At 40.2% G+C, this 232,410-nt stretch overlaps 4 protein-coding genes across 11 annotated transcripts; 2 read left to right on the top strand and 2 right to left on the bottom strand.

Moving 5' to 3' along the window:
* The first annotated feature begins 5,007 nt into the window (after positions 1-5,007).
* COASY (Coenzyme A synthase) lies at positions 5,008-19,863 on the top strand. Of its 3 annotated transcripts, none has more exons than XM_081343145.1 (10): positions 5,008-5,044; positions 6,779-7,446; positions 8,468-8,682; positions 11,216-11,347; positions 12,321-12,510; positions 13,517-13,581; positions 14,047-14,131; positions 14,770-14,867; positions 18,767-18,913; positions 19,037-19,863. In XM_081343145.1, exons 2-10 carry the CDS (start codon positions 6,780-6,782, stop codon positions 19,091-19,093), a joined length of 1,656 nt encoding a protein of 551 aa, XP_081199271.1. In that variant the 5' UTR covers positions 5,008-5,044; position 6,779; the 3' UTR covers positions 19,094-19,863. The 3 variants fall into 3 exon arrangements, with proteins under 3 accessions (XP_081199271.1, XP_081199269.1, XP_081199270.1); XM_081343143.1 differs by lacking the exon at positions 5,008-5,044 and adding an exon at positions 5,102-5,249; XM_081343144.1 differs by lacking the exon at positions 5,008-5,044 and adding an exon at positions 5,271-5,389.
* Positions 19,864-32,095: 12,232 nt separating this feature from the next.
* LOC308676913 (coenzyme Q-binding protein COQ10 homolog B, mitochondrial-like) lies at positions 32,096-38,790 on the top strand. Of its 2 annotated transcripts, none has more exons than XM_081342977.1 (5): positions 32,096-32,941; positions 34,713-34,808; positions 35,517-35,709; positions 37,581-37,682; positions 38,040-38,790. In XM_081342977.1, exons 1-5 carry the CDS (start codon positions 32,850-32,852, stop codon positions 38,196-38,198), a joined length of 642 nt encoding a protein of 213 aa, XP_081199103.1. In that variant the 5' UTR covers positions 32,096-32,849; the 3' UTR covers positions 38,199-38,790. The 2 variants fall into 2 exon arrangements, with proteins under 2 accessions (XP_081199103.1, XP_081199102.1); XM_081342976.1 differs by having other exon boundaries at positions 34,608-34,808.
* Positions 38,791-40,397: 1,607 nt separating this feature from the next.
* On the bottom strand, positions 40,398-44,370 carry CISD3 (CDGSH iron sulfur domain 3). 2 transcript variants are annotated; one of them, XM_081342978.1, is made up of 3 exons: positions 44,265-44,370; positions 41,355-41,483; positions 40,398-41,002 (listed from the first exon to the last, which is right to left on the bottom strand). In XM_081342978.1, the coding sequence occupies exons 1-3, from the start codon at positions 44,337-44,339 to the stop codon at positions 40,817-40,819; spliced, it is 390 nt and encodes a 129-aa protein (XP_081199104.1). In that variant the 5' UTR covers positions 44,340-44,370; the 3' UTR covers positions 40,398-40,816. The 2 variants fall into 2 exon arrangements, with proteins under 2 accessions (XP_081199104.1, XP_081199105.1); XM_081342979.1 differs by lacking the exon at positions 44,265-44,370 and adding an exon at positions 41,694-41,846.
* A 6,320-nt stretch (positions 44,371-50,690) lies between these two features.
* On the bottom strand, positions 50,691-183,100 carry MLLT6 (MLLT6, PHD finger containing). Of its 4 annotated transcripts, XR_014028707.1 has the most exons (21): positions 182,875-183,100; positions 155,949-156,028; positions 141,923-141,977; positions 140,283-140,392; positions 139,052-139,155; positions 137,554-137,647; positions 133,299-133,403; positions 123,992-124,090; positions 87,349-87,526; positions 85,340-85,939; positions 73,363-73,547; positions 72,012-72,129; positions 70,475-70,541; positions 66,853-66,992; positions 64,722-64,910; positions 64,194-64,282; positions 62,824-63,185; positions 59,996-60,104; positions 57,987-58,331; positions 56,519-57,482; positions 50,691-55,528 (listed from the first exon to the last, which is right to left on the bottom strand). XR_014028707.1 is itself a non-coding variant. In XM_081346439.1 (20 exons), the coding sequence occupies exons 1-19, from the start codon at positions 182,981-182,983 to the stop codon at positions 57,972-57,974; spliced, it is 3,153 nt and encodes a 1,050-aa protein (XP_081202565.1). In that variant the 5' UTR covers positions 182,984-183,100; the 3' UTR covers positions 50,691-57,482; positions 57,956-57,971. The 4 variants fall into 4 exon arrangements, 3 of the variants coding, with proteins under 3 accessions (XP_081202565.1, XP_081202564.1, XP_081202566.1); XM_081346439.1 differs by having other exon boundaries at positions 50,691-57,482; positions 57,956-58,331; XM_081346438.1 differs by having other exon boundaries at positions 50,691-57,482.
* Positions 183,101-232,410: the final 49,310 nt, after the last annotated feature.

Genomic DNA, 232,410 nt, shown 5'->3' with positions numbered 1-232,410 from the left:
TACATCATAAAGTCTAATCTAATGATTTCTGGGTTTCATTATTGTACAGATGTGCCCTCTTGTGGTCAAAGTGGGGCAAAATGAAAACTGTATTTCAAAGGATATGTACCATAGTAAGGCTGTCGAACCCTTCTATTTGAAGTTTAAAAGATGCAGTACATCTTTTTCTGTAATCACTTAGTTGTCCTTTTCTTCCGTAAGTACAATCTCAGAAAAAGAAATGTTTGGTTTAAGAAGCTGCAGACACATAACAATAAACCTTAAAGCGTTTTTCTGGCTTCAAAAAATTAGAAATATATCTAGTTTAAATAAGCATAATCAGCATCTTAATCCAAGACTTTTGGAGAAGGGCTAAAGCTTAGTCATAAAACATATACTTTTCAAGCTAAATTTCTCATATCAATCTCTGGTACTTCAAATATGAATTTGTCACAAATCCAAGGAACACCAGTAATTAGAATATACATTGTTTAATACTCTAATAGGTGGTTTCCTATATAAGTACTGTTTTGTAATTTACAATATTCCCCAGCTTTTAAAAATTGATTTTTGAATAAGTACTGTTTTCTGTCTTCACAACCTACATAAATTGCCAGATTAGCTTCAATAATGGAGAACTCTGGGACAGGTTATCACTAGCACCTGTGTAGTTGCTAAGAAAGTTTCCAAAGACATGCAAGCTTTCTTAAGAGAGGCTCTTTAGTTGTTTCAATAATGAGGCAAAGCTGGAAATAAATTGTTTTCATATAGGTAGTATAATAAAGTACCCATAGCATCTGCCACAACTAAAAAATAAGGTGCAAAAAGCCATAGCATCAGTACCTTCTAGCAAATGTATGAAGTATGGAGCACAATATTCTGAATGTAGAAGTGGTGATAAGTATTGTTTTTAAGGCTAACTAGGGAGTGAGTAAGGCTAGGGAGTTAACGGAGAATTCCAAACAACAATTACTGATTATGTTTTGCATTTGATTGTATTCTTTCTATTGCTAGTTATTTTAAATGTCAGATTGGTAACAAGGAATATCTGTAATAAATAAAACATTTGGTTTTGAATATAAGGAATTGAGTTCTTTGGATTAAGTAGTTTCTTTTGGGGATTGCAGATACCAAGAAAAGAGGAATGTAAATAAAAGGAACTTTTTTCTCTCCCTCCCTCCCCCCCTCTCCCTCTCTCTCCCCTTCCCTTCCCTCTTCCTCTGCTATCTAGCTCTGGATCAGCAGAGGCCAGTTCTGAGCATAAACCTCTTGTGGAGTTCTAACTCACCAGTTAGAAGAACAGGGAGGATAAAGGATCTGTGTAGCTTTGACAAGAAACAATTCAGTAGAATTCAGGAAGATAGGCTAACATTAAACATTAGGAAGCACTCAAAGAGCAATTACACACATCCTTAGCAGATTTTAGAATCTCACTTTGTACACATAACAATATATTCTTGGTTACTTAAATGCTTTTTTGGCACTCTTAAAAAGCACATGGCCTTCAATGGAAGCAACAGATTGAAAATGATATGTGTTCAAGAGTGACGACTACATATACCAACAGGGACAGGGACAGATACAGAGAGGCCAGGGCAAATCTCAGAAGAGGCATTAGGATGGCAAAACAACAATACAAACAAAAGGTGGAGAACCATTTAGGGAACAACGATTCGAGACAAGTATGGCAGGGACTGCAGCACTTATTTATTTATTTTATTTATTTTAATTCCATTTATATCCCGCCCTTCTCCGAAGACTAGGGCGGCTTACAAGCTTAGCAGTAGCCTTCATTCTATGTATATGCCTGCTTATTAGGGCTTTCACACACACCCCAAGCGGCATTATTACAAAGTCAGCTTAATTGCCCCCAACAATCTGGGTCCTCATTTTACCTACCTCGGAAGGATGGAAGGCTGAGTCAACCTTGAGCCTGGTGGGATGCGAACCTGCACTAATTGCAGGCAGCTGGTGTTACTTAAACCAACTATAAGGGCAGCACGAGGAGCATGGCAAACACCAATGCCTCGTTGGCTGAGGAGCTGAATATCTTCTTCGCCCGCTACGAGGTTAAAAGACCAGACCCCGTAGCCTTTGCTGGCCGGCCTTCTGACTCTCAGTCACTCACCCTGTGTGAACACCAAGGGAGAGCTGTATTGAAGGCTGTGAATCCCAGCAAAGCCACAGGCCCAGATGGGGTGCTGGGGATAGTGGTCAGGAATTGTGCCGATCAATTAGCAGGGGTCCTGACAAGGATTTTTAACATCTCCTTGCAAACGGCATGTGTACCATCGTGCTTGAAAGCAGCTACCATTGTCCCAGTCCCCAGGAAAACTGCAGTTGAGTGCCTGAATGACTACAGACCTATTGCATTAACGTCTGTAGTCATGAAATGCTTCGAAAGATTGGTTCTCCAACATCTTAGGACATGCCTCCCACTGGACTTTGATAAACATCAAAGGTCGACAGATGATGCCATAGCTACTGCTTTACACTCTGTAGCAAGTCATCTCGAGAAGCCTGGAAGTTACGTCAGGATGCTTTTTGTTGACTATAGCTCGGCTTTCAACACCATTTTGCAGAGCATTCTCATCGAGAAGCTGACTGACTTGAAATTCTCCCCCGCCATCTGCGATTGGATTCAAGACTTTCTTAGGGATCGGTTACAAACAGGGAGGGTCGGGTCTGCTTTGTCCACCCCCCTGAAGCTTTGCACCGGCATGCCACAGGGCTGTGTGCTTAGCCCCTACCTGTACTCTTTATACACTTATGATTGTGTATCATCTGACCCATCCACTGCGATAATCAAGTTCGCAGATGATACAACTGTGGTGGGTCTTATTACAGGTGGGGATGAGACAGCATATAGGGCGGAGGTACAAAAACTATCCATATGGTGTAGTAACAACAACTTGCACCTAAACATCGGCAAGACGAAAGAGATGGAACCTGCCCCACTTTACATCGGAGAGAACTGTGTAGAGAGAGTTTCCTCCTTTAAATTTCTGGGAGTCTACCTCTGTGAAGATCTGACCTGGAAAGTTAACACAACTCAGGTGGCTAGAAAGGCCCAACAGAGGCTTCACTTTCTTAGGGTCTTGCGGAAGAACAGGGTAGAACAACAGCTAATGACCCTCTTTTACCGGTCTACTATAGAGAGCATCCTCTCGTATAGTATTGTGGTTTGGTATGCTGGTCTGACAGCCGCGGATAGGAAAGTATTACAGAGGGTAGTGAGCACAGCACAAGACATTGTGGGCTGTTCCCTGACACCACTGGATGACATCGCCAGGGCTCGTTGCCTTGGAAGAGTGAGGAAGATTCTCAGGGATGACTCACACCCTGGACGGTATCTCTTTACTCTCCTACCATCCGGTAGGAGATATAGGAATATAGCCAGCCGTACCAACAGGCTGAAAAATAGCTTTTATCCGTGGGCTGTTAGGCTTTTAAATGGGACATAATCCTATGCAGAACTGACTTGGGAGGCCAGTGTGTGGTGTAGTTGGTTCACATAGTGTGGTGGGATGGAGGGTTTGTTTATTTTTTTTTATTTATTTGATTTGATTTGTATACCGCCCTTCTCCCGAAGGACTCAGGGCGGTGAACAGGAACATAAATATCAAAATGCCCAAATACAGAAATTGAAAACAAATTAAATCCTAGTGCCTAAATGCAGAGATAAATTACATTAAAATAATAATTAAAACAAAACCCATCAGACCAGGCCAGATTGTTCAAACAGATAGGTTTTTAGGTCGCGTCGGAAGGAGCAAAGGTCGGGAGCCATCTGGAGCTCAACCGGTAAACAGTTCCACAGGTCAGGCACACCCACAGAGAACGCCCTCCCCCTGGGGGTCACCAGACAGCATTCTCTGAATGGCGGCACCCTAAGGAGGCCCTCTCTGTGGGAGCGCATTGGGCGGAGGGAAGTTGATGCTGGTCGCAGGTGCTCCCTAAGGTACTCCGGACCCATGCCATGTAGGGCTTTGTAGGTCATAACCAGTACCTTGAATCTCACCCGGAAGGCAACCGGAAGCCAATGCAGCTCACGGAGCAGAGGTGTAATATGGGAGTATCGGGAGACCCCCAACACAACTCGCGCGGCTGCATTCTTTGTTGTCACTGTGTGTTGGGGGGAGAGAGCACGGGGGGGGGGAGGCTCAGCTAATCTCAATGTACTTTGACAATAAAGGTTTATTATATTATTATTTATTATAATTTCTTTATTAAAGATTTACAGTATAAGGCTGCCCAGCACAAATGTATGACTGGAAAGCATACAGCACAAACACACAATTAAAAAACAAAACCATACAACGATGTATATAAAATAGCAACCAAGCACGCAACAAAAGATCCTCAAGGGGGACTCCTGCTCAACTGACGCCTAATGCGTGGGAGAAGACCTAGAGTCCTAGACCTTAGCAGGTGTATCAGGGCAAACACCATAATTACCTGCTGTCCTGCTGTCTTATGAACCAACTGAAGCTTCTGAATCTCTTAATTTCGGCAACTCTAAGACGCATGGACTTCAACTCCCACAATCCTCCCCCTTAGCTTGCTCGCCGAGGAATTCTGGGAGAAGAAATCCACACATCTTCAAGCGGCTAAGGTTGAGAAAGACCTGAATGGTTTTCACGGGTGGCCTCATATAGAGCGCCCGGCAATATTGTTGTCACGGGAGGTGACCAAGGCGTGAGCGACCATGAGCATGGAATTCTGATCCAGGAATAAGACAGGAAGAGGGTTTCCTTCAAATACTACGATTCCTTGCCAAAACAGTTTGTACGTTAACAATCACGTGAGTGAGAACTGGAACTGGGCTCGAAATTTTGGCATTCTCTAGTCTGGGCGAACCCACAGGATCTAAGTACTAGCAACACACACTTCCTCCTTCTATCATCATCAATATCAGACAAAAGGATCCGCGTCCTTTAAATTCCACACACACACCCCAGATTAATTCGGGGGCTATATTTTCCTTCTAGCGACGAGGATCGCTTCCAGTTTATGCAGAGACACTTCCGGGTCGGGTGTTGACTTCGCTGAGGTTGCCTATCAGGTGAGTAAGCGGGAGGTGTTCTTTCCTTTCCTTCTGGGGGGGGAGGGGTTACTTGGAAGGTGGAGGAAGACACGCCACCAGTCCCGTGGGGTTGCGGTGCAGCGGCAGAGAGGCATAGTCGCTCTTTTCCAGCGACGGAACCTGGGTTAATTGGCACTTTTAATTGGCAGGTTTTCTCTTACTGCAGGTCTGCGAATGAGCAAAGGTAGCTTAATCTCCCAACTCTGGAGCTGTTTGTTGCACTTAAAAAAAAGCAGGAAAGGTAGTTGGTCAAAAATGCAAATATCAAAAGTAAGAAGAGCTATGGTGGTGTAACAGGAGAAGATGGGAGGCTAAAGAAAATGGGTAATGTATGGCTAGGCAACCTCCGTGCTCTAATAACCAAATCGGCCTTGGAATTTATGTATGTTTGGTTTACAGCTGCAGAAAGCCGAGCTAATTTCGGATAAAGGCTGGAATGAGAGTCTTTCCCTCCCCCCCCCCTTCCTTCCCCGTTTTTTCAGAACCAGTTTGGTCTAATGCAGGGGTAGGCAACCTTGGCTCTTTTATGACTCGTGGACTTCAACTCCCAGAATTCCTGAGCCAGCCATGAAGTCCACGAGTCATAAAAGAGCCAAGGTTGCCTACCCCTGGTCTAGTGAGTTCTAATTTCATGAACAACATGAAAGTCAGCTGGGTGACCTCTGCCCAATCACACACACTCACCCAATTCTCCTCACAGGGTTGTTGTTATGGGGAACAGAGGAGGAAGATGTGTTTGATATGTTTAAGCGCTGAGTTATTTGTTAAAACAAATGTAGGATATAAACAGATAAAAATGGTGGTTCAAATCTCCAGTCTCCTGTACTATATAAACTTTTGAGTAATTTAGGGTCAACTGCTGTTTCTGAACATTAGGTGCTATGCATCCTTCATGTTGGCAAGAAGGAAAAGTTATTTGACTTCTTAAAGAGCAGGTTAAAATAGTAACAAAAATAGAAATAAATTAAAAATATAATTCCTATGCAGTGTTAACTTTATCGTTAGACGTGTATGCTGTTTTCTTCTGGAAATCCAAAGTAGATTTAGCTACTTTGTGTTGAAGCCTACTTTTTCCCAAGAGATACAAATGTACATATAACTATATGCAAAATTAAATTGCAGGCATTCATGGCAGTTATCTATTTAGAAGTCACTGTCATAGAAATTAGCTATACTAATGTGGAGTATCCCACTGTATTATATCTACATAGTTTATTTTCAGTAGCCAATTCTATTGATATTTATACTATAACAATTTAATATTTTAACTTTTGTACACAATTATATGAAAGGAAGTCTCAAGAAGGGGAGGGGAGCTATTGAGCTAAAAATATGCTTATTAAATATTGCATATTAACTAATGTCAAATAGAAGTTAAAAATAAGAAGAAAAGAAAAAAAGGAAATAGGCAGCATTGTTACACTTCCTCCAGCAAGTTCAAACATACTGCAGTTTCATACCAATGTTATGAAGGTTAGGCTGCAAGATAATATCCAATGTTAGTGTATAATAAAGTCAATTAAGGATTTTAAATCTAAATTTTCTACTTTCCAATAAAGGGATTTTTTTCTGGAGTTTACAGTGGGTTTTGTCATTTTAAACTAGGTGCTAATGACATAAAATCTTTGGTCATTATTTTTCTATACATTAAAGACATTTTGACTTTTCTTTTCTTTTTTTGTATATATCTTTCTGAATGGTCCTCCCGGACAGCATGTCGATTTTCCGTTCTGGTCTACTTGTTCTGACATCCCCATTGTCGGCACTTTCTCTGCGCTTGATGCCCATCCTTGCTTCAGCTGCCCGGGTGGTACAAGAAACCCTATATATTCAACTGCAGCCAGGACTCAGCTTGTCGGGTGCTACACAGCCCCATTTCGCCTACGTTCCTGCCACAACTGAAGTACACAACCTTATCAGCAAGCTGTACGCTGATGCTGATATCCATCGTCACCTTGATGTCCGGATATTACTCACCAACCTTCTCAACCAAGGAGCTAGCCCTCCAGCACTAGGATCTGTACAGAACCTTTCCAAGCCACCTGAGGTGGTGCTCACAGACTACGAAGGTGTGGATGGGATGCAATCAAATCCAATCAAACAACGCCTAGAACATTATGCCACCAGTTGTTACAGCTGTTGCCCTAAACTGAGGTCTGTTTTACTGTATCCTGACTATGAGTTACAAGATGATAATGGAGAACTGTCCCCACAAGAGGAGACTGAGAAAACAAATGAGCCATTGCCAAGTTTCTCTGATGTAGTTGTGGGAGGCACTTTTGATAGACTTCACAATGGTCACAAGATCCTTCTGAGTGTGAGCTGTCTGCTGGCAGAAAATCGGCTCCTCATTGGTGTTTCTGACAAAGATCTTTTGGAAAGTGGGTCTCTTTGAACCATATATGCCTTTCTCCTGCAAAACCATTTAGAGAAATTAGAAGTATTTGGGAACTTTTAAAATAGTCCAGATTTTTTGTACAAAACTATTTAATGCTGTTACTGGAATCGGGACTGACAATCTAGAAGATAAGTTGTTGCTTAGACATGTGATGCTGATATTTAGAATTTCATATAATTTTCTGTATTTTACTGGAAGTATTAGATAAGTATATTTGCAGAACTTAAAAATGTATTGTTCCGCATTATGGCAGTTTGCCTTGTTAAATATGATATCATCTTAGATCTAACATCTAAGTTTGGTAGTGGCAGCTAATTTAAATGGATCTGTCTTTGTACTTTGAAGACCTAATGAGTAAGGTTGAGATGAGTTAAGCCTTCTATAACTTTTTATCAACGATAAAAAACTGCTGTTTTTCCCCATCCTTGGGCGTGTGTATTCGTGCACACAGACAGACACACGCACTTCGTTTTGCCTTTTTTTGGACTAAGCAATATTATGCAAAGTTTAGAAAAGGTATAAGAAATAGCAAGCCAAATAAAGGTATAATACTGTATAAGAACAGGCAGTACAGCTAAACATTGTTTACATCAGCATTATTTATTACACTGCTTCTATTGATAGTCTTTTATCTTTGCACCCTTCCTTAATTCCACCGTAACTTTATACCACTTCATATACTGCCTTTTGTTTTTAAGGAAAATGTACAGGAATTTATTATTAACCCTGAGCAATTGTGATGAGAGAACTCTAAACTCAGTAAGTAAACATGTTAGCTTTGACCTGCACTTTAAGCAACTATGCTTATCACAAACCCATGTGAGAATTATATATCCAGATGTGTTGCGTTTCCTCAGTATGACACTCTCTTAATTGCAACCTAAGGAAATCACAACTTCGTAGCACTATGAACTTTTCTCCTTATACTGGGGCATTATCTCAAGACACTAAGGAAGGATGGGCTGTGCTTTACTACATTTTCCTCTTATTTTCTTCATCAACAGATAAGTTATTAAAGGAGCTTATCCTACCATTTGAACAACGTGTGGCTCAACTTACTGAATTCCTAGTAGATGTCAAGCCCTTCCTGCAATTTGATATTGCTCCTCTATGTGATCCCTTTGGTCCATCAATTACTGATGCTAACCTGAAGTGCATTGTAGTCAGTGAGGAGACGTTCAAGGGTGGCCTTTCTGTCAACAGAAGGAGGACAGAAAATGTAAGTATGTGGGAACCTCTTTGCTACTATTGGGTACAAAGTAACTGAAAGACCATCTAGCTCAGACATGTCAAACACAAGGCCCGGGGGCTGGATCCGGCCCGCGAAGTGGTTTCATGTGGCCCGCGAAGCCATCCTGGAAACAGTGAGGGAACGGGCCCCACTGCCTTGGCCCTGGCCCAGAGACCCTCCTTCTGCCAGAGACCCTCAGATCTGTCCCACTCCTGCCCAGGCCCCCATAGGCACCCTTGATGCGAACGATGTAGAGCTGGCCACGCCCACCCAGTAGGCCATACGCATTCTAGCCACGCCCACCCAGTAGGCCATGCCCACCCTGGCCACACCCACCCGGCCCCTTGAGGGCAACCGCAATGCTTATGTGGCCCTCAATGAAATTGAGTTTGACACCCCTGATCTAGATTCTGCCAGAACTTAAGGTCTTCAGAACACAGTTCTTCCTCAAACCGCATCACTAGCAGAAGTACTTGGGCACTGCTCCCAGATTCTGGAATTTTCTGCCAACAGAGAACAGCCTGTGTTGTTCTGCCTGCAGGGAAAAATATATTGTTTAGAGGAAACTTTAATAACTAAATAGAGCTTGGCTCCACGTTTGGAAATCCCAGCTTTCTATTGTAAAAGCTTCAGTTATATAGTAAAGTGAAACCTCACTTTAGCTTATTACAGTAACAATTTTTTATCATTTGGATTCCACTCCTATAGAATGGACTAGTATATGCTAATTAGAGGGTTTGGAGGCATTCAAATATTTGTTAAAAGTTTTACTGCAGATTATGCTGTTTATGTAATTATATAAATAGCAAATTAATTCAAATGAGGTCTATTCAGATTTAATGGTGATTACCTTAATGGTGTTTATTTTAATGTTATTCTGAGGTCATTCATTGGCAGAAAAGCCAGGAAATGTAAGGGCTCATATTGCTTCCTCCACCAACTTGAAGGGGTTGCTTTATTTGGACCTCTGTAGAAGCAAATACCCTGCAAAAATTTGCATGACCCATTATTTACTTATACTGTTGTGTTTAGAATTTTATTCCCAGCATAAAACAGGTAGAGAAATATTTCTTTGGTATAGAGCATGGCTCACTTCCATCCACTTACTTGCTTTTTAAACCTGCCCCCCTCCCACCAGACAAGACTTCTTCTGCAAGCTTTTCTGAGTATAGGGGACACTCAATCCTTACATTTAACAAAGGGCTTAATGGTAATCTCTGTCCCTACTGTAATGATAATGATAACTTTATTGTCACTTTGAATGTACACCAATCGGCATACATAAAACAAAATTTCGTTGCACACAGCTCTCGAAGGGTCACCACCTCCGATATATACTCCTTGTTCGTGGATCATGCATAAACCACTTTTTAAAATTTGTTTAAAATCCATCAGTTCAAGCAATCTCTGTGGCAGCTAGTTCTAGGGCTTATGGTCTTTCCCCTGGAATTGCATACCAAAGATTAATTAAAAAGATTGCACATGCCTGAGATTTTTTTATTAAGCACGTTCATTAGATAAGACAGAAGCATGTTTATTATATTTATGATACATTTTTATTAAATATGCTTTTGCTCTATATTCCCTTAAACATGGAACATAAGCCAGTTGGTTGATCTATTTCACTTCCATACCAGGGTAGAGAAGCTAGTGCTGGTCACTCAAGAGAACTAGAGTGGTATACAAAGGCTGCCCTAGGACTGGTGAGGCTAGTTATTCAGGGACCTTGAATCTCTATTTAGTCTTACCTCCTGCACTTACAAGGTGGTTGAAGTAATAAAACTGATAAAAATGTATATACTGCCTTAGCTCATTGGAGAAAATACGGAGTGTAAATGTAGTAACAGCATATTAAAACGGATGCTTTTTACATCTGTTTGGAGCCTGTTACTAAATAGCAACAGAAGCCCTATTTCCACCTTTTCGGCTCTGCTAGTACCAGCGGGTTAAATAACAATCTGCAACAAATTGATTAAATGACATTAATTTCAGATATAAAGGGGAAAGGGTTTTATAAGTAGTCCTCTAGTTACAACCATAATTGAGTTGAGAATTACAGTCTTGGTGATTGTTAAGTGGCAATTTACTTTTATGAGATTTCACAACCTTTTTTTGCAGGTGTTGTAAAGTGAACATGGTGGTCATTAAAGAAATCAGTTTTTATCTAACGGGCATTTTTTGCCAGAAACTAAAAGTAAATGCTAGAAAGTGGCAAAAAATGCCAGAAATTGCTGTTGCATGATTGTGGGGTGCTGCAACTGATCATAAATGCGAACTAGTTGTCAAGCACCTAAAATGCAATCATGTGACTATGGGGGGGGGGAGCAGTGTGGCTGTAGGAATTCCTGAACCAGGTCATAAGCACATTTTGGAGGGGAGGATCTGTCATAATTTCAGTCACTAAGCGACCAGTCATTAAGTGAGGACTAGCTGTAGTGGTAGAATAATAGATATTTGTTGCCAGACTATGTGGTATGATATGGAAAGGCAACTCGTCTGTTTCCTAACAAATGTCTTACAGAACCTTTCTGAACTAGCTCTCCACAAAATCAGTCTGGCTGTTGACCCTCGACATGCCAGAAATGAGGAAGAAAAAATCAGCTCTTCTAGCCTGAGGTACAGACTACTTGGAACATTGTTGTATGTGCCTCAGGTAAGTAATATTTGTTTTAGCTCTTGAGTTGTATGGGTGGATGAATTGCAATTCTGTGTTTATTCGGTAGTAAGGCCCTTTGAGTGGAAAGGGACCTATTCCTAAATAGGTATGGATTGCCATCTTTGTTGCTAGATTTTCTAAGAGAGAAAAGATGAGTCATAGGTTAAGGAACAGTCTGAACATGCCTTCCAGTCTTCACCGTGAGCAAGTTCTTACTTGGATCATCTCTGGCCTCTTCCTTTCTTCTAAGTAAAGGCTTTCCAGTAGGAGAAACATAGAATAACAAGATTGGAAGGGACCTTGGAGGTCTTCTAGTCCAACCCTCTGCTCAATCAAGAGACCCTATGCCATTCTGGAGCACTCACAATTTCTGGACACAGGCTGTTCCATGAAGAGCTAGCTCTGTTCCACGCCTGGAAAATGAGCTGAGTCCCAGCTAGGCAACATAGAGGGATAGGGACATCTGCTAATACAGGCCTGATAAGGATAATTCCAGCAGGCACTTCCTCCTCAGGCTACTCTTTGCCTTCCTCTGGTATCTGCCACGTCTTTTCGCCTTTTCTCTCCACTCCCCACTTTCTTCAAAGCAGTCTTTGCTATTAGCAAGCACTGAATCTTCAGGTATAGTCGGGAGCTGTGGCTTATTCAGAGGAGACTAATGTTTTCCCTTCACCACAAACGAGTGGGGGGGAGAAGGATGCTTACAGAGGATGCAAAACCACTATAAACAGCCAAGCTTTCTGAATGGAAAGCACGCTCTACAGGGAATAGTGTGCAGGACTATGAATGTAGCTCTACTACACAAATGTAACAGGGCTGTATGTAATGGATATTTGTTCACCAGAACAGTGCTGCTATGAAAAGAAGCGATGGAAGAATGACAGCCGTGATACTTCTGTAATGTCGAACAGCAGTAAACATGAAAGTGAATATACATTGTTCCCTTAAAATCAATTACTTTTCTTTACAGAAAAATCCATCACTTCCTTCCAGACCCTACATAATAGGGCTGACAGGTGGATCTGGTAGTGGCAAAAGTTCTGTTGCCCAGTATTTGCTTCGCCTTGGTGCCTTCCATTTGGATATGGACAGTCTGGGACACAACATTTACACACCAGGTGGTCCTGTATACGAGCGAGTGATAGAAGCATTTGGACCAGGTACGATTGACTTTGGGGAAGCCATATTTTAATTCAGTTCATCCAAAAAACTGATAGGGGAGGGATAGCAAGGGTTCTGCCTCAATTTTTTTCTTCTTTCTTATCCTCAGGCAATCAGCTTTTATTACTTAAAGCCATGTATTCTCCACATTCCCAAATTTACTCTCCCTGTTTTCTTGCCAAAATTACATTTGTCCTCAGCAGGCAAAGTTTATAAATGTGCATGGATATCATAGTAGTTTGGCCCATCACTTGAAAAATAAATATGGAAGGAGAAAAACTGAGGTAACAAGCAGGCCAAAGGTGAAACTGTATTGTATAACATACCATGTATATTGAGTTGCCATTTAATCTAGGTGAAAATATTATTTGGCAAAGTCAGTCACTCTTGGAAGGCATTAGTTCAAGTCACCTTGGAGGCTAGACTCCAGGAAAAATAACATTCATTACTTACTTCTGTAGTTGGTTCTTATATTGTAAGCATTGCTACACAACTCAGCAGAGGTTATTTTTACCTGCATTCATAATGCAGCAATCCAATAAGGTGACTTTCCAAATCTATTGCTGTCTAGAGAAGTTTGAAATTCTAGGATTTATTTATTCGTTTACGTATTCATCACATTTCTACTTTGTTCATCTCATCTAAGTGATTCTTATAGCATCAGCTTTTGTATTGCAAGATTGGGAAAAGCTGCAGGAAACTACCATAAGGTTTTGAAGTACTCTTTAATTTTTTTTTCAGGGAAAAATGTTACATTAGTATCCTTTTTATACATTTGTCCAATGTTTTGAATCGTAAATGAAATGATCAGTTTGTCAAATCTTGTGTTTCAAAAATGGCAGTGAAAACCAGTTAATTACCCTAAGAATTAGGAATGGAGATGGGAGAGTTACCTGTGAATTCGGAAAGGGATTTGACTTTTGAGGGTCTCTTAGCACAAATAAGGGGAGGCTGCACAAGATTTCCTTCTGCTGTGTGTTTGGCGAATCCAACTCATCTTTACAGATATTTTGAAAGAAGATGGAACCATCAACAGAAAATGGTTGGGAGCCAAAGTATTTGGAGACCAGGTAAAAGCTGCCTCAGTTTGGGGTAAAAACCTGAATTTCAGTATTGATATTACTTCCTTTCCAACTGAGCATATTTGGTTTACCTTTGATTCATTGACATCAGAATGCCTCTCTGTTCCACCCCATTAACTCTGCCCTTTCACCTCCTTTCATAGCAAGGGGTTGTTTTTTTTCCGGATTTGTGGGTGAAAGGTATTACTTGAGCACAGTGCCTGCAGGGAGAACCTCTCCCTGTGTACTAAATACAGTGTGGTCCTGAGACTGGGAAATTAAACTCTTAGAACTGGTGATGCTGGGATACCTGTCTGTATACTAGTGCATGTCTTGACCCAGTTCTGATTTGCATACCATACCTCTTGGATTGGTACTGCACCTTGGAAATCCCCAGGGTTTGGTTTGGTTTTCATTTGTAGCAGCAGGTCACCTTAAATTTCTCATGTTGGCTTTCTTTGTTCCCCCTTGCAGGAACAGATGAAGCAGCTGAACAATATCATGTGGCCAGTGATGGCTCAAATGGCAAAAGAGAAGATAAAAGAGGCAGCCAACCAGGGTGAGGAGGTCTTCTTGGGATCTTGGCAAAACTTGTGAATAAGTTACATAGGTGCAGGATCTCCTTTTTTCAGAAAGCTGAGCAGGTAATCTGTAAGAGCTATGCCAAAGGAGCTTGCCTACAGAGTCATTGTGACTTCTCCTATGATGAACTATCATATGGCCCCAGCATGAGGATTGTTCAGCTGTACTGCCTATGAAAACTGAGATAAATATCGTTTTATTTAATTTACAGGCCATCTAATTCCATCCCTAATGTTGACATTAATATGTGTTTTATCTGAATTTACTTACATTAGAGTTAGGGTTAGCCCATGATGTAGCAGTTATTATTTATATAGTCATTTGTGCCCCTGCACTCTCAATTTCAAAGATTTCCAGAGTAACTTGCAGAATAATATGTTGTTGCTGCTTTGCCATCATGGCTTGCTTGAAAGTAACAAACAGAATTTTACATTTGGATAATTTTATAAATTATCAACACCTTTGTTTATTCTCCAGTACGAGAGAAGGGTTGACTGTGCCATCACAGTATTTGTTCATAATAAGCTATGATACCTGGAGATGAAATTAAAGCATGGTGCAACCCCCTCTTGATGCTTCTGTTCACCACTCAAATTTCTGTAAACTGGTCTGCAGGAAAGGCAGTGTGTGTGCTGGATGCAGCTATGTTGCTGGAGGCAGGCTGGTCAGAAATGGTGCATGAGGTCTGGACAGTCACCATTCCTGAAAATGAGGTAAGTATTGCTGGGTTGTACAATTCTTGCAAATAAAATCTCTCTTCCTGTTCAGTAGGTGGCATTTGTCATATTTGCCCAAAAGAGTAGCTAGTCCAAAATAACTAGATTTAAATTGGAGCATGCTGGTATTTTGGATTTTATTTCAGCCATCATAAAGCAATACAGTAGTTGTTTAAAAAGAATCCAATGCTGTGCTGTTACAACTATCATTCATTTCATTTCATTTCATTTTATTAAATTTGTATACCGCCCTTCTCCCGAAGGACTCAGGGCGGTGAACAGGGCATATATAAATAGCAAATACAAAAATTAAAAGAGGATTAAACAAGTGCCCAGATAAAAAACAATAACAATATAAAAAACCCATTAAAAACCCTAATGTCCCCCATCAGGCCAGACCAGCTTGTTCAAATAAATGGGTCTTCAGACCGCGCCAGAAGGAGCGAAGGTCCGGTGCCATCCGGAGCTCAACCGGCAGTTGGTTCCATAGAGCCGGAGCGCCCACAGAGAAGGCCCTCCCCCTGGGGGCCACCAGTCGACATTCTCTGACCGGAGGCACCCTGAGGAGGCCCTCTCTGTGGGAACGCACAGGGCGGAGGGAAGTTGACGCCGGCAGCAGGTGGTATATGATATATGATATGATATGATAGTCATTCTAAATAATGATCATATATGACATTTGTATTCTGTGTATGGATATTTGACACATACATACTGGAAAAAACGAAGTTTTTAAGAAGAGATTGGACAACACTTATCTGAAATGGTATAGGGTTTCCTGCCTGAGCAGGGGGTTGGACTAGAAGACCTCCAAGGTCCCTTCCAACTCTGTAATTCTGTTCATTTTGAAAACTCTAATGTAGCTTTCAGTGATAGCTTGTGCAATGAAAGGTAAGGTAACTAAATAGATAAGAATAATTTATATCCAGATTTTTAAAAATGCAAAACGGCTTGTATCACAAAACTAATAAACCACAATAAAGAGAAAAATACCAGAATTAAAAAACAATAAAGTAAGAGTAATATAAATAGCTCACATAACAGTATCGCATAAAGAAATTAATATCACTATAGTTAATTCTCATCATCTGAAAGGTAATGGTTTCTTAGCAAAAAAAACCTTTTAAAAAAACAAAAAAAACCCATATATATATATATACCTAAGACAGACATGTCAAACACAAGGCCCGGGGGCCGGATCCGGCCCACGAAGTGGTTTCATGTGGCCCGCGAGGCCATCCTGGAAACAGTGAGGGAACGGCCCCCAATTTTACCATCCTAGCACCAGGAGGGAAAGCCAGCCAGCTGTTCATGACTTTCCAGAAGATTAAGATGATAGGGCCTCCTGGATCTCAAGGGAAAAGATGTTCCATAGGGCAGGAGCTGCCACAGAAAAGGGTTGCTTCCTAAAGCCACACTAGAAGGCATTGTTTAAGAAAGGGACCTGCCTGCTCTACCTCTTCTTTTTTATATACAAGTTTAATTGATTTTTTTAATATTTACATATACATGTATTTGTGAAAACCAATATGGTGGTTGGGTAGTTAAAATAAGAAATGACCAGTTGTAAATAGTTCAGTTTACATCAACAGAGATGCCCTCTCTAATTCCCTTAGTTATTACATAGTCAAAATAAGCAAGTTAGTACACTTCTAGTTATAACCCAGTCAATTAATAAAATTCAAAATATATTTTCACTAATACATATCAATATCCTGTTTTTAAATTTTATCTAACTGCAATAGGATATTCTAGAATAGCCTATAGTATATAGGAAAAAGCTTAATTTTGGGGTAACCCACAATTCCCTATTTCAATAAAGAATAATTCTTTTGTCTACAAAACTTACATTGTTCATTACAAAACATTATGTTTTACCATTAAAGTCTAGTTTTCATCTTAACAAATCACCAGTTATTAGAAATATATTTTTGTCTTAACCATTCAACAATTATTAAAATACTATATTTTATATATAAAATTCTAGATTCTATACCAGGGGTCTTCAAACTTGGCCCTTTTAAGACTTGTAGACTTCAACTCCCAGAATTCCTCAGGCAGGCACGCTGGGTAAGGAATTCTGGGAGTTGAAGTCCACAAGTCATAAAAGGGCCAAGTTTGAAGACTCCTGTTCTATACTATAGTTCAACAATAACCACTGAATATTCTACATCAATCATTAAAATGCTATCTTTTGATATGTCATTCCAAGTTCTATAATATAGTTCGGAGTTATATTTTAAAAGCTTACTTTTGTTTTCATTTACAGATCTAAAAACTAAATGTAAAATCAGTTATATTTTTAGAGATTCCCCTTAATCCATAGAAAGATATTTTTATAGTCTATCTTTAGGAATCCCAAAAGAGAAACAAGTTCAGTTTTTTAAATCTAACTCTTGCCTTCATTTGTGCCAATCATGCTTCTCTCTTGGCATCTTTAAATTCTCAAATGTATCTTCCTTTCTTCCTATACCCCTTATTTGAATCCAGGGAGTGTATCCAAATGTCAGTTTTGCAAGGAAGATGTCCCCTTTGTAACCATTGCATTTTTGCTTTGATAATGATGGTTGATATAATATAGTTGTCATTAAATCAGTCAAATCTTTTTGTTCTTCCAATTCTATCTGGGTTAGGTAGAAAGTAGTAGCTGATATTATGGTTGTCATCTGATTAATTGAATTCTCAATATAGCGTGAAGGCCTTTAGTGTCTTCACTCTTGGTGTTGCTTTCTTCAGTGCTGTTGCTTTCTTCAGTGCTGTTGCTTTTTGGCTTGTAAGTTTTGTAGTTGCCATTAAAGTTTGGACTTTAAGGTTTTCTGTAGGTTGCTTTTGTTGTTCTTTGAAATCTCCTATTTTAGTGTTAGTTTCCACTTCTATTTGGTTTTGAATTATCTTTTCATTTAAACTCAAATTTTGATTTGGTGGCTTTACGTTGTCAGATTTTTCTTGCTTTAATTTTCTCTGTCATTGCCAAAATCGTGTCCAGTATCAGTTTATAATCAAGTGGTGGGATGTATTCATCCATTTCGTTGTTGTTTGCAGTTAAATCTTCCATGGAGGCTGTTTTAATAATAGTCAAAGATTTTCCATCTCCTGAAGAGTTGTATTCAGTGCCAGGTGTTCCCACACTTATCTTTAAGCATAGTGTCAAGGACAGCTCTGTTAGTCAGCTCTCACAACAGAAAAAGGAAATTTACTTGCTGTATCAAGTTTTGCCACAAGATGTCATCAATAACATATAACATGCAATGTAAGAATTTTCTTTTCTTTTTCCCCCCAAATTAATATAGTACTTTTGTAGGATTCGTCCAATTTTTTTCCTTAATTCACAGCTTAGAGAGAAGATAGGATAGTGGCTCCCCAGCAACAAATAGAAGCTTTTTAGTAAATACAGATGAAATTGTTTAATTTCTTTGCTGAATTAATTGTGTTTCTTTTGTAGCTTTGAGGCTTTAAGATTTGTTCCCAAAGTAGATATTCGCCGTTTTCTCAAAAAATGGGGGAGGAGATTTTCAGGAAAGTCCCACAGGAAAATGGTTAAGGGAATAGGAAAGGTAAAAGCTCACCCAGGTCCTCCAGATTGCTTCTTAGTGCTAGGTAGTGCTTTTGGCTTTCGGCAGGGAGCGGCTTAGTGATTGGCCATCTTTATGGCCGGTCTCTTTTTCGGGCCAAAGGAGATGATCCTGGATTCCAGTGGAGGGCTGCCGCCCTTCCGTGATTGCAGGGAAGTCCTCCTCTCGGTAATCGCCCCTCCAGGGCAACTTTTGACCCTTTTCAGGGTCCTCCAAAAAAGAAAGAAACGTACGGCAGGAAGCAGACTGTTCTGCACGTCTGGAAGTGCCATGCGTGCAAACCGGAACTCCTCCTGCTCTGCTTCTATGTCTGTTTCTTTCAAGGCCATAAGACGCATCATAGAGAGAGATGGCCTAAGTTCAGAAGCTGCCAAACTGCGGATACAAAGCCAAATGCCTAACAGCCAGCGTGTGAAGCAGTCACATGTGGTCCTTTGCACAATGTGGGAGCCAGAAATTACACAACAAATGGTAAGAAAAACCTAATAGCTGCAAATGAGTAAAGGCAGAATCTTATGGATCTGTTAAATGGATTTTCTTTGTAGAGTCATCCCCAGTATGCTTATTGAATAATCTCTCTGTCCATTTTTACAGGTGGAAAAAGCTTGGGCTCTGCTTATGAAACGCATTAAACCTGAAATAGATCCATGAACTGAGATGCGATCACCTCTTCATTCTGCCCCCTCAGTGCTGCCAGTATGGAAAAGTGTGCACCCATCAGGAGTACCCATTCTAATGAGGGCAGAAGTTGAGGGTAGAGATAAAGGAAACAGAGTTCCAAACACTTGGTGGTGTGGTGTGGTATGTGTATGTGTGTGTGGGGGGGTGATATTCCCTTTGATCTTTTTTCCTCTTGAAAAAGGTTCAGGGAGAAGCATGAAGTAACTTTTGTATATCATAGGATTTGATATTTTTTTTATTCAGTTGGGGTACCTGCTGAGCAGGAAAAAAATGACTCTGTTATGTGAAGCCACTGATGTTACATGTTTTTGTTGGAAGCAATTTTATTAATGCTATTACCACAACAAAAGGAAGAAAATTCAGGGTTGCATAGGCATGGCATAAGTGCTCTATTCGGTCTCCACTGTTTTGTATTTGATATCCTTTAGGCAAAAGTTACATATAAAGAAAGCAAATATATTGGCTTTGTGTGATTGTGTGTTATTAATGGGAACTTTTCTGATTCAGTAGTGAGTGGGTTTCTTAGTCTTCTCTGGGACATCAAGATTCACAAATACAGTTTAAAACAATTTTTCCTACTTGAATTTGCTTTCAATTCTATTGCCTAATTCAGATTTTTGTCTCTAAAAGAGATAAATAGAAAAAGTTGGCAAGTTTTTGCCAAGCAGTATAATTTATCTCAAAACTGCAGCAAAATAAGGTATCTTTGTTTTTCAAAATCTCTTCAGAAATAAAATTTGAAATAATTTTTAAAAAATTCATGTTGGTGTTTTTAGAATCACTTGAATTTAAATATTTCAATTACATTTCTCATCCTTTTAGTTGAATGTATGGCATGCATTTATATTTACATTTGATCCTTATTTACATTAATTTGAAGCTAATTTAATTTCACTTGCTTTTGTTATTGGAAATGCATGGTTTCATGGACTATGAGTCAAGGTTTATGAGCTTCCTTCATCTAACAAATGGGTGGCAGGAAGATTCCATAAAGAATTAAATTGTATATATAAATATGCCCCCCCCAAAGCATTGAAAGGAAGGAGGATGAGCCAGGCCTATCTGTACCATAGCGGTGCAACCTGCTGATGCAGATGGAGAATAATTTTCATAGTAGATTATTTCCCAAATAAGCATTTGATATGAATCTTACAGTTTTATGTTCCAGGGATCTGAGGGCTGAATATTTTATATTGGGGGCAGTGGGACTTCAGTCTGATTCTGGAAGAAGACTCACATGATACAGAGAATAAGGGCACTTTCCCATTGCAATTACAAATGCAATATTTTGCTCATGCACTCTTTGCATTGAATGCATCTGGCTTGAAGTTGATTCAGACAATTTTGACATTTTGTTACATCAAATTGCCACTTCTCTTCCTGCTTAACACTGATGCAAACCCCGTATTTGTGATATAACTCTATGAAACAAGGGACCCGCCGTGCTAAGAATAATTAAGATTATGTTCTTGCAGGCAGTTTCCCCACTACCACAATGCTACCCAGATTTCCTGCTTTTTTAATTTAAGAGAAATGAAGAAAATAATATACTCCAAAATACTAGCTTCTCATGCTTATTTGCAAGAACATCAGAGACATTCCTACATCCAGTGCCTTGCATGGAAGTGTCAACTTGTGCTTGGGGTGAATGGGTGGGCTGGACAAACTAACACTTGAGTATTAACTGTGAGGAAGGAACATCTTGGAGAAACAGATTTTGGGCAGGAGTAATCCTCACCAGTTTAGCCTTCTGGCAAATGATTATTTCATAGTTGTTTGCACCTAGTCTTAACAGTTTTCTTGTTGATATACAAAACCCTCTCCTGGCAACTATTTGATGGGTGTACCACAGCATGCTCCCCAAATTCCAGTTATGCCTACTTGTCAAAAAGGCTACCAGGAGTATAATTATCCCATAGCTTCTTTTCTCAGAGAAGTTGGTGCAAAAAATCTAAAAGTATCTCCAACAGATGACTATCCAGCCACTGCTTGAAAACATTCAGTGACAGGGAACCCATAACCTCCACTGATAACTTGTTCCACTATCAAACTGGTTCTAGTCCAGGGGTAGGCAACCTTGGCTTTTTTATGACTCATAGACTTCAATTCCATGGCTGGCTCAGGAATTCTGGGAGTTGAAGTGCACAAGTCATAAAACAGCCAAGGTTGCCTACCCCTGTCCTAGTCTTTCCCCTTTCCCCTTAATAATAATAATAATAATAATAATAATAATAATAATAATAATAATAATAATAATAATAATAATAATAATAATAAAAAGAAGAAGAAGAAGAAGAAGAAGAAGAAGAAGAAGAAGAAGAAGAAGAAGAAGAAGAAGAAGTAGTAGTAGTTGGAGGGAACCTTGGAGGTCATCTAGTCCAACCCCCTGCTCAGGCAGGAAACCCTATACCAGTTCAGACAAGTGGCTGGCCAGTCTCTTCTTAAAAACTTCCAGTGTTGGAGCATTCACCACTTCTGGAGGCAGGTTGTTCCACTGTTTAATTGTTCTAACTGTCAGGAAGTTTCTCCTTAGTTCTAGGTTGCTTCTCTCCTTGACTAGTTTCCATCCGTTGCTTCTTGTCCTGCTTTCAGGTGCTTTGGAGAATAGCTTGACTCCCTCTTCTTTGTGGCAGCCCCTGAGATATTGGAACACTGCTATCATGTCACCCCTCACCCTTCTCTTCATTAAACTACACATACCCAATTCCAGCAACCGTTCCCTATATGTTTTAGCCTCCAGTCCCCCAATCATCTTTGTTGCTCTTCTCTGTACTCTTTCTAGAGTCTTGACATCTTTTTTACATTGTGGTGACCAAAACTGGATGCAGTATTCCAGGTGTGGCCTTACCAAGGCATTGTAAAGTGGTATTAGTACTTCACGTGATCTTGATTCTATCCCTCTGTTAATGCAGCCTATCACTGTGTTGGCTTTTTTGGCAGCTGCAGCACACTGCTGGCTCATATTTAAGTGATTGTCCCCTAGGACTCCGAGTTCTCTCTCACAGTTACTACTATTGAGCAAGGTACCACCTATACTATACCTGTGCATTTGATTTTTCCTGCCTAAATGTAGAACCTTACTTTTTTCACATTTGAATTTCATTTTGTTAGATAGTGCCCAGTGTTCAAGTCTGTCCAGATCCTTCTGTATCTTAAGCCTGTCTTCTGGAGTATTGGCTATTCCTGCCAGCTTGGTGTCGTCTGCAAATCTGATGAGTTCCCCATCTATCCCCTTGTCCAAATCGTAGATGAAGATGTTGAAGAGCACGGGGCCCAGAACAGAGCCCTGGGGCACCCCACTATACACTTCCTTCCATGTTGCAGTTCCATTGAGGACCACACGCTGAGTACGGCCTGTCAGCCAGCTACGAATCCATCTGGTGGTGATGCTATCTAACCCACACTTTTCTATCTTATCAAGTAGAAGGTTGTGATCTAGTTTATCAAATGCCTTACTGAAGTCCAAGTAAATTATATCTACAGCATTCCTCTGATTCACTAATTTTGTCACTTGGTCAAAGAATGCAATAAGATTTGTCTGGCATGATCTGTTTTTGACAAACCCATATTGGCTTTTAGTGATAACTTTGTTTGCATCAAGGTGTTCGCTGATTTGTTGCTTGATTATCTTTTCCAGAATCTTCCCAGGTATTGAGGTCAGGCTGATAGATCTGTAGTTTCCTGGATCTATTTTTTCCCTTTTTTGAATATGGGAACTACATCAGCTCTCTTCCAGTCCTCTGGTAGTTCCCCAGTGCTTCATGATCCTTGAAAAATATAGTTCAGTGGTTCTGAGATCACATCTGCCAGTTCCTTGAGAACCTTGGGGTATAATCCATCTGGTCCTGGTGATTTGAACTCGTCTAGGCTGGACAGGTGCTCAATTACCATTTTCTTGCCTATCTTAACTTGCGTTTCTATTCTGTTTCTGTGTGGCACTATTTTTGATAGGTTGGACTGTTTTTTCCCCTTTGTGTAAAGAAAGATGCAAAAAATGAGTTAAATAGTTCTGCTTTCTCCCTGTTGCTTGTCACCTTCTTGCCACTTTCCCCCACTAATGAACCAATCATTTCCTTAACTTTTTTCTTGTTTCTTATATGTTGAAAGAAGCTTTTTTTGTTATTTTTGACTTTGGTCGCAAGCCTTAGTTCATTTTGAGCCTTAGCTTCTCTCACTTCATCTTTGCAGGCACGGGCTGTTTGCTGATATTCTGCCTTAGTTATGTGCCCCTCTTTCCACTTCTTATACTTGTCCTTTTTATCTATCAGTTTATCAGAGAGTTCTTTATGCAGCCATGCTGGTTTCTTTTGAGAGCTGTTATTTTTCTTCTTTGTTGGTATTGTGTTGTATTCTGACAGAATCTCCATTCTTTTAACATTGTTGTTCTCTGACCTGAAAAGGCCTACCGTGCCCATAACCAGAGTAATCTTTATTGAAGTCTAAACATATCCAGTCTCTCCTCATAAGACACAGTATCTACAATAATCCTTGTGTGTCTTCTTCACCCACTCCAACTCATTTGAATCTTTTTTAAGATGTGCCACACAGAACTCAACACAGCATTCAGTACAGGTTGGACAGTGAAGAATATGAGGGAACAAAAACCTTCCCTATTTGGAAATTATGTTTTATTGTTGCAGCCTAAAAATTACATCTATCTCAGCAGGTACAGCATCTGATTAATGGCAGAAGCTAAACAGGGATCCTACTAGAAAAAAGCCTGGTCATGTGCTGAATTTGAAAACATCCCATAAGATGGCAATGGCAAATCCTTCCTGTTCTGCTACCAAAAAAGCTCCAAGTGGATATGAAGTTATTAATCCATAAGCATTAAAATTTCATCTGCCTTCTGCAGCCATATTAGACTGTTGATTCATACTTGGCTTATGATCAACTACTTTATAATTTTGACATTATTTTCTAATTATTTATCTGTTCTAGAATCTTCATAGGTGTTGAAAGTTTGACTGACTGACAGACTATGGTTCCTTATGCCTTTTCTCTAATTTAGTCATTTTGTGCTTCATTTTTAGTTCAGAATTTCTCAGAGTTCAGACTAGTTCCAATAGCCCCTCAACAACTTTCCTAAGTTTAACACAATCATTCCCCAGCATCTAGTAGACAAATTGGGCCTTTTACGTTTAAACACCCCTTTGTGCAACTGGATTCTTGATTTTCTTACCAACAGGCCCCAATATGTGCAAGCTGGAACAAATACCTCTAATACCATTTTCTTGAGCACAGGTTCTCCTCAGAGCTGTGTCCTAAGTCCACTGCTGTTCACCCTGTTGACTCATGACTGTTGGGCTAGGTTTGCCACCAACCATATTGTGAAGTTCGCAGATGATACAACAGTAGTGGGCCTTATTCATGATGACAATGTGGAAGCTTACAACAAGAAGGTTGAGGGGTTGGTGAACTGGTGTAAGGAAAACAGCCTAGTTTTAAACACTGGAAAAACCAAAGAGATGATTGTCGATTTCAGGAAAGGCAGGCACAGCCACACTCCTCTGTGCATTAATGATTCACCTGTGGAGATGGTTACCAGCATCAAATTCCTGGGTGTGCAGCTAACAAGTAGGCTGGCTTGGCCGCTCAACAGTGAGAAACTGGTGAAGCGGGCACAGTAGCGCCTGCACTTTCTGCGTCGCATGAGAAAAGCTCATCTTCCTTCCCCTGTTCTGACCACTTTCTACAGGGGGACGATTGAGAGCATCCCATCATACAGCATCACAATCTGGTTTGGAAGCATCACTGCTTCAGACAGGAAGGCGATGCAGAGAGTGGTGAGGGTGGCTGAAAAGATCATTGGCAGTTCCCTCCCTCCCATCCAGGACATAGCACAGAAGTGTTGCTTGAACAGGGTCCGTAAGATTATCTGGGACACTACTCATCCTCTTTACAACCTGTTTTCCTTGTTACCTTCTGGAAGGAGGCTTCGTGGTATCGGTAGCAGAACATCCAGATTCAACCATAGTTTCATTCCATATACTGTACAGCATTAACCTTGTGAACTGTCAAGCTTCCTCCTTCTGTTATATATGAAGGCTACTGCTAAGTTTGTAAAGCCGCCCTGAGTCTTCGGAGAAGGGCGGGATATAAATGGAATTTTAAAAAATAAAATAAAATATATTCAAGATGAACAGTATTTAATATTTTATTGTTATGTATATGTAGGGGTGTAGGTCTATACATATGTTGTTTATAGTATGTTTTAGGTGTGTGTCATACATGTGTTTCACTTTGAGAGCGGGCAACTAAATTTCATTTTTGATGTGTGCCATTGTGCCCACAGTAAAAAAAAATGACAATAAAGATTATCTTATTATAATACATCAAGTCGACTACCTGAATTCATTCAAAGTTATAAGGTATATCCTGATTAGGAATCACAAGGTGGAATCCGATTCTTCAGCTAGATCTTTACAGTTACATAGTGAAACATCTATCCTCTCAAGCCTGAGCAAAATATGAATAGAATTTTCTGATTTTTTTGTTACCTATTTCCTATCTTCATAAAACAACTGAATCTCTTATTTTTAACATATTTGAAGATACAATCTTCAATACAATCCAGAATAGTCTTCCCTAGTGGTTTGTATCACAATTCCACTTGCTATAAGTGCCCTTTTTGATTTTCAGCTTTTTCACTCAGCATTTTTAAATAATTAGAATAGTTTGTGATTGGATTTCTATTTTTTCCTTTTTTAAAGTAATTCCTAATCCATCTTAAATTCATTTTCCTTTTAGATTCCCCTACTATGGAATTCAGTTTTATGATTTTTATTAAAATCTGCTTTTCTACAATCCAGTCAAGTCCATTTGACCACACTCGGTTTATTTTCTCATAAAATCAAGAATTGCAGCATTACTAGTTATTTTGTCTCAAACTCTATTATTCCCATGTTGATTACTATGACTTTCCTTCTGGGTCCTCCCTTGATTCATTTTGAACAAGCTTTATCCTTCCAGTATGTATTCCAGTCTTGAGAATACAGAATTTATATAATGCCTATTTTAAATATTTGTTTCCTAGATGTTAAAGATTGTCTTCTTTCTCATACTTTGAGCACTGGTGTGTAGAAAATGTAGACAATGAACTTTGATTTTTTTCTGATTATTTTCACGAAATTAACAATAGGACTCAGTACATTTTCCCTCTACATTCTGCAGTGCAAAAGTTTTTATATGTAATTCCTACAAATAAATTCTAAGTTCCATCTCCAACTCTAATAAGATTCAGAGATTCAGATTAAAGTCCTTCTGATCTAGTAGAGCAAGCTTTGGCCAAACACATTCTTTCTGATCCTTACGAAATCATCTCAATCTAGCTTTCTGACATATAATAAAATAGACTTGTAGTCCCAGACATCAAATCTCTCTCAGCACTGATGATGTTATCTAGTTTAGTAATGTCTGCAAGAAAATCACCAAGGACCCCACATCAAATGACTCTTGTGAACACCAGTTCTATAGCTAAACATTGATCTGCAGTAATTTATTTATCTTCTCCATTCCTTTTCCATCAAGTCGAACAATAGATAAAACACTACCAGCGTTAGAAGATGTGTTGCAAAACAGACAACAAAACTTAATTTTTCTACTTTTACAACTGCTTTATCATAATTATGAAACAATAGGATTTCCAAGTCAATGAAAGAACATCACATTTATGTGATTAGATGTCCCAAAGGTAACAGACCCTTTGATATTAGAGTATCAAATTGGAGTGAAGAGGAGATGCTAAATAAAGAGGTAGTATCAGTGGTGAGATTCAGATATGTGAACAACCAGTTATAGAACTATTAGCCTGCCCTCAATACCTGGGAAGATTCTGGAAAAGATAAACAATGAATCAGCGAACACCTGGAGGCAAACAAAGTCATTACTTAAAGCCGACATGGGTTTGTCAAAAGCAGATCATGCCAGACAAATCTTATTCTTTGACCAAGTGACAAAATTAGTGGACCAGAGAAATGCTCTGGATATAATTTACTTGGACTTCTGGATATAATTTACTTGGACTTCAGTAAGGCATTTGATAAAGTAGATCACAACCTGCTACTTGATAAGATAGAAAAATGTGGGTTAGACAGCATCACCACCAGATGGATTCGTAGCTGGCTGAACTCATCAAATTTGCAGACGACACCCAGCTGGCAGGAATAGCCAACCTTCCAGAAGACAGGCGTAAGATACAGGAGGATCTGAACAGACTTGAACACTGGGCGCTATCTACCAAATGAAATTAAATGGTAAAAAAAGTAAGGTTCTACATTTAGGCAGGAAAAATCAAATGTGCAGGTATAGGTGGTACTTGCTCAATAGTAGTAACTGTGAGAGGGATCTTGGAGTCCTAGGGGACAATCACTTAAATATGAGCCAGCAGTATGCTGCAGCTGCCCAAAAAGCCAACACGGTGCTAGGCTGCATTTACAGAGGGATATAATCAAGATCACGTGAAGTGTTAATACTACTTTATAATGCCTTGGTAAGGCCACACTTGGAATACTGCATCCAGTTTTGCTCACCACGATGTAAAAAAGATGTTGAGACTCTAGAAACAGTACAGAGAAGAGCAACAAAGATGGTCAGGGGACTGGAGGCTAAAATATATAAGGAACGGTTGCTGGAATTGGGTATGTGCAGTTTAATGAAGAAAAGGGTGAGGGGTGACATGATAGCAGTGTTCCAATATCTCAGGGGCTGCCACAAAGAAGAGGGAGTCAAGCTATTCTCCAAAGCACTTGAAGGCAGGACAAGAAGCAATGGATAGAAACTAATGAAGGAGAGATGCAACCTGGAACTAAGGAGAAACTTCCTGACAGTTAAACAATTAACCAGTGGAACAACCTGCCACCAGAAGCAGTGAATGCTCCAACACTGGAAGTTTTCAAGAAGAGACTGGACAGCCAATTGTTTAAAATGGTGTAGGATTTCCTCCTTGAGCAGGGGGTTAGACTAGATGACCTCCAAGGTCCCTTCTATTATTATTATTATTATTATTAATAATAATAATAATAATAATAATAATAATAATAATAATAATAATAATAATAATAATAATAATAATAATAATAATAAACAACTTCTATTCATTAAACATGAACCTCAGTCAACTGAACATTCAAATTGACTGGCACTAATGGTTGACATGGGTTGCTGCCAGCATCCTAGGTGTCAACCAGGTATCTCTTTAAAAATGTAAGATCTTCCGAGTAACACAGTTTTTTGTAGCATTGCTGGAGTTATTGCAGGAAGCTGCAATTTCTTGATGTGTTTTGGAAAGTTTTTGGACATAGTTCCCAGTGCCCCAATGACAATGGGTATCACTGTTACATGTTTTATCCATACTCGTGTAGTTTCGATGGCCAGGTTGCAATATTTTGTAATTTTTTCCACTTCTTTTTCTTCGACTCTGGCATCTCCTGGTACATCAATATCAATCAGCTGTATGCTTCGGTTCTCTATAAATGCGATATCTGGCATGTTGTGTTCCAAATGGTGATCTGTCTGTATTCGGAAGTCCCACAAGATTTTCACGCTCTCATTCTCGACAACTTTTTCCAACCTATGTTCCCACAACTTTTCGAACACAGACAAGTCGTATTTTTTACACAATGCCCAGTGGATTAGTTTAGCAACTCAGTCATGTCTAGCTTTGTAATCAGTTTGCGCGATTTTGCTGCAGTCACATATTAAATGTGAAACAGTTTCAACTTTGTCATTGCAAGGTCGGCAATTTGGATTGTCAGTAGATTTTTGTATCTTCGCTTTCATGGCATTAGTTTGTAGTGCTTGTTCTTGAGCAGCCAGTATTAAGCCTTCCGTTTCTTTCTTGATGGTTCCCATCTTAAGCCATGCCCATGTCAAGTTGTTATCACATTTTCCTTCAATGTTTTTCAAATGCTGTCCATGCAAAGCTTTGGTTTTCCATCTATTTAATCTGTCATCCAGCAGTTTTTCCTTATATTCTGCCTTTATTTCTGTTAACTTTATAATGCTTTCTGTTTTCACAGCCTGCAGCAATTTTTCTGTACTTTGATTCATATAGTCATTCAAACTTCATTTTTCTTCTTCTACACCTTGGTGGATTTACAATAGCCCTCTGTCCCCTATTTTTCTTGGCAGGTACAAACTGTCGATGTCACTTTGTGGATGTAGAGCGTGGTGCATATTCAAAAGTTTACACGTTTTCCAGTCTAGGTTTTTCCAGTTAGCCAAAGTCCAGTTGATAATTCCAGCTGGGTAGCATATCACTGGGACTGCCCATGTATTAATGGCTTTAATTATGTTTCCAGCATTCACCTTTGATTTTAATATTTTGCAGGCTCTCCTGATGTATTCCTTTTGCGTTGACTCTTTGACTTTTCTATTCAAGATGTTATCTGCTTCCAATATGCCAAGGTATTTGTAACTGTCATTCTTAGTGCTTTCACAATACTTCCATTTCGCAGTTCTATTCCTTCTATTTTTCCCATTTTTCCTTGTTGCATGGATAATATAGCACATTTTCCAAGTCCAAAGTTCAATCTGATGTCACTACTAAACAATTGAACTGCGTTGAGTATTGATTCAAGTTCAGTGTGGCTTTTCGCATACAGTTTTAAGTCATCCATGTATAATTGATGGTTTATCTTGCCATGCTGGCTTGAGATGTGGTATCCCAGTTTTGTGTTTCCTAAGATTATAGTCAATGGAATTAATGCGATTTTGAACACTAGTGGTGAAAGTGAGTCCCCTTGGAAGAACCCTCGTCTGATGTTGATTTCACCAATGTTCTCCCCATTTGCTGTTAGGACTGTTTTCCAGTTTTGCATATTTGTTTTCAAAAATGTACAGATTTTTATTCTACCAGGTACAGATTTTTATTCTACCAGGTACAGATTGTTTTCCATCAGATGACTGAATACTGAATTTGCCAGTATTCTTGTAAAAAGTTTGAACGTTGTTGGCAGACAAATAATTGGGCAATAGTTGCTTGGTTCTGTGCTCTTTTCTGGATCCTTCATTATCAAGTATGTTCAACCAGCTGTTAACCATTCTTCACTTGTGGCATTTTGAAGCATTTCATCAAACTGAGTGGCCATGCAGTAATGGAGACTGGTGAGGTGTTTCAACCAGTATCCACGTAGCTCATCCAGGCCAGTTGCTCTCCAGTTCTTGACCTTCTTTACTTGTTTTGCAACCATATCGATGGCTATTACAATATTCTCCATTTTGTTTCATGTTGCTTGTTTTTGGATATCTTTGATCCAGGAGACAGTTTTATTATGTTCCACTGGGTTTTCCCACAGTTCTATCGAAAAGTTTAAAGTTTTTTCTTTACATGGGAAAACAGTAGTTTGGACTTGATTTTCGTCAAGTGACCGATGGATGAGGTGCTGGTTTCTTCTGAACTGGACAGTTTCATGATATTGTTTTATTCATCCTTCGTATCTTTCAATTTTCTTTGCTGTTGTTATCACATGCTGTTTTAGTTTTTCCATGATTTCCATTATTGTTTTTTCCTCCAAATTATATCTTTTGTATAAACTATTTTTCAGCTTTTTGTTCTTTAGTTTTCCTTCTTTCACGTATTTCAATTTGCTGACATCTCCTTGTAACTTTTTTGTTTTATTTTCAAGTCGATTTTTCCACTTTGGTATTCCAGTGGGTTTCTTTTTTGGCATTTTATAACCCAATTCTGCAGTTATAATGGCGGCTCTACTGTACATTAGTTGGTTTGTTTCATACAGTGTGCTGGATGGGATGGAAGTTAAAATGTTGTTCACAGCATTTAGTAGATCTTTCACTCGTTTGCTATGCACTTCACAGATGGCAGGCATTCTTTTTCTTTCTGTTTTCTTTGATGTGGTTTTCAATTTTTTCTTTCAGCATTTTCGCTAGATCACTTAGCTCTACACTTTCAAGTTGTTGCACAGGGGAATCTTCATCCTGTGTGGCGGCTTCTTCCGCTGGTTGGTAAGTTTGTTGGTCAGTTTGTTCAGGTGTTGGAATAATTTCTTCAGCCTGTTCATCATCATTACTTGTTTTCTTTTTAGCCAATGTTTCTAGATGTTGAATTTCCACATCTGTAAAAAGTTTATTACGGATGATGTAACGTCTTTGATCCATTAATTGTTGTTCAGTTACATCACTTTCCGGACGTTTTTCCTTCCACAGTTGCATCATTCTTTTTTGAAATCCCCTGGTTGTTGGTTCTGCCTGGTAGTAGCATTGGATGATTTCTCGATTTTCTTCGGTTGTCCAGGTTTTGCGCTTTTGTTCCAGTCGCTTTACAGTTATACGCTCTGGTTCCCCAGCAGTAACAACTGAGCCCTGTGGCCCATTTTTTGACAGATGTCCAGGAGCCATAGCATCTGACGCAGTCCTTGTTGACCCTGGGTTGTTTTATTATTATTATTATTATTATTATTATTATTATTATTATTATTATTATTATTATTATTATTATTATTATTATTATTACTACTACTGCTACTATTATTATACCAAGCCAAGTCCAAAAATGCCCAAGAATTTCTAGAAGCCTGGCACACTGACAAATCCATAGACATGTAGACATAGACATTAACAACATCTATAGATTATCACCCAGCCCAAAAAGGAACAAAAAGACCCAAGCACCTCTCCAATCAGCACCCAGATCAGTATAGATTAACTCCAAGGTTAATCTAATCAGACCAGCAATCAAGTAAACAAGACCCCAATCAAGAAACTGCCAATGAAGCCAACAGCAAACAGCCCAGCCAAAGAGTCTCTTAAGACCACCCCCACCAACACTGAAAGGCAAGCCACCAGAATATAAACTGACGGCAAACTGCACTCCTTACTAGCACTGATGATATTACTTAATTTGGGTAATGAAACGTCTGCAAAAAACAAGCAAGTTCAGAAAGCACCAACCCCCCACCCCCCAACTAGCCATATCACAACGCAGCCTTTGCACAATACGCTGTTAGGAGGTGGAATTTCAGCTTCGATTAATTATTTATTTATTTATTTATTTATTTATTTATTTATTTATTTATTTATTTATTTATTTATTTATTTATTTATTTATTTATTTATTTATTTATTTATTTATTTATTTATTTATTTATTTATTTATTTATTTATTTTTCTATACCGCCCTATTCCCGAAGGACTCAGGGCAATTAAGATAAAAATAGAATTAAAAAGAATTAAATTAATAATAGCCCAACAATAAAACAATGTTAAAACTTAAAACTAAAAACCCCCTCAGTCCGGGCCAGATAGATCGAAAAGCCAGGTTTTCAGGTCCCGGCGAAACGAGCGCAGGTCGGGGGCAGTCCGGAGTTATGGTTTAGTGCTTGTCTGAATCTAGCCAACTTGCTACTTCAGTAAAATCAAGTTAAAACACTCAAACGAAAACTGCTCGGTGCGGATAAAGTTACCCTTGGCCACACACTTGCCAACCAGATTTCATCCGAGAACGCATATACGATCCTAGCTCACCCATGGATGTTAAAAGGTCTTTTAAAATCCGAAATGGGGAAACTGGACTTCTTCTTATCTTTGTAAAGAATAATGGAGCTTATTCTCAAAAAAAAAAAAAAGCCAGCGTGGTCGCGGTGGGCGGATCGGGCGCGCCTGGAAGGGTGTGAAGGGGAGGAGCAGAGTCAGCTGGAGGGCGGAGTTACTTCTGGTTTTTCGCAGGTTCATTCCGAATCACTAGCTCTCAGGCGGCATTATTTGAGCGATGGCTGGAGCCAGGCACCTCAGCAAGAGTTTGGATGCCTTTCGGGGACTTTTCGGTAGCAGTTTGAGTCCGCGCTTTCCAACTGGAGCTCGGTAAGAAGGGAGCGCTAGAGGAAGAAATGGTGGTTTTTTTTGGGGGGGGGAGGCTCGGATGATCGGGAGATCCTGTCTTGTCTTCTCTTGATGCCGCTTTCCTTTTTCCCCAAACTGAATCTGGGCGAAGCGCGCTGCCAGGAGCAGGAAAGCAGGCGGGTCCCATGGCGGGAGGCTGGCTGGATTCGCATGATATATTAAACTGGGCTAGATATTTTGTTGGTGGGAATGCCATAGAAAAGGGATTCATTTAGCCAGAGCGTGTTTATGTGAAAGCTGCACCTCTCTTTTATTAAAGCATTAACGCTTGCTAAAGTATTAGGAAGACATGGAAATCCATTTTATTCTGATGGCCACCGTAACATTTCTGTTTGCAATGATGTTTAAGACTTAAAAACTTAAAGCAGATAAGCATCTGGGCATAGTACCACGGAATCCCGTGGGTTTATTTCTTCAGAGTAACAATTCTAAAAGATTCTTAGGTATCACTTCAGTGAACATTGAACAATAATCATAGCATATACTTAAACTAATATGTTCGTACACACACAGGATTCTTGAACTCGGGGATTGCTAAATATGTTAGGCTAAAATCCCGTAATCACTGAACACAGTATATAATTCCAATAATGTAAATCAATGAATCCATTGTGAGTTTCACTTAATTAACTTCTGAGGCTTAGGAATACATCTGCTTAGTATGATAATCAGTAGAATCATTCATTCAGTATAATGGATTTAATAGCCAGTTTGTTAAATATTTAATATAATTTAATAAATTATATTTAATACTTGGAATTGATGTAATTTAATAAAAATAAGCATTTTGAACCCCTCATTCTTCACAGTGAGACAATGATCAATTAAACCTACTCTCTATTAAGCTGCACTAAGTTCAGTGGGAATTATTTACCGATTCTCGAATTTAGATAACTTGATTTGTTTAATTAAATCTTTGAGTAATTCCCATAATAAAGCTAATTTTACTTGTAGCAGAATATAAATAAAACCTTAAAAGAAATAAAAACAAGTACAGAGTGAAAGCAAAATAAAACCAAATATGCTAAACAAGTCTTAAATATACAAATGCACTATTGGAAATGGAGAAAAGAATGCATCAAGGATTAAAATTGATTTTTCTGAATTCTCCAATTATTTAGAGAAGTACCGATGCCCTTTAAATGTTTCAAATAAAAAAGAAATAGTTACAGTCAAGTCTGAGAACTAAACAATACAAATATGCCTGTATAATTCTCCTAGAGGTGTTATAGGAGTGGATTTTCATGCTTTCTTCAAAGATTTTTCTCCCAGATTCTATATTTCCCTTCCTCCTTTCCTTTCCTCTTCCCTTCTTTCCCTTTCTCCTTCCCTTTCCTCTTTCCTTCCCTTCCCTTCCATTTCTTCCCCTCCCTTCCCCTCCCTTTCCTTTCCCAGGAATTATTTAAGATTGGCTAGTAGTTGTTACTTGTAATTGTAGCTGTTCATTATCTGGGAATTTTGGAATCTCATGACTTGGAGAAGGTTGAGGATTGCCTGCCAACTATGTTAGTCCTAAGGGAAGCTCTTATCAACAGCATTATCTGCCTTCAGATGAGAAATAAGGAAGCTCACCATTCCCTGTTCTCAGCTTTGCCATCTTTGATGTCTCCTTTTCTCTTTTCTACAGGATCATCCCCACTACTATGCCCAGTATGCTTCACTGGAGATGTTTAAGCTCTAGGAGGTTCCTTAGTTCTCTAATTATGAATTCATGTTCTTTCCTGGACTCCAGATCAGTTATGAGAAAGCAGGCCCGGTCCTTCCTCAATCTTGCAGCTCCTCTACTTGGTGCCAAACGCGTGGAATATACTGAAATCCGTCAACTCCCGTGAGTAGCTCAGTTCTAACTATGATTCTAAGCTAGTCCCTGGTTGAGGTCTCACTTGGTGGGATAGCGGTATTGAGATCTCACTTAATGAAACATAATTATCCAGTTGTCTGCTAGTAGTATCTATTGATCGCTTTTCCATGTAGGGAGTTTAGAATTTGGCTCTACTTTGGAACATTTGGTAATATGTAACCATATATTTAGGTCATTCCAGATATAGGTCTGTATCCACAGTGAAAATACTCTACGTCTTCAGAGGCATCCTTTTATTGATTACTTGGCATATATTAAAAATCTAAGAACTATGAAGAATCAAGTAAAAGAACTGATGGCTAGATTTTCATAACTTGTTAAGCAGATGTAGCCATATGCACATTTCTCATGTCCGGAGATTGTCCTGCCAAAATTTGGTGTGAAAGACCTTATTTTCATCCATTTATTTTCCCTGCCAAATAAAAGGACCTTTCCCTCAACCTGAAATGCTTGTTTTCACAGAAACTCTTGATCTTTTCCTAACTATTTGAGAAGCAATGATCAAAACTGGGTAATATTTCAGATACAGTTCACAGTTATCCATGGTTTAGTGCTAATAAAGGTTTGGAGGGTGATTTCACTTGATCCAAGAGTTTAAGCTTTCCTGTCTTTGTCTTTAATGCCGATTAATGCCCTGGTTTTTGCTCACCATTTCCATTACTTCTGCTCATGCAGGTACTCTGTTGACCAAATGTATGACATTGTAGCTGATGTTGGCAGCTACCAGCTCTTTGTTCCCTGGTGTAACTGCTCCCGCATAATTTCCCTTCACAACGAAGTCTCCAGGGCCGAACTGGAAGTGGGATTTCCTCCTGTGGTTGAGCGCTATGTCTCGGAGATCTCCTCAGTGCCTCACTGTCAAATCCGGGTAATGCATGATATTCGGATGGTTTAAAGTTCTGGTTACAAATTGAGTGCCTTGTTTTTTTCAGAAAGTGGCTGCATTCACAAGATGCTCTAACCCCCAAATTATTTATCCATGGTTCATTCAGTTAACCCAATCTTCTGGGCTGTAATGACACTTTGAATCAGAAACTAACAGAGTTATTTGGATTCAGATTATCTTATCAGACTGAAATGTGGTCAGCCATTTTGTGGATCAACCAGTTGTGTGTTTCAATTGTGTCGCTGTCATCTTGACTTTTTTGACCACTCTCCTGATTGTCCCTGAGGGATAATATTGTTAACCCAACCTGAATCTGGTTTCAACTATTGTAGCTGCTGCTTATGATTCATTTCCCCTTTCTTGGGCATTGCTCTCTTCACACACAAAGCAACAGCAGCCTGGGAGAAACTATATTATGTCATTGTCCTTTCAGAAAGAACATTGGTGTGCAACAGCTTATCAGTTGATGTGTGACAAACTTCAGCTAAGTCATCAAAGCCAAAATTGGATTCCCTTTTTTAACACATTAATACTGAGGTTTTTAATATTTCCTCACTTGAAGATTTGCTATAGTTGACCACAACCTGTTGCCTTCAGGATATACTGATGCTGAAGGCCATAATCTAATAATGTATGTGGAGCATACCAAGTTAGAGAATGCTGGTCTCCACATTCATCCTTTTTTTAAAAATGTATTTTTGTTACCCAAACCCTTTAATCTGAAAATACAAATTCCAGTATTGTTTTTCCCCTAGAGGTGGCATGATACTAATCCCTATCAAGAAATGTGTATCACCTGACATTAAGTTAGCCCCCATTCTGTGGGCCTTTCAGAATGCCTTTAGGTCATGGCTATTCTTTCAGGCAATGGGTTTTGATTAGTTGAGGCCAGATGGGTTGGTTACTACTTTCCTTGGTTGCCATGGTATGTCCCTTCTTGCTTTTCTTATTGCTTGGTCTGTAATTTTTAAATGTTGTTTGCTACCCAGAGTTTTGTTTGAGAGGTGAGAAACCATATAAATCTATTAAATAAAAATAATAAAATAAAATAAAATGTATATGTGAAATTCTATTAAGTCACAGTACCATACATGTTCAAAAATTCATCTATTTTGTTTTGTGCAATTGATAAGTGCCATAGTTGGGTCCTATGTCAAGAGTATTCAGTTGTCAAGTGATTCCAGTTTCCCTCTACCCTTCCCATATATATTGCAGGAAACGTTTTTGTTATGCAGTTATCTTGTGTGCCTTCCCCAGCCATGGCATCCTCAACTGAGTGGAATTGAACTCCCAAAATCCCAACAATGACCATAGTTGCTTGGAATTCTGGGTGTTGAAGGCTGCTTATCTGAAAAATGCTCTAAATTATCCATCATGTTTCTGGACACAGATCAGGTGGAGAGTTTCTCTGACTTTTTTCATGGGAAGAGGAATTTCTCCAAGTTTCTCAAATACAGGAGTCCTTTAAGATATTTCCCATTAGGGGCATTTCTTCCTGAAATCTTCCTTTGGAATTAGCCAAGATAGCTGCAGGTTGCAGGAAAACAATTCAGGACATTCATGCTCATCTTTTGGTTCCCTAATCATTAAATGATTGCACCTGTGAGAACTTTCTTGAATTTCTGTTGCTTTAAATAATTTCTAAAGCAAATCCTCTTTTGTTACTATGATTGAAAATAATGGGGGGAAAATAGTTCTTTAGATGCTAGCTTTACTAGCCATTCTGCCTGAGTTCAACGACCACCAGATTAATCCTACAGCAAAAGAGCTGTCAAGTGCAAGCTGGTTTTTTCCCTTTTTAAATGAGTTTAAACAAGCAGGCATTGATTTTGCTGATTTGTCTTATCTTTCAGGCTGTGAGTAAAGATGGGCAGTTATTTCGGCATCTGGAGACACTGTGGCAATTTAAGCCAGGACACACAGGACACCTGGATTCTTGCATGCTCAAGTTTTATGTAAGTGCCTTTCATATACTAGTTCCTGATAAAGGGGAGTGACTCCAAAACCAACAGAATATGGGGCAAGAATTTGTAAGTTGGCAAAGTCCAGTTTTATCACAAGTACAAAGGTTCATGTATACTAATTATTTCAGCACTGTAAATTTGTCACCAAATGATCAGTTCGCTTCATGTTTAGTTTTTGTGGTACTGATGTCCTGGTACTATTGTACATTTACTTAAGCAGGCGTAGATAGGTAAAACATGAAAAATCTTTTATATATACATATATGTGTCTGTGTGTGTGTGTCTAGGTGTCTACTTATGTGTGTGTGTCTACTTATGCAAACTGATTTTATTTCACCTCATTTCCAGGTCTCCTTTGAATTCAAATCCACCTTCCATTCGCAATTGGCTAATCTTTTCTTTAATGAGGTAGTCAAACGAATGGTCTCAGCCTTTGAACAGAGAGCAGAGAAGCTGTACAGCACTCGAACTGCAGCCCAGCCACACCAAGCAATTCACTGCACGTGATGATGGTTTTGGGAATACTAAAGAGTCCACCTTCCTGATCTCATAAAGCAAACTCTTATTTTTTGCTCACATCTGTATCCCTTCTTGGATGTTTTATTCATGGACCTGACATTATTTATGCCTTTTTACCTTGCAAAAATAGGGACGCGGTGGCTCAGTGGGTTAGGACGCTGAGCTTGTCGATCAGAAGGTCGGCAGTTTGGTGGGTCGAATCCCGAGTGCCGTGTAACAGAGTGAGCGCCTGTTACTCATCCCAGCTTCTGCCAACCTAGCAGTTCGAAAGCACGTAAAAATGCAAGTAGAAAAATGGGGACCACCACAGTGGGAAGGTAACAGCGTTCCGTGTGCCTTTGGCGTCTAGTCATGCCGGCCACATGACCATGGAGGCGTCCTCGGACAAGTGCTGGCTCTTTGGCTTTGAAACGGAGATGAGCACCAGCCCCTAGAGTCGGAAACGACTAGCACGCATGTGCAGGGGAACCTTTACCTTTACCTTGCAAAAAAAAAAACCCCTCTCAAAGGTGCACATTATTTAAATGATTCTGCTATTTTATTGTATGTTTTGATCTTATATAAATTATTGGATATTTAATTATGCTGTTGTAAGGATGACACTTTGTTACAATGAAGATCCCCGACCATCGTTGAAAACCACAAATATTATAATGGAATTTTAAATTATGTTTGAAACAGAAGAAGATGGGATTTTTTTATGCTTCAGGTTTTCCCAAAGTGGCATATTTATTCACTAAATAATTTCTTGAAATATATGGAAAATAGAGCTATCTAGCTAAACACAACTTTCTTTTCCTTCAGTGGCATTCACAGAATAAGTTCCTACACTTTTCCCCCCTTTTTTTGGTTAAGTCTCTCTTCTATATGGCATGGGATCAATCTTTTGTTTCTTTCCTTGGAGTAACTACTTTCCTTTCAGATTAATTCAAACTACTCTAAAATCTATTGAAAAATGGAATAAAAAAACGAGGTGGGCAATGAATTTTTCTTTAGTAGCTCACAAGAAGTTACTAAAATGAGCAAATTGATCAAAAAGTGCTTCTTGTGAGTCAGCCTTTCTTTTACTCAAAATTTTCTGGGTAGAGGCTTTTGTGAATAGCAGCAGCATTTAGCCTAATGCTGTTAAGTAACTGAAAAACTGCAACTATTAGTCTAGGCTGGCCATATAGGAGTCCTAGCAGCTACATAGACAGTGATGCAATCTAACCTCTGATCTCTTGAAAGGAGGTTTTATACCTGAATTGCCTGGATAGAAGCAGGTGATTGCCCAAGACAGGAATTGCTGACAAGGTTGGGTTTAGTTGCAGCAGAGGTGACGCCACCAAGCTGACTCTGACTCCCACTCAGATGGCGTAATTGCTTAAGCACAGGAGAAAAACTATCACTTGTGCCAAAAATGGCAACTTCCTATTCTGAGGCAGTCCAAGTGACGATATCCTGGAAGATAAGGGAATCTTTGCTCAGGGTTCCCTAGAAATATGTAGAATGCAGAACTAGGGAGAAAAATTAAGAGAAAATTTGTATCTCCTCGATGAAACATAATTGTGCGTGTTTGCATTATATGTCAAAACCAAAGTTAAAACTGAACTGTTTATTACAAACTACCCAAAGCCATATGCATTAAGCTTCCATTATTCTGCCTGTTAGTACATATTTATCAATATAATATGGGCAACATTTTAATAGCACTTGACAATTATGTCTGCCAGTGTGTTCACAGAAAAAAGTGACAATAAAGGTTATCTTATCTCAGGACAGATCTTCCATAAAATATAGTTCAGCTGTAACTTGCTGACTTACCTGCTTTTTAACTGGCATTCCATATACTAACTACCAATTGTTTTCTGTTTGCCGTCTCAGAGTGGCAATGGGCAAGTAACTACTATCAGTTTCACTAGACAGGGTCAGTGGGAGCTGGGGGTGCAAAGAGAAGACTGCTTGGGGCTGCAGGTTGCCCCTTAGGTACTAAAGTAAAACATTTCAGGTCTAATGAACCAATTTTTGAGCACTGATCTTATTAGCAGCAAATTGTCAAATAGAAGACTTGCAGTACGGCTAATTTTAAAGCAAGTGAAACAGAACTCCTGCTCTCTGGGAAGATTCACCAAGGCAAGAGGGATATAATGCTCAGAGCCTTGGTGGAGCAGTGGGCTAATGCCTCCTTAAGTAACACCAGCTGCCTGCAATTAGTGCAGGTTCGCATCCCACCAGGCTCAAGGTTGACTCAGCCTTCCATCCTTCCGGGGTAGGTAAAATGAGGACCCAGATTGTTGGGGGCAATTAAGCTGACTTTGTAATAATGCCGCTTGGGGTGTGTGAAAGCCCTAATAAGCAGGCATATGCATAGAATGAAGGCTACTGCTAAGTTTGTAAAGCCGCCCTGAGTCTTCGGAGAAGGGCGGGATATAAATGGAATTAAAATAAAAAATAAAAAATAAATTTCCTTTTCCAGGCTTTACCAACATGAATAAAAACATGTAAGGGTCCTCCAGCTCCCCTTCACTTTAATAAAGTTTCCACAGTAGGATGTCTCGAAGCATTAACCCCAAGTCTGATTTCCTGATGAGTTCTGTCTCTTCTTCCATTTCCACAATGGACTCCCATTAGGTCTGTGGCTGAGTATGAAGGTCAGTCTTTTGCACAAAATCTTCTTTATGGGTGCCATCACAGTAGGGAGGATTCTTAGTATATTTGCACCCACATAACCAGGCCTTTTTCGATTTTTCAGCTGTGAATCTCAGGGGAGAGATTTCTGGGGAACTTTTGTTATGGGTTCCATCACAGAAGGGCTGTTAGATACATACAAAACCAAGACTGTAAACAAACCTAACAAAAGAAAGCATTGCCTGTCTATGAATTTTATATTTTATAGTTGCATTTTTCCCCCTCAGATTAAAATAACAACACCACCCTAACCTGGGAAGTCTGAAGAGGCAAGTTTGTTTTGGAATCTTTTTTTTTAAGCTTTTATGTGTTTTTAAAACTTTGTATTAGCAAAAGGAGAAGTGGCTTCTTCAAACTCAGCCAATATAACTATTGCAATAGTGGATTGACCCTCTGCCCAGATTTGTTAAGACAGTGGATTCCAAGTTCGAACCAAAATGAAGATAAAAGAAACCTGGAGTAATGCTGCAAGTCTACCTGCTTTTGGCTATGTCCACAAGCACACCAGGCATAGCGTTTCTCTGCTATTAAGTCCACTGGAAAAGGTTCCTTGGCTGCAACCACTGGTTTGACTGATGAAGCTGAAAGAGCTGAGCAGCTTCTTACCTGCAATCAGGCAAGCAAGAAAGCATTGGCCGTATAAAAAAAATGAGATGTCCAATTAACTAATGCCATCCTTTATTAAGTTAAAAAGCTCAAGGCATGCAGTTGAAAATAGGGAGAAGTACACATTTTTTTCCTCTTCCACTCCTTTCTGCTGTGAGGAGATGCAGAAATTGAATATAGCAGAACTAAGGTACAAATATATTCACCTACCCATTTTCTACCTTGAATGTTCACTTCCAAAGTCATCTTCTGGTGCACTCAACATCTGATTGCTGCATTTGTCTTAACTAAATATAGGAAGTTCTTGACTTATGATCATAACCGATTTCCTTTGTTAAACAAGACAGTTAAGTGCATTCTGCCCCTTTTTATGACTGCAGCTAGGTTACTTACAGGGTTGTTAACTGAGCCTGGTTTCCCCACTAACTTTGTCAGGAGGTCACAAAAGGTGATCGCATGACCCCAGGACACTGCAACTATCAAAAATACGTGTCAGTTGCCAAGCGGTTGAATTTTGATCATGTGACCACGGGGATGCAGCAATAGCCATGTAAAAAATGGTCATACGTTACTTTTTTCAGCGCCATTGTAATTTCAAATGGTCACTAATGAATGGTTATAAGTTGAAGACTACCATAATAGATATATTTTGAGTTTTGATATGTGGCCCACGATTTGATATCCTCATGATTTTATTCCCTGATTTATACTCTGCTTTATTTTGTGTAACTCAAGACAGTTTACATTATTTCCTCTGATTTTTCCTATAAGAACCCTGTGAGTGGGTTGGGCTGAGAAAAATCGATTGGCTCAAGTCACTTGGGTGACCTCCATGCCTAAGAAAGGACTAGGCCAGCATCTTACCTGCTACATCTAATTATCTCATAAAGTCGTAACGCTGCTGGAATATGGACCGAGGCTTCCCTGTTCTGACTTGCTAAGCAGCTTGATTTCTACTTGGAAAGAGCAAAATGAAGGCTGAAGTGCTGCTTGTTATTCAGTTGTTAAAGTCATGTCTGATTCTTTGCCACCCCATGGACCATAGAGCAAGACAGACCCCACTACCCTCCATTGCCTGATTCTGCCGTAACTCATTCCCACTGTGTCAGTAAAATTATCTTATCTCATCGTCTGCCATTCCTTTCTTGTTGTGTATGGGGTTTGGGTGACAACATAGCAACAGCGCTACTTATACCACCAGGTGGCGCTGTACCGGGACTGATGCGGATTGGGCGGTCTTGGCGGGAATACCAGGTTCAAATGGATTGGCTAGGTGGATACCTGGCCAGGTATATATAAGGACTCAGGTAACCCCAAAGGTTGAGTACAGTTTCACCCACAATTAAAGAGCTGCTTGCTGTACTCCTCTGCCTGGCGTCTTCCATGCGGTCTAGAACCCACTACACAATACTTCTCCTCTTGCCTTAAATTTTTCCCAACATCAGTCTTTTCTTCTCAGTTGGTGGTCAAAATAATTGAGCTTCTGTTTTAGTATCTGTTCTTCCAAAAGATAGTCAGGATTGATTTCCTTTAGGATTGAGAAGTGGTTGCAGGCATATATAATAATAATAAAACTTCTGTTAAAGGAGAGATGGAATTTTTGTGACCTTCTAGATACTGCTGAAGTACAACTAACTTTCAACATTCTCCCTTCCCTTTGTTTATGGCTTATGGCAAACTCGCCGCATCACATGACCTGTCGTGACATCGCAACTGTTTTTGCATTGTTGGAGCTGGGTGGGCACGGCCTCCATATGATGTAACCAGACCGCGGGGCGGCAGTTTGACACCTTGGCTTATAGTGTCAAAAGTTGATCAAAGTTCAAGTTCAGCAACTACCAGAGACCCATGTTTTCCATTCCTGGCAAAGTGTTTTGATAGAACCAAAAACTCCAAGTGTTTTTATATAAAAGTGTTTTTTTACATAACACAACTTATTCCTCTAGGAATCGCTACCTCCCGTTGTGTCAGGACTTTATTATTTCTCATCTTATGTGAGAAAATCCACACTGAAGCCAGTGAGAATCATGTTTGAAAAGGCATGTATGGGAAACGCACATTCAACTGTGCCCTTGTTTATTTTTTTAACTATCTTTTGTGGTGTATCATTTCTCATTTTAGCCTTTGGCCCCATCATACCTGTCTGTTCCTAACCACAATGAGGCCAACATGACATTATGCAACTGACCTGTCATACTTGCGTCATGTTACACTGAAGTACATAAGAGGTTGTGTTTGCACTAAGACAATGTAAAATATATTTCATCACTTGCCTACTCTGAATACGGCATTAAGAACTGTTTGGTAAACTAGGAAAGTTTGCTCTGGTGCACTCCTAGGAAATCAGTGTTTGGATGTCACTTGTTTGGGTGTCATTTTAGGATGGACCTATATAAAAGCTATTCTTTTAGAGCCTGAGAGATAGACTCCATGCTCAAACACAGGAGATAGTCTAGAGTAAAATAATTCTGCACATTATACCATGCCAGGGACACTGAAGTAAACACTGTACTACAGTATTTTTATTTTTTTTGAAATGTTAACGAGTCAAAAATAAATCCCATTTGGCGTTCACTGTTTTTCTATATGAAGGTCTGCAGCAGACTCACTTGCCCTACATATATCCTTCTCTACAGACATCTCAAGAAAATGTTCAAAAATTGCATTTCGGCCTCTGTATGGAAAAGCAACACAAAATGAAAAGTCATTGAATTTCGGGGCGTAGGAAAGGAGACGGGGGGGAGAGGGGCCTCCGGCAAATTTCCAGTTTTCTGTGCTTACCTGCGAGAAAAAAAGCCGACAGAAGGAGCCTGCTGCTGACGCCACGAGACCCCCGGTTTTGTGCAACCCGGGCATGGTTGGCAAACAAGCTCCTCCCTCCACCCGGGTCACCTTCTCGGCAGCGCGCCGCAACCGCGCGCCAGGAAGCGGTGTGTGTGTGGGGGGGGTGTGACATGCCAAGCCCCGCCCACAATTGGTGGAGAAAGGTTCCGAGGCAGTGAGAAAGCTTTTGCAACCTGGTGGCAGCTGTGTATGTGTGTGAGAGAGATTGAAATCTGAGACATCCGGGAAGCGTCGGTGATTAGAGTTGGGCGGTTTGGTTGCATTCGTGTGTCAAAAGGCTTGATTGCAGCCTTTTGCTTCTTTTGCCACTCAAGACTTCATTAACGTTAGGAACAAAATGACAGTAGAATGAATAGCTTTTAAGGGGTATAAATATTTGTGCACTTCACCTACTAATAATAAACGAATAAACGAATAAACCTACCTTAACGTCGGATTCCTAAATGTCTCCTATCCCATAAATAGCAGAAGTAGAATATTAAATACCCCCTTTGATATGGCACTGAAAGCATTGTATCTAAGTATAGGACGTGAGAAAAACTACGTAAGAATGAAAAATGTCAAAGAGGAACTGGTGAAAACGAGGTGTAAATGAGCGTCTCTTGAATGTATTTCCACTTATTTATATCGTATGTAAAATAAGTAAGATCTTGGAAGATACTGTTCCTTAAAATGTTCTAAGAGAGGAGAACAGAAAAAACCTCATTTGGTCTGATTCTTGCTGTCTTCAAAGTACTTTAAGAAATAGTTAAGTATTTGTTTAAAAAGGAACATACACTGGGTTTTGATGGAGTATCATTAGCTACTTAATTTCCACCCCCACCCCCCATTGCTCTAAGTTCAATATTGACATAATTTCAGATAGAAAACATAGCCAAGATTCCCATTTCAACCTAATATTTGTGTTTTGCCAGAAGTGTATTTTGTCCTCTTGAAACTTAACATTAAGAAAACCAAGATCATGGCATCCAGCCCTCTCAATTCCTGGCAAATAGATGGGGAAGAAGTGGAAGTAGTGACAGATTTTATTTTCCTGTGCTCCAAGATCACTGCAGATGGGGACTGTAGAGAAGAAATTAAAAGACACTTGCTCCTTGGGAGGAAAGCCATGGCAAATCTAGACAGCACACTAAAAAGCAGAGACATCATCCTGCCAACAAAAGTGCGTATAGTCAAGGTTATGGTCTTCCCAGTTGCAATGTATGGCTGTGAAAGTTGGACCATAAGAAAGGCTGAGCGCCAAAGAATTGAAGCCTTTGAACTATGGTGCTGGAGAAGACTCCTGCGAGTCCCTTGGACTGCAAGGCGATCAAACCGGTCAGTCCTAGAGGAGATCAACCCTGACTGCTCTTTAGAAGGTCAGATCCTGAAGCTAAAACTCAAATACTTTGGCCACCTAATGAGAAGGAAGGACTCACTGGAGAAGAGCCTAATGCTGGGAAAGATTGAGGGCAAGAGAAGAAGGGGACGAGAGAGAATGAGGTGGCTGGATGGAGTCACTGAAGCAGTAGGCGTGAGCTTAAATGGACTCCAGAAGATGGTAGAGGACAGGAAGGCCTGGAGGAACGTTGTCCATGGGGTCGCGACAAAACAACATTTTGTCCTCATATAATTAAAAACTTCTTTCTCTCCAAACATTTGGAATTTTTCTGATGCTCAGTTTTGTAACTTATAGTACTACCTGGTTGGGGATGCATGATGCGTTACATAGACTTCAGCCTCTGGGAAAAAATAATTTGGATTTTGATTTCCAACATTTATGTTTTCTGCTTTTAATAATTTTACTGCTTTTACAGGCTTAATGCTTTTTATTGTTATGTTTTTATTATTTATAGTGCCTTGTTTTTAAACTTTGTTGCCCAGGGTCACATATGTGTGATGGTGGCCAAATACATTTACCAAATGAATAAATAAAAAATATATTAATTTCTACTGTAATTGGATGTTTCCAAAGCAAAGAAATAGCAGTCAACATTATTTGATGAAAGATGGAAATTAGTTTTTTTAAAAAAATATTTCCTTTATAATTTATGCCACAAAGGTAAATAATTATTTTATCAGCATCCTCAAAAGGGATATGAAGTCACCCAGACTGCGGGATATACAGGCAGTCCTTGTTTAGTAATTGCCTCATTTATTGACTATCTGCTGTTAAAACAGTGATGAGAAAATAACTTTTTACGACCTTTGCAGACCTGTAAAGGAAAAGAAAGTTGAAGTAAGATCACAAGCCCAGTTTCACTTAGTGACCACTTCACTTAGTGACAAAGTTGTTGGTCCCAATTGAGTATGATTTGTAAATTCCTGTTGGTTGCCTCCAGCATTGCTTTATTGTTCCATCAGCTGACCTCATTATAACCTTCATGTTTTTTCTGTTTTTTTCTTTCTATTAAAAATCAGGCCAGAGGAAAAGACTTAGAATAATTGCACAACATGATTTGGTTTAATCTGAATGCATCCCCTGTTGCACAAAGTTTCATGGGATTTTGTGACTGTGAAGATACAACTTTTTTTCAGGCATGGGCTTTAGCAAATATGGTCAGAAGAATGCCATAACCTAAATAAGGTTTAGTTCTTTTAAAAGACAAAAGGCAGCTTTCTGAGGGGAGATAAGCAATTCCAGAGTAGAAAGAAGGTGGAAAACTAAGATTATTCTTGTTCAACTCCAGATTAAAGCTTGGCGTTTCCAGAAAACTAAAATAAAATTTTAATATGATGCTCCAATAGAAACCAGTAGATTATTTACTCAGAGATCAGGCTCTGCTCAAAAGGTGATTGAGAACAGAATTCCTAATCTGCTTTAGAGATGGAAATTATGACTGTTTTATTTAGGGAACACTAGGGGAAAACTCCTGAGTTTTTGCAGGACATACTCTCAAAGACAGTAACTCTTTGCTGATGCCCCCAAACCAAACAGGGTTGGAGCATTCTGGGCTGGGGAATTCTAGGAACTGAAGTCCATCTTAAACTTGCCAAGGTTGAAAAAAACTGATGTGTAACATTGCCTGTGTTTCCCAATGCACATACAGATATACAAGAAGAGTGGGGACCAGAGAAGACACTTAGATGTAACATGTCACTTCACTACCCACAAGGAAATACAGATGCCTCCTATAGCCAGTAAAGAGATTGCAAAGAATTGTAGAAACCATGTTTTGCATTCTTTCCCTATCTTTTCTTAATTGAATGATACTTCCTCTCTTAATTTGCATCTGTGAAGCAGATGCCTCTCTGCTTCCATCCAAATCAAATCATGCTCATCTGAGGACCCAGCCTGTTTAACACACCCATTTCCATGTGGGAGTCTCTTCCTCTTGGCACAATTCCATATGGCTGTGGAGTGTATGAATACTGTAGCATATGTCTGATCACAAGACTTTCTTGATCACAAAGAAGTCACTCACATAAGATTCTGTGTTTGTGGGTGTACAGTATATATTTTAGGATGAAAGAAATTAAGAAAAGGATCTTTAGTTGCTCTTGCACATTGGGATAGTATTCTCTGAGGGAAAAATGTAAAATTCTTTATGGGATTTTACAATAATGGCATCCTTTGAAGTCTGCTGCCAACAGAACCTGAGGCAACTTCCTCTAGGGAATGAGGTTAAACGCTTAAACATATTTTTGCTGCTATGTCATGGCTATTGAGAATTTTGCAACTCAGATTTTCTAGCACTTGTAATATCTTTTTCAATGAGATGTTTCTTTGATATTATTCAATAGATATCAAATTGAACATCTTGGATGCTTCCAAATGGATTCTCTGTGGCTATTCCCAACTTGAGTTCTAAAGAATCTAAAACCTGGCTGATAATAGCCAACAGGGCAGAAGAAAGATATTTTTGCCTGCACTCTACACTTTTGAATCCTTTGTAGTACACAATATAGAAGAGAACCTATTCTCAGAGTTTCCAGAAAATTGACTATCTAGCCTTCCAATATTACAGCTCTCTTTTGAAGGGGGAATTCTAAAAACTCTTATAGTAAAGGTAAAGGTTCCCCTGCACGTGCATGCTAATTGTTTCCGACTCTAGGGGCCAGTGCTCATCTCCATTTCAAAGCCGAACAGCCAGCGCTTGTCCGAGGACATCTCCGTGGTCATGTGGCCGGCATGACTAGATGCCAAAGGCGCACGGAAGGCTGTTACCTTCCCACCGTAGTGGTCCCTATTTTTCTACTTGCATTTTTACGTGCTTTCGAACTGCTAGGTTGGCAGAAGCTGGGATGAGTAATAGGCGCTCACTCTGTTATGCGGCACTCGGGATTCGACCCGCCAAACTGCCGACCTTCTGATCGACAAGCTCAGCGTCCTAACCCACTGAGCCACTGCATCCCCTTAAAAAAAAACCTCTTATAATTGGGGCTAAATCGGAAACCAGTATATTGAAAATATCTAGGATCAAAATGGAAATGGATTTGCGATAAATTCAAAAAATAAAAAAAATGCTGATATTGTTTATGTATAAGAAATGCATATAAAATTAGGTCATACCTAATTGTCAGAGCAGAAAAAAAAGGACAAGACGGGGCTCAAGGTTGATTCAGTCTTCCGTCCTTCTGAGGTCAGTAAAATGAAGACCCGATTGTTGGGAGCAATATGCTGACTCTGTAAACAGCCCAGAGAGTGCAACATACTATATATACTATATACCAGGGGCCCCCAACCTGTGGGCCGGGGCCCGTTATTGGTCCGTGGCCTGTTGCCACTGGGCTGCAGGAATAGCTGGTGAGCACACGCACATGTGCACACACCCTCCCCACTCGCTCTAGTGTCATTGTGTTGGTGCTAGTGGCCCCATTTGTGCATGCGTGGAGGTATTAGTGCCGCCGCCAGTGTCACACGGGCACTAGCGGCCCATTTGGGCATGTGCACGGGTGCTACTTGTTTGCGCTGTGGGTGCATGTCCGTGCACATTTCCCTCCTCCTCCCTTTCCCAAAAAGGTTGGGAGCTCTGCTATATACTATAAATATACTACATACATACCTAGACTTATATACCACCTAGAGAGTGCACTATAGGGCCATATATAAATTTAAGTGCTATTGCTATTTTGCTGTGGCTAAAAACAGCAATAAACCTAGCAATCTCACCTCTAGCTTCACCTTAAAATTTATTCTGGATATAATTATGCGTAAAGTGTACTTGTGGATGTGGATACAGATATCATGTATTCAGACTCCTGAAACAAGCTAGATACAGCAAGAATTATTTGGTAGAGGCCAAAATTTAATATAGTTGATGTACGTATGGATTGTTGGAAGAATAAAAAGTGACCTCGAGAAAGAAGGAGGGTTTTTAAGACAAATGACAAAATTTGAAATGTTTATATAGAAATAAAATTGCCTGTTAGGATGTACATATAAATTTCTATTAAAATAATACAGAAACAGAACAAGATTATATGATAAAATGGATGCAGAATTTTAAAGAAACAATTACAATGGGAGGATTTACAGAACAGTTCAATAAAATTCACTTCAAGCTATAATGTAAGAGAAAATTGGAAGAAGATAATTGCATTAGTGTTTCAGACACAATTGTTTGTTTTTTTCTTATATTTGCCATAAGAGAAGTAAAAAGGCCATTCAACAGTCATCACTCATGTTTATAATTAAAAGAAAACCCAGGATGGTTTTATTACTTTTCTGATTTTGATATTAATATTTATTACAATAAGAACAGTCAAGCAGCATGGAAAAAATATATCTTAGCTACATTAACTTGATTGCCAAAAATATACACATCTTTTCCTTTATTTAATTAAAAATTACAACAACGGAGAAGGGGGAAGTGTTAGACACAGGCAAAGTACGAAAATTGAAACATCAGCATCAAAAGATGGGTAAAGAAATATACCCCAGTGCAACCAAATGTGGAACTTAAGTCATCTTTTAAAAATTATTTCTGTACTCTTCTTGCCAAAAAGAGATTCTGATACTCTTCTCTAGTGCTCTTTCAAAGCACATCCCAAGTCATTTTAAACGTAACTTTTTACCATGAATCTTAAATCCCATGATAGCTTTCTGTCACTAAAAATTTAAAATAATTTTCAACTTTCAGGCTGGGTTAAAGTCATACATTATGACTGACTTGAATTCACACAACACACTAAAATCATAAAACATAACTGATAAACCACATGGGTGGGGTTCACACAATGCACTAAGCAGCAAATAAGTAAGTCATAGTTTGGCTTAGTATGGTGGGTAAACCCCAGCTCCATTTCTGGGATACTAATTCAGGCAACCAAGTTTGAAAGACAGGTGGTTCCTCTGGAAAATTTGCAGAGTTAGCAATCAAATGAACCATAATATGCAGAGGATCTCTGTGAAGAAGAGCTAAAGAGGTTGTTTTTTTAAAAAAATAAAATAAATAGAAGAAACCTCAAGGGTCAAGTGGTCAAACCCCATGCCCTTGCATTATAACAACTATTCTTTGAGAAATAGTCATCCAGTAGGGCTTGCACATTGAAAATAATTTAGAAGTGCTTTTGATCTTGGATAAGCACAGCATTTCTCTGCTGCTCATTAAAACAGATTAGACTGGAACTCTATCACTGGGGATGGGAAATGAGGCGTAACCCTCTATTTTTATTTTTTAACCTATGGTTATAATTCTATACAAATTGAAATTAACTCCCATTAAGTTCAGTAGAATTTGTTACTGTTGAAATTTACACACGATTGCCCTCCATATTATTTCCCAATTACTACCTGTTCTTTTAGGAAAAATCTATATGTATCACATATGCTATTTTTATAACAAGACAAAGATCAGAAACAGTAGAAATAAAAAAGAGTAAATTATAATACTTCAATTGTACAGTTTAAGTTCTGTTTTAGAGAAGATCTCTAGTTTAATATGCACTGTCTTTTACTGGTTGGGATAAATAGAAGTTTGTAAATCGAGAAGTTGAGTAAGATAATTTTTCTCATGGAATTAGAATTCAATATACTAGCTGCATTCACTCATATAATAAACTATGTTTATTATACCTGTTCACAGAAACCAAGTATGGATAGCTTAATTTGACAGATGCTCAGAATATGGTATATTGCAAACAAATCAACAGCAGAGACTGGTTTAAATCTGAATTTCCAATTCATGCTAACCTAACCATGCTTGGTCTGCCTTCCAGCTGGCAATCACAAACTGGTTGCATGCAGTTCATTCCGATCACGGTTTCTTTTGTATGTTTACTTTGCACACTTTTTTTTATAACTCCAATAACAAGACTCTGAGAAGCTCACATAAATTAGAATTTCCAAGCTTGCATGGTCACTAATTATTAGTCACAAGATTAAAAATCAACAAAAAAAGTTCTTACCACAACACATTAATCAGCCTATGTGATTAAATAAAGCCAGACAACAACCACTAGCAAAAAACTAGCATTTTCTGTAACTTTGTTGCCATCTAGTGGTCATCTATTTGCAGAGTGGAAGAATAGCCCTGTTGAGTTAGAAATTCTATTGAACACCAGGGGATAGAAGGTTTCAAACACAAGGGGGAAGGGCGAGGGAGAGAGGAAGGGAGGGAGAGAAGGATAAGGGGGGGGGAAGAAAGGTTAAGCAGGGTCTTCAATAAAATTTGGGTGGAGATTCCAATCTGCCCATAGATGTCTCTATCATCATACTAACTGCATGTCACATCTGATGCAGTAAAATAAAGCATCAGCCATTATCACGTTGAATGATTCTAGAACTTAAATGCACTTTGTATTTTTTCAAAAGAATATCCAATGCTGTTTTAAAAAGCATTCTGCAAGTAGACAACAGCTGAAAAAAAAAACACCCTGTAGAGTGTTCCCATAAATCTGATTGCTTTATAACTGATTTTGTACTCTGTAGCATTTTGTCAGTGGCATACCTTCCCTTCACCCATTCTCCAGAGACATCCATAATGTTTTCAAAACCAAATTTGCAGATCCCCAGGGCTGCTATCCTGAATATCAATTGCTAAGAGATGAACAAGAGTAAACAGATCACACAAGGGCTGTAAAAATCAAGATGACCATTAGCTGGCAGCAAAGAGATAAATGTTTGAAGCCACTTACTGGCCATCCAATATGGCAGGTCTAAAGGGGAAACGTCTGATTCCTATTTCCAGCAATGGCTTGTTAGGCATCTTGGCTGGAATTAACATTCCAGAAAGAAGCAGAAACAATTGCTGGTAAGATAGGAAAAATGGATTGGGATGGTTTTGATACTTTAAAATGTTTCAAGTTTTGATACTTTAGAATGCTTTTGAAACACCAAAGTACAATGAATGTGCTTTCTTTTCTTCATTTCTTTGCTTGTTAAATTTATAGCCTGCTTTATCTACAGGAGCAGAGAGTGCCAACATGGAATTCTTTCCTCCATTTTTTTTTGCAATACTTTTCAGGCGTAGATTAAATTGAGAGATAAGTGATTGGCCCCAACTAACTCAATGGGATTTCTTCAAAAATTTAGCCAATACTGTATAACATGTTAGCTGTTTAACCTCCATACCTTCCTAGGCTGGTTTCTTTAAGAGAAGTGATTAGCAAAGCTAGAATTCTAGGATCAAACACACTTTCAGGTTAATATATGAAGTGACAAGTATGATACAAAAACTCTTAGAGGGAGGAAGGAAAGAAAACTAGAAGGTCCCTCCAATTCATATAGTTAAGAAGACAATGGGCTGTAAAAAGAATCCAGTATGTTTTGCTCTCTGAATAAACTTTATCCAATCAAAAATATACTCCTTTGAGCACAATTCCTTAATGGCAGAAGTAATTTGCCATTGTCATCTTCTGACCATATTTCTATGACTTATTCTAAATTTTCTGAGCCCACTGATTTCTCTAACTGAAAACTGAGTGACTGGTGTTGTATTTGATTCTGTTTCAGGCAAGCGCTGTTTCACATCCAACAATCCTTTTTAAAGACTTTCAGGTTTATCTGAACTAATGCTTGCTTGGGACTTTTTCAGAATTGCACTTGATTTTTATGTGTTACATACAGTGTTCCTGGAGAGACAAGGATGTGGTATACCAGACAGTTCCACAAGCCAGCCTAGCCTCCAGATGGCTTTTTCCTTGATGCACAGTATAACTTTTTCTCAAATGTAAATATAATGTCTATACAACCAAAATGCCTAATGCAGCTCTATAAGGTTTCTATTGCTGAAGAAAATTGCCGTATCGAGTTCTCTATTTGATATCCATGGGAAGAGAAATGGAGCCATGTAAAAGCACTTATTCCTTACATTATCCAAGAGAGGTCTTTTCAGCCTTTCAGATAACCTTTAAGCACCAGCTGCTTATTTTTTTTCTTCCATATAATATGATAGAAACCTGTCTGGTCATGAAATAGTAGGGCTGTCAGATTCAGGCTTCAAAAATCCAGAAACCACTAAAAATGTACACTTTCCTCCCATCTAATAGTGATCTGGAATTTTGCATCTTACATTTGGAAACCCCCCTCCCAATGGGATATTCTTAGGATGCTTTCAGAAAGCATCCTAGTTGATCTTTTGGGTGCAGACATGTCTTAAATATTGTGCTTCTCAGCTGAATGTGTAGCCTTGAGTGCAAGAAGCAATAGTATTATTGAGTCATGAATGTAATTCTACCTTATGGATTCTGCCACTTACACTTCACTGGGGACTCACTATTGCTACTGCGTGGATATCAACCCTACAAGGTAAACCAGAATAAGAATCCAATGCCATATAGGACTGAATTACTTTTATGGTGACAGCTATAACTACAGAAACCCGCAAGTCTGTATATGCTTCTCCCCTCCCTTTATCTTCGTGCTAGGGAAGGACTGAGACATTAACTCAAACTAACGTGTTGGAAAGGATTCAAAATATGCCAGCCTGATTATTGCCTTGGCTGTCATTCTTTTTCCTGCCCTTCTCTATGTCCTCTACATTAGTCTTCAGAAATCAGGTGGGACAAACTAAACTACATGAGTAAATATCTCTATCCAGATGAATTGCCTACCAGGAACATTTGATACATAAGATCACAAATTGAATTCTGTCTTAGTATCACCTGCTCCCCAAATGCAGAATTATCTATTCCTTGTTGATTTTCAGTTCAGTTCATACAACTATTGTAGATTAATGGTTCAGGTGTTGGACTGGACTAGGAAGACTCAGACCAATAGCAATAGCAGACCATGATCACTATTGCTCATTCCAATCTATCTCACACTTTTGTTATGTGAAGAAAGAAAGAGGTGATCTTCATGTATTTTACCTTGACCTTCCAGAGGAAATATGGTATATAAATGTAAAGATGACTATATGTCTGATATTAAACTTTTTTCAACTTTTGTATGGTAGCTTAACTGGGGCTTGATATCTCCCACTTTCTGAGCACTTAAAGTCACAAAACATGGCCAATGCAGTGTTGTGATTTTGTGCAATGAGAGTTTTGTAGAACTGTCTCATTCCTCAAAATAAGGTGGGCAGCCTAATGTTCTTCAGGTGATCCTGAACCACAGATCCCAGCATTGTCCATAATTGATTATATTGAGTAGGGTTCCCGAGACTTAAAATTCACCAATATTTGGAGGAATACATTTTATCCATCTTGTGGCTCAAAGGACAAGACAAACAGAAAAAGGCTTAAAGGAGAAAAATATTCCTGCAAAAGCTTTATGGACTAGCAAGAAATCAGTAATATCAGATTTTAGAATGCATTTCTTAAATGAGCAAATGTGCAATGTCACATGAACAGCCCCTTCCCATCTTTTAATTTTCTTCTCCAAATGCCTTTTCCCAATCCACTAATATTACAACGAAAATATGGGATAGAGCCTTTTCTTTTGCAATGTCTAGTTTTGCTCTCATTGCAGAGAAAAGTATTTTTCCTAAATGTTTTAAATAGAATGGTCATTCTTCTCAGCCGATGTTTTACATCTTTTATATATTTAAATAACTCTTTTCCATAATATTTTAATAATCAATTTGCTCTACTACTCCTTGTTATGTAGTTGTGCATATCAAGCATTTATTGATGGCATTTTTTTAAAAAAAATCACGTTTGCAATTCTAGCAGAGAAGCTGTAGTTGGAAAAACCTTTTCCCCCAGCGCCAAGATAAGAAGACAAAAGTCATAGGCCTAGACAGATTATGAATTTTGCTGGTGCTGTAGAACCACAATTCTCTACAATGCAGTTGCAGGTTGCAATAAGAATTCTGGAGATATAACCCATTATTTGCCTGAAAAAGGGAACAAAGATTGGATTTAGCTCCACTTCAAATTACTTCCATCACACCTCGTAGCCATTCTGTTTTAGGGCAGCTAAATAAGGACAAAATAAATACTGTAAACATGCTAATGAGGGACAAAATCAAATCAGAATGCGCTGGCCTGGATGCATTTTAAAGATGAGTTGGCTATCTAAAGAGTAAGTGCATTGAGTCGGCTTAGTTTTTGGATTAAAAACTATGTTTACGCTCAGCTGAAATGAGAGTAAAATGTTCAATCAGCTCCTTAACCTGTGTCAAAATTGCCATGACTGGAAAAAAAAAAACTTCCCAGTTGTCATTTGGAATATTCACTGTTTTTGACAGTTTCTAGGAGCTATTAAACAACTTCATAAAAATAAGCAAACAAACCTTAAACTGTGTGTAAGTATGCATGGAACTAAAGTTAACGTATCTGTCTGAATAAAACAAAACAAATCAAACAAAAATTCATGAAAAGTTGCTTCAGTATCTTATTTTTTAAGAGTCCAATTTATCTATGTGGTAGATACTGTTGCCTTGTTCAAACAATAGGGAAAAAAACCCCAAACATTATTTTATACAACAGTGGTTATTATGGGACTGTAAGTACTTGCTCACCACCAGTGGTTGAAAATAGTGCAAATTGGAGCAGGTGCAAAGAATGAGCCTAAAATGACTGTATATTCATGGAAGCAGGAAAACTTTGAAAGGCCCTAGGTGGTTTCATCACCCAGAATCTTGCTCTTTAAGAGATTTGGATTTATCTAATAAAGACAAAATAGAGCTGGTTTCCTCAGAATATCTGATCTTGATCTCCATTTCATTTTTTTTTCTCCCTGGAAAGAGAAGGAAATTCATACCGTTGCTAAACCATCTGATTACAAAATGGAGATGGAAATGGATCTTCCAGTAATGGAAAGATCTGTGTTCTCCTTAAATGGGATATGACTGAGATCTATTTCACAGGAAAGATGTTCTTACCAGCTGGAGACGGTTGGAATAGCTCCTGCCCTTAGACAAAACCTTTGTTCTGCCTCTTTGGTGTTGGCTTTTGAGTGGTTGATCTGACAGAGAACAAAAGACTCTTCGTGAGTGGCTGGAAATAACTCTGCATCGACTCTAGATTATTTGTAACCATACACTGCCTGCAAAGACTTCTGAAGGACAGAAAGATGAATCCCTTGGTCAAAGATGAAAAAGTGAGGCCATTCCCTTCAAGTAGTTTTTTTTTAAGACATGTGGCTGGCAGAGATTTTGGGAAACCAAGTTAACTGTTCTCAATTATGCTGGACTAGCTTTTCATTCCAGCTAAACTATATCTCAGTAGGAGTCAGTTAAGATGTAGAAATCTGAAATGCCTACAGGAGTGAAATCCTTTGTGTAGGATTCACGTACATAGACCTCCAAATACCACTTTTCCAAACCTTCCTTCCTTCTTATTGGAAATCTCAAAAACATCTGATCCTGATTTGCTGTAGCTGGATCTTCTTACAGGTGATTTGGAAATATCATGCTTTGCAAAAATAACATTAATCAGCAGGTGACTGTGGTTGTGTCCAGCTCATGTGTCCCATCTTTGAGGGGATATTCTTGGATGTCAAACACTGTTTCATCCTTTCCATCTGGAGTGCAACATTTTATGACTTAAGTGCAGCAGAATAGACCAAGCCAGCAAGGCAAAGGGGTGTTCACCCACCAGTCTCTTTTAGAAGGGCACTAAATGACAGGCTCAGAACCAAGGAACGTAGACTTCTGGCATGCCTCCGCTTGGTGTCACTGTGACTGTGGCAAGGAAGACTTTCTCGGAAGCCTTTCATATTGGTTGCTCTACGTTTTGGGATCCAAGGCTCAGGGAGACTGTTTTCTTATGGCAGAGAAAGCAGCCCAGTATCATCAAAACTTAGCCTTTGTCTTGCACTGAGGCACTTCCCTTTTCATTTATGCTCTGGAGGGAAAAAAATGGCAAAAACAGCACTGTCTAAATTGGTGATATGCCAAACAATATATCTTTTTTTTTTTTTAAAAAAAAGGGAGGAAGAAAAACAGATATGAAACACTCCTCTGCAATTCTAATCTCAGGTGCCTTCTAAATATAATTTTTCTTCTTTCATTTCCAGACTCCTCCATTTAGCCTTGTCCAGCCTCTTTCCCATTGCAGCTATCTGCTTATACTGTATTTTCAAAACTTTTTTTCTGTTTCCCATATTTACTTCGGTATCTAGAATTCTGCCCAAATCATACATCCAAATCTGTTCCATAGCCACGTTAGATTCCCCACCAGACCTCCCTGAAAATAACCTCTACCCGGTAGTAGAGCTAGATGAGGTCCTAATTCCAGAAAATGTCTTTTTTTCAGAAGTTAAAATATTTATGAATACCCTATTTCACCAAAGTAGTTCAGCTGTTGGCAGGCAATACCTTGCTTCTGGCCTTCTTATAAGATGCTCACCATTCCTTTCTGGCTGCTGCTGTCACCCTGCAGATTGAGGAAAGGGTTTGTTTGGGCTGTAAGGACAGGTGGAATAACAGCTGCTGCTGCTGACATCAGGCTGTTCCCAGGGGTGCTGAGCGGTGGGGAAGCCATCAATGAGCTGGCAGGATTAAGCTGTTGAGGGGAGATAGAGGCCAGGAGAGTACTGTTGGCAGCTGATGGTGCATTATTGCTGGAGTGGAGAAGGGATGTGGTGGTCACTGGGCCAAGGCCAGTCATTGAGGAACCGGTCATCTGGAGCCGCTGCAATTCTCGTTTCTGCTGAATTTGCTGAATCATCTGGAATATCAATGTCTGCTGCTCCTAAGGACCAAATGAACATGGTCAGCTGCAGAAAGATTGTAGCAACTCTCCCTCATATCCTATACCAGAAGAGTTAGAAAAAAAAACCCATGCCAAATACTGCTGTTCTTCTGATATGTGCCTTATAGTATTTATTTAAGGAGAATTGGAAAAAAAATCTAAAGAAAAATTGACCCAATGTTTTTGAAAAGTGTTTCTATAAAAACAACTGCTTTTGTCTGTTTTGCCTGCTTGTGCACTGTATATATTTTTCTCTTTTTAATCATACCAATACTGAAGGAGCTTTTGACACTAAACAGAAGAGGTGAGTCTGAAATGAGACATTATTTGTAAGCAATAGCAATAGTACTTAGACTTATATACCGCATCACAGTGCTTTACAGCCCTCTCTAAGTGGTTTTCAGTCAACATATTGTTCCCCCCTCCCAACAATCTGGATCCTCATTTTAACCAATCTCAGAAGGATGGAAGGCTGAGTCAACCTTGTACCGGTAAGAATCGAACTCCTGGACTGAGCAGTGGGTTAACTTGCAATACTACATTCTAACCACTGTGCCACCACAGCTCTGATAAACTAATTAAATAGTTTATCAATAAAAACATATTCAAGTCTTAAAAAAAGAAAAAAGTCTTGATAATGAGGTAGGGAATTGCTTGATTAAATTAAAAGGCTGACAGAGTTGTGCTGCAAACCTCTGAATTAGCACTACAGCAATCCTTAGCTCACTGCTGCCCTCTACTGTTTGTCTAGGTTTCAGGTGCTCAAATCCACTCCTGTAGCCTTAATGTTTATCAGGAAATCATGGTTTCTTTTTATATATACCCACAGTCAGTGGTGGGATTCAAATATGTGAACAACCGGTTCTCTGTGTGGATGCCACCCGGATCTGAGGCTGGAGAATGCTTCTGCGGCCCTCTGGAGGCCGATTTCCAGGCGGCAGTGGCCTGGAAAAGGCCTCCGAAGCCCAGATTGGGCATCCAGAGGGCTGCGGAAGCATCCGGGCGGTAGCAGCCTGGAAAAGGCCTCCGGTGCCTGGATCAGGCATCGGGAGGGCCATGGAACAGAGGCCTAAAGTACCATTAGATCACGCGAGATCAGTAGAGTGAGATCTCGCGTGATCTTGCATTACTTTACGTCTCCATTCTTTGCGAATGCACCAAAGGCCTGGAGCAGCCAAGAAAGCGAAGGATCTCAATCTTCACAGGGTGATTATTGAAGGCCTAGCACCTATGCAGACCAGGTGTGGAGAGGAAGGGAACAACCAGTGCTCATAAGGGTGAACAACTGCTGTGGTGCCGCAATATTCGTAACTTGCTCATAAGCGCTAGGGGGTGCTTATCACATAAATTCCAACACTTGCTAAGGGAACGCTTGCAACTCAGGTATTACTTTTATCTGCTCCCCATCATTATCTGGCAACTACAAGGAGATGGGAAGTGTTTGCTGTGGCTTTCAAAGGAAATTCTTTTTCACTGAACAAGGAAATTGGGTTTTGTCTGAAGTCCAGAGACCAAGGGAAGTAAGAACAACAGTCTGATTCTAATTTGTTCTGTGATGTTGACAAAACATTGTCTTCTTTTCAAAACCCTATACCTCAAGTTGATACCTTGCTATTTTAGCTAGTAGTTGTTCCTCAGCAGTTGACTGATGAAATGTTACTTACTGAGTTGAGTGGCTGCGATGTTAAGAGCTGCTGCAGTTGCTGCAGTTGAAGCTCAGGCTGGCTGAGCAGCTGGCGCTGCTGCTCTGAAAAGTGAGTCACACTAGGCATACTGGAAGGAAGACGACAAAAAAAAATAGGTCAGTCTGTGCAGCACTGCTGCAGAAGACAAATTGAGTTCCACAACTTCAGAATTAAGATGTTGCAGGGGGGGGGGAGGAAGGGGTTGGAAAGCTTGCTTATTTCTCTTGTGCTACCCAATCTGGTTTATTTAAGCATACCTCCTCCTTCTCCTATTGTCATTATCATTATTATCACCATTATCACTATTATCATTATCATTATTATTGATCATTGCACAGTCAGCCAGATGTTCAGACTGGATTTGCCATTTTTGTCTATCTGTCGAGTCCTTACCAAGGACCTGGGATAGGCAGATGTGGATGTTTGATGGTATTATAGATATTGTGGCAGGATGGGAGCAGTTCCTAGTAAGGCTGCCTTTTGCAATTAACTATGGCAAATTTGTCAATGCCAATGGTGTTCAAGTGGTGCTCCAGTTGTTTTGGGATTGCACCCAAGGCGCCTTTTACTATTGATACTACCCTTGCTTGCCTTTGCCACAGTCTTTCGATTTCTATTTGTAGGTCTTTGTACTTTATCTTTTCCAGTTCTTTCTTGTCTATTCTGCTGTCTCCAGGCACTGCCACGTCCACTATCCATTATTATTATTATTATTATTATTATTATTATTATTATTATTATTATTATTATTATTATTATTATTATTATTATTATTATTATTATTATTAAAATGACCTCTGCCATACTGGAAGCCAGAATAATAGGGTTCAGGCTATATTTTAAAAATAATTTAAAATACTTTTGCTTATACATGTACACCCTTCCCCAAACACTTATAAAGGTGTAGCAGATTGGCTAATGCTGGTCCCCCTTGTCCTGTTAGATCGACCAGCTGCTTTTGAGCTCATTGACCATGCTACCCTAATAGAATATGATTTTGCAATAGTTCTACTAGGTAGGTGGGTAATTCTGGCCAACGAATGGGCAGGGGAATCAATATTCAAGCTTGTATCCTCTTTTATATAGTATGTCATAGGACTTGACCCTTATCCCTTCACTAATTAACACATTCATGAAGCTGCAGGGAGAAGTCACCTATGAGCTAGGGTGAGGTATTATCCATATGCTACTGTCACCAGTTCTACTTCCCATTCAGAACCAAGTACAAGCTGCTGTGGAACTGTTTACTCAGTGTCTGGATGGGCTTTAAGAGCCTGGGTGGAACAAAACAAGTGGTGGATAAATCGCAACAAGCAGTTGTTTGTCCAGTAGCTGAGTGGTGACTGAATGCTCCCTCTAGCATTAGAGAGGGTCACATTATTCCTAAAGAAGCAGGCCTGCAATTTGGAAATGCTGATTCTTAGCTGTACCCAGATGAACAGATGGAATTGGAATCAGCCCAATTGGCTGATTCCCCCCTTGTGTTTTGAACAAGAAACTCTGGTGTCATGCTCCTGCTCTCATTATCTCCATATTGGTTTCCTGGGTCTCTCTTAAGGCCTGTCTGGTCTTGAAGCTGATAAAAATGTAGCAGGCCACATGCTGAGGGGTGTGAGCTAATTGCAGTGTCAAGCCTATTTTACGGGTGCTGTCCAGGCATTAATGCCTAAGACTGATAAAGCCGAAAAGGGTAAAGCTTCAAGATATCTAGGTGACCATACCTTCCAATTTGAATCTGGCCAGCCTGACTATTCAGTTTGGGAGGCAAAGGGGTCCCAGAGGTCTGGAAGCAATGCCTCTTTCTTCTGCTCTTTTCACCTCCTAAAATATACTCATGATATGAATGCAGCCGCGCGAGTGGTGTTGGGGGTCTCCCGATACTCCCATGTAACACCTCTACTCCACGAGCTGCATTGGCTTCTGGTTGCCCTCCGGGTGAGATTCAAGGTGCTGGTGATGACCTATAAAGCCCTAAATGGCATGGGTCTGGTTTACTTACGGGAGCACCTGCTGCCGGCATCAACTTCCCTTCGTCCAGTGCGCTCCCACAGAGAGGGCCTCCTCAGGGTGCTGTCGGTCAGAGAGTGTCAACTGGCGACCCCCAGGGGGAGGGCATTCTCTGTGGGCGTGCCAGACCTTTGGAACCGTTTACCGGTTGAGCTCCGGATGGCTCCTGACCTTCTCTCCTTCCGCCGTGACCTAAAAACTTATTTATTTGAATTAGCTGGCCTGGTCTGATGGGTTTGGGAATTTTAATATTAATTTTAATTAATTTTACTGTAATTGGGCTTAATATTTAATTCTATCTTAACTTTTGTACACTGTATTTTTATTGTATCTATTGCCCTGTACACCGCCCTGAGTCCTTTGGGAGAAGGGCGGTATAGAAATTTAATAATAATAATAATAATAATAATAATAATAATAATAATAATAATAATAATAATAATAATAATAATAATATTGGCTCCTTTCTTTAAATTGCTGTCTGGAAAGGACTAAAACACAGTTTTTCCAACAGGTGTTTGAATATGAAACTCACACTTTTCTTATTCTGCCAGCATGGGTTATTTTAAACTTACTGCCTTTCTGATTGTCATTACAGCATGTGTGGTTCTTATTGTACCTGTTTCTTTGTTTATAAACCAGCTAGAAATATGTCATTATACAGTGAAAAAATACCAGGAGTAAATGAAAATAAAGTGGAATAGGTCCTCGAATTTAAGGGAAAAAATATTCCTTAAAATTTGCCTCCTAGAAGCTTGGCTTCATTCTTATGGTCTTCCCTCTTTCTTACAGAGCCCTACCTGCTTTGGCTCATGGACAGTTGCAGACTGGGTGGACCACTGGTTTGTGCCAGTACTGGATTCTGGGTCTGGGTGGCCAAAGTGCCATTTAAACTTCCTAGGATGCCATTGATGGGGATCTGTTGTCCTACTGCCAGACTGCCAAGGAGACCATCCACAAGGCTGTGAGTAGCTGTGGCACTTCCCCCATGAACAGTCCCCATGGCTCTGCTCAGGCCATTCACTGGTGGTGGCGGCTGCTGTTGGACCACAGTAGTTAGAGGAAGTGAGGCAGGGCTTTGCTGCAGCAAGGGGAGAGGTGGAGGTGTGCTGTGGAAGGACAGAGAAGAGCTGCTTCTGCTTGGGCATCCTGAATGAAGATCCTGGAGAAAGAAGAAAGAAAGAAAGAGAGAGAGAGAGAGAGAGAGAGAGAGAGAGAGAGGGAGGGAGAGAGAGAGAGAGAGAGAAAGAAAGATCAATATGAAGTAACAGGAATCATTTCCAGCAATTCTATATATACCGTATATATATATATATATATATATATATATATATATATATATATATATATATATATATATATATATATATATATATATATATATATATGTGTGTGTGTGTGTGTGTGTGTGTGTGTGTGTGTGTGTGTGTGTGTGTGTGTGTGTATGTGTGTATATATATATGTATATATATGTGTATATATATATATATATATATATATATATATATATATATATATATATATATATATATATATATATATATATATATACAGGTATTCTAAGCTGTCTACTAAAAAGCTGAGATTCTGTATTTTTACAGGATGGAATGTCTAGGAATGGGAAATGCATAGTTTCACAGACTTTATTTTGAATTTTTTTACTATCACAATTAGTTTTACTTTTAGCCAAGTTTGTCCCAGTTCCAATTTGAGCAAATTTCATCAATAAATTACTAAAATCAAATTATACTGCAGCACAGGAATTAAGAGTTTTGTTTAAAAAAACAAAGAAGATAAAAACCCTAGGCGTTTGAACAGTGTACCCAGTACTTCAGGACTCAGCAATTTAGGCTCAGAACACAGATGCAAAACTAAAGAGAAATAAGACAGGTGGGACCAAGCTTCTGTCATCAGAATTGGCCCAATATATTTTAGTGTTTGAGCTGGGCAAAGCCAATGGAACATTACCTGGGAGAATAATGCACTGATATTTCAAAGGGACAATTTATGTGTAAATACAGTACCAATGTATCTCAGTAATAGGTTGCATACTCTTCTCAGTCACTGTGCTTTGTTCTCCCAGAACAGTCTCACTGAGTGGCATTCAGAATGCGTGAACCGTGATAGTCTGCTAAGTGATAACGAAGACTTGAAAAGGGATGCTTCTTACCTCAGAGGAAGTGGACAGTGTATTCTCGATACCAAAACTATTCTTGCATGGAGAGCTCTTGCTGATACTCAGTGAGTCACTGTTGCATGCTAGAGGGGAAGAGAAAGAATCAAAAGGACATTTTGTTGTTTCCCTGAGCATCTTTTCAGTAATGAGTTAGCACTGTAGTAATACAAAAGGTTTTTCTCTTGGTCACACTATATTATTTCCCGGGGAGTTCCCGGGGTTCTGTCTGGACCATGTTTTAGTTTTCAGTTTTAAAATGTATTTGTTAATGATCTATTGAAGTTTCCTATATTGCAAAGTAGTTCAGAACAGAGGATAAAATTCACAAAACATTGTAGTCATAACAACAACTCTAAAAACAAACCGTTAGAAACAGTACATAGCAAAAGTACATTTAAAAAAGGAACCAGCATCAACCATCCCTAGTGCTAATGGCTCAGAAGGTTTTGTCTGATGTTGGTCAGATGTTGACAGTGACGCCTCTTTCAAGAATCAAAAGCCACTGCAGTTAGGATTGCTTACTGTTAGGAGCTAGGATGTATTGGGTCTGGCTCGAGGGGCCATTGCTGGTGGTCACCACTTGGAAGGGAACAGAGAGCTGAACATTTAGAAGCTGCAGGCGCTCCTTTTTAGCTGCCAAAGTCATTATCTGCTCCTGAAGGCGCTGATTTTCTTTCTGTAGTGAATGAAGTGCCTTGAGCATCTCTACAACTACAGGAAGCAAAAGGGGGAAAAGGAAAGGAGAGAAAGTTGAGAATGGAAAATGGAAGAGCAACAATGTTAATATAATTAAAACATATGAAATGGGGGAGAAAGGATTTACAAGAATATTTAGTCATTAGGGAGTCATCGTAACGGCCATTAGCTTCAAAATGACCAGCATAACCTGCCAATCAAATTCCCAGTCCTTTTTAATGCATTGTATGCATGTAAAAAGGAACATGGCTTTAATTACCCTAATGTGCTAAACATGTTTTTTGGCTTCTTTTTAATAAGCAAAATTTATATATAATATTATGCTAATTATACCTGCTGTATAATTATCTCAAAGTTTTTCCATTGCTAAAATTTAGGAAAAAAATCCAGTAAAGTATAAAAGGTTCTAGTAATGTTAAATCTAAGCAAATGTAACAAATGTAATGTTAAGTCTAAATGAAATTATATTGTAATAGGAGGCTTACATATTTTACAGTCTAATTAATCTGACTGCATGTACGTGTCTGTACAGTGTTTATACACAGGAGTAAAATAAAATGAAAAGTCTAAAAAACTACAATCATACTAATTGAAGAGGGTCCAAAGAGCTGCACCTTAAGTGTATCTCAGTTTCCACAGGTTATTCCAGCTTTCAATAGCCTACAATGATTAAGAATTTAGGGAGTAGCTTAATGCAGTTAGAAACTTCTAAGCTGATAAAGACTCCATCTAATATTCCAACTATGAGTTTGGTCAACATGTTACCGACTCAGTAGAGCCATACATATTGAACAGATAGCAGTCTCTACCCCTTTGATGGAAAGAAAGAAAAGAAAATCAGAGAGACAGGACGACTAGAGAGAGAGAGAACACATGGGTGAAGCCTGGAGTTATACTTCTAGACCTCTTCCATATATTGATTGAACACGACCAGAAGGTGTATCTACCATGATCTAGAAAAAAGTATGATAATCAACTGTTGGATTTTTTTTATTCTGATATCAAAAATGGTCCATTAGAAAAAAAATATACCACAGGATTCCCCCAACCTTTAGAATTACTGTTTCAAAAAAGAATTCAGAGAAAAGCAGCTACAGTTTATTCCAAGGGAGTGGGAAGATTTGAACTCATCTTCCCAGTCTCTCACTCTGATCTACTAGCTGCCAAACACAAATCTCCCATTGGAGTTAAATTATAAATCCCAGATCTCCACCTAGTATCCATAATGGTCAAACATGATGGGAACTGTAGCAAAACTAAGCACCTTCTTCCTTCCCATGACTGCTAGAAAACATCTCAAATGTCAGAAAGGACTTAACCCATTAATATTCACATTAATATTTGGAAGAATGATCTTAAACTGTTTTCTTTAAGGACGATCTCCTGGACTGCATCAAGTTACCATTTTCCTCTGTCTTGTGATGGAACAGTCATGGGGAAGGTTGCCCCACTGCCAAGATTAATGGAGGGTACTATAGAGGCTTACTTGACAAAGGCTTTGCCTCTCTTTGGTTGCCTCAGTCTTCACCACAAGGGCACAGTTGTGCTGTGCAAGCTAAAAGCAGCCTTCCACTACCCATTCTGAAAAACCCAGAGCATCCCTGCAATAAGTAGGATCAAAAAAATTAGTTTATTGTTTTCATGGGTTGGTGGGACTGTGGCCTTAAGCTCTGCAGCATTATAGGCATTGCCTAATTCACTCCCTAGCCCCTGTCAGACTCCCCAACATTAGGCCTATTTTTCTGTCTTGGTGGAGTTTGGGGAAAAAGTCCCTGCAAAACCTCTGAAAGTTTCTTCTAAAGGGCAGAAAAATCATGTCTCTGCTCCATCCAATAACAATCTTAGGTTGATCCACCACATCTTTTCCAGTCCTCAAAGACAATTTTAAAAAATGTGGCCAAAGACCAACAAAATCGTACATCCTTGCCTTAACCCATTGACCCCTTTCATAACTCACTATTGACACCAGCTTCTCCATTGCCCTGTTTCTCCAGGAGCTGCTCAATGTTTGGTGTGGCCTGGGGGACATTTTCCAGCTGTCCACTGCTAGTTGATACAGTCTGGTCAAAGAGAGTGGGGAGGCTGCTGATGGGAGACCTGTTACGGTGCAGGACAAAGCATCATTAATAATCAATATTCTTCCTCGTTTCATAGTAGCTGCTTTATGTTTGGAAGGCCACAAAAGTTGGGGGGGGGGTCAAGGCAGAGACACAGAAAAGCTAAATTCTGAGAATAAAGTATACAATGCTGATTCTGCATGGGGTTTGCAGGTATTTTATTACTATCAGCCATAGAAAAAAGCTACCTGTCTCTTCCTTTCAAGAATGTCCTTAATTATTATCTGAGGCTGCTTTATTTCAATTATCTCAGCCTACAAGCCTATAAGTTTGGCCTCTTCTTTTAACTGATATCTATGATTCTCCAGATGCTGCAGTCTTCTCCAATAGCAAATTTCCTGGTTACAGAAGTAAAAAAAAATATAGATAATTCCAGCTACCAAGATAAATTTACACTCACTTCTTCCACAAGAAAGTATGTGTGTGTTTGCATGTGTGATACAGGAAAGACAGAAACAATCACACCCAAGAATTCAAGAATTCAAGGACAATAAAACTACAACATCTTTTAGGAAAAGTACATATAGCCATTCTAGATTTAACTAAAGCTTTCAGAGTCACAACATGTAACTTAGTACTAAAGACAAACTTTTATATGCAAAGAATTTAAACCCATAACTGAACTGAAGATCCCAATGGAAACTCACCTCTGAACATTCTTCAAATGTTCTTTAATTTAAGGTAAGAGTGGGGCACTTATCAAACACTTGCTATTTCAAATGATTTAGAATCAGAAATATTTACTGTTCTACTGCAGATAATACAAAGTTCCCCTAAATATTCAGATGTATCTTCTCCCCATCCTTGCAGTTGAGGTGTTATTGGGTACACAGAAAGCAATGTGAACATAGCTTGGTAAACAAGCCACAAAAGTGTTGAGCATACTAGTATCTCACATCCTTACTTATCCAGCGTTTAATGATATGGTTATGATCTGACTGTACCAATTTTCTCCTTTGCCTCTGATAATGGTGTTCTGATTTTACTTACGCAATTAAGTTAAAACCTGGGGTTTGGTAATTTCCCCACTATTGTATGTGAATGTTATGAGTTGGTGGAAAGTCATAAGCCAATCAGTATTGCTGAGATAAGAGATTTTAATTAACTGACTACTCTATTAAAGAAAAGACTTCGTTGAACTTTATTTCCACTTGGAAACTACTGTTGGAATTCCTGCTAGAAACTGAAAGAAATGAAAATTTAATTTTGGGATTCGATGATTAGAACTGTTTATGACTAGAAATGTTATGTATTATTATTGATTTTAGAGTAAGAGGTTAATGTATTATATATATATATATCTACTAAAGAAAGTTGGAAATTATTCTCCTCCACCCCTTTTCTTTCCTGTTTTGCTTTCCCTCTTTGAAGTTCTGATTTTGACAGAACTTGTTAAAGACTGTATGATAAAGTGGGCTCAGAATTTTCAAGAAGTCATTACAATGGATACTTGGGAAAAGATTTGGGTGAGAAATGTAAAATTTATGCAGGCTCAAAACCTAAGAGAGAACTTTTATAAAATGTTTTATAGGTGGCACTTAGATCCTAAAAAATTAGCAAGTATGTATCCGAACTGCCAGCCCAAATGTTGGAGGTGTGGCGGTGAAGATGCAACGTATTTTCATATATGGTGGACCTGTAAAAAGGTTAAAGCTTTTTGGATTAAAATTTGGTGGAACATGCAAAAGATATGCAAGAAAAGGATAAAGTTTTGTCCGCAACTGTTTTTACTGGGCATTATTACTGATACTACTGTTGTGGACACTAAGCTGATGTTGAACTTAATTACGGCAGCGAGACTTTTAGTAGCGCAATATTGGAAGAAGGAAGAACTGCCGACTATAGAAGAATGGACTTTAAAAGTTTCCAATCTGGCGGAAATGGCAAAGATCTCAGCGTACTTGAAAGACCAGTTGCAACAGAGATATATTGTGGAGTGGAGAAGATGGATTGATTATATCCAGAATAAATATGGGACTAAAAAGTTTCATCTAGCATTTGAATAAGTATTGATGTGATATTTAAATTGCTTGTAGTTATTTTATAAGAGTTAAAGTGTGATAGATTTAATATCTTATTGTTGTTTGCATAAGGTAGACTATGATTGCTTGTATTTTTATACCCTGTATTGAGCTCTGGGAAGTCGGGGAGGGGGGAGGGGGAAAGGAGGGAGGTGTTGGGGAGGGTTGGGGAGAGGGTTGGGAGGGGTTTTGTCTTTTTAAAAAAATGTATTGTAAAACTTTTCAATAAAAAAAAAGTTCTGATTTTGCTTTTTCCTTAATCTCTTTTTTCCTAATCGCTCTTTTTTTGTCTTTTTGTCTTTTATTTTTTGCTGAAATCTAATAAAAAGGAGTTTTTTTTAAAAAAACTTCCTGCAAAGCTGATAGGTGAGATGAGGTGAGGTGGAGTATTGTGTGGTAAAGCCGGAGAGTTAAGTCACCCTGCTTAACTCTGGTCTAAGCAGGCTTGTTTTCAGAGCAGTTTCTTTCTGGAGCAATAAACCAGCAGTCAAAACAAGTGAACTATTTGGTGATATGGGAGGACTGTCTGGTAAAATTCCTTGCTTTACTATACTGCTCCCCCCAGCTGTCAATTAATAGTTGGGCTGCAAAAAGCTCCCAATGTGGAAGAGGGAAAAATAGTATAGTCTAAGAATTATAGGAAAAAGGACATTTCTTTATTGTCATAATTTCTGATTAAGTCATTGTCAAAATAGTTGGTGAAACACATCAACTTTTTTTTTTACTCACCTTGCCATTGTTATAGGTTGCTGCTGGTTTAAGAAGAAAAGCACTACCTTATAATAGCTAAAAACATTTTTAGCCTCTTTCGGGCTGAGGGCAAGAGAAAGGCAATGTCATGGGGAAGTGGAAGAATAAAGAGATTGTTATTTGTAATATGCTTAGATACAAGGGGGAAAACCAGAATCTAACTAATGGATGTTCTTCCTACTGGCTGGTGAACATGATTGCATGGGGTGGTGACAAAAGTCAGAGGAGAAAAATGAATCATCTTGCTTTACTTACCAAGCAAGTAGTACATGCATAAATTGAGACAACACCATTCAGGAATGGACTTGGAACAAATACAGTGCAGGCAGGATAGGAATTGATAAAAATGGCAACAGCAAATGGTTTGCTTTATGCTTCCTCATTGCTTTTTACTGACTCTGGGTTGGGTGGAGAGCATTTAACTTAGAAAGGTTCTAAGCTAACAAGAGTCAGGGAAATTTCTATGGCAAGAAACAAGAACATTCAAGTGGCTGGTAGTCCAACACATATGGACAATGGCTAAATTAGGGTTTGAAGAAATGTGGAAAACCAGTTTCTTTTTTAAAAGTAAACTGATATTGCTTTCTCTACTATCTAGTCTATTAGGTGAAACAGCCCTCTTTCTGATCTCGTCCTATCCTTGACATTCCATGATTGCCTTCCACATATGCTTTTGGAAAAATAAACTTACATGGAAGAAAGACTTTCTTGGGGTGATGACCCTCGGCAGGCAAAATTGCAGTCTTCCAAATCTGGTTCTGGAAGTGGAAAGAGAAGAAGTGATTTTTTTTGTTTGTTTCAACTTAGACAATTGTACCCCCTTCCCCTTTTCCAGTTCTTACAAAAGATTTATACTTTTGTAAGTATACTTTTGTAAGTACCCTCTAGATGTATTGGACTTCAACTTCCATAATTTCCAGCCAGCATGGTCAAGTATGCCCGATCATTTATCTGCCTTTTTTCTGATCCCTTCAGTACATCTTGCCAGAGGAAAAACACAAGACTGATGACATCTTATGTCATATGTGCTTAGAAAGGATAGCTGAACAAGCAGTGAGATAGAAGAATAATATAGCCATTTAGCTCTGGCTACTGTTGGTAAATGTCAAGGAACAGTCCTTAGGAGCTACCTGATTGTGTTTACCTCTGCATCCCACAAAATTGTATAACCTGAATATGTCAAATTATGGCTCCAGAAAGTGTCTCTCCACAAATTGTATTTCTCCAAATCTCCCTCTTTCCAAGCTTTATTTACATAGGAATATATAATATATAATATATAAGGGACGCGGTGGCTCAGTGGGTTAGGACGCTGAGTTTGTCGATCAGAAGGTCGGCAGTTTGGTAGGTCGAATCCCGAGTGCCGCGTAACAGAGTAAGCGCCTGTTACTCGTCCCAGCTTCTGCCAACCTAGCAGTTCGAAAGCACATAAAAATGAAAGTAGAAAAATAGGGACCACTACGGTGGGAAGGTAACAGCGTTCCGTGCGCCTTTGGCGTCTAGTCATGCCGGCCACATGACCACGGAGACGTCCTCGGACAAGCGCTGGCTCTTTGGCTTTGAAAAAGAGATGAGCACCGGCCCCTAGAGTTGGAAAGGACTAGCACGCATGTGCGGGGGAACCTTTACCTTTATATAATATTTATGTAATTAGTATTTTACACTATTACTATGTTTATACTGCTTTAAAATGGAAAACCTCTTCTTCCTATAAAGCTCAGTTTTATTGTGTACCTCTAGGCTTGCCTCTACCTGTTTCAAGGGATGCTGTTGGTTTCATATGCCAGCAGAGGGCAAGCATGTGCAACCTCGGTCAACCTGCAACATGTCTCATTTTCCTGGCACTTGAGCATGGCCTGCTGGATTGACTTTCTTAGGAGCCTCAGGTCATGTTTCTGACGCTTGGCTACCATAGTAGTTTTGAGCTGTATATTAATATATATATATATGGGGGACATCAGGTTGTTTGCCGTGTGCTGCACTGAGTTGCCAGAGAACTTGTCCTTTGTAAAGTATGTTTTTCAATAGAGAATAAATTTGTCTTGCCCCCCTCCCCCCACAATTGCCTTTGCTTTGACACATGGAAAGCTAACCAGCTCTAAAGATCTCAGGATCTTCTCAGAAGCAGGAAAGAGAAGTAAATATGTAAATAGAGCTGATTTTTGGAAGGCCATTTTCTAAAGAAATCCATGCTTGCATATAACTTTTTTTAAAAAAAAATTCTGTACCTGTTCTGTTGTTTTCAGATTGGCTGAGCAGAGGGTTTAATGACAGTCCAGAGGTGAGGGGACTTCCAAAAATGTGTGAGGAAGGGAGGCTAAACGTGGATCCTGCCAATGAGAAGACCTGTGAAAATGGAAAAAGACGAAGAGGAGAAGAAAAATGCAATCATTGTGTTTTAAGAACAGTGTCTTCTCTCCTGCTTTTCCAAAAGTCCTCCATAATGCTGAAAGGATTATCTCTTAGTAGAGAAGTAGCCAGATGATACATTGTCTGGAAAGGATCCAAAACATTAGTCTCATTTTACTTAAGGGAGACAAGCTCACTTTGTTTTAAAATGAATGTTTATTTAAATGATTTTGGGGGGTTTTCAGCCAAAAATATGGGACGAAACTTGGCTCTGCCCATCTTCCTTTGTCTGGAGTAAATGTGTACAAATAAATGCATGCTAGTAAATGCAAAGCCAAAAGCAATAGCTCTAGCACACCCTGGATCGTCTGGACTATATCACTGAAGGAGGAGGATGATAGTCATTTCAAAGAATAATCACATGCATATATTGCTTTATGTTTCATTAGAAGGTGATACAATATTAGGAACCTATGCTTTCAGTTAAAGGTGGGAGCCTAATAGAGGAGTGCATTTGCAGGAATTGAAACCTGCCACTGGCCAAAGAGTTGATTCAATAGAATAACAAACAACTGAAACGATCTACCTGAATAGCCTCTTTTTTGAAACTTGTTAATATCTTTATTTAGTGGTATAATTTAAAAACTGTCACTGAATTTTGTGGGTTAGGTGCTATTAGACACTGGAAGACATGCTCGGTACATAATTAATTATTTAATTACTAGATTTATATCCTATATTTGTTTTTTTACAAGTGTACATAAGGGTTCCACCTCAATCCTATGAGCTGGGTTAGCCCTGAAGTTTCCAGGTTGTGTGCCTCTGGGACGATTAGGTCTTCTAGTTTCTAACCCTAGCACCACAACTATTACCCCTAACTAACTAAGCATATGTGTACGGATACTCTTCAATAATAATATTCCATCACCCCCACCGGACCCACGTAAGTGAAAGAGATGCAGCCCTCAAACATGAAAAGCTTGATCATTCCTACTTTAAGAGAAGCATTCATGATCTATTTTTATTAATAAAACACAGTTCATCAGTTATGCATGGTTATTTTCTGTTTCATATTTTTTAAATAAACATACACAAATACATAATCACTGAAAGAGTAGGGTGGTCTTATGAGTAATTCTCAAATGATGAGTAATTTGAGAAGAGATGAAGCCTCTCTTCAGTCCTAAGAGATGTCATAAATGGTTAGTGACTGATGTTTAAAGACCTTACCTGGGTAGTAGAGACGGAGGAAGAGGAGGAGGATGGGATGGTGCCAGCAAAAGGTGAGCGGGTGAGCTGGGGGAGTGATGAGGTGCCTTGGTGAGCCAGAAGATTAGAGGAGAGGGGAGTGCTGCACACGGTCCTCAGCATCCCGCCCCCATGAGAAATGGGATCCTTGTTACTGGTATAGATCCCTGTATAAAAAATATTAATGTCGGGCTTGAGACAAAACCATCAAGAAACACCAAGAAACAACAACAAAAAAACCAAAAAAACACACCCCACCCCCAACCCCCCTGTATCTGTTAAGAATTGGCCTGGAGATATTGTTTCATTTTCCTTCCTCTTTCTGTCTGGAGGACTACATCTTTGCTTTACTCCGTCACCTTTGTAAAACAATTCCATCAGGACCTGCCAATGTTATTCCCAGGTTCTAGAATATGATCAGCTGAGATTAGACTCTTTCAAGGCGTAATTATTTCCATATTTCCTTATTTATTTGTTCATTTGTTTGTAAAATATATTGCCACCCATCTTACCATGGGTTAATTCTGGGTGGATTATAATATTAAAAAAACTGTACAAAACCTAGATCTTGGAATCCTAGTGGACAATCACTTCAATATGAGCTAGCAGTGTGCTGCAGCTGCCCAAAAAGCCAACACAGTGCTAGGCTGCATTAACAGAGGGATAGAATCAAGATCACCTGAAGTGTTAATACCACTTTACAATGCCTTGGTAAGGCTGCACTTGAAATACTGCATCCAGTTTTGGTCACCACGATGTAAAAAAGATGTTGAGACTCTAGAAAGAGTACAGAGAAGAGCAACAAAGATGATTAGGGGACTGGAGGCTAAAACATATAAGGAACAGTTGCTGGAATTGGGTATGTCTAGTCTAATGAAGAGAAGGACTAGGGGTGACATGATAGCAGTGTTCCAATATCTCAGGGGTTGCCACAAAGAAGAGGGAGTCAAGTTATTTGTCTGAAATGGTATAGGGTTTCCTGCCTGAGCAGAGAGTTGGACAAGGTGACCTCCAAGGTACCCAACTGGTTGGGGACTCCAAATAATAATAATTAATAATAATAATAATAATAATAATAATAATAATAATAATAATAATAATAATAATAATAACTTTTATTCATTAAACATGAAACTGAGTCAACTGAACACTTAAATTGACTGGCACTAATGGTTGACACGGGTTGCTGCCAGCATCCTAGGTATCAACCAGGTATCTCCTTAAAATGTAAGATGTTTCGAGTAGTGCAGTTTTTTGTAGCTTTGCTGGAGGTATTGCAGGAAGCTGCAATTTCTTGATGTATTTTGCAAAGTTTTTAAACATTGTTTCCAGTGCCCTGATGACAATGGGTATCATTGTTACACATTTCATCCATAATCGCGCAGTTTCGATGGCCAGGTCGCGGTATTTCGTAATTTTTTCCAGTTCTTTTCTTTGACTCTGGCATCTCCTGGTACAGCGATATCAATCAACTGTACGCTTCGGTTCTCTACGACTGTGGTATCTGGTGTGTTGTGTTTCAAATGGCGATCTGTCTGTATTCAGAAGTCCCGCAAGATCTTCACACTCTCATTCTTGACAACCTTTTCCATCCTATGTTCCCACGACTTTTCGGACACAGGCAAGTCCTATTTTTTACATAATGCCCAGTGGATTAGTTTAGCAACTCGGTCATATCTAGCTTTGTAATCAGTTTGTGCAATTTTGCTGTACTCACATATTAAATGTGAAACAGTTTCAACTTTGTGGTTGCAAAGAAAGCAATTTGGATTGTCGGTGGATTTTTGTATCTTCGCTTTCATGGCATTAGTTTGTAGTGCTTGTTCTTGAGCAGCCAGTATTAAGCCTTCCGTTTCTTTCTTGATGGTTCCCATCTTAAGCCATGCCCATGTCAAGTTGTTATCACATCTTCCTTTAATGTTGTTGTTGTTGTTATATTACTATTATTACTATTATTACTATTACTATTATTATTATTATTATTATTATTATTATTATTATTATTATAAAATACTATAAAGATCCAATTACTATGCTCTAACTAAAAAGATGGGGAGAGAGGAGAGAATAGGGTGAGAAGGAGGGGAAGTGGGATCTGTTATTAATCTATCAGCCATCCCCAATGTTCCATAATTAGTTTATTGTGTGTTTTGGACCTGAGAACAAAATTGTATTGCCCTATATAGCATTACTCTATATAAATTTCTCTAAAATATGCTACTGTCTTTCTTAGCTGTCAAGAACTTTGTGATTTGGGTTTTGTTGTACAAACCCTTTTCTTCACTGTCTCTTCCCATTTTTTTAGGTATTATGTCTTTTAGCAAATAAGCTTGAGGGTCGTGATTGACTCTCTACAATGATAAAGTGTTTTGGGAGCTATTTGGATAAAAAGTAGATATATATTACCAGGATTTAGGATCATACTGTTTTTCAGATATTGCTGAACAATACTAGCAACTTTAAAAGTGATTATGCTCATGGTATTGATCAGGAGCAATGGGATGGGAAAGTCATATGATCTCCACTTATTCTTTAAGTTAACAAACTGACATTTAGGATAGTACTCATGACATCATTACCACAAATTATAACTCTCAACCATATCAAAGACCAAATAAGTTTTATAGTCTTGAGGGTGATTAGAAGCACTCTTGCTTTTACCATTCTTCATGAGCTAAGCTGTCTCTTTGATTAAGATCAAAACAAAATTATTCTGCAAGTATGAATCTATATGGGCTGTCTTTTTTCTTTTTTTTAGCAAGTATATATGGAGCTCACTTTCACATTATTCATAAGCTTTTTTTAAAAAAATAACTAGAGGTAATATAATTCTTACATTATTTGAGTTGTAAACTTCACAAATGTTCTGGAAATTTCATGTTCATGTTTGAAATTGCATTTTCTGTATCTGATTGCATTTTAATTAAAAATGACTTATCATTTCAATAATACTGGTTACTTAGCAGCATGAATAGAAGGGCTATCCAGATAGATATGTCTAACTTTGAGATATGATACCTTAGGTCTGTTGTTTCCTTTTGAATTCTGAGAAACAAGAACATTTCTTTTCAGCTATGGTTAAAATCCAAGAAGACTGTCTAAAACAATTTGATATCAGTGATGGACTAATGAGAAAAAAAAAGAAACGTTGGTAGTGTTCTGAGAAAGAGGTTCTCCTGGTCAGACAAATAACAAATCAAGGAAATGCTAGACTTTCCATGCTTTTCTTCCCCCATGGAATGCAGTTTATAGAGTTTTTCTTCTATCTCCTTAAGATTCTGTGCGGTTTCTGCAGATCTTGAGAAGCTGAACTATTAGTTCTCGGCAGAAGCACTTATGGGGGCAGAAGAAATAATGGAATGGTGTGTTGCGATGGTGTGATTCAAATCACATGCTTTATATACAAAAGGTTGAGTTTTGTATCTTAAGATATGCACAATCGGGTTTTTTTTTGTTTATCCTAGGTACATATGGATATTGGCTTAATTCATGCTCTTGGAAATCTGATCAACACCATTTTGCAGCCTGTTCTATGGATTTGAGGGAGAGCAATTGCTCATTGGCATGGATTCCTTCTTTATGGTTCCTGAAATTTCTCCCCTCCATCTGTAGCTAAAATGCTCTGAGGGCCTGGCAATATTTGCCCCCGCCCCTGCTCCTTAGTTGCTCCAAATCCTCCTCATAAAAATAAATGAGGTAAAAAAATTATCAGGAGATTACTGTACTGGCCATTTTTTTCTGTAGATGGCTTTAGATGGCTCAGTAAGAGGAAGAAACCCAGGAAAGAGAATATTAGCAAAATATTCTCTCTCTCTCCTTTTTAAAAAAAACAATAATCAGATATAAAGTTTAAAAAATGTTATCCCTTTGCTAAAGTGTATATATGAAAAATATCTACAACTACTACTTTATTGGCTAAAAACCCTTGAATATAGCTTATCTTAAAAATGGGCATAATAGTACCTTATAGAAAGAATAAGGACTAGCTCTTTTTAGTTTATAAAAGTTGAGGATCCAATATTGTTGTTCATTCATGAGTACCAATTGTCCCTTTACTCCATCTTACAGAATTTCTATCTACAGAGCTAAAGGCTGGGGTATGCATTGAACTAGATTCAAATCATATACGGGAAACTCCAAGTTTGATTTCATACCTTCCAAAATAAGATTTCCTTTTCTCAGTCTAGCAGAAGACTGAGGATGCAGTAATAACATTTTATAGATTTAATTGTACTGTGTTTTCCACTTTACTCTTTGGGAGTGATCTCCACTGAAGACAGTAACATCTGAATAAAGAATTGGATATGTGCAGATTTTGTTTTTGCAGACAACAAACTGGAATACATGTTCTTTGGAAGTTAGCTAAAGCTAAAACCTACTTTGACTATTAATTGGGACAGCAAACATTTATTCCACACACCTATCAATTATTCATACAGTTGGTCTAAAATAGAGCCTAAGCAGATGAGCTGTGAATAGAAAGTGCTCAACCATTTCTCCACTAGTGACTTGTAGCATCTTCTACAGTCATGTAAACATCATGGTGCCAAAGTAATAGTAGTGATATCATTCTTTAAATAATTTTAGTGATGACTGGGTAATGCTATCAAAACAATGCAAATCGTTAGTGGAGGTACAGCTGACATCTTACCTTCTCAAGTTCAGCCTCCCAGCTGCAATACAAAGGAAGTGATCCTGATTTAATTCACAAAGTTATAATACTATAATTGAAAAATAATGCTTGTTAAATTTGGATGATAGAATGATAGAATATTAAATGATAGAATATTAAAAATATATTATTCATAATATGCTGATTATTATTTGGTATTAAATTCCTCCAGTTTAAATGCAGTATCAAGTATAGGGATTGTACAAAAGGTTATTTTTGTTATTAATATAATGACTGCCATTTTGCTTCTGTACACTATACTTGCATTAGGAACGCCATTTTGTGAAGGCAGGAAGATCGTGTACACAGACCCAGAGACGGGGGAAAGAGCAGGAAAATAACGAAAGATTATTGGTTAACATTCTGTGTGCCAACAAGTGTCACCTTATGATTGGTTTTTATCTGTATATAAATAGAAGTGCCTAACTGACCACTGTGTGGCACTTCTGAAAGCAGCTGCCAGTGTTCTACCCAGCAACTTCAATTGGTCAAATAAAGTTCTGTATGACTTGGAAGCCTCTGCTTAAGTCTCCTGATTTGCCTGTTTGGAATCTCAAGTTCTTTGGGTAGCTACTGACCCTTACACAAGAGGCAGCAATTAATGGAATAAAGTAAGAATCACCAAGTTTGGAAACATTCTCAAAAAAAGAAGATTTGTCAATTGGTGACAATTTTTCCTATTTTTAAAATATCTTGTCCAGATCCATTGGAATGAGACTTGGCAGTGGTTATCTGTGATGACAAAAGGGGGAATTTGAAACTGTAAGGTATCTATGTGCAAAACACTTAAAAACTCCAAGGCCTAACTAAATTATGTGTCTGATAGATAGCAAATTACCTGAAGAAAAATGTAGATTTGGCCACCACTTCCTTAATTTTTAATTTGCAACCTACTCAAGCTACATTTCCCAAGACTGCTAATCAGTAGTTTTCAGAGAAAACCTGTTAATATACTGTAGCAAAACCAAAACCAAACTTATAGTCTGATGATATTTATAAAACATATTACAACACATTCTGTAATAAAGACATCTGAGAGTTCTTTCTTAGGTCTACCTTTCTGACCTGCAAAACTCCATGTGACCAGTATACGGAAGCAAAGAGTTTTCTGCATTTCTTTACTAGTATCTGGCCATTGTCCAGATTCTTTGAAAGTCAAATGCACTGAAAATTCTAATTCTTTATTACCAACAGTTGCAATCCTCTTAATTTTCACAACCCAATTATGGTAGCTGTACTTTACACTCAGAATTGTTGACGAAATGCACATGGAGACAACAGCAAGAGGAAGCAGCCACCACTCTTTTCTTTATATTTTGTTTCTAGAAACCCTACGTACAAAAACTCTTGAACACAGATGCTGAACCTCTGTGCAAGGGTGGCAGAGACAAATAATTGTTCTCTTGGGCCCAGGAGCCAGGATAAAATGAGAATTTTCACCCATGAGGGTATAGAGTACCCACAAGAGTTTTCCGATCTGCAGTAATTAAAAGGAAAATGTCAACTTGCCAATGGTTTTGAATAAAACTACATCAATCAGAAATCCCAAAATAGATAAGACTTGGAGATCTGATTGTGATGCAAAACACTGCTGTGAAAATCCTTTTGTCATTTTGTGTACAATCTTTGTTGTTTCTGACTAAAAGAAGTATGCCTCTAAAAAGGCTGAATTAGTGTAACTAGAATGTGCTTGATTGGTCCAAGGACACCCAACTGAATTTGTGTCTAAGGTAGGACTAGAAATTATAATCTCAGAATTTCTAACTTGATGCCCTAACCAACACATCAAGCCAGCTCTCTTTACCTGTTATACAGAAGCATGACTTTACATATTGGGCCACCCACCAATTTTATGAAGGAAAAAACCCAATGTTCTAGCTGAAAGGGAACCCAATTTCCTACATTCTTACTACATTACTTACACAACAGAAAAGAAATTACTACATTATCTTGCACATTATGCCTATAGATTCAATCAACCGTCCCAGGTATTATAACACACTTGTTCAGATATGTTAACTGAGATTGAGACACATTTCTTCTTAAGCACCTTCCACATCTCCTTCTCTCCACAGATCTGAAATAACTCTCCACTAATATTCTGTCCCTGCAGATGGCTGCTGCCTACACAACAAACTATAAAAAGGTAAAGGTAAAGGTTCCCCTGCACATGCGTGCTAGTCGTTTCCGACTCTAGGGGCCGGTGCTCATCTCCGTTTCAAAGCCGAAGAGCCAGTGCTTGTCCGAGGACGTCTCTGTGGTCATGTGGCCGGCATGACTAGACGCCAGAGGCGCACGGAACGCTGTTACCTTCCCACCGTAGTGGTCCCTATTTTTCTACTTGCATTTTTACATGCTTTCAAACTGCTAGGTTGGCAGAAGCTGGGATGAGTAACAGGCGCTCACTCTGCTACGCGGCACTCGGGATTCGGCCCGCCAAACTGCTGATCTTCTGATCGACAAGCTCAGCGTCCTAACTATACAGAGCATTAAAAAAAAAGTAGAAAGAGGACGACATGAATTTGGCAAGCAGAAAAGCCCCTATCTTCACTTCCATTTAAATGGATCCTGGCATTCTCATAGGATTTGTCTGATCAGAGTGCAAGTTTGGATGCTACTTCAGAGGCAATGTCTGCATGCAAAAAATAGGTTTAAAAACAAGCCTTGGCCTACAGATTCCTTCATCTGAGAGCTAGTCTTCCTTGAAGGTTCTGCACTCATAGACTCCAGCGTAATGTATGTCAAAAATCAGGACTGTGGTTGTCAGGCGGACCCACCAGACATAAAAAGCCTCTCTTTCTTTGAACACAATAGAGGGAGGGAAAAGAAGGGTGGGTGGGTGGAAATCTATTGCCAGAGGCTGAGATTATAGAAGGTTTGTGGTTTGTAACAGCTCCACCCTGGAAAATAATTACATCCTGAATTCTCTCCCCTTCTCTTCCTTGGCTCCTCCCCTGCCCTGAAGTAGTTAAAGTAAAAGGCTGCAGTCACTAGGAAACCAGAGAGATGCTAACGTCCAACTCTTCCCGCCTCCCTTTTTTCTTCTTCTTTCTACTTACTGTGTGACCTGAATAGAAGTGTTTGAGAGCAAGCCAGATAGTGACAAAGCAGCTGCCAAATAAGCGAGCCATAACGTGCTCAGCCTTGGGGTTCTTTACTGTTAACCCTTTCTTGCAAAGTTTACAAGTAATCATCCCAAGAACAGGTGAGTTCATTACCTTAATGATTTTTTTATGTTGCTTTCTTTAGCTTCTCAAGGGTCAAGGAAAGATGCAATTTCAACTTACATAGGGATGTTGGAGAAGCTGCAGGCATTGCTTGAAAAAGATTATCAGCAGTCATATCACCTGGGCTGCAATCTTTATATAGGTCTAATTGGCAGCCAGACCACTGAGACAAAAGAAGACATTGAATGCATTGGATTCTACTGTCTGCCGTCTGCATTCGTTCTAATGAGCTGTGCATGCTCAGATTCTAAAAAAGCAACAGAAAATGGGCAATAGAGCACAAATGAGGCTCTAGTGAATCTCAGCTATTTTTTAAAAAATAAATAAAATTAATATCAACTAATCAATAAAAAGCTTTAAAAGAATAACATCACATACAAATAGATGTTATCCTACAGTGATGCTTAAAGGTTTGTGAACCCTTTTGAAGTAGGATTATCATTTGAATGGGAAATTAGTCAGGTGTTTCAATTAATGGGGTAATAATCAAATGTGAATGTGGGAGGTCTTGTCTTATTTAAAAACAAAATTCTGGGTAATGTATTCAGTACTGAAATTTGACCCTCACAACACAGGTGTGTGGAAGTGTGTTTTCCAAGAGTTTGAACCCCACTAGTCCACTGACAGGCAGATTGTGTACAATGGAGGCCATTCAGTACCACTGTTACCTTCAACCAACGAAGTTCACATCAAGAGGAAGGTGTATAAGGTCTCCAACCTTCGCTTTTTGGCGAAGGTTGTTGAGAGTGTGGTGGCGCATCAGCTTCCTCTGTTCCTGGAGGAAACTGATTATCTGGACCCGTACCAATCGGGTTTCAGGCCCGGGTACAGCACGGAGACGGCATTGGTCGCACTGGTGAATGATCTCTGGCGGGCTCGGGACAGGGGATGTTCCTCTGTCCTAGTCCTTTTAGATCTCTCAGTGGCTTTCGATACCATTGACCATGGTATCCTACTGCGGCGTCTCAGTGGGTTGGGAGTGGGAGGCACCGTTTTACAGTGGTTCTCCTCCTACCTCCTGGGCCGCTTGCAGTTGGTGTTGATGGGAGGGCAGAGGTCCGCCCCGAGGTCTCTCGTTTGTGGAGTCCCTCAGGGGTCGGTCCTCTCTCCCCTCCTGTTCAACATCTATATGAAACCGCTGGGCGAGCTCATTCGTGGTTTCGGGGTGGGGTATCATCAGTACGCTGATGATACCCAACTTTTTCTTTCCACCACGAACCAACCCAGTGATGCACTCAACATGATGTCCCGTTGCCTGGAAGCGGTCCGGGTTTGGATGGGGAGAAACAGGCTTCGACTCAATCCTGCCAAGACTGAGTGGCTGTGCATATCGGCATCTCGGATAAACCAGGTTGTTCCACCACTAATGATGGGGGGTGAGGTGTTACCCCCCCATCGATAGGGCTCGCAACTTGGGCGTCCTCTTGGATTCACGGCTCAATTTTGAAGATCATATAGGAGCCGTGACCAGGGGGGCTTTTGCCCAGCTTCATCTGGTGCACCAGTTGCGGCCCTATCTGGACCAAGATGCCCTACGCACAGTCACCCATGCGCTTGTGACCTCCCGGATAGACTACTGCAATGCTCTCTACATGGGGCTGCCCTTGAGGACCACTCGGAGGCTTCAGCTGGTGCAGAATGCAGCTGCGCGAGTTGTTATGGGAGTTTCCCGATACTCCCGTGTAACACCTCTTCTCCGTGAGCTGCATTGGCTTCCGGTTGCCCTCCAGGTGAGATTCAAGGTGCTGGTAATGACCTATAAAGCTCTAAATGGCTTGGGTCTGGATTATCTAAGGGAACACCTGCTCCCGGCATCAACTTCCCATCGTCCTGTGCGCTCCCACAGGGAGGGCCTTCTTAGGGTACCGCCGGTTAAGGAATGCCGGCGGGTTATCCCCAGGGGAAGGGCGTTCTCTGTGGGCGCGCCGGCCCTTTGGAACCAGCTTCCCACGGAGCTCAGGACCGCCCCCGACCTTCGCTCATTTCGTAGGGACTTGAAAACTTGGTTTTTTGAGTTGTCTGGCCCAGACTGACGGGTTTTAATTTTTAATTAATGGGGTTTTAGTTAAGTTCTGGGATTAATTTAATCTTAGTTTTAATCGTTTTTAATTGTATATGATGTATTTTAACTTTTAATTTCCCCTGTAAACTGCCCTGAGTCCTACGGGAATAGGGCGGTATATAAATTTAAATATACCGGTAAATAAATAAATAAATAATATTTGGGAAGCTTCAAACAGATTAACATAAAGTCCTCTTTTCCATTGGCAAAATGTTAAGTGTTCATGAGATCAGTATAACAAAGGTGTGCATGGCAGGGTTGCAAGAAGAAAACCACTATTCTTTAAAAAGAACCTTGCTACCCATCTACAATTAGTGAAACCACGTGAGTAAATCAGAGGACTATTGGAAGAAAGTTCTGTGCCCCACTGACATCAAAGAACTTTTAGGTTTGAATCAAAAGTGTTGTGTTTGGAAAAAGAACATTATCCAACCAGTGAAACATGGTGGCGGACCAGTAGTTTGATATTAGCTTCCTTTCATAAAAAAACAGGCTAAGATAATGCTTTGTTTGCTTTTTGTGTGGATGGCTCTAAATATGATGCGGTATCGGGAAGACAAGCAGAACATTGCAGATATGGCAATGTACAGCATACTGTACACTTGGTTAACTTCTGTTACCATCTCCTCCTGAACTTCTCTGTCAAGTAAGAAAATGAATGAATGAATGAACCTTTATTGTCAAAGTGCAACCATGTATACATTGAGATTGGCTGAGCCTCCCTTCGTGCCCCCACCCCCAACTCACAGTGACAACAAACCCTCCATCTTATTACACCATGTGAACTAATTGCACAACACACCGGCCTCACAGGTCAATCATGCATAAAGTTTATAAAATTATTTCCCGTTCAAAAGTCTAACAGCCCACGGATAAAAGCTGTTCTTCAGCCTGTCGGTATGGCTGGCTATACTCCTATATCTCCTACCGGATGGTAGGAGAGTAAAGAGATACCGTCCAGGGTGTGAGTCATCCCTGAGAATTTTCCTCACTCTTCCAAGGCAGCGAGCCCTGGCGATGTCATCCAGTGGTGTCAGGGGACAGCCCACAATGTCTAGTGCTGTGCTCACCACCCTGTATGAAGCCGAGGAATCTACAAACTATGTGAAAATCTAAGGCATCTATAAACTTCATTCAGAGAAGATTCCTCCCCTTCAACCTACTTTATAAAGGTAATTGTATTTGGGGGATATTAACATCCAGGCTATAACTCACATTCATCTTAGAATTGATTGCCTAGCAAACAACTCATTTCACATTAAGAAATGCAGATAGCCATGATTAATAAGCCTAGAAACAAACAGTCCAGGATAAATGAGTTAATAGATATGAACAATAACCAGAATAATAACCAATACAACCAAGGAACTTTGAAGATAGGGATGAAGGAAAAGCATCACTTCACAATTTATAAGACACAGATAATTCTTGTTCTGTGCATGTGTGTATAAACTTGCTTTTTTCTATTATTTTCAGCCTTCAATGGCAATAGAGATATATGATTGCAACATCACTAGAATGGGCAGTGATAACTTTCTCCCAGTTTTAGAGCTGTGATGGAGTTACAAGAACAGAAAGTGATACTGAAAGCACAGCAGTGTTGGCTTAGGAAATTACAAACCAATTAAAAAACTAAGATGATTTTTTGCTGGCAGAAACAGAGCACCCCTGAGATTAAATCACTATTTGCTAGATTCATAAAGTAATCTAAGCTACAAATCGAGGTTTAAAAAGCTGGGTTCACATGGCACACTTGAGTCAAGGCCAAACCACCACGTTATGTATTAACATAATATATTTTCTCAGTCATCTTGCTATGGTATGTGCTTTTAATAAGAGATTCTCAATCAGGGTCAATCTGGAAAGAAAAAAATTCCTAGTAAATATATCATTGTATCATCTCTTACCTCATTTGCCCAGAATCACAAATCCTATACTTGAATCAACTAAAACATGTAGCATCCCAGCCAGAGGCCACAGGAGGGGCATGTTACCTACCCGATCCCAGAAGTGGTGATTCCAAGCTGAGGCTTGGAAGGGTGGATCCATGACTGAATGAACGTGAAGAGCCACTGATGCTGGAGCTGGCCAGGGATCCCCCAGAGAAAGGCAAAGAAGAGGCAGCTGGAGTCCCAACCAGTTGGGTACCTGGCACTTCTTTGTTCTTGCTACCCTTGGGCCTTCCTGGTCCATGCTTGCTTTTCTTATTGGCCTTGTGCTTTTTTTCTTTCAGGACTTCTACTTCTTCCCCACTAAGAGACGGCATGCGCTTGTGGCTGCTGCCACTGCTGACTCCACCACTCCCACTTGGGGTGCCAACAACTGGGTTGGAGGTCTTGTAGTCCACAGGGGAAGCATCCCGTCCCCTCTGCTGACTGACAGCCGAGGTAGAGAAACGCATGATGGAGCCAAAACCTGAAAAGATCACCTTCTGCTCAAAGACATCACTTTTCTGCCCTTCCGACAGTGGAGAGCAGTGGGAGGAAGACGAGGATGAAGAGAGGGGTTTGTGGTATTTCTCTTCCTCAGGCTGCTGCTGCTCAAGCTTCGGAAAGGTTACAAAGTCCTGGGAGAAGGGCAAGGAGCTGCATGACGTACCTGAAAGAGGATCAAGCAGAATCCTGAAATCTATAGCAAGCCGACTGGAGATGTTCTAGCTGAGGCTCTCACATATATCTCATTTTGTACTTTATAAAGTAAAAGGTGGCAAACTGCTCCCTGCCTGCTGATCACAATTAAATCAATTCAAAACTACAATTAAAAGATTGGAACTACCAAAAATCCTCATCCCTTTATAAAGTAAAAATTAGCTTTTGTGAAGTAATTGCATGCATTTGCATTCATGGGCCTTATCTCCATTATGCATAATAAATAAACTCTATCTTGAAGTGATCTAAACATATATTTGGGCCATATTTTACTATTTTGTGGCACCTACTTGTAGTCCTCATTTAGCAGCCATTTGATGTTACAAAAATAATGAAAAAGTAATATCTGGATCTTTGTATTTACATGACCTTTGTGGATCTATAAAGAAAGGAAAGCTGAATTAAGATCATAAGCACAGTCACAGTTTCACTTAGTGATTGCTTCATTTAACAACTGAGTTGCCAATCCCTAAACAAGGACTACTTGTAGTAGATGTAGGAAATGTTTGGAATTAGTGAGAAATGTTAAATGTAGGCCTTACTGAACCATTTTTAAGGTATCAAACTGAGTGTATGTACTATGTCAGTTAAATATTACCTTATTCTTGCTTTATCATGAGGAGGAGCAATTGGACTTTAAGTGCCCATTACATTTTTTGTTGCATGATATGATGTATTGTGATATGTACTGTGTAATGTCTTAGCTATAGGTACTTAATAGGTACTAATAAGTACTATAGATACTATTACTGCTACTACTTATATAACACTAACATTGCTAACATTGGATGTTCTTGCTTGACAACTTATTTTGTAGATATGGAGAGAGCAATAATCACTTGCCTAAAACCACTAATTAGAATAATGGATCTTGATCCACACTTATCAATGGTCAAAGAAAGGAGAGTGACAATCAGGGACTAACTGTGTAAAGAAATGCAAAAAAATCAAATATAGCTGAATTACATAATTGATATATGTTGTGTTTCAGTTTCTTGTATCATCCATCCAGATTCTGTTAGCCATTAGGGATAGAAAAGAATTATGCAAGATATGGAAATCTGTTGATCAGCTCTACTTCATCCATTTGAACATATGAAAATTTACTGGGACTGCCAACAATCCCTGAAGCCTAACTTTGTATCTAAGAGTTAGAACATATGGGGAAAAAATGTTTGGACTTACTTCTGGTCAATGCACAGCAGGAGGAAAATTAATAACTCCCTAAGAAGAGCCAAGGATCATGTAAAACAGTGAAGACTTATCTACCATTCAAAAGACTTGTCCACCTACCATTCAGTAAAGCCTGGCTAATTCAGCACCCCCTCCCCTTCCCATCTTTTATGTTTCTTTCTTCACCTGCTGCTGGAAATGTTACACCGCATGAGGATGAGCCAAAACCTATTGAGCTTTTTCCACTTCCAGACTTCTTGGTTTTGTGGCTTGTGCTGTGGCTTGAAGATCTTTTGCCTTTCACCTCTGATCTGATGACCTCTGAGGATTCTTTACTGCTCTCATGGTGGCTGGTGGAACTCTGCTGAAATTAACAAATAGGGAAATTAAGAGGTTGTATGTTGAAGATTTCTTTCACATTCTGTACTGCATAGCATATTTGATATTTTAGAAATATTTGCTCAGAATGTCCAAAAAGCAGCAATGATCTGCATCACCAAAATGACAGCCTCAGAAATTGTTTCTCATTCTGGATCCTGGCTGAATAATTTGTGTTTTCTTCCATGGATGAATATTTTTAAAACTCAAATGAGGACTTGCCAGAAAAAGGCATGTTAGCCTTTGCTTAAAATAGTCCATCACTGTCTGAAGCCTTTCACCCAACTGTCATGTAGCTCTTACTTTTAGCAAAATATTCCTAGTGCCTATTCCAGATCCATTTTGAATGTTGCCAAGAAATACCTTGATGAGATGTGTGTGTTATATAAATGGTTTTTAAAAATAAATCTTATCATTTGAACCCATGAATTTCATTCCCATAAAAATAAAATTTGTTCCATGGAAACATTTAGGAATTTTCAGAGTTATAATATCGAAAAATCTGGAGGATGCCATTGTGAAGTTCAGAGATGATGAATTTAAACAGGATTAATAATACATAGCCTTATAATAACCGTTTATAAGAGAACAAAGCACTCATACAACAATCTCTTTTTTTTCTCTCAAATTTATATAGCTGCTGATCTCACAATAACTGACTCTGGGCGAATATAACCATAACAACTGCAGATAAAATAACATTAATATTAACCCTAAGATTACCCAGAAGCAGCATAGGTCAAGCATACTTTCAGGATTTGCCATCAAAGACATAAATACACCCAACACGTTGGAAAACTGAAAAGAGGAAGAATAAGTTTTCCAATCTGCTTTCAATATGTTAAACATTAATGATGTCTCATGCTTTTTTTCTGTTTTCCTCCCTCCCTGAAACTGGTCTCTGAAAGATAATGGGGTTCTCTCCTGTACCTCATACAGTATCTTCAAGCAAAACTTCTAAATTATTTTATTCCTATAAAGTTAATGCAATTAATGTTTTATTTTTAATATTTTGTGTCCATATTCCCATGTCCTTGTGAGACATTTTATTTCTTTTAAGCAAAAATTCAAACAGTCAAGCTTTCCTCTCCCTATTTTATTTTTGATCTGCTGCTCACTCATCCATGTAGTGTAAAATGTAAAATTAATGTAAAATTATATGATAAAAAATTGCCAGGGAAAATCATGAGCTGGATTTTACTGTTCCAGAGGTTATAACCAATACAAACCATGTAAATATTGTTTTTACTATTCTTTCAGGATTATTTCAGTAGTTCCTATTCAAGTTTCCTAACTGAATAAGGGTTATACTTAACAACCTTTTTCCAGATCATTTTAGCCCCACACATTTTGTGATGTACAACTGGGAGAAACTTAGTTATCAGGTGATTTAAAGATGTCTTGTAGCCCTCCAAGCAAACAAAAATGTTTGGAAAAACCCAAAGAAGCTTTAAAAGAAGTAGAAACTGAAGCAATGAATGATAGTAAGATAGAAGATGGAAGACCAGTGGTGAAGCCAAAAATACACCTTAGGTGCTCTGCAATAGATATTGCAATTATACATTAGAATGAGAGATAATCCTTTACTTGGGTGATATCATTTTGAGGAGACAATCTCCTTCTGCTCTCTACACAGTACACAAATTGTGTACAACCATATTATTAGTTGAATAAAAACCTACTGCATTTACTCTGTTATGTCAATCAACCAGTTCTGTGCAACATGCATTCCAGATGAGTATATGAAAATCAGGATATGAAAATCCTGAGGTTCTATAATTTCTCCAGGAATATAACTCTGGATGAATACAGATAGTCCTTGACTTACAACCATTTGTTTAATGACTGTTCACGGTTACAGTGACCCTGAAAAAAGTAACCTATGACTAGTTCTTATGTCACTTATGACAATTGTTGCATCTCCCAAAGTCACCTGATTAAATTTCAGGTGCTTGGTGACTTGGCATGTATTTACAGCAGCATCCTGGGGTCTTGGGATTGTCATGTGCAACCTTCCTAGGGAGCTTCTGTCAATCAAAGTCAATGGGGAAACCCAGATTGCTTAACAACCACAATTCATTTAGTACTGATTTGTTTAACAACCATGGCAAAAATGATTGTAAAATGACTCACTTAACAAGTGTTTTGCTTAGTAAATCGAGAACCACCTGTAATCAACTGAGTTGATTTATAAATTCAGTTGGATTTGTAACAATCTTTTTTCCAGTTTTCTCATCTCCTAAACAATGCAGAGGCCAATAGGATGGAAAGAAATGCAAGGATGGGACAAGGATGATAATTTCTTAAAGAAGTGCAAATTGGAAAAAAAAACCCACCATCCATACATCAAAATGATTCAAAATACTGACCTCATTAACTACTCCCTTTCAGACAGAAACACTAAGGAGGATTTCCTCCTTATCAGTACCTCTGTGTTAATGTACATTAGAAACTATTCACAATACATGCAAAGTTATAGGAATGCAGAGAGGCACATGTAGGGGGTGGAAATAACTCAGAAACCACATCAAAGACCTTTTAAAGTCCATAATGCCAAAAAATGATTGAAATAACAGTAATGTATTAATGCTGGGCCAAAATGTGATTCCAAAATCAACCTTTAATGGAAAATTCATTAAATTTTCAAACAGCCAACAGTTAAAGAGAAAGACCCAGATGTTTTCAGAGATTACTGGTGAGAAGCTCAGACTTTTCAATTAAGGTTCAAATATAGCAATCAATTTAGGAAGCAAACTGTTTACCATTCTTCTCAGGGGTGTCACTTTTACATGGCTTGACTGACAATTGCAATTGCCTGTAAATTTCATCATTTAAATTAAATGAGAAGCCTTAGTTTTCCAACCTGCTTTGCTGTTACAAGGTCTTTTCCTGCCATGAATCTCACTGCCGAACTCACAATCTCATTGGCTCAAAGTGGGTGCTCTAAATGGGGTGTTTGTGTGTGTGGAGAGTCTGTGGCCCTTCAGATGCTATTAAATTACCATTCCCAGCAGTGCAGCAAGCACAATCAATAGTGAGGATGGTAATAAATTCTGGAGGACTAGACATTTCCCCTTCTCTTCTATTTAAATCTTTTTCAGTTCAATTAATTATTTTGTGCTTATGGCAAACACTTTTCATTTAGGCATGATTAAGCTTCTTTCTTCATCCTTTCTGATGGCTTCTTCCTTTTGCTGTCAGATCCCCTCCTACCCCAATAACTGTAGCATTTGCCAACAATATTATACTACTGTCACTGCCTCTAGCTTAAACTATTGTGACATAGATTTAATTCCACCAGCCTGTTCCACCTGCCAGTTCCAGACAGTTTCCCAACCATTTGGGTTTGGGCCAATCTAGATATATGATAGCAACTGGAATAACTTCAGTGGGGCAAAAGACAGAGAGTACTAGTACAGCTGTGGTGACGCAATGGTTAGAATGCATTATTGCAGGCTAATTCTGCTGACTGCCAGCTGCCAGCAGTTTGGCAGTTTGAATCTCACCAGGCTCAAAGTTGACTTAACCTTCCATCCTTCCAAGATCAATAAAATGAGGACCCAGATTGTTGGGGAAAATATGCTGACTCTGAAAACTGCTTAGAGAGGGCTGCAAAGCACTATGAAGCAGTATATAATAGGTCTAAGTGCTATTTCTATTGCTTTGTTTTTTTGCTTCAACCCTTTGGAAACGTAACTGCTCTCCCTCTGGCCTTTTGGAACTCTTCATCATCATCTCTCTGAGTTGCAAGATCTGCAAAATTCACAGAATAAATAAATATACCCTTAAGAGTATGAATACAGATGTAAAAACATCAAACACACAGTCAATAAATATTAACCAGCATAAGCTATCACTTGAGGGAAAATTATACCCTGAATCAGTCTCTTCTCAATACTCCTGCATATCCTGTCCTGCGAGCCAAGAGGATCTACTTTTATGAAATGAGTTGCTATAAGGAGTGACTCAAACTGGAGAAAGTAAGAGTAGGGAGGGGAGAGTGCACAAAAGCCACTGAAGGCAGAACTGTGCACCATGGGTAAAGATTAGGTCTGCTGAGAGAAGGAGGAGGAAGAGGGAACAATGAACAATCTAAATCAGATAAGACATCTCATTCAAACAGAGATGCAATGGAACAACTTATGTAGGCAAGAATTAGCAAAAAAAGAATGAAAAGCCTAGAGAGACAGAGCTTCAGAAGATTTGTCCATATTTCTGGAATAAAACTTCTTCATCCTCTACCCCGTCCCCCAGGCAATGTGGGATTCTATATAGGGAGAATGTAACAAAGACACATTTGAACGGGAAATTCTACACCAAAACCCAGATGATAACAAAGTACAGGATCTAGTTAAAAAAAAATCTGTTGTGTGTCTAGGTTCTCCTGTTTCAAGACATGTATGTACTGTACAGTAAGCATACCGGAGATGACCGAATATATCTCTGAGTAAGCCTAGCCACAATGACTCCTGTGCATCCATAATTTCAAAACATGATGTAGGTACGATACTGGAAACTGTAGCCAGTGCAAAGTTTTGCAGTTCACTTCCTAAAATAATTTATTGCACCTATTCACTACCAAGCTAAATACAATTTTATCTTAGGGATGATCAGATCTCTGGTAGCTGCCAGAACTGAAAGTAATTTTTTTTGTCCCGAAGTTCTGTTTAACCACTTTTATTTAAGGTGAAAATGGTCACAGTACAAAAATTCTAGCAAGTAAACTATTTCCAGTTTAAAACTTACATATAACTATGTGTACATCAGGGCAGACACTTTCTGAGTCTTTCTTTACAATGCATTGGAGAAGAGACATATATAGTATCTGTTCTCTGATAAAACTTTAATATTTATTGAATTGTTTACACAGTAAATAAGCCTTAAAGGCTTAAGAATTGATTCCTATATCAAGTCCTACAAACTTTGTATCCAAGTGGTTTTTTCTCCCCTTGCAGTATTAACCAGCCTGTCTATTAAAAAACAAACTTCTTGAGAGTGCCACATTTGCTGGAGATTCATTATAAGCCCATTTTTGATACAGTGCCCAGTTATGAAATTATCTCATTTTTAGTTATATTTGGTGTCACATCTTACAAGTTTTTATCGCCATGAGTATTTTCCCAGGCTTTCAGTTAAAATTGTAGTGCTATGTTTAGTATCATGCTATTGGAACTTTGGTTACTCTGTATTACATTATGAGTTTTTAACTTACTTTAAGATATTCATTTCAAATATTTATATATCTCTCTCTACCAAGTCCTCGGTGGCTTAGAACATAAATAAATCATGGAAAAAATAATAAAGCAGAAGCAAAACACAGTAACAATAAAAATGTTTAAATATAACATTTTAAGCTTTAACTTGATAAAAAGAGGAACAAGACTAAACACTGAATATCCTCTTAAAAACTAAAGTCTTTACCAGTTTCAATAACAAAAGAGTTGTCTGTGTGCTTGACAAAATGGCTTATTATACTGTACACTGGTTTTTTTTCCCTATCCCAGGTTTGAGGTTGTGTTATAAATGATAGTGAGTTATATATTTTATAAATAAAATGAATGAGGTAATTTTTAAGATAGGACCGACTTTTGCTAAGAGAAACAAATATGAAATGGAATCTCCATGTTTAAGGCATGCTAGAAGATGAGGCAGAAGTATATTTCATTTGCATTTTAATGTGAACTTAATTAAGTTATATTTTTCAGGGCAAATTTGATGACATATTTAAAGCAAAGTGTTAAAATGTGCATGTTTGGAGGAAAAGTGTGCAAATGTGTAAACTGATGAAAATAAAATGGAAAAAAACCCTAAATAATATATCTTGCAAAATATATATGTGAGGTAAAGCTCCATTTAAACTAGGTCAAATGCATACAAATAATTCGAACAAGTAACTGTTTTTTTAAAAAAATGACAGATTGATGTGGAAATGGATTGTGGCACATTTAAAATGGAAAACTGAATCAACCAAAATTTCATTTTATAACTATACAAATTAAAGAGTCAAGTGATAGAGCTGGCAGTTGATTTAGAAGAAGGCATGAATCCAAAAGGGTGACAGAGCAATTGGGAGAAGATTTCTAATAATCCGAGATGTAGGAAATTGCTTTAACTAGGTATGTTGTAATTCTACCCCTCCCCCTCCACAAAGCTTTTATTATTTTGGAGTTCCACTGTGCGGACAAAGATGGTAATGGTGCCAAATAGATAACATTTTAAAAAAATCTTTTGGCACTTGCTTGGTTAAAGTTTATTTATTAAATTTTTATGCCACCCACCTTTCCTACAAGGGGACTCTGCTTTAAACCAGTATTGATTTCAGAGATCAATAGTTCTGTCCACAAATCAGTGGCTTCTATGATTCAGACTGACGTCTCAGCAAAGTAGGGACCAATCAGAAAATCAAGAATCTCGACCAATCAGAAAGAATATATTTCAATCAGAAAAAATCAGAAATTCAACCAGAAATAATATGTCTCAACCAAACAGCTTGCAAAGGATAATTAAGAGCCTTTGGGGCATTGCAGAGGTTAGAGTGAAAATTTCAGGAGTGGTAGGAGCAGGGCTTTTTATCTCATAGAACGCTCAGAATGGCGTTCCGGCACCTTTTTTTTGCAAAAAAAGCTCCCTCTCTTGGCTTTCGAAAGCCTATTGCAGGGATAGGCAATCTTGGCTCTTTTTTATGACTCGTGGACTTCAACTCCCAGAAATCCTGTGCCAGCCACGCTGAGGGGAAAGAGATGTTTCCAAGCTGAGCCATGCTGGCTCAGGAATTCTGGGAGTTGAAGTCCTTGAGTCATAAAAGAGCCAAGGTTGCCTACCCTGCACTAGAGGAGGACATTAAAATTATTTACAAGGAACTAAACTTTTAGAATCTAAAACAGCTAATTTAAAAAAGCCAACAGGAAAGAACCTCACATTTTTCATCTGCTTCTGTCTTTTGGAAGGTAAAATTAGATAACAAAATAATCTATTTCCTATGTTAACATCTCTGCAATGAAATCAATAAAGGTAACAGGAAAGAAATGAGAAACATTTTTCTCAATGTAATATGTCTAATTTAGCTGATGCTAGAAAAAAAAATAGTATCTTTTGTAAATACTCTTGAAAACTATTTTGAATCTATAACCATCTATTACAACTAATCCACTTTAAATTAAACTTCTTAAGAATGAAATATTCTTAATTTGGACTTTACTTTTACTGTTTGGACTGTTGTGTGTTTTGAAAAATAGATTATTTAGAATTAGTTATGTTGCACTTCAGTCTTTAAATAATCAACCTAGTATATACATAACAATATATTATGTTTTCCATGGTGAGCTTAACATCAATAACAACATTTATTAAAAAGGCTAAAATAATTTCTGGTGGTATTATCTGTACATTAAAATTTTGTTTAGTCACAATCTTCCACTTTTCACATTCTAGCCAAGCAGTGGTCATGTATCCTAGCAAAAGATGCTACATATGTGCATAAGCGTAGTCAGTAGCATATGCCTTTTTAAAAATATCAAACATGCAAAGAAACAAAAATAAGTCCAAAATATCTGTATTACATCCAGAAATGCCAACTTTGCAACCAATATTTCTCATCCATAACTATGGCACCCTAAGGATACCTGCATACATGCAAATGCTTCTCTGGGATCAGTAACGCAGCAGGGATTGCTTTTTCCTTCCAGTAACAGATTGCTGGGAAATACCAAACATGGCCTTGAGAATTCCAATGTTTGTTACAAATTTTTCTGGATGTGGTTGGAAAGAGGCCTAGAAATGCAGCACAAATACATCATACTTGCTGAACGTGCACACGCAACTAATTACAATCTTCAATTATAGTTGATATATCTAAAATGAGATGGGCTGTCTCAACTGCAACTTGCAAACCGTTCCGTTTTGCGGCAAAACAATCCAGGACAAGCTAATCAGAAGAGCTTAGAGAACACTCATTAACATAATTATTGGGAAGGAAAGAAACAGAAGGACAGTTTAACATCTTCCAGTTGATGTTATGTAACATCTTCTGGGAGTTGAAGTCCACAAGTCATAAAAGAGCCAATGTTGGCTACGCCTGGCCTATTGGCTTTCGAAAGCCAATAGGAATTGCTGCTGAGCATGCCAAAAGACCTGGCCGGCAAATGTTGCACAGGCAAGTTGTCTGCAGCAAAGGCAGGAACTTTGCACCCCTCCCTGCTGCCCAACTACACCATCTCAACTAGGTAAGTAAGATATTATTTGCAAATAGGATGGCAATAAACAATTTAGGCTGCATTTACATCAGGGCTTTTCAACCTTTTCATAAATTGTACCACTTTTAGAACATGACAATATTCAAGCACCACCAGTGCTTAACAAGGTGTCAAAAACTTGATGACTAAAAAAAAACATGGGGGGGTATTTTGGGTTTCATTGGTTAGATTTATTTATTGTGATAGAAATGGCTAGTTTATAATATTATAGAAAAGCAAAAAGTTGAGGTTCAATGTTAATGCTTCCTTCTACTCCTGTAACAGAGGAAGTCAGAAGTCAGTGCCTTTTTTCCCTTCTCCCTCTCACTTTTCCTTTTCTCTCACCCTTCGCTTGCAAAAGCCCCACCCACTCACACTTTGCTCACAAAAGCCTCCAGTCTCTCTCACTCACTCCTCCATCTCTTTCAAAGGCACCTCATTCAGTCTCTCCCCCACTCACTCTGTCTCTTTCAAAGGCCTCTCGCTCGCTCGCTCACTTACTGCCCTGTCGCTTCCAAACACCATTTGCTCATTCACTCACTCACTTACTGCCCCAACCACTTCCAAATGCTTCCAAACGCCACTTGCTTGCTCACTCACTTACTGCATTTGGAAGCGACAGGGCAGTAAGTGAACAAGTGCCAGTGCCGGAGGCCATCAGCTGTTTGGCGCCAGAGACTACTGCCACGAGGAACACAGCTCTGGGTCGGGGTTCAGAGCAGCTCCAGTGGAGGCTCAGCACGGGCCGCAGTGTGGCAACTGCGGGGAGGGGAATCCTCATGGTGGCTGTGGGGAGGGGAATCCCCGTGGCATGTGGCTCCGAGCCGCAGGGGCAGGGGTGCAAAGGACGGGCGGTGATGCCATAGCAAGACACCGGCATTGCTCCCAGTGACAGCACCTCTGAGTTCCGGCACCTTTTTTTTTTTTTTTTAGAAAAAAAGCATTGGGTAGGAGGAAGAGAAGTTGAAGGAAAACAATAACAAAAACACAGCATTAGATGCCAATGACTAATGTTTGCAGTTTTTTAGTGATACAGATATTAAGATCCTAGGAATGGTGATTGGGAAAGTATCAACATAAGGCTTTGTGAGAAGATTTTTCCTCTCCTTTCTTATGCAGCTGATCAACCTGTTCCACCTCTCTCAGTGGTGAATCATAGCTTCTGTTAGACTAGGGCAGGTCTTTTCAACCAGTGGTATGGGTACCACCTGTGGTACAGTGGCACTTGGCAGGTGGTACGCGACCATCCTAGAAAAGTGGTAGCAGGGGAGGGGAATGAGCTGAACCGGTGGCAGCACCACACAAGCCTGAGTGAGAGATGGCTGGAGCTGCAGGGCTGTCAGGGCTCAGCAGAAGCACCAGGATCAGCGCCAGGCTCCAGCTGGAGCTCGGCACTGATCCTGGCGCTTTTGCTGAGCCCAGAAGAAGCACCAATCAGCTGGAATGTTACAGCATCTCCAGGGTCTTGTGATTTACATTCAGATGCTTGGCAACTGATTCATATTTATGATGGTCACAGTGTCCCAGGGTCATGTGAACTGACTAAAACCTGCTGCAACCATCTAGCAGATGGGGAAAATAAAAAGCAAAACCCCCCACCCCACCGCCAATCCTCAACAGAAATGCTCACAACAATGAAAACCTCGGACAGGAGGAAGAGCACCGCCAGGCGGGCAGGCAGGTGTCCTGCTCGGCTGTGGCTTGGGGAGCACTTTTTCAGTGCCATTGTAACTTCAAACAGTCATTAAGTGAACTGTTGTAAGTTGAGGACTACCTGTACTTCATCACTTTTTTCCTTTTTTTTTTGATCATCAAGTTTTTGACACCTTGCTAGGCGACTGATGGTACTCTGATGTTTCCATATCCTAAAAGTGGTACAATGGGTGAAAAGGTTGAAAAGCCCTGGACTACGGCTTACACCTTTCCTATAGAGAAACCGTGGTTATTTGAAAAGGAGAGCTAAAAAAGGGGCTGCAGGACCTGAGCCTATCTGCTTTCACAATTAAGGAACAGGAAAAAAGAAAAAAGAAATGTCATCATGGAAGTATTTGTTAAAAAATAAACAAACAAACTCTAGAGAAACTTTGTCACAGCAGGAACAGATGGAGTCCAGAATAGAAAAAGAGCCAGAACAGACCATCCCTGATTTTAGGTGGTTTATTTCTGAAATCTTAGATCCAATCTTTGAAAAAGTCAAAAGTCTTTGTAGAATCCTAAAAAAAGTCTTTGTATTAATCCAGAGGGACTAATCATGTCATTACAGAGAAGCCATGGACCACAGAAGATATCATATATTCATATTTTTGTCTGCTTAATCCTTCTCTTGGCGGTCTTTAAGATGTTCCCTCCCTCAAGAAAGATTTTTTGTTTTATTTTGGGGTTGTTGTTTTTTTGTATTTCTTTTTTTTCCTTTTTTTTGTTTCTCTAATCCCAAATTGCTGATATTGCTTTCAAGTGTGTTGAAAGCTACATTTTAGTTACATTTCTACAATTAACCAAATTTTGCAATGAAATGATTTTTATTTTTTTGGTCAAATTTTCAACTACACTAAGCCAGCCAGCCAGCCAACCAGACAGCCAGCCATGACCTAATCCAGGATGTGCATCCATGTCTCCTCTCCTCCCTGTAGTTTTGTTTCTTCATGCAGCAAGCATTCTGTGCCACTGATCATGTTCATGTCTCATTAGGTTACCCTTGGAAACTTTTCCTCTTTTGGGTTTCCCTTCCCCCCTCCCCAAAGTATTTTTAATTCTTACCAATCCTTTAAGTTCCCTCTTGTATACAGCTACATAAAGGCTCCGTTAGCAGTAGCGGAATTTCTTTTTATGATCCCTAAAAGGAAGATGACAATAATGTCCTGCCAGAACTGAAAACCCCACATGCAAACTTGGCAAGGAAGGGCTCATTGTCATTTAACCTTTTTTTCCTATGATTTGAAATTCCTATCTCCTATTAAGAGTTATGATGTAATTGACTTATTTCTTGTTGATTAAGAAGGTCTTCTATCCAGAATCTTCATCTGAGCATACAAAGGATGTTAGATACACCCTTCTCTGTTCTTTCCCTATGGAAACTGGAGTTGTAGCACCTATTTCCCACTAATCACTCCTAGTAATGGATTGATCTCACTCCAACAAGAGTGAAAATGTAATTTGGGGCTTTAGTGTGGTCAACCCCTCTTCGTGTTTCAAGTTTGTAATGAAGAAACAGGTACATGACAATAATTATATAAAAATAATTTGGTTATGAAGAATCCAAAAGCTGAAATAAAATCCAGTATCAAACCAGCATCAGCCTCAGCAATTCACATTCTATGATATGCTGATTCAGATTATTGAAACTTTATAGATTAAATTATGTTTTTTAATCCATTAGTTTTTAAACTCAGCAGTGAATTCTACAACTTCACAGTACAGCATGTGAAAGATATCACTGCTAGACTCTAGCCTATATAGCCTGTCAGGTGATGATATTTTGAGAAACAGCATGAAGGTGGACTAGGAAAAAACCCTCTGCATTTTCTCCATATTCTTCATAATTTTCTAAATCTTCTTGCCTAATCTGTCAGATATCAGAATAAACAAACTCCAAATACTTTATCTTCTCTCACAGGTGATGCAGCAACCCTTTGATCATTTACTGTAGAATATTAGGGCTGGAAAGGATCTTAACCAATACGGTATATGCTCCTTCCTTCCTTCCTTCCTTCCTTCCTTCCTTCCTTCCTTCCTTCCTTCCTTCCTTCCTTCCTTCCTCCACCATTTTCAGAACTTTTTCATTATAGAGAAACCATGGATCACAGAAAATATTATGTATTTATATTTTTTTGTCTACCTAATCTTTCTCAGTGTGTGTGTGTGTCTTGTGTTAGTGCTGGTCGTATCACTTACTGGTAAATATAGTATATTTACTATAGTTTACCCAGTCAAATCAACCCAAAAGATATTTAACTCTATTGGACCCCAAGAGCTACATACTTGCCGCCATCTTTTCTTCAACACTGAATTCAGCAACACAAAGGCTGAATGCATAGATACCAATCCAGGTTCATTTAGGATTTCCTCTGATTCTCAGAAATTGACAAACAAAACTACAAACAGAATCTCTTTAGGCATAAACATTCCTTGTACTATAGAATCATCACTGATTTTTAAGTATATTGGCATGTCTTAAAACTTCTGTGCATATATTAGCCTTCAAGATGTTGCTTTTTGCCATGACAGGATGCTTGAGGAGAACATTATGACACCACATTATTATTATGCTTACTGAGACAAAATACAGAATTATTGCCAAGCACAACAATAAACTTGCAGAATGCTGTTCACTTGATTTTCAACTAGCACAAAGCACAGAGAATGAACACTTTTCAGCTTTCATGGAATACAATTTACTCACTAGCCTTGATGAAAAGACTTAAGGTAGAAAATTGAAATTTGCATTGATCATGACTTAACATTAAGCAGCATCCACCAGTAAGTTTAAGTGACAGTAAATAAACTTCTTGCACAACTCCTACTTATGTCAATAAACCTTACACAGAACTGATGGAAGATTGTCAATACATAGCTATATTAGCAACCTGCTAATACAGTTGCCCCATCTCTTAGAAGAACCTTCCCCTCCTTTATAGCAATTGACATCTGATGGGCTATGTTTTTAATAGAAAGCAGGGGATGAAATGGAGCAGCCAAGTTTAAATGTTCATTAAGTTCTTGAGAGTAACGTACTTAGAGTGTGATGAGAAAGCTCCCTGATCCAAATGACTCCATAGGTTATAAAAGAAGTAGCCTAACTGAATAAATATTAGTCAGGGGAATATTAAAAAGGGGAAGGAATGAGGAGTGAAATGGATAAGGAAAAACTCCAGATAACTGTAACATAAAATTGCTACATTTTTCTTTTATAAAGAAAAAAAGACATAACAAACCAACAAACATCATTATTGTGTAATAATCCTTTAACAATTTTGATGCATGCAGACCACTTCAAATCTGAGTTTTGTTTCCAGGTATCTTTCTAGTTCCTTTTCCAGTTTACTGGAGAACTGATAAATCATCTTGATTCACTTTAGAAGCTGAAGATGGCACAAGTGGTAACTGTTTTTGATTTCTTCTGTATAGCATTTCTTTATCATAAAGGTAAAGGTAAAGGTTCCCCCGCACATGCATGCTAGTCGTTTCCAACTCTAGGGGTCGGTGCTCATCTCCGTTTCAAAGCCAAAGAGCCAGCACTTGTCCGAGGACGTCTCCGTGGTCATGTGGCTGGCATGACTAGACGCCAAAGGCGCACGGAGCGCTGTTACCTTCCCACCGTAGCGGTCCCTATTTTTCTACTTGCATTTTTACGTGCTTTCGAACTGCTAGGTTGGCAGAAGCTGGGACGAGTAACAGGCACTCACTCTGTTACGCGGCACTCGGGATTCAACCCGCCAAACTGCCGACCTTCTGATCGACAAGCTCAGCGTCCTAACCCACTGAGCATCACCTCAAAAGAATATGGAGGAACTCACTATGTTACTATTGCTTTGCTACCTTAATATAATATCATCTTATTGCTTTATATACAGTGGTAATAAAACCCTCATCTCCCAATCATAAGAGATTATTTTTTGCAATACATTTAAAACTTTAAATTATCTAATCGTTTGCCCCACATTACTGTTGGTATTTATATTTTCTGTTTAAGCGCACAGCAGAGGAAAAACTCTCTAAAAGGCTGACCTATAACTTAATCGAACTAAACAATATTGTGTTTAATAGTTTTCACTCTATTCTCCAGAAATCAATTAGGCCGGAGATATACTTGACATGTAGTGAAAAGTCTGTACTCAGAAAATAAACTTTGAATTCTTCACAATTAAACTGAAATCCATTTTCTGCGACAGTATCCATGGAATAGAGTATTTGGTAAAAAGTGCCTTCTTTATTTATCTTAAGCAAATTTTATAGAAATTGAAAATGGAAAAAATTAAAACCCACAATCAATTTAGCAAAAATAAAAAGGGGAGAGGGATATATGTTTATGTATACACACACATGTATATAAACATGCTTGTGTGCGCGCACAAACACACAAACACATACATACCGAGAGAGACAAAGTTTCTAAATATACATTTGAAAAGATGCTTCTTTAATATCACAAAATGTCATGAAAAGAACACATTGAGTCATTTTTTTATTAGTAGAATTCATTTGACTTTTCAAAACCAGATAATCCATTGGGAAGAATTATTTTTGGCATTCCTCCATGCAGAATTTTTTCAACTGTGCAATGCTTGAGGGATTTCCTGCAAGCTCAGCCTTGCAAAATCTAAATCACCCCACAGTACCCCAACCAAGCTTTAACTTAGCTATTTCAGACCCCTCCATTTCTTTCTTTTTCTTTCTTTCTATCTTTTTTTCCAAACCAAAGCTTGGTGGATTTACTGGAAAGCTTAGGGTCATTATGTTGCAAAGTCCACTTCTGGTTTAATCTTCTGACAGATGGTCTCACATTATCCTCAAGCCCCCTCCAGTACAATGAAGAATTTAGAGAAGATTCTATCATTGTGCTGCCTAATGTAGCAAAACAGTTCCAAAACATAACATTTCCACCATTTTCCAACACAGAATGGATATTAATTGGCTATTTGATTTTATACACTTCTGTTTGTCATGGCCGTGAGGCCCAAGAGGCCACTGTGGTTGCATTTGGTTGTGGTCACCCTTTAGCACCACCCAGAGAGCTCAAGTAGCTTAAGAAATGCTAGAGACATGGGCAACTATTGCCCGTGATATGTGTTCTCTGGTTCCCTAGAAGGTCTGCATGAAACAATGCCAGAAGCAATCACCTGAATAAGTGCTGTGTATTGTATTAAGCAATAGCTTAACAGATGACAGCTAGAAGGGGCTGTACATAACTGCTGCAAGGCGTGGCTCAGCTTTCGGCGGGAAAGCCTGGTTAAATTGATTGGCTGTCAGCTCAGCAGCCAGAGTATATAAAGGGCACAGGCAGCCCATTCTGTAGCTGGTTCTTCTCTACAAATAAAGAGCTGAATTCACTGCCTGGCGTCGTCTTGTGTGTGTTAACCCACCACACTTCAATAACTGAATTGGATATCTAGTTACAAGGCCACTGCTGTACCCCCGTAGACGTTGTGTATATAATTATGTGTATTGTGTGCATATGTTTACTTCTCTTCTATCATGTTATCATATGCTAAATAAATAATGATTGGTTGGATCCATCTGAATTTCTTTTATGAAAACACAATAGCCCAAATAGTCCAACATAGGAAGACCTAAGATATATTTATCTAAAGTAGCATGGAGCAGGGCTTTTCAACCAGTGGTACGGGTACCACCTGTGGTACATTGGCACCTAGCAGGTGGTATGCGACCATCCTAGAAAAGTGGTAGTGGGGGAGGGGAATGAGCTGAACTGGTGTTAGCACCACAGAAGTCTGAGCAAGAGATGGCTGGAGCTGCAGAGCTGTCAGGGCTCAGCGGAAGAGCCAGGATCAGCGCCAGCCTCCAGCTGGAGCTCAGCACTGATCCTGGTGCTTCTGCTGAGCCCAGAAGAAGCACCAATCAGCTGGAATGTTGCAGCATCTCCAGGGTCTTGTGATTTACATTCAGATGCTTGGCAACTGATTCATATTTATGGCAGTCACAGTGTCCCAGGGTCATATGAACTGACTAAAACCTTCTGCAACCACCAAGCAAATGGGGGGGAGTAAAAACCAAACACCCCCTACCGTACCCCCCGCTGCCAATCCTCAACAGAAATGCTCACAACAATGAAAACTTCGGACAGGAGGATGAGCGCCACCGGGCGGGTAGGCAGGTGTCCTGCTCGGCTGTGGCTTGGGGGGCACTTTTTTCAGTGCCATTGTAACTTCGAACAGTCACTAAGCGAACTGTTGTAAGTGGAGGACTACCTGTACTTCATCACTTTTTTCCTTTTTTTTGGTCATCAAGTTTTTGACACCTTGCTAGGCGACTACTGGTACTCGGATGTTGCCATATCCTAAAAGTGGTACAATGGGTAAAAAAGTTGAAAAGCCCTGGCATGGAGGCTGTAAGTCTCAAAGTATAATGGACAGCTGGGCTGTGAGAATAATTTTGAGGAGCAGGAGAAGAGCTATAACTAAGGCAACAGTCAAAGATGGAATGGAATTTGAGAAAGTGTCTCATACCTGACCTCCCTTAGCTCCCTTTATGATAAAGGCAGACGGAATAAATCAGGAAATAATCTGAACAGAGATTATTCTGTTCAATCTGTTCAAATTTCCCAAAAGTAGTTAAAGATGTGTGACACCATTTCATCCAAACTATATTTGAAGTCCTCTGAGAAGCATTTTGATAAAAATACATGCCTTCTCTAACTGTTCCAAAAGCTCAAAACTGAAGAAGCCAGTGATTCCTATAATAGGTTAACAGTATGGAGGAGAGGCATACTTCTTAACATAGTGGATTATATTATAGATGTAGGGAACCATACTTCTTAACAAAAAAGACAGTTAAATCCTTCTTATAAATTTGTATCCTTTTTATTTTAAAAAATGGCCAACTCTAGATTTCATTTCTGGGCAGAGGTATAGGAATTTGGACTTCAGGAATAAAATTGATTGTATAGTCATAAAACCAAGGGATGACAAAGTTCTTTGCATCCCAAAGGTGCATAGAATCTGCATGAGAATCTCCATAGAAATCTTTGCAATATAAGCATCCTGTCTGAATATTTAGTGGGTAAAGTAGGAGATTTATTTGCTGAACAGTAATGAGTAGTGTGGGATCTGAGGCCCTGTAGTTGTGAGTCTTAAATCATAGGAAATCAAAGGAAATGTTATCTCAGTCTCAATCTATATGAAAGTTGAGCATCTACAACAAGTGTAAGATAATTGGAAAATGCAGTGGGAAAGCCAAGAAAATTCAAAGTGTCCTGATTACTGATGATAAATTGTTGTAGTTCCATCTTTTCAGCCCTTAGCATAAATATTGGCCATCAATAATTTCACCCCAAAAGCAGGGTTGACTGACTGAATGGGTGGAACATTTGTGTGTCATAAATGATCTAATGAAATTGCTTACAATTCCAGAATCCATTACAACCTGCAGTTGTAATTCAGGACCAATCTGGCTATGTAGGATAAGAGTAATGACAAAATGATTTCTAATGTCACTTGTCTAGGTTCATTTTTGGTTGTGTCTGTCTCTGAGTCTGAAAGGCTGGAATTGCATTAATTCAGGTCAGATTGGAGTATTTAAGATACCTGCTTGCAAAATGCCTACTTCCCTTAAAAATACAGTATAACACTCTTTTATGCATTGAAAAGGAAGGGTTTAGCAAAACACTCATATACAAAGTAGTCAGGTTCTCCACAGTATAGGCATCTGCATCTGCATGAGAAGATAGTGGATTCTCAGATGTACAAAAGAAGGAGGGGAGGGGAAGAGAATGGAAAGAAAGAAAATAATGGTGCATTTTACTCAGACTGTGTCACAAGTCTTAAAATTGTTCATTGATGGCCAAGCAAATGTGAATGAATACTACAATAATCTTTGGAATGTCTTCACAAATACATTTATTCTGAATTTCATTTGAAAATCACTCTTGAACTGATCAGTTAAGTCTCTTCCATTCCAGACCACACTAACAGTTGAAGCTCAGCAGTGTAGTCTCACACCAAATGCTAACTTTATTCAAAGACAAGAGATTTCATGATTGACTAGACCTTTAAAATTAGCTTTCAGGAATGTGACCAAATAAGAGCAATTGTCTATATCTAGGCTGTTCTGAATCAGAAGAGGGAGGAATTGCTCATTCTACCTCAGTCATTACAGTAATGATACAGTTGCAAGAAAAAGTATGTGAACCCTTTGGGATTACGTGGAGTTTTGCATGAATTGGCCATAAAACGCGCTCTAAACGTCATGTAAGTCACAACAATAGAAAAACACTGCTTAAAATAATACTACACAAAGATTAGCTGTTGTCATGTTTTAATTGAACATAACATGTAAACATTCACAGTGCAGGGTGGAAAAGGTATATGAATCCCTAGCCTAATGACTTCTCCAAGAGCTAATTGGAGCCAGGAGTGAGCCAACCTTGACTCCAATCAGTGTGATATTGGACGTGTTGCTGACAGCTGTCCTGCCCTTTAAAAACACACATCTGTTTGGGGTTTACTGGTCTCAAGAAGCACTGTCTGACGTGAACCATGCCTCGCAGAAAAGAGCTCTCAGAAGACCAAGATCAAGAATTGTTGACTTGCATGAAGCTGGAAATGGTTACAAAAGTATCTCCAAAAGCCTTGATGTTCATGTGTCCACGGTAAGACAGACTGTCTACAAATGGAGAAAGTTTAGCACTGTTGCTACTCTCCCTAGGCGTGGTCGTCTTGTAAAAATGACTGCAAGAGCACAGCGCATAATGCTTAATGAGGTAAAGAAGAAGCCTAGAGTGTCAGCTAAAGACCTACAGAAATCTCTGGCACATGCTAACATTTTTGTTGACACATCTACAATAAGGAAAACATTAAACAAGAATGGACTACATGGGAGGACACCACGGAGGAAGCCATTGCTGTCCAAAAAAAATATTGCAGCACGTTTGAAGTTTGCAAAAGAGCACCTTGATGTTCCACAGCACTACTGGCAAAATATACTGTGGACAAATGAAACCAAAATTGAGTTGTTTGGGAAAAACACACAACACTATGTGTGGAGAAAAAAACGCACAGCACACCAACATCAAAACCTCATCCCCACTGTCAAACATGGTGGAGGGAGCATCATGGTTTGGGGCTGCTTTGCTGCCTTCAGGGCCTGGACGGATTGTTGTCATTGATAGGAAAATGAATTCCAGAGTTTATCAGGACATTTTGCAGGAAAACATACGACCATCTGTCCGCCAACTGAAGCTCTGCAGAGGATGGGTGATGCAACAGGACAATGACCCAAAGCATACAAGTAATTCAACAAAACAATGGCTTCAACAGAACAGAATACGCCTTCTGGAGTGGCCCAGTCAGAGTCCTGACCTCAACCCGATTGAAATGCTGTGGCATGACCTTAAGAGAGCGATTCACACCAGACATCCCAAGAATATTGCTACACTGAAAGAGTTTTGTGAAGAGGAGTGCTCCAAAATTACTCCAGATCGTTGTGCAGGTCTGATCTGCAACTACAGGAAACGTTTGGTTGAGGTTATTGCTGCCAAAGGAGGGTCAACCAGTTATTAAGTCCAAAGGTTCACATACTTTTTCCACCCTGCACTGTGAATGTTTCCATCTTATGTTCAATTAAAACATGACAACAGCTAATGTTTGTGTAGTATTATTTTAAGCAGTGTTTTTCTATTGTTGTGACTTACATGACGTTTAGAGCGCGTTTTATGGCCAATTCATGCAAAACTCCAAGTAATCCCAAAGGGTTCACATACTTTTTCTTGCAACTGTACATATGCCCTACATGAGTTCAGTTAGTAAGTAAGTAATTTGATTTCAGCGAGCTCATACTGAGTGAGGATAATTTTTAATATTTCAATGATATTTGCCTGGCAGTTAGTACTTGATGATCAAAGATTGCCATTAGCAATGACTTCAGGATTTTGGACTGGGATGAGTAAAATCAGCCTGGTTTTATGATTTTCTGTCAGTCATTAAACAAATTATATAGTTGTTCAATGAATCAGATTTCCTCATTAGTTTTGCTTATAGGTCATGTAAATACATGCTAGTTGCCAAATTCTTGGATTTTGGTCACATTTATGAACACTGAGATGGTTGTAAGTGCAAGGACCAGTTGTAAGTAACTTTTTCATAGCTCATAACCACTAAACAAATGATTGTAAATCAGGGACTACCCATATATAGCAATAGCACTTACTTATATATGGCTTCACAGTGCTTTACAGGCCTCTCTAAATGGTTTACAAATGTCAGGATATTGCCCCCAACAATCAGGGTCCTCATTTTACTGACCTCAGAAGGATGGAAGGCTGAGTCAACCTCAGAATCAAACTCCTGGAGTGAGCAGTGAATTAGCCTGCAGTACTGCATTCCAACCACTGCACCACCATGGCTCTATATAGAACCAATCAATCCATTTTTCAGCTAGTCTCAGTCACAAAAATATATATCTTACTATCACCTTTACCTAATTTCTGTAACTCACTACCAACATATAGAATCATGTTCAGTACAATTGGAAATAAAGAACAATCTGTTATGAATCTGAGTATATGTGGGGATATGAATATTTCTTTGAAATCATATTTGCCTTCCAGAATCTTAAGATTAAAGATATATTGTTTTACATGCTTAGAAAAACTTGAATGCATTTAATTGGAAAATGTGATTGATCCCAGAAAAAATTGCACTAATACAATGTAATCCTGACTTGTTTCAAGCCCCTTGCCTCTGTTGTTGCAGTAGGCCTCTCTGTGGCCTCACCTTTGTTCTGACCTAGAGATATCCTGCTGTTTGCAGTTTTAACTCTGGGCCCCTTAACAGGTTGTCTTATGGTAAGGCATAATTTTCTTAATGGCTGATTTTAACCCCTGATGAGATTCCTAAAGCTAGAGTCATGGTGGAACATAAGAAATCTCACTCTAGTCCATAATATTAAATAATGGATACTATAGTACAGGATAACAGAATTATGGAGAATGGAGGAAGAGAAAGAGTTTATTTCACTTTCTGAGCAACACCATTTCCAGAAAGGCTGAATGGTACACAATTGACCTATGAGACTAATAAACAATAAATGTTAGGTTTTTTGCAATTATTATGTAAGTACCCAAAATATAACTGATCATAGCACAGAAATACTCTCGCTTTGTTTCTGTTTTGCAGTGACTAATACTTTCTGTCCTTTAATGTATTCCGTTATTTTCTGCTGCTGCTGAATGTAGTCACATTCATTTTAGTTCATTAACTTTTGATATATTCTAGTACATTTCATTTTGGGGGGTGGGGGGTTGCTTCTTGAATTTGTAAGATTTGGTCATCTTCTCTTTCTGAATATTATTATTGTCAGATCTGTGAACCACTCTGATTCTTAAGTCCCATATTTTCAAATCTCATTTTATAAATTAAAATATTTTGGCTTCTAGCCAAAAATCTGTTGTTTCTCTTTCTTCTTTGCTGCCTATTCTGAAAACAGGCTGGATTTCTTAGGAGAGGCTGATCTGAGCAGGTAATGCTAAGCCTGAATATATATTCGCTAAGTTGTAGTTCATTTAAATATCTTTCTTATTTCATTGCTTTTTCTGCAAAGTATACATTTTGTAAAACATATTTTCACCTATTCTAGGAAATGAAAGTGAACAGAGAACCTACTTTCAAATTATCTTCAACTCTAGAAGGAAAGGACCTACTTTTTTCAGTGTCCAAAAATAATAGGTTCAGGTCTTAGACAAATTCACATCCTACAAAGTGGTAGTGCATATATGAAAGAGAAAAATATCGGTATTGTCAGAGTCTGTTTTGATTGTAAAAAAAAGGTAAAGGTTCCCCCGCACATGTGTGCTAGTCGTTTCCGACTCTAGGGGCCGGTGCTCATCTCCGTTTCAAAGCCGAAGAGCCAGCGTTTGTCCGAGGACGTCTCCGTGGTCATGTGGCCGGCATGACTAGACGCCAAAGGCGCACGGAACGCTGTTACCTTCCCACCGCAGTGGTCCCTATTTTTCTACTTGCATTTTTATGTGCTTTCGAACTGCTAGGTTGGCAGAAGCTGGGACAAGTAACAGGCGCTCACTCTGTTACGCGGCACTCGGGATTCGACCTGCCAAACTGCCGACCTTCTGATCGACAAGCTCAGCATCCTAACCCACTGAGCCACCGCGTCCCTTTTGATTGTAGAAGGATATAAATGAAATAAACAAATATATATTTATATTTTTTCTCTTTCTTATTACCTTCCTTCCCAGTCACTTGCAAAAGATTAGAGTAAGGGATGGATGAAGTAGCTCCCTCTGGCAGAAGTAGGGACACAAATCTCACAAGCATATGAGCAATCACAAATGTATTTCAGGTCTACCCCTTATATTTAAACAGCAACTAATTATCGTAGTTCTTATTACTACTTTGCTTAGAGATTGGCTAACTCATAATCATAATAATAGTAAAGTTGGAAGGGACCTTCGAAGTCATCTAGTCCAACTCCCTTCTCAGGCAGGAAACCCTATACCATTTCAGACAAATGGCTGTCCAGTCTCTTCTTAAAAACTTCAAGTGTTGAAGCATTCACAGCTTCTGGAGGCACGTTCGTCCACTGGTTAATTGTTCTAACTGTCAGGAAGTTTCTTAGTTCTAGGTCAACCATCCAGATGCTGGGAAACTTGCATGAAAGGATGGGTGTTCTCATCAGTTCATTTTCTGGGCCTCCACTTATTTATAAAAGATCATGAACCATCATCAAAGAACAAACACTGACTGACTTATAGTTTTGATGGTTAGACAAGATATATTATAGAAAGAAGAGTTATGTTGTAACCACAGAGTAAGAGATAAATTTATAATTGTACTTATAACTGCCATAAAGAATATCAGAAACTACTTACCGTATATACTTGAGTATAAGCCGACTCGAGTATAAGCCGAGACCCCCAATTTCACCCCCCAAAACTGGAAAAAGTTATTGACTCGAGTATAAGCCGATCCGCCGTTCTGCAAGCCTCTGCCGCCAGCAGAGGCTCGATCCGCCATTTTGCAAGCCTGAATACACAGGAATACCCTGTGTGGCCGTGGCTCTCGGGGAAGCCCTGGCTGTCCGCTTCCTCGCTCCACGCTGCCATTCGGGGCCCGCGCGTTCCCCGGGCAAATCGCGGCGCCCAGCAGGCGAGGAAACACGCCCGCTCCAGTCGCCCCCCCTTCCCTCAGGAGACGCGAAGCAAGTGACCGCCCGGAGCTTACCGAGGACTTGCGCGCGGCCGAGGCTTCGGTGCTTCCAGGATCGCGCGCACCTCCCCAAACCTCCCCAAACGTCGGCAGGTCTCCGTTCCTCCTGCCGACGTTTGGGGAGATTTGGGCACCTCCCCAAACCTCGGCAGGTCTCCGTTCCTCCGCGCAGACCTGCCGACCTTTGGGGAGGTTTGGGCGCCTCCCCAAACCTCCCCAAACCTCGGCAGGTCTCCGTTCCTCCTGCCGACCTTTGGGGAGGTTTGGGCGCCTCCCCAAACCTCCCCAAACCTCGGCAGGTCTCTGTTCCTCCGCGCAGACCTGCCGACGTTTGGGGAGGTTTGGGTGCCTCCCCAAACCTCCCCAAACCTCGGCAGGTCTCCCTTCCTCCTGACGACCTTTGGGGAGGTTTGGGCACCTCCCCAAACCTCGGCAGGTCTCCGTTCCTCCGCGCAGACCTTTGGGGAGGTTTGGGCGCCTCCCCAAACCTCGGCAGGTATCCGTTCCTCCTGCCGACCTTTGGGGAGGTTTGGGCGCCTCCCCAAACCTCGGCAGGTCTCCGTTCCTCCTGCCGACCTTTGGGGAGGTTTGGGCGCCTCCCCAAACCTCGGCAGGTCTCCGTTCCTCCGCGCAGACCTGCCGACGTTTGGGGAGGTTTGGGCGCCTCCCCAAACCTCCCCAAACCTCGGCAGGTCTCCGTTCCTCCTGCCGACCTTTGGGGAGGTTTGGGCGCCTCCCCAAACCTCGGCAGGTCTCCGTTCCTCCTGCCGACCTTTGGGGAGGTTTGGGCGCCTCCCCAAACCTCGGCAGGTCTCCGTTCCTCCGTGCAGACCTGCCGACCTTTGGGGAGGTTTGGGCGCCTCCCCAAACCTCCCCAAACCTCGGCAGGTCTCCGTTCCTCCTGCCGACCTTTGGGGAGGTTTGGGCACCTCCCCAAACCTCCCCAAACCTCGGCAGGTCTCCGTTCCTCCTGCCGACCTTTGGGGAGGTTTGGGCGCCTCCCCAAACCTCGGCAGGTCTCCGTTCCTCCGCACAGACCTGCCGACCTTTGGGGAGGTTTGGGCGCCTCCCCAAACCTCCCCAAACCTCGGCAGGTCTCCATTCCTCCTGCCGACCTTTGGGGAGGTTTGGGCGCCTCCCCAAACCTCGGCAGGTCTCCGTTCTTCCGCGCAGACCTGCCGACCTTTGGGGAGGTTTGGGCGCCTCCCCAAACCTCCCCAAACCTCGGCAGGTCTCCGTTCCTCCTGCCGACCTTTGGGGAGGTTTGGGCGCCTCCCCAAACCTCCCCAAAGGTCTACGCGGAGGAACGGAGACCTGCCGAGGTTTGGGGAGGCGCCCAAACCTCCCCAAAGGTCGGCAGGAGGAACGGAGACCTGCCGAGGTTTGGGGAGGCGCCCAAACCTCCCCAAAGGTCGGCAGGAGGAACGGAGACCTGCCAAGGTTTGGGGAGGTTTGGGGAGGCGCCCAAACCTCCCCAAAGGTCGGCAGGAGGAACGGAGACCTGCCGAGGTTTGGGGAGGTTTGGGGAGGCGCCCAAACCTCCCCAAAGGTCGGCAGGAGGAACGGAGACCTGCCGAGGTTTGGGGAGGCGCCCAAACCTCCCCAAACGTCGGCAGGTCTGCGCGGAGGAACGGAGACCTGCCGAGGTTTGGGGAGGTTTGGGGAGGCGCCCAAACCTCCCCAAAGGTCGGCAGGAGGAACGGAGACCTGCCGAGGTTTGGGGAGGTTTGGGGAGGCGCCCAAACCTCCCCAAACGTCGGCAGGAGGAACGGAGACCTGCCGAGGTTTGGGGAGGCGCCCAAACCTCCCCAAACGTCGGCAGGTCTGCGCGGAGGAACGGAGACCTGCCGAGGTTTGGGGAGGCGCCCAAACCTCCCCAAACGTCGGCAGGAGGAACGGAGACCTGCCGAGGTTTGGGGAGGTTTGGGGAGGCGCCCAAACCTCCCCAAACGTCGGCAGGTCTGCGCGGAGGAACGGAGACCTGCCGGGGTTTGGGGAGGTTTGGGGAGGCGCCCAAACCTCCCCAAACGTCGGCAGGTCTCCGTTCCTCCGCGCCCTGCCTGCCTGCTTCTTTCCGCTGCGGAAAGAAGCAGGCAGGCAAGGCGCGGAGGTCCGGAGACCTGCCGACATTTGGGGAGGTTTGGGGAGGTGCGCGCGCACCTCCCCAAACCTCCCCAAACTTCGGCAGGTCTCCGGATGGCGGTGGCTTGGGAGAGGTGCGCGCGATCCCGGAAGCACCAAAGCCTCGGCCGCGCACAAGTCCTCGGTAAGTTTTTTTTGTTGACTGGAGTATAAGCCGAAGTGGAATTTTTCAGCCCAAAAAGTGGGCTGAAAAATTCGGCTTATACTCAAGTATATACGGTATTTGTATCTTTTTTCTTTCTTTTCTATTTCCCTTTCTTGCATTTTTTGCTTTCTCTTTCTCTTTTTCTTGCTTTACCTTTTGGGAAAAGTTTATTTTTGAGGATTGATGGCTAATAACACCACTTTTTTGGGAGCAGTACTATAAAATTATATATCAATGGAAAGATAATTTAATCAAGAATGTAATGCAACAAAGTATGTTCAATTATCTGTACTGTATTCTATGAAAGGTTATAGCCAAATAACCAAAAAAATGAAGCACAACTTGCTTAGGTTGATATCAGGTAGCTTTCCTTCATCTGATTGTAGCCAATGAGCATGAGTGTTTAGAGAACCAATCAGGTGTCCTCTTGTTTTGGCAATGAGCCAATCAGATCACAGTAAAATTCAGTTATTGATGTCATGTATTGAAGCTGAGAGGAGGACATTTGTCAGTGTGTTATGTGATTGCTATCAAGTTGGTTGGCTTTTTCCCCCTTTCATTTAGTGAGCTTGTAAAACGTAATAAAATTAAAGTAATGGTGCAAAGTTGACTGGTTGCCCAGAAACGGATGTAAAATAGTATTATTAAGTGAACAAGGCTACAGTTATAAAGGAATTAGAAGAAAAATTGGTGGAAACCTAACCAAAGCTGGCATTTCTACTGTACACTTTTCCTAAAAGGTTTCCACAATTTTGGCCACTACTGTATATTAGTTTGTATTCGTTTTAATCTTCCATTCTAAAAACAAATCTTTATTTTATCTACCTACCTACCTACCTACCTAAGAACAAACCACTGATGTGACTTTATGACCAAAGCTTTTAAAATGTCCAGTGAGCATATACTAGACTTGTATATTTTGCATTTCAGGAAGAAGTTCCACTATCTTGAATTAAGCTACTGAGATGGAAATTACTTTAGATTTGCTGCTATTAGACTGATTAATAGGGAAATGAAGTGTCTCACACTGTAGAACAGAAAATATTGTTCCTCTTTAGGAGGTTGTGGTTACTTATGTCTCACTATGCCAATTCCTGCAGTTTACTATGGGTCACCTCCACTCTACTCTTTTGATTGGATGACATTGGTACTCTACATAAGAATTCCTGATATTGGCTGGCCTTTTTGTGTAAGTGTAAAAATCTTCTTTACTATGCCTCCTCTCTGCATTCACCATACATCTACTAATCTACAGGAAGTTGCCATTTCTCTCCCGGTCTTTTTAATTTATTTATTTCAAAATATTTAAAGAATAAAATAAACAACTAAAAAAAAGAAAAGACCTAATGGAAAATATAATACCAGTAAATAAACTAAGAATTTACCATTGTCATAAAATTTACAATTATTTCATTGATTAAAAATTAATTGATGATATAAAACTAAAATCATTGTATCATCTTGAGACATAATTATAAATCACTACAAAGCTGTAACCAGTAATAGTTATATTGATATCACCACTATCGTGATCTAAAATAAATGTACATGCCTTACGAAAAAGAAAAAAAATCACTAAAAACAACATTAAGTTATAAATTTGCACCCATGTACCCAGCTGTTGATTACTTCAAATTATTTATAATTGCTACTGGTTACTATCTTCACACCAAATATACCCTTTTAAAATTCATACTCTGAGTATCTAAGTTTGCTGTGTGTATGAGAGAGAGAGGGGGGGGGGAGAGAGAGAGATAGGATTTGCCATTTCTGCTTAAATTTAATCAGGTGTAACATTTTAAGTCACAGTAAGTACATTTGCAGCTGTTTCATGACTGCTTTTGCTTTTTTCTTTAAGAATACTCTGAAATTTGGCAGTATAAGCAATATATACTGATCTATAAAAATATTAAATCTCACCCCAAACTCTTTTTAAAATTATTTTCAGAATAAAATGTGTGAAAAATATGCATATACACAAATACATATATACATATATACTCAAGTTGCTATGCAGTTTTTAATTAGGCAGTGTGTAAATATATTCCCTTGAATAATTCTGAGCAAGAAATATTTTACTGTGCTTCAGATCACGGGCACTGTGCTATATTAATACAGATCCAGACCAACAGTTCATCAACTCTTGCTTCTCCAGTATGAGCAAAGTTGATATTTTGCCTTTGTATCACAAACTTGGCAATTGAAGGTTGGAGATTTGAAGTAGGGATGTCAGGATCAGTAATGCTATTGGAAAACAGCTGTCTTAAGCTGTTGAACTCAGGAAGCCTAATTGGAAAAGTGTAAGATTAGGAGCTGAGGGCAGCTTTTTGTGTTCATTTGCCAGCACTTTGACTTACCAATGTTTTCCTTGCTGCTTATTAGTGCTGGTGATGGGAGGAAAGTTTAAAGCATCTTGGTAAAATGCAGCTGTGGTTCACAATGAGTAGCAATTTAAATTGTGTTGTGAACCAGATGAGAAATCTTTGGAGGTGAAATAGAACCCCAGAACCTCAGATGCCCAGGTCTAAAGCTCTCATAGGCAACCATATATCCTACAAATATTTTTAACATTTATAATTCTAAAAAATCCTGCCTGCTGGCTAAGCAAGCTGTTAATAATGTTCGGTGGGTACTAGGCAGTTGCCCTGTATTCTAATATCCACTGTATGATATCTAATAAATTGTGAAGTCCTTGGTGCTCTGCAAGCAAACAATTTTGTTAGTTGTTTGCAGACGCATAATGCCTGCAAGGAAGCAACCAAGTATAGGGAGCACTAAGGATTCCACAATTCATCCCTGAGCTTTTAATATTCTTTTCTATTAGATCTAATCAATTGCCTGCAATATTCTTTGTGCCAGCGATCATCATAAATAAAATCTGTGAAAAATTTATTTCTAGATTATTTATAATTTATATTACTTTAAACTAGAAAATGTTACTAAGGCTAATCCATAAAAATATAGTAGTGTTACTATAGATGTCGATCTATTGCCCATTGATATAGCTAGCCACTTAATCTTTATAAAAATAGTTTTAATTCATGCCCATCAAATGCTTTTTCAAGCTGGAGAAGAAAAATAAAATAAATGACTAGGCCTCTTTTGGACAAACACTCTGGCAACAGAATTAAATTAAACCAACTGGCAAAAATCAGATTGGGTTAATCCAATTAATTTAAACTGGTTTAACTAAGGCAGATGGCAGTTTCCAGAAATTATTCCAACAAGAGTAGCAGTAGGATTCCTGAGGTAAAATAGTTTATGTATATAATAAGGGAGAGTGAGTAGGCTCCGCTGGCAACATTCCAGGTTGTGTGTGTGTGTGAATTCCAAATGTTATACAAACAGAGATGAGGCTTCAAGAACCAGAAAACAAATTCTGCAGAAATTGTTAGCATATAGCTTCCAGCAGAAACTTTGCTGCTGATAAGTGGGCCCATAAACCTAGTGATCACCACAAGTCCTTTATTACAAAGGCACTCCTTCATTTTACAACACTGTCTTTTAGATTTGTTTTTCCAAAAATCACCTTTGTTCACCTTTGAGAGCTGTATGCAACAAAATTTCATTTTGATGTATGCCGTTTGGTGTACATTCAAAGTGACAATAAAGTTATTATTGTTTGTTGTCATTGTTATTTAACTTTAGCCATACAAATGGTACCATTTAATGCACACTTTCACATTCCTGAGAAAAATATGAAAACTGATTACCTTTTTAAAATAAATCTACATATATTGTTTAATTTTAGATATTTATATTAGAATAAATGTTTTTGTAGTTTTTCTTGGTTTTACGGTACTCTTGTATTTCCCTTTGTAAAGCAAAATTATAAATATAAACAATTAAAACATTTAGGCTTATGAACTTCTTTCAATTTTCTTTCAGGTTTGGTCTTTATTTTTCATGAAAATATGGTCAGTGTACATAAAGCTCACTGTAATGTATCTAATAAATTAATAGGCTAAGTCAGGGGTTGAAGTCCACGAGTCATAAAAGAGCCAAGGTTGCCTACCCCTAGGCTAAGGGAACAAGATGGCCATTGATTAAGTCCAACCTATATGCTCATTTGGCTATTAATTGTTGTTTTTATGACAACATAGAAGGTTATGCTAACTATCCAAACAACTGCTAGCTCACTGACTGGAAGAAAGTTCACAGAAAGGCAGCAGAGAAGTAGAAAGGAAAGGAAGGACAAGAAATTATGGGCTGCATGAAATAACCTCAGTGGTAGGATGGGCCAAAAGGAAAAAATGCCACTGAGCTAGTCCTAGACTAAAAGTACCATCTAAATCAGGCATACACTCAAAAACTGGGGAATTCCTTCTGCAAGTTAATCAGTCCCTATCTTCTAGAGAATGGGCTAGCCAGATCCATTTTTCCATGGCTTGGGAAGTAACACATTTCCGAAACTGTGTTGGAAGCCAGCAGAAAATCTGGAAGAAAAATCTAATGTGAATGAGTGAATCTAATGTCCTCCAAATGTGTAGAACAAGAATTCTGTCTACCACATCTACAGAGAGCCAGAAAAATGCCCTTGGAGAAGCAATGTAGAGACATATACACAAATATGCTTTAAGCTTGGGAAACAAGCAAACAAGCAAACCATATTCAGAAGAAACTCAGACTGGTTCTGCCATAATTCATGGGATATAAGAGGGAGGGCAGGGAAAACAATGGCAGGCTTTCAAGATTCTGTTGGTATAGCCTACAAATATAGTTCAAATCAAACCTGAAGAGTCAGTTTCCTAGTCTGTCCTGCCTCAAAGGATTGACAACATGCTAATAGCCAGGGATAAGAACTGTAGTCCAATGCATTTGGAGGTCACCACAATGGGGAAGTGCTGGCTTAATAGCTTTTCTCAACAATGGGCTGTTTCAGCTGAGGGACAGCAGCAACATCTGGAAGTTTAGACCAAGCAACAGATATGGGACGGGGATTATTAATTCAGCTAAATCTTTCCTTGTACATTTTCCAGACTCCATGTCCCATTCCATGTTTTATGGGTATGCATAAGCAGCCATTTTATAAATTCATCTCTCCAATTCCAAGTATGTCTATCAGCAAATTAATAAAAGAGAGAAAGCCTCTATTAGCAGATCTATTTGGAACTAAAACCAAAGAAAAACTACAAGTCTGTAGGAGGGTTTGTTTTGTGTAGTCATCTAGTAAGATGATATTCAAATGAAAAGAGAACAGTTTGCCAGTTTCATAGATTATGTTCTCTCATTTCTGAATGATTTTATTGTCTTATTTGGCAAATATCCTAAATTTTCATTTGAAAGCCTCAATGCTCCTTTTTAAAGATCCATTATAAACTTGTGTTGCAAGGAATTTAAAAATAACCCTTTGCTGTAGGGCAAAAATATCTTGCTTTTTATCTGACTGAAACATCAAGTTAATACCTCAGGGCAACAGTGAATGTATTCAGGTTTCTTGTAGCAGGATTTGGGGATAAAATATCAGAAGCCCTGGATGTAGGAAGGACTGCTCACTACATTCTGAAGTAAGCAATGTAATATATGTTGTTGTTGTTGTTGTTAGTTGCGAAGTCGTGTCCGACCCATCGCGACCCTATGGACAATGTTCCTCCAGGCTTTCCTGTCCTCTACCATCTTCTGGAGTCCATTTAGGCTCACGCCTACTGCTTCAGTGACTCCATCCAGCCACCTCATTCTCTGTCGTCCCCTTCTTCTATTGCCCTCAATCTTTCCCAGCATTAGGCTCTTCTCCAGCGAGTCCTTCCTCCTCATTAGGTGGCCAAAGTATTTGAGTTTTAGCTTCAGGATCTGGCCTTCTAAAGAGCAGTCAGGGTTGATCTCCTCTAGGACTGACCGGTTTGATCGCCTTGCAGTCCAAGGGACTCGCAGGAGTCTTCTCCAGCACCAGAGTTCAAAGGCCTCAATTCTTTTGCGCTCAGCCTTTCTTATGGTCCAACTTTCACTGCCATACATTGCAACTGGGAAGACCATAGCCTTGACTATACGCACTTTTGTTGACAGGGTGATGTCTCTGCTTTTTAGTGTGCTGTCTAGATTTGCCATGGCTTTCCTCCCGAGGAGCAAGCGTCTTTTAATTTCTTGACTACAGTCCCCATCTGCAGTGATCTTGGAGCCCAGGAAAATAAAATCTGTCACTACCTCCATTTCTTCCCCATCTATTTGCCAGGAATTGAGAGGGCCGGATGCCATGATCTTGGTTTTCTTAATGTTTAGTTTCAACCCAACTTTTGCACTCTCCTTCTTCACTCGCAACAAGAGACTCTTCAGTTCCTCTTCACTTTCTGCCATTAGAGTGGTATCATCTGCATATCTTAGGTTGTTGATATTTCTTCCAGCAATCTTAATTCCAACTTTTGACTCCTCTAGCCCTGCCTTTCTCATGATGTGCTCTGCATATAAGTTAAATAGGCAAGGCGACAGTATACAGCCTTGCCGGACACCTTTCCCAATTTGGAACCAATCAGTGGTTCCGTGTCCAGTTCTCACTGTTGCTTCTTGGCCCGCATATAGGTTTCTCAAGAGACAAATAAGATGTTCTGGTACTCCCATCTCTTTAAGAACTTGCCACAGTTTGTTATGATCCACACAATCAAAGGCTTTAGCATAGTCAATGAAGCAGAAGTAGATGTTTTTCTGGAACTCTCTAGCTTTCTCCATGATCCAGCGTATGTTGGCTATTTGATCTCTAGTTCCTCTGCCTCTTCGAAATCCTGCCTGTACTTCTGGTAGTTCCCGATCCACATACTGCTGGAGTCTAGCTTGTAGGATTTTAAGCATAACTTTACTAGCATGAGAAATGAGTGCAATGGTGCGATAGTTTGAACATTCTTTGGCACTGCCTTTCTTTGGAATTGGAATGTAAACTGATCTTTTCCAATCCTGTGGCCACTGTTGAGTTTTCCAAATTTGCTGGCAAATTGAGTGTAGCACTTTTACTGCATCGTCTTTTAAGATTTTGAATAGCTCAGCTGGAATACTGTCACCTCCACTAGCTTTGTTGTTGCTCAGCTTTTCTAAGGCCCACTTCACTTCACATTCTAGGATGTCTGGCTCGAGGTCAGTGACCACCTCATTGTGATTATCAGGGACGTTAAGCTCATTCTTGTATAGTTCTTCTGTGTAATTTTGCCATCTCTTCTTAATCTCTTCTGCCTCTGTTAGGTCCCTGCCATTTTGGTCCTTTATCATGCCCATTTTTGCATTGAACGTTCCCTTCATCTCTCCAATTTTCTTGAAAAGATCTCTGGTCCTCCCTATTCTATTGTTTTCTTCTATTTCTTTGCACTGTTCATTTAAGAAGGCATTCTTATCTCTTCTAGCTATTCTCTGGAATTCTGCATTCAATTGGGCGTATCTTTCTTTTTCTCCCTTGCCTTTTGCTTCCCTCCTTTCCTCAGCTATTTGCAAAGCTTCCTCAGACAGCCATTTTGCTTTCTTGCATTTCTTTTTCTTTGGGATGGTTTTGGTTGCTACCTCTTGTACAATGTTGCGAACCTCTGTCCATAGTTCTTCAGGCACCCTGTCTATCAGATCTAATTCCTTAAATCTATTTGTCACCTCTACTGTATATTCAACGGGGATATGATTTAATTCATACCTGACTGGCCTGGTGCTTTTCCCTACTTTCTTCAGTTTAAGCCTAAACTTTGCAACAAGAAGCTCATGGTCTGAGCCACAGTCAGCTCCTGGTCTTGTTTTTACTGACTGTATAGAGCTTCTCCATCTTTGGCTGCAGAGCATATAGTCAATCTGATTTCTGTGTTGACCATCTGGTGATGTCCATGTGTAGAGCCGTCTCTTGGGTTGTTGGAAAAGAGTGTTTGCTATGACCATCGTATTCTCTTGACAAAATTCTATCAGCCTGTGCCCTGCTTCATTTTGTACTCCAAGGCCAAACTTGCCTGTTATTCCGGTTATCTTTTGGCTTCCTACTTTAGCATTCCAATCCCCCATGATGATAAGGACATCATTTTTTGGTGTTAGTTCTATAAGGTGCTGTAGGGCTTCATAGAACCGGTCAATTTCATCCTCTTCAGCACCGGTGGTTGGGGCATAGACTTGGACTACTGTGATATTGAATGGTTTGCCTTGGATTCGAACTGAGATCATTCTGTCATTTTGAGGATTGTATCCCAGTATTGCTTTTCCTACTCTTTTATTGACTATGAAGGCTACTCCATTTCTTCTGAGGGATTCTTGCCCACAGTAGTATACCTGATGGTCATCTGAATTAAATTCACCCATTCCTGTCCATTTTAGTTCGCTGATACCTAAGATGTCGATGTTCAGTTTTGTCATCTCTTGTTTGACCACGTCCAGCTTGCCTTGATTCATGGATCTTACATTCCAGGTTCCTATGGAGAAAAAATCTTTACAGCATCGGACTTTCCTTTCACCACCAGACATATCCACAGCTGAGCGTCCTTTCGGCTTTGGCCCAGTCGCTTCATTCTTTCTGGCGCTACTAGTACTAGCCCTCTGCTCTTCCCCAGTAGCATACTGGACGCCTTCCGACCTGAGGGGCTCATCTTCCAGCGTCATATCGTTTTGCCTTTTGGTACTGTCCATAGGGTTTTCATGGCAAAGATATTGGAGTGGGTTGCCATTTCCTTCTCCAGTGGATCACGTTTTGTCAGAACTCTCTGCTATGACCTTTCCGTCTTGGGTGGCCCTGCACGGCATAGCTCATAGCTTCATTGAATTACGCAAGCCCCTTCGCCACGACAAGGCAGTAATCCATGAAGGGGATGTAATATATAGTATCATCTAAAACGGCCTAAAGTATATCAGTATAGGATCTGGAATTTGGTACCAGTGTATTAGATTTGCCATCAATTTTTAAAGGCTAGGGCCTATTTGCTCTAAAGCTGTGGTTCTCAAGCTTTCTTCACTATGGACCCCCCTTTAAATACCTTTTGTGGCTACAGACTATGACCACGGACCCACAAGATTTAACTCAAGATTTAAATCATAAAATTTCTTCAAGCCTTCGTGGACCCCCTTTGATGATATCATGGACCCCCAGTGGTCTGCAGACCAAGGTTGAGAACCACTGCTCTGAAGCACCTTCTGTTCTCAAACTGTATGCATTTTGCATATTATAAGCCTTTTTTTTACAAGTCAGCAGACATAGTCAGCCCTTCTAACCCAAATCAAGAGTGGCCAATTAACTCTTTGAAAACAAACCATCTCCTATAATTTAAAAATAACAGGAGAAACCTTGTTGTGAAGTAGGCATGAATGGAAACAACCAGCTGCTTAGAACTACTAAAAGTGTTCAGCCTATGATATTCTAGCTCATCTGAGAACCATCTAAACATTTCCAAGCAAGTGTCCATTGAAGAGGACAAACAAGGAATTCTTTACAGGTAGTCCTCAACTTACAACCGTTTGTTTAGTGACCATTCAAAGTTACAACAACATTGAAAAGGGAATATGGGATAATTTTTCACGCTTACAACCATTGCAGCACCCTTTAATCATGTGATCAAAATTCAGACGCTTGGCATGTATTTATGGCGGCTGCAATGTCTCCGGATCATGTGAGCCTCTTTTGCAACCCTCTGACATGCAAAGTCAATGGGGAAGCCAGATTCACTTAACAATCATTCATTAAACAACTGTGCAAAAGAAAGTTTATAAAATGAGACAAAAGTCACTTACTCACTTGCTTAATCATGGAAATTTTGGGCTCCATTGTGGTTGTAAGTCGAGCACCACCTCTACTTGACTTATATCAGATGATGGATACAAGTACATAATTAGGGCATTTGGGTGATGTTTTCATGTACATCTTGTCATCTCAAAGCCTATCATGGCAGTCTGCTATGGATGCTGCTGTTTTCAAGTCAAAATGAGTTTGCAAGCTTAAAACTCAAGAAACAGGTAGGCAGTTTGAGAGGGTCTATTGCTTGTAGTACACACAACTCCTGTAAATAAGATTGTGCGGGATTTGTATAACTTCCAAACCCTGCCAAAGTCATTTGGCCTGAGGTGACAATAGGACAAAGGAGACTCCACTGATAATGGAAAGCAACACTTCTCAGAGCCACCTTCTACTGTATTTCTTTTCAAACCTATTACCTATTTCTAGCCTAAATACCCCAGAAAGCATTAGTTCCACATTATGCTTTAGGGCAAAAATGTCTGTGTGCAAGCATGTAGCTATTTCAAATCAGATTAAATACCAGAGTGGCAGGACAAAGGAGCAGACTGAAAGATGAGTTTTTACACAGAAAATTTCTTTCCAATCCTTTCTTGAAAAAAAGGATGTAGAAATGAGATTACTCCTAAAGGTTTTATATGTTCTTATTTTGCCTGATAATGGTCACGGCTGATATAGAGAGGTAATCTTAGGTCTGATCCTGGCAAACAGAGGCTGCACTTCCCTCCTCGTTTACAAGTGGACTGCAAAAAAGACAAAGAGAAAGCAAAACTCTGCCATTAAGTTATTACTGCTATAAGAGGCTTGAACTGGCACATGTGCTTCGAGAACGAGTTAGGACATGCTTCTAAAATCACTGGAGGGCTCAGCTTAGTGATTGTATCATAGCAGCCAACAGCTGCAAAATGGAATTCTTGTGACTTGGAGTTTGCCAGGCAGTGAGGAAGTGGAGGGTAGGGAAAATGTAAGCAATTAAAACCGGAAACAAATTGATGTGGAGTAAGATTTTCTTTTCTTATTTTTCCCTCTCCTCTCTCTTATCTTTCTTTTCTTCTGTTCTTAAAAGAGCGCTCAAGAAGGCTATGTATAAAATTCTTATTCTGCACTTAAATTTAAAGAAGAGTGAATTCTCCAATGTGGAAAATCATTGTTTTTTTAAAAATCAACACGTGTTTGCTTGCTGCACAATATTTTTAACAGCTATAGGGAACCCAACAGTATAAAGACTTGTGTGATTAGTGCACATCCAACATCAACTACTGTATGAATATACTTGGGCAAAGTCTGGAGTGGACACAGACTGGCTGCCACTATATATATAAAAAACCTCTCAGATCTCTGTTATAAATATCTTACACGTATTTCTCATTACCTTCTCAGTGACTATGGGTGTGGAAGACAGTGTGAGATTTGTGGGTGATTCTGAATGCTTCTTGTGCTTCTGTTTAGGCCTTTCTTTGTCTTTTCGACTCTGTGAAAGAAGATCAAAAACACAGCTAAAAGTTTTGCCTTTTCCAGCAACAGGTGAGAAAGTACAAGTAAGGGAAAGCTAATACAGGCGGAAGAATATGTTATCTCAGAAATAGTTTTTGTCCTTTACCATCCATTTCAGCCTTGTCTTCGCTCTAGAGCATCTGCAAATATATATATATATATATATATATATATATATATATATATATATATATATATATATATATATATATATATATATATATATATATATATATATATATATATATATATATATATATATATATATATATATATATATATATATATATATATATATATATATATATATATATATATATATATATATATATATATATATATATATATATATATATTCAGCAAGTCTGCCTTATGGTCAGAAAACTCGAAGCCACAGTAGGCTAAAAAAAAATAAAAATAAAGATGAGGAAGAGATTACTTCTCACAACCCTTTGCCACCTGAGGAGCTACAGATGTGACTTTTTTATATATAGCCTTAATTAAATTATGCCAAAAAAAATTCCTTTGGGCAATGCAATTTGCAAAAATCAGACAATGCTCTTAAACCTGCTGAGGTTGCAGCAAATTGATTGGTTAAACTACTTGGTGAAGATGCTTGTCCACGACAGTCTGTGTGAAAGAGCTGATTCTTCTTGTAAGACTTTAGGATACTTCCAAATAAGGTTTGGACAAATTACATTTGTGAGGCAGCCAATTTGCCTTTGGGGGATCAGCATTTTTTTTCCCATGTGGAAGACTTTCAGTTTTCCCTCTAACTGTGCCCTGGTTAAAAGAAGGACGTGGTGCTGTGAATTTCAATTTCTATAATACGTCAATTCCTTGATGAGTCATTGCTAATTTTTATTTTTGGGAAAAGCTCAGTAATAGAGCTTAGGCCACACATGAAGAAAGAACAGGCAGATTATGTTGATGCCCTGTGCCTAAGAATTGTTCCGTCATGAAACTACATTATTGCACTAGTACACGGGTCAGCAACCCGTGGCTCTGGAGCCACATACGGCTCTTTCAGGCTTCTCCTGTGGCTCCCAGTCATCCTCCGCCATTTGCAGAGAGAGAGAGAGAGACAGAGACAGAGAGAGTCACTTGCGCTTCCCTTCCCTTCCCTTCTCTCTCTCTCTCTCTGTAAAAAAGAGAGTGGCCTCATGCTGTTCTCTGACAAGCTAACACGCTTATTGGGTGGGGATCCTGCCTTTGCTGCGTCTCTACAGGAAGCAGCAGAAAACAGAAAGCAGCAGCGCTCTCTCTCTCTCTCTCTCTCTCTCTCTCTCTCTCTCTCTCTCTCTCTCTCTGTCTCTCTCTCTCTCTCTCACACACACACACACACACACACACACACAATGAGTGGAGGAAGAGCACTGGCAAACCAAGGGCAGGAGAGCCAGCCCAATAAGAATGTGTGTCAGCTTGTTGCAGAACAGCTTGCCAGGTAAGCAGAAGATCGGAGAGAGGGAGAGAGTGGGAGGTGGAGAGAGAACTCATGCACAGCAGCCTCTATTTCTTTTTAATTAAACTTTTCAATCAATTTCTCTTCCCCCCCCTCGCACATGCATGGGTTTTGGAGATCCCAGTGTTTTCTTTTCTCTGGGAATCGGGTCCATGTGGTTCTTTGAGTGTTTAAGGTTGCCGACCTCTGTACTAGTAGATGGCTTAAAAGTGATCTGGTTGGACGAAATACAGCCTTCCTGGTTCTCTTGGATTTCCCAGGAGCATTCAACGTGACCATCAGTCTTGTTATTCTTCTGGGCTGCCTGCGGGGTATAGGAAGTTCAGCCCTTGTTTTCTTCTCTTTTCCTGAGTGCAGGATGGAGGAAGATGAGAGTTTGGCTGGTCTAAAGGCTTCTCCAATGGAAGGTGCTACTGAGTTCTTTTCTATCTTCTCTTATATTTAGCATTTAAATGAAGCTGTTGAAGCAGTCATTTGTTAGTTTGAGATAATGTTTATCTCCACATTGGGATAGAACAATGCTGTGGGGGAAGTCCTGATCCAATACCTATGGGCTGTAAACACTTGGATGGGGAAAAAAATGCTCACCTCCGGGTGAGATTCAAGGTGCTGGTGATGACCTATAAAGCCCTAAATGGCTTGGGTCCGGGTTATCTGAGGGAACACCTGCTGCCGGCATCAAGCTCCCTTCGTCCAGTGCGCTCCCACAGGGAGGGTCTTCTCAGGGTACCGCCAGTAAGAGACTGCCGGCGGACAACACCCAGGGATAGGGCCTTCTCAGTGGGTGCGTCTGCCCTTTGGAACCAGCTGCCAGTGGAGCTTAGGACCGCCCCCGACCTCCGTTCGTTCCGCTGGGACCTGAAGACCTGGCTCTTCGAGCTCTCTGGCCCAGGCTGAGAATTTTAATTTTAATTTTAATTTTAACTGGGGTTTTATTTGTTCAGGGACGGATATAATTTTTTAAACTTTTGTATTTTTTGTTTTAACCACCCTGTAAACCGCCCTGAGTCCTTCGGGAAAGGGCGGTATATAAATATAGTAAAATAAAATAAATAAATAAATCCCAGCAAGGCTGAGTTACTCTTTATCCAGAAACTAGTTGGCTCTTTCTCTGCTCCACTTAGGGTCTCTTGATGGAATCACACTGCCATTGAAGGAGTAAAGTCCATGCTTTGGAAGTTGCATTAGGCTTACGTGGTGGTACAGTGGTTAGAATGCAGTACTGCAGGCTACTTCTGCTGACTGCCGGCTGCCAGCAGTTCAGCAGTTCAAATCTCACCAGTTCAAGTATGATGTAGCCTTCCACCCTTCCGAGGTGGGTAAAATGAGGATCCAGACTGTTGGGGGCAATATACTGACTCTGTAAACTGCTTAGAGGGGACTGTAAAGCCCTATAAAGCAGTATATAAGTCTAAGTGCTATTGCCAGTGCTTTTTTTGTAAAAGAAAAAGGTGCCAGAACTCACACATGTCATACAACCCTCCTTGCCTACCCTACAAGGTTCTATCCCAAAAAGGTGCCGGAACTCCATTCTGAGCGTTCTATGAGAAAAAAAGCCCTGGCTATTGCTATTGCTACTTCTGGACAGTTTGATGAATATTTTGTGCCAGTTGTACTCTTTCCTGGAGGCTTTGATGTTAGTGACCTTTGATGTTAGTTTGCTCCACCTGGATCTACCTTTGAAAACTTACCTCTGAGGTAGTGACATTTGCATTAGAGATGAGATCTGATATTTTGAGAATAAGTTGTGGTTCTTCCCCCCCGCCCCGAAAAAAGGTCACCTGTTGAGTGTGTTCCTCTAACCTCCCATGATGGGTCCTGTTATCCCAGCTTATTTTGGCTTCTATTTTCACTTTAGGCACATGGACAGATTTCAAAACAAAGCATAGATTATAGCCCTTACTGTTTTTATTTTAAATAACACCTATGTGCATATGTGATTAGTAGAGAAATGTAGGAAATAAATGTATGTTGGAGATTGGCATTTCCTTTGCAGAATGAAAAAAAAAATTAAAAGGAACAAACAGCCAGGGCAAGCAGGGCAAAAGCCTGGCAGGTGCCAAGGGGGTGCTGTGGTTCCACAGGTTTTTGAATTCAAGAAAAATTTAAAAGGGAAAAAGCACACAGTTATTTTATAAACAGTATAGTCACATATCTCGTTCCCAGTATTTCCAGGTAGCCATACACAGTTCAAATCTATGCACTGAATTGTTACCACATGCAGTAGACATTGGTCCCAGTAAATATTCATAAACCTGCAACATCAAATTAGATTTGTTTATATCAACAAAAGACTCTATGTTTATGTTCTTCATTTATAATTCATATTAACATAAACTATCTTGGTTTTACTGTCTTTCTGCTACTTTTGTATTTTAAGCTTAGATTTAAAAGGCACACATCAATATTGGTCCTAATGTCCTTTTAAACAGATGCAGTTTTAATCTCCTAGTGTAATATAGATCAATTATAAAAAGATATACCGGTACTCCCAAAAAATATAACATATGAACTAGTTTTCTCTGGACGTGGTCTATCAGAGGCTAGGAAATGGTGGGAGAGTAATATTAAAGATATCACTGCTGTGTATCATTATTATATACATGGCCCACATCTATAAATTTCTTGCCAATATTAAATTCTCCTTAAATGCCAAATAGAGCATGAAAGGTGAAGTCATGTAAACTAGGAATCACAAACAAACATGCCTAAAGAATGGATTTCTTCTCCGAAGGTACAAAAGCACTTATGGACTTGTCCCTTTGGATGTTAGTGGCAGTATATTACAATCAAATTGAAAAAAAATCATTCAGCCATTCTGATATACCCAGCAGTATTCCCTACCTCACATTTTCCCTTTTGGCTCTCAAGTACCTGTTTTCCCTTCCTTGAGAACTCTCACTTCCCTTCAGTATACATTGCAGACACCCAGGTACCCATACAAATGTGTTTCTGTATCTGCCTGCTTTTTGCTAAACGTCTCTCCCTCCACCCCCCCCCCCAACACATACTGTCATTAGTTAGAAAACCTGAGAGGAGGAAGGGGTGCTGCCATGCTTCGTGTGACTAAATAAAAGGCCACCCCTACCTTCCCGACGCTTCACACTCCTTTGCAGCAGAAATTGCCCTGGGAATGCCTGGATTTGCAAATCGCATTGGGGCTGCCAAGTTCATCTCACTGCCCAAAGTTCACCAACAAGAAGTCTCTCTCTCTCTCTCTCTCTCTCTCTCTCTAAACATTCAGTGCTGGGAGTTTCAAGCAGCTGGGGGTTGGGTGGCATTGGAGCAAGCACAGAAAAAGGCCGATAGTTAAATGAGAAGGAAAAAAAGTAAAGACGGGGAGGAGGAAGGGGAGCTCTCATCTGAGCACAGGAAGGCGGTGCCCACGTTGCACATACTAACTTGTAGATCTCCAACGTCAGGGTGAGTGAAATAGGAGCTCTTCACATGCCAGCGAGGGCTTACCCCCACCTTCCATCCCCAACTCTTCTTGTAAGTCTGGGCACTGAAGGAAAAGCAGACAGCGCTGGGCAATCAGATATGTTGGTGTGCCCTGCCTGATGGGCTGCCCTTCCTTTTCTGCAAACAAGGACAAGGCTTTATCTGAATGCAGGCTCCCTCACCCTCAGCTTTGGTGAAACATGATAGCCTAGCCAGGAAAAATGTGTGTCGAGGGGTGGGTGAAGGTTGCGCAAGGAGGGGGGCAAACTGAGCCCCTCTGGATCACATGCAGGGCAGAGTTTTAACTAAGATTCAATGCTGGAATATTGTTTTAGAGCACAATGACTTTAATTAAGGTTCAATGCTAAATATTATTTCAGAACACAGTGATAATGTCAAAGACAGCAGAAGCTGTTAGTGTGTGCAAAAATATCCCTTTTTAAAATCTAATATAATAATAATAACAACAACAACAAGAACATTAAGAAGAAGAAGAAGAAGTTGGAAGGGACCTTGGAGGTCATCTAGTCCAACCCCCTGCTCAGGCTGGAAACCCTATACCATTTCGGACAAATGGCTGTCCAGTCTCTTCTTAAAAACTTCAAGTGTTGGAGCATTCACAGCTTCTGGTTTGTCCACTGGTTAATTGTTCTAACTGTCAGGAAGGTTTCTCCTTAGTTCTAGGTTGCTTCTCTCCTTGACTAGTTTCCATCCGTTGCTTCTTGTCCTGCTTTCAGGTGCTTTGGAGAATAGCTTGACTCCCTCTTCTTTGTGGCAGCCCCTGAGATATTGGAACACTGCTATCATGTCACCCCGCACCCTTCTCTTTGTTAAACTAGACATACTCAATTCCAGCAACTGTTCCCTATATGTTTTAGCCTCCAGTCCCCCAATCATCTTTGTTGCTCTTCTCTGTACTCTTTCTAGAGTCTCAACATCTTTTTTATATCGTGGTGACAAAAACTGGATGCAGTATTCCAGGTGTGGCCTTACCAAAGCATTGTAAATGTGATCTTGATAATATCCCTCTGTTAATGCAGCCTAGCACTGTGATGGCTTTTTTGGCAGCTGCAGCATACTGCTGGCTCATATTGAAGTGATTGTCCCCTAGGACTCCAAGATCCCTCTCACAGTTACTACTATTGAGCAAGGTACCACCTATACTATACCTCTGCATTTGATTTTTCCTGCCTAAATGTAGAACCTTACTTTTTTCACCATTGAATTTCATTTTGTTAGATAGCGCCCAGTGTTCGAGTCTGTCCAGATCCTCCTGTATCTTAAGCCTGTCTTCTGGAGTATTGGCTATTCCTGCCAGCTTGGTGTCGTCTGCAAATTTGATGAGTTCCCCATCTATCCCTTCATCCAAATCATTGATGAAGATGTTGAGGAGCACTGGACCCAGAACAGAGCCCTGGGGCACCCCACTACACACTTCCTTCCATGTAGATGCGGTTCCATTGAGGACCACACGCTGAGTATGGCCTGTCAGCCAGCTACGAATCCATCTGGTGGTGATGCTATCTAACCCACATTTTTCTATCTTATCAAGTAGGAGGTTGTGATCTACTTTATCAAATGCCTTACTGAAGTCCAAGTAAATTATATCTACAGCATTCCTCTGGTCCACTAATTTTGTCACTTGGTCAAAGAATGCAGTAAGATTTGTCTGGCATGATCTGTTTTTGACAATAGCTTCTACATAAAGTTTTACAACCAAGTGTGTTCTGCAAATCCAATAAATTCAGGTAGTCCTCGAATTACAACCATAATTAAGCCCCAAATTTATGTTGCTAAGTGAAACATTTGTTAAGTGAGTTTTGCCCCATTTTACGGCTTTCCTTGCCATAGCTGTTAAATGAATCATTGCATTTGTTAAGTTAGTCACATGGTTGTGAAGTGAATCTGGCTTCCCCATTGACTTTGCTTGTCAGGTCGCAAAAGCTGATCACGTGACAGGACACTGGGACCATCATAAATATGAGCCAGTGCCAAGCATCTGAATTTTGATCACATGATGATCATGATGCTACAATGGTCGTAAGTCTGCAAAATGGTCCTAAGTCACTTTTTTCAATGTCGTTATAACTTTGAACAGTCACTAAATAAACTTCTGTAAGTTGAGGACTACCTGTAGTAGTTTTTAGTAAATCAAGTTTAAACAAAACATTGTTTATGTGGTGAATCTGGTCAAAGACAATAGTATATGCAAAGGTATGTAGCAGAAATATATAAGATGCGTCTTGGTATCATCCCATTTGATTGGATTGTTGATGTGGGAATATATTCAGGACATTGGACACAGATTTTTCTGTTGAAATGGAAGATGAAATATTAGCGATTCCTGCTACAATCCAATTGTCCACCCTACCCATTTTGTCCTTCTTGTGCATCATCAAATCATAGTCCCTATTTTTGCAATAAGGGGATGACAGGACAAGGGATAGTTCGGGAAGAACAAAAAACAAATATCTTTTATCTCTCAGTAACATATTAAAATAAATGAAGACACTGCTTTTATTCTCCTTGTCTTTCCTTCTACTTTAGTGTAAATATAGCTTTTCCATAGCTTATCAGGTGTTGTCTATTTTTTTCCCCAAGTTGCCTGCCATCCAGCTCATCTTCTGTTTTGTTTTTGCCTGGTGTCATATAAAATACTTTGTTCCATTACTACATTTACCAAGCCAAGTTTCCTCTTGTCTCTCTTTTTCTTTTCCAGTTTCCATTGCTTTCCCTGGCAGCAGGTGATTTTAGGAGAGCACCATAGCCTGCACTGCAAATAAATTGGACAGGCTATCTACAATGAAGAGATTTTCCCCTCCCAAATTTTGCAGAAGCAGCACTCAAATGTAGTCTGTTTTTAGACATATGAGTTTGACTTCTAAAATAGATTAAGCATGTTGACAAGACTGAATACGAACCCCACAATCTCTGTTGCAAAGGCATGCAAACTGGTCCTACTATTGTTCCAGATAAATACTAATTTTACAAAATGGAACTGAAATCATGTCAGTAAACCATATCCACTTACTTGGAAACTTTAATTCCAATTTTTTGAGGGAGGGAGGGAGAGAGGGTGCAGTGGTGAGAACAAATGCTATTATGAAGGCACTTTGCCTATGGTTGTCTTTAATATTTCTTTTTGAATTTCAACTCCAAGGATTAAAAACAGCTTGAATTCAATAGAGCTTATATTGCAGTAGATGTGTTCAGTTAAATTCTTTTTTAGAGCTTATTTCATTAAAAAAGAATAGATAATTCTATTCATTCATCCATCCAAAATGTCTGTGCTCCCATGTTGTTCCATTTACTTCAAGTTATTTTAAAAAGCAATTTCCATTGTCTATTGCAGTAAAATACTTTCAGCTGTAATCTGACAGTTGCAGTACTCTAACCACCTTTAGCTGGCGCCTTCCAGATGTGGGCTGCATCTCTTAACATTCCTAACAATGTGACAAATGGCCATGCTGACTGAGAATTCCCAGGTTTCAATTACATTATTTCTGGAAGATAACTGGTGGGAAAAAGCTGTGCCAATGGAAAATCAGTGATACTGATAACAGTGCCATCTCTAATAGGAACATCTTCCCTCCTAGCACCCACCTTTTTTTTTTGAAAACAATAAAACTGACAACTTCTACACATATTTACAATAGTATCTAATTTATAAAAAGTGATTAAAGTGACAAAACCTCAAGTGGTTCAGAGGTACTGAGACACAAAATGAAAACAGTCATGAAATTAACAAGGCTGATTCCATTCCCCTTGTACTTATAAGAGTGGATTTAAGCCTGGATTGAAACCTTGAAGGTGATACCTATATGGAGACAGAGAGGGATTCCTGTGGTTTGTAGTTAACTGAATCTTCTGCATATCCACAACTTCCTTCTTGATCACAATAGAGCAAGTCATCAAATCTTGCTAAGTCTTTAAAGCTTCTGCCTTTAGCTAGTTACTGAATGTACTGTATAACTGAATTTGTGAAAAGTAATACAAAATAACCCAAATGTTATCTTCACTGATACATAGAACTATCCAATTACTTCAGCAAATATTTTCCAGATGTTGAATTATGCAATCAATACTAATTCTGACAGATAAAGGAGAACAGCAAGAATACAGTATACCATAATTGGGTAAAGTTTACCTATTTGATTTAATCTGCTTTGGTATTAGAAAGGCAAAATCCTAAAATATATATTCCATGAAACAATATGTGCACTTACTCTCAACCTTTGATGTGCGCTCTTTGTATTTTACTTGTTTCCTTCTTTCTTACCTTCTTTGGTTTCTCATGATGAGACACATGCTTTTCTTGCGTAGGTGATGCTGACTGACTCCTCCTTCCTCCAATAAAAGAACCACCTCCAAAATGGCGTGAGGTCTTCTGGAGGCAAGTGGGAAATTAGAGAAAGGATTTTGGATCAGATGGAAGTAAAAGAGAAAAATGAAAGCAAACAAGAAGAACTAATAGACTTCTACTACCAATAGCACTTTGGTTTTATAATTTACAAAACCCTCTTCCTCCTAGATGTTTCTACTATCATTTTATGTCAAGCAAGCTTCAAGCTGGAGATTCTTCATGCTGCCAGAATTCATTTTGGGGACCATAGTTTAATCTTTAAAGAAAAAGATTCAAACTGGCCCATGGTTATCTGGTCTAAAAACTGGTCAGCCCTACAGCTTAATAGAAATGACTCATAGCAATCTTTTTTTATCAGGCTCAAGACAAACAACAGATCTCTGAAGCAGTTGTTTAACAGTAATCTGCTACTGCTTAAAAGACCAATAGTGTTGTTTTCAGAGGGAGTAACTTTTTTCTCTATACCCTCTTGTCCAATATTAATCATATTTTATCAGCAATCGAACTACTGCTACTACTGTTGTCTTTTCATCCTGTAGAAGAAAACCATAACTTAGCTCAAAAAAAGTTGTTAAACACTGTTTATTTCTTTAGGAATACTATTTCCTAATCTTAAACTTCAATTGTTTGTTGAAAGAACATTCTAATTAGAAACTTAGCTCACTGCTCAACATTGGTATATGTAATTATACTGTACTATCCTATACTTAATACTACGCTGACAGTATTGTGCTAGTGTACTATTGACAGTAATGGGGAACAGCATTCTTGAATTTCAGGTATAAAACTGTATAAAACACTTTAGAGATGCTGTTAATGAACATGGGATCTTCTCCTTTATTACTGGGCTATCTAGCTTTCATAATAAAAATGATAAATTAAATTTAGAAAATTATCTATCAGGAGAATGCAACAGACACCATCAGAGATAGATTCTGAGAAGGAAAATGAAAGAGAAGTTTGTCCTCAAGGACATGATCTACTAGTTTTAACCTTCCCAAGCAGGGTGTTTTTCAGATTTGATGGATTATAACTCTCTCAGTCTTAACCTGTATTGACTGGAAATGATGGGGTCATAGTCTAACCAACATATATGGAAAATGTTGGTTGGAGATGGCTGAACTAGCCATTCATCTGCTCCAAATTTAATGCAAAGTAGGGTCTACATAAGAATACAGGAGTAAGTGCTTACATCTATCTTCTATTTATGGTAGAATTCCCCATGAATAGGGCCCTAATCAGAGGGCTGGAGGTGTGTGTGTGTGTGGGGGGGGGGGAAAGTGCCATATGCATTTCCTGTCTTCCTGTCTGGAAGATGCCCTAATAGGAATTTATACCAATGAAGCTTTTGCCCAGGCCTATGAAGATAGTAATTTAATATGATGATACGGAGGCTTTTCTTTTAAGTCCTGGTAACAACAGAGGGAACCTACTCACAATCAGCACTATTTTTCCCTTTGAAATTAAGTTCCTTAGGTTCTGTCATCATGGCTTGGAAAGTTAATCCAAGGTTGAGATGAGGCCCCAGTTATGCCCTGGAGTGCTATGCCTCCCTCCCTCCCTCTCTCTCTCATTCCCTCTCCTTCAGGTTGTCCTGAAAACAAGATTAAAAAAATCTGTAAAAGCAAATTGTTAATATTAATAATGAAAAATATACCCAAATGCAAACAAAAAAAATTCAAGGTAATATCTGAAACATTACTTCAGAGGATATCCACAAAAGTGTACTTGATCATGAGTAATGAAGGGAAGAGTATTTCATTTCAAAGAAGATATTCGGGCTATTCAGCATTTTTATCTGGAAATAAAGCTTGATTTCCATATATTGACTAAATCTGCACCAGTACTTGTTCTCTCCCTGAGACCCCTATAAGTGAACCAACTGAGGAAGCAAATCCATTCCAGCATTTGTCTGAACAGATTCTGCGGCAGAGCATCAAATCTACATCTGTCTATAAATGTTTCATTTATCTGCCTTAAGGTAGTCAGCACCTGTCTATACAGAATGCAAGGCAGAACTAAAAGTTGAGACATTTCTTTGGGATAGGAAGCCAACCAAGCATTCAATTTATTTGTACTTGAACTAGAAGCCACATTAATACTACAGCAGAGGAATCTTCTGTGGTCAATTATGGAATATTCTTCGGGCAATGAGATCTTGCCACACTTTATCTTTGAAACATTTAATTTTATAGACATAGGGATTTGATAATTTTCTAGATATAGATATGGCATTTGCATCATGTAGAGAACTCAGCATTAATTTCAAAAAAATATTTGGGCTCTCGACTAAATAAACTGGAGACATTCCTTTCAACTTTTGGTATGATAAGGCAACTGTTTTTTTTAAGTATAAAGTCCAAGTAATGGACAGATTAAATTCCCTTACAAATGTTCAGGGAGGACTGCATGTTCTCCTTTCTTTCTAGTCACTTCTGGAAGTTTTATGAGGAATCAAAAAGTACTATCATATCCCTGGCAAGAACAGATTTGGAATAGGCTTTATAGACCACTTAGCTTACAATTCTGATTATGTAAACATAATATGACATCAGATTTTATTTCTAGAGGAAAGCTAATTTCAGGGTAAGGGAAACAAAATGGCGGAAAGGAAATTGAGATTAAGAGCAAGCAGACTTCTACATAGTGACTTTTATCCCAACTTTCTTCATATACAAGAATGAACCAAAAATGATGGAACATATATTAGGGAAAGGAAGGTTCTGCTTCCTTGTTTTTTCATGACATTTTAGTAGTGTTTTAATCTTTTTTTTTTTAAAAAAAACTTGGAAATCTTGGTATGAAAGGATTCAACTAAAGCTTCAGTTGACAGAAATTGCTGTTACTCAGCAGGATTTAATTTCTTATTAATGTGCTGTTTTACCTTTAACGTGCTATTCTAATGCAATTTACCTGATGGAATCCCTATTTTATTCATGAACATGGCAGATACAAGTAAACTAATATGGCTGTATCATTAGGTTTTATTTTGGTCCCTATTTTCTGGGAAATCTTCAGTTAAGCTATGCTATTGAAAATGTTAAAAATAACAGGAAAAGAAGAAACAACAAAATAAAATGTCTAGAAAAGCAGATTGAGGCTAGGGAAAAATGGATTAATGTTACTCCAAAATGGCTGTTAAATGTTAAAATGGTTTTAACATTTAGAAGAACAATGTTAGTGCTTGTAAATATTTAGAAGAGGGAAGTTCTACAAAAAATTTGCAAAAAAATAATAAGATATAGCATTCTGTTCCTGTTTATAAATAAGGTTATATGATTATCTAGGTTTAAGATGACATTCTCATTTAATCTCATAGGTGAGGCTCAATGGAAGAAGCAGACCTTAATGCTGCAGAACGATGAAAATTCCTTCATGTAGGTGAAGGTTGTTTTTTTTTAAAAAAAAAAATTCATCTGATACTTCCAGTACTACAGGTTTTCAAAGCTGAAAAAAATGTATCAGCAAAAGGAATGTGTAATTGTAGTCACTGGAAGTAAAACCTCTCTTAAACCACTATCATCTTATTGAAACCAATTGTTTGCCTTCAGTAGCCAATGTCTTTTTAGGATTTTATCTCAGTTAAGATGTTCTGATAAAGATGTATAACCCAAGGTCCAATTCCATACACCATTTCCAACAGTCTTAGATTTATCTTTCAGAACCTATGTAAAATTTGCCATAGAACTGTTACTTTTAATGTAACAGAACATGAATAAGATTCAGTATATGTGCTATAATCATATCAGTTGTATTTCATGTACTTATACATTTAATTAAAAGATTAAATAATGTTCGTTTTCTCTGCACACTTCTTTAACATGCACTTCTTGTTAATAGGGCAGGCTTCAAGATGCCTCTCAAAAATCAAGGGGAGACTTTGACTTGGAAGAAATTGTGCATACCTGTTTCAGTATTTATAATTTCTCTGACATACCCAAGACAATGTCTCCTTCTACGTATTTAGCCACATTGGTTTCCTTTCTTGAAACTGACTTTTGAACTTTCTTGATTTAAGCTTCTGATCTTAGAGACCAATAATTTGGAAAGGACCCTAACCCAGGAATAATGCACGTGTAAAAAAATCTCCCGGCTTATATCCATAGCTTCTATTAGACCTTGGTAACTATCTACATTTTATTTACGATTATAACAAGAAGTAATGACTCACCATTTTATTGAAATGGTACTTGCAGTAGCCACAGTATTTCACATTATCAACTTCCAAGACTTCTTCTTCACACAAAAGTCCAGCCATTTGAGCACTGAAATATGGAAGTGAACTGATGTAAACTGAGGCCTGGGCATCTCAGTCAAACAGGTTTTGATTTCCCTAACTCACTGATTCAATTTTCCTTTACATAACGTTAAAGAAGTTATGTAAATAAAAGAAATAATTTACTCCACGCACCTTCTCATAACTACCCTAATAACAGAACCATCAGGCCTGAAATGTTTACAAGGCAAGCTATTAAAAAAAATACATAGATCTCCTTGTTCCTCATGTCCTGATTTGTAAATAAATATCTGAGACTTGTGGTACTATTCATTATGTAACAACTGATAACATCAGAGAGAAGACAGAAACTATTCAAACTGCCATCTTATAGTATATGCTGCTGGAGTATATTCTAATGTTTTAACAGAAATAAATTAATTAGCAATAAGGAGATTTATTTGGTTTGTTAACAGTTAACTATCCTTTTCTATGCTATTGTTGATGCAAAAAGGATATGGCAAACAAAAAAAGATTCCATTTTTTTAATTGCCCAAATTGAGCTCTGTTCTTAAAGTGGAGCTAATCCACTTTTTCAACAACAAAAAAGTTAAAAAAAAACTCTAGAAGGGTTATATACATTTCTGTTGGACCCTGTCCTTTATCAAAAGATTACTAATTTATGCCTTTTTTGTCCTTAAGTCTATTTCTTTATTGAATAAGAAATCTGTCAGTGAAGTTGGGCTAGGAATTGGGCCTCTCTGGGTCATATAAAAAAGCAAGGACATGATAAGATTTATGGAAGGGAAATGGAAGGCAAGGGTAGAATGCATATTTCCCCTTGTCTTCCATTGTTTTCTCCTTCTTGGTCACTTTCCCAAATCATGTTTAGGCCAACTAGATGAGAAATGTAGTGCAACAGTGAAACAGTCAAGCAGCATTAAATATTCTCCTGCTTTATTCTCTCCCTTTGGAATGTCATTCCTGCCCTTTTCCCCATCATAATTCTTTTAAAAAATACTATTTAAAATTTTTGCTTCATATTTGGTGCAAAGGCAATGGATGTGTTATTTAAAATGAAAGACTGAAAATTAAATATTCAAAATGGTGGCCATCCCAATTTCAGATTTAAAATAAATATGGAAATTTGTGATTTTCATTGGGTGAATAACAGGATGTTGGGAGGGCAGATTGATGGAAAATGGGCACAATCTTTTCCTCCATTAGAAGTATTCTTTTAAAGATAACTGAAGAGGAGAAATAAGCCAGAATGAAAACATCCATAAAATGTTCAGGTTTCAGGAAGAAGCTACAATCAGTCAGAGGAATTCTTCATTCTTACTAGTTAAAAATATTTTATTGATTCATAAAAGTGATGGAAGAAACTAAAAGGTTGGGGAACAGAAACTGGGGTGGAAGAAAGTGATTTTGAAATATATACTTATGGACTCACCAGGTAACATGGAAGGCTTGCCGACAACCATGACGATTGCAAGTCATGCAGGCTCCAGAAGCTGCTTTGCTCTCCCTGCCCTGTTCTTCACAGATGTAACAAGTCTGCAACAAGAACAACAGGACTTCATCTGCTTTTCTAATATGCCTCTCAGTGGAGATCCCAAAATGCAATTTTACAAATGACATTGCTTGGCAATATATAATAACTTAGGACAGGATAGGGTAGCTTGGTGTCCTTCAAATATAGGGGCTACAGAATTCATAGTCAATCAGGATGATCTCTGAAAAGAGTCTGAGAACAATAGCTCATAATATTATCAGATAGTAAGATATTTATTATGCTGGAACAGTTTACAGAGGCTTTGGTTCTGCATCTCTGGAGATTTTTAAGAGGCAGGATAGCTACTACTCAGGGATGATTTAATTGGTTTTCTTCTGGCGGTGGGGTGGGGGTGGGAATCTTGTGGTTCCTTCCAATTCCATAATTCTGTAAGCAAGATGCAGCTATGTGTGTGTGTGTGTGCTTGTGTGTGTTTGTGTGTGTGTGTGTGTGTGTGTGTGTGTGTGTGTGAGAGAGAGAGAGAGAGAGAGAGAGAGAGAGAGAGAGAGAGAGAGAGAGAGAGAGAGAGAGAGAGAGAGAGAAAATAACATTATTCTAAGCACATGGGAATGGAATCTTGATATCTCCATGTGTGCAAGGGGAAGACTTAAAACTTCCACTTCTACTTTTCAAATTTGTTCTTCCTTGTATTTTCTTCATGAAAATATAAAAGAGAAAGAAACACTTTTTTTAAAAAAAAAACTTGCAATGCAGTGGGAAGGGTATAACATTTTGTTAAGTTACTTGGTCTTGTCTGGGTTTGGAAGCTAAGCAGAGTTGAGCCTATGAAGTGCTAGAATGGTAAACTATTAGAAACTATTAGATTTGTATTTGGGGAGACTGAGAAGTTGGTGAAAACAACCCAGAAGGAAGCATTGAGAAACCAAGTTTGTTCTATGACCCAGAAAATTCATAGATGTTTCCATATGGTCACAATTGACACCATAAGGGGAAATCTCTGTTCAATTTTATTGACACAGGATTGGGCACCCACACTTTAAAAAAAGGTAGCAATGTAAATAAACTACAGGGAAACTGTATGCTCCAGTATTTAATTTAATACATGAGCTGGCTCCAAGAGTTCAAAGTAGAGGTGGGTTAGGTAAGTTGTGATAGATCTCTCCTTTACCTTGTTGAAGCGGTCATGGGGCACATACTGGAGGACAATAGGCTCCATAGTGAGAACATTCGCAAACTGCACTTCAGGGATATACAGAGCACAGACAACATGGGCCCAGCCTGGATGCCAGAAGGACAAAAATGATATGGAGAAAATAAGGAACATCAGAAAAAGGCATCAATCAAACCATAATTGGTTTAGGTTTTCTGTGTGGGATCAAGCTTTTATGGCCTGATTTTCACTCAGGCAATAAAATTACATTTTCCAGACCACAAGTGGGGCCTTTAATGAACCAGTTTCTCCAAATTGAGCCAATTATCTCTATAGAGGGAACACAAGATTGGGTTAAAGACTTTTAAGTGTTCTCCCACGTGCTAATTATTGGTGCACAGGCTATTTGTTTTCTATATGGAGAAAAAGATGTAGCCCAAATCTAGTTCAAAATATATAATCCTATCAAGAGAGATGATCGGGGCTTTGAATTTGACCATTAACAGTCCACACCTGGAGACTCAACAAACATACAGCTTACTGGATTGTAGTATTTTCTCTACCTTTGTGAGAAATACTGTATTTCTATTCAAATATGCATTCACAGCTATAGATTAACATTGTAATTCTATGATGCTGTAGCTGCCTGAACTAGCAATTGACTTGATGATATAAAAACCTGAATAGAAGATTGACATCCTCTTTTTCTTTTGATAATATAAAAGATTTATTGTCACAGTGAAAATGACATCTTTGTTGATTCCTCTCTGAGATTCCAAAGCAGTCATAATTTCTTTTTCATGCTTCCAACTTTCATTTGTTCACAGTTCTAAGGGAACCTTGATTAATCTAAAAACTTCCTGGAAAAAGTGGCGTTGGGTGAACCAAAAATATACTCATTATTATTTGTAATGGTGCTCAAGTGAGACATAACTTCTTATGTTCTGGGATGGAGTAAGGAACTGTCGGTATTGTCATTTCATAATAATGGAGTTGGCAAGCATTTGGAATAACTGCTGCAACAAGCATAAAACTTTTGTTACAGGCATTGCATTGACTGTGAATAGGTTTCCAGGTACAAATCCAAATTGCTGGTTTTGACCAAAAATAATTTGATTTTCAGGTACCTACAGGATAATCAACTTCAAGACTACATCTGTCTTATATGGGACCTATGTGGATATCTGAGGGGATTTCCCCTTGGGAAATTTTGGAGAGAGTGAGAAATGTTTTTCAGGAATTGCATTCACCCTTTGGAAAACTTTTGCCTTAAGAGAGCTGGACAGAACTTTTGCCTATGAGCTTCAGAAATCTAAAAGAAGTGGAACTATTCTGAAGGGCACTGGATGATTGAAATCCAATCATGGTATGCCTCTTAATAATGACCTTAATACTTCTGCTGAATTTGAATTCTTTTCCTTATTTTTTTGGCCTATTTTTACTTATAGTAATCAAATTTATATGACCATCCATCTCACAGACAAGTGACCCTTATTACTCTGCTACTGTTTTGATTTTGATTTTAACTTCACATGCCACAGTCCTCTTGATTTGTGGCAGAAGGAAAAGTTGTAAAAAGTAGCTCAAAAGCAAATATTCCTTGTTTAGACTGAGAAATGGTGTCTGGACTGCCCTGCTATCTTCAAAAGTAAGCTCACCTCCACTATCAGTCCGTTTCAGTGCTCCATCTTTATGAGGACACAGCTCACACCTCTGTACATTCAAAAAAATAAAAATAAAAAAGACCCAAGATTAGCAGTGATACAGAACTTTCAGAGTTCCAGAAAGTTACAATTTTCATTATTCTTGATCAGATAGAAAGAAGAACATCCAAAGTTCTTCTTCAGTGCAGCTCTTAGTTCTATAAACGTGAGAAAATTGGATGAAAGTATATTTTAAATCACACATTTTAGAGAAAATTTGCTGGAAATTAAATTCAAACAGATTATAAAAATTAGATACCTACTTAGAAATCAAACAGATTTTAAAATAAAGAATATGAATAAGATATTGCTTGAAAAAAAAATATTATTTTCAGCACTGTGACAGGTAGATCTTCAACCAGAAAGGTTATGGATAATTTTTTGCTTTTAGAAATACTCTACTGCAGGGCTCTTCAACTTTTTTACCCATTGTACCACTTTTAGGATATGGCAACATCCGAGTACCACAGTTGCCTAGCAAGGTGTCAAAAACTTGATGACCAAAAAAAAAAAAAAGGAAAAAAGTGATGAAGTACAAGTAGTCCTCGACTTACAAGAGTTCGCTTAGTGACTGTTCAAAGTTACAATGGCACTGAAAAAAGTGTCCCCCCGGACTTCCGGTGGCGATGCGGCGCCGAAGACAGCCGTCTCCGGGCTGTCCGCTCTGCAGCTGTGTTTATCCATCGTAAACAGCGTCGATCAGCTGTTTAGATGGATTTGAAGCCCCCTCCTCGGGAGAAGAGGAGGGGGTGAGGCCCCAGGTAGGGGTTGAGCTCTCCGGGGCCGCCTAAGCTGAGAGTTTGGGCGGCTGAAGGATCGAGCCCCCCCGAAGCCTGGGTTGCTCCGAGCTGCGCAGCGTCTCTGCTCCGTGATTTTTGGAGCCGAGCCAGGCGTTAGCAACCACCCCTGCCAGAAGGAAATACTTTTGAGTATCAAGATGCAGGCAGAGCGGTACAGGAGGTCATGGTGAAGTGGACTTTTATTTTTACTCTCTAGTTCAATGGATTTTATAGCTTTAAAGTGAAAGTGCGCAACAAGTGAAAGTGGGGAAAGATGGCGGCCAAAACTTCTAAAGCTCCTCGGAGTGCCGGGTCTTCCCCGGTGCAGCAGACCTCGTTGCAAGCTTTGCATTCTTCTGCACCTCCTCCGGCATTGACGCTTAAGGATTTACAAGATGCTTTTGAAAAGCATTCACAATTAATGTCTGATATGATGGATGAAAAGTTGAAAAAGCTGGACGAGAAATTGGAGAAGAAGATGGAAGAGAAGTTTAGAGCAATGAGGGTAGACATGCTGTCTATAATTGAAAGTGTAGCTGAATGTGTGCAACAGCTGGAGGAAAAAGTGAAGGATCTCAGTCAAAGGAACTCTATATTAGAAGTAAAGGTATTAGAGAATGAAAATATAAGGGATAAAATGGACGGAGAATTGAGCCTTGTTCAGTACTATCAGATCCAGTATGCTATTAGAATAAGGGGCTTAAAAGAGAATCCTAAAGAAGATTTAAAGCAGCTGATCTCTGAGGCTTTGGAAGTGGTATTGGGCCAGCCAGCATCTGAAATTGAGGGAAGCATGGATAAAATTTTTCGTGTAAATTCATGGATTGCAAGACAGAGGAAATTACCCAGAGATGTGGTGGTCTATTTTACAAAGAGAGTAATTAGAGATGAAGTCATTCAAGCTGCTTATGATACTAAATTGGTAATTGCTGAGCAAGAGGTCCTGGTTTTAAAAGAGATTCCTTCAAAGATTTTAAGGAAAAGGAAAGATTTTGCATTTCTTACACAGGAACTTAAGAAATGTGATATCAAGTTTAGATGGGAGATTCCAGTTGGACTGGTGGTGATGCATGAAGGTAAAAGACATCGTCTGGTTACTGTGGCCCAGGCACGTGATTTTTATAGCAACGTGTTAAAAGCAACCCCCCTATTACTTCTGGAAGCTGCAAAAGGTGAGGGAAAGCCTCAAGATGTTGCAGATGGACAGACAGAGGAGAATGGTGTTGGAGGGGATCAAGTTACAGTCTCATCGGTTGCTGTTGGAGAGCAGAGGATGTCGCGTGCCGCCCTAAGACGAGCGAGACGAGAGCAGGAGCAAGACCAGCAGAAAGTTATGGAACCTGCAAAGCGTATTTACAGTGAAGCTGTGGGAGGGGCGCGGTCCAAAGAAGTTACAGGGGCCATTTCAGACATGCTCCAAAAGCTTTGGGGCGTCAAGATTGGTGACTAAATCTCTAATTTAGAATGTCAGTGGATTAAATTCATCATAGAGCAGAAAGAAAGTCTTTCAATATTTAAAACAATTTAAGACTGATGTTTTTGGTTGCAAGAAACGTATATTAGGGTTATGGATCAAAAGTATTTACTGAATTTAAGATTGGGTACGCAAGCTCCTAATTAACAACAAGTTGACTTTTTTTAACTTACTACACATAAAGGGTACTTAATTGGATTATAAATTTTTTTTTTTTAAAGTGTGTCATGAGTCATGCTAGATTGCCTAAATTTTTTTTTATTTGAACTTAAGGATGATCTGGAATTGTGAGACATTTGGTGTGATATATGCAAGAATTATTTTTGATTATAGTTCAGTCTGGTGGGAGATTAATAAGGTTAATAGAGATAGGCGCTTTTGGCGCGTAATTGAGAATTTGTTTAGAAATTAGAGGTAAATAGTAGATGAAAGTTTTTTTTTAAAAAAAATTAATATGATAATATGGGACTAAGAAATTTTATTTAGTATTTGAGTAAAGCTCCTTTTTCTGTTTTTCTTCTTTTTTTATCTGTAATATTAATATTGTTTGTAATCATTTTATATGAGCTAGAGGGTGATAGAATTAATAGTTTATTGTAGATAGCATATGGATGCTTATGTTTGTTTTTTGTTTTTATACCCTGTATTTAGCTCTGGGAAGTTGGGGGGGGAGGGGGGAATGGGGGAGAGGGATAGGGAGGGTTAGATAGGGGTGGGGGAGGGGGGGATTGATAAAGTTAAAATGTACTGTAAAACTTTTTTAAAAAGTGCCCCCCAAGCCACAGCCGAGCAGGACACCCGCCTACCCGCCCGGTGGCACTCTTCCTCCTGTCCGAAGTTTTCATTGTTGTGAGCTTTTTTGTTGAGGATTGGCAGCGGGGGTGGGGTAGGGGGTGTTTGGTTTTTACTCCCCCCCCTTTGCTGGGTGGTTGCAGCAGGTTTTGGTCAGTATATATGACCCTGGGACACTGTGACCGTCATAAATATGAATCAGTTGCCAAGACCCTGTTGATGCTGCAACATTCCAGCTGATTGGTGCTTCTTCTGGGCTCAACAGAAGCGCCAGGATCAGTGCTGAGCTCCAGCTGGAGGCTGGCGCTGATCCTGGCTCTTCCGCTGAGCCCTGACAGCCCTGCAGCTCCAGCCATCTCTCGCTCAGGCTTCTGTGGTGCTAACACCAGTGCAGCTCATTCCCCTCCCCCACTACCACTTTTCTAGGATGGTCGCATACCACCTGCTAGATGCCAATGTACCACAGGTGGTACCCGTACCACTGGTTGAAAAGCCCTGCTCTACTCCTTACTTGCATCACAATGTGCCCCTAAAACTAAACCTGAACACGTTCTTATTTTGTTAATTCTGCAATATTTTAATTTGACTCAGTTTAACACAAGGGATCAGTATTAATTGAGCAAGGATCAATGTAAGGCAAATAAATTTACTCTTTGAACTGTCGTTCCAGAATTTGTTTCCTTATCCTTTGCCTTGATCTTAGCCACAATGGATGGTTCTCAGATTGTACATATATGGATCATTTGATCCCTGCCTCAAAAGGGAAAAAAACTATAGGAAAAGTGACAGGTTTAGATAGGGCCTAACCAGCCTGTATACACATTGAAAGAAAGGCCAAGAAACGAATGGGAGGTAGATTTTTGGGGGCAACTTTCATTGAATGATTATTGAGGAATTGGATTTAAGAAATTAGGCCTGTTTCTCACAAGGATGTGCATGTCTCTTGAGATACAGCTGGAAAAAAAGAGGAACAAGAGTCAGGGGTCAGTGTATGGTAGGTGGATTCACATCAAGAAATTTGCAATTGAAAAGACCTTTCCAACCTCTCTGCTTCAGATGATTAGGAAAAAACTGTAAACATGAAGGGTGAAACACTCTGCCAGCCAGCCAGCCAGCTCACCCATCCACTCCTTGCTTAAACAAGACTATAAAACCCATCAATAAATCTCCTCACTTTTCCCAAGAGTTGCCTTGTAGTCAATCCAGTTCCCAAGGACAGGAGTCAATTAATTTATAAAGCAAACTGAGCTTAGTCTAATGGAGCCAAACATTCCCAAAGGGGCTTTGGGAAGACAATGAAGAATAAAAGTTCCTACAATTTTTAAAAACAGCAGCACCTTGTTAGTACCACTTGATACTTGGAATATTAAATCCAGTTTTGGTCGCCACAATATTAAAAAAATGTTGAAGCTCTACAGGGGTGTCAAACTCAATTTCATTGAGGGCCACATCAGCATTGTGGTTGCTCTCAGGGGGCTGGGTGGGTATGGCCTGGGTGGGCGTGGCCTACTGGGTGGGCATGGCCAGAGTGTGTATGCCTTACTGGGTGGGCATGGCCAGCTCTACATCGTTCACATCAAGGGTGCCTATGGGGGCCTGGGCAGGAGTGGGACAGATCTGAGGATCTCTCACTGAAGGAGGGTCTCTGGGCCAGGGCCAAGGCAGTGGGGGGCCGTTCCCTCATTGTTTCCAGGATGGCTTCGTGGGCTGCATGAAACCACTTCGTGGGCCGGATCTGGCCCCCGGGCCTTGTGTTTGACATGTCTGCTCCAGAAGCTCTTTGTTGCAAAGAAGAGCAACAAAGATGATTAGGGGACTGGAGGCTAAAACATACAAAGAGTGGTTTCAGGAATGGGATATATCTAGTCTAGTAAAAAGAAGAACCAGGAGTGACATGATAGCAGTGTTCCAAAATTTGAGGGGCTGCCACAAAGAAGAGGTCAACTTATTCTCTGAAGCACCTGAAGGCAGAACAAGATGCGATGGATGAAAATTAATCAAAGAAAGAACCAACCTAGGAGAAATTTCCTGACATTTAGAACAATTAATCAGTGGAATGACTTGCCTCAAGAAGTTGTGAGTGCTCCAACACTGGAGTTTTTTTTTACAAAGAGACCAGACAACCATTTCTCTTATGGGTTTCCTGCTTGAGCATGGGGTTGGACTAGAAGACTTCCAAGGTCCCTTCCAATTCTGTTAATATGTAATCTTGGATTTATCACATCTGGAAACTATCTATTTCTGACATTTATGATACAGCTGTAGACATTCAGAAGTAAGTAACATCTCCCTAAGCATTCATGCCCATATTGTTACTTCATACATCATGTTACTCAGCTTTAGCCGGCAAAACCGATGCTGTGGAGTGATTCTTCCAGCAAAACTACACTTGAGCTTAATTCAAGATTCTCTGTGGCTAAGAAACAGTTGGTATTGCCTGAGCATGTAGGACACAAATTGACTGTGCTGATTTGGAAAAGGAGGGTGGGTGATGCTTCAGTAGGATTTAACAAAAATGGATCAAAGTTATTCTATAGCCTGCACTGTCTGGGCTGATGTACTCTGCCCTCTTTTCCTGCTCCTTCTCTGAAAAAAAAAGCCAAAACATTTCTGAAAATAGAGATAAAGAACCATTTCATAGGGTATTTCTAAGTGAAGTTTGTTTTGTGCAGAAAGCAAAAAATGAATTAAGGAAGCAGAAAATGAATCAAGACAAATCCGTATATTGTTTTTTATACAATAGTGGGAACACACACAAACACACCATAGTGATTTATAATACAGATAATCTTTAGTGAGTTCCTCATTTAGCAACAGTTTGCAATTACGATGGTGATGAACAAGTAACATTGCAACCAATCCTCACAGGTCTGTAAAGCAGAGAAGAGGTCAGATAAAATCATGAGCATAATCATAGTTTCACTTATTGACTCTGAGTTGCTGATCCAATTGTGGTCAGTAAACAATGACTATCTGTGCTTGTTTTATGTAGAATCTAATAACCAGAAGTAACTGCTATAACCCTATGGTGTAATGCAGAATTTTTCAACACAAGAATGAACCTGGATGAAATTTCACGAGAGATTAAGGGCAAATAAATAAATAATACCTCTCAAACACAGCTAATTTTGTCTCAGTAAAGTTATATTCTTAATCAGGGGTTCCAGAATTTATTTATAATTAGTAGGTTTCGTTGCTGAAGTTAAAAACTTCTGCCCTAATGCACTAAATTTATTTTGAAATTGTGTTTCTGTTATATAACAAACAGTAAAATACCTTGTTTTATTTGGTTAGCTGACTATTTTTATAAACTAAAATTTTTAAGTTGTTCCCCATGGCTTTGTTTTACATGGCTTTGTTTCGTAATGCTTTTGATAAAGGATTTTATCTAAAGTAATCTGGCTCACAACATATATACACATTTTCACTAGCACTTGGAGTATTTTCTTTTTCTTGAAGCTTGTATTGTGCAAACATTCAGCTTATTTCATGGAATTTTATTTGTGTGCATATCCAGGGGAAGGGACAAAATCCAAACAATGCTAGTTTCCATTTGTAACCTTGTAGATGTTCACTTTTTTTTCTTTTTTCCTTCTTTGTACCACATAAGCTCTATTAATTGAGGAAAGATGAAATAACTGCATAAAACATGTTATTTCTCTTAACTATGAGTACTTTTTGAAAGAGCTTAACACTTGAGCTCTGTAAAAGATAAAAAAGCTGCATTTAAAATCATTTATAAATGGTACACATTTATACCAATTTATATCAATAATTATATCAATTATTATAAACAAACAAAAAACAAAGCCAGCAAAGTCCATATTTTGGATATAAAGAACCATTGGTTTGAAGGAGGGGTAAAAGAGGCCATTTATGTTAACACTGAGCAGCTCTCTTTCAATAGATTCCACCCCCATTTGCACTCTGATACGCGTGACCCTGAGCACGCAAATAAAACCCAAGTATCCTAAAAAGTTCTTAGGGAGAGTGCTAACTACCAGATGACTACAAAGAAATATCCTTCCAATCCCAACCCCTCATCATGTCAGAACTAATCCTTCCATTGCCCCCACCATCCTGCCAGAATTGATGAAGCTTCTTGGATGAAAAACAAAATGTCTTCTTCTTCTTCTTCCTCCTCAAAGAAAAAAAACAGTACAGTTGCCTTTTGGAAAAGCACCTTTGGGACAACTATGACCTGGATGACTGAGAATCTCCACAGACTAAATTAACTAATAAATGTCCCAATGGGCATTTATAAGTAACAAATTCCTTAAAATTTAAGTCCATGTGAATAATTCAGAAATAGTAAGAGGCATAGTTTGCAATATGAAACCAACTTGTAACAATGTGACCAACTCAACTGTCTTGCAATAAACATGGATAATATCTCATTTAGATGAATCAACTACTGATTTATCATATATCCAGACATGCCTTAGAGTGTCTTCAGATCAGCATTCAATTTTGACAACTTCTGCCTTCTAGATGGCTTTTACCATATAAATGCTGACTATATCTGTACACCTTCGCTTCCAGTACATGGAAAATTTGCAAACATGATTTTTTTTTCTTTAACTTTCATTGAGGAACATAAAAATGTGTATGATACTAAAGGGAATGAAAGTATTTCAACATAATTAAAAATTCTACACTCAGATCAGGACATAATCTGATTGATTTCTATTGTGGCATCTCGGGAAATTCAGGTTATTCCATCTTTAACCATGTGGGGTGAGGTATTACCCCCCGTAGATAGGGCTCGCAACTTGGGTGTCCTCCTGGATTCACAGCTCTCCTTGAAAGATCATATTGGAGCTGTGACCAGGGGGGCCTTTGCCCAGGTTCGCCTGGTGCGCCAGTTGCAACCCTATCTGGACCGGGATGCTTTGCGTACAGTCACTCATGCACTCGTGACCTCTCGTTTAGACTACTGCAATGCTCTGTACATGGGGCTGCCCTTGAGGACCACTCGGAGGCTTCAGCTGGTGCAGAATGCGGCCGCGCGAGTTGTGTTGGGGGTCTCCCGATACTCCCATGTAACACCTCTACTCCACGAGCTGCATTGGCTTCCAGTTGCCCTCCAGGTGAGATTCAAGGTGCTGGTGATGACCTATAAAGCCCTAAATGGCATGGGTCCAGATTAATTACAGGAGCACCTGCTGCCGGTGTCAACTTCCCTTTGTCCAGTGCGCTCCCACAGAGAGGGCCTCCTCAGGATGCCGTCGGTCAGAGAGTGTCGGCTGGCAGCCCCCAGGGAGAGGGCGTTCTCTGTGGGCGCGCCAGACCTTTGGAATCATTTACCGGTTGAGCTCCGGATGGCTTCTGACCTTCGCTCTTTCCGCCATGACCTGAAAACACCTATTTGAACAAGCCGGCCTGGCCTGATGGGTTTGGGGTATTTTAATTGTAATTTTAATTAACTTTTTATTGTAATTGGGATATTCTATTTAATTCTCATTTTAACTTTTATATATTGTATTTTTATTGCATCTTATTGCCCTGTACACCGCCCTGAGTCCTTCGGGAGAAGGGCGGTATATAAATCAAATTAATAAATAATAAATAAATAAAAAGGCTGATGCCATATCAAAAGCATCAATTTCTGCACAAGAAAGTGTACAGGATTTTTGCCTTTCAAGTTTTGTTGTAGCTTACATGAAGTAGACTGAATGCTTATTGCTTGAGCCAATATTGTGAATTATTTTGCCATAGGTGTCTATGTATTCTTCATACTTAAATAGTTTGGTTCCCTAAGAAATATGACAGATGTTTTCATGTCTGGCTACCTTTTACTATGCTTTATTGTTGGCTTACTTTAGTTCTGCATAGAAACCCTTATTGCCACAATTCAGTAAGTGTATTTAATAGAGGCTGTTGAACTAGTTATTGGTCTTTGCTTTCTTTACTGGAGCAGCAAAACTGGTTTTATAGCTGGCACTTAAAATATTACCAGTATTGGTGTCTACCTTGTTGCTATCTAGTTTCTACTGTTATTTGAGCTCTTGGAAATATCTCATTGCACCTAGGAGACTGCATTTTGAGCATTCAAGTAGAAAATTTAGTATAAACATTATCTTTTTTTCCCTTAGAATTATTTCTCCATGACTGTAAATATATATTGCCTTTTGCGGTTTCTATTTTTGCCTTTGAGTAGATAGTTGCATTTTTAAGTGGCAAATTTTAAAGTTTGTTTTAATTCTAATTAATCTTAATATTTATTTTCTCTTCATTTTTAGGAGGAATTTCCTTTGTCTTCAATCAAAAAGGGGAAATGATATATCTTCATGCAAGGGTACTGATATACATGTTATTCTTAACCGAAATATATCAGATTGATGAGAAATTGACTCATTTTTCCTTTTTAACTGGTAATAAATACAGGTTATTTCTTGATTGTAAAGGAGGAAGATAACAACTTATACCAAACATACAAACATGGAGATAACTTCCTTTCTTGTATCTGAAGCCTCTCCATTGCCCAAAGTGGGTCTACTCCAAGGAAGCTTCTCATTTTTATAAAAAACGTCCATTCTGAACATGCTCATCGGTTAGGGAAATACTAGCTGCAATAAGCAAGAATCCAGACAGCAGGATTTTCCCCTCATCTCTTTCTCCTGGAGTAGCCGGGGACAAATTCATCTTATGAATCCACATTGCAAGACTTCCTCCATTGGGAAAATATTGTAGATATAATACTTACGAGCATTTCATTTCAACTCTTACAAATGTAAGCAACAATTACACTCATCTAGCTAACAATAAAGAAATGTTCCTAAGGTTCAGAGTTAGATCCATTTTGCGTGCTGGTCTAGAGCACTGCATTTGTTTCTACTTATGACATATTTACTTCTATTATCTATCTTATCTAGGATTACCAAATACTTCATTCCTTTCTGCTGCTTCTTGCAGTTATTAATTTTACCAGGCAGAAATCTAGTAAATCAAAATAGTAACACACAACAAGCCAGAGCATCTAAGCTCCTCTTCCATTTAGCTCACACACAAAAAAAGCAGATGAGCATCAGTTCTTTCTTCACCTTCTCCTTGCTGCACGGCTACCTATATATTTCTTTATATCCTGAAGTTCTTTGCTTAACTACTACCGTCCTCTTCTTCTTTTTCTTTACAAAACCCACTTCCTCAGTTAGATAGCAGGACCTCATCAATTTGGGATAATCATGAAAAATCATGAAAATTTGGATTGGTTAGTACTTGATGGGAGACCATCAGGTTTGCTAGACTGTTGAATAGAATGGGAAACTCAGAAATTATTCTGTAGGAAGGCAAGGTCCCATAACCTCTGTACTATTACCCCCTATAATAAATTACGGATATCAAGTTTGATTCAAAGGAAATTTTAGTTAACAAATGAAGCCCTCCCACAAAACAATCTTTGTCATGTCCCAGCTAGACTACTTCACAATGAACCTTCTTTCCTTCCTTCTGTTCTCTGGGTCATCCTGGTTTAGGCAGAACTATCTGACCCAGTGCTTCTCAACTGTGGCAACTTTAAAATGTCTGATCTATGCCCAATTTAAAAGTATAGAACCAGGAAGATTGAGAGGAGCAGCTTTGAAGTTGCTGCTGCAACTGGGCCAGAAGCAGACACATGCAAGTCCTGTGATCAACATTCTGCCCAAAATTACCGTATATACTTGAGTATAAGCCGACTCGAGTATAAGCCGAGACCCCTAATTTTACCCCAAAAAACTGGAAAAAGTTATTGACTCAAGTATAAGCCGAGGCTGGAAAATGCAGCAGCTGGAGGCTGGATCCCCCGAAAGACGTCTCTGCTGAGATGAGAGAACGGGGTGGCAAGCCACCGAGAGAATGGGGCGGTGGAGTGCTCCACCGAGAGAATGGGGCGGCTTGCTGTTCTCTCGGTGCAGCACGGCAGAGGCTGGATCTCGCGAAAGAAGTCTCTGCCGAGAGAATGGGCGGCAAGCCTCCACCACCCCATTCTCTCAGCGGAGCGCTCCACCGCCCCATTCTCTCGGCAGCTTGCCACCCCGTTCTCTCATCTCAGCAGAGACGTCTTTCGGGAGATCCAGCCTCTGCCGTGCTGCACCGAGAAAACAGCAAGCCGCCCCATTCTCTCGGCGGAGCACTCCACTGCCCCATTCTCTCGGCAGCTTGCCACCCCGTTCTGTCATCTCGGTGGAGACTTCTTTCGGGGGATCCAGCCTCTGTCGCCCCCTTTTCTCAGCTGGGCTCTGCCGAGATGAGAGAATGGGGCAGCAAGCCGCTGAGAGAATGGGGCAGTGGAGCGCTCCGCCGAGAGAATGGGGTGGCTTGCTGTTGGCACGGTGTGGCGTGGCAGAGGCTGGATGCCCCGAAAGAAGTCTTTGCCGAGAAAATGGGCGCTGAGACGAGAGAATGAGGCGTTGGAGCGCTCCGCGAAGTATGGGGCGGTGGAAGCTTGCCCACCGCCCCATACTTCGCGGAGCGCTCCAACCGAGAGAATGGGGAGTGCTCCGCCGAGAGAATGGGGTGGCAGCTGAGAGAAGGCAGCTGAGAGAAGGGGGCGGCAGTGGCTGCATCCCCCGAAAGAAGTCTTCGCCGAGAAAATGGGCGCTGAGACGAGAGAATGAGGCGTTGGAGCGCTCCGCGAAGTATGGGGCAGTGGGCAAGCCCATTTTCTCGGTGGAGACTTCTTTCGGGGGATCCAGCCTCTGTCTCCCCCTTTTCTCAGCTGGGCTCTGCCGAGTCGAGAGAATGGGGCAGCAAGCCGCTGAGAGAATGGGGCAGTGGAGCGCTCCGCCGAGAGAATGGGGTGGCTTGCTGTTGGCGCGGTGCGGCGTGGCAGAGGCTGGATGCCCCGAAAGAAGTCTTCGCCGAGAAAATGGGCGCTGAGACGAGAGAATGAGGCGTTGGAGCGCTCCACGAAGTATGGGGCGGTGGAAGCTTGCCCACCGCCCCATACTTCGCGGAGCGCTCCAACGCCTCATTCTCCCGTCTCAGCGCCCATTTTCTCGGCGAAGACTTCTTTCGGAGGATGCAGCCTCTGCCGCCCCCTTCTCTCAGCTGCCTTCTCTCAGCTGCCACCCCATTCTCTCGGCGGAGCGCTCCCCATTCTCTCGGTTGGAGCGCTCCGCGAAGTATGGGGCGGTGGGCAAGCTTCCACCGCCCCATACTTCGCGGAGCGCTCCAACGCCTCATTCTCTCGTCTCAGCGCCCATTTTCTCGGCGAAGACTTCTTTCGGGGCATCCAGCCTCTGCCACGCCGCACCGCGCCAACAGCAAGCCACCCCATTCTCTCGGCGGAGCGCTCCACTGCCCCATTCTCTCAGCTGAGAGAAGGGGGCGGCAGAGGCTGGATCCCCCGAAAGAAGTCTTCGCCGAGAAAATGGGTGGCAAGCTTCCACCGCCCCATTCTCTCAGCGGAGGCTTGCAGAGGTGGCGGCGGAGCTGCGCGCGCAGCTCTCCAAACCGCCGCCGCCCGTTTGGAGAGCTGCTGCCTTCGTCCATGTTTGACGAAAGCAGCAGGTGGAAGTTCTTTTTTTTTGTTCACTGGAATATAAGCCGAAGTGGATTTTTTCAGCCCAAAAAGTGGGCTGAAAAATTCGGCTTATACTCAAGTATATACGGTAAATTTTCTCTGTATTTCAATTGTAGTAATTCTGTATAAATTTGTCTTTAACATACAAATCAGGATATGCCAATGTTATAGAAACTTGAACCCTTTTTGTTCTCTTTTCTGAAGTTCCACATCTTTTTTTCCAAATGTGTAATAAGTATAATATATGCAACTGCCCTATCTTTTTTGCTTCTATATAGGGCTAGGTCTAAAGGCTGTCAAAAGTCACATTTTTCATAACTTCAGGAACAGGAAATGTCTCTCTCCTTTCATAGTCTTGCATTCTCTCTCTGCACTGAGTGGCCAAGAAGATAATGGTTTGGTGTTGTAGTCAATGAAGGGATTGCATCTAATGTAACTACACCTTCCCCATTTTGAGGCCAGCACAACTTTTGACCATTCTTGTCAATCACACCATGACAATTTCATTATCTACACAAAATCCATTCATGTTTTAAATCTGGGGAGGAGAGGAATACCATCAGAAGACTTCTGGCTAGATATGAGATTTGCCCCCAACTCCAAGCATAGTTGGAGTAGCCAACAAAAGACTAAAAGGAACCAGCTGAGGTTGTTATTTCAGCAGAAACAAGTTGTAGAAGAATATTTTCTTAGTTTAGCCAGTAGATGGCAATGGATTTATTTGTGTCTTGAGTACTGTATAGTCAGGTTTCTTGGCCTTTTGCCCCTTGTTTAACAGAGTATAACAATTCTTGTTTACTTTACCTTAGTGACTGGGTTTTTTAAACCATCTGTAGGAAATGTTGCTAATGTACTGATATAATACAAGTAAAAGTGAATGACTTTTTATGACTTTAAAAATCAAAGTCATCTGAAAAAAAATCAACATTTCTTTCCTCTACTCTTGCCTGTCATAGCTGCAAGACCAGGGCGGCCTGAAAAACTGAAAAGATTCTTTGGCATACGAAAATTTAAATTATTTCCTAAGAAAAAGAAACTGCTTTCCCTTTTAAACAAACCAAATTAGGTATGCACATTTCCATTAGATGGTGAATATGACAGAAATGTGGATGTAACTAAAATAAAGGGGCTTTTCAGGGGTATAGAACATGGATAGGAGGTATGCCCTCTAAGTAGTCCATTTAGAATTTGACTTACATGAGTGCAGGTGAACTATATAAAAATACAAACATCAGCTATAAAAATGTTGCAGAGGCTCTATGTTCAGGAGCTACCAACGCTTCAGATGCAGGGTGAAGCAATTGTTGTAGGCTTCCGTTTTCATGTTCCATTTCTGCACCTTTCACATTTAAGTGGTTAACCATATAATAACTAGCATAGGCTAAGCAAGTTTTATTCTGTTCTTCTGACATGTTTTCAATGTATACTCACCACCCTGGCGGCTCTTTCTTGCGATTCACATTTTCGACAGAACCACGGTCCGGTGGGAACCTGAACAATTCCATAGCATGCTAAGAGAAGAAACAAGAAAATTCAAGAATAAAATTTGGGTTGCTATATATTTTTCTTGGTATGCTTGGTAGTTTCCTATTTCAGCCATAAATCTAAGATGGAATACAATCCTGTATTATTCAGGCTCTTAGCAATTTGACTTAGACTCTTAAAACAGGGTTCTTCAGTCTGAACGATTTGTGATCCACCAAGCTAAATAGAGGCAACTGGCCATGTACAGTATTCTACTCAGTAAGTTTCCTATTTTTGTGGTCTCCTTAATATCACAAAACAAAAGGTCATCAAGGAGCTGATAGGCTACAATTCATGCTGGAGGCTGCATTTAGCTTGCAGCATCATTAATGATATTAATCTGTTATATTGCAACCTCCTTTGAAAAAAAAAATCATCATTCCTTTTTTTCTGAGTAGTTTTATATTTAAAGTGTTGCTATAGTATCACGAATCGGAACTTGTTACAACATCCTTACTGTTGTGTCATTAAAAACAAATTTTATTCATCAGCAAGTTACTACCAAGTTTACCCAAATCTGTAAGTAGTTACTAAAATTTAGCAAAACAGCTTAATTATTAAAGATTAGTCTACCAGAAATTTTGGACATCAAATCCTATAAGCTCATGGGTTCTGAAAACTGTAATCCAAAATATTTACCAGATGCCGGATTTGTTGAGTGAAAAGTATTAAGTCTAGCAATGGGCCTACTGGTCTGCAGGAAATCAGTGAAGACCTGGTTTTCACACAGGTGTGGGTAGCCTGAAAGTTAATGGGTCAGGCATGATGTATTTGACCTATGGATATGACATTTATTGGGGGTTCAGTATTGTCTTTTTTACTTTGAGTGGTTTTTAATTATTATGTTTTTATTCTTGTCTGCTGCCTAGAGTTCCTTTTGGTACATGGGCAGTCATATAAATTTGTTTAATAAAAATTAATATTATAATCATAACTACATACAACTTCTAGTTATATAGGCAAAATAATAGTTGCTGTAAATGAAAACAGAGGAAAGCATCTTCATTATACGTCTTGTCAGTGAACTTCCCAAAAACATTCAGTTTGGGGTCAAATACACAAGCAATTTTCTATGTTGGAATAGAAAAGAGAGTAGATAGAAGTCTAATAATCCATATAAATGCAAATGTAACAAATGTGGTAATCTTTTTTTTTCTATAGTCATCAAAAATTTAACATTAGTGCATAGGTTATATGTCTCAAGGAAATTATGCAAGGGATTCCCAGAGAAGGCCGGACAAACAACTGTAGGAAACAGAAAATGAATAAAAGCATTAAAGCCTTGGCAAACAGAAGAGTCCTGCGTTCCTCTTTAGCAAGGAGAGGGGAAAAAGATCCCGATCTCATTGAACATGTTATTAATATTCCTTCCTGTTGAAAGAAACAGATGAAAGTGAGGAAAATCATGAACAGAGGAAACAGAACAAAAGGCGCTATACTGAAAAAAATATGTATTGACTGATTGATGAAAATATGGTGCTGTTTTTCCCACGCAAAAAAAAGAAACCGAAGCAACTTACAAAATATAAAAGCCATAAAAATAATAATCATTTAAATGTCCCAGGGAAGATAAAGATCCAAACTACTTTATCAGTTAATAAAGAGAATGAATCAAGAGAAGTAAAAATGTTTGTTTAAAGAGATATGATTTCACTTATTGACAGAGAATAAAAGTGATCTTTTTCAGGAGTAGCTCCTAAACTGCCAGCTTTCCCAGTAAGCTCTCTGCCAAAAATTGTGGTAAGCTATGAACATAGAGTTAATTTTCCACTGATTTTCTAGAATACAGAGATCTAACCAAATCAAGGTTAAGACACTGAACAGGCTTAATAAACTTAAATCCCCTTTAGAAATCCTTTCAAAGTGCTGAAATCCCCACCACATTCAATTCAGTGAGATCACTGTATCAGTACAATGTTATGGTCTATGATCACACAAATAGGAGTTGTTGCAACTAATTGAAAGGTTTCATCTCTAAATACAAATTATTTGAGCAGATGTTCAATCTACAGGATTCTACCACTCAGAAAAGTTTTAGTATTTCTACAATCACCTTCTGAAGGAAAAAAATAGTATATTTCTACAATCAACTTCTGAGAAAAAAGGTACATATTGTACATCAGAGAAATCTGTTGCTAAAAATGTTATATGCATTAATTATGTTGGAGCCAGATGCAGCTACCATTAAAGGCCCATTCAAATCAGTGCAAGTCAATCTACTTGAATCTTACTATTTTTAACATTATTTTGCTTTGGATCTAATGGTAAGGAAAAACATGCAATCAATAAAATATTAAATATCAACACTGCAATTTTCAAATTAGAGAAGGGGAATCAAAATAATTTTAATGCTTCCATATCTTCCTTCATATTGCTATTTAAAACTGTGCTTGTCCAAATAATTGAACACTCTGTGGGATGTACAACTCTATAATAGGAAATTTATGTATCTATTATACTTAATATTCTATATATCAGTAGCAGGTAGCTTATTTTAAGAACATCTGATGTAGTTATTTTTTGTTCTAAATACTCATAATAATCTTCTATCAAAAATTACTTTGGGATCTGTGCCTTTGACAACTGACATACCTTGTACTACATATATTTATTTTATTGTATATAGGAATAGCCTTGATGTACTTGATGGCCTGAATTAAATGAACAAATCTTGATACAAATAAAAGTAAAAGACCTTTCTTATTTTCTTATTTCCCCCCCCCCCGCCTCTCTGAAGCAAAAATAGTACCTGGATTAAGCTAGAATATGTACATTTGCTTGGTTTGCTCTATTGTACATCAGCAACATGATGTACGTGCAAACATAGTTAATGCAATTTCAGGTTGCCTTAATGGAATATGAGTTCTCAGAACAGCATAATGACAGCTTCCCATTACTCTGCATTAGTCATATACTTTATCTACTAGGTCCAATTTGAGCCCTTAGGAACTATAAAGATTATAGGTGAATTGGGTTAGGGTTAGGTGAACCCAGTTCACTTATGTCCTTTATAATTTAAAGGAAGGTTAATCACAACAGTGGATAGTATGCTAAGGAACAAATTTTAAGGTAACTGGTCTTGTTTAATTTGAAGAAGAGATCCAGAAAACTATAGATAGGAATATCATAGCATTCTTCAATTGTCTGATGGGAAGCAAAACCTGTTCTCTACTACCTCTGAAGAGATAAATTCAATGGACTTAACATTGCAAGGAATATGGATTTTAGTTGATGGTAGAACAGTTTCATAAAGTGAGCTTAGAATGTTAGATGTCTTTGAAAAATCATATCCTGAGAATATTCCAGTCTGAATTCCCTGCACTGACCCTGGAGTTGGAGTCACAACAAAATCTTTTATTTTTGTTGTGTTACACAACAAAATCTCTGATTTTTGTTGTGTTACACAACAAAATCTCTGATTTTAAGTTAATGCAGTTTACAACATAGTTTTCTCAGAATGTAGAATACTGATATCTTTCTAAGCATCATTTCAAAACAGAGCCACCCAAGGGAAAAAGCAATGGAATATACTCTGTCTTCCCAGCTATCCATTGAGACTTCTGATGTGCACTGAAATAATTCCCTTGCAACTACACGTTTTGGTTGCTATGAAGGCAATTGGGATCTAATTATTCACATACAGTGCAAGTAGCCTGCATTGGAGCTATAGAAGAGCTTTTCAAATGTAGGGTGAACTTCCTTTAGATATATATATACAATATTGGACCTCAATTTTCTTGATGTGATTTAAATAACTTTTGTTTCCTTTCTTTTGTCAAAAATGTTCCAAAGCATTCTTCTGAAATACTGACTGAATTAGAAATACATGAATCCCCCACTCCTACTCCCATTCCATGTTTGCAAACCAGAAGGTTAATATTTGGTCAGGCAATATTTGAAGCTTCACTGAGTACTTTTCAACAGTTTATATGTGTGAGAAATACTATGCTGCTTCTTATTGAAAGTCTGCAGTGGATCTATTTCTGTCATATTTAAGAGATGCCACACTAGTCCAGAGGCCAGTTGAAAATGCTAGCAATTCTAAAAGATAGCAAAGTTGGTCAATTGCCAGGGTTCTAAATCCAGCCCACTCTTTTAACAGTGCAATCATCTCCACTTTGTACTGAAAAAATATTGAAGAGAGTAATAATAATAATAATAATAATAAAGTTGGAAGGGACCTTGGAGGTCATCTAGTCCCACCCCTGCTCAGGCCGGAAACCCTATACCATTTCATGGCTGTCCAATCTCTTCTTAAAAACTTCCAGTGTTGGAGTGTTCACAACTTCTGCAGGCACTTTGCTCCACTGATTAAAAGAATTATTGGAATATCTCATCATTCTCAAGTTAAGGGAGGACATTAGCATCTATGATTACAACCACAAAGTCATGGTCCTAAAGCTATAATTAATACAGAAGCATTCACAAAAGATGTGCTTTGCGGGAGCTTACTAGATCGAACCGATCTGAAACACTGCAATAAATGGCTATACATGGCAAAAATTTAAGGTAATGAAATTGGTATCAGTGAACTTTTTAGATCCGTTTTCCAAGTGCACAACTTGGCTGTTCCTATTATACTCTAGCCACAACAATTCAACTAACTCAGATTCATAGTTTTGCTCGTTAACATTGAATGCTCTTACTACAATACCCTACACTCACCTTTGTTAGTACAGATGCTTTATTAGGGCATCCAAAGGCAGCTGCTTTATTAATTTTATTCTAGTTTTATTTTTGTTTTGCATTACGTTTTAATTGTTTGCTGCTCAAGGTTGCTTATGCAAGATGGACAGTCCTAAAGATGGAGTGATATAAATAAATATATAATCGAAGAAGGTGGCTGTAATCATGCAAAACCTTGTCCCTTTTTATATGCACAAGGGTAGATTTTGATCATGAAGTCACAGGTGCAATCTTCATTTTTTTAATGCACATTTCTCTTCCCTCCATTACCATGTAGAAGACCCTAGATCAGACATGTCAAACACAAGGCCCGGGGGCCAGATCTGGCCCGCGAAGTGGTTTCATGTGGCCCGCGAAACCATCCTGGAAACAGTGAGGGAACGGCCCCCACTGCCTTGGCCCTGGCCCAGAGACCCTCCTTCTGCCAGAGACCCTCAGATCTGTCCCACTCCTGCCCAAGCCCCCATAGGCACCCTTGATGCGAACGATGTAGAGCTGGCCATGCCCACCCAGTAGGCCATACGCACTCTGGCCACGCCCACCCAGTAGGCCACGCCCAGCCTGGCCATACCCACCTGGCCCCCTGAGGGCAACCGCAATGCTCATGCGGCCCTCAATGAAATTGAGTTTGACACCCCTGCCCTAGATGAAGTGAAGAGATCTTTCTTTTTCAGTAGCACGAAAAACAGCTGGTAGATGTATGAGTCATTTTGGTCAATCCATTTTAACTTGCTGTGTTTAAGTGACAAATAATATTTTCTGAAATCATACTCTCTCATACTCTCTGAAATCATATTGAGAAAAATATTCCAAGTCTATAGTTGTAACTTTTCTATTTTCATATCAATGATTATTGTTCAAGGTCTCTATCCATCATTATTACACATTGCACCATGCTGCATTGTGTTGTAGCCTAGCTTGTCCTTGCAGATTTGCCTTGTGTTAGTTTAAGAAAGGGGATAGCCTTTCAAAAAAATATAAATACTGGAAAAATACAAGGATCATATAATCTATTACCAAATAGCTACAATATGCAGAATGGCATCGGCAAGTCTACGTTAAGTGTGGTTTAATGTAAGAGTTCCAAAACTGGGCTACAAAAATCTGGATAACCATTAATTGGTAGCAAAGATCTAGAACTGTCCATAGATAGTTATCTGTATTTATGGAAAAATTTGTATAACCATTACATGATAGCAATTCTTGGAGGGGTCCATATGTATTTATGCATATCAGTAGATCCCAATCCACTAGTGATTTGCAAGGATATCAATAGTACTTTTTAAAGAAAAGAAAAGAAAACTAGATAACTGAAACAATGTAAGAGTATGGAAAAATCAAGAGTATATTATTCTGAGCTCAGTTCTTATGCTGAATACTATTTCATGGGCTGAACATATGCATTGAGTAGTGTTTTTTAATGCTCATTTGTATGTGCTTCAATATTTTAGGTAAAGGTAAAGGTTCCCCCGCACATGCATGCTAGTCGTTTCCGACTCTAGGGGCTCATCTCCGTTTCAAAGCCGAAAAGCCAGGGCTTGTCCGAGGATGTCTCTGTGGTCATGTGGCCAGCATGACTAGACGCCAAAGGTGCACGGAACGCTGTTACCTTCCCACCGTAGTGGTCCCTATTTTTCTACTTGCATTTTTACGTGCTTTCGAACTGCTAGGTTGGCAGAAGCTGGGACGAGTAACAGGTGCTCACTCTGTTACGCAGCACTCGGGATTCGACCCACCAAACTGCCGACCTTCTGATCGACAAGCTCAGCGTCCTAACCCACTGAGCCACCGCGTCCCTGCTTCAATATTTTGCATCCAAATAAAAAACAGAAAAGGAGAAACATGGAAGTTTCTCCTCTAACTTTATGTACAAATGCTGACATACCTATGTATTAAGGTAGTTGTCTGCAAATTAGTATTCTCCCCAGATATATAGATCTAAATTTTCTATTTAGCCCAGGCTGGGTATCTAGAGAAGCTGAATATAAGTATAATTGCAGAGACAAAAATGGGCACTAGATTGAAAAGACTAATCAACACAAAATACAAATATTTATTTGTATTTTGATATATTGATTGATATATTTAATTAATAAAAAACATGCTGATAGGACAGGATGAAAAATACTGAGATCCTGATCATTATAATGTGACTTCCTGTGATGCCTTATTTCTGAACTGAGATTCTCATCTTCTCAACCTTGTTTCAAAGGCAAGTTCAGAGTTTACAGATTCACTCTTATTAATCAATTCTATGTCTGAATTTTGAGATCTATTTGATAGTGAAAACAAGTGGCTCATGGGAATACTCATGGTTGCCCGATTCATTACTACAGTACTGTACTAGAAGAAGAGTCTCATATACTAATCAGGAGATTGAAGTTCTCATGCTTATTTCCATGTTTGATAGATCCTGGCTATTTAATTGCCCAGGTCTGGGTCCCCAATTTTGCTGAACTTTATTTTAAAATGTGCCAGTTAAACTGACATCCAGTAAGATCTGTTGCTAATATTCTCTTCTTCAAATTTGATGTTCCCTTCTTACTTCCTTTCTCCACCCCTCCCTTTGTTACTATTTGCACTTACTATTGCTTTACCATAAAAGGAAAAACTAGTAAAAAAACCTATAAATATGCCCAGAAGGATATGAACATATAAATAATTCCAGCATCCTACATGAAAAACATAAAGATTCCAAAGGGGGAAAAAGAGCTTTAATTTACTAGGAACAAATACCAAAAAGATGCGATCCTAAAAAGTTAATCTGCAACCACATGCATCAGTTTTCTAGAAAGAAGCCCTTCCATATATTTGGACTATAACTTCCAGAAACTTGAGCATCAGCTAGTTGTAACATATCTGAGGCCATCATTTATCTGTGAATATGTTCATTGAAATGGGTGAAACTTAACTTCTGAATGAGCATTTATAGGCCTGGCCCATTTGTATGTTTTTATCTCAACCCTTCTTCTTTTTGAAGAAAGTTGATAGGGATATTCACATTTCTTCCTTCTTTCTACCTTCAATTCACACTATCACATGAAGTAAGTTAGGCTAAGAAGAAGAATTTCACTCAGTGAAATTTCATGGAGAAATCTTTTTCCTAGACTGTAATGTATTGGGCTTTGTCTTGCTAAGGGAATATCATGTGGGTTAATTGCTGGAAGATTGCTCAAGCAGGGAAGCTGGCTAACGGCGCCCAGCTCCTCAGACAACCCGTCTCCAGCACCGCCATTGGCTGCTTCTAGGGCGGCAATAGGTTGCTTTAAACCTATTGGCCGCCGCCTAGAGGCCAGGGTATAAATTGCTGCATTCGCAGCCCTATTTCTCAGCTCAGTGCCTGCAACCAAATAAACAATGATCTTTGCTGAACTCACTTGCCTCATCTCGTCATTGAAGCAATGAACCCAGTATCTAACACTGGCAACGAAGGTGGGATCCTGCTCCTTCAACTGAGTTGAAGAGTTACTAGGGGAGAGGCCAAACACGCCTGGCAGGAAAAGCAATTCTCCCCCCCCCTACAGTAGGCCTAGCACACAGGTCGGCAACCTGCGGCTCCGGAGCCGCATGCGGCTCTTTGAGCCGTCTCCTGCGGCTCCCAGCCGCCCGGTGCGCGCGCACCTCTTCGAACGGGCAGTGGTGCGCGCGCACCTCTCCCAAGCCGCCGCCGCCGTCCAGAGACCTGCCGAAGTTTGGGGAGGTTTGGGGAGGTGCGCGCGCACCTCCCCAAACCTCCCCAAACATCGGCAGGTCTCCGTACCTCGGCGCCCTGCCTGCCTGCTTCTTTCCGCTTCCTGGCTGCCCTACGACGTAACCCGCTTCATGATCGAGTGCGACGCCTGCAAGGACTGGTTTCATGGCAGGTAACACAAAGCGATCGGGCCTTTCCTCCCCCCCCCCGCTCTAGGGCAGAGATCCCCTTCCTATCGCTCGGGGCCTTTCGTCTCTTTGGCTCACCAGGGCTGCTCCAGGGCTGCTCCAGGGCTGCTCCGCTCCGGCGAGAGCGAGCGGGAGAGGAGAGATGGTGGGCTCCTGGCTGCCGCTTCTGCTCTGTGCAGTTTTCCAACAGGCCTTTTTGGAGAAGAGGAGGAGGAGGAAAGCGGTTCCACAATGTCTGGCTAAGAGGGAAAAGCCAGTCCCGGGAAAGATCCCTACCGAGCAAGCGGGAACCGCAAGGACTGGGGCAGCAGAGGCGGCTCCCGGAGAGCCCACGCTCCGGGCGGTCACTTGCTTCGCGACTCCTGAGGGAAGGGGGGGGCGACTGGAGCGGGCGTGTTTCCTCGCCTGCTGGGCGCCGCGATTTGCCCGGGGAACGCGTGGGCCCCGAATGGCAGCGTGGAGCGAGGAAGCGGACAGCCAGGGCTTCCCCGAGAGCCGCGGCCACACAGGGTATTCCTTGCCGCGCAGGCTGCTGAAGCCTGGCTCTGACGCCACTTCGCCTCGGAGCGAGCGAGTCCGCTCCGCCAAACAGGGGAAGCAGAGTTCCCGGCCGCCAGACTCAGCTGGAGGGGAAGAAAAAGACGGCGCCGTCTGAAGAGTCTCTGGCTATCTTGCTCTGCCCGTCTCCCGCTTGCAAAAACCTCCTCAGCTGATCGGTCCGGTGAAGAGGCCGGGCTTCCTTCGGGGGGCCTTTCATTCCTGTACAAGGGGGAAGGGGAACTCTGTGCTTTTGTGTGTGCGTGCGTGTGTGTGTGTGTGTATGTAAAGCACGAGAGAGGGAGGAAGAGGGGGGGAAAGCGAGATCTCAGCGCCGCTTGGAAGAGAAAAGGAGCAGGACAGGCACGCTCGCTCCTGCCCCACTCCTGCGCTCTTCCTCGGCCCACTGCGTCGGCGCTGGGTCATGTCAGCCGGCTGCACGTTTCCACGGCTGTTCCCCGGCCTGCCGGAAGGCCCCGGTGGCTGCTGGGGCATCGAGAGAGGCGCCGGTGGCTGCTGGGTCGTCCCGGCGGCCGCGCTCTTCCCCGGCTCGGTGGAAGGCCGCAGTAATGTGGGGGCTGCATACAGATGCCGGCAGCTGGTCACGGGACCCAGTGAGTCCCTCCGCGGCCTCGCCGGGTGTCGGGCGTGTCGAGCCCGACACCGGGCAGTCTCCCTGGCGGCGTCGGTCGATCGGAGGATGCAGCCGGCGTGCGGAGGGCAGGCCCCCAAGACGAGGTGGGCCTGCGCTAGTGGTGTGCGAGGATGGCGGGGGTGGCTCCCGTGGCGAGGAGGGCGTGTCCGTGGGGGGTGAGGGCCTCGCGCCGTGCTGCGAAGAGGGGCCCTGCCGAATGTCGCGCCCATAGGCCGCAACAGCTGCCGCGGCCCGCCTACAGAGCTGCCGCCTTCGGCAGCCTGCAAACGTGCCGCGGCAGCTCCCCCAAAGAGGAGGAAAGCCGCCGCGGCCCGTTTGCAGGCCGCCGCCCTCCTCTCTTTGGGAGAGCTGCCGCGGCACGTTTACAGGCTGCCGAAGGCGGCGGCGCCGCTGCCACTGGGAACCAGTTCCATCACACACACAGGAAGGTGGCAACCGTGGGCGTCCGCGCATGCGCAAGAAAAACCATTTTGCGCATGCGCAAGACGTTTTTTTGCGCATGCGCGTGCATGGACGCACGCATGCGGCTCCCACTTTTATGTGTGTGTGATGGAACTGGTTCCCAGTGGCTCTCTTCCTTTTTTGGGTTGCCGACCCCTGGCCTAGCACAGCCATGCTAGTGACCACATGTCCAGAGGACCAGTCCCTGGGTAACGGAGGAGCGGGACACAAAGACAACAAGCCCCAGCCATGAAGATCAGCAGAAATGGCCAAGGTCGGAAAGCTGGAAGAATTTGACATAGCTCACCCAGAACGATGGTCCTTGTATCTATCCAGGATCGAGAACTATCTTTGCACGAATCAAGTTGCCGAGGACGGCCTGAAGGCCACTACGCTCCTGTGTGTGTGCGGCCCAGCCACATCTGACATTGTGGAGAACTTGTTTGTGCCAATGCCATTGGAGTCCATAACGTTCGCAGACTTGAAGAAGAAGCTCGGAGACCACTTTCAACCCAAGCTGTCGGTAATCGCTTGGCGCCATGCATTTGAACAGAGAGTTCAGCAACCAGGTGAAACAGCGTCCAAATTCATCGCAGCCTTGAAACAGGCTGCACGCCTGTGCCAGTTCTCCAACGTCGAGGAGAGGCTACGAGACTGGCTTGTCTGCGGTCTCCGGAATTGAGAGTTACAGCAAAAACTCTTCACCAAAGAGGCTGTCGTTCCCAGACGCACTGAAAGAAATCATGGCGGATGAAGCCGCCAGCGGGGCCATACGAGCCATGCGGCCTGCCAAAACAGCACTGCACAAGAAAGCCATCCAACGCGTGGACGCCAAACACACAGAGGACCCAGAAGACGACACAGAAGTTGACAAGCTACAAAGACACAACGACCAACAGCGTCACAGCGACAGACAACAAGGGGCGACTTACAAGGCAAATCCCTTCCTTAGGGGCCCAGGGTGTGGGGGCCACCACCAATGTTTGGACTGTAGGTTCCGGACAGCCATGTGCCGGGCCTGCAGAAAGACTGGCCACATCGCATCAGTCTGCAGAGGTCGCCAGAAGGACCAGTCATCAAATCGCCAGTCGGACATTCCGACCAGAAGAGGTACTGGGGCCCCGGGACAGTATAGTGCGGGGTTTTGCTCCAGCCGCAGAAGCATTTGCCATACAGGATCTTGCCACCGTATTAAGCCGAAGTTTAGACTTCAGGTAGAGCTGCAAGGGGTCCCCTTGCAAGATGGAGCTGGACATGGGCTCCGCCGTATCTATTATTTTATTTGAGACATTTAATTTCGTCTGCAATTGCAGTAAGAGATGGGCCAAGCTGAGGCCATCTGACATTATACTAACTGATTTCCAGAATGCCAGAGTCGCAGTCAAGGGTGAGGCCACACTAGCCGTTAAATTTAAGGGGTTTTCTGGGCACTTGGACGTTGTCATAGGGGGTCAGCAAACGAGCCTGATCAGGCTCGATTGGTTTGATGCACTAGGCATCCAAGTAACTGGAATCAACCGGACGCAAGTCACGAGTCTAGTGACAGTATGCAAGGAATTCGCAGATGTGTTTGATTCAGCTCTGGGGACATACACGGGCCCGCCAATAACATTTAAACTAGATCCTACTGTAGTGCCAGTCAGGATTAAACCTCATAGGGTGTCATTTGCTCTTAAACACAAAATAGACACTGAGTTAGATAAACTTGTTGAGCAGGGCGTACTTCAGCCAGTGGATGGGGGTGAATGGGAGATCCCAATCGTAATGCCACTAAAAGCTAATGGGGAGGTCAGAATCTGTGCTGATTATAAATGCACAATTAATCATGCACTCAAACAGCATGCATACCCAGTACCAGTAGTAAGCCACATCCTGGCACCTTTGCAAGGTGGCACAATTTTTGCGAAATTAGATTTGGCTCAGGCCTACCAACAGCTTCCTGTTGATGAGGCTACAGCTGCGGCACAGACAATCGTAACCCACAGGGGGGCATTTAAAGTAAAAAGCCTGCAATTCGGGGTCAGTATAGCCCCCGGCATTTTTCAGGGCATTATGGAATGGACGCTCAAGGGCATTCCGGGGGTTTGCCCCTATTTTGATGATGTGCTCATTGCCGGTGAGTCCACTGAGGTGCTAGCAAGGAGGCTCAGAGCCGTCCTTCAAAGGCTGCGCGAAGCAGGCCTCAAGCTTAAAAAGAATAAGTGCAGTATTGGAGTTCCTTCAACTGAGTTCTTGGGTTTCCGTATAGATGCTAACGATACCCACCCTGCTGAGTCTAAAGTAAAAGCTATTCCGATGGCACTCAGCCCCAAAATGAAGGGAGAGCTGCAGGCATTCCTAGGCCTCCTAAATTTTTACCATGTGTTCCTTCCTAACAAGGCCGCAGTGGCAGAGCCGTTACACCAGCTCTTGGACAAAAATGCTGCATGGAAGTGGACTAGTGTCCATGAAAAAAAAATTCAGGAATTGAAGGCTCTTCTGTCGGACAGTTCCACAATCACTCATTTCAAGGAATCAATGCCAGTATGCCTAGCGTGTGACACGTCTCCATATGGGGTGGGGGCAGTCTAAGTCACTTACAAAGTGATGGAACTCAAGTTCCAATTGCTTTTTATTTGAGGACACTGTCCTCTGCTGAGCGTAATTACGCACAGATTGACAAGCAGGCACTGGCTATAGTAGCTGGAGTAAAAAAATTCCACGACTACTTATACGGTAGGGACTTCACGGTCTTTACAGACCATAAACCGCTATTAGGGTTATTCACTACTGACAGACAGACACCCAACATCTTATCCCCCAGGATGCTAAGATGGCCCATTTTTTTATCGGCTTATAGCTTTAAGCTAATTTATTTATTATTTATTATTATTTATTTTATTAATTTTATTTGTATACCGCCCTTCTCCCGAAGGACTCAGGGCGGTGAACAGGGCAATACATATTAAAAAACAAGATACAAAAATTAAAAACGATTAAACAAAATGCCCATGAATAAGTTAAAACACATTAAAAATAGGTTAAAACAGATTAATAAAACCCAACCCCATCCCATCAGGCCAGGCCAGCTTGTTCGAAAAGGTAGGTTTTGAGATCGCGCCGGAAGGAGCGGAGGTCACATACCCGGCAAGGATATGGGCCATGCAAATGGCCTGAGCAGGCTTCCACTGCCTCAAATGGTGGGGGTTTCCCGATACTCCCATGTAACACCTCTACTCCGCGAGCTGCATTGGCTCCCGGTTGCCCTCCGGGTGAGATTCAAGGTGCTGGTGATGACCTATAAAGCCCTAAATGGCTTGGGTCCGGGTTATCTGAGGGAACACCTGCTGCCGGCATCAAGCTCCCTTCGTCCAGTGCGCTCCCACAGGGAGGGTCTTCTCAGGGTACCGCCGGTAAGAGACTGCCGGCGGACAAGACCCAGGGATAGGGCCTTCTCAGTGGGTGCGCCTGCCCTTTGGAACCAGCTGCCAGTGGAGCTTAGGACCGCCCCCGACCTCCGTTCGTTCCGCCAGGACCTGAAGACCTGGCTCTTCGAGCTCTCTGGCCCAGGCTAAGAATTTTAATTTTAATTTTAATTTTAATTTTAACTGGGGTTTTATTTGTTCAGGGACGGATATAATTTTTTTAAATCTGTTTTTAACTTTTGTATTTTTTGTTTTAATCACCCTGTAAACTGCCCTGAGTCCTTCGGGAAAGGGCGGTATATAAATATAATAAAATAAATAAATAAATAAATAAATAAATTGAACCAGGTCCAGCCCCAGCGGCCCGCGTTTTGTCCATTCAGAACTTGCCAGAGTTTCCCCTCCACGCGGGGGACACAGCTGCAGAAACGGCAGCAGATAAGACTCTAAGCAGAGTGCTATCTTGGGTACACAAGGGGTGGCTAGATAAAAGCCCAGGTCCTGAGTTTCAGAGCTATTTCACAAGGAGACAGGAGCTCTCAGCTCATAAGGGTTGTATTCTTTGGGGGAACAGGGTCATTGTTCCCACCTCATTAAGAGATGGGTATTGCAATCGCTTCATGAAGGTCATCCGGGTATTGCTGGCATGTAAGCTTTGGCAAGAAGATATTTATGGTGGCCAGGATTAGATAAAACCATCGAGGCTCAAGTGCATGGGTGTTATACATGCCAGCAATCTAGGCTAGAAATGCTGCACGCTCCCGTTCACAGGTGGGAGGAGACACACACACCCTGGTCGAGAATTCATATAGACTTCACTGGGCCCTTTCAGGGACAGCTCTTTCTTATAGTGGTCGACAGCCACTCTAAATGACTAGAAGTTATACCATTGCAAATATGACTACTGCTAGGACCATCCAGGTGCTTAGGAAACTCTTTGCAACGCACGGGCTGCTGGACGTCATAGTGTCCGATAACGGGGCCCAATTTACTGCGGCAGAATTTCAGGCCTTCTTGAGGGCAAACCTCATTAGGCATGCATCATCGGCTCCATTTCACCCATCTACTAATGGTCTAGCCAAACGAATGGTGCGCACCTTGAAAGAATCATTGAAGCATATAGTGACTTGGGACTGGCACCACAGACTGGCCAACTTTTTGTTCTGCCAACATTCCACCCCACAGCAACGGGTAAAAGCCCAGCAGAGCTGCGCTGAAACTGGACAGGTTGCACCCTGATTGGGTGGCAGATGAGGCCTCTTGCCCAAAACCCCTGAGGGGGCTGCAAGTGGGTGATGGGGTGTGGGCCAGGAACTATGGGCATGGGAACTTGTGGGTGCCAGGGAAAATCACCAAAATGTCAGGCCCTCTCTCATACGAACTGGGCCTAAAGGGCAGGCGAGTCATCCATTGCCATATCGATCAGCTTAGGAAGCGTTTTCCAGAACGGCCACAAAGCGAGAACTTTGTCCCAGGTCCCAGTCACGGACCACAACCTAGCAGCCAGGCCGATCAATCCATAGGCTCTGAGGTTCCAAGCAGTCAGAGCAATGGGGAGGTGGTCGTAGGGGAGCAAAGCCCAGGAGTGCAACATGGGGCCCCTGATGGAGAAAGCCAACCAGAACACTACAGCCGCTGTGCTAACTCTGTGGAGCGATTGGACTCTGGGGTGGGCTGACCTGAAAAGGCCAGCCAGAGAATTCCGAGTAAGCCAGACTCGCGGGAACCTATGGACCCAGGTCTACCCAGCCCGGCAGAAAAGCTGGTAGGCCAGGGAGAACCTGGCTCTCCCAGGCGTTCCATGAGGGTTTGCAAGCCTCCTGCATATCTACAAGATTTTGTTCTGAAATAACTGAGCTATAATGCTGTTTGTATCATTAACATGCTGCTAGCCAGGAAACTCTCTGTACTAGCCAGTATGGAAAATGTGTACATTGCATGCTACTGTTGTACCTCTGTAAAATTTGTATTGCTGTGATCATTTTCCTTTTGTTATTATAATGAATGTACATTCTAGGGGGGAGGGGTGTAATGTATTGGGCTTTGTCTTGCTAAGGGAATATCATGTGGGTTAATTGCTGGAAGGTTGCTCAAGCAGGGAAGCTGGCTAACGGCGCCCAGCTCCTCAGACAACCCGTCTCCAGCACCACCATTGGCTGCTTCTAGGGCGGCAATAGGTTGCTTTAAACCTATTGGCCGCTGCCTAGAGGCCAGGGTATAAACTACTGCATGAGCAGCTCTGTTTCTCAGTTCAGTACCTGCAACCAAATAAACAATGATCTTTGCTGAACTCAGTCGCCTTGTCTCGTCAATGAAGTAACGAACCCAGTATCTAACATAGACCATAATGGCTCTTTACACGAGAGCATAGAATAAATAGGAGTCAATGTGGGAGATGAGCAGATATTGGCAGGGTGTTTGCTTCCTTGGGAACGGTTGCGTGGGGTCAGTTCTTTCCCAGTTATTTAATATCTACATGAAGCCGCTAGGGGAGGTCAGCTGGTGCTTTGGGCATAACATTCACCTTTATATTTGCAGCCTCATGCTACCTTGAAGATGCTGTCAAAGGTTTGTCCTGGTACCTGGAGACTGTAAAGGCCTAGATGGGAAAGAATGGGCTAAAATGTAAATCTAGCAAGACTGTACTTCTAGATTCTCCCTATTGTCTCAATGGTAATTCTAGACAGAGTTGCACTACCCTGACTTGAGGCTCCTGCTAGATCAGCAAATGGAAGGCATGGCCAGGAGGCCTTTACCCAGTACCAGAGATACCCTAGTTATGATCTTACCTGGGATATGAGAACCTTGCTTCAGTGGCTCATGCCCCCATCACCACCCCCACCATTCTTTACTCTACTGTAACATCCCTAAGGGGCTTTTTCAAGAGGCAACTGGACTTTCTTGTTTTTTCTTTGAAGATGTTTTACTTCTCATTCAAGAAACTTCTTCAGCTCTGACTGGATGGTGGGGAATGGAAGTCACAGCCTCTTGAAAAAGCCCCTTTGGGACAACCATGATCTGGATGACTAAGAATCTCCATAGATACTACTGCAACGTACACTCAATAGGGTTCCATTAAAGATGATGGAAAATTGGTGGAAAAGATCCTTACCAGGAATAGTTGGTAGGATCATATTGCATCTATGTTGCAGGCCTTGCATTGGCTCCATTTTAAATCCTGAATGTAGTTTAAATGCTAATTTTAACATATAAAGCCCTTCAAGGCTCAGCCTCAGATTACTTATAGGACCACAATGTCTCAACAGAAATTGCCTGACTGATTTGATTATGCTGGGAGAAGCTGCTGATTATTCTCCATTTTGGGAAGGTCAGGGGGGTTGAAACCCCAAAGTATTTTTAAGGCTGTAGAAGGGTAGAAAAGTAATATATAAATTAACTAATTAGAAGCCTCATTGCCTAATTTGGCAGATCAGTTAAATCCAACTTTAGGATCATGTATTTACTTATATGTGACTTTGAATCTAGTATATTTCTTGAGAAGGAAATTAAAAAGAAATTGTTAAGAACAGTTTTTATTATAATGAATTATAGCTTCTGTAGAAGTCTTAGTTGTTTTTTCTTTGCACACTGAAATGGAAATATATCGAGCTTTCATTAATCAGGCACTGGTTAAAAGATAGATAATTAATAAATACAATTTGTGTCCTGTTACATGTACCTGTGGTTGTTTGGTGAAGGAATGGAACAAGGATGAAAGTCTATCTAGCTATTCAGTGGAAATGCCTCATCAATTTTCCTTCTTTTAAATCCTGTTTGGCCTCGCAGTCATTTTTAAAACTCCACTAGACAATGTATACCTGGTCAAGATGATTTTCTTCAGTCTTAGCTAACTTTCTGGACTAGTGGATGTATGTGTAGTTTTGAGAGCAAGTTATTATCAACTTCCCTTCGTCCAGTGCGCTCCCACAGAGAGGGCCTCCTTAGGGTGCCGTCGGTCAAAGAGTGTCGACTGGCGGCCCCCAGGGGGAGGGCGTTCTCTGTGGGTGCACCAGACCTGTGGAACCATTTACCGGTGGAGCTCCGGATGGCTCCCGACCTTCCCTCCTTCCGACGTGACCTAAAAACATATTTATTTGAACAAGCCGGCCTGGTCTGATGGGTTTAGGGGTATTTTAATGTTATTGTATTAATGTATTTTAATGTTATTGTATTAATGTATTGAATTGGGCTGTAATATTTAATATTTTTTAATTTTTGTATGTTGTATTTTATTGCATTGCCCTGAGTCCTTCGGGAGAAGGGCGGTATAGAAATTAAATTATTATTATTATTATTATTATTATTATTAGTGTTGTGATAAAATGGTTTTTATGGGAAGGGGATTTGCTTGTTTATAAAACGGCAGCTGCGAGAGTATAGCAAGATACAAGTCACTAATTTACCAGAAGATAAACTGATGGTGCTGTTCCTCAGTACCCTTTTAATCTTTCCTGAAGTTTTCTAGCGCCCCAAGATATCTTGATCTTTTTGGGGAGGCAATTTTTTACATTTCAAATAAAATACTGAATTATATCTTCCTATCATTTTGGTTTTCTAAAGAGGCAATCTTTAAATAAATATGTAGTCTGAGGTTGTACTATTAAATTTTCTGCATACCAATTTTCCATTTTTTAAAATTAAAAAATAGGTAGATCAGGGAACCAACAGAATATGAAGCAGAGAGATACTGCAGCCCATGATTGTATGAATGTGCCATCCTGTCTACTACTAGTACCTTTGAGTAAAATTGATGTCATTATTTATTGTGCTTATTTTATTTATTCTACAAACTCAGTTTATAAAACAATTTAAAAAGTGCTTCCTTAAAATTCAAAAACATTCTCGGTAAGTGTAATTAATTGAATTTTAAAAAACCTCATAACTAACTGAAGTATTAACAACACAAAGGTAAATTATAGTAATTGTGATAATGAAAACTAAAAACTCAATTTCATGGCTTCCAGATTACTAAAAGGCTTGGATTAAAAGTTAAAAGGAAGTGGGAGCGGGTATTTCATAAAGCTGGAACAGTGACTGAAAAACAGTGCCTTCTGGCTTGGTTACCTATATTTTGTGAAAATGGGTTATTTTTATCCTTCCTTTTTTAAATTTATGTATTTTTTGCTCAACTCATGATAGCAATGACCCAAAACATTTCCCTGTGTAAGGGTTAGGGTTAGGGTGTGTAAGAAAGAGTATATTGGATAACTGATACAGAGAAAAGAAGTTGATTTTGCCAGTATCTAGGTGCCGAACCATTTTGAGGTCAAAAGCAATAGTTTGAACAGCAACTGGAAAACTATTGGTATCTAAGGGTACCTAACAGGTGAATAACACCTGTCAACAACCAGGTTACTGCTTTCAGAATACTAAAATATTCAGGGGTCCTTAGTGCTCTCTGAACTTGGCTGTTTTCTTGCACATACCAGGTAGCATCATCTGTCCTGGTATAGAGTGGGGTTTGAGATACAAATATTCTTCTCTATTGGTATTAAAATATTCATTCACCTAGCACATAAAATTCTTACACTTCTAAACACAGTCTGGTTTGACTTTTTCCTATCAGCAATTAAAAGCTAATTATGTTAATAGTGTTCTTTAAGAAGACTGAACTTGAAAGAAGAATATGGAGTTGGACTCATTTCTCTCAAGAAGCTGTCTCATGTGCCCAGAGATGCTAAATGTTGTATATAAGAAAGGAAAGGAGCAATTTGTGGAATTCCATCATTACAACAGGAGATATACAAAGGACAGACAGGTGAGGACAGGAATTCTGACTGGATGGCCATGTGTATTACTTTATAAAGAACAATCCTTTGTCTAATTCCAGCTTAATAAGCCAGAATCTGAAAAGGTAGCAAAAAATTGAAGCTGCCCATCCATAAGCACCTTGTTTAGAGACTAAGCAGATACACAAAGTTCTCACACTTCTTCATTATCATGAAATATTTCAAATTTAAATTATAGAATTATTTCAAAATGAATCAACATCTAGCAATATGTTGGGTTAACTTTGTAATAGCAAAGGAAGGATGGAAGGAAGGGAGGGAGGGAGGGACAGAAGGAGGGAAGAAGGGAAAGATTTCAGTTCCATCAAAAATTATATAGTCCGGTTGCAAATATCTGTTTCCTGTCTCCTAAATCAATAAATAGCCATGAAGCCACCAGTTAGCTACCACAATTCAAAGGTTATATCTTTTTACATAGCTTTATTTGCTTATTATTTGTGTTATTAACATTAGCGTAGGTAAGGTAACTATGATGACTTTTGTTGTTGTTGTTAGCTGCGAAGTCGTGTCCGACCCATCGCGACCCTATGGACAACGTTCCCCCAGGCCTTCCTGTCCTCTACCATCTGCTGGAGTCCATTTAAGCTCACGCCTACTGCTTCAGTGACTCCATCCAGCCACCTCATTCTCTGTCATCCCCTTCTTCTATTGCCCTCGATCTTTCCCAGCATTAGGCTCTTCTCCAGTGAGTCCTTCCTTCTCATTAGGTGGCCAAAGTATTTGAGTTTTAGCTTCAGGATCTGGCCTTCTAAAGAGCAGTCAGGGTTGATCTCCTCTAGGACTGACCGGTTTGATCGTCTTGCAGTCCAAGGGACTCGCAGGAGTCTTCTCCAGCACCAGAGTTCAAAGGCCTCAATTCTTTGGTGCTCAGCCTTTTTTATGGTCCAACTTTCACTGCCATACATTGCAACTGGGAAGACCATAGCCTTGACTATACGCACTTTTGTTGACAGGTTGATGTCTCTGCTTTTTAGTGTGCTGTCTAGATTTGCCATGGCTTTCCTCCCGAAGAGCAAGCGTCTTTTAATTTCTTGGCTACAGTCCCCATCTGCAGTGATCTTGGAGCCCAGGAAAATAAAATCTGTCACTACCTCCATTTCTTCCCCATCTATTTGCCAGGAATTGAGAGGGCCGGATGCCATGATCTTGGTTTTCTTAATGTTAACTTTCAACCCAACTTTTGCACTCTACTTCTTTACCCGCAACACGAGGCTCTTTAGTTCTTCTTCACTTTCTGCCATTAGAGTGGTGTCATCTGCATATCTTAGGTTGTTGATATTTCTTCCGGCAATCTTAATTCCAACTTTTGATTCATCTAGCCCTGCCTTTCTCATGATGTGCTCTGCATATAAGTTAAATAGGCAGGGTGACAGTATACAGCCTTGCCGGACTCCTTTCCCAATTTTGAACCAATCAGTGGTTCCGTGTCCAGTTCTCACTGTTGCTTCTTGGCTGGCATATAGGTTTCTCAAGAGACAAATAAGATGGTCTGGTACGCCCATCTCTTTAAGAACTTGCCACAGTTTGTTATGATCCACACAATCAAAGGCTTTAGCATAGTCAATGAAGCAAAAGTAGATGTTTTTCTGGAACTCTAGCTTTCTCCATGATCCAGCGTATGTTGCCAATTTGATCTCTAGTTCCTCTGCCTCTTTGAAATCCTGCCTGTACTTCAGGTAGTTCTTGATCCACATACTGCTGGAGTCTAGCTTGTAGGATTTTAAGCATAACTTTACTAGCATGTGAAATGAGAGCAATGGTGCGATAGTTTGAACATTCTTTGGCACTGTCTATCTTTGGAATTGGAATGTAAACTGATCTTTTCCAATCATATGGCCACTGTTGAGTTTTCCAAATTTGCTGGCAAATTGAGTGTAGCACTTTTACTGCATCATCTTTTAAGATTTTGAATAGTTCAGCTGGAATACTGTCACCTCCACTAGGTTTGTTGTTGCTCAGTTTTTCTAAGGCCCACTTCACTTCACATTCTAGGATGTCTGGCTCGAGGTCAGTGACCACCTCATCGTGGTTATCAGGGACGTTAAGCTCATTCTTGTATAGTTCTTCTGTGTAATTTTGCCACCTCTTCTTAATCTCTTCTGTCTCTGTTAGGTCCCTGCCATTTTGGTCCTTTATCATGCCCATTTTTGCATTAAACGTTCCCTTCATCTCACCAATTTTCTTGAAAAGATCTCTGGTCCTCCCTATTCTATTGTTTTCTTCTATTTCTTTGCACTGTTCATTTAAGAAGGCATTCTTATCTCTTCTAGCTATTCTCTGGAATTCTGCATTCAATTGGGCGTATCTTTCTTTTTCTCCCTTGCCTTTCGCTTCCCTCCTTTCCTCAGCTATTTGCAAAGCTTCCTCAGACAGCCATTTTGCTTTCTTGCATTTCTTTTTCTTTGGGATGGTTTTAGTTGCTACCTCTTGTACAATGTTGCGAACCTCTGTCCATAGTTCTTCAGGCAATCTGTCTATCAGATCTAATTCCTTAAATCTATTTGTCACCTCTACTGTATATTCAACAGGGATATGATTTAATTCATACCTGAGTGGCCTAGTGCTTTTCCCTACTTTCTTCAGTTTAAGCCTAAACTTTGCAATGAGAAGCTCATGGTCTGAGCCACAGTCAGCTCCTGGTCTTGTTTTTACTGACTGTATAGAGCTTCTCCATCTTTGGCTGCAGAGCATATAGTCAATCTGATTTTTGTGTTGACCGTCTGGTGATGTCCATGTGTAGAGCCGTCTCTTGGGTTGTTGGAAAAGAGTGTTTGCCATCACCATCGTATTCTCTTGACAAAATTCTATCAGCCTGTGCCCTGCTTCATTTTGTACTCCAAGGCCAAACTTGCCTGTTATTCCGGTTATCTTTTGGCTTCCTTCTTTAGCATTCCAATCCCCCATGATGATAAGGACATCATTTTTTGGTGTTAGTTCTATAAGGTGCTGTAGGGCTTCATAGAACCGGTCAATTTCATCCTCTTCAGCACTGGTGGTTGGGGCATAGACTTGGACTATTGTGATATTGAATGGTTTGCCTTGGATTCAAACTGAGATCATTCTGTCATTTTGAGGATTGTATCCCAGTATTGCTTTTCCTACTCTTTTATTGACTATGAAGGCTACTCCATTTCTTCTTAGGGATTCTTGCCCGCAGTAGTATACCTGATGGTCATCTGAATTAAATTCACCCATTCCTGTGCATTTTAATTCGCTGATACCTAAGATGTCGATGTTCAGTCTTGTCATCTCTTGTTTGACCACGTCCAGCTTTCCTTGATTCATGGATCTTACATTCCAGGTTCCTATGGAGAAAAAATCTTTACAGCATTGGACTTTCCTTTCACCACCAGACACATCCACAGCTGAGCGTCCTTTCGGCTTTGGCCCAGTCGCTTCATTCTTTCTGGCGCTACTAGTACTAGCCCTCTGCTCTTCCCCAGTAGCATATTGGACGCCTTCCGACCTGAGGGGCTCATCTTCCAGCATCATATCGTTTTGCCTTTTGGTACTGTCCATAGGGTTTTCATGGCAAAGATACTGGAGTGGGTTGCCATTTCCTTCTCCAGTGGATCACGTTTTGTCAGAACTCTCTGCTATGACCTTTCCGTCTTGGTTGGCCCTGCACGGCATAGCTCATAGCTTCATTGAATTACACAAGCCCCTTCGCCACGACAAGGCAGCAATCCATGAAGGGGATGATGACTTTACATGTAAGTTTTAAGATAATTGTCCTATCTGACCAAACTGGGCTTTGTACATCTGAGACAAAAGTAAACTTTTCCTGCAAAACCAGCACAGTAATGAACCCTGCCACCCAATCATATGTTAAACTTTAATAAATAAATATGGTGTTGGAGGAACAAAATGTGCTTTACCATCCTAGTAAGTCTCTTTGATTGCCAATATTTCAAAGAGGAAATCTGAAATGCTACCCATTTAAGAGGCTAGTCAACATTTTTTTTTACAAACCGTTAATCACTGTGAATGTATTTATAGCTTAACTTTACATCTAAATGCATCAGCTCTCTCTAACCCAGATAAACAGTCAGCTAACCAGCAGCATGGGGGTAGGTGTTATCAAGTTAATTATTCTGGCAGTGTGACTGATATCCAATTCTTTTTGTAGGTGCATTTTTATTGATGTACATATAAAAAATCCAGGATTGTTGCAACCACCAACTTTTTAAATCTTCCCTATAGATGCTGTTCTACCTGACACGTTGGGTTTTTTTTGCAAATGTTCTCCCTCATTTGCTTGTACGTCTAATTACTTTTATGTGTTGGATATTCAAGAGTTCGCATTCAAGCTACTAAATAGACTTGATTTCAAATAAGGATTAATTTCAAACTTTACTGTGGAAACTACTAAATAAAATGATCAGCTGTAACCTTAGTTAAGTCTATACTATGAAATATATAATATGCAATATGAACAAAGTGTGTGATTCATTGTATATCTAGATCAGTGTACCCAAAATTTTCTGCTTTCTAGAACCACTAGATAAATATTTGGAAAATGCAGGAAACGCCAAATTAAACACACACCCCTACATTTTTGTCTTTAAAAGCTCAGGAGTTCACATTTTTAGCAAGTAATGTAGAGATTATACTTGCATTTGTGTACTCCATCCCCTGCATTTTAAGAGGATTTCTAAACTAAACGTTGTACTAAACATCAATTCAAAATTAAGCATTAAGTACCCCATACCATTGTAGCAACTCATGCTTACTTGTCAACAATGTTCTTCAGTAAAAACGTATTGAGCATTAGAGGACTAAGAAGTCTTTACTAAAGTCCTATGTTTGATGTTAACTTTTGGGTTTCTAATTCATCCTTTTTGGTTATGTTACTTGTGTGAGACTTGAGTCAGTAACTATATCCAATTCCTGTTTCACTATTGCCAGTTTTCTGAATTGAAGTACTCACTATGTATGTATTATCACATAGGCTTTACCATAAACAAGTTTTTGGCCAGTGTTCCATTTTTGCAAATCAGCTGATGTTCAGAATGCAGAGAAGCAGAATTATGGTGCTAAGCATGTTCTGAGTGTTTTAGTGGTGGCAAATGTAATAAGGTTATGGTGGACCACTTGGTGAACTTCACTGCTACTGGTTTTCCACAGACCATTGATCAAGTTAGATAATAGCTGACATGCCTACTGAAGTCAAGCTTGACTCCATGTAATTACATGCATATATAAATACTGTGGTATTTGCACAATACAGGTAGTCCTTGACTTATAACCACAATAAAGCCAAACTAAGTGAAACATTTGTTAAACGAGTTTTGCCTTATTTTTGATCTTTCTTGCCAATTGTTAAGTGAATCACTGCGGTTATTAAGTTAGGAACATGGTTGTTAAGTGAATCCGGCTTCCCCATTGACTTTGTCAGAAGATTGCCAAAGTCGATCACATGACCCCAGGACACTGCAACCATGATAAATATGAGTCAGTTGCAAATGTCTGAATTTTGATCATATAACCACAGGGATGCTGCAAAGGTTGGTGTGAAAAAGGGTCATAAGTCCCTTTTTTCAGGGCAGTTGTAACTTCCAATGGTCATTAAATAAACTGTTTTAAGTCGAGGACTACCTATATGAATATTTTGCTATTATGTTCTTCTGGGATTCCCCCCCCCCACACACACACCCAATTATCCTGTCTAACCTTCAGCCCTGGGATGTTTTCCAGGTCAGCCAAAGTTGATTAGATACTGCCATCTCCTGTCACAGCTACTTCCTTTTTAAAAAGATGTCAGTTATAAAAACAGGTTATATAAATTTATTATATTGTAAGATTTATAGTAGGTGGAAAAATTGAATTCTGTTGGGGCACCTCCTCCAATTTCCAGCAAAGTTCAAAAGTCTGTCTAAACAAAAAAGTACTGCCAAGTGAAGACAATATCTGTGGGCAGGGAGAATATCCACAGAAGTTAAATTTCAGCTATCATTGATAAAGTTTGGAGACTAGGGACTAAGGAAGCCCCAGTTATTCTGCTATGGGAATGAATGTTCCATAAGAGCTGATTTGCCACAAAACTAAAGTCCAGTACATGACCAAGTGAAAACTTCTCTTTTGAGATGACTATTCACCTTAGCAAAGAATTCTAAACTCTGCTCATTCTTCTTTCAGCAGCTAACCTCAGGTGCAAGGCTACAGCAATAAACCTAGATCTGAGGCAGGGTGTAACTGAGGTATTTCCACCTTAGTCTTTATATGTCCAAGATTAATGATCTACTACAGGTAACTAGAAAGTGGTAATAAGAAAATGTTTCTCTCTCTCTCTCTCTCTCTCTCTCTCTCTCTCTCTCTCTCTCTCTCTCTCTCTCTCTCTCACACACACACACACACACACACACACACACACACAGAGACAAACACACATTTCAGCTTTCTTTACACTGGGTGGCTTTGCAAAGAACATTCCAAAGTTGGTCCTGGGGACCTTCTGTTTTGCTTCACTTACCTTGCAATTGCAGACCAAAAAGTATCCCCTCCCCCTCCCCACCCACAACATTAAAATAAACAATAAAAAATCCCCAATGTTACGGGGCAGCTAATAATAGAAGCTCAGCTAATCCGGAAGGAAGCCGAGGGAGACAGTCAGAGGTCACTGCCATTCTGAATCTACGTCAAATAATATATTTTTTACAACATCCATTACAACTGACATTTCCCTGTCCCGTCTATGCTTCTGGAGTCTGTTGGCATTCAGATGTATCTCATCTTCACCCCCTTTATATGGTGGTGCAATTAAAAATTAATAGGAAAGCGAAACAAAGCAACAACTACGTGCATGTACACATACACAGGCTCATATAGTCAATGGAGAAGGAAAGGCTAAAATCATGCTTTTCATAGCCAACATAAACAGACTACCACACATTTAACCCTTTTCGTCAATTCATTCTTTCTTTCTTTCTTTCTTTCTTTCTTTCTTTCTTTCTTTCTTTCTTTCTTTCTTTCTTTCTTTCTTTCTTTCTTTCTTTCTTTTCTTTCTTTCTTTCTTTCTTTCTTTCTTTCTCAGCATTGCATCCGTCTCCCTCTCCCCTGTCAAGTGTACCCCAGCTGAACAAAAGGCGCTAGAATTCCTTCAATGCACGGTTACAACAACAATAACAATGATGATGGTGGTGGTGGTGTTGGTGGCGGTGATGATGATGTACGTTTTAGCCCGCCTCCAACTCTTCTTCCACCATGTCGAAAACCAATCCCGCCGCTTTTTTATTTTACTGAAAGCTTGCGAAGGTTTTAGGGAGGCAATCAGTGCGGGAGGAGGTGGTCCCGGTTAATCCCCACGGTCTTTTTCCAGATCTGCCAAGCCACTTCTGGCAAGCGCCCGGAGAGTTAGAAGGCGAGTCCGGGTTTGGCGGGGAACGGGAGGGGGTGTTGGCCAAGGTATCCGCGAGGAGGAAAGGCTAGGTGGGGGGTCTTACCTTGATGTACCGCCACGTTACAGCCATGCCCATCACAGTAGACCAGAGGGTTTTCTGCCCAGCCGCGTTCATCAGAACAGACGCAGCAGCCGCCCACCATCTCCTTCATTCTTCCATAAGTTTCTTTTTTGCTGATTTCCCACCCCCACCCCCTTGTTGTGTTACTGCTGGCACCGCTGTTTCCAAGCACGCATTTACTCCTCGTCCTTTTCTTCCTCTTCTTGATCTCGGGCCTTCTCTCCTCCCCCGACCCGCCTTGATATGTAAAAGATATGCCCCCCCACAATCCGCTATGACGGGGAAGAAGGCAGAAGGCTCGGACGCCTCCCCCCCGGACGAAAATGCCACATTGTTATTTGCAAAAGAGAGCTTGGCGGCATCTCTGGCGCTGAGCTCGGGCAGACGCGGTGGCTGGTCCCCAGGCACACAGACACACTCACCGACACCCGACGCTCACGCGCGCACACACGCACACAACGTCGCCCTGGCTGCTTGCAGCCGACAGCGCAGCAATTATGGCTCAGAAGTCTTAGGTTCGGGGGCAACCGGGACGCGCTGGAGCGTGTGGGAGCTTTATTCGGTTTTATTGCTGCCGTTCTCTTTCATTTACACACCGCGACCCGCTTTTCTGTGACCATACTGAAGGGGGGGGGGCTGCTATTTGTTTCTTTTTCCGGCTTCCTCAAGGAGGGGGGAGACGGGAGTTAGCATCTAAAGTACGGCAACACTTTTCTCCCTTTCTCCTTCTTTCTCTCTCTCTCGGCTTTTCTCTCTTGTTTATTGTCCAATATAGGGCAATGGAGAGAGGAAAAAAAGAAGAAAAGAAAAAAAGGAGGAGGAATATTGCGCTCGCTTAAAAACCTATTATCTAACGATTGACAGATAAAAACGTCGTCAGCGCCACCTTTTGGTTGAAGCAGCGAAGAAACAAATCTTTACGGGGGAGGGGAATAGGAAAGAGCATGTGGGCTTCAAAATCTGCTTAGTTTATATCAATCAATTATAATTTATTGTTGCAATCCATATGGTATAACTTCTACACTTATTCAATGTGCAGTAAAACAGCAAAGTGTAATTAACAAAATTTAAAATTATATAACATCTGGCTGATATAGCCATTCAAAAAATGAAGCAAATGTATAAATATCCCAAACCAGACAAAATCTGAGGTAGCTGTGTTGAATCACAAGGAAGAATCAAGGAAATTAGACATATATTTCACTAGGACTAATCAAAATGTCAAAGAAAATTTGTTATAAATAAATATCTGGCTGAACTCTCACTTTCATTTTGGTTTATATGCTGGCTGAAAATTTCGGAAAGTAAATTAGGCCCATATGTTGGGGCAGGCATTGGACAAAATAAAGGGTAGGTCTTGGCATCTGGGCAGTTGCTCCAAAATGAAATTATGGGAGAGGGAGAATGTTAATTCAATCTTGCCCTGGATGTGAATTCTTCCTAAGCATCTGTTCGCTTGCAATAGAATAAAAAATGATGAGATTTTTGTGAAGAAAAGTAAGACGTGACATGACAGCAGTTTGTAAAATCTTGCATGATGAAAAGAGACAGGTTCATTTTCCATTTCTTACAACACTAGAATTCAGGTTGCCTGCTAAAATTAAGGAAAGATTAAGAACTGGTAAAAGGAAGTACTTATTGATGCAACATAAAGTTAAATAATTGAGTTTGCCAGCATCAGATTTCATTATGTTACCCATTTAGATAGTTTTTAAAAAGGACTAATCCAATTTGTGAGGGATGGAGTTATTGGTCACTGTTATGGATCTTTCCCCTCTGGCGAATTAAAATACTATCTATTGGGTTTGCAGGAAACTGTACTGCTATGAAATTCATTGCCTCCACTGCATATTGTTAGTCTGCCAGCTGTTCTGGTTTACTGTTGAATAGTGCTGTTCTATGTAGCACGTGATAAGCAAAATGATTGGTTGATTACTTGTTTTACTGTTCCTCTAAGCTTGTCACCAGTAATCACAACCCTGCACTAGGAACAGAGTAAGTCTGACTGTAAGTCGTGTGCATCATTGTTATGCTTCTTCCCATGCCACTCCTCTTATACTTTGTTCTGAATTGAATAAAAAAATGATTGGAGTCGCAACGATAGTGAGTCACAGGCAGCATTTTATTTAGGATTCGGCAACAAATGCCAACTTCCAGGTACCTCCACATTTTGTTCAAAAAGCAGTTGGGAAGTGCAGGGTTAGTCATATCATCCCAGTATTATGCTATGCTGCCTTGCCCTGAAACAGCAATGACATAGGGTGAAAGTACTTTCTATCCTGTCAGTTGAACTATTGCACAATTTTGCTATACCGCTATTTTAATTTACTAGCTACTGATTGTTTCCATCACTCTGTAGTGGATGTGAAATGGCACAAGTGTGTATCTGAAGGGAAGCTTTTGCATGCAATTACATAAAGGCGATCAGAGAAGCAGAAAGCAGATCCCTGTGCTGTGCTAGAAAATATAGCTCTACTGCTCTTGTGCAGATTCAAAAGAAACCAGCAAATATCTTCTATGCTTTGTCAGACATCATGTCAGAAGTGGAGTCAGACGTTTAGAGAAGCACTTATTGGCAGTTTCAGCTCATAGTCACATCTTTGGTCCTTGGTCAGCTTCAGATACTGTTGTTCTTGCATTGCCTTCTCAAAGAACTGGGCATATCATGTTGAGAAGGCAATGCAAGAATAACAGCAGCTGAAGTTTACCAAGGATCAAAGATGTGACTATGAGCTGAAACTGCCAATAAGCGCTTCTCTAATCATCTGATTCCACTTCTGACATGATGCCTGACAAAGCATAAAGATATTTCATAGCTTTTGGCTATTGTTGGATACTGTCAGTTTAATGGGAGAAATACTACCTTTGGCAATGGTACACCTAGAAACAGCTCATGAGAATGAAGTGAAGACAAAGCAGATAACAGCAGAAAAAAAGTCATAGTTAGAAACAAGTAGAGAAAGGCCCTGTTAGTTTTGATGGTTTGTGACAAACTCTTCTGTTCCAAGGACTTACAACTATTCATCTGGGGACTGGTCCCCTGCTTGAAGGAACAAACCATAATTGGAGGTTAAACATGAGACCTTAAAGAAGTCCTTCTGGATCTATTTCAAGCTCCCCTTTTAAAGGTTGCTACATTGGGAGTAATAACTTTCAAAGAGAATGGAGTGGAGTGGAGGATGGACTGAGTGAAAATTAAATGTGGAACACACACGTTTTCTTTCTTTTGTTCCAAGTACAATTTATTTTTTCTCTGTGAAGATGCCTCTGGGTGTTGCCTTAGAAGCTTTGTTTGGAAAAGAATTAGTGGTGAGGCCACACTGGTTGACTCATGGTCAAATAATATTTTTCAATTATGATGACTCTATCCTCAAATCTAAAGAGTTAGAATCAGAAGTACATGTTTGCCGTAATTAAAAGACATATTAAAACCCCAACCCTAACCCATCAAACCAGGTCAGATTGCTCGAATAGATAAGTTTTTAGATCGTGCCGGAAGGAGCGGAGGTCGGGGGCCATCCGGAGCTCAACCGGCAAGCGGTTCCACAGGTCTGGCGCGCCCAGAGAGAACGCCCTCCCCCTGGGGGCCACCAATCGGCATTCTTTGATCGGAGGCACCCTGAGGAGGCCCTCTCTGTGGGAGCGCACTGGACGGAGGGAAGTTGACGCCGGCCGCAGGTATTGCTGTAGGTAATCCGGCAGTTTAAATTAGTTTAAAAAAAAACCTATGGATTTGATTTTGTGAAAAATGAATTGGAAATCCTGTTGTGTAAAAGTGATGAACATATTATTGCTAAGGTTTATAAATTGTTATTGATATTGAACTTGGAAAATGAGTATGTAAAAACATATGTAAGTGGACAAAGAATTATGCACATATGCTTGAACAATGGGAAAATATGTGGATGAAAGGTCTAAAATTCATATTAGGTCATAAGAAAATTTTATAAGATGATGTATTGTTGTTATCTAACAGCAGAGAAATTGTCAAGAATGTATAAAGGTACCACAAATATGTTGGAAATGTAAATGTAAAGAGGGATTTTTTTTACCATTTATGGTGGACGTGTGACAAAGCAAAGAAATATTGGAGAAAGATTCACATTTTAATACAGAAGATTCTTGTGAATAGAAAGATAAACCAGAGACCTTTTTAATGGATAAAGAACTTTTAAAAACCCTAGAACTTTGATGTTATACTTTATGCACAAAAATACTTTGATTTCCACAATGGACGAGTGGCTGCAAAAATTGATGGAATTAGCAGAGATGGCTAAATGGACTGCTTTGATTTAAAAAAAAGAACATAATTAATTTGTTTCTACTTGGAAACCACTTTTGGAGGTATAAAAAAATGAAAATTGATTTTGGGTTTGCTGATTAGATTTATAGAAGTGGCTAATATATATTATGTAAAAGTAAAATGTTGAGATTTTATGTTACTAACTTATTCTACTGCACCAAAAAGAGTCAGAAGTCAATGCTTTTTTTTAAATTTCCCCCTTTCCCTTACGCTTTTTTCTCTTCCCTTTTTCCTCCCTTATTTTCCCATTACCTTCATTTTTCTTTGTATTTCTGTACGTTATATTTTGATAAACTAATAAAAAACATTTGAACAAAGTATAATTTATACTATTTTAATGCCAGGTCTGTTGTGAATAAAGCTCCCCTCATCCATGACTTGATCGAGGAGGAAGGCGCAGACCTGGCATGCATCACGGAAACCTGGCTGGGCCCAGAGGGAGGGGTCCCTCTGACTGATTTATCCCCCCCAGGTTTCCGTGTGCTACATCAACCTCGAGCTCAGGGTAGGGGAGGTGGCGTGGCGATCGTTATCAGAGAGACCCTCCATCCGCGGGAGGCCACTGCCCCTCAGATAGACGGATGTGAATCCCTCCTCTTAAGGTGGGGTCCTGGTGGTCAGTTGGGCCTACTTCTGGTATACCTCTCTCCAAGCTGCACAGCAACGGTTCTACCCAAGCTACCTGACGCCATCTCAGGATTGGCGGTCGAATTTCCAAAGCTTATGGTACTGGGAGATTTTAATCTACCTTCCCTGGGCAGTGCATCAGAAGTGGCCCGAGAGTTCATGGCCTCCATGACGGCCATGGACCTTACTCAAATTACTCAGGACCCAACTCACGAGGGAGGAAACATGCCGGATCTAATTTTTGTCTCTGGGCAGTGGCTAAATGGGCTGGGTGGGGTTACTCCAACATCACAACCCCTGTCATGGACAGACCACTACCTCCTGCGGTTGGGCCTCCGTCACGTCACCCCCCGATGTCAGGAAGCGGAACCGACCAGGTGGTTCCGCCCCAGGCGCCTGATGGACCCAGATAAATTCCAGATGGCGCTTGGACCGATTCCCACCTCCCTCTCCCACAACCCGGCCGAGTCCTTAGTTAATGCCTGGCAACAGGCTGCTTCGGAGGCGCTCGACCGCGTTGTCCCTTTGCGGCCTCTGACCCGGCGCAAGTCCCGACTCGCTCCTTGGTTCTCCAAGGACCTGCGGGAGATGAAGCGCCAGAGAAGGGGCCTAGAGAGCATTTGGAGAGCCAGTCGGTCCGAGTCTGACCGAACACAGTTAAGATCCTTTTCTAGATCCTATCTTGTGGCAATGAGGGTGGCAAAGCGCGCCTACTTCACCACCCTCATTGCGTCCGCAGATAATCGCCCGGCCGCCCTATTTAGAGTGGTCCGCTCCCTTTTAAGTCAAGAGACGGGAGAGGACCCCCTACATGGACGGGCTGAGGAATTTAGTAAATATCTGGTGGACAAAATTGCTCAGATTCGGGCTGGTCTGGACTCTGACTGGGCAGTATCTAACGAGAGGAAAACGATGAAGTTGGCCAAGTACATTTGGGAAGAGTTCGATCCTGTGACTCCGGATGAAGTGGACAAGATCATGGGGAAACTAAGTGCCGCCACATGTTTGTTGGACCCGTGTCCCTCCTGGCTAGTCTATGCTTCTCGGGAGGTTACACGAGGCTGGCTCCTAGCAGTTATCAATGCCTCACTGAGTGAAGGGTACTTCCCTGCTGCCTTGAAAGAGGCGGTGGTAAGGCCCCTCCTCAAGAAACCGGCACTGGACCCAGCTGTTTTAAACAACTTCCGTCCTGTCTCCAACCTTCGCTTCCTTGCGAAGGTCGTTGAGAGCGTGGTGGCACGACAGCTCCCTTTGAACCTGGAGGAAGCTGAATATCTAGATCCGTACCAATCGGGTTTCAGACCGGGGCACAGCACGGAGACGGCATTGGTTGCGCTGGTGAATGATCTCTGGCGGGCCCGAGATAGAGGTTATTCTTCTGTCCTGGTCCTATTAGATCTATCAGCGGCTTTTGATACCATCGACCATGGTATCTTACTGCGTCGTCTTGAGGGGCTGGGAGTGGGAGGCACCGTTCTGCGTTGGTTCTCCTCCTACCTCTCGGACCGTTCGCAGACGGTGTTGGCAGGAGGGCAGAGGTCAAGCCCTAGGCCTCTTAATTGTGGAGTGCCTCAGGGTTCGGTGCTCTCGCCCCTCCTGTTCAACATCTATATGAAGCCGCTGGGAGAGATCATCCGTAGCTTCGGGGTGAAATATCATCAATATGCTGATGATACCCAGCTATTCATCTCCACCCCGAACCAACCCAGTGATGCCCTCGATGTGATGTCCCGTTGTCTGGAAGCGGTACAGATTTGGATGGGAGAAAACAGGCTTCGACTCAACCCGGCCAAGACTGAGTGGCTGTACATACCGTCATCTCGTTTAGTCCAAGAGGTTCCATCTCTGACTATAGGAGGAGAGATGTTACCTCCCATTGATAAAGCACGCAATCTGGGCGTCCTCCTAGATTCACGACTCAGTTTTGAAGATCACATGGGAACCGTGGCTAGGGGGGCATTTGCCCAGATTCGTCTTATATACCAATTACGCCCCTTTTTGGACCGAGATGCCCTACGTACAGTCACCCACGCACTCGTTACCTCCCGTATTGATTACTGTAATGCTCTCTACATGGGGCTGCCCTTAAAGACCACCCGGAGGCTTCAGCTGGTGCAGAATGCAGCTGCGCGGGTTGTGATGGGAGCTTCCCGATACTCCCATATTACACCCCTCCTGCGGGAGCTGCATTGGCTACCAGTTGCCCTCCGGGTGAGATTTAAGGTGCTGGTACTTACCTTTAAAGCCCTACATGGCTTAGGTCCGGGATACTTGCAGGACCATCTGCTGCCGGGAACAAATTCCCATCGTCCAGTACGCTCACACAGAGAAGGCCTCCTCAGGGTACCGTCAGCTAGGCAATGTCGGCTGGCGACCCCCAGGGGGAGGGCCTTCTCTGTGGGAGCACCAACCCTATGGAATCAGCTCCCCCCTGAGCTTCGGATAGCCCAAAACCTCCAATCCTTTCGCCGCGGCCTCAAAACACACCTGTTCCACCAAGCTGACCTAGACTGACAGGCATCTTAATTAATTTATATTTAGTATTTTTAATTCATTTTTAAATTCTCTAATTTTTTATTGCACTGATGTTCTCAATTTCATTTATCTTGATTTATGCACTTATTATATGTTTTATTGTGAGCCGCCCTGAGTCCTTCAGGAGATAGGGCGGGATATAAATCCCATCAATAAATAAATAAATAAATAAATAATATAACTTAATTTATTTCCTGGGGCTGCTCAGTATATCTCTGGCAGCTGAAGCACTCAAATTAATCAGGAAGTCTTTTGATACCTTTTCCCCACTTTCCCAATTACTTTTAAAGTGATCTATAGCAACATTCTCCTCTGTATCTTCACACCTGCTATATTTTCAATTTATTTCATGCACCTGATAACAAAAGCCTTTGTTTCCTTGAATCAATTCAAGGGCTTATGATAACACAGTGCAGGAGGTATAAGGGATAGACTTAGAAAGATCCAAATCTCCAATTAGCTACAAAGCTCATAGGGTATTTCATTTTCTCTCTTGAATCGTAAAAGTATTGATGAAGATAAGATGAATTGTGTAAGTCATTTCATCTTCTTGGAAAAAGGAAATATCTAACTATAATGGATAAATAAATAGATAATGCCCCTTGATATTGTTAGATACAGGGCTTTTTTTCTCATAGAATGCTCAGAACGGAGTTCCGGCACCTTTTTTGGATGGAACCTTGTAGGGTAGGCAAGGTGGGTTGTATGACATGTGTGAGTTCCGGCACCTTTTTCTTTTACAAAAAAAGCACTGGTTAGATAATTTTAGATTTGGAGTTAATAGTCATAAAGGGGCTGAGCTAATGTTTTTTTTTAGATGAGTGTTTTAAATTATGTTGTTTCACTCCTGTTACATTTAGTGGCCCCATTTTTTTCTGCATTCTGCTAAGTAGAGCTCTTTGATTTTTAATATAAAATCTGCTTTTGACTTCTGTGTGTAGGTGTGCACCTGCATGCATGCACATGTCCTTTCAAGTCAATATTGACTTATGGTGACTGCCTGGACTTCCTGGCAAGATTCTTCAGAAGTGATTTGCCATTACCTATTTCCTAGGGCTGAGAGAGAGTGACTGGTCACTCAGTTGGCTTTATGCCTAAGGTAGAACTCATGTTCTCCCGGGTTCTGACCAGAGGCCTTAACCACTACTATAAAACTAGCTTTCTGTTTTGACCTTACATTACTTTGAATCTACTGTTTTTACATTTACTTGCATGCTTCACAGTTGTCATGCCCTATTTATCAACAGCTTACAGTTCAAAAGGTTTGCCATCAATCAGTCCAATTACAAAGAAATACTTAACTTTTTAAGCAACCTCTTAAGATATTTGACAGTGAACTGAATGTATGCAACTTCCCCCTCTCCCTAATGTTGCCATGGTAGAAAAAGGTTGGTTTATCACTTATGAATTCCATTGTATTTCATTTGTTTAGAGAGTCTACACTTTTGTTCAGATATTCTGTTCTATATGGCAGCTTCTGGGTAGTTACAAAGAGACTATTTTTGGTGATGGCACTCTAGTTATGCAAAGGCATCTCAGAAAAGCTCATCTTTTTGAATGTGAACATTGTACAATTTTATTCACCTAGTAATGCTCCTTACTGTTTTGATTTCTAAGCCGAGCTGCTAACTACTTTATGAAGTCTTCTATTAAAGGAATCTTTTAATGATACATGATATTATTTGTGTTTTTCAGTTATGATTTTTCACATTTGTAACACGGTATTTGTTGTATGCTACAATTGATGTATTTGATTACTTTTAATTGTAAACTGCCTTGTGTTACTTATAAGTCTACTACCTTATTAAGAGATGTCATTTTGTTATGATGGCAGGGCGTAAGTCTTCAATTAAGCTAAGGGTTATGCTGGTAGGATCTTGTAAGCCAGACAAGTGTTAAATGAGATAATTGAACTAAGGACATCATCATTGTCATTATTATCAACATCATTACAAACAGCAAAAATCATCTACCTAATTACGGTACATACTCAATGAGTTTATATTCCTGATTTACAAATATCTCAAATCTCATATTTGCATATTTTAGTGGAGCCTGCTCCTGTTAAAAATAGGAATAGGAAATATAGGATATAGGAAATATTATTTGGTATACTGGTTAAGCTACCAGGCTAGAAAACTGGGATACCAGGAGTTCTAGCCCTGCATTAAGCAGAAAGCCAGCTGGGTGACTGCGCCAATCACACCTTCTCAGCCCTAGGAAGGAGGCAATGGGCAACCAATTCTGAAAAACCTTGCCAGGAAAACTAGTTAACGCAGTGGCCAGAAATCAATACTGAACTTGAGGCACATAAAACAAACAAAAAACCAGCAGAAGAAGACCATTACTAGAAAGGAGAAAGAGGAGGGAAACCTAAGTTACACCCACAGATGTTTGAAACAAGCCGCAATAATATCATTATTCATATCATTTGTGTAATGACATGATGATGCTAGGAGCATAACTTGCCTGTCCCCAAAAATGCCCATTGAACTTTTAATGATGAGTAGCCATGATGAATCTATTCTATCAAAAACTACTGTGCCTCAGATAAGAAAATTCTGTATGCAATATTTTAATTGTGTATATTAACTCAATTCACACATGTAAATCAAAGCTAAGTAAAACTGCTATCATCTGACCAATCCTCGGCCTATGATGGAAGAAATTGAATGTGAAAGCCAGATTTCCATAAATATTCTTACAATTGTAATAAGTTCCTGCCACGTACCAGCAGCACTTTCATTAAGAGATAGGCAGCACACATTGCATATTATCACCTTTTAAATATACATAACATGCACATACACACATTCACACTTTCTTTGGTCTTTTAAAAACTCTTCCTCCTTTTCTATCAGAAAAAAGGGCTTTTCCAAATGGTCCAATAACTGCCAAGTTTAGGATCTTTTGTGCTGCACCTGTTCAAGTGTTACATCAAGGGACAAGAAGGCAGAAACTTCCTGCTGGGATTCTGTCTCCTCCACTGCATTTCTCTGAAAGTCACACAGGCAGATGATATATAGGCTGATGACTACCACACTGCTGAAAATACTCCTGGTTTTTTACTGCATATTTGGAAGGAAGCAGTTTTAATTTTTTTGTCAAAATTTAGTGGCAATGTTTTAAAACATAATATATATATATATATATATATATTTAACCCCTGTTCTAACTTAAAAAAAATAACTAAAGCTTTATTCAGCTCTTGGACAAAAGAAGAAGAAGAAGAAAAAAGCAGGATTCTGAAGATCAGCTTTCCATCTGACTGCACAAAAAGACACTTGGACTTGAACTGTGAGTTTGCCTTTTGAGGGATTAAATTCCAATTTACATAATTCATCCCCCCCTCCTCTGGTGATGGAAGGGCATACAAAAAAAGAAAGTATGGGGCAGGAAAGAAAAGGGCAACTGGGAAAAATATATTATTAAGTTTGAAATTTTGTAAGAACTGAGTATGGACACTATATTACAACCCTGCCTAAGAGACACCACCAGTAATCTGTCATTTTTTAAAAAGATCTGCACTCATTATTCAGATAGAAAGTATTATTTTACCCCTTTGTGCATAAATTTCTTCTATTTGACACTATTAAATGCCATTAGTATTTGCTATTATTTTTATTATATTGTTCATCAACCTGTATTTGATTTGTACACTGCCTTGAATGTGTGGAGTGAGGTATGTTTATAAATTAATTTAAATATATAAATATTGCTAGGCCAACTATATACAGTTCAAGGGCCATTTTCACTTTGGTTAACAACCAGGCAAGTGTGTATTTGATTTCATCTGGACATTTATTTATTTAATTAGATTTTGATCCTGCCTTTATTACTTTATTAATAACTCAAAATAATCTAACTTTGATGACACTGGGAATATAGAGACATAGTTCCGTGTTGCACTCCTGTTCCAAGTATGAAACAAGGTGAAAACAAGGGTAGCGATATTCTCCCGGGGCTATTGCATTTTATTGTACACAGGTTATAACAGGAAATAAATTTGTTAGATGAGCTGGAAGGAAAAATATCCTGAAGTCTCTGGATCTGGCAACTTTAAATTTAAGCCTTATCTCCAGAATAAATCAGTTTGGGGTCTTTTGTTGACAACTGCCATTAAGGGCACTATTGCTACTAACATCATGTCTGTGGAGTTCCCAAGTCCTAGGTGTGACCTCTGCAGCTCTCTATCCCAGGTGGACAGGAGGTTGAGTAGAAAACAATGACAGCTACTCACTATGAATCATTTCAAAGGTTAGGAGTGGATAAAAGAGAAGAAGGAAGCTGAATTCTATGTTGCTATCTATTTGTGCTGAAAGCGCAATGTGGACACTAATTCAACACATTGTGTAACTTTAAATCTTCATATATGTTTCACGAATGACAATAGCATAATGAAAAACTCCCAACTGATTTCTAGAATTGATTGGGATTAGAGGATAGAGTAGTGTCATCTTGGCCCAAGAGAAGTGTGATATTTCACTAAGCATCCTTGCATGCTGTAACTAATTTCCCTGTAGTGGCCAGAAGAAACATTCCAAAATGTATACTATTTATTGGGATCTTTATTCAATCAACATTAAGTTACAAACATATTTTGTGTAGAGTAAATATGTAAAGTGTAAAATTGTCCATATGTCATTTTTCTTTCTTTTTTTTATTGAAAAGTTTTAACATACAATTTTTCTTTAGAACCCCCCCTCCCCCTCCCTTCACCCTCCCCCCCTACCTCTCCCCCCTCCCCCCCTCCCCCCCCGACTTCCCAGAGCTAAATACAAGGTATATATAAAAAAAACCAATCATAAACAATCATATACTAACAACTATAAACTCTAAAATCCATCACTCTCTAGCTTATATAGGATAAAACAAAGCTTAGTAATATTAAATATATATATATAAAAAACTAGAAGAAAAAAAGAAGAAAAAAGAAAGAAGACTTATTCAAATGCTACATAAAACTTCTTAACCCTATACTTATTCTGGATAAACTCAATCCATTTTCTCCATTCCATAATATAGCGTTCTTGCGAGTGATCTTTCAAATAGGCCGAAATCTTCGCCATCTCTGCCAGGTCGGAAACCTTTAAAGTCCACTCTTCTATAGACGGCAATTCCTCTTTCTTCCAATACTGACCTATCAAGAGTCTTGCTGCCGTAATTAAATTCAACATCAACTTAGTGTCCACAACTGTAGCATCTGTAATTATTCCCAACAAAAAAAGTTGCGGACAAAACTTTATCCTCTGTTTAAAAATCTTCTGCATGTTCCACCAAACTTTTATCCAAAAGGCCTTAACCTTTTTACATGTCCACCATATATGAAAATATGTTGCATCTTCATCACCGCACCTCCAACATTTAGGCTGATAATTCGGATACATACTTGCGAGCTTTTTAGGAACTAAATGCCATCTATAAAACATTTTGTAAAAATTCTCTCTTAAATTTTGAGCTTGTGTAAATTTTACGTTCCTCACCCAAATCTTTTCCCACGTGTCCATTGTAATAACTTCCTGGATGTTTTGGGCCCATTTTATCATACAATCCTTAACAAATTCTGTTTCTGAATCAATCTCTATCAACGCAAGATATATCCGTTTAATATGTGCTGGTCCCTGGTTTCTAATTTGCTTTATCAAATTTTCATCAGTCATTGTAAAACCATTTTTCTGATCTTCTTTCCACCTGGCCCGTAACTGAGTATATTGAAACCAGTTTTGAACAACCTTCCCTTCTCGCAAGAGGCTATATGATTTCAAACACCAGACATTTCTTTCCAAACTTAGGATCTCCTTGTACGTAGTCACATCATGTTTGAAACCAGCATGTATATTTTCTATTGCATGTTTTGGAATTGCCCACAGTGGTATCTTGCAATCTAACTTATGTCTGTACTTCTTCCAAACTCTCAGCAATGCCTGTCTTAAAATATGCACTCTAAACACATTATCTACCTTCTTGTCATACAACAAATATGCATGCCAGCCAAACAACAAATCATGGCCCTCAAGATTTAATAATCTCTCTTGTGTCAAATTAATCCAATCACTTATTCCTACTAATGCAGCAGCTTCATAATATAGTTTAAGATTGGGCATTTTAAGCCCACCTCTCTCACGAGTATCCTGCATAATCTTAAGTTTAACTCGTGGCTTTTTCCCTGCCCACACAAATTTATTGATACCTCGCTGCCATTCCTCCAAATTAGAATCTTTCTTAAGAATCGGTATCATTTGAAATAGAAATAAAAATTTAAGCAGGACATTCATTTTCACTGCTGCAATCCGTCCCAACAAAGACAATTGCAATTTTTCCCAATTCTCCAATTCCTTTTGAATTTTCCCCCATAGTTTTTCGTAGTTATTTTTATATAACTTTGTATTAGAGGGCGACAAAAACACCCCCAAATATTTAACCCTTTTAACAATCTCAAATCCAGTTAGTCCTTCTAAAAGAGCCTTTTGGGAAACTGTCATATTTCTGACCAAGATTTTGGTTTTCTGTATATTAACTTTAAATCCAGAAACCTTCCCATATTGTGTTATTATCTCCATCAGGTCCACAACAGAGTTCTCTGGCTGGGTCACTGTAACAACCAGATCATCTGCGAATGCTCTCAATCTATAATCCTGATCTCTAATTTGTATCCCCTTAATTTTTTCCGAATTCCGTATTTTAACCAATAATATCTCTAATGTTAACACAAATAACAAGGGCGATAACGGACACCCTTGCCTTGTGCCCTTCTCAATATTACATGCTTCTGTCAAGCTATTATTAACTATAATTCGGGCAGTTTGTTTTTGATATAATGCCCTAATCGGTTGCAAAAATTTTTCCCCAAAATCCATTTTGTCTAAAACTTTCAACAAAAATTGCCAATTCAATTGATCAAAAGCTTTTTCAGCATCTAAGAAAATTAGCGCCGCAGAGATCTGGTTGTTCCTTTCCAAAAACTCTAACACATCAACTATATGCCTCACATTATTTTTCATTTGCCTACCACTAATAAACCCCGTTTGGTCCCCATGAATCACCTGTTGCAGAACCCTCATCAGTCTATTAGCCAAAACCTTAGCAAATATCTTGTAATCTGTATTTAAAAGCGATATCGGTCTGTAATTTTTAACTTGAGTAGCATCTTGGTCTTCCTTCGGAATCAAGGAAATAAAAGCTGTTCTCCAAGACGGTGGCACCTTTCCCCCCCTCTGGATTGTCTGGAACAGTTCCTTTAACGGTTTTATCATCTCTATTTGTAGATTTTTATAATAGGCCGCAGTCAAACCATCCGTACCTGGTGCTTTATCCACCTTCAATTCCTTAATTGCTGTAAAAATTTCTTCTTCTGTAATCAATTGATTAATCCCTTCTTTTTGTACTTGCGTAAGAACCGGGATGCTAGCATTCTCCAAATATATATCAATGTCTTTTTCATTAATTTTCTCCTTAGCATATAATTTAGAATAAAAATCCACAAAAGCGTCCTTGATAAGGTCCTGTTGAAACACAACCCTTCCTTTATGCTCAATCTTGTCTATATTAGAAGTCCTTTGTTTTTTCCTCAGTCTATAAGCTAACCATCTACCTGGTTTATTAGCGTTGCAAAAAGTATTATGCCTGGCAAACCGCAGATTGGTTGCCACTTGGTCAGCCATTAATTTATCAAATTGTCCTCTTAACAATTTAATAGCCTCCTTAGTCTTCACATCCTCTGAGTTCAAAATCAAAGCCTTTTCTTTTTCCTTTATTTCATTCTCCAGTTCTTTCCTCCTAACTTCCACAGCACGTCTATGTTTATTATTCATATATATCAACACCCCTCTCATGTAGGCCTTGCTAGCATCCCACACCATATCCATAGAGGTACCTTTGTTCATATTAGTTTCAAAAAAATCCTTCATCCGCTGTTTGCATTCTTCCACATTTCTCTGATTTCTAAACAAATTCTCATTTACGCGCCACGAGCGCCTGTCTCTTTTCTCCTTATCAATCTCTAACCAAACTGGACTATGATCAGAGATAGTTCTTGCACAAATCTTCACCTTTTTAGTCCTCAAAAAAAAGTCATTAGTCACCAAAATAAAATCAATCCTCGAAAAAGATTGATGTCTATCAGAATAAAAAGTATAATCCTTTTCCTGCAAGTGTCTCTCACGCCAAATATCTCGCAGTTCCAAGTCATCCTTCATTTCAAAAAAAGATTTAGGCAGTCTAGCATGACTTGGAATGCGCTTAAAAGCTCCAGCCTTATCCATCTGTACATCCAAAACACCATTCCAGTCCCCCATAAAAATAAAAGATTTATAATCTAACTGGGTAACCTTTGTATGAAGTAAACTAAAAAAGTCAGCCTGTTGTTGTTGTTGATTAGGGGCATACAGTCCAACTAAAAGCGTCTTTTTGCCTTCTAGCAACAAGTCTATCAGTACGTATCTTCCATGCTTGTCTGCTTCAATTAAGTCCGCTGTTATGGCACTTTTAATATAAACAACCACTCCATTTTTCTTATTCATTGCAGAGGCAACAAAGTGCGTACCCAGTCTTGAGTTCAATAAAAGCTTTTAGTCCATAGCCCTAATATGCGTTTCTTGCAAACATATAACATCTATCTTGAATTGTTTTAAATATTGAAAAACTTTCTTTCTCTTCTGTGGTGAATTTAGTCCATTAACGTTCCAAGTCAAAAATTTAGTTGCCATGCATATCCTCCCAAAGCTCTTGAAGCACTGCTTTGATAGGACTATCTTCTTTAGGCCGTGCTCCTCCCACTGCTTGGCTATGAGTACGTTGTGAAGATTCCGAAGACTTTTGCTGGTCTTGTTCTTTTATTTTCTTTGCTCGTTTTAAAGCAGCACGCGTTACCCTTTGCTCTCTAGGATCATCCAAAGAAGTTATAGCTTGATCTCCTCCAGCACCGTTTTCCTCTACTTCAACCTCTTGATGTTCTCCTTCTCCAAATCCCTTTGCAGCTTCCAGAAGTGTTAATGGGGTTGCTTTTAAAACGTTAGTATAGAAATCACGCGCTTGCTTCACAGTAATCAGCCGGTACCTTTTGCCTTCATACATCACCATCAACCCATCTGGAATCTCCCATCTGAACCTTATATCTCGTTGCTTAAGCTCTTGCACAAGAAATGTGAAGTCTTTCCTTTTCCTTAAAATCTTTGGAGGAATTTCTTTTAAAACCAAGACTTCTTGATCAGCAATCACAACTTTAGCATCATAGGCAGCTTGTATAACTTCATCTCTAATTTCTCTTTTTGCAAAGTAGACCACCACATCTCTAGGTAGCTTTCTCTGTCTAGCAATCCATGAGTTCACACGGAACACTTTATCCATAGCTTCTCTTATTTCAGATGCTGGCTGATTCAATACCACTTCGAGAGCCTCAGAAACCAGCTGCTTTAAATCTTCCTTAATATTCTCTTTTAAGCCTCTGATTCTAACAGCAAACTGCATCTGGTAATATTGAGCAAGAATTAATTCCCTTTCCATTTTGTCTCTTAAATCTTCATTCTCCCGTACTTTTGCTTCTAATATGGCATTCTTTTGAGTCAAGTCATCCACTTTTTCATCCAAATCATCCACACATTCCGCCACTTTATGCACTGAAGACAAAATGTCTACCTTCATCACGCTGCACTTCTGTTCCATCCTCTCTTCTATTCTCTCCTCCAGTTTCTCCAATTTCTCCTCCATCTGTGCAAATTTATCACCCATTGATTGATTGATTGATTCCAAAAGTACCTGGGCATGTTTATCCAGAGCATCTCGTAAGTCCTTCGGTGTCAATACATCAGGAGGGTGCAACGCCTGTAATGATGATTGTTGCACCGGAGAAGATCCACCACTCCGAAGAGTTTTAGGGGGAGGTTTAGCCGCCATCTTTCACTTTCAATTGTGATGCACTTTCACTTAAAGTTTAAAAAATCCTTCAAGCTCGAGAGTAAAATAAAATAATCCTCTTCACCTTTTCCTCTTGTACCGCTCTGCCTGCTCCTTTTAATCCATAGTCCTTTCCTCAGGCAGGGGTGGTTGCAGACGCCTGGCTCTGCTCCAAGAAATCCGGAGCAGAGACGCCGGCCAGCTGGGAGCAACCCAGGCTTCGGGGGAGTTCAATCCTTCAGCCGCCCAAGCTCCAAGCTCAGGCGGTCCCGGAGAACTCTACCCCTACCTGGGGCCTCACCCCCTCCTCTTCTCCCGAGGAGGGGGCTTCAAATTCGCCCGAACAGCTGATCGGCGCTGTTTCGGGCGAAAAAACACTCAGCTGAGCCGCGGGCAGCCCGGGAAGGCTGTCTCCGTCGCCGCGGAGCCACCGGAAGTCTCCATATGTCATTTTTCAATCATGTAGAACCTCATATTCAGGATTTCATACTCAATGATTCACTCATAACAATATAGACTAGATTTCATCTGTGAAATATCTGTCTAGAGTGTCAAGTTTCTAGAATCTGGCATGAATACATTAAATCTATTCCTGATAAAGTCAACAGAAGGGTGCCAAGGCCATTCTGGTTGCTTTCCACATTAAAAAACCTACTACTTGATAAGATAGAAAAGTGTGTGTTAGACAGCATCATCACCAGATGGATTTATAGCTGGCTGACTGGCCGTACTTAGTGTGTGGTCCTCAATGGAACTGCATCTACATGGAGGGAACCGCATCTACATGGAGGGTGCCCCAGGGCTCTGTTCTGGGCCCAGTGATCTTCAACATCTTCATCAACAATTTGGACAAGGGGATAGATGGAGAACTCATCAAATTTGCAGATGACACCAAGCTGGCAGGAATAGCCAACACTCCAGAAGACAGGCTTAAGATACAGGAGGATCTGGACAGACTTGAACACTGGACGCTATCCAGTGCTTTTTTGTAAAAGAAAAAGGTGCCGGAACTCACACACGTCATACAACCCGCCTTGCCTACCCTACAAGGTTCCATCCAAAAAATGTGCCGTAACTCTGTTCTGGGCGTTCTATGACAAAAAAAAAAAGCCCTGGCGCTATGTAACAAAATGAAATTCAATAGTGAAAAAAGTAAGGTTCTACATTTAGGAAAATGTACAGGTATAGTACAGGGACGCGGTGGCTCAGTGGGTTAGGACGCTGAGCTTGTCGATCAGAAGGTCGGCAGTTTGGTGGGTCGAATCCCGAGTGCCGCGTAACAGAGTGAGCGCCTGTTACTCGTCCCAGCTTCTGCCAACCTAGCAGTTCGAAAGCACGTAAAAAATGCAAGTAGAAAAATAGGGACCACTACGGTGGGAAGGTAACAGCGTTCTGTGTGCCTTTAGCGTCTAGTCATGCCGGCCACATGACCAAGGAGACGTCCTCAGACAAGCGCTGGCTCTTCGGCTTTGAAATGGTCAGAAACGACTAGCACGCATGTGCGGGGGAACCTTTACCTTTTACCTTTTACAGGTATAGTATAGGGGGTACCTTGCTCAGTAGTAGTAACTGTGAGAGGGATCTCGGAGTCCTAGTGGACAATCACTTAAATATGAGCCAGCAGTATGCTGCAGCTGCCAAAAAAACCAATACAGTGCTAGGCTGCATTAACAGAGGGATAGAATCAAGATCACGTGAAGTATTAATACCACTTTACAATGCCGTGGTAAGGCCACACCTGGAATACTGCATCCAGTTTTTGTCACCATGATGTAAAAAAGATGTTGAGACTAGAAAGAGTACAGAGAAGAACAACAAAGATGATTAGGAGACTGGAGGCTAAAACATATAAGGAACAGTTGCTGGAATTGTATATATCTAGTTTAATGAACTGCTAGGTTGGCAGAAGCTGGGATGAGTAACAGGTGCTCACTCTGTTACACGGCACTCGGGATTCAACCCGCCAAACTGCCAACCTTCTGATCGACAAGCTCAGCATCCTAACCCACTGCTCTTCGGCTTTGAAACGAAGATGAGCACCGGCCCCTAGAGTCAGAAACGACTAGCACGCATGTGCGGGGGAACCTTTACCTTTAGTTTAATGAAGAGAAGGACAAGGGGGACATGATAGCAGTGTTCCAATATCTCAGGGGCTGCCACAAAAAAGAGGGAGTCAAGCTATTTTTCAAAGTGCCTGAAGGCAGGACAAGAAGCAACAGATGGAAACTAATCAAGGAGAGAAGCAACCTAGAACTAAGGAGAAACTTCCTGACAGTTAGAACAATTAACCAGTGGAACAACCTGCCTCCAGAAACGGTGCCCTCCAACACTGGAAGTTTTTCAGAAGAGACTGGACAGCTATTTGTCCGAAATGGTATAGGGTTTCCTGCCTGAGCAGGGGGTTGGACCAGATTACCTCCAAGATCCCTTCCAACTTTATTATTATTATTATTATTATTATTATTATTATTATTATTATTATTATTATTATTATTATTATTATTATTATTATTATTATTATTATTATTATTATTATTATTATTATTATTATTATTATTATTATTTTCCACTTACCTGGCAACATATCTTTATATGCATATAATAATGTAAAGCTCTTACATGCAATTCAGTCTAGATTTCCAACAGTACTATTCTGGGTATCTTCTTCTATTTCAGTTCAACAATTCATTCAGAAACTGGAGTGATTCCACTGAAGTCAAAGGTTTTCATATATCAGCTAGTTTAGAAAGCCAGTTTGGTGTATTGGTTAAGGTATCAGGCTAAAAACCAAGACACATGAATTCTAGTCTTGCCTTAGAAAGAAAGCAGCTGGAATACCTTGGGCCAGCCACCCTGTTCAACCCGAACAAGCAGGTAGTAGTAACCCATTTCCAAATATCTTGCCAAGGAAAATGCATATCCAGGTAGTTGACAGGAATCAACACTGACTCAAAGGCATTTTTTTATTTTTTTTATTAAATTTATATACCGCTCTTTCCCGAAGGACTCAGGACGGTTTACAGGGTATTTTAAAATCAAACCAATACAAAATACAAAAGTTAAAAAACAATTAAAAAAGATTAAATTATCCCTAAAAATAAAAACCCCAGTTAAAAATTCTCAGCCTGGGCCAGAGAGCTCAAAGAGCCAGGTCTTCAGGTCCCGGCGGAACGAACGAAGGTCAGGGGCAGTCCTAAGCTCCACGGGCAGCTGGTTCCAGAGGGCAGGTGCACCCACAGAGAAGGCCCTCTCCCTGGGTGTTATCCGCCAGCAATCTTTTACCGGCGGCACCCTGAGAAGACCCTCCCTGTGTGAGCGCACTGGACGAAGGGAACTTGATGCTGGCAGCAGGTATTCCCTCAGATATCCCGGACCCAAGCCATTCAGGGCTTTATAGGCATCAAAACAAAGCAAACGAACAAGCTCTTGGCTTAAGCTTTATTTCTTCAGTGATTCTCTGCCAACCTTGAAGCTTAGTAATAATTTTTCTTTTCCTGGAAAACTAGAATCTAGAATGTTTTATGCACGTAGTGGTGAACCTATGGCACGCGTGCCACAGGTGGCAAGCAGAGCCGGCCCTGTGGGCATGCGCGCTATTGCCACAGACAGAGGGACGCAGGGCTGGGCTCCTCCCTTCCCCCCATGCAGAGTGCAGGAACAGCTGCGAGAGCTGGGTGGGGTAAGGGAACCTATAAAAGGAGCAGTTTTGGTGGGAGAATGAGTCAGCAGCCTTTGGAAGCGACCAGTGGTGGGTTTCAAATCATTTAACAACCGGGTCTCTGCCTCACCTTCCCTCCCTCTTGGTTGGTCTGGGCTTGCTCTGGGGGATCGGTTGGGTGGGGGCAGGAGGTTAGGGATCATCAGGCCCCAGCTGGGGGAAGGTGAGGGGTCTGGCTAGGGCAGGCAGGAGGGCCTGGATGCCTCCATGGAGGAAAGCCGCCCCCTCACTGGCCAAGCCTCTCATCCACATTGCGGTCATGTAGGATTGTATAGAAGGGGCACCAGGAAGGGGGCTGGGGGGGGCAGCTGGCAGGGGGGAATCAGAGCTGGCATCTCCCTTCTTCAGTGCAGCCCCATCGGCAAGGGTGGAGACAGTCCCGGGATGGCTGGAAAGGAGCCCTCCCCTGGTGCGAGCCCTGTCCACACAGTGGCTCTGACAGGGGCGGCGTCTACTGCTCCTCCTGCTGCTCCAAGCCCCTTGACCGGCCAACCACACAGAGAAGCAGGAGGTGGCGGCAGTGTTCTCTGCCTCGCCAAGACCGGCTGGCAGCAGATCTGGAAGCGAAGCTGTGCCGCCCATACCTGCACTGGTGGAGGCAGCAGTGGGAGAAAGTGAGCTGTGGCATATGCGCACTCCTCCCTGCTGCCATCCCACATTGTCCCACAGGCATGTCCCGGAGGCGCATGCAGGATGATGTGGGGCAGCAGTGGCAAAAGGTGAGTGCATGCCAGATCCCACCTTCCCCCACCACTGCTGCCCCCACCAGCGTGAGGATGGTCAGCACAGCTTTGCTTCTGGATCTGCTGCCTGACACCATCGGCCCCTGCACACAGAGGCCAGCGAGTGCATGGGGGCCGACAGTGTCCGTCAGCAGCCACAGCATGCTGGCTGTCCTGCATAATGGTGAACTGGCCACGGAGGCCCATTGGCACGGGTGGAGACAGTCCCAGGATGGCCGGAAGGAAGCCCTTGCCTGGTCAGGGCCCATTCACTCAACGGCTCTGACAGGAATGGCTTCTGCTGCTGCCTGCCCTGCCTCGCCTTGCCTCATCCCGCAGGACGAGCATCCAGCCCACTGCCCCACCCGCCAGAGACCCCCTGGATCTCCCCTAACCCTGCCTGGCCCCCAGGTCAGGGACACAAGCATCGAGGTGGCCACACCCACTGCAGCCATGCCCAGCCAGTCGGCCATGACCACTGTGGCCACGCCCACCCAGTCGGCCATGCCCACCCTGGACCTGGCAATAAATAAATGGGTTTTGGGTTGCAGTTTCGGCACTCAGTCTCTAAAAGGTTCACCATCACTGTTTTATGCCAATGCAGCTTCATGTCAAACTCTGCTGACCAAAGAGTCATTAAGAGCTAGAGCTGTGATCTGACAATCAATGTTCAATAATAGCTCCTCAGGTAGATCAGACTCACCTTAGTAACATACTGAAAGGATACTTTCTTCACATCATCAAAATTACCTATTCGGTATTCTCTATCCAACATATTGCAGAGTTTTCTTTGCCACATTTTAATGTCTTGCTGTCCATGATACTGGAGGGAAGGTGTAATGGTAACTCTTTTCAGAATGAACTTGCCCTTGTGATTTTGAGGAATCTGAAATTCTAGCCCATATGTTTTTTCAGTGTCCTTTTTATGGTAGCTCATGTCCATACCCTTATAATTCCAGTTCTTGTTAGAAGTTTCACTTGTTTCAAGAATGATTTTATATGTTTGGAACTTTAACATCTCTAGAAGTGTGGCAAAATTTCTTAAACTGTCATTGTTTTATTGTAGAAAATACTGTTTTTACTTCAGGATTTTAAAATAAGTTTAAGAATTTTGTGTTGTTTTAGCATTTTTGTTACATGTGATTAATTACAAGTTGCAATAAAGTTATGCTGTATTCACTTGCACCAAAGCAGACAGCCTTAGTGGCCTTTAAAAGTTGGACTACAATGCCTACAGTCCTATGGAAATTAGTTACTCAGGCAAGTACTAATTACAGCATAAGTCCAAAACTTTCAGAGATGCCCAGTTCCATATTCTTCCGCATTAGGGAGGGGAGAACCAACATCTCCAGATTTCAGTTCATTTTTTTTAAATTTAAAGAGACATACAGACATACATACATAATATTATTAGTTTTTGTTCATTTTTGTTTTAATTAACACCTTAAATGTTCATATGGCAAGGTCAATCAATATATCTCCACAAAGGAAAAATTAAACCATTCTTCAAAAGAAAGAAAATCTAGTCAAAGTTTTTATTTCTTTTCTGAACAAAATTGGAATTCAGTGACATATCATATAAAATAGTTACCATGTTGCAACAATCTAGATGGTCACTAGTCATCAGTAAGCAGATTCAGAAAATTTTAATAGATCTAATGTAAGGTAAAGACAAATTAAACTACATTTAATAATAATAATAATAATAATAATAATAATAATAATAATAATAATAATAATAATAATAATAATAATAATAATAATAATAATAATAATAATAATAATAATAATAATAATAATAATAATTTTATTTGTATACCGCCCTTCTCCCGAAGGACTCAGAGCGGTGAACAGGGCAATAAATACTAAAATACAAAGATACAAAAATTAAGAAAAGATTAAACAAAGTGCCCAATGCCTTAGAACAATAAGTTAAAATACGTTAAAAGCAATAATAAATCCCAAACCCATCAGGCCAGGCCAGCTTGTTCAAACAAGTAGGTCTTTAGATCCCGTCGGAAGGAGCGAAGGTAGGGCGCCGTCCGGAGCTCAACCGGTAAACGGTTCCACAAATCCGGCGCACCCACAGAGAAGGACCTCCCCCTGGGGGCCACCAGACGGCATTCTCTGACCAGTGGCACCCTAAGAAGGCCCTCTCTGTGGGAGCGCACTGGGCGGAGGGAAGTTGATGCCGACCGCAGGTGCTCCCTAAGGTACTCCGGACCCATGCCATGTAGAGCTTTAAAGGTCATTACCAGCACCTTGAATCTCACCTAGACGACAACTGGAAGCCAATGCAGCTCACGGAGCAAAGGTGTAACATGGGAGTATCGGGAGACTCCCAACACGACTCTCGCGGCTGCATTCTGCACCAGTTGGAGCCTCCGAGTGGTCCTCAAGGGCAGCCCCATGTAGAGAGCGTTGCAGTAGTCTAATCGAGAGGTCACGAGCGCATGAGTGACCGTACGCAAGGCATCCCGGTCTAGATAGGGCCGCAACTGGTGCACCAGGCGAACCTGGGCGAAGGCCCCCCTAGTCACAGTTAATATATGATCTTCTAAAGAAAGCTGTAAATCTAGGAGGACTCCCAAGTTGCGAGCTCTATCTACGGGGGGTAATAACTCACCCCCCATAGAAAGAGATGGAATATTCTGAATTTCCCGAGATGCCAGTACGCACAGCCACTCAGTCTTGTCAGGGTTGAGTCAAAGCCTGTTCCTCCCCATCCAGACTCGAACTGCCTCCAGGCAACGGGACATCATGTCGAGGGCATCACTGGGGTGGTTTGGGGTCGAAATAAAAAGATGGGTATCATCAGCATACTGATGATACCCAACTCCAAAACCACGAATGATCTCACCCAGCGGCTTCATGTAGATGTTGAACAGGAGAGGCGAGAGGACCGACCCCTGAGGAACTCCACAAATGAGAGGCCTCGAGGTCAACCTCTGTCCCCCTGCCAACACTGACTGCGAACGTCCCAGGAGATAGGAGGAGAACCACTGAAGGACCGTGCCTCCCACTCCCAATCCCCTGAGACGCCGCAGCAGGATACCATGGTCGATGGTATCAAAAGCCGCTGAGAGGTCTAATAGGACTAGGACAGAGGAATATCCCCTGTCCCGAGCCCTCCAGAGATCATTCACCAGAGCAACCAATGCCGTCTCCGTGCTGTACCCGGGCCTGAAACCTGATTGGTACGGGTCTAGATAATCAGCTTCATCCAGAACCAGAGGGAGCTGATGCGCCACCACGCTCTCAACAACCTTCGCAAGAAAGCGAAGGTTGGAGACAGGACGAAAATTGTTTAACACAGCTGGGTCCAAGGCAGGCTTCTTGAGGAGAGGTCTCACCACCGCCTCCTTCAAGACGGCGGGGAAACTACCCTCACTCAAAGATGCAGATATAACCGCCTGGAACCAGCCTCGTGTCCCCTCCCGAGCCACGTAAACCAGCCAGGAAGGGCACGGGTCCAATAAACACATGGTGGAGCTCAGCCTCCCCATAATCCTGTCCACTTCCTCCGGAGTCACAGGATCGAACTCCTCCCAGATAACATTGACAAGACCACCCGTGTCCTGATCGTCAGACTCTGCCCAGTCAGAGTCCAAACCGGTCCGAATCCGAGCGATTTTGTCTGACAGATGTTGGCTAAACTCCTCGGCACGACCCTGCAAGGGTTCCTCTCTCATCTCCTGATTAAGGAGGGAGCGGGTCACCCTAAACAGGGCGGCCAGGCGGTTATCTGCGGACACGATGAGGGTAGCGAAGTGATTAGATCTCGCCACCCTTATCGCCGCGAGATAAGACCTAATACAGGTTCTTAGTCGCAATCGGTCAGATTCAGACCGGCTGGATCTCCAACAGCTCTCTAGGCCCCATCTCCGATGCTTCATCTCCCAGAGCTCCGCGGAAAACCATGGAGCCCGCTGGGATCTGCACTGGGTCAGGGGCCGCAAGGGTACAACTTGGTCGAGTGCCTCCATGGCTGCCTTTTCCCAGGCTTCCACTAAGGCATCGGCCGAGCTGTGAGCAAAGGAGGCAGGTGGGGACCCCAGCGCTGCCTGGAACCTCTCAGGATCCATTAAGCGCCTGGGGCGGAACCATCTAGTTGGTTCAACACGCCCACGGCGGGGAGTGGCAAAACGGAAGACCAGACAAATGCACCTGAATATCCATTCTTGTCCTCCTTAAGCATCTGTTTTAAAAGAGCAAATGTGTGTTTAATTCAGTTCAAGTACACTGAAATGGTGGAGCTTGACTTTACTCACTATGTTAATTGCTTAAATATTTTGTTTGTTACCAAATGATCCAGCAATAAATCAATTCAATGTTAAGTCTCTTACAAATCCAAAGAAAAGTCTCATTTTAAAGATGCTGAAGGAGAAAAAGACTTTGTAGTCTAACTCATGTATGAGATAGCAGTCTATCCTTTCAACACGTTGCAGAAATCTGGATAACAACTATGCAGAGAACCTCTAAATGTCTTTTATTGAGTTCCATGAAGTCTCAAATACAAATCTGAATATGTGAAGACCTGTTGTGCTATAAATATTATTCAAGTTGGAAAACATGAGATATGTACGTGGGAAAGGTTATGAGATGGGGAAAAAATCTGGATGTTTAATTCTTCTCTTGCCCATCAATCTTAATGGGTCATTAAACAGTCTTATGAATATTAAAAAATACTAATAATAATTTGGTTTGAAAACATGGATTCATAAACAATAAGTCAGATCAGCAATATCTTTAAAAATAGGTAATTTAGTACAAATAGCAATACCTTCCTGTCTTACAAACTTCTAATGTTTTTCTTTTTAAGAGGATACTGGTATGGTGTATTGCAAATCATCGTATTTTAAGAATGTCTATGAATCTACATATGACGCTGACAATGAATGCTCACCTGCTTAGGAGGACATACGTGAGAGGAACATGATAGAACATGATAGAAAATGGGATGGTGATGGAGGTGGGCAGAGGCAGAGTCATTTTGGAAACACACTGTATTTGGGGAAGTTGAAATTTTATGATTTGTCACAGAAGTCACAGAAATCCTTTTGTAACTAACCTAGTTCCAGAAATTGGTTGATGATTATAGTATAAGCTCCATAAGTTATTTTGGACATCATGCTAGAACTTTTCTCAAAAATCCAACAATGGTCAAGGACAATCAGGCTATCAATATTTAGATGCTTTCATAATTGATTTTTTTTAACCACCCCTAGAATCATAGGCAGCACATTTTAAATACCAACTGCTGGAAAGTTGTAGAAAAGAACTATTGTTTTCGTGTTCAAGCTTGTGAGATTCCTATATGCATCTGACTAACCGTTGTATGGGACGCGGTGGCTCAGTGGGTTAGGACGCTGAGCTTGTCGATCAGAAGGTCGGCAGTTTGGCGGGTCGAAACCCGAGTGCCGCGTAACAGAGTGAGCGCCTGTTACTTGTCCCAGCTTCTGCCAACTTAGCAGTTTGAAAGCATGTAAAAAAAATGAAAGTAGAAAAATAGGGACCACTACGGTGGGAAGGTAACAGTGTTCCGTGTGCCTTTGGCATCTAGTCATGCCGGCCACATGACCATGGAGACGTCCTTGGACAAGCGCTGGCTCTTTGGCTTTGAAACAGAGATGAGCACCAGCCCCTAGAATTGGAAACGACTAGCATGCATGTGCAGGGGAACCTTTACTTTTTTAACCGTTGTATAAAACAGAATACTGGACTAAATGAAATTTTGGCTGGTCCAGGAAGAGCCTTCTTATATTTTTAGTGTTATTCCATCTAGTTTAATATTTTCCACTAACTGTGATTAGCTATTTGGAATTTAATTAGCATCCAGATGAATCTGGAGTTACAAAAGATCACTTCTGTCTGTGACATTCAAACTTTTCTATATCTTCTTAGAAAGGCATTAAATTTGACATGACTATTACCTTAACAATGGAAAGTAAATGAGCGCAAAAGATTGCTTTGGAAGTCTTTAACTGATTCATTTACATTACAGTGGTACCTTTTCAAAAGATATTAAATTATGGTTCTAGCTGTTGAAAACACCAAAGTATTTCATTTTGACCAAATGATAGATTACTAGGCAGATTATATATTACATATAACTATTTAGTATGTAAATAAATAAAAAGACATGTAACATAAGGTAAGGATAAAACTGCTCCATATTAAGCTTGAATCCTGGCGATTATATGGACATAATCATGCAATTTGTTTGAAATCAATACAGAACTTATCTGTGTTACCTTCTTTGATAATGTTTTTCAACTTTCCAGTCTTGACTATAGCCCTAGTTTTACCTGATGATCTTAATCCCAAAACTAACCATGAGCCACAATCATTACTAGATTTCCAAATACAGAATCACATGGTGTGTGTGTGAAAATTGTTAAGATAGCAGAGAAAGCATCACAATGCAAACCCCAAACGTTTGGCAGACCTACAAAAGGGATGCTCTTGCTACTTTTTCACAATCATTTGCTCCAGGTCCCTTTACCTTTCAACTCCCCTCTCCATTCACTTGCAGCCTCATTTGCCTTGTTCTGGGGGTTCAAAACATCTCTGCTTGGCCTGGCACTAGATCCTGTATTTTCTCATACCTTACTTTTACATCAAACTCAAAAGTTAATTAAAGTATGAGTCAGTGATTAAAATTCTATTTGGTGAATCATGTTTATCCAATCTGCATGTGACTAATAGTCTACATTTGTTTGTATGTGGTTAGTTTGTATATGTGTGGGTGAGTAAAAGTAAGAGAGGAAATAGCGTTCTGGTTATGCTTTTTTTTTCTACCAAAAAAAAAAAAGATGGATGGGATAGGGTGGGGTGATAAAACTGTACAAACCAGTGACTGAACCAGGGCATGCATTTTTTCTGAGGCAAAGAAAAACCAGCCTCGCTTTTCAGCTCCTTTTCATTTCTTAGAATCTACTCAACCTCAAAAAGTTTTCACTGACAAATTGAAACAGGAAAAGATTGATGGTTTGAAGGTGGGGTAGTAGACTATATTTGCATCTCTCTTTGTGCATACACAACACTCAGAGAGATTTATCCTAAAGCCTCAGAAAGAACATTTTACCTACTTGTGTGGTTTTGCACAATGGGGGATGGGCGAATAAAGAGCGGATGTGGCAAAGTGATCAGGTGGTTATGAGTTGCCTATTGAAGACTGATTAATGGAACATCAGCAAAGAGCTTTTTACCTTTTATATTTCACTAACAGAAATGCCTATTAACATAATGTTGCAGCAAGGTCTGGGAAAAATATAGTTCTGAATATGCTTTGTATGAAAAGATCTCAAGTTCAGTCAACATTTTCAGGTTAGACTGGGAAGAAAGCCTGTTCAAATCTCAGAAGAAGGCAGAAATGGAATTCAAGTCAAATAGACAAGAAAATGGTAAGAGAACACCTATCCACTTTAGATGAGTCCATATTGCCAGACCAGATGGATTATATCCCAGTGTTCTGAAAAAGCTGGCAGACATGATAACTTCTGCAATACCAGGAGGACTGGAAAAGAGATGATGTGGTTCCAATCTTCGGTGGGTGGGTGGGGAATGGATCCAGGAAATTACAGACTAATCAATCTGACAACAATACTTGGCAAAATCCTGGAAAAGATAATCATGCAGAATAATCAAACATAATGATCAAGCAAGATTTGCGAGCACCTAGAAAGGAGCTCTTTCCAGAAGCCTATGAGGGTTTGTTAAAAAAAAGATCATGTCAGACGAACATTATGGCCTTCTTTGACAAAGGCACTAAATTAGTGGATCAGGGAAAATTTGTAGACATAATTTTCTTAGACTTCTGTAGGGCATTTGACAAAGTAGACTAAAGCCTACTTTTTGGTATGATAGAAATATGTGGGATAGACAATAACATTACCAGATGGATTTGCAACTAGCTGACCAATTGCACTCCACATCTAGTCCTCAATGGAACTACATCTTAAATGGAGGGAAACGTGCAGTGAGGTATCTCAAGGTTTTGTTCTAGGACAGGGGTAGGCAACCTTGGCTCTTTTATGACTCGTGGACTTCAACTCCCAGAATTCCTGAGCCAGCCTGTTCTAGGCCCAGTACTCTTCAATATCTTCATAAATGAATTAGATGAGAGGATAGAAGGGGAACACATCAAATTTTCAGTGGATACCACAAGCTGAGGGGAAACAGCCAAGTTCAGAAGATAAGAGTCAAAATGAAAAAGAATCTTGACAGACTTGAACACTGGGCCTTATTCAATCAAATGTAATTCAGTGGTGAAAAAAATAAGATCTTACACTTAGTCAAGAAAAGCAAATGCACAGGTATAGAATAGGTGGTACCTATTAACAGGGAGAGGGGGTGGAATGTAGGCACCGTAGTCATAACTACTTAAGTATGAACCAGCAGTGTGCCACAGCCACCAAAAAAGCAAATGCATCAACAAGCAATAGTATTGCTTTATACTGCACTGGTATGATCACACTTGGAATATTGTTTCCACTTTTAGTCACCACAATATAAAAAAAGATGTTGAGACCTAGAAAGAATGCAGAGAAGAGCAAAAAAAATGATAAGTGGTCTGGAGGCTAAACCATACAATGAATGGTTGAGGAAACTAGGTATGTCTAGTTTAACAAAGAGAAAGACTACAAGTGACATAATAGCAGTCTTCCTATATTTGAGGGGCTATTATAGAGATCTGTTTTCTCTAAAGGACCTGAGGGAAGGTCAAAGAGTAACTGGTCAAAGATTATTAAAAAGGGATCCAACCTAGAAATAAAGAGAAATTTCCTTGCAATGAGAGCAAGTAATCAGTGGAACGGTTTGCCTCCAGAAATTTGTGGGTGCTCCATGACTGGAGGTTTTTAAGAAGAGATTGAATAATCATTTGTCTGGAATGGTCTCTTGTGGAAGCAGGGACTAGAAGACCTCCAAGGCCCTCCCAACCCTGTTATTCTATATTTTAAGAGCAAATCATATGGATGGAAAAGATGATTTGGTAAAAAACTACAGGCACCATTTCTAATGCAGCATGGATCACAGCAAATCAGCAAGAACTTTGTAAATGCCTGTGTGATGTTTCCTGTTGAAAGCCACTTCCTCAGAGGAAGGCATGGAATCCAGATTATTATTATTTATTTCTTCGATCTATGTAGCCACTCAACAAAACACTTTGCAACTACAACAGGTTAAAAAAAATAACCCTACATATACAGTAGCTTCAGAAAGATCCATCTAGAGCAGGGATAGGCAACCTCGGCTCTTTTATGACTCATGGACTTCAACTCCCAGAATTCCTGAGTCAGCTGAAAAGAGCCGAGGTTGCCTACACCTGATCTAGACTAAACAAAATAGCATATCATTGGCTCCAACTAATAGTCTTTCCTCTAAGGCTAGGAACACAACCATGTATTTAGAATCTTCTAAAAGGGTTAGGGCCAATCTGTTCTCAAGGTGTTCTAGAGGGACAGCAAGCAAAATGATGACATTTGCAGTCATTCTTCGTAATCCAACAAGTACTGTAATCCAACAAGTACTGCAGCGTGCCTTTTCTGCTGAATGTAATTGGACTGGTAGAAATGATCCTGCAAATAATCTGAACCTATATCATGAAGGTGAGAATCAACAAGGAGCACACACACACACACACACACACACACACACACACACGTTAACCACCCATGCTGCCTCATTCTGCACTAACTGCAGCTTCTGGATATTCTTCAAGGGAAGGGCAGCTCCACACAAGACCATGTTGCAGCAATCCAAATGGGAGGTGACTAAGGCACAGGTCTGCAACCCGCGGCTCCGGAGCCGCATGCGGCTCTTTCAGGCGGCTCCTGCGGCTCCCAGTCCTCTGCCATGTGCAGTCCAAAAAAAAAACCTGGGACTAAAAACCAATCAATTCAAATATGCAGGGTAGGTGCATATCTCACCTTGGCTCCACTCTTCAGTCAAACCCTGTTCTGCGCATGTGCGCATGTATGCACATGCGCACACATTTTTTGCGGCTCCCAGTTTTTCCTTTTGTGAGGGAACCGGTTCCGAGTGGCTCTTTCACTGTTTCAGGTTGCTGACCCCTGGACTAAGGCTTCAGTGACCATGAGCAGAGCTATCTGGTTCCAGGAAAAGGTGCAACTATGGCACAAGATGAGGGGAATGTTGCTTTTTGGTTGGCAGATGGGAATTATGAATTAATAAGGAAAGAAATACCATTGTTTGAGAGAAGTCTTTAAAAAGTGTGATGGCTATTTTGTCGTTTAGATTTGTTGATTGTTGGGAAACATTTTTATACAACAGTCTTGGAACTCTTAAATGCTAAAAGATTTATTATGTCTTAAAGTTTCTGGGCTGGAATCTATTTAATCTGAGGAAGTGGACTGCACTTCATGCAAGCTAATGTTAATGGATTTGTCTTTCAGGTGCCAACATATTTTCTTACTTTTTGCTGCAACAGGATTGTGCAGCTATTATTCTGAATCTGGAAGATCTGAATGCCTTGGGGATGGGGGCAAGAAAATAGGCTCATCTTGAATGGTGCAGCAATCCTAGTTGATGCTCTTGGCTCTTTGTGATCTGATGGATATCATTTTGTCAGGATTATCTGTAGCTGGTTCTCTGAATTCTTTTTTTTAAAACAGTTTTTATTAAAGATTTTACCTATAGTAGTAAAAGGAAATACAATTAAAAAGTGCAAAAAAGAAAGAGAAAGAAAAACCATAAAGAATTGACCCAATCTTCATCATAACAAGTAAAAATAAATTTAATATAATAATTTAATAATTCCTCAACTCCTATAAGGTTACAAACAAATCTCTTCTTTCCACAACCATTTCTTATTTATACACAAATCCATAAATAATCAATTTTCAGTCTTGATGTCAGCAAAAAGTCTGCAAGGCATTACCAGAGCTTTAAAAAAGATGTTTCATTTTATTCTTTTTTTTATTAAAGAGTTTTACACATACATTTTGAACATAAAAAACATAAAAACCCATCCCCCCCACCCCCACCCAATTTCCCCTCCCTCTCCCTCCCCCCCCCCCGACTTCCCAGAGCAAATACAGGGTATTGACCCAAACAATCTTAAACTATAATATGCAAACTAACTATAATAACACTTTAAGTCCTATCGCACTTTAACTCTCCTTAAAAATAACTAAATAATAACAAATATTCTAAATCTAATACTCATTCAAATGCTAAATGAAACTTTTTGGTCCCATGTTTATTCTGGATATAATCAATCCATCTTCTCCATTCCAAAATATATCTTTGTTGTGAATGGTCTTTCAAATATGCTGAGATTTTCGCCATTTCTGCCAGGTTCAAAACTTTTAAAGTCCATTCTTCTATAGTAGGCAAATCCTCCTTCTTCCAATATTGCGCAACCAAAAGTCTTGCTGCCGTTATTAAATTCAGCATCAATTTAGTTTCTATAGCAGTAGAGTCAATAGTAATACCCAGCAAAAATAATTGTGGAGAAAATTTTATCTTTTTCTTAAATATCTTCTGCATATTCCACCAAATTTTAATCCAAAAAGCTTTTACTTTTTTACAAGTCCACCATATATGATAATACATTGCATCATCACAACCACACCTCCAGCATTTAGGCTGATAATTTGTGTTAAGGAATTTGTTGTGCAGAGGTCTCCTTGTGCTACCAAAGAGTTGCACAGACAAGGAAGGGTACTGAGAGCAGCAAGAGTCACACAGTAAGAGTACACTGAGTTATAAAAACAAAAAGTATTTTACTTTGAGGTGGTGTAAAAACAAAAATGCACAGTCAAAAATAAACAGTCCAAGTCATAAACAATAGCAACAGTCCAAAGAGTAATCCAAACTACAAAGTCTTCTTACCGGTCCAGAGGTCAATACACAGTTCAAGTTACAACAGTAGTAAACCAACAGCAGAGCAAAAACAGTAACAGTAGAGAGCAGTGAATTCAGAGAGAGAGAAGCTAGTTACTAGCTTCCTCTTATGGCCATGAGAACACTTACACACCCATTGGCCAATTAACTTCTTAAAGCCATAGCATTATGTTTAATATATTTTCAACCCAACATTGTAGGCTAACACCATATGCCTAACAATGTGAATACATAGATGCCAATTTCTTAGGGTCTAAATGCCATCTATAAAACATCTTATAAAAATTCTCTCTTAAATTTTGTGCCTGTGTAAATTTTACATTTCTGACCCATATTGTTTCCCAAGTATCCATCGTTATTGGTTCTTGAATATTCTGGGCCCATTTTATCATACAATCTTTAACAAGTTCCGTTTCTAAATCTAATTCTATCAATGCATTATATATCCTTCTTATATGTGCAGGACCTTGATCTCTAATTTGTTTAACCAAATTTTCATCTACTATAGAAATACCAATTTTCTGATCCTGTTTCCATCTAGCTTGTAACTGCCCATACTGAAACCAAGCTTGTACTATCTTTTATTCTTTTAAAATATTAAATGGCTTTAATTGCCAGACATTTCTTTCCAATCTAAGAATTTCTTTATATGTAGTCACATCATGCTTAAATCCCACATTTATATTTTCTATCGCATGTTTAGGTATTGCCCAAATTGGAATTTTAAAGTTCAACTTATAACGATATTTTTTCCAAACTCTCAACAGGGCATATCTTAATATATGTGTCTTAAAAACATTATCCACTTTTTTATCATACAATAAATAAGCATGCCAACCATATAACAAATCATATCCTTCAATATTCAATAATCTCTCTTGTGTTGAATTGAACCAATTACTAATTGATGATAATACCGCAGCTTCATAGTATAATTTAAGATTGGGCATTTTAAGACCACCTCTTTCACGTGCATCTTGCATTATCTTAAGTTTAACTCTCGGTCTCTTCCCTGCCCAAATAAATTTATTAATACCTCTCTGCCATTCCTCCAAATTTAAATCTTTTTTAAGTATAGGTATCATTTGAAACAAAAATAAGAATTTAGGTAAAATATTCATTTTCACAGCTGCAATTCTTCCCAGTAAAGACAATTGTAGTTTTTTCCAACTATCTAATTCTTTTTGTATTTTTAACCATAACAATTCATAATTATTTTTATATAATTTCACATTTGAAGCTGAAATATATACCCCCAAGTATTTGACCTTTTTAACTATTTCAAATCCCGTTAGTTTTCCTAAAACTTCCTTTTGTTTTTTGGTCATATTTTTAGCCAATATTTTAGTTTTTTGCCTATTTACCTTAAATCCAGAGACTTGTCCATATTGTAAAATTATTTCCATTAAATCTATAACCGATTGAGTTGGTTGACCTAATGTAATAACCAAGTCATCCGCAAATGCTTTCAGTCTATAATCTTGATCTCTAATTTTAATTCCCTTTATTTTCTTTGATTCACGTATCTTAATCAACAATATTTCCAATGTTAAAACAAACAATAATGGCGACAACGGGCAACCCTGTCTTGTACCCTTTTCAATTTTACAAGCTTCTGTTAGGCTCATTTTATTCTTAACCAAATAAACCAACTTTATATTTCTTCTTCTTACTTCTACAAGTCCTAGTTCATTGAGATAATATTGTAAGATTTGGTTTCTCTTCAATTTTTCTTTTTCTTATTGCAGAAGCTTCTTTGAAGCTTTAGAAACCTCTTTTTAAACATTCAATAAAAAGTAAATTATCCAGGTCATTGTCTTGGTTTGCCATTTGTATTTCTACTTCGATTTTCAAAATTTTAACAAGCTCCTTTTGTTATCCAGGAAAAAAAAATCCTTATCAGCTTCTCTTGGCTTGTTATTCCTATTTCCACTTTGACTGCCTTCTCTATTTTATAACCCACACTTTTTATTATCAAGTATTTACAGATCAAGAATTTTGTAACAGATTTTACATCTTTTGGAGATATTCTATCCAAATGGCAGCCATCATTGCTCACATTTTTGACATTATAGCTGCTAATCTCTGGACTCATTCTTTGAAAATCTCCTGAATGTGGAGATGTGATAGCATTTTTGTCATTTTGTAAATCTCCATATTAACCATAAATCAAACATTTTTCCCTTTTCCTTTTCTGCCTGGAATCTTTAATTCCCTGAATAACCAATTTCTGAAATCATAAACTCTCAATCTCTGTAATAACCTAAGATAGAGAAAACATTTTGATTCCCATAAAATGGTGTTTATTTGTTTCCAAAATAATATAGTAAAAGTCTCAGTATTCCAAAGTTCTCTTGAACTTTAATTATTTATAACTTTCTTAGATTAAAATCTTATTTAGCTTTTTGCAATTTATTTCCAATTCTTTAATTTCTTAAACTTATAGTTAATTTATTTATTTTTATTCAAGAAAAAAGCTAAACTCAGCAAGTGGCTTTTCAAACGTGGTTCTGAAGACCTCTATTAGTCTTAGAACTGTAAATAAGTAATTTCTTAAAGTGATTAGAAACTAAGTTTAGTGAAGCTTTAAAAAGCTGTACAAGCATGATGGCTAGTTCCTTCTGAAGCATATGTGGGTGCTTATCTCTCCTTATCCAGACAGTTTTCAAAGAATCTGTCTCCTCAACAGTTGTTTTGGCTTGGCTACAGTTGTTGTCTCTATTGGAACTTCTTCTCCACCTATTTGTATTGAGCTGGCAGTGCTACATGGATGTGCAATGTTGGAGAGAGAGAGAGAGAGAGAGAGAGAGAGAGAGAGAGAGAGAGAGAGAGAGAGAGAGAGAGAGAGAGAGAGAGAGAGAGAGAGAGAGAGAGAGAGAGAGAGAGAGAGAGAGAGATTGAAAAAATGTAGTCCATGAGGGTGTCATCTAAATGTGGGATAGGATGGAATCTATCTGGTGAGAAGCACGAAGACAATAACCTACACTGTCACTTAAAGAGCTCAAGGTTGTCATGGACTGGTAAACTCTGTAGTTCAGTAATCTGTCTCTTTTTCTCCCTCCCTCCCCCTCTCCCTCTCTCCCCCTCTCCTTCTCTCATTAAGCAGATAATTTTCTCATTGGTAGTAATGAGATTCCTCAGAGATCATCATTACAAGGAAGATGTTAATAAATGAACTGGAATCAGGAACAACTGATAAGGTGGCTAACAACAGTTAATTCAGTGCAATGTACTAAAATATGCTGTAAGCCATTGAAATCTAAAAGAAACCAGCATCTCTGACTGACTGTGCTAGCAGCCCAAGAATGAATACGCCAAATTTAGACCCACGGAAACTCCAGGTTTCGTAAAGCAGCACACTTCTCAAATATCAGTTATCTGGAAGTAATTGTTGATGATACCTTTTCTTGCATCTGCATCTTGCCCATCAGCTTTTTCAGGGCATTTGTTTGACCAAAGAATTAGATACAGTATTGGTTTGCAATGACTCAGTCAAGCAGATAGCCTGCTTGTGTGCTTTATACAAAGGACAAGACAGGACTTTCCATCTCCCCAGCCCATATTTTGTCAACTGGATTTTATATATAGCAGTGACTACATTGGCAATGGTGACCAGTGGTCAAGTTTGGAGGTCTAGGACAGCTATGAGTCAGCTACAGCTGTATCTTCCAAAGACAATTTATCTTCAAATAATCCTTAACTTATGGCCATAATTAAGCCCAAAAATTCTGTTGCTAAGTGAGACAGTTGTTAAGTGAGTTTTGCCCCATTTTACAATTTTTCTTGCCATGGTTGTTAAGTGGATCACTGCAGTTGTTAAATTAATAACATGGTTGTTAAGTGAATCTGGCTTTCCCCTTGACTTTGCTTTCTATAAGGTCGCATGACCCCAGGACGCTGCAACTGTCATAAATATGAGTGAGTTGCCAAGTGTCTGAATTTTGATCACATGAGTGTGGGGATGCTGCAGTGGTCGTAAGTGTGAAAAAAGGTCATAAGTCACTTTTTCCCCCAATGCTGTTGTAATTTCAAACAGTCACTAAACCAAACTGTTGTAAGTCTACCTGTATTTATTTTAACCGGAGCTTAGAAATTAGTGGCCTTCCAAATGTTGCTGAACTCTGAATTGTCAACTACTAAAAGCTGCTGGCAGGTTTGATTCAACAGTTTCTGGAGAGCTACAAGTTCCTTACCCCTAAGTAAAGAAACCATTTACAGGATGGCCTATGTTATGTTCCCTAAATGTATTGAATTTCACCTCTTATAATTCCTAGATAGTTACCTTGACCATGGTGGCTGCAATTATATATGGTTGAGCAGGATGATCATGTCAAATAAAAAACAAATGTAGCAAAGAGTAATGTAACTCTAAAACTGAAAAGTCACAAGCTAAAACTGTAAAGCATGCTGTGGTAGGGCTGAACTATGTACATTTTTTATTCTCAGCCAAGACAACTCCACCATCAAGAAGCTGAGAGGGAAAAAAAAAGAGCCACGACTCATGGAAATTCAACAGTCACATCATGCTTCTTTCAGTGGTATAGCAATGTGTGACTAATTTCTGACTAATCATTTTTTCTGTCTCCCAGGAGACGGTAAGTTTCCAGAGTTTGGTAGCTACTCAGTTTGAGCAGCTGTAATAGGAAGGGAAAGTTCCATTAAAAAATGACTGGGTCAGATAAGGGAAGGTGGGTGGCAACCATTTTGATTCTTAGGAACTTTCAGAGCTTATATTTTGTGAGTAATTATTTCAGTTTCAATTGTGGTGGTTTAAATCCTTAACACTTTTTAACTCCTGATCTGTTCACACTAAGGAAGATAAAGAGTGAAGAATGTATTTTCAAAATATTAAAGATACAAATAAAATCAACCAGTGGAAATATATTTTTCAAACCAGGTAGTTATGTTAACAATGGCAAAACAAAAATCAATGACTAAAAACATATTTTAAAAAATCCAAACTGATAAAAAAAACCCTATGGGTGGCATCTACACTTGGATCTGGGTCTAGGACAGGGGTAGGCAACCTCGGCTCTTTTATGACTCATGGACTTCAACTCCCAGAATTCCTGAGCCAGCTTGGCTGGCTCAGGAATTCTGGGAGTTGAAGTCCATGAGTCATAAAAGAGCCGAGGTTGCCTACCCCTGGTCTAGGACAATACATATGCTGTTGAATTCCTTTGATTTAGAGGGAAATAACTTGATCATTATTTAATCCAATAAAAATAAGATGAAAAACATTGCTAATATATCAGGTTGGTTAAAATCTTCATTGAATCTAAACATGAATACAATCAATCATTCGTTTTAGCAGTTTTCCCTCTTCTGCTGTTCTCCAGATATGTTGGCTGCTAAATGCTATTTATTTAATTCCATTAATAGACATAGCTAATATAAGTTTAACTGGCTAATTTTCATATGCTAAATGAACATTTAAAGAGAAACATTTTTCCCCCTCCACAGACTATAAAAATGTTCTCTTTCAATTAAATTCTAATATAGCTTTAGATGTGTTGACTGGAATTATGGGAAGTGTATGAGAGCAGTTTGGTCTAGTGTTTAAGGGACTAATCTAGAAACTAGGACACTGTGAGTTCTAATCTTGTTTTAGGTATGAAAACTGGCAGGTTAATTTTGACCCAGTCACTCTCCCCTAGCCTAACCTACCTAACAGAAAATAGAAGGAGGGAGGAATGTTATGTTTGTATGTCACCTTGACTTACTTATTAAAATAATAAAGGTGAGAAAGAAGAAAGAAAGAAAGAAAGAAAGAAAGAAAGAAAGAAAGAAAGAAAGAAAGAAAGAAAGAAAGAAAGAAAGAAAGAAAGAAAGAAAGAAAGAAAGAAAGAAAGAAAGAAAGAAAGAAAGAAAGAAAGAAAGAAAGAAAGATGTATTTCTGAACATCTAGAGAGTATTGGATTAGTGACAGATGTCCTGGCATGACTATTCAAAAGCTTCTATGCACCTTTGCAGTATTTTTCCTGTATTTTCAATGATTGTTTTTTGTTTTACATAGGAAAGAGAGCCAGAATGAATGGAAATGCTTCGGGAAAGTGTCCAGATCTTCACAAAAAGACATAGTGATTGCATGGTTACGCTTCCTATGTTTGGCTTATTTTCAAAGGTTAGCCCTGGAAAAAAGGATCTCAGTGGTATAACTTAGCTTTCACATAGGCAAGCAGTTGACGGTTTCTAGTATAAAGGATCAAAAGCCATTGCTGAAATTGTTGGCCATTTCTGGGCTGGGTGTGCTTTTTTATCTAGTTCTTAACCTGTCCTGCTCAACCTACCCCTTCTGTACTGGAAAATGGCTACTTGAATGACACTAAATAGAATTTCCCGGAGCATATCCAATACAACAGCTGCCTGACTCCATCCTGCACTGGCTTTTCTTCTCAAAGAACTTTACAGAGGGTCTGTTCTGAATAATGGATATCACAATCCCAGACACACTGGTTATGTTGATTGGTTGAATGGGCCATCAAATAATTGTCAACTCTTAGTTATTACAAAGATAGATTTTTCTCCATCACACTGGTTTGATATAAAAAACCTCCAGTCTTGTTCCATTGAAATTATGGGCATAGACTGGGTTTCCAAATGGCAAGGGAAGGCATTCACTGTCTGGTATATTTATAGCCAGTTGTTCTTCCTGGAGTTTGAGGCAGCATACATGGCACTCCAGGTTTTTTTCCCATAACACAATCCTAAAGGGAATAAGAGAATATGACTAACCCAAAGTTTGAAAGTGGATTTGAATCTTGGCCTTATTCAAAATCTTAACTGCTCTACTTCTACAGGTGGGTCTCAGTTTACAACAGTTCATTTAGTGACCATTTGAAGTTACAAGGCACTGAAAAAAGTGACCTATTATCATTTTTCACAGTTACGACCTTTGCAACATCCCTATGGTCACATGATCAAAATTCAAATGCTTGGCAACTGACTCATATTTATGATGGTTGCAGTGTTCCCGGTCATGTGATCAACTTTTGTGACTTTCTGACAAGCAAAGTCAGTTGGGAAGTCAGATTCACTTAACAACTGTGTTACTAACTTAACAATAGGAGTGATTCACTTAAGAACTCTGGCAAGAAAGGTTATAAAATGGGACAAAACTCATTAATAACTGTCTCTTAGCAACAGAAGTTTTGGGCTCAATTGTAATCATAAGTCAAGGACTACCTGTATATCCATGACTCTCCAAAAATATTGAACTACATATCCAACTTTATTCAATCTTTACTCAGTCAAAGCAGCTGTTTTTTTTTTCTTCCATTCAATAGTGTCCAAGTCTCGGAGATGTGGATAAGTCTGTATTGATTTCTTGGCAAGACTTTTCAGAAATGGTTTGCCATTGCCTCCTTTCTAGGGCTGAGAGAAAGTGACTGACTCAGGATCACCCAGTTGGCTTCAAGTCTGATGCAGGATTAGAACTCACAGTCTCCTGATTTCAAACCATTCAATTTGAACCAAACTATATCGAAGTAGCATTTTCCCCACATACAAAGTGAAATCTCATTAGATTGATAAAATATGAAACATATATACCTGTTCTTTGTAAAAATCACAAATAAACAAAAACTAAACAAGGTGAGGATCCAGAACAGCCCAAAAAGAACTGAGAGAGAAGTATTATTTGTGACCATGGTATGGAGAAATGAAGGCTGAAGGAAAGTAGAATGCAGCATTTGGAAAAGAGCTTGGCTGACTTTGAAAAAGCACACTTGTAATTTCCTTTTTTTTATCATGTTGTTCCACTGCTGTGATGGATGAATTCAAAGAAGAAATGGTTTGAATCATGACTTTGTAGTGTTTTGATTCCAGGACGAAAAAAAGAGAAAGAAAATTAAATGCAGTCTAAGCAATTCGTGTTTCCTTTTTTTTTTTTAATTGTTTCCAGAGGCGGAAATTTGTGGCAGGATACAGTGACACCTGCTGGTCAGTAATGAGAACTACAACCTTCATAAATTTAATTTCCTTCAGCGTTTCCTTTTCTGCTACTTCAGCAGGAACCATCCAAATAGATCACACTTCTCTCTCTTTCAATCGTTATATTATTTATATGGAAACTAGTTGTACTATCCTCAGTGCACTTATTGAGTAAAAGTAGCTAAAGGCAGCCTTGCATTTCTTTTAATAATTCTCTGCATATTTATTCTCTCCCCCCCTTTCCCCCCCTTCTTTGAGAAGGAGACGGTTGATTGTTGCTAGTAGCAGGCAGGCAGGCAGCCAGGCAGATCATAAAATTGTTCAGATTGTAAAAATGAAGGATTTCCCAGCTATAAGTTAGGGACTCTTCCATGAATTTAGTCAGCCTTTGAAATATAAAGCTTTGAGAGTACTGGAAAGACTAAGCTAGAGTTTCTCAACCTAAACAAGTTCAAAATTGTAAACTCCCAGAATTCACCAGTCAGCCATTTTGGCTGGGGAATTCTGGAAGTTAAAGTCCACACATCTTAAAATAGCCATCGTTGAAAAATACTGGATTACACCCTCGCAGCCTCTTTTTTCCAATGACCCTTTTAAAAGATCTCCCTGATTTGCCAGAGGGCTCTAGAACATGGAGAAAACCCAAAATGTGCTTAAAGTGAAGGAAAACAGGGCCAAAATAAGCAGAGGTGCAACCCAGTGTTTGTGCCTATTTTAGCAAAATATCAGTATTTCCCACCATTTGGAAAGCATGCCTGTTTAAAGTGAACTCCATCCTTGGATGCAGGGTAGATTAGAGAGATTTCTGTTCAGACTGCTGTTCAGACTTGCTAGATAATTTGCTGAAAAAGCCAAAACTGGGCACCATACTTAAACAGTATGGTCCTCTCAATAAAATTCTGTATTATCCGTAATTGATATTTTTTATTTCAGTCGGTGAGTAGTAGCAATCAGAAAATGTTAAATTCTGTCTTGTTCTGAAAGTGGAACTGTACTGTATAGCAAAACTTAGTAGCAAGAAACAGAATCTGGCTGAATAGCTCAAAGAATGTGTTTGTAGATGAGATCAGTATGCCCTGGATATTTTACTATATGAGGATAAATGAACAAACTCTAAGATCTCTGTAGAACTAACAGTACAATAAAAAAGGCAGTGCAAGATATTTTCTGAACTCTGGCTTTCAGAGCCACTGAATTGGGCTACAGATCTTTTCAATTTGGAAACCCTGATAAAATTTAAATATGTTGCAGGTCTAAACAGAGGATACAGTAAAAATGGACAAATCTATTATTGAAGTAGTTACTGTTATGTATTGGGCTCAATGGTAATACCACGTGAGCTGCTGGAGCAGCTAATGGCTCTCCAGCAACCCAGACTACAAGTCTCCAGTGCTGCTATTGGCTGTCCCTAGGCGGCAATGGTTGTTTCAAACCTATTGGCTGCCGCCTAGGGGCTAGACTATATATTGCGGCTAGTTGCAGCCCAATTCTCAGTTCAGATCTTGCAAGCAATAAACCATGAGTTTTCCTGAACTCACTTGCCTCGTCTTCATTCCTGCGCCAAAGAACCTGCTACACAACACTGGTGACGAAGGTGAGATCCTGCTTCCCTGAAAAAGAGCTGAAGTCTTAGAGGGGAAGGCAGCGCACGCCGGAGGGAAAAGGCATTTCCCCCCCCTCCCTCAAGGTCGGCTAGCAAGCTACGCTAGCGACCTCGTGCTCAGTGGACTCATTCCCTAAGCCTGGGAAGCAGGATCAGAAGAAATCGCAGGAACCAGCAAGAAACAGAATGCCGAAGGTCAGAAGACTTCGAGAATTTGATGTGAAGCATCCAGAAGAATGGCCATCTTATTAGTCCCAGGTAGAAAACTACCTCCGGGAAAACCAAATCGCGGAAGAAGGCCTCAAGGCCACAACGCTACTCTGCCTCTGCAGCCCAGCAACCTTTGATTTGGCCGAGAACCTCTTCGCTCTGACGCCAATAGAATTGGTCTCTTATGTGGACCTCAGGAAGAAGTTAACCAAACATTTCCAGCCAAAGATGTCTGAAATGGCCTGGCATTTCACGTTTGACCAGAGAGTGCAGCAACCTGGTAAATCAGCTTCAGAATTCATCGCGGGCCTGAGGCAGGCTGCACGCCTTTGCAAATTTTTGAACAAAAGAAAGACTACGAGATCGGCTCATTTGTGCCCTACGGAACCGAACACTTCAACAAAGACTCTTTGCCAGACCGAATTTAATGTTTTCAGAAGCACAAGATGAAGTTTTGGCTGACGAAGCCGCCGGGGGTGCAGTTCAAGCAGTCCAGCCCACCAAAATGACAAAGCATGAAGAAACGGTCCACCACGAGGATGCCAAATGCCCCGAAGAGTCCTCCGAGGAGGAACCAGAAATCAACAAACTTCAAAAGCAGCCTAACGTGCAACACCGCAACAGCCAGCAGCAAGAGAACACTTCTCTTACCTAGATTTAATGGTACAGCGGCAGCCATTTTCGTGCCGATTGCAGATTCCGGTCAGCCACGTGCAGAGCCTGCAGCCGGACAGGCCACATCACAGTGGTTTGCAGAGCCCGCCAGAGGGACCGGCCACCCAAACACCAGTCGGAAGAACCGACTAGGAGAAGTACTGGGGTCCAGGGTCCAGTTAGTGTGGGGTTTTCAGAAGCCGTAGAAGCATGTGCCACACTGGGGCCCGATGCCCCCTCAAACCTAAACTCAGACTCCTGGTAGAGCTACAAGGAGTTCCTTGTAAAATGGAATTGGACTCTGGCTCTGCAGTCTCCATTATTTCTCAAGACACTTTTAATTTTGTGTGTAGGCGCAGTAACAATTGGGCCAAACTGAGGCCCTCAGACATAATTCTAACTGACTTTCAAAATGCTCAAGTTAAAGTTAAGGGAGAAGCCACCTTGACTGTAAAATTTAAGGGTTTTTTTGGGCACCTGGATGTCATAGTAGTAGGGGGCCAGAGAACGAGTCTCATTGGACTTGATTGGTTTGTTGCCTTAGGTATTCAGATTACTGGTATCAACCGGACACAAACTGCAAACCTCTCATCAGTATGTGAGGACTATGCTGACGTTTTTGATTCTGCCCTAGGAACATACACAGGCCCGTCTATCTCATTCAAGCTAAACCCCAACGTAGTTCTAATTAGGGTTAAGCCTTGAAGGGTCCCCTTTGCCTTAAAACATAAAATTGATTCTGAACTTGATAAGCTTGTAGAACAGGGTGTTTTACAGCCAGTTGATGGGGGGGAGTGGGAAACTCCTATAGTCACCCCACTTAAAGCCAATGGGGAAATTCGCATTTGTGCTGATTATAAATGCACATTAAATAAAGCCCTCAAGCAACACGCTTACCTGATCCCAGTGGTCAATCATATTTTAGCCTCCTTGCAAGGGGGTACTATTTTTGCTAAACTTGATTTAGCACAGGCCTATCAGCAATTGCCTGTTGATGAGGCCACAGCTGAGGCTCAGACAATCGTGACTCACAGGGGGGCTTTCAAAGTAAAAACAGTTTGCAGTTTGCAGTCAGTGTTGCCCCAGGCATTTTCTAGGGAATAATGGAACACACACTTAAGGGCATTCAGGGCGTCTGCCCTTATTTTGATGATTTTCTTATTGCTGGGGAGTCCCCAGAAGTGTTAGCCAGCAGGCTCAGAGCTGTTTTACAGAGGCTTCATGAAGCAGGCCTCAAATTAAAAAAGAGCAAGTGTAGTATTGGGGTTCCTTCAACAGAATTCTTGGGATTCCGAATTGATGCTAACGGCATTCACCTTGCTGAATCTAAAGTGAAGGCCATTAAAATGGCTCCTAGGCCCAAATCCAAAGGTGAGCTACAAGCATTCTTGGGTCTCCTTAACTTCTATCACACCTTTCTACCTCATAAGGCAGCATTAGCAGAGCCTTTGCACAGGCTTTTAGATAAGAAAGCTCCATGGAAATGGACTAATTTACATGAAAAAGGTTTTCAGGACTTAAAAGCACTATTGTCAGAAAAGTCCACTGTAACTCATTACAAAGAGTCTAAACTAGTATGTCTTGCATGTGATGCATCTCCCTATGGGGTGGGGGCAGTTTTAAGTCACTTAGAAAAGAATGGAACACAGGTTCCTATAGCATTCTGAGCGTGAGCGCTGAGCGCAACTATGCTCAGATTGACAAAGAGGCTGGAATTAAAAAAATTACATGACTTTATATGGCAGGGACTTCACGGTCTTTACGGACCACAAGCCACTGTTGGGATTTTTCACAACAGACAAACAAATCCCCCACATACTGTCCCCAAGAATGTTGAGATGGTCTATTTTTCTTTCTGCATACAATTTTAAATTGATTCACAAACCGGGCAAAGAAATGGGCCATGCTGGTGGCCTCAGCAGACTACCACTGCCACTAATGGAACCAGATCCAGCTCCTGCTGCCAGAATTCTGTCCATACAGGACCTGCCTGAATTTCCCCTCCATGCTGGGGACATTGTTGCTGAAACAGCTACAGATAGAACACTTAGTAGAGTACTTTCATGGGTATACATGGGGTGATTGGATAAAAGCCCAGGTTCTGAATTTCAGAATTATTTTGTCAGAAGACATGAGCTTTCTGCCCACAAAGGGTGCATTTTATGGGGAAACAGAGTCATAATTCCCTCTTCCCTAAGAAACAATCATTACATGAAGGCCATCCAGGCATTGTCAGAATGAAAGCTTTAGCAAGAAGCTACCTTTGGTGGCCTGGTCTTGACAAGGACATTGAGGCACAAGTCCATGGTTGTTATACATGCCAGCAATCTAGGCCTGAAATGCCACAGGCCCCAGTTCACAAGTGGGAAGAAATGCACACCCCCTGGTCTAGAATTCACATAGACTACACTGGGCCCTTTCAGGGCCAGCTCTTTCTCATAGTGGTGGACAGCCACTCCAAATGGCTGGAAGTAATTCCAGTCCCTAACATGACTACTGCTAGGACCATCCAGGTGCTGAGAAAACTCTTTGCCACACATGGGTTGCCAGATGTCTTAGTTTCAGACAATGGGGCCCAATTCACTGCTGCTGAATTTCAGGCCTTCCTTAGAGCAAATCTCATCAGACATGCAACGTCTGCACCCTTTCATCTGTCTTCTAATGGTCAAGATGAATGCATGGTGAGGACAACGAAGAAATCACTCAAGTGCATTGTAACAGGTGACTGGCATCACAGATTGGCATATTTTCTATTCTGCCAGCGTTCTACACCCTGCACTGCTACAGGCAAAAGTCCTGCAGAACTGCATTGGGGGAGGTGATTGATCACTAAACTGGACAGGTTGCATCCAGATAGAGTGGCAGCAGAAGCCTCTCGACCAAAACCTCTTAGGGGGCTGCAAATGGGCGATTGGGTTTGGGCCAGGAACTATGTTCATGGGATTCTGTGGGTTCCTGGTAAAATTACCAAAGCATCTGGGCCCCTATCTTATGAAGTGGGGCTGGAGGGAGAGCGAGTTGTCAGACACCACGTTCATCAACTCAGGAAACGGTTTCCAGAATGGCCACTAAGTGAGGACTACATCATAAGTCCCTCCCAAGTTCCTCAAACTTCCGGCCAAGCTAGTCCTCACTTGGACTCTCAGGACTTTTCCTTCATAACCAATGAGGAACCAGATGGAGAAGTGGGGAGTCCAGGAATGCAACGTGGATCCCCTGAAGGAGCAAGCTAACTGGACTTCAGCAACCGCTGTGCCTACTCTGCTGATCAGTCTGACTCTGGGGTGGGCCAACCTGGAGAGGCCAGCCAGAGAGCATCTAATCCCCTTGACTCAGGAGCAACAAGGGACATGGGTCTATGCAGCCTACTGGGTAAGCTGGTAGACCACAAAGTGACTGGAACTCCAAGATGTTCCACTAGGGCACACAAGCCTCCTTCATATCTTGCTGATTACGTTGTAAAATAAAGATCTATAATGTTGTTGTATTGCAACTTGCCACTGTACTACAAAAACTGGGAGTTATGATGTTAACTATCTAGTGTGCTGTCAATGAAGGCCTATTCATTCAGATGCTATGATGTTAACTGTCTAGTGTGCTGTCAATGAAGCCTATTCATTCAGATGCTGTAAGTTAACCTTGTAACCTATATGGGTTTATTTTCTATTACTATTATTTAGGATTGTTTTGATAATGAATCTTGATAATTGTATTAAGACTAAATTGTGTTACAATATTGTCTGATTTAAGAGGGGAGGGGTGTTATGTATTGGGCTCAATGGTAATACCACGTGGGTTGCTGGAGCAGCTAATGGCTCTCCAGCAACCCAGACTACAAGTCTCCAGTGCTGCTATTGGCTGTCCCTAGGTGGCAATGGTTGCTTCAAACCTATTGGCTGCCGCCTAGGGGCTAGACTATATATTGCAGCTAGTTACAGCCCAATTCTCAGTTCAGATCTTGCAAGCAATAAACCATGAGTTTTCCTGAACTCACTTGCCTCGTCTTCATTCCTGCGCCAAAGAACCCACTACACAACAGTTACTATATGAGATTCCTCAATGAGAAATAAATACACAAAACTCTTAGCCTCAATTTTTTGTATATTCAAGGTAAAATGAACTCCTAGTCTCCCCCCCAAATCCTGACTAGTCTAGTTTTTTTATAATTCAGTAAATAAGTTTCATGTTAAGATTATTATTAAGCCTTTCTCCAACTTGGTATCCCCCCATGATTTCTGCTCCGCAAGGAAAAGGATTATATTGTTAAATGACTAATTTGCTGCAAATCCTTTCAATATCTTTTTCCTTCTAATTTTTGATAGTTTCACTTTTATATACATATTTCTCACTGCTTCACAGTATCTAGCATTCAGAGCAAAACATTTAGATTCTCAATTAACAACGTGCATTGTTTGTATACAAAATTGTAAACACATTCTAAACCCCAAACAACATCTAACATCAGCACCTATATATAAGTACATTAAATAATCAATATGTCTGCTACATACTTGCCTTATTGACTGTTGAGTGATGAATCATTTGTTGAGCATTTATTCTCCTACTACGTTATTTTCATCATATAATGTTCTTATTGCATTTAACAACCAACCTTCAACTCCACTTTCATGAAAAAAAAATTCTCTAATTGAAATATACTGACTTTATCTAAGTCATCAAATTTATAATAAAGTTGCTTCCTCACAATCATACATATCTCAGCGATCTAATGAAAAGCAAATACCTGACCTTCACAGGGAACTTAATTTACTCCCTAAATTATGCTCATTGACACCTTTCATACCCTTTCAGTCAGAATTGTGCCAAAGATCTTCTCAGGCACATTTAACAAGCTAATCCCTCTGCTTTTACTCCTACTGTCCTTTCTTTTGTATACAGGAACAATGACAGCATTTTTCTAATGATCAGGCACAGGTGCAGTCTTTATATACACATGAAACAGATCATGCGCCATTCCATAAGCAAACCATATTCATTTTTAACATATCTTCTACACTCTAACTTTACATTTTTTTCAACATTGTCACAGTATTTATAATTTTATAACTTTCTTTTAATTCATTTGTTTCTCTGGACTCTAACATTTATAGCATTTATTTCAATTTCACAGCAAATCACTAAAATTCTTGTATAAACTCCTGAAACATTCCTTCCATCATTCTCTTATGTCAGTTTTATCTCATTTAATTTCATTAGTTTTTGTTCTTAGTTTCATCTACTCTGCTGGAGGTCCTCATTTAGCCTCTTTCATCTACTTCCAAAGTATTTTTTTTTTACTTTCACCAAATCACTTTGCAGTTCTGACTCTTGTTCTCTTAACTATTTCTCACTGTCCTTGATGACATTCTTTGGAATTACAGTTTTATTTATATACATATTGTACAGTATTTTTCTTTTCTCATTTCTAGTAGCATTTTGTTTCCATTTACAG

Source organism: Vipera berus, assembly GCF_964194415.1.
Source record: "Vipera berus genome assembly, chromosome: Z".
Lineage (NCBI taxonomy): Eukaryota > Metazoa > Chordata > Lepidosauria > Squamata > Viperidae > Vipera > Vipera berus.
Note: the sequence above shows the minus strand (reverse complement) of the source record. Positions and strands in the feature narration are given on the sequence as shown.

What these genes read in the sequence shown, in the direction of transcription:
- COASY (XM_081343145.1), top strand. Translation starts at nt 6,780, where the DNA reads ATGTCGATTTTCCGTTCTGGTCTACTTGTTCTGACATCCCCATTGTCG. An exon ending in TGACAAAGATCTTTTGGAAA is followed by an intron (nt 7,447 to 8,467) that starts GTGGGTCTCTTT and finishes CTTCATCAACAG; the next exon opens with ATAAGTTATTAAAGGAGCTT. An exon ending in CATTGTTGTATGTGCCTCAG is followed by an intron (nt 11,348 to 12,320) that starts GTAAGTAATATT and finishes TTTTCTTTACAG; the next exon opens with AAAAATCCATCACTTCCTTC.
- LOC308676913 (XM_081342976.1), top strand. Translation starts at nt 32,850, where the DNA reads ATGGCTGGAGCCAGGCACCTCAGCAAGAGTTTGGATGCCTTTCGGGGA. An exon ending in ACTGAAATCCGTCAACTCCC is followed by an intron (nt 34,809 to 35,516) that starts GTGAGTAGCTCA and finishes CTGCTCATGCAG; the next exon opens with GTACTCTGTTGACCAAATGT. An exon ending in TGCCTCACTGTCAAATCCGG is followed by an intron (nt 35,710 to 37,580) that starts GTAATGCATGAT and finishes CTTATCTTTCAG; the next exon opens with GCTGTGAGTAAAGATGGGCA.
- CISD3 (XM_081342978.1), bottom strand. Translation starts at nt 44,339, where the DNA reads ATGCCCGGGTTGCACAAAACCGGGGGTCTCGTGGCGTCAGCAGCAGGC. An exon ending in GTCGGCTTTTTTTCTCGCAG is followed by an intron (nt 41,484 to 44,264) that starts GTAAGCACAGAA and finishes GCCTGATTGCAG; the next exon opens with GTAAGAAGCTGCTCAGCTCT. An exon ending in GTGGACATAGCCAAAAGCAG is followed by an intron (nt 41,003 to 41,354) that starts GTAGACTTGCAG and finishes TGTATCTAACAG; the next exon opens with CCCTTCTGTGATGGAACCCA.
- MLLT6 (XM_081346438.1), bottom strand. Translation starts at nt 182,983, where the DNA reads ATGAAGGAGATGGTGGGCGGCTGCTGCGTCTGTTCTGATGAACGCGGC. An exon ending in ATCACCACTTCTGGGATCGG is followed by an intron (nt 73,548 to 85,339) that starts GTAGGTAACATG and finishes TTTTTTATACAG; the next exon opens with GGATCTATACCAGTAACAAG. An exon ending in CTGTCCATGAGCCAAAGCAG is followed by an intron (nt 60,105 to 62,823) that starts GTAGGGCTCTGT and finishes TCTTCCTTCCAG; the next exon opens with TATGCCTAGTGTGACTCACT.